At 36.4% G+C, this 275,001-nt stretch overlaps 11 protein-coding genes and 1 long non-coding RNA gene across 31 annotated transcripts; 6 read left to right on the forward strand and 6 right to left on the reverse strand.

Annotated features, from left to right (window-relative positions):
- Positions 1–5,041: 5,041 nt before the first annotated feature.
- Positions 5,042–7,968, reverse strand: snrpa (small nuclear ribonucleoprotein polypeptide A). Its single transcript, XM_019122110.2, has 7 exons — positions 7,850–7,968; positions 7,369–7,445; positions 7,107–7,279; positions 6,805–6,975; positions 6,520–6,696; positions 5,770–5,858; positions 5,042–5,642 (listed from the first exon to the last, which is right to left on the reverse strand). The coding sequence occupies exons 2-7, from the start codon at positions 7,439–7,441 to the stop codon at positions 5,483–5,485; spliced, it is 843 nt and encodes a 280-aa protein (XP_018977655.2). The 5' UTR covers positions 7,442–7,445; positions 7,850–7,968; the 3' UTR covers positions 5,042–5,482.
- Positions 7,969–8,132: 164 nt separating this feature from the next.
- Positions 8,133–15,388, forward strand: cb18h19orf54 (chromosome B18 C19orf54 homolog). The gene is given in 7 exon segments (XM_042743854.1): positions 8,133–8,389; positions 8,563–8,770; positions 8,843–8,910; positions 12,016–12,140; positions 12,324–12,453; positions 14,620–14,690; positions 14,784–15,388. Coding segments are annotated over 6 exon segments (912 nt in total). The 5' UTR covers positions 8,133–8,389; positions 8,563–8,584; the 3' UTR covers positions 15,116–15,388.
- A 2,764-nt stretch (positions 15,389–18,152) lies between these two features.
- On the reverse strand, positions 18,153–35,922 carry itpkcb (inositol-trisphosphate 3-kinase Cb). 2 transcript variants are annotated; one of them, XM_042743855.1, is made up of 8 exons: positions 35,831–35,922; positions 31,914–32,923; positions 21,993–22,092; positions 21,663–21,876; positions 21,300–21,504; positions 20,759–20,860; positions 20,453–20,524; positions 18,153–20,300 (listed from the first exon to the last, which is right to left on the reverse strand). In XM_042743855.1, exons 2-8 carry the CDS (start codon positions 32,826–32,828, stop codon positions 20,079–20,081), a joined length of 1,830 nt encoding a protein of 609 aa, XP_042599789.1. In that variant the 5' UTR covers positions 32,829–32,923; positions 35,831–35,922; the 3' UTR covers positions 18,153–20,078. The 2 variants fall into 2 exon arrangements, with proteins under 2 accessions (XP_042599789.1, XP_018977653.1); XM_019122108.2 differs by lacking the exon at positions 35,831–35,922 and adding an exon at positions 34,331–34,433.
- Positions 35,923–38,412: 2,490 nt separating this feature from the next.
- On the reverse strand, positions 38,413–133,693 carry LOC109055440 (ryanodine receptor 1-like). 15 transcript variants are annotated; one of them, XM_042743859.1, is made up of 110 exons: positions 133,531–133,693; positions 131,974–132,047; positions 113,773–113,892; positions 112,711–112,812; positions 106,949–107,023; positions 106,780–106,858; positions 105,661–105,773; positions 105,469–105,568; positions 104,830–104,926; positions 104,585–104,659; positions 104,343–104,499; positions 104,083–104,250; positions 103,835–103,956; positions 102,646–102,832; positions 102,436–102,571; positions 101,326–101,421; positions 101,087–101,205; positions 100,862–100,995; positions 100,480–100,721; positions 100,211–100,403; positions 98,743–98,959; positions 98,540–98,644; positions 98,327–98,430; positions 98,142–98,225; positions 97,896–98,055; positions 96,483–96,630; positions 94,561–94,766; positions 94,217–94,391; positions 92,961–93,169; positions 92,514–92,866; positions 92,291–92,420; positions 92,037–92,197; positions 90,765–90,927; positions 90,583–90,669; positions 90,245–90,471; positions 87,934–88,378; positions 87,284–87,844; positions 85,950–86,150; positions 85,750–85,861; positions 85,442–85,585; positions 85,019–85,292; positions 83,929–84,046; positions 83,698–83,830; positions 82,824–82,918; positions 82,599–82,734; positions 82,337–82,520; positions 82,127–82,238; positions 81,740–81,860; positions 81,423–81,592; positions 81,122–81,342; positions 80,942–81,032; positions 80,713–80,853; positions 80,467–80,630; positions 79,586–79,664; positions 79,406–79,495; positions 79,168–79,308; positions 79,007–79,084; positions 78,838–78,913; positions 78,594–78,717; positions 77,778–77,893; positions 77,600–77,667; positions 77,353–77,474; positions 76,940–76,989; positions 76,458–76,518; positions 76,216–76,342; positions 76,019–76,127; positions 74,762–74,843; positions 74,536–74,666; positions 74,122–74,442; positions 73,792–74,032; positions 72,243–72,330; positions 71,889–71,981; positions 71,527–71,541; positions 67,774–67,944; positions 67,152–67,211; positions 66,934–67,068; positions 66,733–66,845; positions 66,555–66,651; positions 66,372–66,478; positions 65,076–65,127; positions 64,929–64,991; positions 61,168–61,267; positions 58,990–59,069; positions 58,781–58,857; positions 58,530–58,603; positions 57,548–57,565; positions 53,591–53,671; positions 53,043–53,131; positions 52,788–52,916; positions 52,583–52,687; positions 52,438–52,491; positions 50,346–50,375; positions 49,313–49,342; positions 48,936–49,017; positions 46,652–47,961; positions 46,211–46,290; positions 45,933–46,104; positions 45,699–45,785; positions 45,070–45,381; positions 44,585–44,715; positions 44,454–44,496; positions 44,236–44,369; positions 43,030–43,090; positions 42,784–42,930; positions 42,557–42,691; positions 42,314–42,470; positions 42,135–42,199; positions 40,915–41,015; positions 40,780–40,831; positions 38,413–40,153 (listed from the first exon to the last, which is right to left on the reverse strand). In XM_042743859.1, the coding sequence occupies exons 2-110, from the start codon at positions 132,019–132,021 to the stop codon at positions 40,058–40,060; spliced, it is 15,357 nt and encodes a 5,118-aa protein (XP_042599793.1). In that variant the 5' UTR covers positions 132,022–132,047; positions 133,531–133,693; the 3' UTR covers positions 38,413–40,057. The 15 variants fall into 15 exon arrangements, with proteins under 15 accessions (XP_042599793.1, XP_042599791.1, XP_042599790.1 ...); XM_042743857.1 differs by having other exon boundaries at positions 52,438–52,488; positions 64,911–64,991; XM_042743856.1 differs by having other exon boundaries at positions 64,911–64,991.
- A 2,122-nt stretch (positions 133,694–135,815) lies between these two features.
- On the forward strand, positions 135,816–162,165 carry LOC109085837 (RAS guanyl-releasing protein 1-like). Of its 4 annotated transcripts, none has more exons than XM_042743873.1 (17): positions 135,816–136,315; positions 142,175–142,350; positions 144,438–144,543; positions 144,815–144,877; positions 144,974–145,105; positions 145,865–146,006; positions 146,307–146,480; positions 148,843–148,959; positions 152,418–152,693; positions 153,047–153,127; positions 157,042–157,146; positions 157,343–157,452; positions 158,228–158,378; positions 158,477–158,513; positions 158,599–158,733; positions 160,827–161,023; positions 161,144–162,165. In XM_042743873.1, the coding sequence occupies exons 1-17, from the start codon at positions 136,293–136,295 to the stop codon at positions 161,252–161,254; spliced, it is 2,136 nt and encodes a 711-aa protein (XP_042599807.1). In that variant the 5' UTR covers positions 135,816–136,292; the 3' UTR covers positions 161,255–162,165. The 4 variants fall into 4 exon arrangements, with proteins under 4 accessions (XP_042599807.1, XP_042599806.1, XP_042599808.1 ...); XM_042743872.1 differs by having other exon boundaries at positions 135,817–136,315; positions 142,172–142,350; XM_042743874.1 differs by lacking the exon at positions 135,816–136,315 and adding an exon at positions 136,644–136,786 and having other exon boundaries at positions 142,172–142,350.
- Positions 162,166–163,128: 963 nt separating this feature from the next.
- hnrnpul1 (heterogeneous nuclear ribonucleoprotein U-like 1) lies at positions 163,129–177,669 on the reverse strand. Its single transcript, XM_042743871.1, is given in 17 exon segments — positions 163,129–163,293; positions 164,315–164,470; positions 164,563–164,705; positions 164,794–165,024; positions 166,348–166,516; positions 167,278–167,406; positions 167,928–167,955; positions 167,957–168,051; positions 169,999–170,265; positions 171,110–171,222; positions 171,308–171,407; positions 172,203–172,342; positions 172,433–172,506; positions 172,621–172,831; positions 175,827–175,976; positions 176,088–176,283; positions 177,432–177,669. Coding segments are annotated over 16 exon segments (2,286 nt in total). The 5' UTR covers positions 176,260–176,283; positions 177,432–177,669; the 3' UTR covers positions 163,129–163,185.
- A 1,313-nt stretch (positions 177,670–178,982) lies between these two features.
- opa3 (outer mitochondrial membrane lipid metabolism regulator OPA3) lies at positions 178,983–181,032 on the reverse strand. Its single transcript, XM_042743876.1, has 2 exons — positions 180,859–181,032; positions 178,983–179,916 (listed from the first exon to the last, which is right to left on the reverse strand). Exons 1-2 carry the CDS (start codon positions 180,998–181,000, stop codon positions 179,585–179,587), a joined length of 474 nt encoding a protein of 157 aa, XP_042599810.1. The 5' UTR covers positions 181,001–181,032; the 3' UTR covers positions 178,983–179,584.
- A 254-nt stretch (positions 181,033–181,286) lies between these two features.
- ppp1r13l (protein phosphatase 1, regulatory subunit 13 like) lies at positions 181,287–202,059 on the forward strand. The gene is made up of 13 exons (XM_042743877.1): positions 181,287–181,546; positions 190,687–190,772; positions 190,985–191,100; positions 191,771–192,365; positions 192,678–192,767; positions 194,745–194,824; positions 195,346–195,694; positions 196,028–196,497; positions 196,583–196,720; positions 197,656–197,789; positions 197,878–198,044; positions 198,392–198,585; positions 201,165–202,059. Exons 2-13 carry the CDS (start codon positions 190,736–190,738, stop codon positions 201,198–201,200), a joined length of 2,406 nt encoding a protein of 801 aa, XP_042599811.1. The 5' UTR covers positions 181,287–181,546; positions 190,687–190,735; the 3' UTR covers positions 201,201–202,059.
- Positions 190,440–202,059, forward strand: LOC122140401. The gene is made up of 2 exons (XR_006157068.1): positions 190,440–190,483; positions 201,922–202,059. It is a non-coding gene; the product is annotated as an uncharacterized LOC122140401 (long non-coding RNA).
- Positions 202,060–227,001: 24,942 nt separating this feature from the next.
- On the forward strand, positions 227,002–249,272 carry tmem91 (transmembrane protein 91). Of its 2 annotated transcripts, none has more exons than XM_019123263.2 (4): positions 227,002–227,538; positions 240,069–241,493; positions 246,106–246,252; positions 247,745–249,272. In XM_019123263.2, the coding sequence occupies exons 2-4, from the start codon at positions 241,077–241,079 to the stop codon at positions 247,898–247,900; spliced, it is 720 nt and encodes a 239-aa protein (XP_018978808.2). In that variant the 5' UTR covers positions 227,002–227,538; positions 240,069–241,076; the 3' UTR covers positions 247,901–249,272. The 2 variants fall into 2 exon arrangements, with proteins under 2 accessions (XP_018978808.2, XP_042599812.1); XM_042743878.1 differs by having other exon boundaries at positions 240,074–241,493.
- Positions 249,273–250,947: 1,675 nt separating this feature from the next.
- On the reverse strand, positions 250,948–253,912 carry exosc5 (exosome component 5). Its single transcript, XM_042743880.1, has 6 exons — positions 253,753–253,912; positions 253,508–253,621; positions 252,261–252,382; positions 251,391–251,531; positions 251,209–251,298; positions 250,948–251,065 (listed from the first exon to the last, which is right to left on the reverse strand). Exons 1-6 carry the CDS (start codon positions 253,880–253,882, stop codon positions 250,970–250,972), a joined length of 693 nt encoding a protein of 230 aa, XP_042599814.1. The 5' UTR covers positions 253,883–253,912; the 3' UTR covers positions 250,948–250,969.
- A 209-nt stretch (positions 253,913–254,121) lies between these two features.
- Positions 254,122–263,190, forward strand: bckdha (branched chain keto acid dehydrogenase E1 subunit alpha). The gene is made up of 8 exons (XM_042743879.1): positions 254,122–254,325; positions 255,789–255,965; positions 256,085–256,170; positions 256,267–256,376; positions 258,184–258,345; positions 258,467–258,673; positions 258,762–258,903; positions 262,018–263,190. The coding sequence occupies exons 1-8, from the start codon at positions 254,212–254,214 to the stop codon at positions 262,358–262,360; spliced, it is 1,341 nt and encodes a 446-aa protein (XP_042599813.1). The 5' UTR covers positions 254,122–254,211; the 3' UTR covers positions 262,361–263,190.
- Positions 263,191–275,001: the final 11,811 nt, after the last annotated feature.

A 275,001-nucleotide genomic window follows, 5' to 3' on the forward strand; every position in this document is an offset into this window, starting at 1 on the left:
GGCCTACTAGAATCATCTATTTATTATCAATTTCATTCAAAAATAAGTTAATAATACTTTAGACAAAACTGGAATCAAATACAGAACAAATAGTGCTAACAAATCGAAAAACAACACAGAAAGTGTTCCAGACGAATGCAATTTTCAAGTAACGTTAATAGAATGTTCATTCAAAATTATTGTCTAATCATTAACATATAAATATTATTGATACATTACTAATGGAAGATTTTTTTTTCTGAACGGTTTTAGTTGCGTCCCATTTTTAAAATAGGCCTACTTTTGGAACGTTACCAAATGCTCTTAGAACATATTTTTGTTTGCTGGAATGTATGCTATGAAAAGCTTGTGTGGATACATCAAATTAAACAGTTCTGTCAGTTACCACGAATCAGGAGAATCATTATAAACATTAGGTTAGGCTCAACAGCCCAACATCCCTTCTATTTTGTAACAATCACTACAGTTTATAAATGACAGAAAAGGGCCCATTCTCTGCCATACACAAACAAGATCACTCAGATTCTACAATTCTATGCTGGTCCTGTTTGTGAAGTCACAGTATCATTTGTAACAAATAAATTGTGAAACTATGCTATCCCATAATGCACTGGTCTAGAAATTCTCAGAAGGGTTTCTTTTCATGTGTACTCCCATGGCGGTTCTGAAATAATAGGTCTCAAGCTTCACTTAATCTCTGAGCATGATCAAAGTGTTGCGGTACCAATTAAAAGACCCTGTCAGAGGGAAGAAAATAGACAGACAGAGGCTGTTACATTCAATACTCATGCACATTTACACTACCGCTGGCTTGTTATCACATCATAGGCTAAAAGTGGAAGTGGCATGCTTTCTCTGACTTAATCATTAGGTTGTTGGGTGAGGACAAAGCAATAAAGCCACAAGGTTTGGATGCCAAATAGTGTTTGTGGGGCCCTGTTGCACCCAGAATGACATTTCACAAAGACTGAATATTTTTGTGTTTAAGGTGAGATTCTTTATTGAGGGCCACACACATTGCCTATACAGCTACTGTCTGCAATTCTACATTGCTGAAGAAATAAATGAAAAATGTATTTATAGAAGTAGTGTCTATTCTGGGTTGTTTACTGGTTTTAGAGGGATTTTGACCACTTTTCAGCTGGTCAGGCAGAGATAGAGGTCTTTTTAAATCAGCTCGGCTAGACTGGAAGACCAGTTCAGCCTATAAACCAGACTTTTGACTTATTGTGGAAATTAAAGGCATAGCCTGCATATCGGCGTCATACTGCTGCTTTCCAGAGCTCCATATCGGGAATGAGTGAACTTTCCACTGTGCAGGCATGGAGGCAGTTACTACAACACAAAGCATCCGCTTTATGCTGAAAATATAATGGACCGATTTTATTGACTCGATCCTGTTTCCTCCCCCCATTCGCGAAGGGATGGACTTGTTGCTGATGCGCACATCCCTGGAAACCAGTTATTTCCCAAAAGTAGAGTGACCCGTGGTCAGAACAGAGGGCTCTTCAAGTCCGTCTGTGATTAGCATAGAGCGGCGCTGACCTCGACACAACTGAATTTTAATCACTCTTTATTCCTACTGACTCTAAAGCCTTGCGGGGAGCTGATGTTCAGAGATAATGACATCATTTGGATCCGTTAGAATTACCTGTACGGCTGTGTTCGGACGATTTTTTTCTTTCTTTCAGTAGGCTACTTCATTACATTACCATTTAATCATTAAATTATTGTACAGATAAACTAACAGCAGTGACAAATGATTTATGTAGGGTTCCTAAACCAGTAAAACTGAGCCTCTAATATTTTTCCAGTTTGTGATGAGTCCCTGCTGAAAAAAACTATAGAAACCATCACAGAAATTTTAATGGTTTCCACAACAAATACAATTATAAACATTACAAAACATCAATTTTTAACAATTAAAACCTTTTTTTCTGTAGGCCTAGTGTGTTTTGGGACATATTCCATTAGGATTTAGCGGGTTTAACAAGCCACCAATAGAAGGCGACCAATTACCATACCCACAGGGTCAACAGTTCCCATTAAAACCAGTACAATTACCACCATAACCAATAAAACCATTACAATTTTTGTGCTGGTGTCTATTGTTTTTTTTTTCTTTTTCCTTGTTTTTTCAGCATGAGTTGCATTCACGTAAAATTTCCAGGAAAAGATGACAGCCTATGTTACATATTTCCAAAAGCAAATAATCAATCCTCCACTGAGATGAATGGGAAGATATGGATCGTTCTCTTCAGTCTTCAGGTACAAACCATAGACCGTAAAAGAGATGGACGATGCACCTTCATTCACTTCCATTGAAGAAAAGTGAAGCCACCATTGTCCAAATAGGGCGCGGCCATATTGCGCTGATTTGTCTCGGGAGTATGGTCTGTGGAGTGAAGAGTGGAGCCGCGTCCCGCCCACTCCCGCAGAGTCGATCACAAACACACGCCCCTGACCCTTTTTAAATTAGCCTGACTTGTCCAATTTTTGTCTGCCGATTGCCGTATAAGAGGCTTGTGTTAAAATAGGGTAAATATAACTCCAATCTCTTCCTAAAGATCCCGAAAAAGTCCGCTGGCACCTCAGTTCTCTCAGAGAAGCCGTCAGTCTCAGCTGTCAATCATGACGTCACACTCCCGTTTTTATAGCATCACATAACTAAAACCAAACTTATTTAAAAAACGAAAACCCTAACTTACATCAGCGTGATAAACTCTACATCAAATGAAAAAACCTATGTTTGAAAGCAAAATATTTTAAGTGAAATTTAATTAAGTTTGTCTCACGTCCCATTAGATTACATGGAGAGGGCGGGGTTTATGACCTATACTGGGACCAGCCACCTGGGAGCGACCGAAACGCGATGGCTTCACTTTGAGGACTAGTGCGGCACACTTGGTACAAACCTTACTACCGTCACACCATGAACAGTACACCAGCAAATGTCTCCATCTGCTGTACTCATTGTGAACTGAAAGTTGGTGATTAACATGAAAATGTAAAAAGAGCCAGTCCCTCTGGACTCACAAAGACTCGAAAGACAACTCACATCCTCATATTCACTCATAATTTGGCATGGAAATAAAGCAATATACTAAACAAAGAATAAACTAAACCTACACCTATTTCTAAGCTGGAGCCCATTTTGGGGGTCAGTTTGTGGGTGTATTTGGACTCCAGACAAAGCACAGTGATAAAACAATGTACATAGTTTTCTCAAACTGACCAACCTGTTGTTTGGTCATATGATCAGCGTGGGGACCGCCGTCCCACACATTGCTGGCATAAGAAGTGTCTGTTCTGTGACTCAAAGGGGGCAGTGTTGGTGGACAACAAACTGCTAGGCATCATGCCAATTGCATAAGACACACACACACACACACACACACACACAGCATCAGCAGCAGTTAAGGTCAGGTTTTTCTCAAGGCAAAACAGCGGAGTGTGCAGAGGCTTGGGAAAACTGCAGAAGAATGCACGTTTGTGTACACAGAAAAAAAAGTTGACCTAATCATTTAGGGTCACAGCGCAATGTAACTCAAGGTGGCCCCTATTATACAGCTGACACTTCAGAGTCCCTTAAACTTAATTGAAGAGTAAATTACCTCTTATACAATACTCACAAAGACTCCCAGGCCATGAGAGAGTGATTCAACTTCAACAGAAATCTCTCACTGCTTGAGATTAAAGAGAATGTGTATGAGCTCAAACAACGGGACAATCAGTGTATGATGAGTTTGTGAATGCACGGATTCCATCTGGACACGATTAATTTCATAACAGGACAAAATGTTTTTATTCACTCATAATCTTGCAGTCATAAATTTGAGTAGCACACAAATGGGGAATAAAGTTAATTCCTTAGTAATTAGACTTAAGACTTGAAGTCTGAAGATCAATAAACCACTGAATCAAAGAGCGTCACATACACTTACACATGATCAAGGCTGCTTATGGTTTTAAGGATTTTTGAATGTTTGATGTCAAAGGAATGTGTCCCCACTTCTCCCAGCCCGAAAGCCAATTTGGATCTAGACTGTGACTGAGATGAGAAGATCCCCCGAGTTTGCTGGCTTCTACTTCAAAAGGATGAGTGACAGACAAGGACAACCACAAATAACAAGGACTGGCGCAAGATGCTGTGGATACACACTAAAGAAAGACACAGGCTCGTGATGGCTGACATCTTCATTAACTACATGAGGTTTCAGAGGAAATCATGACTGATGGATGGCAGGACGAACTGAACCACTTCTAAATGCTTGTGAACAAGGACACATGTCATGAAAAAGTGGACTTAAACAGTAAACCGTTGTCAGGGAATGAAAACTGGTGTTGTTCAGTTCGGTTTCATAAAGACACGCACAAACACTATGCTTCAAAATTTAAGGGTCAGTTTTTTATTATCATTATTGAATGTTGCTCACCAAGGCTGTATTTATTGGTAAAATAATAATAATGAAGTTTTACTTTAAAACTTATATTTTATTCCATTTTAAACTAACTATTAATGTGATGGCAAAGCTGAAGTTTTAGAAGCCATTTCTCCAGGCTTTAGTATCACTTGATCTTTCATAAATCATTCTTATATGGCGATTTGGCACTCAATAGTTAATGATGGTTCTTACTGCCAATGTTGAAAAGTTTTTCCTGCTTAATATTTTTGTAGAAACATGATGCATTGTTTCATGATTCATCATTGGAAATCTATTGTAAAATTATAAATGTCTTTCAGCACTTTCAATACATCTTTTCTGAGTAAAATGCTTGACTTGTTCACTTTATATCATTTAAAGAAGTCTCTTCTGCTCACCAAGGCTGCATTTATTTGATCCAAAATACCGCAAAAGCATTAATACTGTGAAATATTTTTACTATTTAAAATAACTTTTCTAAATATATTTTAAAATGTAATTTAATCCTGCGTTTTCAAATCAGATTATAGTCTTTATCATCACTTTTGATCAATTTAAAGCATCTATGCTAAAAAGTATTAACTTCTATAGTCCAAAAAAACAAGCAGAAGGCAACATGAAAAACATTGTGATTTAATAAAAACATCAAAGCTCCAGGTATAATGTCTGGGGACCAGACTCTGGGTGCAATGCTTTTACATATTTGGAATTAAAAAAACAAACAAAAAAAAAAAAAAAACCCTGCATACTTACAAACTCACCAAAGCCGACCATCTCAGAAGAGGAAATAAAAGTTAAAAGATGAAGTGGGGGGAGGGTACACCTTTCCATTCACTCCTTACCTTGCATCATGCAGTACAAATCTAAAGGGCACAGCTAGGCATGTCCCATCAAATAAGAATTCACATTTCAACTCTGGACTTTTTCTTTTGAAAGGTGTGCATGTAATCTATTCATCCTAAATTAAACAGCCTGAACTGTCCCAAGGGGTCAGTGGTTTCTAAATGCAGGCCTGTGTATAACTGCCATTTTTCATAGAAGCTGCATATACATGAACGTTATTTCTTTGCAAACGAGATTTTCATTGCATTGCTCTGTGTGATCTTAAAGCCTTGCAAAGCTTCTCTGGCTGCACCCGCCTGCACCTCATTATCAAACTCCACAAAGGCGATGTCATGACGACCCGGGACAAGACGGACTTCTTTGAATCCGGGAAACCTATGAGAAGAAAGTGGCATTGCAATTAGCAAAAGATGATCAAATACTTGAAAACGGAATTTCACCAGCACTCCACTGAACAAGATTCAAAAGCGACAGTTTCTGAACAAAGCAACCAAACACTCACTGGTTGAACAGCATAGACAGCATGAGCTCGTTCGTCTCCTCCGGGAGATTGGTGAGAAACAGGATATGGTTGGGAGGGTTTTCTGACACCTACAGACAAAGTGTTATTAATCAAAGAGTCGGCAAATGAAAATATACAGTAGAAACCGTTTTGGAGGGCTGAAATCATTGACTAAAACATTGATGTTTAATTAGTGCTCCTCCAACGACATTTAGACTGTGTCAGTGTCCATTTCAAACACAAAGTGGATAAACTACAACATGTAAACATGCCAGCTGTGTAGATGCTAGGGATAGATTGACAGTTTTGTCATTTTTAAAACAAATGACAAAATACTGTGAACAAAACTTCACTAAACATTCCTTATAGCACACTGACCAGCCAATAACTGCAATTAGCATTGACATTCTAATGTACAGTAATCTAAAAAAATATAATAATAATGTCACAAAATATATAGCTATAGCTGTATCTGCCTCAGTTCAAGTGGGAGCATGGAGCGCGAGTGAACCATTCAGTTTCTCCGATTTACTACTAGTTAAAGTGAGACAAACATGAAAACAAGTTATGACAGCAAAATACTGTAAGTTTAAATGTTTCAATCAAGTCACACATCATTAGGAAGTTGTATATGTATATATATATATACACAAATTTATCATTGTTAAATTTGATTAATTGATAACCAATTCAACCTAATTTTCTATACATCATTAATAGTAAAAGGTACATTCCAGTTGTATTACAAACCTGCTGTGGCATCTGGCCAGGCATTTGTCCTGGCATCATCTGACCTGGAGGCATAGCACCTGGAGGCATCTGCCCGGGTGCCATGCCAGGAGGAGGCATCATACCAGGCGGAGGCATGTAGGGAGGCTGACCGGGCATCGGCATCATGCGAGGGGCTTGGCTCATGGGTGGCATTCCCTGTAAATGACCAAACAAAAATAAAACAACAACAAATCAATAACAGCCTGAAGAGAGACAACAATGGAGTCAACAGCACACAAACTGCCAAATACTGTATATACGAACAGGTATGGCTGCAGGTACTCCGGCCATAGCAGCTGTGGCAGCAGAAGCCTTCTTCCCAGCACCTGCTTCAGGGGCTTTAGGCTTTCTCTTCTCTTTCTTACGGTCTCGCTCCACATATGTGCCCTTCATTTTTGCAATGATATCAGAGTCCTGCTTTGAATACTGAATACGCTGTGAATAGATTTTAAGAGCATTTTAATTCAGATCACAACATCTTAGCTTTAAAACAAAAACTTAAAAGTGTGTGTGTGTATAAATCTATCCATATTTCTTTCTCTCACACACACAAACACGTATCTTACCATAGGTTTATCATAAAATGGGAAGCCTTGCATAGAGCGGAGTGCACTTGAAGCACTGTTGATCTCCTTAAAGATCACAAAGGCCTGACCCCTCATTTTCAGTGTAGGAGAAACAAGGATGTCCAGAATTTGTCCAAACTGGGAGAATATAGCATACAACGACTTCTTCAGTTCTATCAAAAGAAAAGGAAAGGTTTGCAACATGAACAATTTAAAAAATCATTTTATATAAAAACAAACAAATACACAGACAAAACCATACCATCTTTTTTGATCTTTTCATTTAAGTTGTTGATGTAAATCGTGTGATTTAACCGCATCTCCTGGCTCGCCATGATTCTGGAATTAAAAACACATAACGTTATATTAAACTCTCTGCAGCCACCGAAAGGCCAACCCAACTCACCGGATCGTGCAGAACGAAATAAAGCTTAATCATTTTCTACACTTTCCCCAACTCTTTTTGATCATATGTTAGAAATAACCTGTTTTGTTAAAAAAAATCATCAAGAAGAATGAAAGACTTTTATTTTTACATTAAACAGCGCTATAATCCCGTGAATGACTGAAGGACCTCGTTGTTGAAAACGGAAGCTAACGTTAGCGACTTAGCTTGTCAATCAATTTAATCGAGAATTATTACAATATCACTAATCAAAGAAAACCCCACATTTTGATAAAATAAGCAAAAAATAAGTAGATGAACGGCATTAATGAAAAAGAAGAAAATTAGACACACTTACAATTATTAAACGAGCTTCTGCCAACCACACACTTGAATAAGAAGCAAGCCACAGAACACAAAAACGTGCGACTTCCGCCTAAAAACCCGCCTATATAAGAATTCTATTGGACTGGTCTCCCGGCGAACCTGCCGATTGGTTGTCTGTCCAGCACACCCTCCTGGCAAAACTCTTTCTCATTGGCTATTTTAGAGAAGAGCGGGCTGTTCTATGAACTGATTGGTGCGTAGGTCGTGTTACGCTGTTTTCTGTCCGGCTGTCACGTCGGTAAATAGGAAATATATATAATTTGCAGCTTCTAATTTTTAACAAACGATAGACAGTCCCCTAATTGGATTAATACAAATTTATCGCCATCGCCACATTTATAAAATATTATTATATTTGGTATTTTTGTATTTGTCCTCTCACGACCATGGGAGTATATGACCTTATTTGGTATTCCCTAAATAGAGAACACTACCCAGACTGCATATGCACGTCACAGACAATTACTAGTAGATAGTGAAGTAACTTAACTTCTTGGACGCGCTGATGTAGGTTCGTGTACTTCGCGAATGCTTGTATAATTAGTACACGTGCACTGCAGCATTGTTTTGGTGTGGTTTTATTAGACTCTACATTGTGAAGTCTGTGACACCATGTCATGTCAATCACAGTACTCTTAATCTTGTCTTGTTTTCGTTTACTTCTCTCATTTGCTTTCTACTTAGTGTGAAAGTGTGCTGGAGCAACATGTCTGTGGAGAATGTGGCAGCACCTCCTCCACCTCCACCTCCACCTCCATCACTGGCTCGCTCAGTGTCCAGCAAGAAGAAGCTTTACCAGGCTTTAGCAGAGGGAAGGGCCCCTGTAGAAGGGGACCATGAAGAGGCCAGGATTATTCTAGGACAGAGAGAAAGCAGGTGAGAACAAACCGCAGTTTTGTACACTGAAGACTTTTTTGTACAAGCTTGATCAGTCTTGATCATTTCTCAACATTTCTCCATGAAGTTTAGGAAGGATCTGCAGTGGTTGCTGTTCAATAAGTATGTGCCTTCACTTATTCAAGATGGTCCACAGTAAGTTTCCATTAAAATATGTAATTGTTAATGTTGATATTTTAGAGGTTTGATATGTGATTGTTGATATTTAGAAAGCAGGGTGGCTGATATATGCAGTTTACATACAGTACAGGTCAAAAGTTTGGAAACATTACTATTTTTAATGTTTTTGAAAGAAGTTTCTTCTGCTCATCAAGCCTGCATTTATTTGATCAAAAATACAGAAAAAATAGTAATATTGTGAAATATTATTACAACTTAAAATAATAGTTTTCTATTTGAATATACTTTAAAAAAATATTTTATTCCTGTGATGCAAAGCTGAATTTTCAGCATCATTACTCCAGCCTTCAGTGTCACATGCAGAGCTGGGTAGTAACGGATTACATGTAATCTGGATTACGTAATCAGATTCCAAAACTCAAGTACTTGTAATTAGAGTAAACTACTTTTTAAAATACTCGTAATCAGACTACAGTTACTTTTTTATGGATTACATGTTTACATTTAATTTACACAATGGTAATAAGTTGTTCACAATTCACTGATTCTCCTAAATTTCCTCTTTTTTTAATGTTTATATTTTTTCCTATTAAACATATATACGATCGTGATTCTTCAAGTTTTTCCGGCGGAGAGGGGGAGGGATGTCAGAATCGCGCTCAAAATAAATCAGTAACAAGATAATGGAAAATGGAGGGGAACACAGCCTTTAATATGTTCTTTAATATATTTTTTGTAATGTTGATTTTTCTTTATTATTACTACCTTATGCACGTCAAGTGTTTTGAGATGAAATATTTAACTTCGATATGGTCTTTAATATATATATATATATATATATATATATATATATATATATATATATATATATATATATATATATATAAATATATATCTATATAAGCAATGTTATTGTTGTGAGTTTCATGTTCTTTAATATTCATTTTTGTAATATTGTTTGTCTTTTCCTCATTGTTACTATGCACTTAAAATGTTTTGAGATGGATAGAATTTCATTGCTGTTTGAATTTAGTCAAAATTCATGTTTGCAATGTAGCCATTTTTTTTATGTTTTTCATTGATACATTCATATACACTTCTAGTGTTTTATTAGATTAAATATTTGACCTGGCAGTATTATTGCTGTGAATTTCATGTTTTTCAATATTGGTTTTTGTAATGTAGCTGTTTTCTAAATTTACTTAATTATAAGTAAATTCCTTTAAAATCATTAGATGTGATTTTGTTTTTATTCAGTGTTACTAGCAAACACTAACAGCAAGGTACATTAGTGTTAGTATTTTTTAAATATTAACTGTCCATACATTGCATTTGAAAAAGAAGCTATTGAGGCCCTTGTTGGTGAATTAAATATATTTTGTGGAATATATATATATTTTTTTTGTATATGTCAAAATAGTACAAGATTAGACTAATTCAATATATATGATATCAAATAAGGGTTAGCACTTAATGTAATCTAAATGTAATCCAAAGTAATCAGATTACGTTACCAAAAATGTGTAATCTAAGAGATTATATTACTGACTACAAATTTTGTCATGTAATCTGTAATCAGTAACTGATTACAATTCATAAGTAATCTACCCAGCTCTGGTCACATGTAACATCCAGTCTATCACATGATCATTTAGAAATCATTCTAATATTCTGATTTATTATGAGTGTTGAAAACAGTTCTGCTGTCTAATATATTTGATGAATAAAAGGTTAAAAAGAACTGCATTTATTCAAAATAAAAAAAATTCTAATAATATATATTCTAATAATATATTTTCTTTACTATCACTTTTTATCAATTTAACACATCCTTGCTGAATAAAAGTATTGATTTTATTTTAAAAAAAAGAAAGAAAAAAATTACTGACCCCAAATTACTGACCAGTAGTGTATATTGTTATTACAAAATATTTATATTTTAAAAACATAGCTTCTTTTTTTTTACTTTTTATTCATCAAAGTATCCTAAAAAAAAGTATCACATGTTCTGAAAAAAGTATCACATGTTCTGAAAAAATATTAAGCAGCAGAACTGTTTCCAACTTTGATAATGAATCATCATATTAGAATGATTTCTAAAGGATCATGTGATAATGATCCTAAAAATTCAGCTTTGCATCACAGAAATAAATGATAATTTAAAGTATAATAAATTTAAAAACAATTATTTTAAATTGTAATAATATATCACAATATTACATTTTTTTTCTGTATTTTTGATCAAATAAATGCAGGCTTGATGAGCAGAAGAAACTTCTTTCAAAAACATTAAAAATAGTAATGTTTCCAAACTTTTGACCTGTACTGTACACCGTAATCTGCAAATCTGAATAGTTTTTCTGAAATAAGAGAGACATACTATAACATTTATTTTAATTTATTAATTTGTATAGTTGTGTTATCAAAATAAGTGGGATGAAATTAATTTTGACCCCTCTTGTGGTAAGATATATATACTTAGCAACTTACTATTTAATCCTATTATAGTATTTTGCACAAATAAAGGAAATGTTAAAAAAAAAAAAAAAAAAAGAAGAAGTAAGCATTGTAACCAATAGTGTGCTCAAAAATATGGTAAGTCTGTACACACTAGGAATCATTTTCACAAATAAAGTCCTGGGTTATTATAGTTCACGAAGACAAAAATAAAAAATAATAAAAAAAAAACCTTTCAATCAAGGAACCAGTTTTCATTTTGATTTAGTTTATCTTGGTGTACTCAAATAAATTCTAAAACTGAAATAAAAATTAATAAAAAATATATAGACATTTTAAAAAAAGTAATACAAATGACAAAAACAACGAAATTTCAAAAACAACAAAAAAAGAAAATCTAAAAATAAAGAATAATTCAAAATATTAATTAAAAAATATTATTAATGTTTTTGTATTAAAAAATTATTTATTATGTGAAAAACTTAAAAAAGATCATTTAATGCTAATTTTACATTTCCCTGTACACATCAAATATGACAAATATTCTGACACTTATCGGCCAAATAGAAAAGCTTATCTGGACAGTACATGTTTTTCTGCCTGTGTAGCTGCATGTTTGCACTCTGTTAGGTGATATTTCTCTGCTCTTGTATGTAACTTCAGATGTGGTCTCGTGGCCTTATGGATGGCGACTCATCTTCTGCAGCCTCCGAAGACAGTGGTGCTGGAGACACTGGTCCAGATGGCAAAAGACAGCGGCTACACTGAACAAGGAGAAATGTTTTCTGGTACTTAGTAAATGTAACTGTCATATGTGGACTAAATGTAACTTAATGGAATTATGTTTTAACATGTTGATGAAACAGGAACTAGTGTTGGGTAATTGTCTGAAGAGTATCTGTGGCTTTTCACACTTTAAACAGAAGACTACTAAATGCTACAGTGTTTGTGTTTTTTCTGTTTTGAAATAGCATGTGACATGGCCGAGCTGGCGGAGGAAGTGTGTGGGTGCAGAGTTCAGAGGTTATCAGGAGGCATGATGGGAGAAAACACTGCTGTCATTCTGAAACACCTCGCTGGGGGGCAACCTGTTCTTATACCGTATCTTAATTACTTACATATTTGATTATTCATGTTGGTCCACAATATTGTTTTGCTCACTGTTTTCTAAAATCATTTTATTTTATGAATTTATTTATTTATGTTATCACTTGGCCCCTTTTTTTGTTTTGCATACTGTTTTTTGAATAAGTTTGTGTTTAATTTAATTTAATTTAATTTTTTATTATTTTATTAACGCTAGGCCACTTTTTTGATTTTTTAAAAAAACAATTATTTAATAGTATTATTTTACCTCTAGGCCTCTTTTTGTTTTTATCACTGTTCTCAAATTATTTTATTTTTTTTTAGTTTTTTGCATTTTATTTTTTATTTTTTTTTTTTTTTTTTATTTTGTTTTAAATTTTGATGGTACCAAATCTGGATGATTACATATTTATGTCTGTGTGTGTGTGTGTGTGTATATATATATATATATATATATATATATATGTATACATATATATGTATATATATTGTGTGTGTGTGTGTGTATATATATAATATATATATATATATATATATGTATATATATATATATATATATATATATATATATATATGTATATATATATATATATATATATGTATATTTTTATATATAAAGTGGTTGACCTCTCAATCTCAATCATTATATATAAAGTAAATATATTTCTAAAGGTGCTGTTGACATGAAATTTTCACCAGATGTTGGTAACAACCCAAGTACTCCATACATACAAAGAAAAAAAAACAATAAGTTCAGAAATTAAGCCTCTTCAGCAATAGAGCCTTGCATGATGAGCATGCATACAGGCCACGGCGGTTGAGTGCATTTCGTACTTATTATTTTCTTTGAAACAATTGTACATGCTAATTCCAGGTCTTTCTGAAGCTCTTCACAAGTGATTCTTGGCTCTTGAACAACTCTTCTGATAATTCTTTTCACTCCTCTGTCAGAAATCTTGCGAGGAGCACCTGGTCATGGTCGGTTTATGGTGAAATTATGTTCTTTCCACTTCCGGATTATGGCCCCAGCAGTGCTCACTGGAACATTCAGAAGTATAGAAATGCGTCTGTTACCAATGCCATCAGTATGTTTTGCAACAATAAGATTACGAAGGTCTTGAGAAATCTCTTTGCTTTTACCCATCATGAACTGTTTCTTGTGTGACACGTTGGTAATAAGGGGCAGGATTGCTTTCTAATTACTGATAGATTTCAGCTGGTGTCTTGGCTTTCCATGCCTTTTTGCTCTTCCCTTTCTTCATTTCTTCAATACTCTTTCCCTGTGTCCTTTTACTTTATTACACAGAACTTAATTGTTTTGCTTTGTACAGTATGTAAGGATTACTTGGATTGTTACCGACATTTGGTGAAAACTTCATGTCAACAGCACCTTTACATTTATGCATTTAGCAGACGCTTTTATCTAAAGCGACTTACAGTGCATTCAGGCTAACAGTTTTTTTTTTAACAGTATGTGTGTTGAACCCACAACCTTTTGCGCTGCTAACACAGTGCTCTACCACTGAGCCACAGGAACTTTTATTTTATTTAATAGAATCATTTTACCTCTAGGCCTCTTTTTGTTTTTAATCACTGTTCTGAAATTATTTTATTTATTTATTTATTTATTACCACTAGACCACTTTTTGTTTTGATCAAAGATTTATTTATATATATATATATATATATGCATACAAATTATGTCAGAAAACAGTGATCAAAAAATAAATTACGTTTATATATGTTTTATTTATTTTTATTATACCACCGAGTTATTTTTTATTTATTAATATATATATATATATATATATATATATATATATATATATATATATATATATATATATATATATATATATATATATTGTAAATTTTATTATTTTACCTCTATGCCTATATGAGGCCTATGCCGCTATGTTTTTTTTTTTTTATTACTGTTTTTTTTTTAGTGTATTTGTTTTGGTTTGGGGTGTTTGTATTTATTTAATTTTTTTTTTTTTTTTTTTGTGACAAGGCCACATCTCTGACCTCTAAATGGACAACTTTGTTTGCAATTGCAAACATAATCAAATACAACAAGATGCAAAGACACATATTCATAGTCATGTGCATATTTCACTGTTTAATGAATGGCATCTGTTCAAACAGATTGTAGTTGTGTTCCTGACAGCTCTGGCACAGATATGATGAGGATTTTAATCATGAGCCTTGTTTACGCAATGGCCACAAAGCCCACTGGGCAGTCATCTCAGGTGAGACTCAACATTTAAACTCAGCTGAAATTTATGTCACAAAGTTATATGACGAAACAGTACTTCAGTCTATTAATTTCTGTCTTTATCCAGGAGTATTATTAGGCTTAAAGCAGGGGTGTGTGGACAGCAGACACTTCCTCCCTGACCTCACACTTCCCTGGCTGCATCTCTCTCAGAACGAGTCTCCTGTCTCATGGCCGATCGATGACGTTAAAGAGGTGTTTGTTCTGGCTAAGCAGGGGAAGAGTCTACGCTACCAGCTGTGGAATTTTGAGTTGGTAACACAGAGCAACAGTCAACTCAAGGAGATGGACCCTCAGAGAGCCAGCGATGGAACGAGGTACGTGCTTCCTCCTGGTGGCGTACAGGACGGTCTAGCGGGACAAGTGCTGCTGCTCCACACTAACACACAGAAGAGCTGATCAAGAGCACCAAAGACCCTTCTGCAGGCCGGATGAGCTCTTTCAGAAGCTGGACGCACACTGTATTTTCAATCCTTGTCCACTAGGTGTCCTTATAGTTTGAGTGTTTCTAAAGGTGCTACGTGAAACATTCATGTATGCAGAAAAGGGTATTTATATTAGATATGATATTAGAATTTTACAACGAAGAATGGTTCCAGAGATGGATTCATATTTGTAGTTTGGGTACATTTCACAAGCAAGTGGTTTTAAAGAATAAACTGGTAGATTTTAGACATTTTGTGGTTTACATCATTCTCTTTTCTCAGTGTGGTGTCTGCTAGCTCTCAAGATTGTACAACATTAATGGTTAGATTTTGATGTTTTGCTGACCAGTATGAGGCAATCCTCTAGACTAATCAGAACATTCAGTTCGGTTCAGGACAAACAAACTGAATGGAGGATGTAAGTCAGATGTCATTTACTGATGACCCTCAGTAAGAGAACAAAGTGTTTGGCTGTTCTGATGTCATCCAGCGGTTTCAGAACCCTTCTGTTGTGCAACTTGAGGAAGAGCTGCTCTCTCCGCACAGGAAGTTATGACAGAGGAAAACATCACTTGGCAAGAATAGAACATTTACCGTAATAAAATGAGCAGTATCTTTGTAATCCAAATCATGTCCAGAATGTCCTCCTCACTCATGAGAATGTTCAGTTCCATATAGTGCGTTCATTTTAGGGTCAGTAAGATTTTTCGGTAACAACTTAGTATAGGGACTAACTCTCAGTATTAAAGGGATACTCCACCCCAGAATGAAAATTTTGTCATTAATCACTTACCCCCACGTGGTTCCAAACCCGTAAAAGATTCTTTCATCTTTGGAACACAGTTTAAGATATTTTGGATGAAAATATCTTGTGACTGTCCCATAGACTGCCAAGTAACTTACACTGTCAAGGTGCTGAACACAAACTGTGTACGCTATACTGTGTCAGCCGCGCTGCATGGATGCACTGTTTTTGTTCAAATCAAAGAGTAAATACATGTTGAAAACATATCCTTGTGTCCCAGCTGACACAGAAGAGTGTATGCAGTTTGCGTTCAGCAGATATTCTCCAAAATGTCGCTACGGTGATGCGGAGAGACACAGAGGAGCTATTTTTGTTTTCTTCGCATACAAAAAGTATTCTTGTCGCTTCATAACGTTATGGTTGAATCACTGATGGCAGATGGACTATTCTGACGATGTTTTTCATACTTTTCTGGACCTTGACAATGTATTTTACTTGGCAGTCAATGGGACAGTCACAAGCCTCCTGGTTTTCATCCAAAATATCTTAAAGCGGTCATATGATGTTGTTAAAAAGATCATTTTGTGTATTTGGTGTAATGAAATGTGTTTATGTGGTTTAAGGTTCAAAAAAACACATTATTTTCCACATACTGTACATTATTGTTTCTCCTCTAAGCCCCGCCTTTCTGAAACACTCATCGGTCTGAAAAGCGAGGTGTATGCTGATTGGACAGCTATCCAGTGGATTGTGATTGGCTGAATACCTCAAGTGCGTGACGGAAATGTTACGTCCCTTAACATACTGTGAAGGCCAAACAAAGCAGTTTCACTTTCACAGTGAAACACACCGCATCTCCATGACATGGGGGCGGCGGCAACAACAATACTACAACCAGAATCAAAGGTTACGCCTTCTTTCTTTGCGGGAACATTTGGGCGGCGTTATGCAAATCGTCCCACATAGTGACATAGAGATGTGGGGTGAGTTTAAACTAAGAGTTTTAGGAGGGCGTGGACGAGTCTCAACTTTTATAAAGAATATCTCTTTGGGTTTGAGACTTTAGTTGTTGCAACATTAGGGATCTTACCTATTCACGAACAGCTTGTAACACTCCAAAGAAAAAGGAAAACTTAAAATCACATCATATGACCCCTTTTAATTGTGTTCCGAAGACGAACAAAGCTTTTACGGGTTTGGAACGACATGGGGCTAAGTGATTAATGACAACATTTTCATTTTGGGGTGGAGTAACCCTTTAACTAGTTGCTTATTATCATGCCTATTATTAACATATGTGACCCTGGACCACAAAACCAGTCATAAGGGTCCATTTTTTGAAATTGAGATTTATACATCACCTGAAAGCTGAATAAATAAGCTTTCCATTGATGTATGGTTTGTTGTGATGGGATAGGATAGATAATCTGAGGGTACAAAAAAAAATCACCTTTAAAGTTGTCCAAATGAAGTTCTTAGCAATGCATATTACTAATCAAAAAGTATGGTTTGATATATTTACGGTAGGAAATTTACAAAATATCTTCATGGGACATGATCATAAAATCCTTATAATTTTTGGCACATAAGAAAAATCTATAATTTTGACCCATATAGTGTATTATTGGCTATTGCTACAAATATACCCGTGCTACTTAAAACTGGTTTTGGGGTCCTGGGTCACATGTTGGCTGTTTATTAGTGCTTATAAAGCACATATTCTGCATGACCATATTCTACATCCATAATCCTACCCAATACCTTAATAACTACCTTACTATTAATAAACAGCATATTAGGAGTTTATTGAGGCAAGTCATAGTTAATGTTTGTTAATGGTGAGAATTGGACCTTAAATTAAAGTGTGACTGATTTTATTTTTATTTATTTTTTTATGTTTTTGAAAGAGGTCTCTTATGTTCACCAAGGGTGCATTTATTTTATAAAAGAACAGTTAGTAATATTGTGAAATATTATTACAATTTAAAACAACTGCTTGTTTTATTAATATTTTAAAATGCAATTTATTTTGTGATGTCAAAGCTGAATTTCTAGCAACCATTACTGCAGTCTTCAGTGTCACATGATCCTTCAGAAATTGTAATAATATGGTGCTCAAAAAATGTCTTATATTTAATGCTTGTGCTGCTTAATAGTTTTGATTTTCACTTTAATGTCAATTAATTTCTTTTAAAAAAACGAACTGACCCCAATCAGTATGGTAGTGTTCCTTTTAGTGAATCAGAAAGTGAACAGGAGAAACACATTATATCAAACAATAACAGTTCTAGTTTATTGTATTATATTATTGGCTTTCAAGACAAAGATTCAAAGTGATGTGAGTACAGATGCTCAGCTTGTCCTTATTGCAATTAAACTGTTGTCTAAAACTGTATTAAATGGGCTGAGACAACAACAAAAGAATGTTCCAGTTCTCTTTCCACGTCATCTAAAACATGCAGTACAGTAGCGAAAAACCAATTTCAACAATTTGAATGACACACAATACTTTGTATAATCTGTAAACAATGCAGTGGATCTCTAAAGGAATGTGAGACATGAAGTTTCCACAAGGAAATACTGACAGATGGGCATGTTGTGTTGGAATGTTAACAGACAGTGTGCAGGTCCAACTCAAGACGGAAAATACAATCTCTGAAGCTGACAGAAACACACACACACACACACAGTGGTAGAACTTTACGTTCCGTAAACTAACGTCAATCAAAAGTGTCCAGGTGAGGTAATCACTTTAATGTCACAGTTGTGATACTGTGCAAGAAGGTGATCTCTTCTTATTACTATATCTGAAATTAAACAAACAAGAAGTTGGGAATAAGTGATGCTTTTTTTTTTTTTTTTTTTTAGCTGACCACAGCACCTAATTTGAGAACTGTGTCTCAACAACAACAACAACAACATGACATCAGTGGCCCTGACACTTACAAGCTGCTTATACATCAAAATAAATTTTCCACCACAGATTGAGAGATCAACCATCAGATTTGTTCTTCATGCAAATAAGCTGATATGATCACTATGAAGCTGAACTTCACAGTGCCTGCTATGGTGAGGAAAGAGCCGAGGTCAGAGGTCACTCTGCTGTGTACCAACACAAAAGCTCACAAAACTATTTATTTAAAAAAAAAAAAAAAAAATCAGGTTAATAGTCGTTGATCCAGATAAAGATGGTTAACCTCTCAAACCTATTCTAAACTTGCATGCAATTGTCTAACCTAGAAACCCGAACTATGTGACTAACAATGCAAACAGGTCATTTACTGATGGTTTACCTTAAAAACCAAGTGTGAACAAACTGTTCCATCAACATGTGTATATAACTTATCAATTGTACCTGTTAGCTTGCTGTGTCTTTGTAACAGTGGCTAGTTTTAAGAAACACTGCATCCATTTCTCATCAATAAAATACAATCTTTGTGGGGTTTAACTGTCCTCAATGTCTTGGGCAGTTAGTTAAGTGCACAAACTACTACCTTATTTCTGACAAAGCCAATATGTTAACTGTTTAATAATAAAACCTCTGCTGACTGAACTGTTTAAGAGGTGATAACATTCTGCAAAATTCAACAGGACATATGAGTCATGGAAATATACACAAATATCATCAAGATTAGAAGACCACAGGAAACTAAAAAAAGGCAGTCTGCCTGTAGTTCGGCAGTTAGACCACCTTTCAGAAATTAATGAGGTATGAGTTAAAATACAGAAAAAAAAAAAAAATTAAATAAGCACTATTTACATAACCATGGAAACCCAAAGAAAATTTACAAGAAAAAACAACAACAAGCACATTCCAGTTTGATAGTGTTTTCATATTTGTAGGTAAAAAAAAAAAAAAGAAGTGAAGTGAACTTAGCATATATTCTAAAAAGAATAATCATGGCTGTGCGCCTTTAAAATGATAGTTTCTTCTGATTTGTTGCTCCTCAAGTCTGTTTGGGTTCAGTATCAGTGTGTTTTGATGCTGGTGGAGCTTCTGTGGATCTGCAGGACCACATGTGCAAAAAAAAGAGCTTGTCGAAAAATACTCTGGAGCTTTTCCACTTCGCTCTTTATCTCTCTGACAGCACAAGAGCACACTCATCCAGAACTAATATTCTGTTGTGCGCCTCCCTCCATCAACGTGTCCCTACACGTGATCCTCCGGGCTCAGGCATGTTCTGTGCATCCATCAGGGTGAGGGAGGGGTGGCGCCCTTCAGCATGTCTCCAAAGATCTCAATGAGGTTGTCCAGACCCCACAGGTAACCGTCCTCCCGGTTTCCCTCGGCCCAGGGTGTGCGGTGGTCCAGGGTTTGGGGTGTTGGCAGTGGGACGGTTTTACCAAAGTCAATCATCCATACTCGGGCCAGGCCTGAAGCATCGTGAACAAACAGCAAAGAACTCCCAACCACCTGATGAGACACAGGAAGGGTTTCTTAAAAGTGTACATTTACACGGCAATGTTTTGAGCTTATGAAACATGACTTAATGTGTTCCAGAGATGAAAATATTTTGGCCCGGATAGGAAAAAGATTTCACAACATGGAAAGAACAGATTCCTCACCTCGTGTGTTCTGAAGAACTCTGACGTCTCTAGAGCACTGCGCAGCTCCTCTAGCCTCTGCAGATAACTCCTCTGAAGAAAAACAAAAAACAGTTCAAGACAACTATAGTTACTCATTGATAAATACAGTAACACCTGTTAGCTATAACTACAGTAATAATGTAACAGGGCCTCTTTATTTTATTTCTTCATTTTACAAAGTCACTGGAGGTCAGAACATTGTTGATTATCAAATAAAACAAGAAAGCCAGTGGCTGAAGTGAAAGCTCCAGTGCAGAGTTAAAACTTTCCTTTGAAGCCACATACCAGCAACTGTGTGTTTCCATCCACAAAGTCACTCAAGGCCTTCATCACCTGCTCCTTATGTTTGGTTTTCTTAAAGCTGGTGTTGCATGAGCCATCTGCTTTCTAAACAGAAACACAATGTGAACAGTTTATGCTGATGCTACTTATTTTTAATATGAACAAAAAAGTGCAAATGTCAGCTCTATAAATAACAAACATGCATCGGAAAAGTAGCTATGATGTGAATTTGCATGTTTTGCAATACACAAATAACAATTAGTGGTTTTACCAATCACATCTATAAAAAGATTTTGTTTTACTACTAATGTTATCTCTGTATTTAAAACTGATTTGTATTTGAATATATTTTTAAAATATCATGTATTCCCGTGATGTCATTACTGCAGTCTTCAGTAATCATTCTACTATGCTCATGCTTGTTATTATCAATATTAATATTTTTATTGAAACCATTACACATTTTTTTTAAATAGTAAAAATTTCAGTCACTTTTGATCAATCTAATGTACCCTTGCTAAATAAATCCCATGTGATCTCTCACCCTGATGCCCTCTATGCGGAAGCCAAGAGTGGCGGTTGAGCTCAGCGTTTCCCTCCACTGCATGTATCGAGGTTTGAGAACCGCCTGCTGGGCTCTTTCCTCCGGACTGGGCGCTCCTGGGTCCACAGCCACCATTTTCTCATACATATCCTTCCTTAGACGAGGACGCTCACGGGCCTTTACCAGCTCTTCTTCCAGGTATGTCCTGTGGTAAAACCCAGTTGATCACACCACAGCCCTCACACAGCAGTTTATGACATTAACCGCATCCTGCCACTTTGTTTTCTTTACTATACATTTAGTTTGTTTGGTAAGGGGGTTTTGGAGTTTGAAAAATAAATCCGAACATATCTATCTTCTCACCTGCTTCCCATCTTGCAATCCATGATTGAAGGGGAGTCGAAGTCGGTCAGCAGATCATCCATTAGGTTGTAATCCTGCTCGTTCTGCTGCACAATACCATAGTAACCAGGAACAAACGGCCGGAGGTTGTCATTCATCAGCTTCTCGAGACACTGATGCTCACATTCACAATACTTCTTCAGTAGTTTCCCATTCTCGCCTGCTTGGAAATTACCTGCGCACAAAGAGGCAAAGAAAGTGTTCATTTCATCAGTCCAAAATGATGGGCAGCAATCTGTTCAGATGCAGCTCTTTCATCAATACAGGAGTCAAACGAGAATATGTTTTTACCTGCATGGCCTGCCAGCTGAACCCAAGGATATCTTTTCTTAAACGAAACCACAAATGGAGAGCAATGCACCATAGTCTTTAACTTCCTCCACGATTTAGCCTGCAATAAAAATAAAAAAAAACACATATGCACAGATCAGACCAACATGCTGCATTTTCTTTCATTTATAAATCATCGAAACTAAATGTTAAATACGTAAAACATACGGAATTGTGAAACAAGCCACATCTGTTTTCTTTAAACAAACATTTAGTGTCTAGAGTTGGGGAAAGTTACTTTTAAAAGTAATGCATTACAATATTGCATTACTCCTTAAAAAAGTAACTAATTATGTTTATTTTTTAATTTTTTTGGTTAGTATTTTGGGTTGCTCATTAAATATGTAACTATATGTAATTTAAAACTTTTATTGACTTTCACATGGAGCAGCATTTACTACACAGAGCCGTTGTTCACTGACAAGCTGTGCAAAACATGCACAAAATGTGATTGTGGTTTTGCGCAGCTTGTCAGTGAACAACAGCTGTGTAGTAAATGCTGCTCCATGTGAAAGTCACTAAAAGTAATGCTTGTTTGTTTTTAATATAAAAAAGTTATTCTTTTACAAAATGTAAAACCAAAAGTGAAATGAATACACCTCAGGCTGAAGGAAATTATTTAAATAAATTCATGTCTGTACAGTAGGGGGCGCAGCTCAAACAAACTGCATGAAGAATATGACGCAGGAGAAGAAATTTCAACACTATTCAGCTTAGTGTGGCTGAATTGGATCGTCGAAGGTCAGTAGCAAAGGCATTGGTTAAAACTGGATTAAATACATAAATGATATTTGATTATTGCAGGTTTGTATAATATTCTGAGTTTGCATTTGACTGTTTTATTGATTTTTAGGAATACTGAATCTGTTTTTGTACAGGTGAGATGAGTAAATACATGTTCATATTTAGTCTAGAACTATAGTAGCATCATGTTCACACCGCACACACAAAGCTCTCCACTTACTTCCGATTTCTCTCAACATGGCAACACAAGAGCTGTCAGTAGGGCTGCACGATTAATCGTATTTTAATCTCGATAACGATATCCACCTTTCTCAATTAATTAACAATAATGCACGATATTGGTCGGCTAGTAATTTATCCTGAAACGTGTTTTTAATTTGGCATTTGCGTTATCTTGCATTGCTAATAAGTCTTCACTAGTGTTCATGCTTGTGGTTGCCAGATGTGAAGAGCTTTAATGCGTTATCTTGCATTGCTAACAAGTCTTCACTAGTGTTCATGCTTGTGGTTGCCAGATGTGAAGAGCTTTAATTAACCCTGTGCGCTCTCAATGATGGCGGAACAAGCGCTGATGATAATATGAAAACATACGAGTTTAGCGATCTCTCCACAGTGATATTCTGCTTACATGAAAGTGTTATATAGACAATGTGTGTTTTTTCACAAGCCTTTTGTACTCTTTGTGTTACCAAATGTGCCATGATCAAACTTTCACTGAGTTTCAATAATGGATCTATTGTGTTTGAGGAATAAATGTGCTTTTCCTACCTGTGACAATAGAATGGGGCAAAATGTACATAAATTGGAATTGTTGGAATTTATATTAAGAGTTTCTAAAGTTTTTACCAGTTTTCATGTTGAAAATGGCATGGCAATGTTAGTTTTCAGTGTGTATTAACGATCTTTGAGCAAATTTACTGTGCAATCTTGAGTGTTTTTTTCTTATTTGCGAACAAATTGTCACTTAGAAAATGTAATGTGATGATGAAACACTAACCAAAACCATGAGTTTTGTATTATCGTAGTTGGTTGACATCTGAAGTCAGTGTATAGTCGGTGGAGGTTGGTTAAAGGACACATGAAATGTTATCGCATTTCCCTGCTGAAAAAAAAAACACCTTAAAACCAGCCTAAGCTGGTTGACTGGTTTAAGTTGGTCATCCAGCCCGGTCTTTGCTGGTCAGAAGGCTGGTTTTAGAGGGGTTTTGACCACTTCCTTAGCTGGTCAGGATGGGAGACCAGCTGGAACAACCAGCTAAAACCATCTTGACCAAGCTTAAACCAGCTAAGTTAAGGCTTGTTTTAGCAGTTCTTTTTTTTTTTTCTAGAATAATCGTCATTAATAATCGTGATTATAATTTTAATCAAAATAATCGTGATTATCAGTTTAACCATTATCGTGCAGCCCTAGCTGTCAGTCAGTACAATGTAAACAAATGGCGCTTTTCCACTGCATGGTACGCATGGTACGGCTCAGTATGGTTCACATTTGGGGGGTTTTCCACTGGGTACAGTACATGGTATCTGGTTCCAAGTGAACCGTACCGTTACCAAAACGTGACATGTAAACTCTGCTGATCACGGATTGGCCGGAGAGAATCGTCACTACCTGCGTCACTGAACTTGCGACACAAACACATAAGAACTGCTAGATTTAAATTAGCACAGCCAGCCAACGATCGAACGCAACATTGGAAATGCAAACCGTACCGTACTGAACTGTGCCGAGCCGAGTCGAGTCGAGTCGTACCACGCAGTGGAAAAGCGCCAAAAGTAACTGGCGTTACTTATTTGAAAAAGTAACTTAGATATTTCTTTCCAAATGAAAAAGTAATGCATTAATTTACTAGTACTAGGTATGTGTAACCCTCAAGACTGGTCTAGACTGATATTCTGTAAAAACACTGACACCATTTTTTTTTCAGGCATGGGAGCTGAAGTCCCAGAGGGAGGACTTTATCAGCGACACAAGGTCAACACAGAAGGCGTGACGCACACGGAGTCACAGATTTCAGGTTATTGATTATAAAACTCTAATCAATGAGGAATGTGTGAGTGTGGGAAATGACATAACCCAGCTGTTTGCAGGGGAACCAGAAAAACCTCCTCGTGACGTCTAGGGACGCCACTCAAACTTTCACATTCACATCACTGACAACTTCCTTTCATAATTCCTTAAATCCTTTTTCTTTTTATCTTTTGTTCACTTGCTTTGACGGGAATACGGAAACAACATAACTCTTCCTGGAATGAGCAGTTACCAGAATATGCTTGGTTCCTGACCTTAAATAACTTGTGAAAAACTCATATATGAAAGTTTGAGAATACTGCTTTTTTCCAACCTGAAAATAAATGTTTTAGATTTTAGAGAAAAATAAAAAAGTTTAAAAATGTGAAATAAAAAATAATTGTTATTATTATACATTACCTGTCAAATATTTTGAACAGTAAGATTTTTCATGTTTTTTTAAAGAATTCTCTTCTGCTCATATTTATTTGATCCAAAATACAGCAAAAGCAGTAATATTGTGAAATATTTTTACTATAGCATTTCTATTTGAATATATTTTTATTTTTAATGTGTTTTTTGTTTTTGTGTTTGAAGCTGAATTTTTATCATCCTTCAGAAATCATTCTAATATTCTGATTTGCTGCTCAGAATTTTTTTTTTCATTACTATTATTTTGAAAACAGCCGAGTAGAATTCTTTCAGGTTTCTTTAATGAATAGAAAGTTTATCAGAAAGAACAGCATTTATCTGAAATTGAAATCTTTTTAACATTATTAATGTCTTTATCGTCTTGATCAATTTAAAGCATCCTTGCTAAATAAAAATATTATTAGAATCCGTATAATTTATAATTTTATTATAAATTATTATATTATTATTTTATAATTGGTATAATGTATGTTACAAAAGCCTATTTTTTTATAAAGAATCCTGAAAAAAAAATTTACTCAACGGTTTTAAATATTGATAATAATAATAATAATAAAAAAAAACATTTTCTTGAACAGCAAATCAACTTGATTAGAATGATTTCTGAAGGATCATGTGACACTGAAGACTGGAGTAATGATGATGAAAATGTAGCTTTGATCACAGGAATAAATTACTTTTTAAAATCTATTAAAACAGAAAGCTGTTATTTTAAATAGTAAAAATATTTCACAATATTACGGCTTTTGCTGTATTTTGTATCAAATTAATGCAGGCCTAGCAAGCAGAAGAGACTTCTTTTAAAAACTTTTGACCGGTAGTGTAATTACAACAAATATTTTATTATTAAATTTGAAAAATGCTAAATAGAAGCATCTCTCTCTTGATCTGTCCCCTTTCAGGTCTCTTTATTCCTCTCCAGGTCTCACAATTCATACATTCATAGCCTCCTTCCAAACAATCCCCCCTTCACCGTGTGCTCTGTAAAGTGGCCAGCTCGCTCTCCACACTCAGATGTAATTCAGTCTGTCCTCTCTGTTCCTGACTGACCCCCTCTGACGACACTATAGCCAACGGGACAGACGACACCTCATAAAAGTCCTCTGTTTTTTTTTTCTTTCTTTCTTTCTGGTTGTTTATACACTTTTTTTGAATTTTGGGGAGAAGTATTCATTACATTTCACTTGCAAAACAGGCACCACGTTCCTTGCAGTTTATGAAAGGAAATAGTCTTACACATATTTAGACATGAACATTTCTCGCCAAAAATGTCTTTATCTATGGTGAAATCATTGTTTAACACCTAAAACATTATGTTTAATGCTTACAATACCTCCTATCTCAATTGTGATTGTAAAACATGCTACCAATTTATGACGGCCACTCCCATTCTGATAATTCAAGAATATGAGCTGTTGTTATGGGGATAACAGTCAGGCTTTGTGGAGCGTCACAGTGAGATCCACCCCTGGGTCAAAGGTCAAACCCACCCTGGGCAAACAAAGCTGTTCTATCTTCATGTCTGACTTATCTCAAGGACTAGCACACACACACACACACACAGGCTTATTTGTCAGGTTACTGTTGCTATTAAACAGAACATTCAGAATTTCATTTCACTTAACCTTTCCTAACAGAATTTATCTTTTCATACAGCATACATTTGAGTATTCCGTTCCCATTAAAAAGTTTGTTTCTGAAATAAGTCTCTTATGCTCACTAACTTCTCCTTTTGCCAAATCAACCCAGCAGTGTGTGTGAATGTCTCTTACCTGCAGTCAGTCACAAATGTATGGGCAGACAAAAGCATGCACAACCACACACTTAAAGCACACACTTCGAACAAGCATGCAGAGACCCACGACTCCCGCACTGCCCTGTAACCACACAAGCATCCGGGAAGCAGACTGAGCTGTCACACACTCACTGATTACCTCACAAGTCTGATAACTCTCTCTCTCGCTCTCTCTCTCTGTGTTGATCCCAGGTCTCTTGTTCACATGCAATTCTGCAGCTCAGCTGTCTCTTTCACCGTCTCGTTCTCACTCGTCAGTCGATGCTTTCTCAGATGTCCCCCTCCCACTACACCTCCCTCTCTGATCCTAATCCACCTTTCCCTTGCTAACTCTTATGAAGCATATGCACTCTTCCTGACTTACTCACTCCCTCCTTGCTGCATACTGACAAGCTTATAAAGAAATGTGTAAAAGAACATATAAACAATATGATATGATCATGATATCATGGTGTCATGATATAAAGGTGTTGTTATGTGGTTGCTTTTACTTATTGGCCCAAAGGGACCTCACTGTATTTTTGTATTAGAGTTGGTTTTGTCATTTTTATTAGTCATGTTATGTTAGATTTTATTTGTTTTGTTATGTGCTTTTGTCAATTTTATTTCTATTTAGCTTTCATTCATTTATTTTGTTTTAATTAGACTAACTTTAGCCCTCATTTCAGATGGTTGTCAAGACAACATTAAGACTTTTTTGTTTGTTTTTAAAGATATTCATGTAGTATGTACATTTTATTTTTATTTCAGATTTATATCAAATGATTGTAATGGTTTGGTTTTAGTTCTAGTTTCAGTTTTAGTTAACAATAACAACACTACTCTAACACTACAGTAACTACACCATCAAGTTGTTCTGTGATCAGATCTCTCACACCAAATTCTCATGTACACTGAGAAAAAATAAAAAAAAAAAAAAAAAAGAACTCACTCAGAAACTACTAGGAAATTTCTTATGTAATTAAAAATAAATATATATATTAAAAATAAATACAGAGTGACAAATTAAATTAAATGTGAAATTTTGAAGTGGAAAGACAGAAGTTGTATTTTCTTGTAAAACGGATCTAAGAATCTTTGTTATTTACTGTGTAGACAGAAATGCATGTTACCATATTCCATATAAAGTGTCATGCAAATGCGTCCTGATCCCTGAATGAGGCTAATGCTGTTAAATTAAAGGGATAGTTCAGGGCATCCAAGATGTAACACTCTATCTACAATCTCAGTTGGGAGTGTCAATGGTCCACTTGAGAGAGAGGTGGTGGTAATGCACTTAAAAGTCTGCGATCTGCCATAAAGCTACAAGAAGAAGAACATGCAGGCTGCTGTGAAGCGCGGTCACAAGAGTTCTAACAGTTCGGACATTGCTTGAATCAGAGGTAAAAAAAAAAAGCTATATAAATACTGTTCAGTTTCTTGCACAGACTGATCGTTTAGTGTCTTTACACATCAATGTATCGTCACGAGCCGCAGGGTTTAATTTGGATTTTTCTGTGCATGTTTTTTTTCTCTGTCATAGATTCTGTGACCATTGACAAGCATTGTAGACTGAGAGACTGCAACGACTGAAGTTAAAAAAAAATCATAATTTGTGTTCTACTGAAGAAACAAAGTCACCTATATCTTGGATGCCCTGGGGGTAAGCAGATATCCATCAAATTTTCATTTTTGGGTGAACTATCGCTTTAATGTTTATTGCATTATTTCAGTTTCATGTGTGTTACCATGATGTTTTTTTTTTTTTTAAAAGCACAATACCATCTGACTTAACAGATATTCTTTAGTTTCTCCTATGAACATGCAACAACTCACGTTATGTAAAATACATTGAATAAACCATTTTAAAAAGAAGGTGGTACTTATTAAATTGCTTTTTTTAATAAGCAATAGAGACTAAAATCAAGTTATAGTGCCGTCTGCCTTGGCAAACACCACTAATGTAATAAATGTGCTTTTCTGGGCTGTTTGTGTTTGAACAGGCTGTAAAAACCCCACCCACCCCTTCACCCACCTCCACCCTCACTGCAGCTATCCATTTTCCACTTCTCCCCTCCTTCTAAGTCTTGCTCTTTTGAATTGTCTCTCTTTCTCATTTTCTCTCTCTCCCTCCTTTCTAAGAAGTTCCTAAAGCATTTTCATAATAATGATAAACCTGTCCAACAACTTCACACCCTTTATAGAGTGCCAAGAACACCGAGACCGAGACAGCTAGATGTCTTTCATTCTTCCTGTCAAGTGTTTTCAAGCTAGTATCTTGTATGGAGTGTTTCGCTTTGTCTTAGAAGTGGTGGAGCAAGCTTATGGCTTGAAATGAATTGTTTACATCATAGCAAAGCGCAGCGATGTGAGATTTCCTCAGCACGCTCAGCAGGACAAGAGTCAAACAATTGTGATTTGCACAATGACAGCTGTAAACAATCACAATAATCGGCGTCATGACCACTGAAGTAAGACACAACACACAGATTAAGAAAGACATGTAGAAACAGAAGTGAGAAGCAACACCATATATGGATTCATGGTTACTTAGCGACAAAGGAACCACCCACAACTCAGTTTTCCATGACAGTGTGAGTGATTATGGCTCAATGATGGCATAACAACGTGCGTCTGTGTGAGTAGGCCTGTGGATGTCTGCAAGCTGATAGAACAGAGTCAAATCATTCAAAAAAATGGACAAAAAAAAATATATATATATGAAGCTTGGATGAGTTTAATGTACTGACTGGGTGATCAAGATCTTTGATGGTTTATTAAACAGTGACTGGTAAACAAATAAAAAGACTTGGAATTATTTTATTATGTGAGAGAGACTGCAGAGTGATATGAGAGACTATCACTGCAATGTACACCCCCATTTGAAAGATTGAAAGACACCTATTTTTCAAATTAACTCGAGGCACATTCACATGTTTTATCAAAACGTTTGTTCCTGGAAATTAAACCCATGACCTTGGTGTTGCTAGCATCATGTTTTACTGATTGAGGTTCATTAACAAGTTTTTTTTTTTTGTCCAGCCTACTCAGTGCACAGGTCACTAGAACAGAGTTTCTATTCAAATCATGGTAAACAAATGTTACATCAGAGATATGACATCACTCAAAGTTTCAGTCTGTTATAGAATGCAGCCCAGTTTTAGATGGATTATCCATGCAGACATAAAAACTTGCTGAGCACGTGTCTAACTGAGATTCAGGCGGTGGACACAAAGACTCGGGATTTGGGGGATTTTTCCAGATGAAATCTCTGGTATAATGGAGTTGGACTTCTCTATTAGTCATCTATGAATGACTAGGACAATGAGTGTGTATTATTAAATCAATCAGTGACCTTTGGAAATAATGTCACAGTTCTATTTCTTTGAGTTTCCACAAACTAGAATAGTTTCTATTCTTCACCTTCAGTTTTGCTCATATTTTAAAAAACATTCCCCTTGAACATCAGGGTAATCTTACTCACTTTTTGTCTTTAGCATTTAAAAGCCAAATATCTTGCGTAATTACTAACTTTCCACAGAAAACAAAAATCATCTCTTTAATGAGTCTCACCCATCAACTGTTCCAAGAGCCAACAAATACCAACAATATAGATCTGAAACTGAAAAACAGCTAGACTGTCAGAAAGAATGAAACTACAATATTTGAGTAACCTTTTAAATTATTTCTGGTGAGTTATATATAAAAAGTACTGATTTTATATATGCATATCAGTGTATCTTAGAGTCACAATTTAAAAGATAAGCAGCTAAAAATAGCTGTAATTTCTAATAAATAGAGCTAGTGCACTGTGACTCAAACATTGATCTTCATTCTCACATTCCAAGTGAAGCTGAAGTATCACTACAGATCAAAAGCAAGTCAAGAACAACACAACTGCAAATATAATGTCAAGAAGTTCCTAACTGGTGGTCAGAAAGTCTTGATCAATGTGTTGTATTGGAGCAATATCAATAGATAACAGGCAGCACAAGAGCTCATGTCTGCAACCGGACGTGATAATTAAGTTGATAATAAAAGCCGAAAGGTTGGTGCACAAACACTTTAAAAGCCCTGCCCTTAACCTTTTCGAGACATACATGTAGTACACTTCAGTACTTTTTTTTTAAAAGTATGCAAATTATAGATATAGTGTACTTTAAAAGAATATACCCAAGTGCAAACTAAATGTTATGTTTTTGAACACTTCATGTTATTTGCTAGACAATGTTGGCCTAATTCTATTACAGTTTAAATGCATATTAATCGCAATTAACAGAACATTTCTATATAGAATTTCATATATCTATTGTCTTTAAAATATGGATGAAATGTACTGCTTTTTATTTTAAAATATTTATATTTATTGTTTTTAGAATTTGGATGAAATGTACTGCTACACATATATATATATATATATATATATATATATATATATATATATATATATATATATATATATATATATATATATATATATATATAATATATATAATACTGCATTTGCAATGATCATGTTGCGATTTAGTATATTTAAAACATATGAACTTGTATGTATTGTATCGATTTAGGTCAAATTAAAACTAAGTACTTAACGTGTGCTTTAGTGTTTTAGTCAACACATCAATAAAGCATACTTCTTTAAAGCAGGATAAAAGGTTTGTAAATAATAATAATAATAAATTACTTTTAGAGTAAAACTTTAATTAAACTGTATTAATTTGACCATTACAAAGTGCGCTTTTTAGAAGTGTATTTGTAAGTACACTCAGGTGGCCTTCTCTTTCATTTATATTGTCTACAACTTTAGGGTACACTACAAGTGGACATTCAATAGAATTAAACTCGCTTCTTTTTCAGAGGGGTAACGCTACCCAGTATTAAAAACACACATATGCATCATTTGGGAAAACTGGACACCTACCCCTGTGAGTTCATCGGGACTGCCGATCATACTGGGGGACAGACTGGTGGGCTCAATGTCGCTGCCCGTGAAATCATCCTCAGACTCCTCAAACGACGAGGCAGAGGACAGACCTGCAGAGGAAGAGCTGGACAGTTTCCTGTGGAACAGAGAGGGCAGGGGGGAGCCTCCACAGCCGCTGTCCGAGCAGGGCGAGTCCTCATCGGGATGCAGCTCCAGCGAAAAGCCGCCCATGCTTAAAGTCAAATCACTGATGTGCGGACTGTCCTGAACAGGACCTAAATCATCATGGGTTACTATTAGTTTGGGAATAATCCTAGGGAACGGGTTTGAGGCTTGTTGCTCCGCTTCTCCACCCAGCCGGTCGGACACGGAGGGTTGCGATGTACTTTTGGTGATTTTATGTTTGGCTAACGGAGACGAGCAACTGAAGTCCACTAAAAAGTCTGGTGCGTTCAAGCACTGGGTCCCATTTTCCTCCGAAACTCTGCCTGGAGTCACGGCACCTCCTTCTGACACTCTTTCCATGTCCCACGGTGAGACGCAACATTCATGGTTCTCCTCGCGGAATGCTACTCCTTTCTGTCCGCTTTGGGAATCAGAACGTTCAAAGTTAGTATCCCGACTCAGAAGTATCAAGTTTTCGGTCGCATGTTGATTACCGGAAGAAGTCGCGTTTAAAAGAAGTTTTTTCGGCTCTTGTACTCTCACATTCACGTAAGTCTTTCCCTCTTTGAAATCGTCCCGCCAGCACTTCTGAACAGTTTGCAGCTCCTTGGTTTTCATCGGATTCTCGTCTAACCGGTCTCCGGTATGTGAAGAAGATAAAACTCCTTGCAAGCGCGCTCGTGTGGAGCTCGCGAGTGCTGCGCCGTTACTGTCTTTGCTGCCGCTGCTGGATGATGATTGGCCCATCCTGCGCACCGTAAAGATCACTTGCGCAGCCCTTTAAATGCCACGCCCACTGCACGACGCCGCTGCTCTGGCCAAGGTCTTTAACCCTGCACAGCCTGACATAGGAAATAATAGTCAGAAAAATCTTATTTATTTATTTATTTATTTAGATGGAACAGTTTATTATACCGTTATACAAAATGTTGAATAACATGTTTAAAAAATGTGTATATATGTTTTATGTTTTGTATCATATCTGATATATCAGGCGACTGTCATTTGCATATTCCCTGTTTTTTTACACTCTATGCATATTCCTCAAAATATGTTTTGTATATTATTAAATAAATTCCAAGGAAAATAAAAATTTTTTACACTCTATGCATATTCCTCAAAACAACAACCTTGAATTTTATTCAGAGTACCAGACCATGCAAAAATATGTAATTTGGCCACAAAGTTAAATGAAATTATGACAGCTTGTAAATCAATTCGATGTTTAACAGTAAAGCTTACATAAAATACATATAAAATGCTGTGGAATGCTTGAATCTGATTACGTTATTTTGAAGGTCCTTGCAAAAGAACCCTTATGCAACCACTGAGAGATGTACACATGAATGTTCCTCAAAAATGAGTTGTATCATTTATGGTTACAGTTTAACTAGATTTGTTTGATGTAGGCTATGGGTTATCAAGTAAACTATTGCTTGAGTCCAGAATTATTTTTAAATATGATTTATAGGGTTAACTGAGCTTCTGTTTAGGCAATATGCAATGTAAAGACAAGAAGCTGTGGCACAGCATTTGTGACCGTGCATCACAAAACCAGTCATAAGGGTCCATTTTTTTATTTTATTTTGAGAATTGAGATTTATCAAAGCTGAATAAATACGCTTTCCATCGATGTATGGTTTGTTAGGATATGACAATATTTGGCTTACATTATACAGTATTTGGCAATACATTCTTAGTAATGCATATTACTAATCAAAAAGTAAGTTTTGACATATTAACGGTAGGAAATTTACAAAATACCTTCATGAAACATGATCTTTACTTAATATCCTAATGATTTTTGGCATAAAAGAAAACTCGATCTTTTTGACCCATACAATGTAGGCTATTTTTGGCTATTTCTACAAATATACCCGTGCTATTTATGACTGGGTTTGTGGTCCAGGGTCACATATTATAACAGGAACAAGAAGTAGAAAATATCTCATTTCTAAAATACAGATATGCTCATTTTTATGCCCTTAAAAATGCACGTGGACACTGGACATGCCATAGGTTTATACTGCTTTTGTTATTGTTTTTAGGATGACTATTAATCAAAAATAGTTTAACCTAACTAAAAGAATATTGTACAGAATCACAACCCCTACACACACACACACACACACACACACATATATCAATAAATGTCACTCACTCACTCGATCACCACAAACATATGTTGTTATTAAACAGACAAGGTAATAAAGTTTAATAAGTGACTTATAAGGGATTCCAACACTTACCAGAAGTGCTCTTCTTCAATAAAACGCCATATAAATCATAGAGGAAATGTTTAACGAGCCTAGTCACTTGATTCAATGAGACAATGACTATGTGTCCGGTATAAACAGTATGCCTACCATATTTATGTGGCTGAATTGAGATTAGCTGCTGTATTATTCTATCAACGCATTTAAATATTTGTCTCCCTCTAGCGTCTAAAGAGGGAAAGTACAACGTCTGAAGCTTCTTTAAATAATATAACATTATTCTGTTGTTGTTCCACAGAAGAGTAAATGTAATACAGGTTTGGAACGATCGACATGAAGGTGATTAAATAATGGCAGCATTTTTATTTTTGGCTTGAACTATTCAATTAACTAAACATTTACGTCGCCACCATACTTGTTTGCTCTGCTTTGTACAGGTTCTAACAGTATTACTGTAAGTAAGTTGACACAATGACCACAGGACACCTCTTAAGACAAGACCACATTCACCACAGTTACAGTCTACTCAGTACAAACCACAAAAGAGCAAGAATAATTGTTACATTAAAAATGCATGAAGTTCAGCTGATATTAACAAAATGAAATGGAATGGAATGAACGTTGTACCAACGTGAACAGTTCTGTAACAGTACTGATATAAATGCAGAGGTTGCTGTATTATTGTGGCACAACACTCTTCCTGAGGTACAGGAAGTGTGAACTTAAGTGAGAAGAGCTCTTGTTGTAAGGCTGCATGACAGACCACAACGATGACAAGCCATTCTGCATTCCTTGTTGCCTGACCTATATTAACACTGCTGCTTAGAAAACTAAATAAAGCTACATCAGTCAAGTATTTCTGGTCTGATGAGCATTGTTTAAGTGTTTTGCACTCATTGCTATGTCAGAGGACCAGCCAGTAAATAGTCCTACAGTATAATCTTTTTCTACACTCTTGTACAGTATAATCTACACAGTCAAATGAATAGTTATTCAGCAAGGATGCATTCAAATGATCACCATGTTTCAAAAGATTTCTAATTCAAATAAATGCTGTTTTTTTTTTTTTTTTACTTTCTATGCATCAAAGAATCCTGGGGTGGGGGGGGGATCACTGTTTCCACAAATAATATATACTAATATATATAATAATTAGTATATATTAGATATAATAATAACACACACACACACACACACACACACACACACACACACACACACACACACACATATATATATATATATATATATATATATATATATACATATATAATATGTAGAAATATTATTTGAGCACCAAATCAGCACATTAGAATGATTTCTGAAGAACACTGGAGTAATGACAGCTGAAAATTCAGCTTTGCAACCACTGGAATAAATCTGATTTTAATATATATTTAAATAGAAAACAGTTATTTTAATGCTATTGCTATATTTCTGTTTGCATAATAAAATAAATCACACTAAACTTGATCGCTACTTTAAAAAATAATTTAAAATGACTGTTTTAATAAATACTGAACTTGAGCTTACCGATTCCACCAACATCGGACACTCCTCAAGATGTTTTCCTACTTGTTAAACTGATTGACTGCACAGGATGATGGCTGAAGTGAACATTATTAACCCTCTCTGTCTTACTCATTATGAGTCATGCGTCAATAAGCTCAGCTGAAACACACCCTTCTCAACTGAGACAACCTTTGATTCCAGTAGGAAAGAAGTCAGAAGTCACTGGACAGCTGATAAGCATGAGGATTATGAACATTTATGAGCTTAGTAAAATAAAAGTTACTAGTCCTCACTTGTCCCTTCATTGTGTCAGGACTCAGGAGGAGCTTGTGGACAAAATAAGAAACTATGAATGAAATAACATTGAACTGAATTTTGTTTAACAAATGTGTGGAAATCCTCACATGTAATGAGAGAGCGGATGACACCTAGATGATTCAGCAGGATTTTAGGGATTGAACAGGTAAATATCCTTAATTAGAATGATCCCAAATTACTCAACAAATACAGTCATCACAATACAAATCACTGATGGAGGATTAATGTCATACGGGCTTTACCCAATGTCGCATGAACCTGCTAAATGGGTGTTGAAACTGATCAATCATATTTATAGAACATTATTAGTATTTTGTAATATTATTATGTGTATTAATATATTATTATTTTTTACACTTATTGGGTGTCTTCGTGGTATGTCATTATTATTAATATTATATTATAATGTATTGTCATTAATCAATATAATAAATAATAAAAGTGTCACCTTAATCTAAATGTTGAAATGCAGTATGTTATATTTAAATGAAGCTGAATAATATAATATATTGAATAAAATTGTGTGCTTTAATGCCTTCATTCACTCTTCTATTCATCTAAATTAGTTAATATATTAATAATAATTTATAAACTGAGAATATACTGGTATTACTTTATAAGATCATTTTAGGATATCTAAGGAACAGTATGTTGTGTCTATAGTTTAGAGCCTTCATGTTCAGAAGTGAATGTAGAACATCTAAACGTCTTCCTCAATCTCCAGGATGTCAAACTGAGAAAAGGGCTTAAACTAGTGGGAGAAATGACACCAGTGCTCACTCAAAAACCCTTTAAACCTTCCACTGTGAAAGAAGATCTGAAAACCAAACTGAAGATTGAGGTGGAGGTGGAGGGCAGTATCACTTGATCAGGCAGAATTACATGAAACCTGAAAAGCAGAACCAGGAGTAAAACCCCCCAAAAAAAAAAAAATATTGATATTCTAAACACACAAATGAATCACTAAAACACCTGCTGAATCACTGGACTATGAATGGTTCAGAACTCATCTAGTATCAGCAATGCCAAACCCTTTCCTGAGATACAGACAGCAAACAAGCACCAACATGTACGGCCATGGTGTTTGAGGCATTTGTTGTTTCAGGAGCCCTTTGAGAAGGTTTGAGAAAGGGTGGTCCAAATCATCATTTTTAATTCTTTTATTATTATGTCAGTAAGTTATATAACTGTTTTAATACTATAATGCAGTTTAATGCTCAACACACCCTAAAGTATGTGAATGTAGAATTGTTTATATGCTGAGGATGTGGCTAGGATCACCTAGCTTCACTGAATAATGATATTTATATGATATTAAAAGACTTCAATTTATATATAGTGTATTGTGGTATAAGAGTATGTTTACGAAATATCATATCACATGACAGAATGCTGTTGTATCAGATATCATCATGACTGTGATATAGTCGCTTGATTTGTTCCTGAATGAATCAGTATGTTTGAATGAATCACTTGAGTGAATGATTCAATGACTCTTTTATAAACACGGCCACTTTATTTATTTCTTGAATGAATCAGTGTGGCGGTTGAGTAAATTCAATGACTTACTCCTAAACACAGTGTCAGGATTCTGGACTGTTCTGTGTCATGTTTTGCCCGTTTCTGTTCCTTATCTGGTCCTTCCTGTTTCCATTAGGTTCCCTGATTAGTTCATCATTTGTTTCCAGCTGTGTTTAGTTACTTATCCTCATTTCCCTGTGCACTTAAAGGGATACTCCATCCTAAAAATGAAAAATGAAAATTTTGTCATTATTCACTTACCCCCATGTCGTTCCAAATCCGTAAAAGCTTTGTTCGTCTTCAGAACACAATTTAAGATATTTTGGATGAAAACCGGGAGGCTTGAGACTGTCCCATAGACTGCCAAATAAATAAGTGTCAAGGTCCAGGAAAATATGAAAAGCATATTCCAGTACACAAATCGGTTGAGTGAATTATTCAATGACTCATTTATAAAGAGTCGCTGGTTTTGTTTCTGAAAATATTAGTGTGTTTGAATGAATTGGTAAAATGATTCAGTGACTCATTCATGAAGACTACCAATTGGTGTAATGATACTACTATATGAAACCATATACTTCTGTAAAATGCCTGTTTTTATTTTCTGATTAACTGTAGCAAGCATTTTGATATGAAAGGATGACAAATACACACACACACACACACAAAAAACAAATACAAAAATTTCAGACTCGGTGTGCAAGGACATTAAGGCCCATAAGAACCTACAGACACAAATCGAGCACAAAAGACAGAGACAGCAGTGCTCTTAAAATATTGGAATCTGTTTAATGTGCATTTAATCACAGGATTCAGCCTGATGCACAGTCAGATCCAGAGAAGACAGTTGATTTCTTCCCTCTGTGAGCTCTCAGAGCAAAACACACATTAAAAGACCTCAACACACTCTTTATGTGCTGTCACAACATGTCAGCAGAACGCACAAGGTGGAACATGCACATGTGAGTTTGTTTCAGTCGCTTGGAGACGTCTGATGCACAAATATCAGAGACCTGCGACTACATACTTCACCTATATTCGACAAAAATAAAGTATGAGATTTCGCCAAAAAGAAGAATAAAAATCTAACAGGCAAAAACACATCGTCTTTGTTACCTCTACATTAACTTAATCTAGCTCACATTCCTTTTCCACTTTCCTACTAAATTCTGACCTATATTCCCCTCCAAAAAAGGTACATAATAAATACTCACTTGTGACACAATGAGTTCAGAGTGTCTTAATTATTTAGAGCTCCAACAAAAATATATCATCTATGTATTTAAGTGGATAAATTAAATTGCAGTCTTGCTATCCAAACGACACAGCATAGTTCACGTCAAGGTCTTAAATGACAGTATAGCAACGTAAATAATACTGTGCGTATAGCCATGATAGTAGTTCTTTCCATAATCAGAGTAAAAGGACATTGTCTTGTAAATCTAGAGAGGATGTTTTTAATAAAACAATTGACCCACAAACTCCCTCCACCTCTCTATATTTGTAATACAGCATTGTGTAGCAGGACTCCATGGACATGTGTGCTTGGCATGGATACAGCGTCCCATTATAAGACTCAAGAGTGCAAAACAGGTGGTTTCACATTTTTAAGTTAAAACTTCTCAAGAGACCATTCGTAATTCTCTGAAACTTGAAACAGAGGCGGGAGAGAAATATTGGGGTTGTAATACTTTCCTCTCGAGAATAAAATGGTATTAAGATATTCCGGTTGCACACATTCTCACATTCGCTCGATGCGCCAGGGAAAAAGCCTGGCTTGATATTTGTCAAAATGCTCTATATAGTCACAGAGCAGGATGCTATATGGCTATATTTCTGTGGTTTACGTGAATAAATAAACATACACAAAGCTTTATTTATATATGCTAAAATTAAAAGATCTAGACAGCTACTCTACACATAAAAAGATCGCTACATACAATCAATAAAATCATACTTAAATCCTCACTGTACTGTTAAGATTCAACATTAGGCACTGAGATTTTTTAGATTGATAGTGACAGACAAAACAGAGAGGAAAGGAAGGCTTTGTTTGGGGGGGGGGTTGTTCATTTTGGCTTGATGTGATTTAAAAAGTCTTTAGTGGATATGTAAAGGCCATGTAGTGTGTATATACAGTTTAAAAAACATTCTTTTGATGCTCAGTCTTAGCTCTTTTTCTCTCTCGTTTAGTCAAACAGGGAAATCAAAGGTTTTAAGTATTATGAGTGGGTTTGTGTGGTCTGTGTGATGTGTTGGCTGAAGATGAGGGTTGGGAGAGTCAAATCAAGGCTACAGTCGTTCATTTATCTCTTGTTCCCTTCTTTTGGCTATTTTAATAATTCCCTCTTTGACTCTCATTCCTGAAATGATACTTGTACACAAACACACACTTTCAAGGCTGTAGAATTAGCCAAGTTGATCTTCATATTGCTTCCTGAAACAGTCACCAGCTGGGAAGAAGTCCCAGCATCGCTCCTGGTACATTTTCCATACATAGGACTCCTAAAAAAAGAGAGAAATCAAATTAATACACTGCATTAAAATATAATTCAGCAGAATATTGAGAAAATTAATTTTTTTTTTTTTTTTTTTTTTTTTTTTAAAGAAATTAATAGCAAGGGCACATTAAACTGATTAAAAAGGAAAGTAAAGTAATTTATAATGTTAATAAATAATTGGCATAATGAGATAAAGATAAATATTTTTCTTTTAAACTTCCTGTTAATCAAACCACGAAAAAAAAGTCAATCATGGTTTCAACAAAAACACGAAGAAGCACAATTGTTTTCAACACTGATAATAATAAGAAACATTTCTTGAGCACCAAATTAGAATATTTCTGAAGGAATGTGTGACACTGAAGACTGAAGTGATGATTGCTGAAAATTTAGCTTTTACCATCACAGGAATAAATTGCATTTGAAAAAATATTAAAATGGAAATGCAATACTTCATAACATTACTGCATTTTAATCAAATAAATGCAGCCATGGTAAGCATAAAAATCAACCCAAACTTTTGAATGGTAGTGTATATATTTATGATGTCTGCCATCTTAGATGAAGTTTTTTATCTGCTTGTTTCAGAAAGACATTTTTGGACAGTGATAAGAATGAAACAACATTGACCTGTCCTGTGTGCTCCGTTTCATCTTTATTGATTAAATACATCAGGAAGAACCTGCATGGCAGAAAAAACATAGTTTCAAAAATAAGGAAGCAAACATTAGTTTTCATTGTTTCTGAAAAAAAAAAAACACTTACATGTAGTTGGCTAAATTGTGCTCCTCCATCGTATGCGTCTCGAAGCCGTGCGGAGTCGAGTCAAAGTAGTCGCTTCCAATTCCACAAATGAAACACTTAGTCTTTGAAAAAAAAAAAAAAAAAAAAAGGATCTTAAATTTAAAACCACAATCCATAATGCAAGACAAGTACATATTTCATTCTTAGCAGCTGCCACAAGGGGCGCTGTGGCACACATTAGCAAAAACATATTCTACAGTAATTTTTCTCCTTTAACGTCAACTACTGTCATTGCGAGGTAACAGTTTGAATCAAATCTTGCTGAGAAAGCTATTTAATGTAATCAGAACGTGCATACTTCCTTAATACACCGTAGCCGAAAAACAGTATGTGAAATAAATAGTATGTTCGAAATTGTAGTATTCATAAAACAATAGGCAAAGATGACCCACTACTTTTGCAGATATTCTGAAGTGTGCATCCAGTGGTCACATTACTACAGCATGAGGCCACAGGAGAGAATTTATGAATGATAATGACAATATGGTGGATTTAGTACATCCGTCTATACATTACACACATTCAAACTATATTAAATGCACTAGTTCTTTCCTTATCAAATGTAGTACCTATTAGACAGCATGCGATTTCAGATGCACCAGATATGTTTATAGCAAGTTACCTGAGCTTGCAGCTGGCTATAATTTGCATGGCTGGAAATATTTAATTAAATAGCATTTTTCTGATTTTTTCGGCCACAGATTACAGTGGCCCAGTAGGGCGGAAATTGAGAAAATCTAAAATTCTCTACACATTTGTCTAATTTCGTTGTGTAGTGCTAATTCCGTTGTGTTGTGACATGTTTCCATTGTGTTGTGCTAATTTCGTTGTGTTGTGGAATGTTTCCGTTGTGTAGTGGAGATTTTGGTGTATTGTGCACCACTGGGCCACCGTAACAAAGTAATCCATAATCCACACATAATCCACCAATCATAGTTTGTATTGTTTCTAATGTGGATTATTGTGATGTTTTTATAGCCTTTTTAAACTCTCATTATGACGGCACCCATTCACTGCAAAGGATCCATTATTTCCAAGTGCTAAATGCTAAATTTCTCCAAATCTGTTCTGATAAAGAAACAAACTCATCTACATCTTGAATGGCCTGAGAGTGAGTCAATTTCTAGCAAATTGTCAATCGTGGATAAACTATTCCTTTATGTTAAAAAAAAAAAAAGTACCTCCATGTCCTCTCGGACCTGCTCCTGCTGATCTCTCAGCTCACCAAAGGCATCAATGATCAGACCTGCACACAACACAAACATCATTTCATAATGTTATGACCAAACTTTTTAAACATTAAATTTACAAAGTGGTAAATTGTCCACAGTGTCTGAATTTCTCTAAAAACGTTCCTCACCTTGAATGATGGCCAGCAGGATGACAATGACAAAAAAGAAGAAGGTGATGTCAAAGACCACACGATAAAGTTCATACTCGTCTCCAGCTGGATCCTCGATCTCGTCTCCTATACCACCACCAGCTCGCACGCCCACGTACATGTGGAACAGATAACACTGAGAGAGAAGACATGATCACAGTCAGTCATGAAATGATAAAGTATAAGTGAACCACATGTAGATATGTGTGGAGAAACACTAACAGTCATCATGTCGTCACACTTCATATCCGGTTCGTCTTCATCCTCACTCATGTTGTAGAACTTTCGGAAGAAATTGAAGGCCACCACTGTGTAGAGGTAGACCACCACAGCCAGCAGACCCACCGTCATCAGCAGCTGAACCACAGTCATCATCAAGATTAACATTTACATCTGGAAGAGACTTTTTAAAAATCTCAGTCAAATATGATGTTATCTGAGAGCTGTACCTGTTTGCCATTGTGAGTTACAGAGGACAGGATGGTGCGCAGGGTTTTGACGCCCATAGCGATGTCCAGCAGATGACAGGCGAAGAAAAAGTTGTTATAGTGGCCAAGCAGTGACATGACCAGATACCAAACCAGATACAGGAAAGTCTAAGAGCAAAACAGAATCCAAATTAATGATCGTTTCTATAAATATCCTCATCTAACTGAAAAAACTTAAGAAAAAGTGCTGTCTTTACTGAAACTCACATTATCAGTGAACACCACTCCAAATTTCCAGATTTGGTATTTGATGTCAATAGATGTCAACCTGTGGATTCATTACATTTTATAATGAGAAACAGAATCTCCATCCTGTTATTACATCATGTTTAAGAGCAGTGATGTCTGAATCTCACACAAATGCCTCTTATGAATAGGTTCATTTTAGTGAATCCAAAAAATGTGCTTGACCAGTGTATAGTTCAACTGCCAGACAAATGACTCTTATGAGCCGCTTTTAAGTGATTTGTAAATAAAGAGTAGTAGCTCCCAATCTATTTTTAATGAGCTTTTGTGAACTGTAACTGTAGTGAATAAAACATTTAGTTTAAAATTCTTTCTTTCTTTCTTTCTTTCTTTCTTTCTTTCTTTCTTTCTTTCTTTGGCTACTAAATTTCACTTTCCAAATATTCCCACTTCAAAAGTCATCATTGGAGCAGTTTAAAGGGTTACTCCACCCCAAAATGAACATTTTGTCATTAAATCACTTACCCCCTTGTCGTTCCAAACCCGTAAATGCTTAATTCTGTTAAAATTAATTCTGTAATTTTACGAAGCTTTGAGAATAGTTCGACTTTAACAAAAATAACGACTTTATTCAACAATTCGTCTCTTCGGCATCACCGTAGAGCCATGCGTCACATGGATACGTTGTTTTCGTTCAAATCAAAGCGTAAATGACAAACAGTATATCCGCGTGACGCTGCTGACACAGAACAGCTTACACTGTTTGCGTTCAGACGAATTGTTGAATAAAGTCATTATTTTTGTTTTCTTTGCATACAAAAACTATTCTCGTAGCTTCGTAAAATTACAGTTGAACACCTGATGTCAAGTTGATTATTTTACCGATCTCCTTGCTAAGTTTCTGGACGTAGATCGTGGTAATTACATTGCTGTCTATGGGAGGGTCAGAGAGCTGTCAGAATGCATCAAAAATATCTTAATTTGTGTTCCGAAGACGAACAAAGCTTTTACGGGTTTGGAACGACATGGGGGTAAGTGATTAATGACAAAATTTTCATTTTGGGGTGGAGTAACCCTTTAAGCAATTGGATTTGTTAGAGCAGTTCCCATACCTACCTAACGGCATATTTGTTTTTGTGGTAATGAATAATTTTTGTTACTCGTATTGGCTGTTTGGTTGACATTTTGGTGATACTTATTATGAGTGTGTTTTGCATCTTTCTGTACCATGTGAACATTGAGGGATCAATGTGAGGCTTCTTCTCGTGTGTCATAGTACTGACATCAAGGGATGCTAGATCCATGCCGAGCAGCTCAGCGATTCTTTCTCTACCGTAGATATCGCCATACTTCTCTAGCACCTGCAATACAGACACACCGTAGACACGCTCAGTCACCAACATCTCTCAATACATCTACACACACAAGTATAGTACGCTCCTGACCTTTCTCTTCACAAATTTGTCCCAGTAGTTGTTCGGGAAAGACCTGAGTGGAGAATAAAAGGGAATTACAGATCGCAGTCTTCAAAGGGATACATATAAATGTATAAATTATAATATTGTAGTAGTATTACGGTGTATTGAGGACAAGTCTGTCCCACTGGCCCTTGATGTCATCATCTTCTGGTTGTTCAGTTACGTACAGACCATCAAACTCCAGTTTACGGGCCAATTCCTTCTCTCTCTTAAAGATGACCAAAGGAACCTACACATATGCGAAAACGTTAGCAGCTCACACTAGCTTAACCAAATGAATATAAATATTTAACTCCAAAATGACATTTCTGTCATCATTTACTCAATACACGACTGAAGGCTTCAGAAGAATATAGAGTATAGTTTACAAGTTGTATGGACCACATTTATGGACACTTCATGGGCACTTTTTGGTCCTTTCTGTGGTCATTTAATGCTTTCATTGTTTGGAAAAGAGCAGCACTGACACTCTACTAAATATCTTTTCTTGTTTCACAGAAGAAATTAAGTCATACAGGTTTGAAATGACATGAGGGTGAGTAAATGATGACAGAATCCAGTGACATAATCCAGGGCTCCTGACCTTCAGACAGTTGTAGCCGATGATACAGAGGAAGGAAATGATAGTGTGTAAGATAGAAAAGAAGGCCAAAGCGGGTTGCATATATCCAGTGCTCTCTTCCAGGAAGAAGTAGACAAACCCTTCTTCCTCATCTTCCTCTCCATTCTCCTCCATTCCAGAACCTTCAGCTTCTCCAGCAGAGCCCTCAAAGATCCCAGAGCCCTCAAACACACCAGAGCCTTCAAACACAGCAGAGCCTTCAAATACACCAGAACCCTCAAACAATGCCGAACCCTCAAACTCCTCCTCTTCTCCGCGTGGGCTGTCAGATACCTAGGGACGAATGGCTAGCTTCAGTCCAATGTGTTTTTGAAACAAATTACAGCAAATCACATGGCTGTAAAGTATTTTATTGCAGGGGTTCAATATATTTATTTATTTATATTTTTTTTTTTTTGCTGTTAAATTGCAATTAAACCCCTCGTAGACCAGTCTGTAGAATGCATAATACATCAGGTGAATGTGAAAAAACAGCATGTTAACTAAAAATGCAAAATAAATAATCAACTAAATCAAATAAAAATTCAGAGACCACCCTTGGGGCTCCCAAGACTTCATTTTGAAAAATCCTGTTTTATTACGATACTGACCCTGTAGAAGAGCAGAATGAAGTTGAGTGCAAAGGCAATGAAGAGAGCCAGGAAGCGCAGGTTGTAGAAATTGCGAGACAGATAGTTCTAGAAGAGAAAGTGGATCACCTTTCAGATGTGTTCAGAAACAAATGTAATGAATGAAAAATTTTAATAATGTAATGTAATATAATATAAATGAATTAAACATGAATCAACATTCATTCTACATGACTGTGAAATAATTGTAATTACCATGAACTTAATTCTTTGGACTTCAAGTTCATTCCAGAGTTCAAAGCCCTCTTCCTCTTGCTTCTTGCCTTTCTTTGCTTTAGCCTTTGCTTTTTTCACCTCTTGCTCTTTATCTGTTTTTTTTTCTGGCTCAGGTTCTGCCTCCTTCTCTGCCTTTTCTCCATTTTCAGCACTTTGATGGACAGAAGCAACAACAACACAATGGTTGTATTGTGATGAATATGACTTCACAACATTCACCATTAAAAGTCTTTGATAATTTGATTCCCATTACTCACTCTGCTTTTTCGGGTTCAGGGGCTGCTTCTTCCTCTACTTTCTCCTCTTCTACTGCTTTTCCCTCTCCTTCCTCACTCACCTGAAATGCCCACAGGAGAAGAATATGTAGACTAAAAGATTGAGATTATGAGTCTATAAAGCAAGAAACACCATTATATTTGACCAACAGAAGGAGAACAATGTGGAAACATGATGAGGGATGTTCACTCTTAAGGTGCGTTCACATTAGTACAATTTGGGCAAAATTTCACAGGTTAAAAAGGTCCATAGTCTATTGTCTATAGTGTTGTGACGTACGTATGAAGCACCACTCACACAGAAGTCATGTGATCAACTTGTAACCACTGGGAAACTGTAGGGAAATATTTTACCTTCCTGACTGAGTAATTCCTGACTAAATTTCGCCTATGAAAATGCAAATGCAAAACTCTTCTTCTCACCAGCTTCCTCTTTAGCAGTGGGCTGCCTTCTGGAGTCGGAGGCTCCTCTGGTTCAGTTTCTCCCATATCTCCTAAACCGCCGTGAGGACCAAAACCAGTTCTTCCACCATCATCCTCTTCTCCTTCTTCTGCTTCCTCCTCTCCTCCTCCTGTTCCCTCCTCTCCCTCACCAGCTCCACCTGATTCTTGTACTTTTCTTGCTCCTGGCTCAGGTGGAAGGTCACCGTGGACCTCATCTTGAGTTGGGTCGGGCATGTTAGTCAGGATCTCTGTCAATGTCATCTTCTTAGCTCCCTCCACCAGACCTCCTCCGAAGAGAGTGTTCCAGATGAGCATGAAGAAACCTCGGCAGACGCTGTAGATGAAGTGCAGGATGCCAAAGAGGACAGTATAGAGGAACATGACCAGACCAACAATCATGTCCTTTATGGTCATTTTCCTGACTTTGCGGTAACGGCGTCTGAGATTGCGGAAGGTGAAGAGGCTGATGAAGTTCATTACGCTCTTGATGAAGTCTGCAAAGGCTGAGCTGGATTCAGGTGGTGCTGCTTCTCCATTCCCTTCTTCTCCTTCACCCTCTCCATTTCCGCCACCACTGCTCTCCTCCTCATCTTCTTCATCCTCATCTTCAATCACCTCCTCTTCCTGCTCTGAGATCTGCGAGGCAATGTTCATCTCAAAAATGGTGTCCTCGCAGAAGTTCACAAAGAGCTCCATCTTCTCAGATTCACCACCCTCATTGACGACATCAAAGATGAACTGCCGCTTTGACTCTCTGACCTGAGGCATCTCCCACTGGTTGCGGTTGGCCTCGCTGATTTCAAAGTAGATACGTTCTATCCTCTTGCCGGCACCCATGATCTCGATACGGCCCAGGAAGGGACGGAAGTAGTTGAGCACACTCTCAGCTTGCTCCAAAAAGTTCTGCAAGCGAGTGTCATGAGGAACATGCTCAGAGAGGTTGGTGAGTAGCACAGCAATGTTGAAGCCGATGTCTTTGGCTGGCTCTTGGAAGCGATCGGCAAACTCCTCAAAATTGATCATCTCGTTCTCATCGGCTTCAGAGCAAGACAGCAGGAACTGGATCTCAGATGGAGTGTACTGCTTCTGACTGTCCATAGCCTTGGAGAAGTCTTTCTTGGAGATAAGGCCACGAGGGTCCGTCACATAGTCACGGAAGGCATCCGAAGCCACAATGTCCTTCAGTTTGAGGAACATGTCAAAGAACTTGAGAATCATCTCTACGTTGCTGGATGACTCAACCAGCATGTCAACCATCTGGCGAGCGATTGTGCCATTCACAATGTTACCTGTAATAATACAAGAAAAAATAGGCTTTAGATCATGACTTAAAGGATTAGTCCACTTCCAGATTAAAACATTTCCTGATCATTTACTCACCCTCATGTCATCAAAGATATTCATGTCTTTCTTTCTTCAGTCACAAAGAGTTTTTTAAGGAAAATATTCCAGGATTTTTCTCCATATAGTAAACTTTAATGGCGCCCAAAATAGGTTGAAGGTCCAAACTGCAGTTTTAATGCAGCTTTAATGGGCTCTACATTATCCCACCTGAGGAATAAGAGTCTTATCTAGCTAAATTATCTTTTATTTTCTAAAAAAAAATTAAAATGTATATACATTTTAACCACAAATGCTTGTCTTGCACTAGCTCTGCAATGCGCATCCATGACTTCACAAATTACATAATCATGTTGGAAAGGTCATGCACGTTAGTTCTTTGTCTGTGTACCTTGGTTCAAAAAGGTAGGGTAAGCCGAAAAACTCCATCTCATTTTCTCCTCTAACTTCCGAATCAGCTGACATCGTTTTACCTTTTTTTGTAAAGGACGTTTGACTTTCTTTGCATGTTCACTTTGTAAACACTGAGTCGGTACTTCTACATATGTCATGTGTGACCTCTCCAATGTGACAAGACGAGAATTATTATTATTTTTTTTTAGAAAATGACCGTTAGTTTCTCTAGATAAGACCCTCATTCCTTGACTGGGATCATGTAGAGCCCTTTGAAGCTGCATTGAAACTGCAATTTGGACCTTCAACCCGTTGGCCACCATTGAAGTCCACTATACCGAGAAAAATCCTGGAAAGTGTTCCTCAAAAACCTTAATTTCTTTGCGACTGAAAAAAGAGAGACCTGAACATCTTGGATGACATTGATGACAATGAGTAAATTATCAGGACATTTTTATTCTGGAAGTGAACTGATGCTTTAAATGGTTTTACAGATTAAAGTTAAATTTGATGGACAGATATTTCTTACCCTCTAATAGAGAGAGAAGCATCACCACCATGTCCTTCTGCAGATCCAGAAGCTCCTTCAACAGACCAATCTGACTGGAGTCCTGTTTCACACAACCAGATTCAGACACACAACAAAATAATAAAAAATGGTTATCTAAAAAAATGTCTCAAACTCTCACTGATAGAGAGCATAAAAGGACCTTTCAGCTCACATATATTGCTGGGACTCCATAGTTTTTAATATGATATGCAGCATGGAACCATGAAAAGAGATATAGCGAGAACACCAAATATCCTGATCAGGCTAAATTTGATTTTAGAGGCATATCTAAAATCTTTATTTTATTTGGGGGGGATTGACACTATTGGGATAAATTCCACCTACTCTAAGCTTACCTCAGAATGTGTTCTACTCCAGAAATGATCCTGGGTTTGCGTTTATAAACAGACACAAACATAGCATCACATACTGTAACCTAACATCTAACACAGGGACATTTAAAGACGGATATGAAGATAAAACAGCCTGAAGCAGATGCCAGCTCCTGGCATAGATGAGGATTATCATATTCTTTATGACTTTGTATCAGCAAAATATTGCCATAAAGTGGCATAATATGTAATTCCTATTATTAACAATAAATATCTAGGTTCTTTGCAAGCACATTTTATATCCATGGTCTAAGCATATGAAGGAATGCCAGCAGACACATAAACAGTCTTTCATACAGAACAATATCACACACACCTGCAAACACAGTATACGCACTAACATGTTTAACAACAAAATAGCACAAAGGCCTGCACATACACATAAAGAAAGATTAGATGAATCTCACAAAACTGCAAAATCAAAAGCTAGAAAAAAAGAAATGGTCTATTGCTTCAAAGAAACAAATTTATATTATATTCATAGGTTAATAATACAATAGTTCAATAAATGTATTAGGTTTAGGCTAATTTTAATTAAAAAATAAAAAATAAAAATACACATACACACACACTTTTTGACCCAGATGTGATCTTGACAGGTTTTGTGAGATTTGCGCAGTATTGTAGAGATTTTCTTGAGACTGTATGTATGTCTGTATATGAAAAATGTAACACAGTGCAGATCGAAGGAAATAAATTTCCTCTACAAGTGAGCAACAGCAGGAACACGGCAAAGTGACACCTCCCTCAGCTCCAGTATATCAAAATAAACCCAACCAGTTTAAGACTGCTTTCAGAAATTCAACACTGATACAGTGGGGACAGAGGGAATGTACATGACAAAAAATGCAAGTGAAAACACTTGCAGAAAACGTGCCGACGCATAAGCAATACAACGGAAACAGGAAGCAAAGAAGAAACTGTTCTGTGTACTGTGTACGTGTGTGGAAAGCAGTGCACAAGTGTGTAAGATGGAAGCAAAAACAAAGATCCTTACGCCATTTCGGAGTCCAGGGTCAGGGTGCATCTGGCAGGGTTACACATCAGAATAAAAATGTTACCCATCAACATTTTTAGTACATTTTTGTATTTTTTATTGATTTTGTATCCCCCACTCTCTTAGATACATTCACTCATTCCATTTTTTATTTTATTTGAATGTCTGTTTTTATAGTCTTTCACGTCTACTTTTTTTATTTTTTATTTATTTTTTATACAAATATATTTTTGAACAAATATATTTTTAAATTTATATTATTATTGTTTAGTTTTAGTTTTGTAGGCCTCACCTATAATAATAAGCACATTACAGTTAAGTTGGCCTTTTGTAGGCCTCACCTATAGGTGGGCACTGATCTTTCGACAGACTGGAGACAGGTATGTAGGCCTCACCTACATTTTTGAAGCCTGAGAGAGTGGGAGAGATTCTCAATTTTAAGAAATACAAAAATGCAGTACACAGGTACCAGATGTGTAACACACATAACAAAATCAAACAACACAACAGAGAGGTTATGAGAAACAACGCATTATTAAAGATTACTAGAGCATCAACATTCACGTCACACTCTGAACATGTTCCACATTCATGGATTAGTGGCGATACTGGACTAAACATTTATATAATAGAATAACAACAGTGTGAACTACAATCCGTTTGATAATCCAATATAATTAAGTTTAGAAATAGTGATCAACCAATAAACCGATAAACAACACAATCAGACAAATTCTATACTATTTAAACTGCAATTAAAATCTTAGTTACATTTAGATTTAAATTTAACAACCAAGGGCCAGTTTTACTATCAGCTTGCACCAGCGCAAACCGTCTTTTGGCATTAAAATAGTAGTCAGGATTTACAAAAGACACTTTTAGCACTGAAAAGACATGGTTATTTTTAAGACTGCGCCTGACCCTTTCGAAATTTTCGCTAATTTAAAAAAAAAAAATTATGCAAATGTTCGCAATTTATGCAAAGCAATTTACTAAGATTAAGCTCGTTAAATTACTGGTATTTGCGCCATTATTTAACGCCCCAAAAAAGCATGTCAAACTATTTTGCGCTTGAAATGGCTGCAATTGTTGTTGCTAGGAGGAGACACCGCAGAGAACAGAGAACGTGTTAATTTATTTGGAATGCCAAAAGAACACATTCTCCGAACATATCATTTGCCAAGCCATGTTATTTTTAATTTGCTTCAGGAAATAAAAGATGACTTGGAACCCTCAACTAGGAGGAGTCACACAAAACCAGGTCTATCAAAACTTCTTGCAACCCTTCATTTTTTGGCCTCCTGTTCTTTTAAACAAACTGTGGCTTCTTTCTTTATTTATTCTTTATTTACGACTACGCTAATTTGCGCTGCGCTTAGTATATTGCGTTGGTCGATATGTAAATGAGATGTTGCCTCTGTGTTCTTTAATTTGTGCATGTGTTAGTAAATAACCCTTCAAGAATTTTCCACACACATCAGCACTGTTTCGGAAGTGCATTTGGAATTTGCCCTGTTTAGTAAAACTGGACCCAAGTCTCCTTGTATGTTTTAATACTCCAATACTATGTTTTAATAACTCAATAATTTATGATATAAACAGGTAGTAACTGACTCAGGGAGTTAATAACCACAGTCAACACCAAATTAGTAAATGGATCAGAAACTTATTAAAACAAATATTAAATAAAAAATAGACTATGCATAATTAAACATTAGTACTGAGAAAAAAATGCAACCTCCAAAACAGAGAAAATATTCTTCATTAATTGACTCTGACCATACTTAAATAGAATATGTAAGTATGTACATGTATGACATGCAATTGACTTTTCTGTTCTGTTGCACAAATTATAAGCTCAATGCAAGTTAAATACTTTAAAAATGTACATTTGCAACATTTAACATCCAAATATTCCTGTTCTTAAAAACGCTTTCACAAACATTTTTTGCAGCAATACTTAAAAAATAAAAAAAATAAATGCATTTTTTTCTCTGATTTCCTCTGTGTAAAGCTGGTGAAATTATGTTTTGATTTCATATTAGGCAAAACTCAATGACAAGTATTTTAATGTCAAAATAAACCAACATACAGATGATACTGATTCAGTGTTGATGGAACCTTTCCAGGTAATATCCGGGGTCTTCTAGGTGCAATAAAATTGATCAATATAATAAGATTTATCAGTCACGTTAGGGGTGTGTGTGTGTGTGTGTGCTCAACATGTGTGTTCCTACCTGTGCTAGCTTCATCATCATGTGTGCGAACACGTGCAAGAAGCCCACCACGGCATCCCACAATCTGCTGTGAGCCAGAGACTGCTGATTACCAGTGCAAGGACCCTATGGTGAAGAAACAGACAAAAAAAAAGATAAACTATGTTAAAGATGGAAATTTGCAAGTTTGAAAGAGCTCGACTGCACATAGTGGTGACAACAGTACCTGGATATACTCTGTCAGGCTGTTGAAAACCTGTTTAGCCACCGTCATTGCCTTCGAAAAGTTTCTCTTGCCTGGTTCATCAATGATATCCTTCCCAGAGTAATACCAGTAGAAGTCACTGATAGACTCCTGAGACAGAAAAGAAGACAGAGTGAGGACAAATATTCACTTTATATGCCATTAACACATTTTTAAGTGTCCAAATACTTTTGGTGCTTGTATATGTAGAGAAAGACAGGTGAGATGAAGCTATACCTGCAGTCTAAGCAGATAGTCAACCGTGCAGATGATGATGTTGATCGTAGTTGTGCTGCCTGTCTGCGTGCGCAGATAGTTCTGGAAATCTGGAGAAAGATGGTAATGCAAAACCAGCTGTTCTTTTAAATAATTAGGCATTTCACACATTTTCATTTCATTGCAGATTTTTTTTTATGCCTTTGAAAGAAGTCACTGTGCTTACCAAGGCTGCATTTATTTTATTAAAAAAACAGCAATTTTTCTGTTAATTTTATTAATTTCAGTGGTAGAGCATCGCGTTAGCAGCGCAAAAGGTTGTGGGTTCGATTCCCAGGGAACATGTTAGGTCAAAAAATGTGTTAGCCTTGCGCTTGGATAAAAGCGTCTGCTAAATGCATAAATATAATGTAAATTGTAAATGTAAAGGCAAGGGCTTTGAGATGTGATGAGGAATTCTTGTTTTTGGGAACAAATCTTTTTATGATTTCATGATTTTCTCTTCAGACACTACAGCGAGTAAACAGAAGTGGGGGAGGAAGTATTAGTCTACATCTCAGGAAGCTCACCGTTGTTGTGGCCTTCACAGAGCAGCTGCAGGAAGCGAAAAAGGTCACAAGTGAATTCATCATCCGCCATCACTTTCTCTTCTAAACAGGGACACACACATACACACAGCATGAATGTGTGAGAAGAACTCCTGTACAGTGCTTTACTGGATGAGAGTTTGAACTACACTAGAGACCTCTAAATGCGAAAATAAAGTGGTGAATTAATAGACATAAATTGTTTTTATAATTAATTTCAAAGATTAAAATGGTTAATTTGTGAACTAAAATGTGACAAAATATCTCTAGATAGGAATATGACCAGACCATTCTTATGCAGATAGACAATTTTCTTTTCTTGTTTATATTACAGAGCTAGTTAACCTCAAAATAAAACTCCTGTCATTGTTTACTTCCCTTGTGTTATTTTAAACCCATATGCTATTTTCCATGCCATTTGAGTTCCGGCAGAAGGGAAGTGAAAAATAAATATATTAAAATAAATTTGAAATACATTTATTTCATGCTAAGTATACTACAAAAACATCATATTTATGTACTTATTAAAATACCCTGCAATTGTACTTTTAGTAAGTCTCAAACGATAACAGATTTGAATTATACTTAGTATATTGTTATGATAGATAGTATATAATATAGTATATTGATATACTAACGTATTGATGATATTAGTATATACAGTAGGTTTGAACTATGTATATGTGTATTTTACAGCATGTAGATTAATTCAAAACCATTCAAAAGTGAGGGGTTAGTACGATTTTTTAATGGTTTTTAAAAGAAGCCTCTTATGCTCACTAATGCTACATTTATTTGATTAAAATAGAGTGAAACAGTACCACTGTGAAATACTATTACAGTTAAACATAACTGTTTTGGTTTTTTTAATATATTTCTGTGACGTAAAAACCATTTTCAGCATAATTAATCCAGTCTTCAGTGTCACATGTTCCTTTAGAATCATTCTAATATGCTGATTTGCTGCTCAAGAAATTTGTCTTATTGTTATTAATGGTGAAAATGTTTGTGCTGTGCATTTTTTCAGGACCTTTCATGAATAGAAAGTTCAAAAGAACAGCATTAATTTAAAACAGAAATCTTTTTAATTTGATAAATGTCTTGACTGTCACTTTTGATCAATTTAATGCATCATTTCTGAATAATCTCTGCATATTTTTTATTGACCCCCAAACTTTTGAATGCTAGTTGACATTTATCAATTCTGTTTCATAGAACAAAATAACAGCATATGGGTTTGGGACGACACAAGGATGAGTGAATAATGACATCATTTTCATTTTTGGGTGAACTATCCCTTCACTTTTCAGGGTGATTAGGGTGTATGTGTTCTGTGAGTATAACCACTTCACAGCACTTCCAGCCCAGCTATTAGCATGTTAGTGAACCACAAAGACCTGCGGTGGCACATCCGTTTAGCTGTTGACTGCAGAGCAGAGCAGCAAACGTGGAAAGGGGAGGCGGAGACCTGATGTCCACATTGAATCCACAGACTAAAGCCCTCCCCTCTCTCAGAATGGCAACACTAGTAGACACACACACACACACACATTGAAAATATGGAACAGGGATATAACAAACATGGAACATGGATAAACACAACGACACTGAAATGACACACTACACAGTGAGATCTTCATGAAGGACACAAATGGAGAACAATTTTGGTCTTCTCAGACAAGACCTGAACAAAAAACAGCACACAGACCCACAATCATGCAAAACAGATCTACTGCACTCCTGGAGGTGTGGGAGAGAAGTGGAGGGGAGAGATGAGCCAAAGGTCATGTGCTACAAAGTACATGTGATGGAATAAGATGCTATTTGACAAGAGTAAGACTAATAAGAAAAACATGAAAAATACCATTGTGTGGAAAAAATTGATTATCTTATAAAAACTTAAGCTTTTTTTTCTGAATAAGATACATTCAAAGATGTCAAGAAATGGGAAGTAATACATTTAATACACATCACACAGATTTAGTGCCCAATATACATCAGTCCGAGAGTGAGTATCTGGAAACGAGGTTAGCTAAAAAAAAAAAAACATTGAAACAATTAAAACATTTCAAAACTTTAAATAATTTAAATTAGAATTAAAAAACACTGGTTACATCTTTTTAAGTGCACTGCTATGTCATTAAAACACATTTCAAATAATTAACTTATGCAAATGTATTGTCAATTACAGTATCATTTCATTCAATTATAATAATGAATACAAATACTGTTGTAATTCTAATTATTATTATTTATTTTTTTTGGTCATAGAAATCATGCATTACATTTTGGCCATCTATAGTTTCAGGATGCACTGGCTAGTAGGATATAAGTCAAGTCAACTATAAAGCATGAATGAATGTTAAATCAGCAAGCTGTTAATTTAAACTTTCAGTTGCTTCCATTAATATGGAAGGCCTGTTTAACCCTTCAAGAGAAATGCTCTCCATAAAGCTCTCAAAACTGGATCACTCAATTTAGGTTTAACATTGATAAGCATTTGCTTGAGTGTTCTGGGTCAAATTCATGAAAATCTTCTTAAGATATCTACTAAGAAAAATGTTCCTTAGTGCAATTCTTGAAAAATCATATATATATGTTCAAATACTCAAAAGTGGTCATTTTGTGCTGCCTGCAGATAAGAACACAAAAATCATAAGCGCATACTTTTTTCATTCTAACTGACTTGACGTGGTTTAGAACTCTGTCACATTTTTTTATTGTCATGGTTTTAAATAGTTATTTTTTAAAGAGCTTGCTTCAAGATGGGCTGTCTGATCGGTATGTCTTTAGAGTGAATGCATCCTCATATATGCATTCTCATATTTGCTGAACACTGGCAAAAAAATGTCGTAATTGTAAAAAACTAAAAACAAGGTCTCTATTTTCCTTGTTTTCGCAAGTACAATTATCATTTAATGTATCAATCATTTGAGTCACTTCTGAGTACTCATGCACTTCACTAGTATTATGTGTAATACTTACTATTTTAAACAACATCCCAAAATAACATCTTACCATGGGGGACTTAAGACAAAGTTAGAGGACTTTAAGGACTGCTGATTGTAAACCTACTTAATAAACTAATAGCACACTTCTACTCAAAATGACTTGGTACTCAAAATGACTCGATCATTCATGTCCAAAGCACAAGAGGTGTAAGACAAGATTTGGACAATTTTATGGAGAGCAATTTATGGAGAGCAAATCTGGGCAAACTTTATAAGAATGAAATGGATGAGTTTTGTTAATGCTACTGATGACCATTAATGAAGGTTAAAAAATGCTCTAGAGACTAAACACTAAATAATTTCTACAGAATACTGTGCCATGTCAGACGCTTTTGTCCTTCTGAAGTAAACACAACACCTCATTATTTGAAAGAATGGTTCAAATAATGCTAGATGGCTCATTTTAGGGGATAAAGGACTTGGGGAGTCTCCTGCATCTGCAAATCATTTCATGGTTTTGGTGACACTGGTCACCACAGTTCTCTGTGATCTCTTCAGAGAAAACTGATCAGAAAAGAAAAGACAAATGTCTTTCTTTCCTCTCAATCAGTCAGTGAATGCTGGAGTTACAGTAGATCTGTGACGGAGCACTCAAGGGCAAAGAAACTTTACAGCCATTGCATATAACAGGACAAGCTGTAAAAGAAAACTTCTCTGAAAACAGAAGAATTGCATTACAGTTACATAATGTGGAATCCATCTCTTGTTTTATAAGAATCGTAAAGGAGTTGGCTGCCCCAAAACCTTTGCAATGACTGAAGAGTTCTCTTTTAAGTTCCCTTGAGTGCGAAATGAAATGCAGGTAAACTACACACCAATGAAAGGATATCTTCACAATGTAAGAGCTGAAAAAAGGAGGAAGACAGGAGGAGATGGGACAGAAGGAAAGAGGGAGTGATAATAAATATATAGAGACAAGATTATTTACCACGTTCTAGCTTGATGTCTGAAAAACAAGGAGGAAAGAAGGAGAGGAGAGGCATATACGGGGAGATTGGGAATGGAGTGATGGTGGTAGGGAGAAAGAGAGAGAGGCAGTGAGTTGGACATTTTAGGATTGTAGGCTTCCGGCATGGGAAATATAACAGACTAATACAAACAGATACACTAGGATGGTTCTGTAAGAAACAAAGATAATGCACATTAAACACTCTAACACAAACAGTCTAAGTCTTACACATACAGAGTGGAAATGTCACCTGTGGACCAAAAAAATCACATCATAAAGTACAAAACTGCAATAAATAATGTCCTTAATCAATACTTTTGTTCAGTTTTTGCACTTACATATATATATATATATATATATATATATATATATATATACATACATACAATATATATATATATATATATACACACACACACACACACACACAAATATTTAAAGAGGCAAAGCTGAAATATTAATACTTGTTTTAAATAAATACATATTGAATTAAGTTTATTTTTCTCAAATTCTTTTTTTAAGTATGCACCTTTTGTTAGATTTATGCTTCAAACATGTAAAATGCCAATGGGCTAAGAAAATAAACATTAAAAATATATATTTTCTGAAAACAAGTCGAATTATCCAATACAATTTGTCTTCTCAAGATAGATATTTATACAAGAAATAAGACAAAAATACTGATTAAGAAATATAAGAATGAAAAAAAGAACATCACAGATCATCATACAGTAGTATCATAAATCAGCATATATATATATATATATATATGTGTGTGTGTGTGTGTGTGTGTGTGTGTAAGTATATACTCCTGTTCTCATTTAAATCATGTTGTGAATGTTTTGAATTTTTCATGCTGAAAATTCAGATATAGTGTGAATAGGTCCTAAACTCATAACTAAAAAGGCGAGAGATCGGAGGATGCAAATCTATGAGATGTTCTCAGTGATGTTAGACTCACTTGAGCCCTCCTCTGACACCATCCCAAGACCCTCGGCCTTATTCTGTCTCTCAAACGCATTCAGATCCAGAACACTGTCAACAAACAAAAAGCCATATTATATACATCTACAGTCTGCTGAATACCAATAGTCAGCACTGCAGAAGACACTTTTTTGTTGCACATATTGCTATAGTTCAATAATTATCAAAGAAATAATACTTATCATTTTAAAGTTAACAATAAAATAAAAGAAAGTGACACCTATGTACCTGCAGGTTTGCATGAGAGCCTGTAGGCTGAGGAAGAAGCCCACATCTTTCTTGTCTTTCAGGTAGTCCAACATCCTCTGTCACAAGACATCAAGACAGTTTTGTCAATGTTGCATTGAGTTAATCTGTTAAGCTTAGCATGGTAACTTCATTTAAGAAATTACACAGGTATATTACTTGGACTAATAGATAGAGTACTATCAGCTGACCTGCTGAACATCACTGTTGCCACCATTGAGGATGGAGATACCAAGTTTGAGAGTAGAGGACACCATGGCTCCCGTCTCACCTAAAACACATTACAAGAGAGCAAAGCTAGTGTGATTGTAAGTCAAACTGGTAAGGGAATTTAAAGTATAAAGATCTACACTACAGTTCTAAAGTTTGGGGCCAATGAGATTTTTTGTTTTTGTAAAAAGTCCCCTATGCTTACCAAGGCTGCATTTATTTGATCGAAACTACAGTAAAACCACTAATATTCATAGATATTATTAAAATTTTAAATGTGTTTCATTTGAATATATTTTAAAATGTAATTTATTCCTATAAAGGCAAAAGCTGAATCCATTACTCCAGTCTTTATTGTCACATGAACATTCAGAAACCATCCTAATGTGCTGATTTGGTAAGTCGGAAATGTTTCTTGTGATTGTGTTGTTTAAAACAGTTGTGCTGCTCCATATATTTGTGGAATCATATTTTTTATTTATTTTTTGTCAGGATTCTTTGATGAATAGAAAATTCTAAATAACTTTTTAAGGAGTCCTATTATGCTTTTACAACGTCTTGATTTTGTTTTGGGGGTGTACTAGAACAGGCTCTAATACTAGGTTGTTCGAAAAACTCATTTTTTTCACATATTTTACATTATTACAACACCTCTCTCCCAGTCTGGCATGAACGGCTTGAATAGTTTCTGTATCAAATGAAGCCCTGCCTTCTGAAATACGTAATGTGGTGTGATTGGTTAGCTGGGCCAGTGTGTGTTGTGATTGGCTCCACTCGGCACCTGGTCGGGAAATGTCATGCCCCTTGCCATAGCCACCTGCTGCGAGCTTCAGTGTAAATATTGTGTCAAAATCAAATCAATTTAAGCGCGATTTAAACCCAGATGATTGTAACCACTCTAAGTTCGTCTGCCTTGGGAAAGCTAGCGTGTCTCTGACATAGTGATAACACTCGTTGCCTTCTCTAGTGCACCTCAACCAGGTCTTGTCCCATTCATTGGTATTTGTGATATCACAAATCCCAGAAAACATGTGCTACGAGCTAGGAGCACACCCTGTGCCTGATAAGCCAGGGTGATGGCGTCCACTATCCAGTGGGCCAACCTCTGCTTAGAGATGACATTCCCCTTCTGCTGGCCTCCATAACAGATAAAAGAGCTGATCTGAGGTCCTGAAGCTTTGTGTCTGGTCTATGTACCATCTCAAGGCTCAGACGGGACACAGCAAAGCTAAAGCTGGGTCTGCCTCCTCCGGTGGGGCAGCGCTTGCAGGTGTTCCTGTAGCTCAGTAGTAGAGCATTGCGTTAGCAGCGCAAAAGGTTGTGGGTTCGATTCCCAGGGAACACATGCTAGGTAAAAAATGTTAGCCTGAATGCACTGTAAGTCGCTTTGGATAAAAGCGTCTGCTAAATACATAAATGTAAATGTAAATGTAGAACGTCCAATGTCAGGCCCTCATTCAATGAATTCGTGAGAATTGGTAGAGGGCTAGGTTCCATATGTAGAGACCTAAGTGGATCCCATATGTGTAAAGTTCACGGTATAGCCTCAGAGCCTGTGTTTCCCCAACAGGCTTTCTGCCTCTTGCAAGAAGGTAACAATCACCTCTAATCTTCCATATGCACCTAAACGGTTGTTCATATGTATAAATGCTTCCAAACCCTCTTTCGGGAAAGATAGTGCTTCTGCAACATTCCAGTTCCAAGTGGAATGGGTATGTTTTCTCAGTGTTATCTAATCTCACTAAGTGGGTAGTGTTATGACAACAGTGACTGGCCTTCTTGTTAAGAACCCCAGCTTACACCAAAAAGGGGCACATGAGACTCGCGCAGGACACTGGAAGGGGCAGCATCCATGGCGCTTTGGTAGGGATCCCAATTCGTCAGTCACCGACGTGACCGACTGAAAGGGAACGTCTCGGTTAAGTTTGTAACCCTCGTTCCCTGAAGGAGGGAATGGAGACGTCATGTACTGTTGCCACAGCTGCTGTACAACCACTGAGCGGCCGGGTTACCAGCTCGGCTCCTCAGCAAAACCTGAGTATGCTTTGCACCTGCAGCCTAGTTATACTTGTGCTGCGATCAGCGGCAGCTGGATGCAAACATTGCATGTTATTTTGTCATAGTCCAAATACATGTGTTGTAAGTGATTGTGTGTGTACCTTTGCAAGCACTGATCATCTGCAGAACCATTTCAGCCGCTCCGCGGTCATGTAGACGGGACTGCTGGTACAGAAGCCTCTGCTTTTCCATCTCCTTCTCCTATTAGATGAACACAAACAGTCCAGTCATAATGATGCCTGGCTTTAAATACCCCTGCCCCACGACCATCCAACACACACACACACACACACTCATACACTAAGCATTACACTATTTTAATACCAAATTAGATGTAATATATGACAAGATGATGATTAAAATTTCATCTAGGAAAGTTCAAAAAAGTTATATTTTGTAAAGTTTAAAAAAGCTATTTTTGAGTTTCTATTTTTGGTTTTTCCCTGAATACCTGAGAAAATGTCTTGTATTAAAATTATTAATGAGAACGTGGTGAACTGACTATTTTAATACCAGTTTACACTTCTTAATTAGCACTTATGCTTGTTTTCTTCATCCATCCACATACACACAGCTTACACACTCTTTCTCATCCAAACCACAAGTGCTATTAGTCATGTGTCCGTTATTTGAGCCGTTCACGTTTGCTGACTGACACAAACGTTAGACTACAGCAAGCAGACCTGCTCTCCCTGAACAGTGAGGCAAATTTGTATGATACTACTGGCTCTTCCCTCTGTTTAAACTACATTATACAGCTGGGTGCTGTACTTTCTTACAAACCCTCACACCACAACTGCTAAATCAGCTTATGCCAGCAAAGTATGAAATAAAAAAGGTATTTTTCAATTTATAAATAAAAGTAAAGTTGTGCTGCTCAATGTTTTGCGGAAACTTTTTTTTAATATTTTTTTTTTATGATGAATAAAATGTTCAAAAGAACAGCATTTGATTGAAATACTGTACAAATCTTCTTAACACTCTAAATGTTCAATCAGTTTAACATGAATAAAATAGGTGAATAAAAGTATTATGTTTATTTATTTTTTAATTTACCAATTTTTGTACGGTAGTGTATAAAAGATCTATTTTTATGTTAAAACTGCACTAGTGAAACCAAAACTAAAAGCATTTGAGTATACTACAGTATTGGCTACTTTTTAGAAGTTATTGTATCATGAATTCTTGTCTGAGACTGTTATTAATTTTCAATGTTTTAGAGACTACTTAGCATATTACACTGTATATGTAGCATATTGTTACGGCATATTCACAACAATAATATATCTCACAATAAACGGATGAAAATGTTCTCTGTAGAGTTGAACATTTATCGAAGTGACCCATTTGAAATTTGGTGGTGATGATACCCTGTTGACAAAAAGGATTATACAAGTACATACAATGCATCAAGCTGAACCCACCCCTAAAAGCACCCAAGCGTCCCAATCCCAGCATGAAGCCCCACCCACTCCCACCCCGCCCTGAGAGCCAGGCCATGTCCTACAATTTGTGTGATTTAATACTGTATTGATAGTCTTTGTAATTAATTGTGTGTTTTTTACCTGTTGTTTAAGATGGAAATATGTCAAGTGTGTTTTTTCTGTAATGTGATGCTCTGAATGTGTTTGTGTGTGTCTGTGCAGGCTTTTACTGTAGTCTTTGGTGAGTACAGAGAAAAAGATTTGTTCCAATTCAAAACAAAAGACATGGAGACACTTTTGGAGACACACAAGGTCATCACATACAGGCCTGATCTAAATCCAGAAAATTCTGTCAGCCTTCATAAAACCTTCACCACCAATACACACATATTCTATAATACTCCTATTACAATTATGCAGCGTTCATGCCATGTCGCAGTTATCATGATTACTAGATGACAGACAGATGTTAAAATACTATTAAAGCCAAAATTAATCTGTGTAATTTGAGTAAACAATAGATATTATGGGCCAGATTTAATAAACAGGGCAAATTAGTGTTAGACCGCAATTCCATAAAAGCGCTGATGGGAAGGTAAAATTCTGCAGGTGATTTACTGACAATGCGCACATTAAAGAACACAGACAGATCATTTCCATAATGACCAGCACAATCTACCAAGAGCAGCGCAAATTACCGCCAGCTTTAAGACATGTTTTTTTGGGCGTTAAATAATGGTAAAGCTCAAATATTAGTAAATCGCGTTGTGTGATTCATTTTAATTTTTATTTTGCATCTGAAAGGGAAACTCGTAGAAATGCATATCCAATAAGGTCAGGCGCAAAAATAACTGGTCACGCCTTTTCAGCTCTAATTCTTCACTGCGCACTTTTAGTAAATCCTGACCATAATATTTTAACACCAAAAGATGGTTTGCGCTGGCGCAAGCTGTTAGTAAATCTGGCCCTAAGTCTTATGTTTATTTTCAAATTATTCTTGCATTATTTGGATATTAACAATAGTCAATAATAATAATTATTAAACATACTGTAAATTTTCTAAAAACTAAATTTTATTGTTGAAGCCATTTATGGTTGAGCATGAAGGGAAAGTGTAACTATTTTTTGAGGCGGTGATTTTAGATAAATTCATACAATGAGGATCATACAAAAACCTTATGATTTTTAGAAAAAAAGCATGTATGTCTCATACGACAGTTAGCAGAATCTAGAGATTACGGTTTATAACGTTTAAAATATGGTTATTTTTCTTACAAAAATGCATCAGTTCACTTCTCTTCAATACACTTTATTTACCCCCATGTGGAGTACTTTTTATGATGGATGGTTACACTTTATTGGACTTCTATTTGACTACTGAATATCAACACCCATTCACTGTCATTATAAAGCTTGGAAGAGCCTGGACATTTTTTTATATAACTTCGATTGGATTCATCTGAATGAAGAAAGTCATATACACTTAAGATGGATTGAGGGGAAATAAATGAAGCTGTAAATTTCATTTTTGGGTGAGCTCACAAGGTTATGGAATGGAGCAAGTGAAGCTCCCACATCCTGAATCTTTTTGGCCAGGTAAGAAGGTGAAGATATATTTTCTGAATTTAAATCGTATCAGCAAGGACAAAAAAGTCAACAAGCCCTCAGGGTTAGTAGGTCAGTAAAACTGAGATGCAAAAGATGCAGACAGAATGGAAAACTACAGGCGACTGCCTACAAACACAGAGAAGAAAGGGTTCTGGAGAGGTGGGACTGGTAATGTATTAGGAGACCAGTTAAGGTGTTTGGTGAGTGTGTGTATGAGTGCGTACTTAAATCTCACACACAAACACACACTGCAGAAATCATCAACAGCGCTTATACTACACTACTCTAAACAGCCTGAGAGAACAACAACGCTGTTTTGAGGGCTGAGGCAGCTTATTTTGCTAATATTTTTGCATTATTGGCCTCCCAGCTGGGAGAAAGTGCTAGAAAAACTATTCACACCTCTATTAGCTTCCTGTTTATTGTTGCCGGTCTACAAATGAAGCCAAATTGGTCAAAACTGTGATGTGTTCAGCATGTCTTGTTCTGTTTTTTTGTTTTTTTTTCATCTGTTTTGTGTGCAGCCATCTCTCTGCACTCGCTCAAGTCATGCAATAACACAAAGATAAACTGTTAAAGAGGCAAAGACTCAGAATCCAGCAAAGGAGTGCACAGATCAGTCCACAACAAGTATAAAGAGAAAAGAGAAAAAGAGACAGAGGAGAGTTGAAAGGATGAGAGGCACAGTGAGAGGCATCGAGTGTGCGGGGTGCAGTGGTTCTGGACGTGTTCACTCAGTGCGTGGAAGGAGCTGTAGCTGTAGCTGCTGGCTCCGCTGACTCCCATGGCCCCAGCCCCAGGCCCCCCCATACCATCTCTGTCTGTCGCACCTCAAAGGATGGCTCCTCGCCCCCCTCCTCTCCCCCTTCGTCCTCCTCACCAATGTGGCAGCTCTGAACAGAGAGATACGTAAGGTTAGCTCGCATTACATCTTTAAACAAAGACATAAAAGTCTTAAAGTTAGATTCATGACTTACTTTTGCCATTATATCAGCGTATGACATATATAGATGATCCACTTCAAGTTTACTGCAGTGAGGATGAAACAAATGTCAGAAATATGATCAGTTTGACTCCTACCTGACTATTTAGTTCTGACACTATCAGATGAGATCAAAAAAGTCTTTTTTTTTAAATGAATTGAGCTGGATTATTATGTCAAAATTAATTAACTTTGCAACATTAGCCCCTTTCACACATGCAGTCTTTACAGTAAATTACCATTAAGAGATCAAGTGTGAACAGGACCTTTTAAAAAATACAGAACGAATGCCAGAACTAATTTAACAATATGAGAAGTTAAATTGTGTGTGAACACAGAACAAGATTGCCGGTATGAGCATGTAAGAATTCAGAACGCACTGACATAAGACATCTACTCTGGGCCAATCATAACATTCTGATGCAGATGACACATTTACTCTGCGCAGTGTAGTTCGGTTTGAAGTCATCCAATACGATGCCAAATGCAGCTGCATGAATGTGAACATTTGATGCAAAAATGAAAACATCAACAAAAACACTGACTGTGTATACCCCTCCATGTTTACGAACACAACACCAGGGGGCGCAGCTACTTAGAGGTCATTTCCAGTAATGATGTCACAGAATTTACAGGTATTTTGAAAATTGATGTGTGAATGGCGCTTTACTGGTAAAATGACAAAACGTCCTTGCCTGTGTGAACAGTGCATTTTTGTATTCACTGGTAAAGTCGTTTCGATAATTTTACGGCAATTTACTTGTATTGCGGTGTGAAAGGGGCTATTGACCGTCATTAAACTGAGCTGAATCAATATTAAAATTTCTTGAGCTGAATATGAATACTATTGCCTTCTGTAGAGCTGCTTTACAGCTGAATTGAATTTAATATTTGATTATCTTAGCAACACTGACACTGTTAAACTAATTTAAGCTCTTAGTTCAACATTGAAATAACTTATATTGAATAATGACAATGTGGAGCTGTTATTAGCTGAACTGAATTTCCTTCATAATTGACGACCGTTGCAACACTGTTATAAAAACTAAACTGAATCAACTTTGTACTAATTTGAACTGAATATTTGCAACTGTCTTCGGTAGAGCTGCCTTGCATCTGAAATTAAAGTAATTTCATAACTGATCGATTTTGAAACTGTTTTTTTTCCTGTTTATTTCTGTGAATTATAAAAAGCGCTATATAGATAATTCTGACTTTAATTAAGAAGAAATACTGTCAAGAAATCCCTTCAAGAAATTCCGTTCACTAAACTGCAGAGCGATTTGCTTACGTTTTCTCGGTGAGAGCTGTTCGGCTGAAGTGAAGGATGAGCTGATGAAGGGGGTCTGGTTTTGATTCGGTTTCTTCCTCTTCTTCTTCTTCCTGCTCCATTGCTTTCTGCAAAAACAACACTATTAACAAACTGCTCTCAAGAGGGTTTACTCAGGGAGTGTAAATGGATTTACAGACTTACAGATAAGTCATCGATCATCTTGTCTTCAAAAGAGTAGCCCTCATTTTCAATCCAATTGCGCTTGTAACCATTAAGGAACATGTTAGATGCCCGGTGCCTAGAAAAAAAAAGGAAAAATAAGTCTGTGCATCCCACTATACTCCTGGACAGCATTAAAGTAAGGTTATATGTGTCTTACCTGGGGATGTTGTACAGCGGTGTCATTCTGAAGCAGGCCACTACTGCCCTGCGACGCTGTTTGGACAGAAGCTTGTGCCAAACCATCTTCTTGGATTTGAATGGACGCTCAGTCTGAAGGAAGACAAAAAAGAGGAAGAAATGGCTTAAGATTGAGGAAAATAAGCGTGTAACTTCATGTATACGTGGAAACAGGCCTCACCAACTCAATGTGATAGAGAACAGCCGAAACTTCCTGAACTCTCTTCACAACCTTCTCCGGTGCATCAGCGTCTTCAGCTTTACCTGAGGTCTCCTTATACAGAGACATCTGCCAGCGCATAGATGGGTCCTCAACCTACAAACAGACAGAGATGTGTACTCACAGACACTTATACTATACTTAAGACGTTCTCTTCACTTGGCTGTGTCTGTACTTACTTTTCCCTGTAAATGCAGGTTATTCTGCAGAAACTCCCTCACTTCCTCGTCTGTGTCTTTCTGTAACATTCAAATCACCAAAGAGTCAGCAAAATTGATAGTACTCATTGCACACTATCTTTCAAAGGTTTGGGTTAAGAAAGAAATAGTTTTTTTTATATTCATTTTTTACTAATCAAAAAAAAGTGATTGAAAGTGACAATAAAGACATTTATAATGATACAAAAAATGTGGTAGCACTTTATTTTACAATCCTGTTCCTTATGTACATACTATGTACTTATTATAGTAATTACAATAACTATGTAATAACTAGGTACTAACCCTGAACCTACCCCTAAACCCTACCCCTAACCCTACCCCATGTAGTTACCTTGTATTACCAGAACTTTCTTAGATAAATACACTGTAAGTACACATACTGTAAAATAAAGTGCAACCAAAAATGTATTTCAAATAAATGCTGTACTTTTAAATCAAATGACTTTCAAATAAATTAAGATTTGCACAAAATATATTAAGCAGCAAAGTTCTGAACAGTAGTATAAGAGTTTTCTTGTGTTGTTTGGCAGTAAATCAACTGTCCTAATCAAACTATATGGCTAAACATATGGCTAAATACCAGAGAGTAGCGGATCTTGGCCATGTTTATGAGCTCTTGGTCTGCAGGGGAGCACATGTTGAGGCCGATGGGGAGCAGTTTCTTCAGGGCCGCTACAATCAGCGAGGTCTGAACGGAATAACGGTCCCCGCGGCGCTTCTTCTTGGTCCGCTCAACATCTGAGCCTCCACCCTATAAAAACTCTGCAGAGTTAAGACTGACACAAGGATGCTTTTACATAGAAAGACGTGTTTTTGCCGCAAACAGACTGTTTTGGGAAAAGAATATGGATTTGTTTTAGGAAAGACTGATTTGATTGACAAAAACAGTCATTAGAAGGATGCTTTCTAAGTGAATAAACTAAAAAACAGAAACAATTCTCTGTAAACATCTCCCTTCTGTAAGTGTCTTGCTTTCTGAATAGTTGATGATTAGCTACAGCTTTTACTTGGTTAAATAATGTGTTAATGGTGGCTACTTACTATGTTTTATAGATTAAGAAGGAAATGGGGAAATTGACCAAACTAGCACTGAGGGAAAATAACACCATGCTTCAAGGACATGTTTTATCAGTCAGTCTATTAGGAAATGTTAGAGCTAAACATACAGCAGTCTCATTGTTAGTGGTGTAAGGTTGCCAAACCTTTAGCACTGCACACTTAAAAACAACACTAGGCTTTGGGGCCGCTCCATCCCTCACACACACTCTCTGAGTCTGTGCCTGTAAGACGTCATTAATGACTGTTGCCTTCTACAACAAGAGCTCCCTCTGGCTTTTCAGCATGAGATGAGATCCAAGATAAGAGCAAAAAGAAGATGAGAAGAGACTAGACAAGACGAGACATGAGAGGAGAAGAGAGGAGACTAGACAAGATAAGAGGAGAAGAGAGATGAGACTAGGGCTGCACATTTCGGGGGGCGGGGGTATTTCATTTCATTAAATTAATTTTAAAGAGCTCCAGGTTTGCTGTGCCTGTTGGTAGGGCTGCAAAATAGAGTTCGGCAGCTATGACATCAAGACCTGGAAGACTAATTTGTCCCTGGTTCCCTCTGTTTTTTTTTTTTTTTTTTTTTGTCTATTGGTTTTTATAATGTTTTTTTTAATTTCATGAGTGAAATAAGGTCAGTGGCAAACATAAATAGCAATACTTTGATGTTTTGGTCTAAAACGTGAATTACACACACCCATACTGTAAACGTAAAAAAGGAAGTTGTCTGTTTTTGCAAATAAACTCTTCATATGTTTAATAACTAACTACAGAAGAACGTTTAGGGTGTGAGTGTGTGCAATTTACACTGTACAACAAAATGCCAAACTACCGTCAAGTTATGTTTACCTTATTAATAAGACCTTATTTTACTCAGCAATTTAAAAGAAGCCTAATTTTAAAGGGGTCATATGATGCCGCTAAAAAGAACATTATTTTGTGTATTTGGTGTAATGAAATATGTTTATGCAGTTTAAGGTTAAAAAAAAAAACACATTATTTTCCACATACTGTACATAATTGTTTCTCCTCTATGCCCCGCCTTCTGAAAGTCGATTTTTTACAAGGCTCATCGCTCTGAAAAGCAAGGTGTACTGTGATTGGCCAGCTATCCAGTGCATTGTGTTTGGTCGAATGCTTCAAGCATGTGACGGAAATGTTACATCCCTTAACAAATTGTGATGCCTTGTCCGGCCGAAGCGACGAGACATAAACATAAAACTCTTCATAAACGTGATATAAGCATGATTTCTAGGACGATAACCGCTTCGTCCACCACTTTGATTCGCCGAGTGCAAAGTTGATGTATTTCCTCAGCAACCAGCACGGATCAGCTCCAGGCATGACGAAGCGGATATCGTCCTCTTTTGGAAGCCCAAACAAAGTAGTTTCGCTTTTCACACAGCGTCTATATGACATGGTGGCGGCGGCAACAACAATACTACAACGAGAATAAAAGGTACGCCTTCTTTCTTTGTGTGAACATTTGGGCAGTGTTATGCAAACCTTCCCACATACTGACATAGAGATGTGGGGGCGTGTTAGAATGAGCCGTTTAAGGGGGGCGTGGACGAGTCTCAACTTTTATAAAGAATATTTCTTTAGATTTGAGACTTCAGTCTTTTCAACTTTACAGATCTTCTTTATTCACCAAGAGCTTGTAACACTCCAAAGAGAAAGGACAATTTTAAATTGCATCATATGACCCCTTTAAAAATCTCAAGGAACCTGTGGCAAATTAGTCTTACAGATTTTGACATCAGAGCTGCAGCACTTCCTTTGTTAAAAAATCTGTGAATATATCTCAATATAACTATAAAATAATACTTACTAACATCATCTTTATAATTATTATATAACAAAATATATAGAAGAAATATTATTGTAATACAATCACTTCACTGTAAAGATAAAAATATATATATTTTACACTACTGTAAAATTACAATACTAATATTTGTGTCTCATTTTCTTTATGTTCAGATGTTAAACCCCTTTAAATCTGGGTAACATTTTGGTATTTTGTGTTGCATTTTTAAATGCATGTTATAAAAGATGCAAACTCAGCACATGCAGAGATGGAGATACTAAAAACACTGGCTCATGAGCTGCTCACGTGTAAATGAAGACAGTGCTAAGCTTTACTTTGAAAAACGTAGTGTATATTGTTTGTTTTAGTAAATCACAGTCATTGTAATTTAATAAACACATTTGATAACAACCATGTTCAATTTTATTTCAATTAATCATTTAGCCCTAGATAAAAGCAGATGAGACAAGCCAAGAGAGGAAAACAAGGACAAGAGAAATGAGAAAAGAAAAAATGAGAAGAAACTAGACTAGATGAGAGCAGATATCAGTAGGGAGATGAGACCAAAAGAGATGAAATGAATGTATTCTGAATGTATTCAGCAGAGAGGGGCACCCATGGAGAGGAGATAACAGATGGTGCTACAGTAATGGCCGTCTCACAGCACAGAGGAGGAGGTGGTATCCTGCAAATTGAATAGTATCAATGTACTAGCTAACACCTAACAGAGACAAACTTTTTAGGGAAGTGAGCAAGTGAGTTGGGTTTGGGTAACATGTCAATTAATAACTTGTCAACAGAATGGACACAAAAGTCACATTAATCAAATGAAAGAAGCAGAGAGTACCATTTAATTGGATACAGTAAATTAAACAAAGGGAGGGAAATATTAGATGAGAGATGTAATGAGAACTGTTCCCTTTATAGGAAAAGTCATGTTCCCTCCCTACATTAACAATGAGCTCATACATTTCCCTGAAATCGGTGAAGATTAAGTGATGGGTAATGGTTTGACAATGTATTTTTGATAATGAGTTTTTTGCTCCTAGTGAGGGAGCATCACCACCAGAGCTTGTGGGGAAAAAACAGTAACATCAAACATTAACATCAAACTGGACAACAGCACTAAAAGAAAGAAAAGGAACCAGACAAGTCTGCAAGAACTTGCAGCAGTCAAAATCCATCAGATGCACATCAATCAAAATCACTGTCAGGATGATGGAACTCAGATCCAGCGAGAGTTAAAGATCCAGCTGAAAAGGGGTGCCATGATCCTGAGACTAAAGTCTATGGCTGAGGGCTTTCATCAAACAAGGAATCAACAAACCTAACACACACTGGCTGTGAATGAGGGTATGGATTTTTGGCTGTTGTGTAAATGTGTGTTTGCCAGTGTGTGGGAGTTTGATGAAAAGCCCTGCTTGTGCGCCATGCGATCAGCACAGCTCTTTTTATCGTGCAGAAACACGGTCTGACCTCTCCGTCTCCGCCCTACACACCCCGAATCCACAGCGAGACAGGACACAGAGAGAGACAGCTCTGTTAAAACTTAAACCCTCACAGACAGGAAAAACATCAATGGATCTATAAACCCACTGTGAGAGTAGAAACAGTGTCTGTCCTGAACAGGACATGAGGTCAGCAGTCGTCTGAAGAAATGGATTTTTAACAAATCTAAAAATTTTCATTTAATTAAAAGAAATTCTAGAAATCAATTATAAAATAACATTTTGACATGATGGAGAAGGTACACAACTTTTACATTTACGTTTATTTTATGTTTAAACTCAAATGTAAATTTTGCACAGTTGTGAGCAGCAGTAAGTGGACAAACTCACCTTGCTCATCTTGCTTTTGCTGTCAGCGGTGAGGAAGGACATGTTGTTGATCTCATTCATCACCACAAAATTCTGCTCCTCGCGTTTGAAATTCTGTAAAGAATAATAAAATAGTTATTAGAAAAGTGGAAATAAATGGGAGGAGAGATGAGAAGAAACAAAAGGACATAAGAGAAGTGTACAATAAACAAGAGAAGACAAGATGAAAAGAAATCAGAAGAGATGAGAAGGGTCAAGATGAGATAAGATGTTAAAGACGTGTTGGAGGAGACAAGGAGACAAAGAGGTGAGAAGAAACTAGACATGAGACAATACAATGGGATTTTAATTATAGAAAGGGAAAAACAGACTTACGTGAGATTTGGACCAGAAGATAAAGACTTCTCCAACCATCCTGAAGAGGTCCTCAGCATCAGGGTCAGGACAAGTCAACCACCTCGCCCTTTAAACGACAGAAAGAACCAAATCTCCAGAACCACAGTCATTCACACAAAGGATGATAACTATAACAGTAACCATAAAGCTTTAATAGTAGTTCTAATTCTATGAAAATAGAGAAGTCCACACCACAGCTACAGAGCAACAATATTGTTTTAATGACTGTAAGATTTTTTTTTTTCCAATTATGTTGTAAATATTGATCGTTTGGCTTCATTAGACCTCAGTATATTGTCAGGAGCCACAGATATTAATCTTGATTTGCCTCTTTCATTGACTTGCATTTTATGAATCACCAAGGTACGGTGGCCCAGTAGTGCGCAACACAACAAAATTAGCAAAACACAAAGTAAACAACTGCAACACAATGAAATTAGCAAAACCGAATGTAAAAAAGCTTCAACACAATGAAATTAGCAAAAAGAATGTAAAAAAGCTTCAACACAATGAAATTAGCAAAACACAACGTAAACACGCCGCAACACAATGAAATTAGCAAAACACAATGGAAACGTGCCACAACATAACGTAAACAAGGCGCAACACAGTGAAATTAGCAAAACACAACGTAAACAAGCCACAACACAATGAAATTAACACAACATAATGGAAACAAGCCACAACACAATGAAATTAACACAACACAACGTAAACAAGCCGCAACACAATGAAATTAGCAAAACAGAATGTAAACAAGCTGCAACACAACGAAATTAGCAAAACACAACATAAACATGCTGCAATACAAGGAAATTAGCACAACACAATGTAAACAAGCCACAACACAACGAAAACAATTTGCAACACAGTGCAAAGAAACCACAACACAACAAAACTCGCACAACACTATGGCAACAAGCCAGAACACAGCGACATTAACACAACACAATAAAATTAGTCTGCTTTATGTGGCAATTTTGTTGTGTTGTGGAGATTTCAGAGTGTTGTGCACTACTGGGCCATCATACCAAGGACCTTGGTTTCAGATAAATCTTCTTTTCTACTGAAAAAAAAAATCACCTACATCTTGGACTTTCTTTGGATTTCCTTCCTTGTGAGTAAATCAACAGAAAATTTTTATTTTGGGTGAACTATCCCTTTATGTATTTCAAGCAGCAGACTACAAAACTGTGACATGCGCTTATAATAAACAGAATGTTATCATCTATTGGTTTGGACGCTACTACAGTTATTGTTCTTGGTGTGAAAGGCCTTTACTCTGCAAAGACTTCAAAGTGTCTAAATGTACATTTGTTGGTGCTCTTGTAACAAAAATAAAGCCTAAAACGGTACCTGGACTCCATTGGTATGGACGCTAATATAGTTGTTGTTATTGGTATGAATGGGCCTTTATTACTACAAAGGCTTTAAAGTATCTGAAGTTACTTCGGTTGGTAATCTTGTAACAAAAATAATACTTAAAATAGTACTTGGACCATAAAATCTTCCTGCGGATGAAAGATACCTGTTGTTGTCCACGTATCGGATGAGTAGCGGGTAAAGAGCATACAGATCCCTGCAGAGCACAGCAAACTCATCACGAATGGTTCCCTGCTCACTATCCATCTCTGTCTTCCCCTCCATACGCAGCTGATCCTCCTCGGCCACCACCTTTCCACAACGTTTTTTCAGCTTCTCCATGGTTGGGATGAAGTGGGACTTGAGCATTTCAGGCTTCGCCCTGCTCACAATGGGCTGAGCAAACACTGTGGAGGAATATCATGAGGAGCTCCATAAGTAAATTCTTGGTATTGACTGCCATTTTTTGAAGACTCTATGTTTTGCTTCCTCTCACCTGCCAATCTCTTCATCCATGAAGCTTCATCAATGCCCAGATTATTGACGACAATCTTCATGATGCTACCCAGGAGCTGATTGAGCTGTTCCGAGGTGACATCTGTGCACAGACGTCCTTCCTGCTCTGGGAAGTTCTCTGGTCCTCTCTCCCACCAGCGGGGCAGATAGTTGCACAGCATGGGCAGGGTGATCTCAATCACGTGGGGCATCTCTGTGTAACGGGCCCCAGACTCTGCCAGATCCCCGATCTCTTTCATCAACACATCCAGCTCAGGGATGTCCAGACACAGTTCCTGCACTTGACTGGGCAGACCCAGGACTAAAACATGGATGATAAGGCAGTTAAGGAAGCGCTAGTTGATCATAAAACTTAGACTGTTAGGACGGAATACATTCAGAGTGAGCTACTGACTTGTTCTCTCTCGTGGGGTTTTGGTAGTGTACACCGAGTATGCGTTGAACTCGTTGAGGAGAGGCTCCAGAAAGGCAACAGGCATGGCAGCAGCCAGATGAGCCAGGCATTCTCCTAGAGCTGGTCTTTGGCTGTGATATCACAACAAAAACATTCATTAACATAACACATTCTGTAAAAATGGCTCATATAGATACAAACATGTTTATGCAAAGCTGCTTCTTACTTCTCAGCATGAGGGGTCTTTACAGTGCCCAGGGAATAGATACTGCACATGATACGGTAACAGGATATCTGCAAGTCATCCACTGAGTGATAAAGGAAGGGATACACAATATGAGGCACAGTGAGCGATCCACCGTATATAACAATTAAAATATCACAATTATTTGCAGATTTTTTTTCTAATTGTGTATGTTCTAACTTTCGATTAATAATGTTACCTCAGTATTTTGTTGCTGAGTTTCTGTAAATTAAATTAAATTAAATTAAATTAAATTAAATTAAATTAAATTAAATTTGGTAATACTACTGATTTATGCCATTTACACTACTGTTATTTTACTTTATTTTTATAAAAAAAATATTCATTTATAATATTAAATGTATTTATAATATTAAATATAACTATATATATTAATATATTACATTTAATTATGCTAAAGAAAATTAAATTTGGTAACTACTTATTTACATGATTTTTACTTATTTTAATTGAATTAAATTGTATTAAATGTGATTATACTATTAATTTATAACATTCATCATTTCAAATTATATTTATTAGTCATTAAGCATTAATTTATTATAATTCTATTCTTTAAAAAAACTTGCCCCTTTTAGACTTGCACTCTATTCATATATTTAATTTTTTACTAACTAATAATCTTTTTTTTTTTAAAAAAAAAAAACACTAGCCTTTACTTTTTATGTATTATACAATTAACAAAAAGCAAAAAAAGGCCTCTAACTTGCTCTATTCTTTTTCTATTCTATCTGTTTTCTTTTTATTTATTATATAATTAAAAAACAACCCTTGCTTTGTGTACTGCGTTAAGCTAACTGAGACTTGTTATGGTACTTGCATATCATTGATTTTGATTGCGTCCATTGTCTTCATTTGTAAGTCACTTTGTATAAAAGAGTCTGCTAAATAACTAAATGTAAAATTAAATTAAATTATATAATATTACTTATTTATACAATTTATTATTGTACTTCATTTAAATTTAATTGCATTTAAGTTACTTGTGCCATTTTCATTTTTTCTATTTTTTATTTGACTTCAATGAAGCAAACTAAACTGAAACAGAATTTGTAGAAAAAGAAAAATAAGCACAGCCTTTTCAATACAATTCCTCCTACATGTTAATTATTACTGTAATTAATTAATCTATTTATAAACTAAGTAAATGTACTCTGCTATGTAAGTTGAATTCAGTCAAGTTAAAAGACTCTGTTAAAACCTCTGAAAATAACTCACACATGACATCGTCTCCAAACTGGTGCTGGGCGATGTGGTCGAACAGAGAGGTAAGCACTGGCAGAAGAGCAGTGGTGGTGTAGCTAATGTTCTGAGATACACCTTTCACCTGTTAGAGACAGACAACGGCCCAATTTAACAACTTTGACAAAGAAGAAAGGGACATCTTGGAGGACAGGGCTATATTTACATCTGACCTGGTTTTTGGTAGACACTTTCCCCAGTTTAAGGTTCTCAACCATCTTCTCAATGTCATCGGCAGCACTCTCAAAGAAAGAGCGCAGACCAGCCTTCACAATCTCAGGCCCAGATTTCATCACAGTTCTGGAAGAGAAAACAAAATAAAAGACAAGACACAAATAAAAGAATAGTAAGCATGAAATTTAATTAAGGATGTAAACATCAGTAAAACACGGAATCATGTGGTCAACAAACATACCTGGCATCCAGTGAGCGGGAAAGAATATGGAGACAATTGACCACTGCTGAGGCATCAGTGCCTGCACACACAAACATTCAGAGCATGACACAGGCCTTTTATTTTCACCCACAACATGTGGACTGAGGATACTATGCTACAATATATGACACGGATATAGCATGAAGTGATAGAATTAAGCCAGAGCAGATATTCTTCAGAAGTACAGTACTCCTATGATAATGATTCTTACTATAGGAATACTGAGCCAACACTGCAAATGATGCACCAACGTAAGCAAAGCACAGCAAATCATTAGACAATCACCCAGAGAAATAGAAAGAAAGAAAGAATAAGAAAGAAAGAAAACCCAAAGAGAACTCAAAGCAAATAAGTGGAACTATTAGGAATGAATGTACTGATGATGTAAAACATTAAAGAAAAAGGGGATGATGCGGTGAAAAAATGAAATGTGCAATCAGGTCATCATGCAGGATTCTTACCAAAGAGGGAAACCCTGTGTCTCACCAGACCGGCCAACTTACAGAAGATACTGAGATAGAAAATACATAGATAGAAAAAGGAAGGGAAAAAAAGAGGGATGGAGGGTTGGGAAAGAGGAAATGGCATGAAAAGGAATACAAGGGTGAGGTTAAGATTATGAAAAAGTAAGAGCAAAATAATGTGATCCGTAAAAGATAAATGTAAAAAAAAAAAAAGGATGAGGGAACCCGTGGGAAAATACTCCGGGAAGGGGTAGAGAGAAAACCACAGTGTGAGGAGCAGAGAGGATGTGACAGGTCGCAACATCAAAACTAACATCATTTAAAAACAAACATTCACATAATCAAATGAAATCTTCAAGGTACATCAAATCTGGTTACCACAGAAAATGGAGCTCTGTAGCATTAGTTACCTAGCAATCATCTCCTTCTCTTTGTTAGAGGCATGGCCACCACTGCCCAGGACTTTAGCAGGTGTGGACAGGAAATACAGGCAGTGATTCTTAAAGTACTGGTTTACCAGCGGAAGTAGAATCTACATGAAGAGAATATAAAGAAGAAGAGCAAAGTTTGAGAGGCTGTGATCCGTAGGATGGAAAGTCTGTATCTCTGAGCTTTTTTATTCAGCATGCACTCATATTCCGGTCAAAGGTGTCTCACCTTGGCAAAGAATTTAATCTCCTGTTCGTGAGGGGATTTCTCGACTCTCCCACTGCTCACAACAGCCTCTGGAGTAACAAATACACAAGTAAAATAAAAAAATACAACTTCAAGTGCAAACCTACATCTACAGTTCTTTAGATCTACGAAATGGATGTATGGATCTATGAATGTATACCAAGATGAGCAATAAACTCCTGGGCAATCTCCATCCACTTCAACAGCTTCTGCAGGAACCCATAAGCAAAACGCTTCTCAATAGAGGAAATCTCCTGTTCCATATCCTTCAAACCTCTAGAGAAGAAAACAGCGAGGAAGAGAGAAAACCAAATAAGGACAAAGCACATTAATATCACCTTAAATAATGTCATTTATATATATATATATATATATATATATATATATATATATATATATATATATATATATATAAAACTTTTTTTTTGATCCCTGGTATGTACTGTTACTTAATTTAGCTATTCCTTCCAATTTGAAAAATGGTGTTTTGACCAGTTTGTACAGGGAATTATGAAGGTAGGAGAAAGAGAAGCAGTTTTTCTGATAATTTGTGTATTATGTGATTTTAAAACATGCAAGAACTTAGAACAGGGGTCTGCAATGTATGGCATGTGAGCCAACATTGGCATGGAGAGGGATAATTTTGCTGGGGTATATGTTGCTGTAACCCTTCTGTATACTCACACGACCTGGTTTATTAAGGTAGGATCTATAAATACTACTTTAGTGTTTATTAAAGTGTTTGCAGTTTTACATTTTATTATGTATTTGTTGCTCTTATCGTTCAGCACCCCCCCCCAATGCTGGGAAGTACAGTCTACAAAATTGGTGCGTAAAATAATCTTTTTTCACAGGCTCTCAGCATTCTTAATTAAACATAAGAAACTTCAACTACTACCAAATAACAGCAACAAGAAATGGTCATTTTAGACTCTAGGCACTATTACATTCTTGTTGTACGGCATCAGTTGTGTACCTGGTGACAGCGTATCCATTAAGCTGAAGGAATTTGAGCAGGTCTTGGGCTTTCTCTCTGTCTCTCGTCTTCTCTTTGGCTGTCAATGTATCATATGGTACCAACAAAGGATGGGTGCCACCACCTATTAACACAAAAAACACAAAAAATAGGAGACAGCCCATGGCTTAATTTCATGAACAATACATCGGAACATTATTTTGTGCAGTAAACATGATACGCTGAATAAAACAAACAATTATACCCTTGGCTTGCAGCTCCATCTTTTTCTTGCGGCCCCAAGTGTTATGGTAATTCTCAGCAAGCTGCTCTGCCATGGACTGAACAGAGGGAAACATGAGAAGTGAATCAATCACATGGGTTTCTGAATACCAAAGTTATAGTCTTATACTGAATTAATATAAATAATATACCTGTAGCTCTCTGGACAAGGCCATGCCTGTCAGGTCGACTGGCTGGGGAGAGTATCCCTGGCTGGGATCATAGGTGGCCTGCAGGACAGGAATATATAGGTATGGATAATGGGTTCATAAAACATGTAATTTCCATGTTCTTTGTTTCATCTCTCTGTTACCTGAGCAGTCTGGGAGATCTTCCTGCTGGTCTTCACTTCAGTTTTCTCAGTTTCTCCATCTCTGGCTTTCTCCAGAGTCCATTCCCATGCCAGCATGGCCTTGATGGACTCTTTAATGGGCCAGCGATAGATCTCTTTATCCTAGAGAGAGAATTCAAAAGAGAAGTTGACCTTGTTTCTGGAAAACCAACTGTAACGGCCAACTGACAAAGAAGATTCAAAGAACATCCATTCAGACCTTCTCTGAGAAAGTCTTGTATGGCCGCAGCATGGGGTGAGTTTTGCTGTTCTCATCTAGAACCTCACCATAGGTCCAGTTGTTTTGGATCTGGAAGATGGAAGCAAAATGTTGCAAAGCCTATTCCCAGTCCCACAATGCTTTTGGCTTTCACAAATGAGCATGAATGCTGATACTAACCTTCTCAAAGGCCCATTTATCATGCGTGTGCTCTGCATATTTGTTAATAAAGGCATCGAGTCTCTCAGGAATGATGGTGCTGCAAAAAGTAAACATAATTGTTCAGCTGCTGTTGTTCATTCAAAAACAATTATTTCTGTTAATGTCAATGAGTTTAAATGTGATCAGCTAAGGATGGATTTTTTTTTTACCCCAATTCAATGCTACTACCGTATACAACTACATAACATAATCCCCTAGTTTCACAGACAAGGCTTAAGCCTAGTTCCAGACTAAAATGTAAATCTGAGCGGTTTCAACTGAGAGAAACGTTCACTGACTGATTTAAAACATATCAGTACCTTTGCCTTTGTGCACACCAGTAAAGGCACATTTATAAAAAAAAAATTACTTAAATGTCCTAAATGAACTATGGCCTAATCGTGGCTTAGTCTAAGCCCTGTCTGTGAAACCAGGCCATAAATATTAAAATATTCTAATACACAAATAATATTTTTTAAAGTACTCAATAATAATTACTGTTTTCATTGTTAACTATTTAACTACAACTTCTGCTTCAATAAACTCCTTATTTGCAGCTCATTAATAGTTAGTAAGATAGTTGTTAAGTTTAGGTATGGGGTAGGATTATTACAATTGTTATGCAGAATGAGGTGTTAATATGTGCTTTATAAGTATGAATAAACAGCCAATATGCTAGTAATATGCATGCTAATAAGCAGCTAGTTAATAGTGAGAATTGGTCCCTAAACTAAAATGTTACCATAAATCTGTATAAATACATTAAATCAGATACCTGATATACACACTGCTCATATATAAATGTGTCAAATAAGATGCAAAATTAATACTGTAATTGAACCAGCTGATAATTTTCTCACTTTGTAGTCTCCACTGGTTTGGGGTCAAAGTTTCCCTCAGCATCGACAGATGCTTTCTTCTCAGTCACAGATGAATAGCTAGCATCCACATAGTCTGGAGGGATGGCACCCGCAATGGCACAGATGCAGAGCATGGCGATCTTAAACAGCTCTGCATCAAATTTCTACAGAGATGAGATGGCATGTAAGTGTTCACAGGCATTTCAGTTCGAACTTGTCTGTGGAGACTATCCATGTTTGTCAAACCTTGTGTGCGAGGGACTCAAAGATGCCCCAGAAGAGTTTGCGGGAGAGATGCAGCTCTTCCTCTGATGTGACTCCAAAGTTCGCCCATCCATTTGGCAGGCAATAATACTTCCAGCAGCGCTCATAGTGATTGGTCAACAACTAAATGAAAATAAAGCACAAAATATGAGCACAAGAAGCAAAAACAAAAAAATCAATGCTACTAATTAAACGAACTATACTTGCATACCTTGAGGGGCATCTTGGCATACTCGTTTAAGATTGGCACATCAAACACCAGCCTTCTCAACAGATGCTGCAACATAGATGGCCGCAAATACCTAAAACACACAAACATTACTTTTTTTAGCTATAACATTTTAAGTTGCCATTTCAACATTTGAGTGTGGACGTTGCAGATTGGACTAACTTGACAAGAGACATAAGACAGTCCTCGATGACGTCCCTCTGGGCCTTGGTAAGGGCACGGCCACGGGACAGTCTGTAGATGGTGTGCAGCATTGAGTCAATCATGATGGCACGGTGGTCTGTGCCAGCGAACAGTGGGGCACACTTTGTGAGCAGAGGAAGCACAGCTGAGCACAGGTAACGGTTTAGAGCCAGAGCCATCTCTGTGGTGCTGAATGCCGCCTGGAGGATCACAATTAATATCAGTGATCTGTGTATTGTATTGTATTGTATTGTACTGTATTATATTATATATAGCTCACCGTATCTAGAGAGGCTGAGGCTCTCATATCGGGCAGGAAGCCCACCTCTAGCACATGCAACAGGAAGTCCTGGTTATCAATGCCGTACACTCTGTCCAAGAAAAGCACCATGGAGGCTTTGTGGTCTGGCACGAAACTCGCTGACATTTTTGGCTCAACAATCTGATCATCTATGAACAATAGCACAGGAAAAAATGAGAAGAGATGAGTATACAGAAGTTGTATGGAAGCCTGTTTGTATCTCAAAGTAAAAAGTAAACAGACAGAAAAATAAAGATTAAAATAAGAAATGGTCACGTGGTGACCATTCTGTGTACCTTTGCCAAAGGTGGGGATCTGAACAGGAAGGCTAATGACTCCCACCAGGTCTTCAATGGGTACGAGAGATCTCAAGATAGCTCTGATTCTCAAAGCTTCACCTTTACCTGCTTGGATCAACTGTGGGTAAAAAAACAAGATTAAAATTCATATGAAATCTGTAAAAATATGACCTTAATCTTATACACTACCATTCATAAAAATAAACATCATAGAATAGAAAAAAACATTTTTATTTCACAAAATTACTCTTTTACTATATTTTGATAAAATTAATGCAGCCTTGGGGAGAATAAGAGACTTCTTTAAAAAAAAAAATTAAAATCAAAAACATTACGTTTGTCATAGACTCCATTATTAAAAATTATTCAAGTTGTTTTACTTACATGCATCTCAGGAGCACAGCGACCCAGCAAGTCAATAAGAGCAGAGTAAAATGACATGATAGCATTTCCAAGATGTACTCTGTTCTCTTCCTGTTGCTCCTCCCCTCCAAACCTGTGAACCAATCACAAGGGACAAAAATGGAGTATATAGATAAAATTATATTAATATTAAATTGTTTAAATGAAAAGGAAAATTCAAGCATTCATTACATGAAACGTCTGTCCTTTTTAGGAGTTGGCCCATCTCTGGCAGGGTCCTCAGAGATCTTAATGGCCTCTTCAATGGCAGCTAACAGACCTGCACCACCCTCTCCTCTCAGAGCGGGGCCGAAGCACTCAGGCCGACGAATCAACAGACGAACAACCACGTTGGCGTTCTCCTCTACACTCTCACCTGCAGGGGGAGACACAAAGTTTAATAATGAACGCCTTCAAACAGAGTTAGAAATTCAATTCGATTTAACATGCTCACCATTTACAAACACAGCAAACCGTAGGAAGTCCAGATATCTCTCTCCTCCACCTGGATTCCATCCGATGTCAGGGTAGCCTTTAGACAGAAGCATGGGGCACATTCGAAGGCCGCATCCAGCCAGATACGTCACCACCTGAGTAGCACATTAAACATGAGATTTTTTTTAATCGCACTGTACCATAAAATCATTAGCTACAAAATACAGTTTATTCAGAGCATTACCATCTCAAGGTCTTGCTCTTGCAGAGCCAGTGCCAGCTCATTGTTGTCAATGCATGATGCAGCGGCAACATCTAAAGGAGTAGATCCACGCATTCCTAAAAAGCAACACATAAATTAAAATATATATATTTAAAAGAAATGAAAAGAGTAATATTATGGTCCTAAATTGTATTATTTTTATTATTATTTTTTTTAAGGACCTACGTAGATGCATTAAGTAATTATTTACAAAATTCTGTAACACTTTGCAATAATTTTTATTATTTTTATTATTATTTAAGTTTATATATGAATTAGGTATTTATTTACAAAACTCTGTAACACTTTGTCAATGTTAGTTAATAAAAATGCATTTGTTGATTGTTTACTCATGTTACTTGAATTATCCAATGTCAACAGATACTTTGATTTAAAAAAAATTATTAGTAAATGTTGAAATTAACTAACAATGATAAATTATTCTACAACATCAGTCTTTTTTAATGTTAACTAACGTTAATAAATGGATTCTTATTGTAAAGTGTTACCAAGAACGATAACTACAATGATAACCATGTCAGCATCCACATCAACACACAATGAAGCTCTATTTATTATAAGTGCACACTGCAGTTATGTCATCTACCGATTTAAATGTGCAAGCTTTTTGAACTCTGGTGGATTTCAATGTTTTTATCATTCATTAGCTAGAAACAATTATTCTGAAAGTGATTTCAATGAAATCTTTCCTCAGTGTTGTTATATTGTTATAGCTGTGCTGTGGATTTCCCTGTTCTCATAGAATTAGAATTATTGTTATAGTTATTATTGGTGTGAACAGGCCTAGCAATAATACAAATATGCTGTGTCAGTTAAGTTTTACAAAGCCACAAACCGAGTCCAATGCCACTGTTCTGCAGCAGGTATGAGAGGTGGTCAAACATGGAACGCTGGTTTTGACGGCTGATCCTGCAGAAGTAGCACAGGAAGCGACAGCAACTGGTAACCATTTGCGGGAATCGTATTTCCTATAGACAGAAAAAAGTTTGTGTCCCTTTACATCAGTTTCAATGACCGAGTCGGATACTTGTCCAAGAAAAACAGTTATATATAAACAGGAAAGTACCTTAGAGTCTCCTCCACCTCCCAGTACATTGACCATAACCTCCATGACCGTCTCATGCATGCCCAGAGCTCGCATCAGGTTAGGGTGCTGGTAGAACAACTTGTTGTTCATGATGTTCCTATGAGACAAGAGACAATGTGCATTTGAACAAACAAGGTAGTATCGTTTGGGGTCAGAAACTTTTTTTTAAAGAAATCAATACTTTTATTCAGCAAATACAATGTTATATTTAATGTTAGATATTCTTTCAGACCTTCTATTTATTAACGAATTCTGAAAAAAACATCAGTTTCCACAAAAATATTAAGCAGTTTGATTGAAATGGATAATTATAAGGTAGTTACTTGTGCACTAAATCATCATATGTGACCCTGGACCACAAAACCACTCATAAGGGTTAATTTTTTGAAATTGAGATTTATACATCTGAATTAAAAAAAGAAAAAAAAGAAGCTATTTAAAAATAATAATAAAAGATATATAAAAGATATGAATAAATAAGCTTTCCATTGATGTATGGTTTGTTGAGATAGGACAAAATTTTGACTGAGATACAACTATTTGAAAATCTGGAATCTGAGGGTGCAAAAAAAATCTAAAATTTAAAATTGCCTTTAAAAGATGTCCAGATGATGTTCCTAGCAATGCATATTACTAATCAAAAATTAAATTTTGATATATTTACGGTAGGAAATTTACAAAATATCTTCATGGAACATGATCTTTACTTGATATCCTAATGATTTTTGGCATAAAAGAATAATTGATCATTTTGACTTATACAATGTATTGTTGGCTATTGCTACAAATATACCTGTGCTACTTATGATTGGTTTTGTGGTCCTGGGTCACATATTAGGATTTCTGAAAGATCATGTGACACTGAAGAGTGGAGTAATGGCTGCAGAAAATTCAGCTTTGTCGTCACAAGAATAAACTACATTTTAAAATATATTAAAATAGATAACAGTATATAATATTTCACAGTATTGCTGTTTTTACCATATTTGTATCAATTAAACACAGCTTTGGTGTGTGCATGAGAGGATTTTAAAAAAAGGATATATATCCAGGTTTTCGAATTACCCACCCAATGCTCTGAATCATAAGTCTCTCCTCTTCCGGGCCCATCTGGACGATGAGAAGGGAACGGATCTGTCCCAGGCACTCCAGCAGGTCCATTGTGTCCTGAATGGACACAGCGTTGATGGCATAGGCCTTTGGCAGGGCACGGATCAGCTCTCCCAGAGCGTCATACTGCCGATGAAGAAGACTAAACATGAGCCGCACCAGCTCAGGGTTCTGAATAAAGGACTCCTGTGCCCAGTGGATCATTGTGTGGGATATCAGTTCCTGTAAAGTACCTGAGACATAAAATGTTCTGGAAATGTTAGACTAACACTAAAAATAGTAAAATTTTGATCTAAAAGCAAAAATATTGATCTATAATTGCATTCATTTGATGAGGTCGATCTGAACAACCTTCTCAAGATGTTTTACTTCATTTACTCACTAGGTTTGGGCTCTTCCTCTGGTTCTGGCTCCTCTTCCTCCTTTTTCTTCCTTAAGGTCTTGACCTTCTCCACTAAACTGAGCAGTCTCCCTCTCAGAGACGCCTCTACCTCTTCCTCTTCTGCTTCTTCTTCTACATGGACACCTGAGGTACAAAAATCAACAATTTTTTTGTTTGAATCCTTTAAAGAAAAAATAGAAACCGAATTAGTTGTAGAGAATTTGATCACAAGATGATTCTGCAACAGCGGCTGCTTGGTGTTTAGTTGTTGTAATGTGGCCATACAGTGAGATATTTTGAACACTGACCACAGTGATTCAGCAGCTCATCGTGGAAATTCTGGAGGGTTTCCCGCACTTCCTCTGGCACAGGGCAATCCTCTTCTTCTGGGCTGTGCTTGAAGTTAGTCAACAGGAAAACCTACATATATGCACACAGTCAGTGATTAGTCACCCTGAAAGCAGTTAAAATCATAAGTGGGTTTAAAGTGAAGAGTTGTGTATTATACCTGTTCCAGAGGAGGGGAGCGAAACTCTCTGGTCCTGCGAGCGGTCTCTGCAGCAGACATTGTAAATGCTCTCATTAGGTCATTGTATCGTTCACGCTGGTTTGACTGGATCTGCTGTACAAATTTATCAGAGAATGCCAAAATTGCCTCAACTCTGTGTCTGAGCTCACAGTCACAGAAATACTGTAGAAGGGTACACATCTGAAAGAGAGGGAGAAACACACAGAGGCAGTGTTAATAAAACATACAAACGAGAGAAAATATACATAATATACAGTATATACAATAATATGAAATTTATATTCTAGGCATATAAAAATGTGTAGACAGACAGTCAAAAAGATAAACAAAGAGAAAGATGGAAGGAAAGACAAATAAGTACTTGATAGATAGATAGATAGATAGATAGATAGATAGATAGATAGATAGATAGATAGATAGATAGATAGATAGATAGATAGATAGATAGATAGATAGACGGATGGACGGACAGACACAAAGACAGACAGACAGACAGACAGACAGACAGATAGATAGATAGATAGATAGATAGATAGATAGATAGATAGATAGATAGATAGAACAATAAGTAGTTTAGACAGACAGACAGACAGACAGATAGACAGATAGATAGATAGATAGATAGATAGATAGATAGATAGATAGATAGATAGATAGATAGATAGATAGAACAATAAGTAGTTTAGACAGACAGACAGACAGACAGACAGATAGATAGGTAGATAGATAGATAGATAGATAGATAGATAGATAGATAGATAGATAGATAGATAGATAGATAGATAGATAGATAGATAGATAGATAGATAGATAGATAGATAGACGTGGATAGATAGATAGATAGATAGATAGATAGATAGACAGGACAGACAGACAGATAGATAGATAGATAGATAGATAGATAGATAGATAGATAGATAGATAGATAGATAGAACAATAAGTAGTTTAGACAGACAGACAGACAGACAGATAGACAGATAGATAGATAGATAGATAGATAGATAGATAGATAGATAGATAGATAGATAGATAGATAGATAGATAGAACAATAAGTAGTTTAGACAGACAGACAGACAGACAGACAGATAGACAGACAGACAGATAGATAGATAGATAGATAGATGGATAGATAGATAGATAGATAGATAGATAGACAGACAGACAGACGGACGGACGGACGGACGGACGGACACAAAGACAGACAGAGAGACAGACAGACAGACAGACAGACAGAGATAGATAGATAGATAGATAGATAGATAGATAGATAGATAGATAGATAGATAGATAGATAGATAGATAGATACTTGCCTGCAGTTTGACAGATTCTGGCAGCTTCATTTGAAGTAGTCCCTCCTCTGGAGACTCCTCTTCCTCCTCTTTGGCCTCCTCGCCAACTTCTTCTGTCTCCTTTTCCTCCTCTGCTTTTTCTCCATCCACCTTCTCTCCTTCCTCCTCCTCTACTGCCTTCTCAACCTCTTCTCCTTCCTGTCCCTCCTCCTTCTTTAGAGCTTTTAGCTCCTCATCCTCCTCTTCCTCCTCCCCAACTCCCTCATCCACGGCTTCCTCTTCTCCTTCATCCGCTTCTTCTTTCTCTTTCATCTCCTCTCCTTCCTTCTTGGGAGCAGCATCCTCTTCTGGTTCCTCTGTCTCTCCTACCTCCTCTTTCTTTCCAAACACATTGGGATCGATCATCTTGAGAATGTGTCTGACATCTTCATTGTTGAAGATGCCCATTATGAGGAGGGTGCTGATCAGTTTGAGAATGGGAACGAAGTGAAACTCAACGCTGCCCCCAACAGGATCACGCATGGCCTGGCTGCCGTCGAACACGGCTTCAGTAAGCATGCTTAGAGCCTTGGTCTTCAGCTCCTGTAAGGAACGAAAGAGTGCAGATGTTAACAAAGAGATCATTTGTCTACCAACAATCAGTTTTGAACGCCATGGTATCCTCATTGTACCTGCAGAGGGATGATGGGGCTTATGGTGTACAGATCTGGGTCAGTACCCACAAAGTTGATGGGGGAGAAGTGTAGCTTGGGTCTGAGGCAGGTTGTGAGACCCACTCCTGGCAGGTCCTGGGCCGCCTCTGCATCCGGGAAAAGCGTGATGCTGAGCGTCTCTTTTGTCATGGGAACAATAAACTCACGATTGGTTCCCAAGCGGTTGCGTTTGGCTGACTCCAGGTGGATACTGATGAGAAGGTCGTAGTAGCCACTGCGGAGAGGGCCGGGCAGGTAGGTGTTCTCGATAGCGTAGAAGAGCTGTGATTCGTCCACATGGCTGCAGAGGGCATGGGCCACACGGTTGTTGCCCAATGCACACACAGCACAATAAAGCATGAGAGTGTGATAGTGGAATTTCAGCAAGTCATGCTGTTCAGACAGTTCCAGGATGTCGATACACCTGCACATGAGAGAGAAACACATCCACTATTGAACAACATGCAACTAGATTTAAAAAATTGGCAAGACAAACTTTGATGTTGGCTTGAGAAAGCCTGGCCAGAAAGACATTTTGAAGATTTTAATGGTGCAGTATGTTAAAGGGTTTCTCAGAAAAATGTAAATTGTGTCATTAATTACTCATGTCATTCCAAACCCCTAAGACCTTTGTTCATCTGTGGAACACAAATATATAGAATACTGCAGTCCAACTGAAAGTATTGGAGAGAGTTGTTTCTCCCGCCCCCTTCTCCACAGATTATGGAAGTTACTATGGTGCTCTGGGTGGCTACTACGCAGTTACTAAGGTGTTGCTATGTGGTTGTCAGGATGTTCTGAGTGTTACTGTGTGGTTTGCTAGGGTGTTGCTATGGTGTTCTGGGTGGTTGCTAAGGTTTTTTGGATCATTGCTAAGATGTTGCTGTGCGTTTGGTAACATGTTTTGGTTGTTTTTTTTATGAGGTTGCTAGTGTGTTGTTATGTGGTTAATATGGTGTTCTGGGTGGTTGTTAGGGTGTTCATAGTCACTACTAGGGTGTTGCTATGCAGTTGCTAGAGTGTTCCAGGTGGTTGATAAGGTTTTTGCTGGGTCACTGCTATGGTGTTGCTATTTGCTAGGGTGTTCTGAGGGTGTTCTCAATCAGCTCCCTTGTTCAGTAGTGAGGGCACTGATCAGGGATTCTGCCATTTTAAGGGCTGTCTCAATCACGAAATCATTCCAGTACACTGGAACATTAGCTCCCTGAAAAATGCCACAATGCACCGCAAAAACTAGGGAGCATCGGTGCACACTGCTCCCTTACTGGAAATAACATCACATTTCTGAAGCGTGAAACATAAACCACATGAGCCAACTCAATAAATATTATGACAAACCATAGAAGATTTGAAAAGACGGAACGTTTTTTAGTATATTTCAACATAAACACACATTACTAAACAGGTAATGAACACATCTAATTATGATTTATAATTAATATTCGGCTGAAATGTTGTAAGAACATGTAACAGAACGATGTTTAAAGAGAATAAAAATTATATAAAAATTAGAGTGGCCCTGCCTGTTGTTTATTAATTCCAGTGATGATGTTCTACTATGCTGTCCATTGATGCTGTACGTAATCATGTCACTGGAATTCGAGTGATCACTGTCCCAGTGTGCAGTGAGTCAGGGAACTTACCAGTGACTGAATTCTTGTACACGATCTACTGATTCATGAGCTCGGGAGCTAGGGAGGTGATTGAGACAAACGCTGAGTGATTGCTATGTGGTTTCTAGGGTATAGCCATGTGGTTTATAGGGTGTTCTGGGTGGTTGCTAGGCAGTTGCTAGGGTGTTCATGATCATTGCTAGGATGTTGTTATGCAGTTTCTAGGGTGGCTTTCTGGGCGGCTGCTAGGTGGTTATTAGGGTGTTCTAGGTGGTTGCTACATGGTTGCTAGGGTATCCTGGGTGATTGTTATGGTGTTTAAAGTCGCAACTTGGTGGTTAATAGGGTGCTGCTATGCAGTTGCTAATGTGTTCTGGATGGTTGCTAATATTTTTGCTGGGTGGTTGCTAGGGTTTTGCTTTTTGTTTGCTAAAATGTTCTGGGTGGTTGGTAGGTAGTTGCTAGGGTGTTCATAGTCATTGTTAGGTGGTTGCTAGGGTGTTGCTATGTGGTTGCTAGGGTTTTGATAGTGTGTTGTTTCTAGTTTCTAGGGTGTTCTGGGTGGTTGCTACATGGTTGCAAGGTTCCATAGATAGACCAGCCAACCAGCTAAGGCTGGCTTTTCCTGTGGAGTAATGTTTTCAATTTAGTTTTTTTCCTGTCTTGTTCTCCTGTACCTGTTCTCTTCAGGTATATGCAGAGCCATCATGGTGAGAGGCTCTGTACATTCCACCATCCAGCCGTGCCTCTCGCTCACTCGCCCCACTTTTGGATTCAGGAAGTGGTTAGGCATTCGGCTCCAGATCACAGGGGTCAGCATCTCAACATCCAGCCGAGGAGGACACTGGGGCACCGGGTTCTTGCGCTCACTACGGAACATGGCTGCCGAAAGAGGCATGATATTCTATGGGATGGAGAAAGGAAGTGAGAAATTTAAGGCTACAAATGTTTAGTAAAGGTTTTTCTAAAAGAAAGCTGATGACTTTTAGTGCCAGAAACAGAGGATAGGGCAGACCTTGAGTTTTCCGAGTTCCAGCTGCAGCATGTTCTGGCTGGTTGGTAAAACAAACACAGCTGGAAACAACTTAGTGTTGGGCTCCACCTAACAAAGCATATGTATAAATATGAGCTTGAATTAAGAAAATGCACTCCTAACAGGGACTTTTTAAGTGCCACTACAGTTCCTCGTTCACTTACCTGGTAGAAAGTGTTGATCTCTTTCCCATTGGCTGTGAAATTCAGGAGACCAGTTGCCAGGTCAACCAAGCAACCAATCACCAGATCCTCCTGGCTGAACCTCTGCTGGGTGCTGCTGCCAAACTCTCCTCCCCACACCATATAGCAGTTACTCCTCCTCATACTGATAAGCAAACAGAACATTGTAAGTGTTCTTGAGTGATGAATAAATATTTGTAGCTTGATCAAAATTATAAAATAATACAATACAAACAAAAAGTTTGTGGTCTTTCTTTTTCTTTCTTTCTTTCTTTCTTTCTTTCTTTGTAATGGGTAATTTTATTTAGAAAGGATATATACATTTCTATTTTTTAATTCTATTTTAAATAAATGCTGTTCTTTTCAAATAAATTGTGTTTCTTGAGCATCAAATCAGCATATTAGAATGATTTTTGAAAGATCATGTGTCACTGAAGACTGAAGTAAAGTCTGCAGACATATTTGAGCTTTGACATCACAGCAATAAATCATATTTTATAATTTATTAAAATAGAAAATAATTATTTTATATTGTAATGATATTTTACTGTACTTTAAATAAAATAATTGCAGCCTTGGTAAACATAAGAGACACTAAAAATATTTTTTTTTTAAGCTGGTATACATTTGCTTAAAAAAATCATAATTTAATAATTTAAATTAAATCTTCTTTGCAGATAATGTTTTTCATTAAGTATTTTTCTTACCCAATTTCTAGCAAAGAAATTGTTCATTATTTTAAGCATAAATTTGTCAAAAAATAGTAAGGTTTGTGCTTAAAATAAGAACTATTTGCTAATGGCACAAGATATTCAAAATATATTCTCTGAAAAATATATGTACATTTTAATTCGGTCCTCAAATACATTTATCTTGTTTCAAGGTTGTTTAGATTTTTATTGAAAATCTATTTTATTTTTTAATTATTTTTCTAGATCCAATAGTTTTAATTGTGTGTTGTACATCCAAAATACTACACTGAAAATATGATAAATGTAGGCATTACACTTTAAAATCTCTTCTTTTTTTTTTTGCTCCCAACTGATTCTGAAGGTCGGTGACTGAACTAGGCCACTGGTGCATTGTTCTTACATCATCAGAATCGATATTCACCTACATCACCTCACTATACCGAACATTTATTTTTAAATAAATGCTTCTCCACACTGCAGCTTCTTGTATTTGTCCTTGTTGGCCCACATTTCAGTAATTTGACATGGCAGATCAGTGAGCTGAATTTTTATATCATCTCACCTGTCATGTATATTGCCCTTGTCGTCTCCAACAGTGACAGTGACAGTGCGGACCTTAGACAGGTCAAAGTTGAGGTCATACATGTGGAAGTCTGGGGTGACCCAACCCACCCATACCCCGCTAGGTTCTTGACCGGCGAAGATACGGACTGAGTAATAGTACTGCACAGTTGAGACAGGGAGAGAGAAGCGTAAGTAAATAAAACAAGAGCGAAGAGTGTGTTATATATAACAGATCTTGTAATGAAGACTGACTGTGGTCGTATTGAGGATGATCTCTGGGTCATCACGATCGTCAGGCACCACATCCTCAAACAAACGGGGCATGATAGGTGGAGGTGGAGGAGGAGTGATCATGGCTGCCTTTTTAGCTTTAAACAGGAAGCTGAGGGAATAATTTTGAGGGTGTTTTTTTAACATTTTACATTTTTAAATATACAAATATTAGCATAAACTTAAAAAAGTCCTCATATCTCACCCTTTCTTCTTTCCTTTCTCGGATGCAGTGTCTTTGTCATTTTCCTTAATGCTTGGGATATCTTTGGGCACAGATGGCTCCTTTTCCTTCTCCTCCTGCTCTTTGCGACTGGCTGACTTCTTCAGCACCTCAAAGTCAGAGTCGGGGTCCACCTCCAGCACCTCATCTTCAGGGATGGTGAGGGTTCGTGTGAGGGGAGTAGTGCCTGCTGGCACCTTGAAGGTCAGGTGGAACTCTACAGGCATGCTCAGTCTGAAGAACAGCATGTCTGTGTTGGCATTTTGGGATCCAAAAGTCTTGTGGGTTATTTTAATACAAGGGGCGCTGTCTACGGTTCCATCCACACGAGAGACCTACAGGTCACATGAGGACAGTAAAAAGGTTGATAAACTTTATCTATACCTTTAAACTCAACTAAATGACACACAAATTGCTTAAATACAGTACCTCAATGTGGTTGTGGTCGGTGGGCACTGGAACATACTGAGGGAGGCTCTTACTGAACCACATTGTGATGTCTCTCTTCATGTTGATGGCGAATGGCTCAAAGCCTTCTTGGAGCCCACAGATGGCGAAGTAGCGTAGGCTGCTAACATTCTGACCCAGGTTAATACGGCCAACCTGAGAAAGACCCAAAGTGCAGACTGGAATAAAACCTGGAGGGACAAGAACAAAGAGAAGAAGCGGATTTAGTAGAGGTGTGTGTGTGTGTGTGTGTGTGTGTGTTGGGGTGGGGGGGGGGGGTGGCACAAGAACAAAGAGAAGAAGCTGATTTAGTAGAGGTATGTGTGTTAAGAACAAAGAGAAGAAGTTTATTTTTTTAGGGGTATTTGTAGAAATGTGATTAAATCCAAAGTTTGAATTTACTTTGGATTTTTTAACGGAAGAGATGAAGGAGATGGATGTGACACAAAAGATTTGCGAGGAGTGTGGTATAAAAAATAAAACACTCCAGAAATACTACGAACATGAGGACTCACCTCACACTCCAACATCCAGAGTTAGCATTAGCCTTAGCAAAGGGTGGCAAAGTTGACAATAAATCAGCTACTTTTGGGACTTTTTCCATTGAAAAGGGGAATTACATCATAATGTACCGTACTGAGTTGTGATGCTCAGCATGTCGCAAAATGTGTAAAATTGCAATAATATCATATTGTGACTTAAGAATCATGCTAATTTTTTTATCATGGGGGTTCTGGTAGTAGCGTTAGTGTTAGCTTTAGGATGGTAAATTAACTTTTTTCCACCCTTATGGGTACAAAGCTATTGAATGGCTTAAAATGTAGCATATTAATCATATACACTATTTTTTTATGCTTTTTTTTTTTATTTTGGTTTGTAATTTTGGAGAAAAAAAAAAAAATAATCTTCAAAATTGTCTTCATTTTGTTTTTTTGTTTGATGGGAAAAAGAAAATATAATCTATTTATTATCTGCAATCCCTTTCTTTAAATGTAAAAAAAAAAAAAAAAAATCAATCAGTGGTAATCAGAAGTAATTTTTAGTTGTAAATTTTTTTTAATCAGATTTTTAGGTTTGATATGTATGTTTGATCTGAACCTTGTGAGACTCATTCAAAAACTAACTACAGACTTTTCCTGACCAGCTAAATGACAAAGCTTATTAAACAAAACACATTATCCTTCAAAACAGCTCATTGAAACCCCACTGATAAACAATGTTATAGCCTAAATCCTCACCGTCTCCAATCTCAATGTCTTTGAAGGCCATTTCAGAGCCAGAATCGCTGATCAGCATCTCTCCATTAAGAGTGAACATGATGTTCATTTCAGTGAGGTCTATCATGCACCCGACCACATCACCAGACTGCCATTGGCGGCCAAATGGCTCATTACCAATGTGCCATCGCTGAGCCTGCAGGAAGAGCAGAGGAGAGTAATTCAGCGTTTATTGCAGCTATTCAAAATAGTTTGTCAGCAACTTGTGCGGCACACAATATGTATTGGTCCAATTAGCCGGAAAGATGGCCTACAGCCTGGTGCCATATAACACAGCAGAACGAGATTAATATGACACCACTGACCCTGTTTCCATTAAAGACATAGGCCAGCTCATCAGAACCAAGCTCAACGTCAGAGCGGACATTCGGTCTGGCCCAGCCAACTCTCATCTCTCCTGTGGTTACGGCCTCAAACTCAAAGTACCATTTTCCTGAGGTAACAGCATACTGCTTCTCTGCCCTGAAGATACGCACTTTATCTCCACGTGTGTTCTCATCACCATGACCACCTGTAGGGGAAAAGAGAGATTAGGACTGCAAAGAGTATTTGATTCCCAACAAATACAGTGCCATGCAAAAGTAATTTTTTTCACGTTTTGTTATGTTGCTGCCTTATGTTAAACTGATTTAAATTACTTTTTTTCCACATCAATCTAGACCCCATACACCATAATGGTAAAGCAAAAAACAGGGTTTTAACATCTTTACAATTTAAAAAAAAAATAAAACACTTAAATGATTCCATTGCATAATTATTCACACCCTTATATGGGACAACTGAAATTTAGCTCAGGAGCATTCATATTGCTTACAGATGTTACTACATTTCGAGTGAAGTTAACATGTGGCAAATTCAATTGAATGGGTATGATTTGGAAAGGCACACATGTCTTAATAATAGGTCTAACAGCTAATAATGCATATCAGAGCAAAAACCAAGCCCTGAGGTCAAAATATCTGCCTGTAGAGCTCAGAAATAGGTTTGCGTCAAGCCACACATCTGGAGAAGAGTTCAGAAAAGCATTCTGCTTCAATGAAGATTCACGGAAGCATGTAGTCTCTGTTACCCTTAATAGAAGAAGTTTGAAACAACCAGGACTCTTCATGGAGCTGGCCTCCTGGCCAAACTGAGCAATTTGATGGAGAAGGGCTTTGGTTTGAGTGATGACCAAGAACCTGATGGTCACTCTAGTTGAGCTCTATGGTCATATGTGGAGATAGGAGAAATCTACAGAAGGACAAACATCACTGAAACACTCCACCAATCTGGGCTTTATGGGGCTGTGGCCAAACTCAATCCTCTCTTCAGTGAAGACACATGAATACACACTTAGAATTTGCAGAAAAGCACCTAAAGGACCCCCAGACTGTGAGAAACAAGATTATCTGGTCTGATGAACCTCAATTCCAAACATTACTTTTAAAGGAAACCAGCACTGCTCATCACCTGCAGAGTGCCATCTTAAAAGTAAAGTGTGCTGATAGCAGCCTCATGCTGTGGGGCTGTTTTTCAGCCGCAGGGACTGAGGTACTCATCAGAGTAGAAGAAACACTCAGTGCACCAAAATATAGAGATAGCCTTAATGAAAACCTAGTCTAGAGCATTCAGAACCTCAGACTGGGCAGAAGGTTCACCTTCCAGCAGAACAATGACCCTAAGCACAAAGCAAGAGTGGCTTATAGACAACTCTGTGAATGTCCTTGAGTGGCTCAGCCACAGCCTGGGATTGAACCCAGTCAAATATTTCTGGAGAAACCTGAAAATGTGTGTTCGGCCCACCCCATCCAACCTGACAGAGCTTGAGAGGTGAAGAGTTGAGGAGAAGGATGGCAGATAATTGCCAAATGCTGATGAGCAAAGCTTGTCGCATCAAACAAAAAAAGACTTGAGGCTGTAAAGGTGCTTCAGCAAAATATTTACCTAAGGGTATGAATACTTATGCAATGTCAGTTTTTTTTAGTTTTAGTAAATTAACGAAGTTGTGACAATTCTGTTTATGCTTTGTTAACATGATGTATGGAGAGTAGATTGATGTGGGAAAAAAAGTAATTAAAAGCAGGTTAACAGAAGGCAGCAACACTACAAAACGTGAAAAAAATTAAGGGGTATGAATACTTTCACAAAGCACTATATGTATCTGAAGTTGGGCAATGACTTCATTAAGGTCTGTTCCATATTTGTGATCCTAATAGTGATAGGAGATGACAGGAGACCAAAGACTCACTGCTCTCCTGATCTGGGGGCTCGATGTTGTATCCATAGCCAATCAGAGTACGCACGGCGTTGTTCACACTGTCTCTGTTGGTCTTCTTGGTTCTCTCATCCAGCAGGTTGTAAGGTACCAGACGAGGGTTACGCTTATTCAAAATGTCCTGAGGGTCACAAGGTTAGTAACAAGAGTAAGTTTTTGAAGTATTATTAACTGAATTCCAGGTCACAGAAATTCAACAAAGTCAAAGTCACACAACAAAGGTCCACAGTTTCTGTTAGTTTGGACTTTATTTGCACCGCTCTCACTGAGTTGTTTTTAATTTGAGTTAATAATAATAATAAGCATGCTTATTATTAACATATTGGTTGTTTATTAGTGTTTATATAGCAAATATTTGGCATGACCATATTCTACATCCCTTATCCTACCCAATACCTAAACTTAACAACTTAAGTTAAACAAATCTTAAAAATGAAACACAAATGTGTCATTTCTGCTTATTACTATGGTTGAATTAGATCATCGAAGGTCAGTAGCAAGGACATTGGTTAATAAAATGGGATTAAATACATAAATGATATTTGTCTTATTTAAAATATTTAATTATTACAGGTTTATATAATATTCTGAGTTTGCATTTGACTGTTTTTATTCATTTTGAGGAATACTGCATCTGTTTTTGTGCAGTGAAAAGGGTAAATAATGTTCATATTTAGTCTTGAACTACAGTAAGATCATGTTCACATACAACGCTCTGCACTTACTCCCGATTTCTCTCAACATGGCAACACGAGAGCTGTCAGTCAAGATATGGGAAACAAACAGAGGTGGATAGAGTACCCAAAAACTGTACTCAAGTAAAAGTAAAAGTAATAGTCTGAATAGTTACTGAATAGTTACTTGAGTAAGAGTCAAAAAGTATTGTATAAAAAACTACTCAAGTAGTTTGTTACTAGTTACTTTGGATCATATACTGTATATCTATAGTCTATTTTTATTTAGATATACAGTATAGATACAATTTATGTAATGTATGTGTGTGTGTGTGTGTGTGTGTATTATTTTATTTTTTCTTCAGTGTCACATAATCCTTCAGAAATCATTCCAATATGTTGATTTACTATCATTGATGTTCTTTCTAGCTTTCTATTCATCAAAGAATCCTAAACAAAATGTCACAGGTTCCAAAAAATATTAAGCAGCAAAACTGTTTTCAGCACTGGTAATAAATCAATATATTAGAATGATCTCTGAAGGATCATATCATGACTCTGAAAACTGGAGTAACAGCTGATGAAAATTCTGATTTACATCACTGAATTAAATTATATTTGAAAGTATATTAATTATGTATAATATATAAATAACCTCTGACACAGAGAATTTTCTCACTTAGAAACATGTTTTATTGTGACATGATTCTACCTGCACAATGCTGTAGGTCCATCCTTGTCTCACTCTGTCCCGTGCCCAAACATTATGCCCATTTTCTGCCAACTTCTCCACCAACTGGTTCTGATTGGGTGTCAGTTTGACGTGACTGAGGTCTAGAGGAGCAGGTTTGTACCCACTGCTCATCACATAACTGACCAAGAAAAAGAAAAACATGAAAACCAAAACACTATACATTATACAAGACCATAACCTGGGTGCATTTTTTGGTTTTCTTACGTTTTGGGCAATTTGATCTTCCTCAGATTCTCCTCTGCTTTCTCATCTCCCATGCCTACATGGCAGCCCAAAGCTAAGAGGGTTCTGGAGAGGTCAAGGAGAAAAAAGTTGGTGAATAAATGGGATGGACAGATGGATGCATAAGCAATGAACTTTAGACATTTGATAATTCAACAGACACTCACTTCAAGGTCTCTCCAGACATCTGGAGGTTATAATTCCTCTCGGGTTCTGGAAGACTCTGAAAGTCCACCAGACACGGGTGCAACTTCTTATTATCATCCCTGAACTGAGAGAGAGAGCATTTAACTTTAATAAGGATGTTGATTTTGTATGTACAGTATGCTTGTGCTTGCGTTGGTGTTTATTTGAGAAAGACAGAGAAAGAAGGCGCTCACCACTCCATAGGTCCAACCCTGCTCAATACGAGTCACAGCCCAGAGCTCATGAATGTTTTCTGCAAGCTTCTCTCTGATCCGCTCCAAATGAGGAGGTAGAACAATCTACAAATGACATTACATACACAATACTTACACTGACTGTTGAGCCAAAGAGTTTTTGGCAAGCAACAATGGAGTTGTATGTGGTTAGTTTAGTTTACCTGAGCAGTGTCAACAGGACAAGGCGTGAATGAAGTGTGTGTGAGGGACTGCGTGGGGCCCAGCAGGTTTCTGACTCCATTAAAGTCATGTTTATACTCCTTAATGGGCTCAATGCGCATTCTGTCTTTGGGGAGAAGCGCTTCATAACATGGTGAGTAACCAGGAGGAGGCAAAAACTTAAAATCCCCATGGCGACCACCCAAAAGGAAGCGAGCTCTGAAAAACGAAATGGAAAAAAGGTGATTTTAGTTTTTTGTTGTTTCATTTATAAATTATTCTGTCTAGATTTTGGGGTTTGGTCAGACTTTTTTATGTTGAAAAGTGCTCACCAATGCTGCATTTATTTGGTCAGTAAAACTAAAAAACAGTCAATGTGTTAAATATTAGTAAAAAATAATATATATATATATATATATATTTTTTTTTTTACAGTCATTGCTACAGTCTTCTATGGTGGCCCAGTAGTGCACAACACAAGGAAATCTCCACAACACAACGGAAACAAGCCGCAAGCCAACAGAATTAGAGCAACAGAACAGAAATAAGCCACAACACAATGAAAATTAGCACAACACAACGGAAATAAGCCACAGCACAACAGAAGCAAGTCGCAACACAACTGAAACAAGGCGCAACACAATGAAATTAGCACAAAACAACAGAAATAAGTCGAAACACAACGAAATTAGCTCAACACAATGGAAACAAGCCGCAACACAACTAAATTAGCACAACACAATGAGATTAGTCCTATGCATTGTGTTGTGGAGATTTCATTGTGTTGTGCACTGCTGGACCACCATAATTTTCACTGTCACATGATTCTTAAGAAATCATTCTAATATGCCGATTAAGTGCTCAAGAAACATTTCTTACAATATTTGTTTGTGGAAATGTTTTTTCAGGATAATTTGGTAAAGTTCAAAAGAATAGCATACAGAGTAAACAAGTATTTTGAAGCATTATAAATGCTTTTAATGTTTACTTTTGATCAATTTAATATACCCCATGCTAAATAAAAGTATTAATTTCTTTAAAACAATTAATAAACATAAATAATTAATGTGCAAAATCGAAAGCTAGAGATTACTGTTCATAACATTTTAAGTATGGATATTTTCTTACAAAAATGCATCAGTTTGCTTTAGGAAGCCTTTATTAACCCCCCGGAGGGACACTGTGGGACACTTTTTGTGGGAAACTTTTTTTTCATGTGGGACACTTTTTATGATGGATGGATGCACTTTATTGGACTTCTTTTGTACTATTGAAAAATAACACCCATTCACTGCTATTATAAAGCAAGGACATTTTTTAATATAACTCCGAATGGATTTGTCTGAAAGAAGAAAGTCATATACACATAGGATGCCTTGAGGGCGTGTAAATCATGGGGCAATTTTCATTTTTGGATGAACTATCCTTTTAAGATAAGGTTAAGTAATACAAAACAATAATGTTAATTACTTCACTCCAGCAGAGAAGCTAATGGCGGGAAAGAAGAGGCCGTCTACATTGAAGTTCTCAAACATTCCCTGGACTGGATGGCCATTGATACGGAAGGAGATACTGGGCACACTCAGATCCAGACAGCAGCTCACAACATCATCTGCTGCCAGGATGTGCTGGCTAGGTGAAGCGACTTGACGTGACACATGACCTACACAGAGCAAAAATAATGGTTTAAAGACCACAAACACTCACACATATAGAATATAGAAGATCATCACACTAACCTGACCACAAATGAAGGCCATCAAAACCATAAGAATATAGGTCATCACCCACACCGTTGCCACCCCAACCCTCTCCTCCTCCTGGGTATGGACTGAAGCCCTCAGTCAGACCCCAGCCAACACGCAGATGGCAAGCCTGAGCTGTCACATATGGTTCCACATAGTCTACCATCACCTCATAGTACCACTTCTTATACTGTGTAGAACCTTCACAAGTCCCCAAGAAGATATTGGGCCTCACGCTACAAGAAGCAAGTCACAGTTATGTAGTTAATTTTTTCAATTTCTTTGATTAAGTGCACCTTCAGGAACAAAAGCTGCAGTAAAAGAAAACAAGGTGCAATGCAGCATTTTTAATTGGATGAAAACCAACAGATATTACCTTGATACATAATTAACGATGTTAGTCTGCAGCAGGAGGTCACGGCCCGGAAGCAGATTTTCTGTGATGAGGTTTTGATTGGACCTCACAGCGACACCGTTACACACACAGAGAGAACGCAATACATCTAAAACCTGTCCGGTAAAAAGGCAGAGGTCAGTGAGATCTTCAATGCGTAGCAAAATGATAAATGTTAGTTGACCTAAATCACGTTTGCAGTCAGACCTTATGGTTTCGACCGTGCTTGTCCAAGAGAGAAATGATCGACTTGATGTGATTCTCCTGAATGATGTTCAAGACTTCAGGACTTTCAATCAAAACACAATACAGCACTTCTAGGATGCCTGCAGACCAACAGATAAGAAAGTATGAGAGCAAGAAGTATGTGGCAAGGTTTAAAGACGGGTTGTTAGTCATTTTGAGGCATTTGTTGACTGTGTGCTCGAGGAAGGTTTTATATATACCTGAAGAAGCTTCCAGACGATCCAGTTTACTAACTAACCAGTCAAGGTTATCACAAAAGAGAGCACAGTTAGAACGGTTTCCTCTTATCAATGACGCTGTGAAAACAGAGACACATTCAAAATATAATCCATCAATCTGATAACAAAAAAGAAATCAAATGAAGAATGGATGAAACAGAAAAAATACATGTATTTTTTAATAAAGTATGCTTTTAAGATGCTATTCAATAAGTCTTTTATGCTCATCATGGCTGCATTTAGTCAATCAGAAATACAGTAAAAAGTGTAAAAAAAAAATCTGAAATATTATTACAATTTAAAATGACTATTTTCTATTTTAACATATCTTCCCTAGTTAAAAAGTTATATATTTAAAATACATTTATTACCATATTTACTGCTGACTTGCTGATATAAAAATGATAATTCAACTTTATTTGGAGTACTACTTATGCACAATGCACATTTCTTCATATTAAGCCTAAAATGTGGTTTAATGACACTACTGATGAGGATTTTATGATTTTTAAATAGTATCGTCTTTAAATGCAAGATATTTAAAGTTTACCTTAAGTATACTTGCAATAGTTCCACTTTAGCACAATCAAATATGCTTCAGTATATCTTTAGCTGGACTTCAGCACTGCTTCCTCACAATTAAAGTGCATTGAGTACAAAATTGTTCCAGTTTTGCAGACTTTAAGTATACCAGTTTAGTACTGTAAAAGTACAATATTAAGTAAATAAATATGTAAAGGTATTTGTAGTATATTTAGCATGAAATAAATGTATTTTAAATAAATGTTAGTATATTTATTTTTCACTAGGCTTAAAACGCAATCATAACCAATATTAATAACTGAATACTAATAATAATTGATAGTAATTAAGTACAAAATCAGCATTTTTTTCTTCTGAAGGATCATGTGACTCTGAAGCACAGGAGTAAATTGCATTTTAAAATAGAAAACAGTACTTTTAAATTGTAATATTGTACAAGATAAGTCTTTTACTGTATTTTTGATCAAATAATTTCAGCCTTGGTAAGCATAAGATGCTTCTTTCAAAAACATGAAAAAATTAAATTTATATCTATTTATATTCAGTCACCAAGCAGTTCATAGAGCAGGTTGACAATCTCTTTCCAGGATTCAGCAGCTTCCTCTCCGGCAAACTCAGAGAAGTGTGCAGCAGTGTTGTAGACATTCAGACGGTCGATACACTCCAGCACAATGGTGATCATCCCCTGCAACAGAAAAGAGGCATTAATTAAAGTGGATCAGGACTGACTGTCAGACAGACAGACACACACACACACACCTCTTCTTGGAAGAGGTTCTGTCGGTTGCGTAGAGAGCGCAGCTTGGTCTGTTTCTCCTCGTGTTCCAGCTCCTCCTCTGGAGGCCGGAAGTAATGGATCAGATCCTGCAAGGACAGGATCACTCCGTCCAATGGCAGGGACACCGGACCGGGGGATTTGTTCTTCCCACTCAGAGAGTCCAGACCTCTGATGTACAAGAGAGAGAAGAGGATGCATGTACATTCACACACACAAGAAAATATAAGGCAACTGTCAACAAATATTTTCTTAAATAATCAGTCTGAATAGGCTAAGAGAGAGAAGAGGATGCTAAGTTTTTTTTTTTTTTTAAGAATTTTCATAAAATTATGTAAAAAAAAAATAATAAAAATTGTTTATTTATACAGACATACATAAATACATTCATACTTGCAAACCAAAAGTTTGGTGTCAGTAAGATTGTTTAATGTTTTTGAAAGAAGTCTCTTATGTTTATCAATGCTGCATTTTATATATATATATATATATATATATATATATATATAATATATATATATATATATATATATAGTATATATATATATATATATATATATATATATATACATACATACATAAAACATTATTGTAAAACAATACAAAACATTTTATTTAATAAAAATGTTATTGTGAAATATTATTACAATTTAAAATAACTTTTTTTATTTTAATATACTGTAAAATGTAATTTATACATTTAACCCATTCATACATGTACTTTCACATCAAATTATCCTTCAAAAATCAATTAATATTCTACTTCAAGAAACATTATCAATGTTGAAAATGTAATTTATACATTTAACCCATTCATACATGTACTTTTATATATATATATATATATATATATATATAATATTTCAGTTCAAAAAATAACCTAATTTAAATTGTTTTTTTTTTTATTTTTTTTTATTATTTGTTTTTTTTTGTATTTTTTTTTTTGATTATTGATAGTATTATTTTTTAATAAAAGTATTATTTTATTAAAAAAAATTAAGATACAATACTGCACCAAAGTAATGCATAATAAAATGTCATATTGCTTATATTTACTTTTTTTATCAAACAATACAATATCACTGAATTCTTATTCTGCCTATAAAGTATTACACAACATTCAATGGCAGTATAATATACAGTATAAATGAACATTAGATTGTACAGTCATACTTGATAAACTGTGTAAAAAGGCCTGTGGTGCTGTAGATCATACGAGCAGCCTGAGACTCTTCCATCTGAGAGCGAGAGCAAGTCAGTGCATCATCCATGTGGCCCTCTTGATGTAATATGGCCTGAGAGAAAGATAAAGAAAGAGTTTGGATTAAATGTAAGATCATAAGAAATACAACAGTTTGAAAGGCTTGACATCAGGTGTGTGAGTTGGTATCATGTGGTTTGTAGTTCAGCGAGCTTCATACCCTTCTCTTCATGGTTCCCAGGCGAGCCGCTTTAGCATCTAAAGCAGCATATGTGAGCCACAACCCCGTGGAAAGATGTTGCATAAAGCACATGGACTCGCCATACTTGATCTCAGGAACACCCATTCCTTCCACATCTCGCTTCTTCTGAGCCCCCTCCACTTTCTCCTGTTCTCCAGGAATGAGAAATGCCATTAGAATTTGATAACTAGTAAAATAAAAAGCAGATCTTTTCTTTATTTATAAAAGGTCAAACCTACCTTTGATGCACGGAAACAGAAGGCAGACAATTTAGTGTTGGCTTTCTCTGGATCCAGAACCATCAGACCTTTCTCCTCATCCAGACACAGGTACCGACCCGTTGTGATGTGGCGTACGCGGAAAGCCTGGCCCCACTTCATGTGGCTACCGCTCCAACTGCAGAGAAATAACAGATGTGTATTACAAAACATATATGCAAAAAATTTATAATTATGTCACAGTTAAGAGGCGATTTTCTCACCCAATTCTCAGAGGCTCAAGTCTCCACAATGAACGGGCCTGACTACATACTGCCCCTCCTTCATATTGTGCAATCCTAGAGAAAGAATGACATTACTATCATTTATTTTAAGCATTCAGTGTGAAATACACAGTATGAGGAGGTTAGCCAATCAGAACACTTCATTTACTCTACATACAGACAGTACAGTAATAAAAACAGCTTGCTTAAATAATTAAATATATATATATATATTCTTCTCTTACTTGCGCTGCTCCTCTCCCTGATCAGGTGTTGAGATGGCCAGACACTCATCCATGTGACCATGAAACAATCTTAAGACATGACCTCCAGTTAAGTACCCTGAAAAGAGCAAATATAAAGACCAGGGGCTTTATTTATAAAACGTTGCACAGAAAACATCCTAAATATGATCTTACGATAATTTTTCAAATATGCGTACGTGTGATTCATAGAATGAACGTACGTGCAGAAAATGCATGTAAGCCTCTTTTCAAATGCGAAATCTATGAATTACAAATGATCTTGATCTTGTGAACAGCTGAATGCTTTTAGCTCTCTATATCTTGTAAACGACTCCTAATTAATGTCATTAACATGTAAAAGATCACAGTCATCACCCAAATTCTTTCATTTAGAACAGCGAGCTGCAAGAACAGCTTACATTTCCAAAAACCTGCAGTACTCGAACAAGAAAAAGTGCATACATCTGCTCACGTTTTTACAAATACGAGCATTGGTGTGGATTTAACGTACGCATGCTTTATTAATGAGGCCCCTGAACACAGTCAGATAGGTTACATTGTCTCTACAAATTACAGAGATATTTCAGAACATTTTGTGATTATTTGATTGGGAATTCTCTGTATTTGCTGAACACTTACCCTCTGCCAGCTCACAGCCTGAACAGACTGGATTCATGTTCCATAAGGTCTGCATAAAGGAGGCATCTACCATCAGGTCCCCGCTGGCGTACGACAGATGCTGCAAAATTTATCAGAGATACCAGCTGTCAGCTGCACAGAGAATCATGTTTGATATTATTATTAGGTCACTAAGGATCTAAAAAGTCTTACTAGGTATCTCTCTGAAGACACGCTAACCAGGATCAGGTCGTCTCCTACCCTGACCTTCTCACCCTCTGACCTCTGCTTGGATGCAGGATGGATGGTCCACCAACACGCTTCCCCTGAACATACAGAGATGCAAAGAATTTGTCCAGTAAAAAGCAATCAATTCAATTCAGTTTAATTCAAAATACATATTATTACAAATACTGCTATAAGCTAAACAAATGCATACAAATATAGGTTTAGTAAGACAATGTGACTGTTGTGATGACTTTTTGTTTGTGTCATGTGTGGGTATTGTTTGTGTGAATGGTTGTGTGTTGGGTGTTCTTGTCTGTCTTATTTTTATTTTTTTTGATTGAATCTTTGATTATTCTCAAGTGTGCATAGCCAGAGAGCTGACTGTCATTGAGGTGCGCCGGCACACAGTGTGTTTCATGGTTATATTAATGTGCCATTTGCAGACTGTGGAGGATACGTGGGAGACAGACAATCGTTAGCTTTACCATCTGGTTCACACTGTTCAGACAATACTCTTTTTCCTGGCTTTCTATAGTGGGATTGGACTTTGCATTGTTGTTGCTTTTCGAATCCCTAAAGTCTGGGGTTTGATAGTGAACTGTTAATAAATGTGACGCTACTGGCTGCTACCGTCGACCCAACTATATTTGCATTTTGGATTTTACAGTTGTAAAGTGTAAGACTGTTCTTATAATATTATTAATGTAAATTATGCCTATTTAAAATGCAATTGTCATTTATGATTTTACAAATAATAACAAGATAAAAAATATATTTAGAATATTATTAATAATATATTTATAATAATGATATAATTGTTTAACTTTATTAGTACTACTATATAAATAAATTCATAACAATAATAATAATAATAATAAAAGTAATAATAATAATAATACTTATTATTATTATTATTATGTTATTGTTAAGCTCAAGAAAAAGAAATACAATTATTAGTACTACTAAATAAATTAATTAATTAATAATAATAATAATAATTATTATTATTATGTTGTTGTTGTTGTTAAGCTCAAGAAAAAGAAATACAATTATTAATACAATTATTATTATTATTATTATCAATCAACAGTGGATTACATGTACCTGTAGAATCCTCTTGAAGGCCCACATCAAAGGCCAGCTTGTCTGTGAGTGAACGTGATGTCGTCAAGCAGCTGAGATACTGTAATTCAGGGTAAAAAACATATCTCCTGAAAATTAGTGCTGTCATATTAAACATCAGTAAATAATGAACCTGTCAATCATCTCTCACCATGCCAGAGTGGTAGTGTCTCAGGAGGATGGCGTGGCCATAGAGCAGCGTTCGGTGTCCTCCTCCCTGAAATGACTGGAGATTGAGGAACAAAAGAGGAAATAAATTTAAAACAACTTCTTTGTACTCAAATAGTGCTGTAAGGACTCAGCAAAGTGGACTACATTGGATGGTAAACAGCAGCATTTTACATAGGAAAGGGCTCCACCGTTTTCACATGGCGACAACAGAGAGACATAAGAAGAGGTAAACTGAAAACAAAAACTGTTATGAATGGACAGAGGAATAAAGTACCAGAGGTTTTCTTTACATACTGTAAGTTTATTTTCACAGAAAGTGGGTTACAGTACTATGGAGAGAGCATACATAAGTACAGAAACAACTAATGAACCGTAGAGTCAAAGGGTCAAAGGTCACATTCAGCCGTCATGAGGAAAACAAACACATCCTGTGGACAGCTTACCTTTTCTCAACATCCAGAAAGGATTAAAAGCAAGAGAACACGATTATTGTTGCTATTAGTGAGTTTTGTCTATAGTCTCATAGTATTTATGGGTATGATTACATAAACGAGAGAGAGAGAGAGAGAGAGAGAGAGAGAGAGAGAGAGAGAGAGAGAGAGAGAGAGAGAGAGAGAGAGAGAGCACCATAGCAGACCTTAAAGAGACGGTTCTCCCAAAAAAGAAAATTCTAACATTTTTTATCAACCTTAAGTTGCTCCAAATGAGATGAGGGTGAGTAAATCATGCCAGAACTGTGATTTTTGGGTGAATTCACCACAACAGCTGTGTCCATCTAGAATGGGTCAGCATGTTACTTCTTCATTTGCCTTTGTACATTAGCACTGGCTCAGGCGTCAATAAAAGTAAAAACAAAAATGTTTAAAATAAACCTAATTTAACTAAAACTAAAACTGCCATGGTAATAACCCACAGGAAGTTTCTTGAATGCCTTGAAAATATGAATTCCTATGTTTCAGGACTATAAATTGCATAGGTATATGTAATATACCCAGTGGTCTAACTGTAAAAATATTTCAGGAGGGGGTGGTGTGGTCAGTTTCTTTTTCAGCGGTTTTTATATAATGAAAAATTTGCCTTATTAAATGAACTATTATTTATAAGTTTTTTTTCTTATGGTGCCTGAAATGGAGGAATTTTGGTCAATATTTTGCTAAATGTGTTTTTGTGCTGGGAGTGCTGGCACCTTGTCTGGTTTAGGCCCGTCATGGATAAATAATGATGACAAAACCGCCAGTAGGTGGCAGTAAGTTCATGTTTTAATAAATTATTAATTGAATCATTCAAATCAAATGATTTGTTCAAAACGGCTGATTCAATTAGAAACGAAACAAGTGAGTCCATCTGAATGGACTGTTGTATCACTGGCTCACTCGATTTGTTCAAAATCTGATTAATTCAAGGAACAAAACACTGTGTTGCTATGCACTGTTGTATAAAATAAATAGCACATTTGTGCTCACGCACGTGCTGATATTCAGAAAAGTTCTGTGCTTGTGCAATGAATATAAAAACGTAAAAACTCATACATAGGTATTTTTTTCTTTCATTGCGTGAATTATAAGGGCATTCTAACTGTATTCTAACAGGCTTCATCACGCAGTGAATGCTTTTGGACTCTCAAGACGAGTTTTTTGTTTGGTTTTTGAAGGTCGATGACTCAATAAGCTCTACTATCATCTCTCAATCCCTCAGAGTTACACAAACAGCACAATAACATAATGTCGGGGAATGTCTTTAAATTACAATCAAGAAAAAATCATACCTTTTTTGTTGTCTTCTTTAAAAAGAACTTCAAAAGTTACGCTTGAACCATTTGGCGTGCAAATGATGAAAACTTGAGCAGCTTGTTACAGTACCAAGTTCTGATTGGCCAACTGTCACTATTTAGTTTGTGAATTATCATATAAATATAACTCTTCGGGGTCATCGGATGCGACATGCACCTTTACAATTTGTCTGAACTAAAGTGTGTGTTGGCAGTGTGTGTACACAGCAAGTCATCCCCGGGCCCATATGCCAAAAAATTGCACTCAAATTTTGAAGTCTCACCCTTCTGTCAATTTTAAGATAAAATACAAACAATAAATGTGTTTTATGCTTTTTTTTATTTGTAGTGAGATAACTATATTCGCCTATAGTGGCATGTGAATCAATAATATTATCCTCTTTAATATTTGCAGCACGAAATAAACATAATTACATATTTGAATGCATTTAGAAAAAAAATCTGAACAATTTAACACAAACGAATGTCTCATGAAATCCATCAGTTAGAGTTTAAAAAACATCAATAAGCCTATTGTTGTTTTTCCTGTTAAATGTGAAGAATGAAGGGTTGGATGCACAGACTTTTTTTTTTTTTTTGGCAGAGTGTAATTTTCACATTAACATCACGCAATATAACATGATTTTATTATCGTAATTTTGACTCTATTCTTAAAATATTATGATGTTAATCTTATATATGTAGTTATTTAGTTATTTTCAGCATGACACTAAAATGCCACTGAAGTCTATTTGTACTGCATGCAAACACAATCTCTATAAATACAATCTATATGTTTCATAAATGTAACCAATTTATTTTTCCATATGCTGAAATGGTTACAAGGTTTGTTTGAGGTCTTTATTGTATGCTGATGACTTTTAGCTATTATGATCTGTCACAGTAATACCACAGAACCTGTGGGGTAATTATTTTTAAATCATTACCCCACAGGTTCTGTGGTATTACTGTGACAGATCATAAGAACTTAACATACTTCATTTGCCTGAATTTTACCAATATTCTTCAGGCAAATGAAGAATGTTAAGTTCTTTGATCCACAAATCAAAGGATTTTAGACATTTTTTAAGCTGGTTTGTATCATTTATTCTCAATTCCAGTACTCGCGCCCCCCTGCTCTACACATTTTCTATGTTTCTCTTATGCTTCAGACGTTTGTTCTATTCGACCGTAAGTGCCCTGCGAAGTGGACATCACAGGATATTCCGCCATGATTCCAATTCAAAGTGAACGTATATGTTCAATTCAAAGTGCATTGAAGTGTTCGAGACATGAATTTAAATTGTATTTACTTACAGAGGTATATGATTTCACACTTGTCCGTGTGGTGAAGTTGCGCAGTGCAAATCTGTGAATGAATGTTCCGAAGTGAAGTAACTTTTTGAGGTAGGATTTCCCCTTCTCAGGGAGTAGGGAGCAATGAACACTGTGTAGGGACCATGTCAATGGGAACACAGTTCATGCACGGAGCTCACTTCTAACGGGCTGATAATCTGAATCAGCGTGTGTTAACAAAGAGAGATATGCAAAAAAAAAAAATACAGCTTTAAAAAAAGCAGTCTGACAGCATATTAAATATGTAATTTCACTGAAAACGTTATTAAAGGGTTCACCCAAAAATTTAAATTCTGTCTTTAATTAGTCAGTCGACTCCAAATCCAAAAGACACACAAATAAAGATATTTTTGACGAAATATCTTTAAAAAACGAAATGAAAAAACCCTACATAGATGGAAATGGAACTACAACATTCCCAGACACGTAGTAAGGATTTGGAATGACATGAGGGTGAGTAATTAATGACAGAATTTTAATTTTTGGGTGAACTATCCCTTTGAAACATGGACATATCTGTGTGGCCCATAGGTTTCATGCTTATCAGCTTTTATGTTAGCAAGGAATGAATGTTAGTGCTGTGGGGCATACGCTGAGGATCGTATCCTTATCCAGGATTCAGTGGCACTGAGCTCATCTTACACACTGGAATGCTCTCTCTCTCTCTTTCTCTCTTTCTCTCTTTCTCACAAATGTACACACTTATACACATGGACGTGGTGTCATTTGAAATGCCATTTGGAGAGCAAATGGGATTCCAAATCCAACCAAACCAGAAAAAGTGAAGAACAGGTGACAGTAGTCAAAGGTCAGACAGAAGTAAAGATTTAGAGGTTAAGAAGAGCTACAGCATTATTTCATCCACTGAATAGGAGACTTCTGTACAGAGGAGAGAAGGGTGCTGAGGTTATGATGAGACATGTATTTAGGGGTTAAGAAGAGCTACAGCATTATTTCATCCACTGAATAGGAGACGAAGGGTCAGAAGAGAGACAAAAAGTACAGGAAATTAAGTTACACTAACAAATCTACCCTCCAACACCAGATTATTCCTCTAATAAATTGGCTTTTAGATGACCCCATGCACCAAAATTTAACAAGAGAGAAGGATTAAAATTAAGAGCAACAAAATACTGTTGGTGTAGATAAAACAAATATGTGATCAAAACGCTATAAATCCATTTGGATTAATTTGAGTAAAAATGTGTTTTCTTACCAAGAAAGTGGCAAGATTAAAACCACTATTTAACTAACTTTCACATAGCATCCAGATTTTGATTTTCAAAGATTTTTTTATAAAAACTGATAATTTTTTCCCAAAATGCAATAAATCCATTGAATCAACGTAAAAGTTATTTTTCATATTGAAACTTGAAAATAAACAACAAAGTAAGATGATCCACATATGACAGCCTCAGAACTTGGTCAATACTAATCTTATCAATAGGTTGTGTTTCTGTGGCTCAGTGGTAGAGCATTGCGTTAGCAGCATGCTCTAAATTTTGGACAACTTTAAAGGCAATTTTCTCAATATTTTGATTATTATTTTAGTTATTTTTTTTTTGCACCCTCAGATTTTCAATAGTTGTAATAGCTTTATCTCACCACATATTGTCCTATCCTAACAAATACATAAATGGAAAACTTATTTATTCAGCTTTCAGATGATGTATAAATCTCAAGTTTCAAAAAATGTACCCTTATGACTAGTTTTGTGGTTCTGACAAAAAGATATATATATATATAAATATATATATATATTTTTAATCTATCATTGGTGTGTGGTGGTGTTCTGAAGGCAAAGTCCTCAAAGTTACTATTGCTATTACAAAGTATATATATATATATATCAAATTAACTTTTAACAATTTTTTTATTTTTCGGATCATCAGTCATCAAAGCTTGGTGAATGTTGATCACAGACAAAGAGATTTACTTTAATTTCACCTAGCTGATTGGTCACTAAAAACTTCCACAGATCATGTTTTCATGCCATTTTTTGATGTAACAAAGTGGTTATATGAGTGTGTGAGTTGTTTGCTTACTTTTTTAAATTAGTCTTAGCATTAACGGCATTATATTGTTCGTTCAGACTGATTCGCGAACATGGAACGCGGACGAACACAAGAGGCTGGATATAAACCAATCACATCATAACCAGTCATATCCAATCATATCGCGATGGAGGCATTGCCTTCTCTCATGTGACTTTCCACCATGCATTCTCAGTTCCCCCCCACCAAACTCACTGCATGCTTTAGGGGGTCTGTTAAAACTCAATGGGCTCAGGGGAACCGAGTGAGATGCGAACTCCTGCTGTAACTTTATCTGCTTGTGTAGCTGATGGACAATGTTTCTTTTAAAAAATTAGTGATTTTTACTACTACTACTATAATCACTACTTTCTCACGTTTTATTTTTAAAACCACATTTTTACTGTAAGTTTTCTTTATTAGCTCTACAGGCTACATCTTACTGTATGTACTTGTAAATTGTAAAAGGATGTAATATTCTTGTTTATCATTCCTTTTCTTTTTGACCCTCTGCTTTTCGAATCGCTCCCTGCTCTCCACCTCTCCATCCTTCTCTCTCTTTCTCTCCTTCATGGAGACTCTCACCTCGTTCATCTCCACGGTGTTGGCCAGCATCTCCTGCAGGGCTCGTACTGACAGCGACTGCTCCAGTACAAAGGCACAGATTGCCAGATCAGGCGGCACATTCTGCAGATGAAGACGAAGAAACACACCAATGTTTTGACTCATGCATAATTAATAGATCAGAAAAACAAAACAAATAAGGTTGTTACACTGGCATCATAATCTTACAGACTCATCATAGGAATAATGTTTAGTGATGAAAAATGTTAACTGCTGCATTTTAAACACTAAAATGAATACATTTTTGTTTGTGCTTTCACCAGTGCTTGTAAACATAAGCAGCACAGCACATTTTATTTGTCTTCAAGCATGTGCAATTTATTTCTGTACAAAAAACAAATAAAACATTACAATAATAATTTAATACATTTAAAACTTTTATTAAAAATATATAGAATTTATTTATCTATGTATATACAAAAGTATGTAGAAATTAAACAAAAGTTAGCATAAAATAATCTGGTTTACTGAATATTGTAATAAGGAATATTAAAATAATAATAAAATAACATACCGTATATAAAATGCCATATTTAAGTTAAGATACATTTTTGATAAAAATTTAATCATTTTAGTAAAGATATATATAAATTTAAATATATTATGCAAAAGTTACCATTATTTCACATTTTTAGTAGAGTATTATTTGTCTGACAACTGGTGTGATACAGACAAAACACGTTTGGTAAAATGGATAACTGTAATAAGTAATACAAAAATACTAATAAACTATCCTGCATATATAATGTAATATTTAAGTATTATTTGCCTTACAAAAATAACTGTTATTTAGCTATTATATATATATATATATATATATATATATATATATATATATATATATATATATATATATATATATATATCTATATATATAATACAATTATTATTAATAAAATAACCGCGATATAGTTAAAAAAAAAGGGGGGTACATTAAAATAGTTCTTAATCCAGATATTTGTAATGAGGAGTGGCTTTCCTGCCCAGAATATCAACACCCTGACACTTTATTGATGACTATACCTGGGCATTTGACGTTGTCTCTAGAAAGCACAGACGGTTCCCAAAGCCTTCACAGGAAAGGCATAGTTTGATCTGCTCCTTCAGAACAGTCGCGGTGCACTGGAGCACAACTTGGTCTTCCTGTGAGCCAGAGCAGGTTGTGAAAAAGGAAGAAAAAACAGAAGGAATACAAAGTGAGAGTATGAACAGAGCCAGATGGCAAAGGTGACAATGACTCGTGACAAAAGGCTCTAATGAATACCTATTCATAGTGAGACGTGCAAACATGTTGAATGATAACACACTGATTAGTGAGACACAAACACACACAAGGGCTGGTACGGTCATAGCACAGCGTGTAAATACAGTAATAAACACACCCGCTTCCAAACACTTTCCAGCTGCCATATATAACATTCTCAGCTGTTCCCTCCACTGACTGACATGATGTAGCCATATCCTGCGCTCCCTTCTCCTCTCTCTCTCCAGCCTCCTTTTCTCTATCATTTGTTCTCCATCTCTCTCTCACTCCTTCAAATTTCACTGTGTCCTAGGGTTTTTTCCTTCTTCTGTAACAGCACTTTTGTCTAAACTCAAACCTCACGATTGATCTTCTACCCTCCTATACAGTGGGTTTCGGAGAATTTGTGTTATTTGCTGGTACGTTCTGTCCCACAATCCTCTGCACAGAGGAAATGGGGCCAGTCTGTCCTTTGTAAGGGCACAGAGGCCTTTAAAACTCCAGGTGTTTATAGTCTCAAAAACACAGAAAGAAGATGCCTGTATATGGCTGGTATTAAAGCCTTTGTGACTTAGACTATATGGTCAATAATACAGTACTTATGGCCCATATGATGTTTCAAATACAGAGATTAAGTTATTAAATTTACAGAGATCATGTTGACAATGATTTTAATAATTGGTCACATTTTAGTGTTTCAAAGTAGACCAAATCGGACCATGAGGTAATAATGGGGCAGGATAAGCAGATATAGCAAGGTATAATCGAGTTATACTTTAAGTATAATCTCAAGTTTGTTGCTGAAAGAAGGAATACTGTGTGTGTGTGTGTGTGTGTATGTGTGTGTGTGTGTGTGTGTGTGTGTGTGTGTGTGTGTGTGTGTGTGTGTGTGTGTGTGTGTGTGTGTGTGTGTGTGTGTTTGTGTGTGTGAGAGAGAGAGAGAGAGAGAGAGAGAGAGAGAGACAACAAGAGAGAGAGAGAGTGTACCTAATACCCAATACTTATAGGTATATGAATTTTTTAAATAGCAAAACACTGAGTGACTCACACTCCTTGGACAAAATTCAAAACCCAGAGACAAAAGCAAATATCCAAAATGTATCATAAATGCTAATATTAAAAGTACAGGGTGGCAGGTATCCAATATATATATACAAAATTCAAAACCCAGAGACAAAAGCAAGGAACATATTCCACACAATATTTCTTTATATATATATAAATATTTTATAAATCTATAGTTTATATATATATATATATATATATATATATATATATATATATATATATATATATATATATATATATATATATATATATATAAATATATATAAATATATATATATATTAGATGTTGTGAAATGCTAATAAATAAGTTTTTATATTATTTATTATGCACAAAAAGTAAATAGCTGGTCAGTACCTATAAAACAATTATTCTTTTCATTTTATGGCTGATGAATGATAAATAGTAAATAGTACCTATAAAACAATTATTCTTTTTTTTTTATGGATGATGTATGATAAATAGTGTGTTTTTATTTAAAATCTTACATTGATCATTTAGATATTAAATTTTTTTATTTAACTTTATAACATTCATAAGATCATATTAAAATACATTACCTTTAACTGTTAATGAGTGTACAGTGTTAAAGTGTTCAGATTAACTTTATTTGAGTGTTAGATGACAGAAAAAATTTACTAAAGTGTGTTCCTGCCTGTTTTGTGTGCTCCTGTATCTGGATAAATAATGAGTGTTGAATGTTAATCCCCTTCGTATCCGCGCTCCTTCGTCTCCTCCACAGTAGACGCATCGTGACAATTGTTCATTAAGGATAAATATAAAACAACTCTAATATGGTCCCTATAAAAATGTTACACAAATAGATCATTATGTGAAAGACTAAAAACATACACAAATCTTTTATGAATGAAGCAGACCCATTAATAACATCTGTAGTGATCACTTAAGCATTCTGAGCCTTTGCTGTCTGATATGGTGGTCTCATGGTAAGCTGCTGTGCTGAGCCTCATGATCTGCAGGCTTAGCTCATCTTTGTATAAATAGGCCCAGAGCAGCACTGGGATTTGGCAGATGCAGAACACTTTACACCATGAGACACAAACAATCAGCGCTAATGTGTTGCTTAAATGCTTCAGAGCTCATGCACATTACAGTGAACAAAGAGTGTAGGAAGACAAACTAGGAAGGTTTGGATGAACACCGACCTGAAATCTTGGGCCTTAATATGTCAAACTTATTTCTGCCTCTTAAGACAGGTATAAGATTACAGCCGAACCATATTTAGGTCTAGATTCACAGCAAGACCACCGTAAATACACTTAGAGGTCATTTTGAACATGTTATAAAATAAGTGGGCAGAGATACAGTATACTGTAGTTTCAACAATTTCAAGTTCAGTAATAATTTTGTTAACTTTGCGCATTAATGTGGCCAGTTCTCAACAATTCTTTCTATGGATTCACAACAGATGTGTACACACATAAATGTATTGTTAAGGCCTGTTCACACTGATAACTATAAAGATGACTATATTAGCGTCCACACCAAAAAGTGTCCAATTCTTACACCCGTCAAAATGCATCAGTTTTTATATGGGGCTAGGCGACACATGTGCATATTTCAGATCTCTCATCTGCCAGCTTTGCATATGCAAAAATAGGCTAATTTTCAACTCTTTTTTATTGTTAGTAAAAATAAATAAATAAAATAGGAAATAAAGAAATACATTAACCGTATACATTCACTCAGTTTTTGAATTTCTAATAACACATGCACTAATGGTCAACACTTTGGAATAATTAATTCTAATTATGAATGCACTAATGGTCAACTTTTTTTATTTATTTTTATTCAAATATTAATTTATTTCTGGCACAGCTGATTTTTTTTTTTACCAGCCATTACTTAAGTCTTCAGTGACACATGATTTTTCAGAAATTATTTTAATATGCTAATCTGGTACTCAAGAGACTTTTATTATCAATGCTGAAGTTTCTGCTGCTTAATATTTTTGTGGTAACCTTAATAAATTAAACTACCATTCAAAAGTTTGGTATGATAGTAAAATGTAAGATTTTTATTTATTTATTTTTAAATGAATACTTTCATTCTGCAAAGATGCATTCAATTTATCAAAAGTGACAGCAACAGTTAAAATATAATATTTCAAGAGATTTCTATTTCAAATAAATGCTGAGCACAAATAATAACTGATAATAATTAAGAACGGTTTCTGAATCATCATGTGACACTGAAGATTGGCGTAATGGCTGCTGAAAATAGAAAACAGTTCTTTTAAATTGTAATTAAATTTTACAATATTAGTTTTTATTGCATTTTTGATAAAATAACAAAAACATTCCAAAAATATTATTTTAAACTTTTGACCAGTACTGTATATTACAATAAATAAATTATTAAAATAACTTGCATCATATATTAATTTAATGAATTGAATTTAATGAGTGTAAACATGGAACATGGAACAACATATTGTATCTACAGGCCAGACCAAAATCACTTATAAACACTTTGGAATTATTCGTCTTCGACCTATTGTTAAATATGCTTATACTGTAGATTATTACAATATGTTATATTTTTAAAAATCGAAATAATGTAATTGTTAGTTTCTGATAAATTATTAACTGCATGTAATGTTGTAATTGTGAGAAAAATTAAATTTAAATAAAAGAGTATTAGACACAAATATTTGATATGGTAATACAGACATTCATGACCTCAAGGTTAGATTATTGTAATGCTTAATTGGGTGGTTGTTCTGCATGCTTAATAAACAAACTCCAGCTGGTCCGAAATCCAGCAGCTAGAGTTCTTACTAGAGCTAGGAAGTAGGACCATATTAGCCAGGTTCTGTCAACACTTGTCATGGTGTGCCTACGGTGAGGGGCGAGGAACAATGAGCGTGGAACGAGGATAACGCAGGAGAATCAGGATTAACTGTCTTTATTGACTTTATTGACTTTATCTAAGGAAAGCACATGTAGGACATGGGGATTGACGATCAAGACAGCATGCAGGACTCAGGAAACACAGGGCTTAAATACACATGGAAACTAATGAGGGAACACCTGGAAACAAATGAACACAATCTGGGCATGAACAGGAAGACCAAATAAGGGCATAAACATAAGATGGACCACGTGGGGGAGGAAAACACTAGACACAGGACTGACAACACTGCACTGGCTCCCTATTAAACACTGTATAGATTTTTAAATCTTGCTAATTACTTATAAAGCCCTGAATGGTTAAGCATCTCATTTGAGCGAGATCTTATTGCATTATAGTCCTCCACGTCCGCTGGGTTCTCAAAACTATGGCAATTTGATAATACCTAGAATATCAAAATCAACTGCGGGCGGCAGATCCTTTTCCTATTTAGCTCCCAAACTCTGGAATAATATACCCAACATTGTCCGGGAGGCAGACACACTCTGTCAGTTTAAATCTAGATTTAAGACCCATCTCTTTAACCTGGCATACACATAGCACACAAGACATTTCTAATATTCAAATCCGTTAAAGAATTTTTATGCTGCATTGATTAGGTCAGTCGGAACCGGGAACACTTCCCATAACACCCGATGTACGCTAATACTAGTCTGTTTATTTCTTATTCTTAGGTCACTGTAGCCACCAGATTCAGTATGTATCCATATCAGATGGTCACAGCAGTAACCTGTATCCAGTGTTTTTCTGTGTCAGGATTGTGTATCAAGGGATGGTGGTTAAATAGATAGCCCTGAATGTCAGCGCAGACCAGTAAAACTACAGTAGATGACCCCCAGAGACAGATCCCCAGTGAAGACCTTGTCTCCTAGACAGCCACCAGGACAAGACCACAGGAACAAGATGAGTCCTCTGCACAATCTGACTTTGCTGCAGCATGGAACAACCTGTTGGTTCGTCTGGCCAGAGGAGAACTATCCCCCTGACTGAGCCTAGTTTCTTTCAAGTTTTTTCTTCTATTCTGTCACAGATGGAGTTTTGGTTCCTTAATGTTTTTTTTTCTGTTCTTAGTTTCTTTCAAGTTTTCTTATTTTCCAGTGATATCGTGGACTTGATTGCACAAAACTGAACTGAGCTGGATGATGACATCACTGAATTCAATGATGAACTCCCTTTAACTGAAAATTGAGTGTTTACTATTGTCTTTCTGCATTATTGACACACTATTTTCATATTTAATACCGTAAAGCTGCTTTGACACAATCTGTATTGTTAAAAGTGCTATATAAATAAAGGTGACTAGACTTGACTTGACTTAACTGAATGAATTAAATTATATAATTTGTGAACTTTCTTGTTGTTTTGCAATTAAAACTCGCAAATAATTATGCAATTATGTAATTATTCTAAATAGGAGTACAATGACCCACAAATATTTTAATGCATAATACGTCAACACACAATAAACATGCAAAAATAATGCACAATATCTAAACTACTGGTCAAAAGTTTGGGATAGATAGATATAATACGTCAACACACAATAAACATGAAAAAAATAATGTAATATATGTAAAATACTGGTAGGAATGAAGACAGACAGACTAGATGACAGACAGATAGATAGATAGATAGATAGGCTGTTATTATTTGATCATAAGTACAGTAAAAGAGGTAATATTGTGAAATATTATTACAATTTAAAATAACTGTTTTCTGTTGTAGTGTTTTTTAAATTTATTTTATTTGTGTCATGAATTTTCAGCAGCCATTACTCCAGTTGTCAGTGTCAGTGTCAAAAATTCAGGTTTGTCATCACAGAAATATATAACATTTTAAAATTATTAAAAAGAAAACTGTTATTTTAAATTGTAAAAATATTTTATAATAATTCATTTTTTACTATATTTTTGATCAGTGCAGCCTTGGTGAGAAAAAGAGACTTAAAAAAAAAAAACATTTAAAAATCGTATCAATTCCACACAGGTGGTGGTTTGTATCATATTTTTTTTTTATTATACTCTACAAAAGGTTCACTCCAGTCCTCTACTTTTATTGGTTAAACAATATTTAATATCAATACTGGGCCATTTCATGATCACTATCACAACTGGAACGCTGTATTAATGGATCAACATCCTGGACTAGATTCTCTTTTCTAAACAAAAACACTCACATTCATTATAATTGTAACATTAGATGTTGTTCATGTTAGGAGTCTACAGTCTGCAAGACTACATTTAAAGTCACACACTGACAGAATTAACTGCATTTCTATTTAATTCAGTCATTTATCCATCACTAACGTGACATAAGAAATGAAAATGCTGTAACAAACCTAAAAACGACCTCATAACCTCATTGACAAGATTGTATAAACAAGCTGCAACTACACAAACAAGCTCTACGAGGGAAAGAGGAAATGCAAAGTGCGCCATCAAAACACACAACACAGTTTATAATTAGAATCATTGTGGGGATTCCCCTTCTCCTGCAGTGTGCTGATCAAGCCAAATCCCTTCATTCTGACTCCAGCCATCACTGACCGCTGACACTGACAGATGGAGGGACGGTGTGGGTGGATTAACGAGAGTCGATATGGAGGAGAAGGAGGGGTTGCTGCATTAAAGACTCTCCCTTTTTCAAATGCTTTTGTCTGCCCCGACTAACCTGGACCACAAAGGCACATCACTCTTTACACGCAGGACCTCCTGCGACTGTTTCCCAATACAAAATGTCACTTCCTCTCTAGGTGGGCTGCCTGTGGTCATACAAACACTGTGGTATTTATAGGATGACGTTATTGTTTTCCTGTCGGCACAACGGAATTACAAAGTTGCTTGTTATATAAATATATATATATATATATATATGGATATATATATATATATATATATATATGTGTGTGTGTGTGTGTGTGTGTGTGTGTGTGTGTGTGTGTGTGTGTGTGTGTGTGTGTGTATGTATATATATATATATATATATATATATATATATATATATATATATATATATATATATATATATATATATATATGTATATATATATATATAAAGTGCTGCAGGGATGATGTATCTTTCCAGGCCAAAATGCGGAAACAAGTTTCCGTTTCTGTCACCCCAAAGCCATTTGGTTTTTTGAAAGGGTTTCTGATTAAACACCTGAAATAGGGTCTATAGGGTTTACACAAACTCAAGATATTTTCATGTTTTATTCTACGACATAAAATACATCAGTAATGCGCCCTTGCAGTTTTTTTTAAAGCTTTCATTTGTCTTAAAAGCGGTAGCTGCATTTGTGGCTGAATCAGACATTTTTAACGTCATCAATAACCAAACAAGAAAAATAATCTACTCACTAGTCCAATTTTACAGCCTTGTTGTGTTTATAATCATTCTCTTAGAAATTATTCTAATAATTTTTTTTCTAAATAAATTGAAAGAGACGTCCGAAGATTAACGATGGCACTGAAGTCATGTGACCATGGTGTAGTTTGTTTATATTTAACTATTTATTTCTAGCGATTGTATTTAAGCTTCAAAATTCATAAAAGTTCTGGTCATTTATTATCATGATTATCGATGAATAAAATGTGTTAACATGATAAAACTTGTTGGGCACAGAGCTTACCGTCTTCTATAATCTAAACGGCAATGGAAAAATTGGGTTTTTGTCGAGGGAACCTGTGCGATGCTAACTTCCAGACTGTTCTATAAAAATACTTCATCATAGCAACGCTTAATAAACCACCTATATTCCACATTTGAAAATTTTAGTATTTCTTCAGAGTCATTGTTTAATAATTATGTTTAATTATGTAATTAGTGTCAGTGACAGTATAAGTCCTATTACCTGTAAATATTTGAATACATATGTAAGTAAGCACACAGTAAACATGCAATCATTATGCTCAATACAAAAAAGTATGTGACCCAGCTGGCCATGTAAATATTTTGTTTAATAAATAAGTATGTGACCCGGCTGGCGCACAGGCTAATTTTGAGCTACAGTACACACAAAAAAGTGAAAAATTACATTATAAGTTGATTTTAGTTGAACTTGAGGTTTTCTAGTGATTTAGTTAATTATAGTAATTAAACACCTAAAATTATCTTTATTTGTACGTTTTCTGAGAGGAGTAGCCTAGCTTTTCTCCGCTCGCTTCTCACACTGACTGTCATTCAAAGCGCTCGCATAAAGACACATCCGACACGGCGTAATCCCCATAAATATAGACAAATACACAGAATTACAGTATTTAAGTGATCTGTTACGTCTTAAGTGAACGTTTGGGGAATTGTTGGGGGAAAACATCTGACATTATATAAGAGCCGTGCATTAGAGTAAGTCTTAATATAGCTATCTCATTAATATTAATCTAACGATAAAAGAAAGAGGGAATCACTCACTGCTCTTGATTGAATTGCTTTTGTAGTTTTAATAATCAATTTATTTGTAATGAACACACTAAATTTATTATTTTTCTTATTTGAATGCTTTTGTTTACATGTAAAATGAAAAAGGTAATGCATTATTTGTTTCTTTCTTATATTTGTATACTGATTTTTGCATCTGTTCTTATTTATAATAACAAATTAAAATAGCTATATTATGACTATTAATACAGTAATTTATTAAGTAAAGAACTTGATGATTAAGATAAGAATGGAGGAAATTTTTTTTTATTTTTTTTTTTTTTGTTTTTTTTTTTCTCAAAATTGACTTTGCCGACTCTATCGACTTCAAACGGGTGTAGCTCAGTCAAATTTCGTCTGATTATGACAAATCTTACAGTATTTTGAAAATACAAATACCTAATTTTTGAAAATTTGCTCATTGTGACTAATTTTGCCAGAACCGAACAAATAAAGGCCTATTTATGTATTATCTTTGTATTAATAAACATATTTTGAATTTTAATCGAATCAGTAGAATAATTTTGCATAATAGCTTTTATTATACAACATGCCAGTAAATACATGATGACAGCGTTTTCATTTTGGGTGAACTGTGAGGATGATAAAATACTTTCTCTGCACCAGCTAGACTCTAGTTTGAACACATTAGTTTGTTTGAGAATCCTGGTAAAAATGATTTTTTGACAATTCTCCTTTTTGTTTTGCATGTCCAATGATATCTTGAAAGCTAAAAGAGGAAAAGCCCCACAAATGTCTTTGGTGGCTCCATGCAGAACCTTATCATTCCTACCGCTCCAGAAATAAAAATTTAAAGAGCAGCATATATTTTCTAGCTTCAGAGGAACGTGTGTGCATGTCATAACATCAGTGCAGATCTTACTGCAGGCAGTCACTCCAGGAAGGAGATATCACTTACCATGAAGACAGAACCACAGCAGGTGAAGAGGACGACAAAACGGCTGTCAGTGTCCTACTTCACAGCTTTTTAAAGATTGGCAGCATTTTGACAGCCACATAAATGCACACAGAAACAGGCATCATGTCTGTGTTCATAGGTGGACTGTCTTGAATAAAAACAAAAAAAAAGGGGGGGGGGGGGTCTATATACAAAGAACGAGTCAGATTTTTTTAAAAAGTACTTAGACACTTTTAAAAATGTAATGGTATTAGATGCAAAATACCAAATCAAATGCCATTTACAAATAAATGACATTCTCTGAGCCACTGTTGCTGTTACATACAACTGACTAATGTCAAGGTGATTTCAGTTAATGTATATTAGTAGTTTATTGCATTAACTATAAACACATTTCACTATCTGACAAGTAGAAAGTGTCTTAATGCTTTGTCTATGAACAGTTTTACCTCATTTACAACCTAACAAGCATATTTTGGTATAATGCTTAGCTCAAAAAACTAGGCTTGTGCTACTGTTTCTTACTTTTAAAAAACTCCAGTTGTTTTGATATATTATCTAATTCAATGGTATTCAAACATTTTAAAAGATGATTTTAGTGTCCAAATATTTTATGGGGCCACTGTAGTTATAACTCTACCTGACAGGAAAATTATGAGTCTCTTCCAAACACACATAAACCCTACACTTAACAAATGCACCTCTCTCCCATTAATAAAGCATTAACATCACTTGAAACATTATTGCCGTTCGTTTGCTCCAAAACATGTTTTGCTGATTCCTTCCAATTTCATCCATCTTTATGCTTCTCCAGCGTCTCTCTCTTTCTCACTCTGCCGTGGGCCTCCCCCACTCCTTAACATTGCTATTTTGGGTGAGTGCACCTGTCATTCTCACATTCCCCTCCACTGCTGACTGGCAGATAGTTCAGAGGCTCTTTCAGGGCAGAAGAGTCTCCGATCCCACAGCCACACAGAAAACCAGGCATTAACTGCAATATCCCACGTACACCTATTTCAACCACTGAAACCTGTCACGCAAAGAAAGTATTAGGAAAAATATTCAACGAATATATCAAATCAGACATTAAAGCCTTTTACAGTACAAAAGATTTCTGTTTCAAATAAATGCTGTTCGTATTCATCGAATAATTTGTTATGTATTGCGGTTTCCACAAAATATTAATCAGCACAACTTATTTCAACACTGATAATAAAGAAAATGTTACTTAAGCACTAAATCAGCATATTGGAATGACTTCTCAAGGATTGTGAAATAATTACAGGAATAAATTACATTTTTTAAATATTATTTCTTTTAAATTATAATGAAATTTTACAATATTACTGTTTTACTGTATTTTCGATCAAATAAATGTAGCCTTTGTGAGCATAGAGACTTGAAAAACATGAAAAAATTTACGGACCCCAACTATATATAGAGTTTTTGAGCATAGATGGTTGAATAGAATGTGTATTTGTATCGATGCAATATATATATGTATTTTTTTTCTCAGCAAGTGGAACAACTTGAGATTTTTTAACATTAAGATAGAAAACAGTCTACATTTACAGTGGAAAATCTGAAAAAACTATAAAAAAAATCATCTTCTGATATTATCAAAAACGGACTAATGTCACAGTGATGAAAAACGTACATCTCATTCTGTAAGCATAATAACTGTGCTATGGGTTGGTCCCAGGGGTCTTCATGAGAGCCACTTATAAAGGTTCTCATCACTGACGCAGTTTCATCAACAGTTGAAAACATCTAGAGCTCTTAAACATGAAAAATCTGCAGTTTTATGAGTCATAACCATGACTTCACCAACTGAATTTCAAAATGTTTGACTCATAGAAGCTCTAACCTGTGCTTATGGGTCATCATTTAGATAAATATAACATAAGCCTATTTATCTTGCACATTTGTTTATCCAACAAGCAAAGATTGGTTCCCAACAGTCTTCAAAATATATTGTGCTCCAAAAAGAAAGAAAGTGATACATGAGAGTGAGTAAATGATGACGAGTGAACTATTACTTTAATGTAGTCAGTAATCTACAGATGTTCTGCGAGTAAGTGCATTTTTAGTTCTGTTATTTTACTACGGACCAAAATAGTGAGCAAAACAAAGACACGACAATAATATGCTAATTGAATAGTGGGCGGACAAGACTAATGTTTATTTATGTGCTGACATAATGTAGATATTTGAGTCACTCCACTGCTAATGTCATATTGTGTTTATTGATTTCTGAACCCTTCCACTCCTGTTTTTTTTTATGAGCAATGATTAACATCCCTTACATGACTCAAAATTTTAAACTAAACTAAATTCTTTGAGTGTCTTAAAACACTGATTTAAATTACTATAAATTACTAGACAAACTATATTTTAAATGAACTACTAAATGTAGAATAAGATAATATATTTAATAGATGATTTATATTTTTATTGATTTATTGACAAACTATATTTTAAATGAACTACTATATATATATATATATTATATTTTAAATGAACTACTAAATGTAGAATAAGATTTTTTTACTTAAACTAGATACTTGAAATAAACAGCAATAACTTACAATGTATTGTGAGGGTCCAACTACTGTAACAGTCTACTGAACATGCTCAGATTGATCACTGGTTATGCATTTGAATAATTTACTTGGATATACATATTTATTATTAAAAAATGAATTGATATTTTAGCTTTAATTAGTTCTTTTGATTACATTTTGTTGTAAAAGTTGTAACTAGTCAGCCTTTTTCAGTCAACTATTATGCAAATTTAGACAAACTGGTTCTACATGATTATTATGTAATGTTAATGCTCAGTTTAATTTAAAAAGCAGACTTTCTGAACTTATTTTTGAGTATTATATTACATCTGATGACAGCACAGACCAGTCTTAACTGTTAACTGAACATAACATAGTAATGAAAGTAATGAGACCTTCCTGTTTCAAATCAAAATCATGAAATTATGACTTAATAATGGCAATAATTATGTAATATTAATGAGCAGATATAATACTCTACAATGATACATTTTAAATATGATTTTGATTCCAAGATCTACATTTACATTCAGGCATTTAACAGACCCTACTATCCAAAGAAACTTACAAATAAGGAACATGAGAAAAGTTACAGTATGAAGCTGTGCATCAGCATTATAATCTGAGCCATGAGTAATCTTCCTTCACACAGTACAGTACAGTACAGGACTCAGGGGCCAGTTAAAGTTTCTAGCTGACGTAAATAATTCTTCTCTTTAAAGGCATTGGAGTGCTAGCAGAAGGAACACCTGTTTATTGTGTAAGATGTTGTCATGACAGCACACATGAACCGCAGCTGTCAATGAACAGATGGTCTGTTAGGGCTGAGGTGTAGATTTGATCATCTGTGGGCTAATCAAAACATAAGCCAAAGGAAGACTCCTGCTTTACACATTCAAGACCTGAGGAATCTTCTGAAGAGATCCTGGTCTAATCCTCCATCAAACACACAGACCTCACACCTCTCTTCACCACCCATGAAGGACAGACAGGCCCTTATTGTGGGCTAAAATCAGTGATTCTAGATGCTTCTCTCCTCATTTCTGAGGCCAATCATCACAAATTTGTGTGTTTAGGGAGAAAATTTGCAACATTTTTGAGTGACACAGCAGAAAACCCCTAAATACCCATATTAAGAAGAATGTGAGATGCTTAAATGCTCAATACACCACACCAGGCTCTAAACCATTTTTTAGTGAGAAGAACATTTTAAAAATCTAAGAAAATAACCTTTTTTTCAATATATTTAAAAAAAAAAAAAAAAAAAAACAAAGGCTCCATGAGAGAGTTTTCCATAGAAGAACCATTTTGGGTTCCCCAAAAAACCTTTCCGTGATCAGCTCCTAAAAATAACTTTTTTTTTCTTAATGTGAGGAACATTTGAATGATTTCCTTTTTCTATTATAAAGAACCTTTCATGCAACTGAAAGGTTCTTTATACAGTAGAACCACAGATGCCAATAAAAAACCTTTCTTTTCAAGAGTGTAATGGATCTTTTGCAGAATGGAATGGTTTCATGGATGTTAAAGGTTCTTCATGGAACCACAGATTCCAATAATAAAATAAAAAAAAACTTATTTTGAAAAGTGTAGAATTGATTACAGAAGTGATTAATTGCTTTTATGCTTCATGTGCAACACACACACTTGCTTTCCTCCCTGTGGATTCAGGCAAAGACGAAGTAGGACACAGACTCTCTTGCTCTCCCTCCTGAGTGTCAGGCGCATATAGTGGTGAAACTATAAAAGGAAACTGCTGTTATAGCCTGGAACCCGAATACCCCCTCAAATGCACTCCAACACCACTGATGCTATTCTCTCTCTATCTTCCATCTCTTTATTTTCAACACCCTTAAGGAGCTCAGTAAGATTTGGGATCATGTATCATTAATACAGATTTGGGATCATGTATCATTAATACAGTATCTGGAGAAAGCTATTTTTTAATATGCCATCTTTGGCCCTGGGAACTTGTTTGAGTCAATCACCTGAGCTGTCAATGCCATGTGATTCTGGAGCTGCCATGGAATCGTTGATTAAATGATACATCTATTAGAACACTAGGGATGTCACACTACCTTTATATCACAGCTCTTAGTATGAAAGAGTGGCATGGCATGACAAAAGGAAAAAGAAACAGTCTCAGAAACATTTGTGGAAGGCAAAAGGCTTTCCTGAAAGGATTCCCTCAAGGACACACACTGCTGAGCCCTTCAGAAATCTGCGGGTTCTTGACTGACCCACACATGCTGAGTCACTGTATGGATTACAGCAGTCACACACTCTCCACACAGCACATAATACTGCACCTTGAGTAGCTCTGAAACACATACAAAGAAAATCCCACATTACCTGCACCTGTTATGATGTCATTGTCATACATGCAGATAAAAAAAAAAAATAAATAAATATCAAACATATTTCAGAAAGAAAGCCCCTAAAAGATTGGATGCCGCTTTGACACATTCTTCTTTTTCACTGTCACTTTAAACGTGAGTCCCTGTTCGTAACCCATTTTACTTCTGTAATCTGAATTTTTCAAGGGAAACAAGAAAAAAATGGAGGATATTGTTACTGTCTTTATTGATTGTGTTGTGAAAAGTCCAGAGCCAGACTTTAATAGAAGTTTGCTAAAAACAAATCCTAAATAGCAATGCCTATTTATGGCTATGCCTAGCCTATAATTACATTATCCAAATGGAAAAAGAAGATTCGGTAATAATTTATTTTAGGTTAAATTTCTCGGTTTTTGATTGTTGATTGTTTTGTTTTTTGTTACTAGCATATTTTTGGCTGTTTATTAGTATTTATAAAGCACATATGCCTGACCATATTTTAGATTCCTTAATCCTGCCCAATACCTAAACTTAACAACTAGACCTACCTAACTACAAAAAAAGCAGTAATTAGGAGTTTACTGAGGCAAAAATCTAGATTAATAGTTAGTTAATAGAGAAAACTGGACCTTAAAATAAAGAGTGACCGAAAGTGACGGAAAATGTTCTCTCATATCTGATTTGGGTAAAAAACTATTTTGAAGTGTACTACATATACACTCCTCTTTCCCTTCCACTCATCCCTCTCCTCTCCAGTGCTCACAGTGATATAAAAAAAACAACACAAAGTGAAAGTGGGAGTGATGAGAGGAAGAGGTGGGTCACCTCTACCATCCACACACACACACACACACACACAAAAAAATACAAACACACACACACACACACAAAGAAACTTCCACCATAAAACAACTGTTAGAACTTCATTTAAAATCTTGTGATACCTGTAAAGAATCATCTCCACAAGTGTCCTTTTTTTCCAATGACAATACAAAACTCTCTGTTTACGCATGTGCGGGCACAGAACAGCTGTAAGACTTTGATTTGGTGTCTCGTGAAGATTATAAAAAGTTGACCTTTGATCATAAAGGGATTCTCTGCAGCATTGTCATCCACATAACACTCTTATTAGCATTCCTAAAAGAGGCATGAGGGTGTATTATGAGATATCAGCTGATCCCACTGGACAAATGGATCGACAGTCTTCCAGACAGACGTCTCAAAAGTCAACGAAATAATCTTCAACATCCAGTACATCAAAAGCATCCATTTATAAAACTGATAGCCATAGATAAGTATAGGTAGATGCCAACATTTGACCACTCAAGACAGGTCGAAATGTCCACCATATTGGAACAGTCAATCTGTCGTCACTCAATAAAAATCAATGAGTTTCAAGATGCCACAACATTGCAGAGCCACTGGGTGTAAAAAAAAGTCAAAATGTACATTCCTGAAGAAATCTGATAAACTTTCACAGGTTGGTTTGTTTTTTTAATATGTATTAACTCAATATTACAAGTGAAGTTTTTCAACTATAGTACCTTTTAAATGCAGTGTTAGCTAATGGCTTCATCATGTATTGAGTTAGTTTAGCAAAATCATCTGCTTAAGTCTACTGAAAATATAGATATTAATACATGCGTATAACTAGGGTTGCAGACATACAGGCAACTTGTTCTTTAGCATTCTCGGACCTACTTTGACCATTCCAATATGGCTTATGTACGGCGGCCCATAGAAACAGCCTCTAATAGGGCAACTATATATAAATATCTATGCTGATAGCTACAACTCTAAATTCTAATTGGATGCGGCATAGCTGGGCAACTATAAAAAGCCTAGAGTTAAGCCACTAAATGTATGTAAAAAAAAAAAAAGTTAATATTAACTTCTTGTCAATAGAATTATATTATTATAAAAGAAAAAGAAATTGCTCATTATATTTTTTTTACTATTAATAAATAATAACTATTTATTGAACACTGGTACCTTTCACTTTCATTATATTACTGTTGCTGCCATTTTAAGAGCAATAAAATAAAATGGGTCTGTGTGTACAGTGATTTTACTTCGGTCAAGGGGATTAAGGATGTTATAGGATTTCTATAGTGCATTCTATAAAGTATAATTCTGAACATGCTCATATATTGTGCTTTTTGGAATTAGTGGCAAAAATGGGACCCATTTCTTTTCACTTGAATTTTGAAACAAAATTTCAAGGCATAGGGTCTTGAAATATTAAATGAATTAACCACAATTCAGTTTGTGATTCCAGAAGTTTGAAGAGTTACACTTTTTAAATTAATATTTCCAATTTAATTTAATTAATATTTTCTTTTAAGTTATCCTGAATCCTACTTGGAAATTGGCTGAGGCCCCCTAGTGGGCCCAAGCCCCCTGTGTATTTTTATTTTATTTTAATTTTCCAGGCTTTCTGTGTAAGAACCGCTGACTTAGCGGTTAAAAACTCATCCACGTGATCTTTCTTCCTCACAATCTTTCAATCTCCTATAGGCCACAAATGCTGTATGATTCCAATCCTGCTTGTTTTTTTTTTTCTTCTCATTTGTACTTTTCCCTCAAACCTTTGGTTTTGTCTGTATGTCTGACCCTATTGAGTGTCTAAGCAGTTCGCTGCTCGCTTACGCTCTACTTCAGTTTGAGAGATGAGGGGGCAGAGGCCAGCTGTCCCCCCTCAAGGAGCTGGCCTGCTTGTTGCGTCTTTCACTCCTGTTCTGAAAGTCTCTCCTTTCCTGAGGTAAAAATAGCTAACGATGCAAACAGATGCACCAGCCGCTGTCTATCCACACACACTCACGTACATGCACTGAATGACAGAATCTTCTTGAAGAAGTAGTGAAAAAATGCAGAATTTACAACATGAGTTCACAGTAAGCAACAATAGAAGCAGGACATGTCCCTGATTAGAGACCTTGTCCCTCACTGAGTTTTCAGGAAGACTATCAACTCCTTAAGCAGGTCAAAAGACATGTGGGCCACCATAAAAATAGTCCAGGCTTGCAAAAACGTCCAGCAAAAATTTTACAAAAAACATCACGGTAACAATTTCTTTAAACCAGCCCAACAGATGAGACCAAAAATGTGGATGGGGAAGTTCACAAAATATCTATTACAGTGCAATCACATTTACCATTATTTAATTTTCCCTGGCGAAATCCAGTCATTTGTATAGGAATCTACAAAATCGGAAATTTCTTTGAATACTTTCTTGCGCAGATCTCCCAAAGGGTTCAATTTTCAAATTCAAATTTCAGAAAACCGCTTTGTTTGAAAGTATGTTCATACATTGCCACAAAATTGACAATGGACATTTTTGCCCACAAAATTTTTCTATTGTTTTAGTGTTTTTTGAGCATGTGGAGTATATGTGAGTGTGTTTTCTTAAAAAAAACAAACAAACAGATCACCAATCACATGCAGGGACATGTCTAACACTTTAACAACATTAATGATGTAACCAAATGTTCAGGATTGAGGGGGACCAGATAAAAAAAGTTAAAGAATCTTGCATTTTACTACTTGACCACTAGTCTAAATATTAAAAGGGAAACATGAGCCCCCTCAATGTCTATGTTGGCCCCGTATACTCAAAAATACCCATAATGCACAGGCAAAAACTAGCTAAAACTCTTACGCTGAGATATAACTTTGAGACTCCCCCAAAAAAGCATTATTAAAAGTATTACTATGAAATCAAAATAGGTCAAGAAGGCATTACTTACCGTCCGTAGGAACTGTATCTCTTCATCTCCCCCCTCTCCCTCTGCCATCCTTCTCCGAGGGTTATTTGCAGCTCCTCAGGAGAAATCAGAAAATCCTTCCGTTTTCTCTTCAGTGTGTTTCAGTGTCTTCTCTCTATCTCTCTCTCTCTCTCTCTCTCTCTCTCTCTCTCTCTCTCTCTCTCTCTCTCTCAGTGTGTGTGGGTGGGTGTGCTGGAGGACAGCATGAGTCCTGTAGCTCTCACGGTGGAGTGAGAGAGAGTGACAGAAGATTCAGCGCTGCTGCTCCTCTCTCTCTCTCTCTCTCTCTCTCTCTCTCTCTCTCTCTCTCTCTCTCTCTCAGCTTCCTTGCTCTCAGATCCTGTGGCTGGTGCTCTACCTTCTTACACATTCACACCGCAACCATATTTGCACAACTGGGCCACCCCCTTTGCCTAAAACTGATCCTCCCACAGGTCTAATGATCTATAAATGGAAAATGTGCTTGTGTGTGATGATGTCTGGAAGAAGACACTAAGACACACACGCGCATACTCAGCCATACGAGAAGCCTGAATTACATCAGAATGAATCAAATAAAGACATTTGTTTAGTTTGCAGAACATGTGATTTTTTTTATTTTTATTATTATTATTTTTATTTTTATAATATTTGTGCAAACACACAGTCAACAGCTTGAACGCAGTGGAGTCCTAATGTGAGCTGAACACAGCCGGATATATTGGGTACATATGTGTGCTCAGCACGCGCTGTGACTGAAACAGAATACAGACAGCGAATTAACAGCGGAATGAAATTTATTTCAGGCACTGCATTTGAATAAGAATGTTCTGTTAATGTTTATATTTATATTACAGCAATTATATTTAAATCTATTAATGATATATACATATAGTTTAATAAATATGATATGCATTTTATACATTATATATAAAATGTACAAATAGTACATAATTGTATAAAAATAATATTATAATAATTGGGAATAATTAGGATACAGATGATAAGAACACAAAAGCTTTAACCTTCATTTGGAAATACAAGAGTGGTATAAATTATGAATTACATTAAATTATACAATATACTGTATAAAAATCATATTTAAATGATGTGACTCTGGAACAGGAGTGTAAGTGATAATTAACACAACAGTCTAACAGGGAACTGAGCCAGCAGGCCAATTAAACAAACAATTAGATAGATAGATAGATAGATAGATAGATAGATAGATAGATAGATAGACATACAATAGATAGATACTGTAGATAGATAGATAGATAGATAGATAGATAGATAGATAGATAGATAGATAGATAGATAGATAGATAGATAGATAGATAGATAGATAGATAGATTTTCAATCATATATTTTCCTGGTCTGCATCCATAGACACACACAGAAGCCACTAATCGGCTAGACACTAGACAGTCTGACAGCTGCATTAGCAACACACCCCTAAAATTACTCTAGGAAAATACAGCCAACATGCTGCACCCAACCACACACACTCTCAAACAGGCCACAAACACACAAAGATGACAGCTGGCTTCACTCCTCACCTCCAAAATCTCCATCTAAGTGTCATCTCTGATCGTGTCCCTCCCCTCTCCGAAGTCCACCTGCAACTACATCTGAGTATGGAGTAAGAAGGATGCTGATGGATTTTGGGGGCTCTTCTTGGCTTCAGAGAGCATGCTCAGACAGCACGTAATGAAGACTGGGAATCCGAGTGCATTCGCGCAGGTTTGCTGTGTGCTACCCTGTAGTCGTGTGAAGTGACCGATAGATGGCGCCGTAGCATCTTACAAACTCACTCCGGAAATAACATTGAAGCTAGAACTACATGTAGGTTATTTGCAGTATCATAGGCCTATTTAAATGTGAGATAATGTATTAGGTTACTATAGTGAATAACATAACACTAACTTAAACTACCATTTAATAAACCACTGCCCGATGGAATTCATATTCTGTAGTCGACTTGCCAGCTTCATGATGTGTTTTTAAATCAAAAGCCTGGCCGCCATTTATTTTAAGTGTTTCAACATTTTATCCACCTTGTAGCTGCTTTTCCTCATCACTTGAACAGTTCTGTTCTAAATTAATTCTCAATTAATAGGGCTACAAGTGTGTGGAAAAATCAGTTGTATTAGTGTTTTATATTTAAAATGGGACATAATATAATACATTACGAGAGCTCTTTAACACTGGGAATAAATCATAAACATTTACAAGAATGTTTCCCAAGTTACCACAGCAATAACCACAGTCATGGGTGTCACTAGTGGGGGGGAAAGGGTGGCAGAGTGCATAGGGCCCAGAGGTTTGTGGGGCCCAGCGATCACAAAATGAACGTGATTTCGTGATCGCGAACTCCCCATGTCACGTGATTTTGAAGAAGCCCCATAGCAAATTCAGTGCACAGGGCCCAGAATTCCTAGCGATGGCCCTGACCATAGTAACTGTGGTATTTTGGTGGAAACGATGGTTACCATATGGGAATTTGGTGTTCTGAATGACCTAACAGATGAAGCAACTAACAGCCTGTTTAGGCTTGATAGAACCAGTTTCTAGTTAAAGTCATTGAGTAAGCTGAAGGGACAATTCAGTTTAATTTCTGTTAATACCATGGTAATTTTTAAACACTAAAAAACTGAAGGCAGATGATGGGCGCCTATGTGGTTTCTTCAGTTATGCAATCACAATTGCAGAATTTGCAGCAAGAAACTTACTGAGAGCAAGAAAAAAAAAATATTTACAGGACAATACAAGTCTTGCTTCACCTGTTACTGACAAAAACACATCTCCTCTCAGATAACTCTGTACAGTAAGTTCTTCTTACTATGTGAAAGTTTTAGATTAGCTTAACCATTTTGAGGAAGTAAACAAAGGTGGAGTGATGAGCAAGGGCCCTTTTGCAAGTTCATTTGTGGTGGAAAAAAAAAAAAACGTCAGAAAAAAACAACAGCAACTGCAACAACCCAGACATATCTGTGTCTGCTTTAATATAGAACAGGCTGCCCGCATTTCACAGAATTGATATTCTAGGTGTCATTCTGAAAGATGGCAGTTGATTCATTCACACCCATCCTTCAACCGACAGAAGCCCCCCTCGTCTGGCTTGTATGAGAATCCCACCTCTGTGTGAAAACACACTCTCTCACACACACACACACACACACACACACACACACACACACACACACACACACACACACACACACACACACACACACACACACACACACACACACACACACACACACACACAGAGGTTCCCACAGAGTTTGCATGCAGACACACGCACAAACACACACACATGCAGCAGTCTTTCCTATCATCTCCCCTCTTCTCCATCTTCAACAAGGCACCCTTTCAGTGTCCCGCTCCAGCTGCACGTGGAGGGATTCAACTCTGGAGACACTACCTTACTGTTAAAGAGAGAAAAAGAAGGGATGAACACTATTAAAAACGGACCCAAGGCTAACAAAGGAACAGATACAGCAGGTACAGACACGCAGCTATTACTTATGACACCTTGTTCGTGGAAAACACAGCTCATTTACCAATAGCCTAAAGAGAAGGAACTGGTACAGACTAAACCAAAGCTGAAACATGTGTGAAAACACACATGTGGGAAGCTAATGAGAACAAATTTTGGTCTTTTGGGACTGATTGCGATGTCTGTTTGGACACTGTTAGTTTTCAATCGGCCTTTCGATGATTTTTAATTCACATTACTTACTCTCACACTCTTTCAAAAGAGCTCAATCCCTCCCTCTCTTCTCTCTCGCTCACTTTTTCCCCTCCCTCTGTCACACAAGCACACAGACGACAGTTCCCCTATCTGTCAGAGCCAGTGCCTGTATTTCAAATAGGGACTTGTTTGTATTGAATGCAGTTAGTTGTTTGTTGTGATCATGCTGATTTTGACAACATTTTGAGCTTAGAGTTCTTATTTTTCCTTTATTTTTAATGCCCTGTCGTCGAATAGGGGTTCTTTTATTTATTGTTTTGGTTAACTCTGTGCCCTGTGGTTCACGTTCTCTGGTAATATTCAGAGAAAAAGAAAAGAGGGGGTGTGTGAGAGTGAGTGAGTGAGTGAGTGAGTGAAAGAGAGAGAGAGAGAGACAGAAAGCTCTGAGCCGCAGCAGCTGGTTTTCAGGTTTGAAGTTTTCACAGCCGTGACTGAAGAGCTACTGTACGTGCCAGTCTGGTCACTTAGTACCTCTGGCTGGAGGAGAGAGACTTCAAGATACCCAATGGGACAAGTAAAGGTTTAAGCAGCCTGGGGGACACCAAAAGGACACCGGTAGACACCATGAATCGCAAGGAGTCAAAGAGGTACATACTTTTGACTGTCTTTTCAATTCTGACTATGATTTGACAGGTCTCCGTGCTCTTTAGAAATGATTTGATGTCAACTCAAAGCAAAAATCTGCTTTAGTTCTCCATGTCACTGGGTTTAATGCACATTTGAGGTTTGATAAGTCTGTCTGTGCCTCATTTTGCAGCGCACTGCAAAGTGATCACTGTGGTTATCTGACAAAGCTGTGGTTTCTCCTCATGTTCTTCAGAACTTTGTGTTTAGGTTTCAGTTCTCTGCGAGAGAGACAGGCTAGTCACTCTCAAAACAGTTCAAACTGCACATTCATCATTCAGACTCTCCCGTTGGGGCTCAGACTAGGTTTGCATTTGCAGGATTGTGTAGATTCAGATGTGGTGCTTGTCTCTGATCTTTAAGAGGGGATTTCGCACTAGGGAGATGAATTGCTTTTGACCTAGTTATTCTCCTTTGACCTGTTGTGGATAGAGGTATGTTCGCTCATTGTGTTTACAGTACATAAGAGACATTAGCAGGAACATAATGGATGGTGTTGTGAAGAAACAATGCTAGTGTCAACTCATTTCAAATTTCATCAGTGAGTTAGCCAACGCTACATATGGAGTCAGATTTTAATATATGTGATAATACATATGATAGGCTACATACAAACTTTGCCTGTCCATAATTACTGGTATAACGAGATAAATGACATAAAGCAACGTGAGAACGGTAGAATCGATAGCTCTGACCAAGAGCTTTTTGGGGGCGTCTGCTTTGTGCATGTTATCTCAGAGGTCTTATCTGATTGCTTGGAAATGACAAAGTTAGCAGCGACTACAGTGATGCTATCAGCATATTACAGTCTTGTTACAAGTTTTTGCAAGCATGTAATATTTGATATTTAATGTTTATTTAAATCCTGAATTTAAATATAATGAAATGTTGAATATTAAATGTATGATTAATATATATATATATATATATATATATATATATATATATATATATTTTAATATACACCCGTATATGTGTGTGTAGCCTATACATAAACGTATGACAGTATTGTTACTATATATTAAACATATTTACTGTAAAGTATACATTTATAATACATTTATTTAATATATACTTTATTTTTATATTAAATTCATATATAAATGTGTTTATATAATTGTAAATACATTTATTTAATATACACTTAACATATATGTAGTGTTATATAGAAGATTAATGAAATATACAGTATATAGTTTAAAAATACAGTTTAGAACAAATGTATTTAAATTCATTTAAATTGTATTTAAAATTAAGAATAGCAGTATTCGTCAAATATACATATTCTGATATCTATAGGTGCATGGAGCAGAGATGGAGCGGGTGCAGACAGACTTAAGGAGGAAGAGATAGAGCAATGTTGGATGAAAAACAAGGCCTTCAAAGGGCTCTGGCATCAATTAATCAATTAACGAGAGAAAGGGAGGAATTTGCATGTTCCCTGACTGTGTGTGTGTTTGTTAGTGCAGAGAGAAAAAAGAAAAAGAGGGAGATGAGGAGAAAGCGGGAGGCATGAGGGAGAGGGTTGGGGTAATGGAGCTGGAGATGCATCCAGGAACTGGGAGTAAAACACTGGCTACTGTGGCAGGGAAGGGGTAGGGGGATGTTGGGGGGATTTCCAAAGAGAAAGGAGAAGTTGTTTTCTGAATGACATGAATAGAGCAAAGGCTGCAGGAGGAGAGGAAGAGAAAGTGAGCGAGTAGGTGCTATGCATGACCGAAATGCTCATACATTGTATGATTGCAAATGTTTCATTGGATTATGATACTGAATGGCAGGTTGTGATGTGTGGATGCAAACAAACCACACTGCTGCTCAAAAAAATCTTTAGTTCATTGTGCTAAAAACAGCTCATGTAGCTTTTTTCACATGAATATTTGTTGTAAAAAGAATCAAGGTTATATATACTATTGTATATTAGATCATTAGATCAACAGACGTTTAATTATATATTTTCAAAGCCTGTTTTTGCCTGTGTTCACATTTGTTTTGCGAAATTTGATGGGCAAAATCCAGTTTCAACGACTATCAGTGCTTTTTTGGAGTTTTGTGCGAGGGCGATAAAGTTTGCCATACAGATTTCGCTCATGTTCAAGTTGGTCATGCAAGTTCGCCATGTTGACCAACAGAAAGCTGCTCGGTTTGAAAGAGACATTTTTGTCCACTAAATTTCTCTGAAATATCACTAATGTGACCGCACATTCAAAGTAAAAATTAAAACATGTAATTATGCGATTGTTTAAAAAAAAAAGAAATCTAAGTTACCAGATATAAGTTACACATCTGTGTGATATGAAACCACAACACTAAAGACTGGAATACACTACATGACTTCAAAAACACTGAAGAGATTTAAAAATATTAGGCATCACACACTTCTTGACTGTAAATAGTTACAGAGGAAAAACTGTACGATGGAGGATCACACACTAGCAGACCAAGTTGTTCCGAAAACAATAAATTCACACAGAAACACGTGCCTTGTTGTTAAGAGAAACGTGACAAATGAAAACATGTTTTCAAAAATCGTCTCAAAATATCAAACATGTTGATATCCTCTGACAGGATGAAGCTAAAAAAAATGGAGTCTGAGCCCATTATGCATTTTTCTATGAAATCTGCAGACTGGCTCTTTACAAAGTCTTATATTCTACCCAGTCATATCTTATATTCAAGTCACAATATAATATATAAAGTCGCAACTTTGAAATATAACAAATTTTTAAAACAGGTTGGTTTTTGACATTTTTAAACAGAATTGCAGTATCTTTTTAATACTATTATTGTATCGTGAGCCAAATTTATCGAAATCACCAGATCCTAGCTGATTCAACGCTGCATATAAATTTGCATAGACTTGTTTACAAATTCATTTACATTAACCAAGAGCATTTTCCCTCATTTGTTTACTGTATGCGTGAGTCTGTATCCATGTGCATGCGTGCTTTTCTCAGGCCTGAGAGGGTGTGTATTGTCATCAGCTGTAGAGCAAGTTGATGCAAATAAGCGCGCGAGAGAGGTGAAAATACGATGAGGAATTTGCATATTGAAGTCATGTTTAATATTCGGCCTGTCAGAAATAGAAAGAACCAAAGACAAGGAAATATGAGGTGTATATTATGAAGGCCATGTAAAAAATGTCTTCCTGGTCTACAAACTTCAACTGTAGTGAATTTACGCTCTTGTCTGGAGTGTGTAATTTTGTGGGCCTGATCTCAGTGGTTAGGTGTTTGGTTTGCTTAATGAGGTGAGAAGGTAAACGTTAGTGTGTCTGTGCGTGGAGAGAATTGAAAATGAGTGTGCTGAACTGGACACTGGTGTAGGAGGAAGGGAGAGAGAGCGGTTAGGAGGGGTTTGGACGTTCTAAGAACTCGTTGCTACTTCTCTGCAGTCACGGCCAGCTTCCTGTTCATGTCACTGCCGTCACAGACCACAGTGACACTTGCTGATGCTGTCACAGACACAACTAGATGTCCAAGTCAGAAAAAACACCTTTAAATTTGACATTATGCTTCATACATCTAAATTACGCAGCAGCTATGAGTTGTACAGACTGTTACCCTGATGTACAATGTTGTTGTTCTCTTTGTGTGACTGACAAAACACACAGCAAAGCAGTGAGACAGAGTTGCTTATCTACACTTTCAAACGGTCTCTCTTCCTGTGACATTGATGGCCTGAATAGTGACACCTACTGTATAGGGTAGCAGATATCAACACAATACCTTACATATAAAACATATAAACATACCTGATCTACCGGTAGGACTTGCAGTCGCACAGGTACACAGGCCTTCAAGGGGAAGCCGTCGCTCTCAGGTATAATGTCAAAGGCTTCAGGGGATGTAAAAAAGGATGTTAGAGCAGATCTAAATTATATTTCCTTTCAAATCTGAAGTAAATGTACCTGCAGGTTTTAAACTGAACAACTGACCCTTCGCAAAGACATGCCCTCTTTAGATACTGTTGCTATGTCCGACTTGTTATAGCATGAAATAAACATCAATGAACATCAGAAGGTATTGTATTTCTGTAACTGTTGAAAGACATCAGTACATTTTTTCAAGTTCAAGTCCACCAACGGTAATCTACTCTCCTGTCTGATTTGTTTGTTAGCTAAAAATTGCAGATTCTGCGTTAGGATTGGCCAGATCGCCTGTCAGTCAAACTCCCTGTGCTCGCTTGTGTGAAACTCACAGCAGAAGTGCTAAGTTGGTTGCTGGGGTTTTTCTATACAGTCACTTATAAGGTCTTCATAGGGGGATTTAGCACAGTGCCATTGCTAGGTTTTCTGGCAGGTTGCTAGGGCAGTTCTAAGTGGTTGCTAAGGTGTTTTTAAGCAGTTGCTGGAGTGTTGTGGTTGTTTATTAGAGCGTTTCTAAGTGGTTACTAGGGTGTTTATAAATAGTTGCTAAAATGGTTAAAGTGCGTGGTTATTAGGGCATTTGTGGATGGTTTCTAGGGTGTTTCTAAGTGGTTGTTAAGGCATTTCTAAATAGTTTTTGGGGTGTTATGACAGTTTACTAGGGTGTTTCTAAGAGCATATTACAGAGCATGTAAGTAAACACGTAGAAACACTCTAGAAACCACTCAGAATACCTTAGTAGCCACTTAAAAAGACCCTAATAAACTTTCAGACCACACTAACAACAAGGGTGTTTCTAAGTAGTTGCTAGGGTGGCTGATTGTTATAGGGTATTTATAATTGATTCCTAAGGTGTTCTGAATGGTTGCTAGGACATTTCAAATGGGTTGCTAAAGCATTCTGTGTGGTTATTATGGCATATCTAAGTAGTCATTGGTGTGTTTTGGCAGTTCACTGAGGTGTTGGGATGTTTTGGCTGGATGCTCGGACAGTACAATAGTGTCTGTTTTAGCTGGTTGTTAGGGCATTTCAGATGTTTACTAATTGGTCCAAGTCAAGAGTCATGTCTCAAGTCTCTACAATATTCAGGCCCTTAAATATGACTTGCCTCTCTCCTACAGCAGTAGACTATGACCATTTTTATGATGCCTGGCATGTGAAACCTTATGTCAAATCTTTGAGAACAGTAACTGGACAGATGTGTGATAACACTTAGGGGATGGTTTTAGCAAAACAGAACATTTCTCATGACCAGATCTTATCAGTTTTATAAATATACATACATATATATATACTTTATATACATATAACCTATGACATGCAAACATTATCAAAGCCCAACCATCACTGCTGTGGTTTTCTGTGCAATATTAAAGCGGTAGTTCACCCAAAAATGACAATTCTGTTATAATTTAAACATAACATGTTGTTCTAAATCTGTACGAGTTTCTTTCTTCTGTTGAACACAAAAGAAGATATTTTGAAGAATGTGTGAACAACTTTTCGGTTTCCCACATTATTCAAAATATCGTCTTTTGTGTTCAACAGAAATAGTATACTCATACAGGTTTGGAAAAACTTGAGGGTGAGTAAATGGAGACAGAATGTTCATTTTTGGGTGAACTGTCACCTTAAAGAACCACAGATGAAGTCTTCAACACCAACATCGCAAATATTAAACAGATCAAAATGCTGCTTAGCCTGGTAAAGACAAGTGGTTACTGCAAACCGTCTGTGCTTTGACAAGTGGCTGAAACTACGTAAACTGTCTGTTGCTATGGATACATTGTTTTGTTTATTTGTGAGAGCAAATTTGAATAAATGCTGGCATCCTTGCCACGCTTGAATGGCTGATCACATTGGTTGTTTGAATACACCTGTACTTAGTTGGAACTGGGTTGAGTATTTCAGCAGCATCAAGCCCCAAAACTCCATTTTTTTCATGTGTCTCCAGCAGCAGGAAGTCCCGTCAGGATGGAGGAAGTGTGATAAAGAGCAGGAGACCAGTGCAGAGGAGGATGACATGCCCCATTCCTCAGGAGATCAGCCGGGCTCTTCAAAGTCCATCAGCTCATTCTTCTTTCCGCTCTGCCAGCCTGGATGAACTCATCCTCCGCTGCCTCCACTGCTTCGGTCAGTGTCCAACTCGTCTCTATCTGTCTATCAATAAGCCCCACCCTACATGACAACCATTTACATCTGTCAGGTCAAATATTGACTTCCAGGTAGTTAAAAGAAGTCACAAGTCACAACATAAAGTCATAGATCTCCCACATTCCACTTTCCTGGGGTTCTCAGCCCTGTCTCTGGCCTCATGTGCCCATCATTCCCAGTCTCCATGTGCCAGCTGGATTATGTAAGTCTGCCGAGTAGTGTGAGGGACAGAGGGACAGCAGCTCTTGTCAAAGAGAGAGAAAGAGAAACAGAGAAATCTTTTGGTTTACTAGCATTCAGGGCCTGGGAATGTGTTTGTCTCTCTATGCTAATGAGACAAAGCCTGATTGTGCGATTCAGTTTCGCAGGCTTAACCTCTCTCATTTGTTTTTTAATCATCCCCTTTTGCTGTTTTTATTTGAAATGTGCTCAAGTATTTGGACTAGTGATACACAATGTAGCTCTTTGGCATATTGTTTTTTGTTTGTTTTTTGATGGTTTTTAATTGTTTTTAATTTATGTATGTACTTCCATATTTACCCTGTTTTAACACTTAAATGACCTTTTCCCATAGACTCACTTAAAGACAATCAAATATAAATTTTTAGCAAATCTTACAATGAATAACCATTTTCACACTGTACATTATAATGTTGTGTGATGCCATGTGGAAACATGATTTTAGCTCTCAGTGTTTATTTTTTCATTTATTTATATAAAGTAGTATTGATTTTTACTGATTTATGACAAGAAAGGGAACAAGTCGAAACAGAGAGAGAGAGAAATAATTGATTTTTAATATTTATCGGGCACAACATTAAAATAATATTAAACGAACAGAGAGAGAGAGAAATAATTGATTTTTAATATTTATCGGCCACAACATTAAAAAACGTAATATGTTAAAAAAGTGAAAGTGAAAGTGACGTGACATACAGCCAAGTATGGTGACCCATACTCTGAATTTGTGCTCTGCATTTAACCCATCAAAAGTGCACACACACACACCGTGAACACACACATACCGTGAACACACACCCGGAGCAGTGGGCAGCCATTTATGCTGCACAGCCCAGGGAGCAGTTGGGGGTTCGGTGCCTTGCTCAAGGGCACCTCAGTCGTGGTATTGCCGGCCCAAGACTCGAACCCACAACCTTAGGGTTAGGAGTTAAACTCTCTAACCATTAGGCCACGACTTCCCCCAATTAAAATATATTTATCTAAAATACTAAGTATATAGTTCAAATATATTAACATATTTACTGACATATAGCTTGAAAACTTACTGTTATTAAAATGATTATTCAACGTTATTTGGATTACTAATGGTGCACAATGTACATTTCTTAATATAAAGCCTAAAATGTGTTTTAATGTCCTTGTTGATGAGGACTGATTATATGATCTTTGAATAATATCAGTCTTTAAATGCAAGATATTTAAAGTGTACCTAAAGTATACTAGTTTCACATTAGTGCAATCAAATATACTTCAGTATATCTTTAGTTGGAATTCACCACTACTTCTGCACAATTAAAGTGTATTAAGTACAAAATTAGTTGTTCCAATTTAGCAGACTTTAAGTATACCAGTTCAGTACACCAAAAGTACAATTGCAGGATATTTTTATTAAGTACATAAATATGTAGTAGTATGCTTAACATGTACTGGTAGCCATCCTATAGATGCTAACAAGGGAGTAACACAATCAGCTTATAGCATTCATTATCATCCTTGCAGCAGCATTTTGTACCAGCTGCATATTGTAAGCAACATATATTTCAAATACATTTTAGTATATTCATTGCTCACTCAGGGCATAGTGAGGAGACGTGTGTTTATACTTCTTCAAGTGATCAGATGTGAGATTTTTAACTGGCGGGTAATATAACAAGAAATAAAATTATATTGAAGGAGCATTCCAAGCCATACATATGAAGGACAATACAGACATAGACTTGAAGCTGGGCTCATCTGATTAGAAATCCCCAAGAAACACCTTTGTAACCACATATAATTGTTGTAGAGACCATCTTGTATCTAATTCTAAATATTTTGTTTTTTAGACTCAGATGGGAAGCTGACCAGAGGGACGCAGCTTGTCCATATGACCCTGATGATGCATAACTGGGTCGTACCATCACACATCTTCGTCCAAAAGCTGCTTTCTCTATATCCTCTTCAAGCCCCACTGCTAATGTTTTACTTTGAACTGAACCTTAATTGAAAAAGACTGATTTATGCAACTGATCCCAGAACAGCTGACAGTCCAACATTCATAGGGTTCAGTAACATGCAGCCTCACATGGCCCTTAATCTCACTGACAAAGAAACAAGAGCGGCCCTGTGTTACTCTAGCCTCTTTATTGAGGGTGGATTCTTTCTCAGAGTGTAAGGGTTTGTAATCTCACTGTTGTGTGGTTCTTCCTTGACTTGTGATAACATTTAAGGATTGTCCTGTAGAGAAAAGGGGACAGAGGCGCCTACAAATCTGCCATTTCATCAGGTCGGTGGATCCACAACATTCACAGCTGCACCTAAAGATCCCAAAATGAATGAAAGGATTCATGTCTGTCCTCTGCTTCTTCTGCGTCTGTCTCAGGCAGTGGATTAATCAGTTCCGAATAATGTTTGAGGTGGATCCTTTGTTAGAAGAAGTCATAAGAGATCTCTGGGATCTGGTCAGGGGCGAGGGAACCAGCTCACCCAATCATCTCTTCATTACACCATACATGTGAGTGTTTTTACGTTTGAGATTCAAATAGCTTTATTGACATGGCAAAAAAACTTTCCGCCATTGCCATGTATTAAACATACACTATATACGTCTATATGTGTGTGTGTATAGTAGATCGATAGATAAAATACATTTAATACAATGTAATATGATCATAATAGTCTGTAACAAACTATAATTCTATAATAAACAATTATTAAATCATAATATATTCATTATAGTATATGATACATTCTTTTTCTGTCACACAAATTATTTACCAAATGTAATATAGGTAATATCTATAATACAGAATTATAATAAAATATTAATTATATTATAATAATCATACATTCTTTTTCTATAAAGTCTATATTTTTCTATAATGTTTTTTCTTTGATATATGCAGTGTTTGTATTATATATATATATATATATATATATATATATATATAAATTTGTGTGACATTACAGAAAAGTTATAAATTATTACTATAATACAATAAATGGAAGTATTATAATTACATTATATATTCTATTAATACATAATCATACTTATATATATATATATATATATATATATATATATATATATATATATATATATAGATCATATTAATAAAGTAAAAATGGTTTTGTGTGCTATGTGACAAGTCTCAGAACCGTATATGTAATTTTGACTGTCTGTATTTGTTCCTGACTTTATTCTAGTCTTCACCTGTCAGATTTGTGATGATCTGTTTGGTTTCTGTTTGTTCATCACTATGTCTGAAACCAGTAATCCTCCAGTGAATGTTTCCCAGACTCCCTCTCCCTCTGTGAAGAAAAGGAAAGTTTCACTGCTGTTTGACCACATGGAACCAGACGAGATGGCTGAACACCTCAGCTACCTGGAGTTCAAAAACTTCTGCAACGTCTCAGTAAGTCACTCACCCTGAAGGCTCATGACAGTTTCACCCAGATTCTCTGACCAGATGTTGCTAGTGCAAACTATGTTTTTATCTGATGGTCTAACCTCAGTATAGCGCTGTAGTGATGGCACAGCCTCATACCGCTGAAGCTGACTAATAAAACAACCATGAGCACACCCGTTGTACTCAAACCTGGACATGTCTGTTCATATCAGAGGATCATTATGTCTTGCTCATCACATTTGTGAGTGCTTAGCACATCTGAATTTCAGATTCAGCTGTTCCTGTTATTGTTATGTGTCACTGTAGTTTCTGGACTACCGCAGTTACGTGGTTCATGGCTCTGTGAGGCATAATCCGGCGCTCGAGCGCTCTGTCATGCTCTGCAACGGAGTCTCCCAGTGGGTCCAGCTCATGATCCTCAACAAACACACCTCACAGCAGCGAGCAGAGGTCTTCACCAAGTTCATTCATGTAGCACAGGTAATTACAAATGAACACACGCTCAACCGAGCGCATTGGTAGCGTTCAGGAAATACAAATAATAGTTTCTCCTGAGAAATTCATTTATAGTAATGCAATATAATCATTTCAAGACACCTACAATGAGCCCAATGTTTCTGTTGGTATAATGTTGGTATAAAATTATCTGTACACTTTTAATGCTGCCAAATGATTAATCGCGATTAATCACATCAAAAATAAGTTTTTGTTTACATAATATATGTATGTGTACTGTGTAAATGTATTTTATTATGTATACATGAATACACACACATACAGTATATATTTTGAAAATATTTACATGTATATACATTTATATACTCATATTTTTATATTATATATATATATATTTAATTTATAAACAGCATATTTTTCTTAAATATGTACATGCATGTGTTTGTATATATATTTTCTTAATAAATATATGCGATTAATCATTTGACAGCACTACATATGTGTGTGTGTGTGTATATACATATATATATATGTGTATATATATATATATATATATATATATATATATATATATATATATATATATATATATATATATATATATATATATATATACATATATATATATGTGTATATATGTGCGTATATATACCAACTTAAAGGGATACTCCACCCCAAAATGAAAATTTTGTTATTAATCACTTACCCCCATGTTGTTCCAAACCCATATAAGCTCTGTTCGTCTTAAAATAATTTAAGATATTTTGGATGAAAACCGAGAGGCCTGTGACTGTCCCATAGACTGCCAAGTAAATAACAGTGTCAAGGTCCATAAAAGGTATGAAAGTCATCGTCAGAATACTCCATCTGCCATCAGACGTGCAATTTTGTAAGCGAAGAAAACAAAAATAATGACTTTATTCAACAATTCCTTTGTCAACAGTCTCCTCTGTGTCTCTCCATATCACCGTATGCTGCGTATGCTCTTCAGTATCAGCCGCGCCACAAGGATGCACTGTTTTCTTTCATATCAAAGCTAAATACACATAGAAACAGTGCATCCTTGTGCGCGATTAATGACAAAATTTGCACAGTGCATCCTTGTGTAAGTGATTAATGACAAAATTTTCATTTTGGGGTGGAGCATACCTTTAAGCTGGTATCAGCATTTTTTGTTTTAGTTTTTTTGCAGGGATGTAGATAGTTGGTGTATATTTTACAAGAAATTAATATTTTAGTCTTTCTACTTTAAAATTTCACTTTGTGTTGCCATTTCATTGTAGTTATTTGTGAAATGTACTAGCAATTTCTGAATGAAAATTGTTTCTACACCATTTTTATTTCTGTTTTTAGTGACATTTTTGGGATTAACTACATATTTTCTATACTTACAATAAATTACCTATAATCAATGGTTAATATAATTAATATGTAATTTAATAATTGTTTAACCATCATTTATCACTTTTGCAATACAGCATTGGCAGTGCTTCATGGAATTCCTATTTTGTCTTCTTTTCAGATTTTCAAACTTTTGCTTCTAATCAACATTTGCAATGTGTAATTCATTTCACAGCTGGTTGGTTTGGTTCATTGCTTTTAACTATTTTTTTTAATGCCTATAGATAAAAATGAATTGTATAAATACTTCCACAACCAAAGTCACTACAAAAGTGAGCAGTCAATGTTGCGTTATGTTGTGGATCTGAAAATGAAAGAATTGTACACCACATGTTAGAAAGCATATGTTTCAGCAATGCTCTGAAACAAGTCTGCCATAACTTTCCATCAAGACACTGACGTAAAATACTGTAGAGAGAGGCCCTGGCATGACAAAATATGTGGTTTTACTCCAACCCTGCAGCAATTAATTGTGATATCTGTCCGTCAGGTGTCTGACTCATTTTAAAACAATTTAGGGCATGACTTTTTTTGGATTACAACATTCACAATAATTGAAATTCATCATATGGGTTGATGATCAAAGTCTATCAGGACACGCCAATAAAACAGCTCACTCTAAGGATGTCTGAACACAATGTATTAGCTCAGAGGAAAAGATTACATCAGATGTACTTTGTGTGCTGCCCTACTTGTAACCACACGAACATCAATGCGCATTCGCAACCCAAAGACAACCAAAAGAAAATACCTAGGAAATAAGCAAATGCGTCAAATGATGTGATAGTGAGGAAATCTGATATAAGTGTGCCATTGAGAGTAATGTTCCTGTATTGGGAAATGGTTTGGGAGAACTGTTGCGTAACTGTTGTGCTTACAAGTGCTTTTTACAGGAAAGAGGATGTAAGCAACTAAATGTTGCCATGCATTCATAGAGAGAATGTAAGGTTTTTTTTTTTTTTTCCATCTGTACCCGTTCGAGCAGAAGCTGAGAGCCCTACAGAATTTCAATACTCTGATGGCGGTGATAGGAGGTCTGTGTCATAGTTCCATCTCTCGGCTCAAAGACACAGCCAGCCTGCTGTCCTCTGATGTCACAAAGGTCAGTCTGACCCCCACAATCGCTACCTACATCCTTTTTGCTCTCACGCAACTGTTTTTATAAGGGCTTAACCAATGGCATGATCTTTAGCCATTGATTTTTTTAGCTATTGATGTATATTGATCTTTAGATTGATTCTTTGATTAGTTAGAAACATCTGCATCCCAATATTTGCTTGGAGGTCACATGCTCTAATATCAGTTCTAAAGGTCACATTCATATTAATATCAAAAATATCTCAAATTTATATGAAAGCTACTGGTTCACAACATAAAAGCAACCAGAAGTGAATCATTTTCACTGCTTTCAATATTAGTTTAGTTTTTGCAGTTGTGGTGTCTATTAAAGACAAATCTGGAGAAATCTAGATTTTAAATGCAAATATAATAATAATAATAATAATAAAAAGTTCTTTGTGGGCCTGTTCATGCTTAAGGATTCAGGCTCCTTACACACATTTTAGTTGATGTCCTATTTTGGATGGAAGATTGAAATATTCTTGCTGTTTGCCCTTGAGCAAGGTACACCACAAGTTGCTTCAGGTTATTGAGAGTAGGGTATTATAAATCACTTAAAAAAAAAAAAGATCCTAAAAAAGTTAATGGCATTTGGCAAAGAAAAATGGCAAAGCGGTGTTTGATGAAGGTGCAAAATGCAAAAGGTAAATAGTAAATGCTAAATATCAAAAAATTAAGATTTTGTAATAATTTACTATAAATATGGTAATAATTTAGCATAAAAACATAATTTATAAAAATTGTTAGCATTAATTACTAACAATTAACAACGAGAATTTGTAAAACAATCATTGTTAGGGGTGCTCCGATTGAACGGCTACCGATCACTATCGGCCGATAATCTTCTTTTTAATTCTTGCCAGTGTTCATTCAGCGCTCGCGCACTCTCCTAGAGACCGTGCACTCATGCACACTCGCAGTGCACACACATAACGCCAGGTACACATTACTCCGTTTGCAGTGCATATGTGGTGCGTCTTTTTTCCACGCTCATGTTAACGGATTAAAGCGTTCACTGCACACTGGGCCCTGCAGTGCCGAGATCGTTTCCGCACCAAGTCTAATGCTGCGCTGCAAGCTCTGAATAAAAGTAACAGTGCATTGTTTGCAGTAAATATGAACATGGATTGACACAAAAATTTAGTAATTACACCATAAATGCATATTATTAAAGTCTACTGTGTTTCACAGTCAACACATATGGCTTTTTGGCTAAGTCTAAAGGGGTCATATGATGTTGCTAAAATGAACATTATTATATGTATTTGGTGTAATGCAATGTGTTTATGCAGTTTAAGGTTTATAAAAAAAAAAAAACTTATTTTCCACATACTGTACATTATTGTTTCTCCTCTACGCCCTGCCTTCTAAAACTTGTCGTTTTTTACAAAGCTCATCGGTCTGAAAAGTGTGCTCTGATTGGCCAGCTATCCAGTGCGTTGTGGTTGGCCGATGCCTTAAATGTTATGGAAATGTTACGCCCCTTAACATACTGTGATGCTTGTGACGTGTTCCGGTCAGAACTTCAGCACTATAAGAAAATAACAATAAAACCCATTACAAACGAGGCATTGGTTGCATCCAGTGGGGACATAATTAATGATTATTATGACTTATACTGTCTTTTTATGTGCTGCGTTGCATCGCGCTGCATAAACATAAAACCATGTCTGCATTTGTGATCGGAGAAATGACAAACAGCTACTCTACACTGCCCAAAACTTGCATTTGAATCATCAGTAGCAAGTACTTTACATATGTAAACGTACTTAACAGACTGTGAATCAGAAGCGCCGCCATTGTAATCTTCTCTCTCAGGATCAGGAAACAGTCCTCCATAAAATGTGCTGCACACTAAATATTTGGGTTGAACTGTTCTGGAACAGTGTTGTAAATACAACTTAACCACTGATTTCTAGTTGTGTCCTCTTTTGGAAGGCCAAAGTATTTTCGCTTTCACAACAAAACAGCGTCTACACGACATGGCGCCGGCGGCAACAGCGAGAATCAAAGTTATGCCTTCTTTCTTTGCATGAACATTTGGGTGGCGTTATGCAAATCTTCCCAGATTGTTACATAGACATGTGGGGGTGTGTTTAAATGAGCCGTTTTAGGAGGGTGTGGCTGAGTCTTAACTTTTATAAAGAATATCTCTTTGGGTTTAAGACTTTAGTCTTTGCAACTTTAGGGATCTTATCTACTGTATTCACTCCAAAGAGAAAGGAAAACTTGAAATCGCATCATATGACCCCTTTAAATGGAAAGAACAATTTTAGATAAAGAAGGCAATAATAGATGACACTCGTGGAGGTAGGAAAACAAAGTTCTTTATGAACTGCAGGATTGCTTGTAATAAAGATTTCAATGCAAGAGAAAAGAGTTTCTGTCAATGGTAAGTTTGTGATAACTTAAGAAAAGTAGTTTAAATGTTTTGCCAATTGCATGAGAAACTTAACATATAAATCTAGAAGTAAATGCAAAAGTAAAAAGCATTGAATAATGTGTTGCTTATATTTTATATTTATTGTGTTTAAACATGTCTGTGAAAGATTGTATTACTGTACTGTGTAAAAAAAAAAAAAGAATTGCAATGCTGTAAAAGCATTTTCAGTGCAATTTTTGGATTTGAAATCAAAATAATGAATACATGTTGTGTTCTTCGTAAACCGCTATGGATCAGTAGCAGACTTTTCTGTGAAAGCACAGTCTGTGCTGCTTCCTCTCACAAGAATCACCTAAGAGGGGAATTCCCCCCATTTCCAAAAATTTAATTTAGGCCCTGAATAAATCTCTAAAAATCCTGAATGGAGTATCACTACAAATAGTTATAAATGATAAAAAGAAGGCTTTAAAATGATCGGTATCGGTGATCGGTATCGGCAGATACTGCTTTCTGTGATCTGCGATCGGCCTTAAAAATCCTGATTGGAGCACCCCTAATGATTGTTCACTCATGTTTCGAAAGTAAGTTTAAAAAATACTTTTATTCAGCAAGGATACATAAAATTAATCAAAAGTAAAGACCTTTATAAAATTACAAATTTATATTTCAAATGATTGCTTTTCTTTACAATATTCAGCAGCTAATAAGAAGCAGCTAATTTCTAATAAGAAATGTTTCTTATTCAGCTTTGCCATCACAGGGATACATTATATAAGTTACTTAAAATTATAATAATATTTCACAATATTACTATTTTATAGTATTTTTACAGCATGAAATCTTTTAAAATGCAAATGTTTGAACAGCAGTGTACATTATGCTAATTTGTTCAAATGAATAGCTATTAAAGTACAGTATATGTTGAAATAAACATAACTAAGACATAGACATGTTTTATATATTGATATTTTATGTTAGATAGTACACTAACTAATGCTAAAAAAGTGCTACTGATAAAAACACAAAATGAGATCTAACTTCATGCTGTTTTCCCACAGACTCTCAGTGAGCTCACAGAGCTGCTGTCGTCCTACAGCAACTATTCAAACTACAGGCGTGTGTACTACGACTGCACTGGATTCAAGGTGCCCATCTTGGGCGTTCATCTCAAAGACCTGATCTCCCTCAACGAAGCGCTTCCAGACTACCTTGAGGACGATAAGATCAACCTGGGGAAAATGCAGCATTTATACAGCAACATTAGCGACTTGTTGGCCATCCATGACTGCACCCCACCGTTTGAGGCCAACAAAGACCTGCTGCACCTGCTAACGGTGAGACAGAGGGAAAACAGTGGTTTGAGAGGGATTTGTTGTCAGAGGAATGTGTTACTGGAAAGCCTCTATTCTCGGAAGTGTTTGTTGTGCCTCATGCTGTGGGTTATGAATACCTGACAAGGCCCCATCAGTACATGGAATAATTGTGCCTATTTTGAAGCCTGTAAACAGGCATTTGGTTCATTTCCACAGAAAGCCTGCATCTATTTATGAGTCTAAATGAGTATTTTTAAAATCAGCCCTCATCTTTGTGGTTAAGCTCGGCTGTTTGTGTGTGATACTGAGAGATGTGGATTGCAAACAGTGGGCGTCCTCTCATGTGTAACCGTTCTGCCCCGCCTTGCCAACAGCTCTCGCTAGACTTGTGTTACACGGAGGACGAGATATATGAGCTCTCCTACACCAAGGAGCCCAAGAACCCCAAAATTCAGGTGAGGCTTTCAAAATAAACATTGTATTGTATATTGTATACATATATTGTCTCGCTATTGCTCAGGGTTCAGGATTCACTTAAACCTATAACACTACATTGTTAAAAAAAAAAAAAAAAAAAATTAAGATTTTTGGAGCATGTTTTATAACAAAACATTTCATTTTTTCTACGTTTATGTTTACATTTTATGTTTAATGTTATATTAAAAAAAGTTTAATGTAATGTTATTGTGAAAAAGGAAAACTTTCTAAAATTCTTTTTTCAGTGTAGATATTAGCATTAATGACATTTCTCATTCTTATATTAATTTATATATTTTTATATATTCATTTATTTAAAAAAGAAGAAAAAAGAAAAATGGCATTAACACATACACTGAAAAAAAGGTGTAGGATTTACTTTGATTACAATTTCCACTTTGAAATTGCAAGTAAATTTCACAAATAATTAAAAAAGAAATGACAATAACACATTGAATTATACATGAAATTTTGGAGTAGAAAGACTGATATAGTATTTTATTGTACTCCAAATAATCAGTTTTATTTTCTGCTTCAAATATATATATATATATATATATATATATATATATATATATATATATATATATATATATATATATATATATATATATTTTTTAACAGTGTGCAATGACTTAAATACACATCTTATATATAGGCCTGTATTGAATTGCCATTCGCTAGTAAATTTTTTTGTTTACTCGCCAGACTGATATACAAATATATATATATATATATATATATATATATATATATATATATATATGTATATATATATATATATATATATATATATATATATATATACACACACACACACACACTGCATAATACTGTATATGTTTTAAAATGGCAGAGCTTTTTACATATCTGAAAGTACACTCTTAACATCAGTCAGTCAAGTATTATAATATGATATTACGATAATCAAGTATTATTTAATGATAGATCTTTAGAACAAAGAATATTGTTTACATGTAGCACGTCAAATCATCATGTATGTAATACACCAAAGCGACACGCGAGTCGTGCGCCATTACACTAGAGTTCACGGTAGGGCTGGGCGATTTATCAAAAAAATTAAATCTCCATTTTTTCAGAATGTTTGACCGATTCTCGATTATTATTTTTTATTTTTTTTTTACGATTTTTAAATAGTCAACTTGAAAATGTAACTACAACATGATTCAAGTTACTTTTTCTTTATTGACCCTCTAGTTAAAGAAAATTCTATTCCAAGTGCAGCACACATGAAGTTGTCAACATGATGTAAATGTTAAACAAATCACTTCTTTAAATATATTTGCAGAAAAGATGCAAAAACTACATTTTGTACAAACTTGTCTTATACATGTTATATGTTCAGAAATAATATGAGGAAAATTCTTTTAGAAAATCTCAAAAGTCAAGGTAATTCAAATTCAAAATGACTGAAGGTATAACACCGGTAGACTTTGATTAACTTTAAATGTTCTTTAAAAACAACAGCAGCTTTCAGCCTGTCACCATGATGCAAACATAAAAATATCAGACATACAGTAGTAGTACTTTACAGGTTTTTTATTCGATTGCGCTGCTTTTGCATTGTTTTTTCTGTGTAAACATGGATGTGTTTGACTGTTGCGCTCGCGTATCTTGCATCATCTCATGCATGAAACGGCTTTCTAAAAACACTGCGCTCAAGTTAAAACAAGTTCACACCTATCTTCTTGCATGTTTTACCTATTCCACTGCCCTCGTCGCATCTTTGTAAACACAAAAGGGAATTCTGTGTGAATGGTGCTTAGCACTAAATTTATGGTCCTTCAACGAGGGCGTCAAATGCAAGCGGTTAATCACGTGTGCCGACATGCGGTTGGATCGTTCTTTTATCTTTACTTTTATCACCAGCATATTGTCAAAGTGTCTAATTTTAACATTTGGTAATATTTCTATTGAAAATCGCGATTCCTCGATTTCTAAAAAATTAAATCGTGGCGAAACAATAAATTCGAATTAATCGATAAAATCTGTTAAATCGCCCAGCCCTAGTTCACGGTACGTTAAATACAGGTGCGCTGCGTATCCATTGAGATGAACTGAAAAAAAGCACAGGTCGCTTGACGGAGAGTGAAACTCTGAAGCGCTCAGTCATTGTGTTCAGCAAGTGAAAATATATCGGTGTTAAACTTATACTTAGCCTCCAACTCACACACTGGTGAGTAAAATCTGAGAATTTATTAGCCATTGGCTAATATTAGACATTTAGTCGCCCAGAATGAAGATTTAGTCACATATGCAAGAGATTTACTCGCAATGTAGAGGGTTTATATATATACTATATATATTAGGGCTGTCAGTTTTAATCACATCCTTTTTCTGTGATTAATCGTGATTAATCGCAAACTTCATGAAATTAAGCATTGACCATTTATCTTGTTCCAAATGGTTATTTTGCCATCATTTGCTATATCAGCAAAGTAAACCAAAAGATTGAAGGGTGATTCTCAAAAATCTATATTTTCTGCCAGCTTTTTTTTAAAGATAAATTTACATGTCTTTCCAAAAAAAGGACACGTAGAAACTCCAAAAGGACACTAAAGAACCAAATGATATAAGGAGCCCATATAAGCACATACAGTATGAAAGAAAAATGTTGATGTATTCAGGATATTCAGGTTAAGGATTGTAAAATTAATCGCATGCGTTAATGATGACAGCCCTAATGTATATAGAGAGTTTGACTCCTAACCCTAAGGTTGTGGGTTTTTGTCTCAAGCTGGCAATACAATGACTGAGATGCCCTTGAGCAAGGCACTGAACCCCCAACTGCTCCCCGGGCGCCGCAGCATAAAAGGCTGCCCACTGCTCTGGATGTGTGTTCATGGTGTGTGTGTGTTCACTGCTGTGTGTGTGCACTTTGGATGGGTTAAAGGCAGAGCACGAATTCTGAGTATGTCACGTCACTTCTTTCACTTTCACTTTCACAAAGAAAATGCTTTAAAAAAATGCGAAACAGGAAATTGTATCACAGATGTAATTGTGTGCTAAAGCAAGTTTCTTAAAATATCATATAATTTGACCTTTTTATGTCAAGTTGAGGTTAGTTCACATTGTAAAATGTGAAGTAGTGCAACTCCCTCCCCATTACAATTTTTGAGAAAGAGTCATAATAATCAATAATCACTCAAACAGTAACACAGCTTAAGAAATCCCGAAACATCCCACAGACAAATCCCATATATATGGACCATCAGAGCACTAAATGTGTGCTCTTTTTACATGGAGCAGAAAGAAACCATTAGAAACACTATATCAACTATACAGAAACGCCCTTAAAACCACTCAGAACATGTTAGCACCCACATACTGTAGCAACACCCTGGTAACCTCAATCACCCTGGCATTATCAGAAACAAGCAGCACTCCGATTTTCTTCAGAAGGTATGAAAATATAGTAGTCTAACATCTAAAGGCTGCATATTCAAACGTTGACTTGTTTTACATATGCAACGGGCTGCTATTAACGGCTTTAGCCAGTATTTTCAAATAGTCTGACCTTGTATGTGACCTGTTTATAGACAGGGAGTATCCCGTGCTAATGTGTGGGTACAGGGCTCAGCGCACTCCTCTTTGTGCAAACACACTTCAAAGAAAACCACAAAAAAGACACATTGCTGGAAGACGCAGGATCGTTATCTTCGACGCTTTCAGTGTGGGTGTTGTTACGTACAGGCTTTTTTGATTATTTCCTATAAAGCCTCTGCCTGTGACATCGTTCGCATTTTACAAATAAGCCAGCATCATTTGTATAGTGTTTTCACAGCAGCGTTTTTCAGTTGCTGATCTTGTGCGAGTTGGTGTTGAGTGTCAAAACAAAACTGTCAGGTCTCTAACCACCCTTTTTCTGTAGCCCGTAGCTCCGGTGAAGCCCCCAGTGGTAGCCGAGTGGGGATCAGGTGTGACTCCGCGTCTGGATCCCGACACCATCTCGAAACACGTTAAACAGATGGTGGATGTAAGTGAGAAACATGGGTTTATTCCCACTTTTAGGGCCAGTTCCTTAGTGTGACACTGCGACGGCCAGTTCCTGGCTGTCCATTCTCACTTCCTTAATAGCGTGTAGGCCCTTCAAGACCAAATGTCACAGGCTGATAATTTTAGAAGTCAGTGTCTTACATTAAAGATCATAATGATTTTGTTGCCCCCTACAGTCTGTCATGAAGAATTATGACTTGAAAATGGACGGATACATATCTCTGGAGGACTTTGAGAAGATTGCTGCAAATTTCCCCTTCTCTTTCTGCACACACGAGAGCGATAGGTGAGACAAAGTCTTTTACACTCTGATAGATGTGACTACCGAGAATAAACAGTGTTGTGTTTATGAGAGAAATGAAACTGGTATATTTACACTTTCGTTTAAAAGTTTGGGGTCAGTTTGATTTTTGATGTTTTGAAAAGAAGTCTTGTATGCTCACCAAGGCTGCATTTATTTGATCAAAAGTCATTTATTTGGTCAATATTATTACAATTTAAAATCAAAATAAAACCCCATAAATTTCTTCTATGATGAACATATTTTCCATTTCTGAAGTCATTTACATATATATAAACAATCTCATTAAAAGGCTGAAGTGTAAGCTGGTATTTAAATAAATAGATTTTTTTTTTTTAAAAGCAGCTGAAGTGAAGTTTAATTTGCCAAATCAAAGTTGGTTGTGAAACCAACATGCAGGAAGCCATTCTGTTGTCATGTGACAAAGAAAAACATAAAACAGGAAATATCACAGACGACCCCTCTAGAACTTTGAAATTTCAGATTAACCATTTTATGGCAAGGTGAAGCTAACTCTGGATATTCTTTATTCAAAATTCTAGGATATTGAACAATACCTTCTACCCTAAAATTTATATACCCACAGTTTATAGATTTATCATTTAAAAATTTGAGTGTCATAATCTCATGATATATATATATATATATTATACAAAATTCTAGGATATTGATATATATATATATATATATATAGATTACTCCCCTGTGATTTTTAAATGAATCATATCAGTTCTCATCATGCTTTGTTCTTTATTTTCAGGGAAGGAGAGATCAGTAGGGAGGAAATCACTTCATATTTCATGCGTGGGATGTCGGTGTGTGCTAAACTTGGCTTCAACCTCCACAACCTTCACAACTTCCATGAGACCACATACAAAAGGCCCACATTCTGCGACACCTGCGGAGGATTTGTGAGTGTTTAAACTGTAAAAGGACCATTTCATTTGAGTTTCTGACTTGTCTTTGTACATTATCTAACCATACCCCCCCGCCCCTCTTTTTCCATTAGTTATGGGGAGTCATAAAACAAGGCTACCACTGCAAAGGTTAGAACATACAGTACTAATCAATCAGATTTCTATATACTGTCACCTCAGGACCATTGTAACCCTGCAGCACTTCTCTCTGCAGACTGTGGAGTGAACTGTCATAAGCACTGTAAGGATGTGGTGGGACTGGAGTGTATGAAGAGGTTCCAGGCCAGTAGCTCTTGTCCCTGCACCCCGGGCCCCGTACCAGGCCTCCACACTAAGGGCAACAGCTGGAGTGAGTTTTTTTTCAGTCTTGATATACATCAAGGAAGTTGGCCATTACAGCATAATAACACCCAAAAGAGTGATCATAGCAGGAAGAGGTTTATTTTGCAAACTTTTGACTGTGAACTATACCATTTATTTATCAAATGAAATGCTAATTTGAGAACCATTTTATTGTGGACCAAAAAAAGAGACCATGGGGTGATGATGAAATATGAAACTAGCACAGCTAAAGGAAACCCAACACACTCTGATGTCAGTTTGTTACTATTTAAAATTTTGACGAACATTTTTAAATTCACAGATTTTCATTTTTACTTTTTCATACAATCTGCTTACTGTCTGGTTTGGAGTGGACCTTCATCTTCATGCTTGCTAACAACTGTACATTTTTACATGAATCAAATCATACGAAATTACCATCTTGTAAAACTGTTACTGTTAATGTCATGAGATTGAAATTGGTTGATGATGCACTTAAACAACCGAAAAACAAAGCAAGGAATGTTGGACACTTCATGCACTCAACTGTCGCAGCTTTAATTATTATATTGAAGGGGGAGGGGCTATCAGACTCCAATTATGTATGACAAAATAACGTTATATAATTCATACTCTACCTACATGGTTGAGAACATAGCGTATAAGTGCATTGTGTGCCATTTGGGATGCAGCTACAAACTATTACTTGCTACTTTCAATTGTAAATGGTATTGTTATTCAAGAAAATATTTGGTTGGAGAGAAGATTTTGTAGTGTAGAATGTCATCAATACTCTTGGTCTGAATTCACCGTTTATGAATATATTAGCATCAAAAGAAATTAGAAATTGGTTGCCAGGAACAACTGAGAATTATGTTTTAAAAGTCATTTAAAAATCGATTCCACAGCACCTTCTATTAAAGGCTACTTATGTTTAACCCTATGAAACAGCTTGAAGTCAGGTTGAATGTGAAATGGCATACTAGCATACTTGTCTTACTATTTCTGCCATGTAAAGGATGCTACGATGCTATTGTTCGATAAACAATTTAGTGCCCAAATGATTAATCGAGATTAATCGCATCCAAAATAAAAGTTTTTGTTCACATAATATATGTGTGTGTACTATGCATATTTATTATGTATATATATATATATATATATAAAATGTTTAATCGAGATTAATCGCATCCAAAATAAAAGTTTATATATATATATATATATATATACACACACACCCATGCATGTATATATTTAAGAAAAATATGTTATGTTTATATATTAAATTTTTTTTTTGATATTATTTATTTTATTATTATTATTATATGTAAATATTTTCAAAATATATACTGTATGTGTTTGTATGTGTATTAATACATAATAACATATATATACACATAATAAATATACAAAGTACACACACATATTATGTAAACAAAAACTTATTTTGGATGCAAATAATCACGATTAATCATTTGACAACACTAAAACTATTTAATGGTGATATTAAGCAAATAAAGATGTGGAAGAAAAATTAAGTCACAATACGAAAGAAAACATCCTTTGTTACTTCCGTTACATATAAAATAGCTAATAGGCTTTAACTATGTGATAGACATGAGGTGCGTCCCAAACCACGTACTTATGCACTGTGACATTTTCTAGTATAAATAGTGCGATAAGTGCAAAAAGTGCACAGATGATGCACTTAAACAACCAAAAACGAAGCATGGAATGTTGGACATTTCGAGCACTCAGCTGTTGCAGATTTAATTATTATAATGATTAAAGACTCCAATTATGAATGACAAAAATAACCTTATATAATTCATACTCTACCTACATGGTTGAGAACATAGCGGATAAGTACACTGTGTGCCATTTGGGATGCAGCTACAAACTATTGCTTGCTACTTGTTTTCGATTGTAAATGGTATTGTTATTCAAGAAAATATTTGGTTGGAGAGAAGATTATGTAGTGTAGAATGTCATCAATACTCTTGGTCTGAATCCACCATTTATTAATATACTAGCATTAAAAGCCACATGTTTTTTTAAAAAAAATGTTAAGCTGAAAGATGACTTATTGGCTCTTAACCTGTTTCCCGGCCTTTCAATCAGGTTCTGAAGAGGAAACATTTGTCTTTCCTAATGGAAACGGATCTGAACACTCCAAGGGCCAAACTTCATCAGACAGTGATGCAGAGGCAGCCACACTATCCGACAGGTCCACTCAAACGGACCCAGGAGTTTGGACACCGGTGGCCAAACGGAAAGATCGCCTTTCTTCCAAGAAACAACGTCCACCCCTTGAAAAGGTATTGCCATAATATATAACTTCATATATAATATATAACTTGCAAATTTTCATAGCGAGTATGGTAGATATATTCATAATATATTGCATAGAAAGCTAATTTTGTGAGCAAGACAGTCAGAGCGCTACGCTACCAGCAAGGGTTCGAGGTTCATCTGCCCCTAGTTCTCTCCTACAGGAGAAAATGGATGACCTGAAGCTGAACAAAGATAAACGAAAGGAACCAGACTGAACTAGTCTGTGCATGTGGCTGTTTATTCGTGTGTGGTGGAACTGTTAAATACACTGGACAGAAAAGACTGAAGAATATGTCCTCATCTTTCTCACCAACTGTCTTGTTCTATTATCTTCAACAGATTGTTCATGACGTTCATTAAATGTGATGAAATTCTAGCCAGAAAGGATTTTATTTAAGGAATTAGAGCTCTTTAAAACCCTGTCGGTGGATCCGTACGGTAAGAACTCTCTATGCACCAGCGTCAACTGCCAGTAAAGACCAGATCAATGGACTTCACATCTCCACAAGTACTCAAAAGTGGACTGCTACATCTTCGATCTCACTACCACTCGTCTTTATATGAGACAGACGGACTTTCTTACCTTTATCACGGAGAGCGAGTACAAAACTGTTGCCTTAATATCCACACTGATGGAAAATATACACTGTGACCAACTGTATAGAACTTGAAACAAAGCAAGAATGTACCTCCTCTGTTAAGGGACGTGATTTCGGTGCTGATATAATACCCACAATGCATCACTGTGCCTTATGTAATGAACAATTCATTGAGTAGGAAACAAAGGGTGTTATATCACTGTTTAGATCAAACAATAGTCCTGTCTCAGTTCAAAATGATCACAATCTGCTTTGTTAGTGCTCGTGTCCATTCGGTGTATTAGAGCATTAATGAAAAAGAGCGGGAGAGTGACATTAAGGGTCGATTCAAACAAACACTGTGGACCTATTTTAAATTGTTTTTCTAATATGTTTTCTGTTAGATCTTTTGTCTACTCCAACTTGAATGTCTGTTTTACTAAATCTTGAGTTTAGGCTATAGATTTTTATTTATTGAGGAATGATAAAGCTTAAGTATTTTCCATAAAGCACTGCCTGATGTGATTAAAATATAAATGGAAAAGCGATTGAGGTGTTTCATTGGATTCATGAGTCTGGCTAGAACAACACTATTGTAAATCGTGTTTGAATTTTTTTAATCATCATCAGAGTCATGGTGATGTTTTATTATTTCATTCTCAAGGCAAAAAATGGATTGGACAGGACAGAACAAATAACGTCATTAATAACGCCTCAACCAGGATGATCATCATTCAACACTCTTATAAATGGCTAGCATTTTGTATTATCAAGACGAATACAACTTTTTAACATTCTTTATCTTCTGATTTTGTTTGGTTGTGAAGGCAATGACATTTATGCATTTTACATTTATGCATTTAGCAGACGCTTTTATCCAAAGCGACTTACAGTGCACGAAGGCTAACATTTTTTACCTAACATGTGTTCCCTGGGAATCGAACCCATAACCTTTTGCGCTGCTAACGTAATGCTCTACCACTGAGCCACAGGAACTACCTACTAATGATTATATTAAACACTGAACAACTACAATTTAAACAAAAAACATGCTTTTTACTGTCACGTCTTAATGTGTTAAATTAAAACTCAAAATAGTTGATACAAATACAACAAGCATCTACAATCCAAATTAAATGGAATTTAGGCAAAACAAAACTTGTTTTTGGCAAAACAATCAGTGCGAGGAAGCTTCTCACCATTTCTACACCTGCAGGCTGTTTGTGGTACTACAACTAGAAGCACCTCGCAATAATAATATCTTTCACGTATACTAGAAATCAGTCATCTCTCTGCCCTTATTTCAAACGCAGGGGTTTGGTTGCACTAACTACAGTAGTATAATTACATCAGGGAAGTTTACACTGAGTCATTTAGTTCAATCGAAAATCACTGACAACAGTCAGCATACTATGTCTTCGTTTGATATGATATTGGTTTGGTTAGATGTGATGTAAGAGAGAGTAAATGAAATGATGTTATTTTAGTTGGAGTGGGGGGATTTTTTTTAAGTAAGGTTGATCATGGTGTCTGTGATGATGGAGGTGATGTCAGAGCGTACTTCCTGTTTACTGTGAGCCGTGTGAGCTCTGGCTTCCCTGCTGTCCAGAGTAATTCCCGTATTGACCGTAGTACTGGTTCCACCGGTTCTGATTCTGATAATACTGCTTCCACTGCTGTGCATAATGAAGAAAAACATAACTCATCAATAAAAGAACAACTTTTACTGCTTCAATATATTGATCTTTATGAATATAGTCTTACATTTCAATCATCTGATCTAATAAAACAAAATGGGTTTAAATGTTACAGGACCAAAAAGGAGATTATACAACACATTCAAGGAATATTTAGAAATAAAGTAAATACTATCAACAGCTGTGGCATGCAGACAATTATGAACAGTAATTCAGTTTATAAAAAAAGACAGAAAATGCATATATAGTAATGCACTTAGAATCTAAGTCAGACGGTTTAAAAGTAGAAAGCTTGTATTGTTGTTGCTAAAGGTTATTCAATAAAAGGTTTGACCTGTAAAGTTGTCTAAATTGTCCTTTTAGGATGGAACTACTTTTCTAGGTCGATGAAATTAACTTTGTAATTAATGTATGGAGAAATGTAAACAGTAGTTTTGATGGGGTTCGGATCCGGCCGAACCTTAGATTTTTTTTCCAACGAACTGAACCCTAGGCTTGCACTACGCTGGTCGACGTCACGCGGCCGTTGATTACGTGAAGGTGTTTACATGTGGACCGTTCGAATGCATTAGTCTGTGAGAATCTGAAAATGGAACTCGTAAGCAAAAAAAGTTTTGTTTGGCAGTACTTTCAAACAAAAAGAAGGCGATTCAAGTTGAGCTACATGTTCAATTTGTAATGCCGATTTGTCTCGTGGTGGCAAGGACCCTAAGCAGTACACAACATCGCCGCTGTTAAAACATTTGCGTCTAAATCATCCAAAAGAATACGAGTTGTGCATGAAGGAATCTACAGACAGCAGCCAAAATGCAGCAACTTCAGGTACAGCAGAGGAAGGTCAGTCACAGCTAAAAACGTGTGCTAACCAGACGACCATTACTAGCTGGAATAAGGATGCGAGTAGGATTCGGTATTCGGATCAGATTAGAAGCTTTCAAAACTGTTATCAGTTATCAGAGCAAAAGTTGTTTTTAATCACAGAACATTCCTTGTAACTCACCTGTTGATCCTGCTGATTGTAGTTCTGCTGGTTATATGATTGTCCAGCTCCTCGATTGTCGTGGTCACCTTGCCCATAATCTTGGTATCGGTTGTAGTTATAGCCTTGGTTGTAGCTGCCCTGGTTGAAGCCTTGACTGTAACCCGGATTATAGCTCTAAAAGAAATGTGGGAACAAAACAAAAAGACATAAACACATCTGATGAAGATAAATGTCTGTCACAGATACACAGCTGTGTACAGACTCACTTGGTTATATCCCTCTTTGTTATAGGAGCTATAGCGGTTGCTATTGTAGCTTCCTCCAGACTGATGGCTGCTGCTGTATCCATCTCGCCCGTCTCTGTGATTCCCTCCCCAGCGGTTCTGATTGTAGCCATCACGGTTATAATCTGACAAAAGCAGAGAGCAAGAGCTTGCCTCGAAAAACACTAATGACAGACTTTTGAATTAGTTGACACCCTAATAAGTTCAATTCACCTCCCCTGTAGCTTCCTCCAGGGCCTCCTCTCGACCCTCTGTGGTTGTCATACCGCTGGAAGCTGCTTTCGCGTCTGTGTAGCCCGTAATCAAAGCGTTTCTCAGGTGGCGGACCAGCCTTCCGGCCCTCCTCATTGTACCGCTTGATTAGCTCATTAGCCTCTTCTCTTTGCAGCTCAACGAAGGTCACTTCATCCAGAAAGTCTCCAACCTTTGGCAGCACAAAGTTGGCCAATGCCATGGAAAGGGGAAAGAAGTTAGGATAGATCACACCACCAGAAGACACTTAAAAGAAATTTGATAAAATTCTGATATCACAAAATATTGCTAAAAGAAGATGGGAAAATGATGCAAGACAGACACTACACAATGAACACTACTGCAAACCAAGTGCAACCTCAAAAACATGGTTGGAAAAAAGGGATGTGTCTATTTACAGTGGTGCTCAAAATGATCTTTTGCTGTAGTGTGTCAGTAGGAATTATCAGTTTACATTTCCAAACATTCATTTTGTTAGTAATTGTGATAATCCGGTGAGATTTTCACATGCGTGACAAGGAGCCTGACAACAGTCAGGGGTCCACACAGAGATCTGATCTCATCATCATCATCGTTCAGTCTGTCTGGAGTGACATGAAGAAACAGAACAAACTGAGACAGACTCAATCCAGAAGAACTGTGGCAACATCTCCAAGATTCTTCAAGAGACCTACCTGTAAAGCTCTTGTGTAAAAATGCTGTAAAATGAGGATGCTGTCAAAACAATGTCAGAAATAGATTTTCTTTATCAATTAACTTCTATTAACTAAATTAAATCAACATTTGGTGTGACCATCCTATGCATTTAAAGCAGCTTTTGCCCTCGGTGCACTTGCACGTAGTTTTCCAGGTAGCTTTGCAGGAAGGTTTCTTGAAGCATCTTGGAGATGTTGCCACAGTTCTTCTGGATTTAGTCTGCCTCAGTTTGTTCTGTTTCTTCACATTCCAGACAGACTGAATGATAATGAGATCAGGTGCCAGTTGCATAAACTTAAAACTAAACTATTCTTTTATGTAACTGAATTTTAAAAATTATCACCAGTTTTAAAGAAAAAAATGTGGGTGACTAACCTTTTAGGCAACTGGGCCCAGACGTCTGTGTGGAGCACTGGCTGTTGTGAAAAATCTCACTGGATTATTACAATTAATGGCAAAATGAATGTTTGTAAATGTAAACAGATATTTCCTACTGACACACTATAGCAAAAGATAGAAATAACTGACTTAAACCCATTTTTAGCTGGTGAAAATACTAGTGTCCTAATTATTTTAGCCACCACTGTATTGAATTCTTATTTTAAATGACATTTTTAATGATAATGCACTTGCTTGGTTTGCAGAATCTCATGTATCATTAAGACACAGAGGATCCAATCAAACTGAGGACAGAGGTCCTAGACATGAAGCTCTTTTCTTTGATTAAGTACTATGTATTTTTACGGTTTTAATTACAAACCAAAAAGCAAAAGTGAAAAAATCTGTTATTTCTATTTTTTTCCAAAGCAGTGCTCCTACCTTTCATTTCTAAAACAGCATGATCCGGCACATCCTTCCCTTCCTCATGAGTTTGCTTAAACGTTCGCTCTTTGAAATCCTCGTCCGTGGGACAAACTACAATAGCCTTGCGTTGAAACCCTTCAAAAGGACGCATTTTTCGTCTCTGGGCTGACCCATATACATTTGTCTAGCAATAGTGAAAAGAAAGAAGTAAAAGCTGTTCATTATTGTTACTTTTGTGTGGCTTTGCTCTTCCCCGGAGGAAATCTGGAACCCTGCAATGAAGTGAGAGTGGTTTTTCCTTTCTTTACCTGTACCTACTGATGAACCTTTACAAGACCTCACACTTAATAACTACACTTCTTAAAATTGAATGCAAATAAATGTCACCTATATACACAAAATATTTCAAATAAGAGTTTTCCCCATTCTAAAAGGGTCTCCTTCACTTACCTTGACTCATGCGTCTCTTTGTGGTGCTTCAGGTCTATAGACAGACATACATCACTTACCTGAGAATATTCACAGCCATGAAAAGCCAAGAAGCCACTTACCTTGTTACTGAAACAACCCACAGGATAATGGAGGTCTATTTAAAACCAAGTCTATTTCTTTTATAATTAGTACCTCAATAAAATGTGCTTTCTTACTCACCAGGCTGAGATTACTTGTCTCTCAACATCTTATTACAGTCTTGGACTATCAGTACATTATCAGAGAGTTCAATGTAATTGAAAATGCAAGATAATGTAAATGCTAAACATGAACATGTTTGACATTAATAACTTTTCTGACACTGCAATATACAACATTCAGTCAAAAGCTGCTTCTTCTACTCAATCACACTGTGACCTCCTGAAAGATAAATAAATAACAAATTAGAAGAAAAACAGAAGAGGTCATTCACAGCTGTCTTCAGTGGGAATCATAGGAATGTGTTTGCAGTACCTGATCTAAGATGTAGTTCCGTCTTTTGCGGGAAGCAATCTGGATCATTTGGTTCAGGCACTGAGTGGCCCGCTGAATCAGGATGTCCCAGCGCCCAGAATAGTTTCGCTGGCGACGCAATCCCATCACCTAAGACCATAACAGAACCATAAAAATATCATAAAAGGTTGTTTTTTAAGCAACATGCACTCATGTAAAAAAAAAAAAAAAAAAAAAAAAAAAAAAAAAAAAAAAAAAAAAAAGGGGGTCTGTAAGATTTTTTTTTAAATATATATATATTTTTAAATAAGGCTCTTATGTTCACCATGTATTTGATCAAAAATAAATGAAAAACAATAATACTGTGTAATATTTTTACAGTTTAAAATAACTTTTCTATTTTAACATGTAATTTATTATAATGTAATAAGTTTAAAAAAGCATTTATTTAAAACTACTTATTATAAATGTTTTCAAAAAATCTTACTGAGCCTAAACTTTTGAAGAGTAAAATGTACATTTTTATACAATTATTTACATCACAAATTTATAAATAAAGTAAAAAAAATAATAATAATCTGTTCCATTCCATTGCACTTGTTTTTGGACCCAAGAACATGATTTCTTTTCAATTGTGAACCTTAAAACACATTTAAACATGCTGATCCTACCTTCATTTTCTCCATGATGGCGTTTGTGCAGGGTGTTTTATTTTTTTTTTGTGTTTTTATCTGTGTGTTTTTTTGTGGATGTTGTTTTTTTACCGCAAGCAGGAAGACCAACCATCATCAGTATCTACACACAAAAGTGATATTCTCTGGACTGCACGCATTTATTTGAGACCATACAGGTCCTTCTCAAAAAATTAGCATATTGTGATAAAAGTTCATTATTTTCCATAATGTAATGATAAAAATTAAACTTTCATATATTTTAGATTCATTGCACACCAACTGAAATATTTCAGGTCTTTTATGGTTTTTAATACTGATGATTTTGGCATACAGCTCATGAAAACACAAAATTCCTATCTCAAAAAATTAGCATATCATGAAAAGGTTCTCTAAACGAGCTATTAACCTAATCATCTGAATCAACTAATTAACTCTAAACACCTGCAAAAGATTCCTGAGGCTTTTAAAAACTCCCAGCCTGGTTCATTACTCAAAACCGCAATCATGGGTAAGACTGCCGACCTGACTGCTGTCCAGAAGGCCATCATTGACACCCTCAAGCGAGAGGGTAAGACACAGAAAGAAATTTCTGAACGAATAGGCTGTTCCCAGAGTGCTGTATCAAGGCACCTCAGTGGGAAGTCTGTGGGAAGGAAAAAGTGTGGCAAAAAAACGCTGCACAACGAGAAGAGGTGACCGGACCCTGAGGAAGATTGTTGAGAAGGACCGATTCCAGACCTTGGGGGACCTGCGGAAGCAGTGGACTGAGTCTGGAGTAGAAACATCCAGAGCCGTGTGCAGGAAATGGGCTACAGGTGCTGCATTCCCAACAGAGAAGCAGCACTGGACTGTTGCTCAGTGGTCCAAAGTACTTTTTTCGGATGAAAGCAAATTTTGCATGTCATTCGGAAATCAAGGTGCCAGAGTCTGGAGGAAGACTGGGGAGAAGGAAATGCCAAAATGCCTGAAGTCCAGTGTCAAGTACCCACAGTCAGTGATGGTCTGGGGTGCCATGTCAGCTGCTGGTGTTAGTCCACTGTGTTTTATCAAGGGCAGGGTCAATGCAGCTAGCTATCAGGAGATTTTGGAGCACTTCATGCTTCCATCTGCTGAAAAGCTTTATGGAGATGAAGATTTCGTTTTTCAGCACGACCTGGCAACTCTCCTGACCTTAACCCCATAGAGAATCTGTGGGATATTGTGAAGAGAAAGTTGAGAGACGCAAGACCCAACACTCTGGATGAGCTTAAGGCCGCTATCGAAGCATCCTGGGCCTCCATAACACCTCAGTAGTGCCACAGGCTGATTGCCTCCATGCCACGCCGCATTGAAACAGTCATTTCTGCAAAAGGATTTCCGACCAAGTATTGAGTGCATAACTGAACATAATTATTTGAAGGTTGACTTTTTTTGTATTAAAAACACTTTTCTTTTATTGGTCGGATGAAATATGCTAATTTTTTGAAAATCATCAGTATTAAAACAATAAAAGACCTGAAATATTTCAGTTGGTGTGCAATGAATCTAAAATATGTGAAAGTTTAATTTTTATCATTACATTATGGAAAATAATGAACTTTTTCACAATATGCTAATTTTTTTAGAAGGACCTGTATATACTACCATTTAAAAGTTTAGGGGACCTATGTTTTGTTAATGTTTTTTGAAAAGTCTCTTATGCACACCTAGGGTGAATTTATTTGATCAAAAATATAGTCTAAATAATATTGTGAAATATTATTTCAAATTAAACAACAACAAAAAATGTATTCTAAAATGTCATTTATTTCTATAATGGCAAAGCTACATTTTCAATAGTCTTCAGTGTCACAATATCCATCAGAAATCATTCTAATATGCTGCTTTGCTGCTAACAAAACAAAACATCTTACTGACCCAAACATTTTGAATGACTGTGTATCTATCTACTGTAAGATTTTGTCAAAGATGTCAAATAAGACAACGTTTGTCTTAAAGATGTTACATAAAACTTCACTGCAAAAGCAAAGGGAAACTAAATCTAATGCTCACACTAACTGTATGAAGCTAATAAATCAGGAGAATTTACCTCACAATCAGATTTGTTGGAGGGACCAACAGTTCCTCTGACCCTGTTCTCTATGTTGGCGGCCCCAATCAAAGTGTAGCCATCTTGCAAAGGAAAAAAAGGTTCTGCTCGCTGGCCAAAGTTAAACTCAACAGAGCAGTTCTTCACAAGGACGTGAGGATACAGTGCACGACCAGCCAGTTCTTCTTTAGATACGCGAAATGCCACATCAAGCCACTTCCCGTTCTTTGAGAAAGCCATTTCCACCTGTTCATGACTGTCAAAGTCCTGCAAAAGACACTTATGTGACTATATATTTATGTCAACTACTTTATTTAGGTAGTTACATGTTTGTTATTTTGGTTTTCTTTCATTATTCTCTCGAATCCAAAACCTAGTAAGCTGGGTGAATAGGGTGTCATGTTGTTAGCTTGTTAGCTTAGCAACATGCTAATGCTAAACTCAATTAGAATCTATTTGTGCAACACCTGAAATTGCAGCCTATGTAGTTTGTTCCAAATCAGTCACTTATAAGATGATAAATAAGATGAAGACACAAGGTATGGTTACATTTACTGTTTGCTTGACAAATTTCATAGGAGAAAGAAAGTGCTTGCCGATGAATGATACCAAAAAACAACAACGATGAAATAAACATTCAAAGCTAGCTGCCAGCTAGCAAACAAACCAATCCTAAATAAGTGCTTTCCAAATAGCCTTTGTTTTATTTGTCACTTTTTATATTCAAGTGAAGTTTTATACAAAACTGGCTGAGTAGATACTACTAGAATGAGCGCTTTTATCCATTGCGGATCTTCAGTTTTAGAGCTGCGAATCTCTGCCCACCGGAGATTACTGCCGAACCAAGAGGCTTACAACTTTTCAGTGCTGTAAAGTCATGTGAACGTTAATCAAATTTGAAACCAACGCAAAATTCACGTAGTATAATTTCTTAACCACTGGAAGCCTATCAAGCAAAATTCATCATGACTTGATTTTGTATGATAAATTTCAAGTAGTGGTAAATGTGACTGCACCTTAATCTTGCAGTATACAGCAAAAGTTTGACCAGGTTTTGCAACAGAGACACTGATTTAACAGATTCCAGAAGAAAGGTAAGAATAGCCCTCACAACATAGCATCCAATGACATCGCTTTCACCAAATTTCTCTCTGTAATCTTCAAATTTGCAACAGGTAGACTTCTTCCCTGTTCCGCCATACCCATAAGAGAACGCCTCCTCTCCTGAAACAAAGAAATTCCTAAAATAAGAACCTAGAAAGATCATTTCTATAAACTAACCCATGTGAGTGTACTTGTGATTCCTCACCAAGCTGTGTGCTGCAGGAATCCAGAGACCACCCAACTCGCACGACATGAGGGTCAGGTTCACTGCCGGGAAGATGCTTGACTGGTATATACTCCATAACCTGGAGACAAAAACCAAGATTATGTAAACTATTAAGTTAATTTGAAAGTTAAAAAGATAGTTCACCCAAAAAATTTAAATTCTGTCATTGGGAATCACTCACCCCCATGTCGTTCCAAACCCGTAAGACCTTCGTTTACCTTCAGAACACAAATTTAAGATATTTTTGATGAAATCTGAGAACTTCCTGACCCTCCATAGACAGCAAAGTATTCTCATAGCTTCATAAAATTACAGTTGGACCACTGATGTCACATGAGCTATTTTAACGATGTCCTTACTATGTTTCTGGGCCTTGAACATGTCAGTTGCGTTGCTGTCTATGGAGGGTCAGAAAGCTCTCGGACTTCATCAGAAATATCTTAATTTTTGTTCCGAAGATAAACGAAGGTCTAATGGGTTTGGAACAACATGATAGTGAGTAAATAATGACAACATTTTTGGGTGAAATATCCTTTTAAATAAAGAGAAACAACTAATCTGAACTACCATTCAAAAGTGTGGGTTAAGTAAGATTGGAAAGAAATGAATACTTTTATTCAGCAAGGATAGATTAAATTGATCAAATTTGACAGTTAAGATTTATAATGTTACAAAATATTTTTATTTTGAATAAATGTTGTTCTTTCTGTTTATTAAAGAATCCTAAAATAGTATCACAGTTTACACAAAATTATTTTAATTTTAAATAATATTTCACAATATTACTATTTTGAAAAAACAGTGCAGACTTGGTAAGCCTAAGCATATAAACATTAAAAAATAACTCAATTTTTTGAAAGGTAATGTACATTACCTTCAGCTCATAGCACACGCGTCCCTTGTTTACACCATACGTTGCTCGTGCTCCAGACCATAGGTAAGCAAACCCCTCAGTGGTTAAAGGACAGCCGCTGCAACGGTCCCGAGAGACTTTGAAGTGCAAGTCACAGTTATCTGTCGAGGTTTACAGAGAGAATTCCATTATTATTTCTATTATAGAGATATCATAAATCATAATTACACAAAACAAGCCCTCACACATACAAGTGTCAATGACCACTAGAGTGCCATCAAAGTCTTCCTCATCCTCATCAGCAGATGGCAGAGGTGAGCGGGACCTGTGATAAAACATAGAAAATCACAATGTAAATGTTACAGCACTTGTTAGTGTGCATTAAGTCAAAATGCTTATGGTTATATAGGATTAAACAAAAGCACTGTGATAAAGTCACCTCCTGTCTTCACGGTGTTCATAATAGCTGAAACCGTGGCTCTCATCATAGCGCCTCTTGTGGCCATAATGTCCATGTCTGTCCTGTTCAGTCTTGATCTCTGTATTCTGCTGGCTCTCCAGATCTTCCCATTCACTGCTGGGGGCCAGTCGCTGCTGTCCTTGTTGCTCCATCTTTATCTCACCCTCATTTTTCACCTTTACTGGTGCCACTTCATGTTTTGTTAAACAATAAAAATTCAATATAAAGCAGAGGTTCTCAACCAAGGGGGCAAGCTATGCCACAGCAAACTTCCAAATGGTCCTCAAAATGACTTAAAATGATTTAAAACAAGGATTAAATTATACGAAAACAACTGAAATTAGTAAAGCATATATTAACTACAAAGTAAATTAATAAAAAACTTTTGGAAGTTGGACATTTTATAATGAATACACATATTTCTAATTCAGCCAAGCTCTAAAATAATTGAGGCATCAGGCAGACATTGTGAGTAAAAACGTACTCGGTAAAAATCATTAACCTTGATTATTTTAGAAAATCACAAACAACTAAAAGAGACCTGGGCCCGGGGTCAAATACGTTTGTCAGCAACAGGGAGCCTGTCAAAATCTAGAGAATGCAATAAAGTTAATAATCCAATACAGTGATTTCCCAATCAAAATTTGGGCAAAAGGCAAACTTTGATTAATTTTATGATTATAAAGATAATAAAAAACATGTAGGAAATGCAAATGCTAAACTTTATATAAATCTGCAATAATGAAATAACAACAATTTGACCTATTTTTCAGTACATACCATAAGGTGGAGAAAATTGTCCTCATTTGTAAGTCACTTTGGATAAAAACGTCTGCTAAATGACTAAATGTAAATGTAAATAAGTGGACGTCCATGACATGTGGAGTCCCACAAGGCTCAATTCTTGCACCGCTCTTGTTTAGCCTGTATATGCTCCCACTAAGACAAATAATGAGAAAGAACCAAATTGCCTATCACAGCTATGCTGATGATTACCCAGATTTACCTAGCCTTATCGCCAAATGACTACAGTGCCATTGGCTTCCTCTGCCAATGCAATGATGAAATTAACAGTAGGATGTGACAGAATTTTCTTCAGTTAAACAAGGAAAAAACTGAAGTCATTGCATTTGGAAACAAAGATGAAGTTTTCAAGGTGAATGCATACCTTGACTCTAGGGGACAAACAACTAAAAATCAAGTCAGGAATCTTGGTGTGATTCTGGAGACAGACCTCAATTTCAGTAGTCATGTCAAAGCAGTGACTAAATTAGCATACTATCATCTAAAAAATATTGCAAGAATTAGATGTTTTGTTTCCAGTCAAGACTTGGAGAAACTTGTTCATGCCTTTATCACCAGCATGGTGGACTATTGTAATGGTCTTCTCACCGGCCTTCCCAAAAAGACCATTAGACAGCTGCAGCTCATCCAGAACGCTGCTGCCAGGATTCTGACTAGAACCAGAAAATCTGAGCATATCACACCAGTCCTCAGGTCCTTACACTGGCTTCCAGTTATATTTAGGATTGATTTTAAAGTACTTTTACTTGTTTATAAATCACTCAATGGCTTGGGCCCTAAATACATAGCAGATATGCTCACTGAATATAAACCTAACAGACCACTCAGATCATTAGGATCGAGTCAGTTAGAAATACCAAGGTTCACACAAAACAAGGGGAGTCTGCTTTTAGTTGTTATGCTGCCCGCAGTTGGAATAAGCATCCAGAAGAGATCAGATGTGCTAAAATAAGTCACATTTAAATGCAGACTCAAAACTCATCTGATTAGCTGTGCATTTATTGAATGAGCACTGTGCGATGTCCAAACTGATTGCACTATAATGTATGCATAATAATTTTCTATTCTTAACTGTTTTAAACAAATTTCACACCTCTTAAATCAATTTTTAAGTAATTTTCAAAGTTTTAAAATTCCTTGTTTTATTGTTGTAATTATTTTTTTATTATAATTATTTTATTTTATTTTATGTTTTATGTACCATTGTGTATGAAATGTGCTATATACATAAACTTGTTTATTTGTGTTTTCAAATGTGTCTTTATTTGTGAAAACTATAAGAAAATAGAATGTGAAAATAACAAGCTATTTTTCATATTGCTAAACTGGTATACTTGTGCTGAAGTCCAACTGAAGATATACTGAACTATATTTGACTGTGTTAAAAATGGAACTTTTGCAAATATTCTTTAGGTACACTTTAAATATCTTGCATTTAAATATAATACAATCCTCATCAATAGTGACACTGCAACACATTTTAGGCTTAATACTGAGAAATGTGCATTGTGCACAAGTAGTACTCCAATTAAAGTTGAATTATAATTTTTATATTTATATAAGTATAGAGTGATATGTCAGTAAATAGACAATAAATAAAGCAAATAAAATGTTAATAGATTTGAACTAGTATGAAATAAATGTATTTTCAATACACATTACTATTTTACTAGGGTTTGTAATAAAAAAATATGATAGCAAATACCATTAATTGAATGATACTGAAGTAAGGAATTGCATAACTAATTATTATTAACAACAATAATAATAATAATAATCCCTTCTCTGCATTCTGTCTCTTGTGGCTAAGCAGTAACTGAGTGCCTATATGATATACTAGTAGAATGCAAGTTATTGGTTACTACCTGCTAGCTAGCTAGACCTCACTGACACTTCATTTTCTCCATCATCATCCAGCTCTTTGTCACAAAATAAGCTTAATAATAAATCTTCAGTAGATGTAGAGAAAACTTTAGAGAAAACTGCTGTCTTCTCATGGTTGACCTACCAGGCTTACTTGTTGTGTCAGCCATTTTGACTCATGTGCTATCCACAGGCTTTACCCTCAATGCCAAAGTGGCGTAAGTGCAGTAACGCCCTTTTGGCACCAACTGGCTTAGTATTTCTAATGTTTCTAATGAATAACTCCAAAATGATTGAAGATGTGTGAGGAATTCACTTGAGTCCTTTTGGCAGTAGAAACAGCTCATCAAGAGCTTTCATTTGATATATATATCTCCATTTTACCCAAAATGTTACTTACGCCCTTCTGGTTCTCACCCCTTGTAACTTGTAATTACGTTTACATGAACAAGCATTGAGTCACAAAATTCAAAACTGCTGATGAAATGCATTCCGACAAATGCCACTTGCAGTCTTACCCTCTTTGGCAGCCTGTTGCACATCCACAGTCTCTGGTTTATTTTCATCTTTAGAGACTTCAGAAACGCTGGGGTCTATATAAGAGCCCTCTTTCTCAGCAGCCATCTGCCCTTGATCAGAACTCTCAGCATTCCCAGCCTCTGCAACACCTGTCACAGGCAAACAAGCAATGAGATCACAAATGTTTCGGCTGAGTGTGTTTTCATTTTCATTAGTCAAAGCATGCATCAAATGATCTTCATGCATGCAAACTCGACTACCTGTTTCTGTCTCATCATTGCAGGTGGGTTCCTTTTCAGCCTCAAGAGCCGCCTGCAGCCGCTCCACCAGATCCACTTTGAGGCCTCGGGTGTCCAGCCCACGCTTCTGCAACTCCTCTTTCAGCTCATTCACTTTCAGTTTCTTCACATCCACATTCATCATGCATGACATAGCGAGAAGCTCTCGCTCCTAAACCTGCCCAAATGAATGTGTCAAATCATCAATATATGCTGATGCATATCCACATCTGTGTTAGCTGATTTTTAGCATCTGTCTAAACTGGTCACTAGCTGACAGCTTCAAAAACCAGCTTAACAACCTTATTGCTGATCCAAGCAGGTCTCACAAAAACGACCAGCTCAGACTTGCTAGAAACCAGTTATCATGTTTCATAAACCAGCTAGACCACTTTAGGATCATGTAATAGCTGGTCTGTTGCTGGTGGAAGATATGGTCTATCAGCTTTAATCAGTTAAAGGGGTCATATGATGCGATTTCAAATTTTCCTTTCTCTTTGGAGTGTTACAAGCTCTTAGAAGATCTGTGAAGTTGCAAAGACTAAAGTCTCAAATCCAAAGAGATATTCTTTATAAAAGTTGAGACTCGTCCACGCCCCCTGAAATGGCTCATTCTAACATGCCCCCACATCTCTACGTCACTGTGTGGGAAGATTTGCATAACCAGATGTTCATGCAAAGAAATCTCTACATCACTATGTGGGAAGATTTGTGTTAAGAGGCGCAGATTTTCAGTCACACGCTTGAGGCATTCGGCCAATCACAACGCGCTGGATAGCTGGCCAATCACAGCACACCTCGCTTTTCAGACCGCGTTTCAGAAGGCGGGGCGTAGAGGAGAAACAATAATGTACAGTATGTGGAAAATAAGGTTTTTTATTTTTTTTAACCTTAAACCACATAAACACATTTCATTACACCAAATACCCAAAATAATGTTCTTTTTAGCAGCATCATATGACCCCTTTAATAACCATCTTAACTTGGACCTACTAATGACATGGTTAGACCAGATAGAAACCAGCTAACATATAATTTTCCAAAACACAGCTAAACCGACAGAGTGGGACATTTACCCAGCTAATTTGCTAAATCATGTGCACACATAAGTTGAGTAGTAAATGCATTTGGCAAACAGGCACATCTACTGTAATTCAATAAATGCATTCACATTATGATGTAATAATGAGAAATGACCCATGCACATGTCTGGTTTGTCAAGCTATGAATGTATGTTATGCCAGCTAATGTTAGCTCATGAAAATGGACGTGCATTTCTCTAATGCAAATTCTAAAATGTCGGTTAAAAAGGTGTCATGAGCTTACCAAAGCACAAGCTCTTGGTTAGTTGAAGGAGAGTGTTTGAGTAAAGAAGGACAGTTAGCGCAGGCTTCAGTACAGAGCAGCAGAAGACATACTGAATGTTGTCCAAAGTGTTTCTGAGTGCTGCCACCTACTGGACACATCTGGAATATACTGATAGTTCAGTCATTATCAAGCCCAGTCAATGTCTACTAATGTTACTCTTTTTAAATCTAATTTTACCCAATTAAATATAACATGTGCCTCGGTAAAGAAATCGAAATATTTTTGTAGGCAAAACTAAAGTGTCTTGACTAAAGCACATTATGAAGTGCATGAAACATTTGTCAGGGTTTCCCAAGCAGGGGTTTGTGAAGGAAGTGCAGCGGATTTGTAAACTGATGAAAAGCTAATAATTATTATTTTTTTAATTACACTAGTTTATGCTTTGTTGCTTCTCAATGTTCTGTAATTATAGTCTATACTGAAGGATCTTTATTGATCCTCACACGCAAACTCTGTGTTGCGTCAAGAGCACAACCATACATTTGTTTTTTTTTTTTCTTTCTTTCATTCTTCATTTATTGATTCATTCATCAATGATCATTTAACTATTCCATGTAATCATATAGTAATTTATAGTAATCATTATAGCCATTTCTATACTCACTTAATAGATTCATTAATCGATTATTCGTTATATTATATGATTACTTTTTATATTATTTTTCCATTGTTGTTTAGTCTTAACAAATCTTAGTCTTAGGTTTCAAGGGATGTTTGTCTTCACGAGTGATAAGAGGGAATGTTTATGGAAGTTCAAGGTTTATGGGATTTTGGTGTGAAGCGGTAATTTCCATTGCTTTTGCCTGTGACATAATAATATTTTGCTCCTTTTTTTATCATAAACACTTTGTCTCCTGCTTCTGCTCTTCACTAGCTTTGCTCAGGCAACTTCTTGGCTGATAGAAGACTTAAACACTGGTTTTGGGTACCAGACAAGACTGTAACTAGGTTTTGGGTATTAAGCAATTTTGCTGAATAGTTGTTCTGTTACCAGACAAAACGGATATTTTCTGACAGGATCTGGTGTTCGGGCTGGATTTGATATTTCTGGTGTAGAGGCATGATCCCTCTTAAACACACACACACACACACACACACACACACACACTTAGAGAGAGAGAGAGAGAGAGAGAGAGAGAGAGAGAGAGAGAGAGAGAGCGGAGAGACATGAGAGAGAGAGAGAGAGAGAGAGAGAGAGAGAGAGAGAGAGCAAACAAGCATTGTACAAACATGACTTTATATACCCAAACATGTCAGGGTTATATAGAAAGATAGAAAAAGGACATAGACATAGTTCATATAGTATTTCCAAATTGCTCAGGCTTTTCAAATCAATGGTTTTTCCATTTTTAAATGTAAGTCTGTAAATACAGGATGTTGTGCCTTGAATACAGTGAAAACTGAAGTGCTAAAACTTTCGCATGTGATTAAGATTGACATTTCACAATTAAAAAATATTTTCACAATTGTAATACATTCAAGACACAAGGAGAAGAAAAAAAACAAACATCAGAATATTTCACTTTATTTTACAATCATAAATATACACCCATATACACATGCCATATTAAACACAGCAGTCTTTTAATGTAATGGGGATTTTCTTGCAGGACACACAGAGACGGCTCTCTGTTTCCTATTTCAAGGGACACATCCTTATATACTGTATGGAATTTGTCATTCAAGTATCGAAAATTCAAAAGCATTTTCAAATCATTAATAAATGATAATTGCCCAACTCCATCAGCATATTATACGAAGAAAATGTTATGAAATACCATCCAAACTGATGAGCAGAATACTAAGCGGTCAAGTGTTGGCGATGGTTTAACAGAATCATCAAATCACTAGAACCTTTGATTGAAAACAGCATCATCCAACCAAACAAATAACGAATAGGAAGTGTTAGACTGGTGGCCAGTCACCCAATCACACACAAACTCTCTGATCCTTCCTCGTTTATATAACCTGGGCTTTCTTTGTGTGTGTGGGATGGCTGAACCAAGACTTTGTGTGTATATATATGGCAGTGCTGCACCACTACTGATATGTTCTCATAAATCAGTCTCTTTGCCCTTCTTAGAAAGGGTGTATTTTAGTGATGTATATTGTTACTTGCTAGCTGGAGCCGCTGGGAGGGACAACAGAAGTCTATTAACCTCTCTGATCTGGGCATCCAGTGTCTCTGTGGCTAGTGCAAGCTCTCCAAGTTGTGTCTGAAGACTGTTAATGGTTTGTGCAAGCTCCTCTTCCTTGCGCCTGGAGTTGGTGGCCTGACGGCTGTATTCAAGCACCATGCAACCTCCGCCGATGATGAAAACGATAGCTTCACCGAGCAGCTCTGCTCCAAGCTCCGCAGCTGCCTCTTCATTCAGAGGTTTGATGGTGGAGCCACGGAAACCCATAATTCTCATCTTTGTTCTCATCTCGATCCAGTGATATGCTATGGAGAAAACAAGAGGCTCCACAATTTGAATTACTTGACAGATTTATTTCAACAATCCACTGTAAAAAAAATAAATAATAATAATAAAAAATTAAAAAGTTAAGACACACTTTGGTTTTACCTTCATGCTTGTGATAACCAACATAACAGAGATTACAGTATAAAAAAAACATAAGATTAAAAACAATAACAATATTAAAAAGAGACTACTATATGAAAGCTATAATATTAAAAAAGACCAAAAAAGCGTGTATTAGACATAGTTGATATTCCTCTCATATTATATTTAATAAATAAATGAAAATGTGTTTATTTCCATGAAGAGAACGTTTATACCGTAAATATATTAAAACTAAATTTTTGATGAGTAATATGCATGGCTAAGAACTTAATTTGGACAACTTTAAAGTTTTTTTTTTTTTTTTTTTTTTTTTTTTTTTTGGCACCATCAGATTCCAAATTTTCAAATAGGTAACGTTAGCTGTATCTCTGCCAAATATTGTCCCCTATCCTAACAAAAAAACCATACATACATCAATGGCCAGCTTATTTATTCAGCAGATTTATGTATACATCTCAGTTTAAATTGACTGGTTTTGTGTTCCAGGGTCACAAATTATCAACTAAATTCAACAAGCAGCAAAAGGCACTTTCAGTTCCTCGCTGTAACCTCAATGACAGTCGAGCCCCGCCCCTTTAAGCAAACCCGAATCTCATTGGTCTAAATGGAACCTTGTTTCTAGCATCTCATTGGTTTCTGGGTAAATCGGTTGTTGAAAACACCCAATGACAAAATCGCAGCAGTCGTGATTGGCTAAATAGCACATCCAAGCAAACGGCTATTGGCTGCGTGTTGCCTCGACATTTACGCCTACACATACTCGTTTCATATGGATTGACATCATATCGTTAAACACGAACAACCAAAAGCCTGCATACCTTGAGCTGGAGGAAGGCAGATATAGTTCTTAAAGAATTCACTTCTCCGCGCGCCTGCTTTTATCCTGTTAGCTACTGGTTTGCTCAACTGTCGTACGCCCAGATAGAGCAGCTTTGCAATTGGAAAGGCACCCACAACCATCTTGGCGGAAAATGCGTCATCTGAGGAGGCGGGAGTACAAGGACGTCATGTGGACGATGCTCCTGTGTAATATTAATGACGCAATAGTAATATTCATGAGATCTAGAACGCTCGTTTCTTGCAATATTATAATTATTATTGTTTTTTTTTATTATTTAATTTTATTTCAAGTTTATTCCCCCGTTTGTTACGTATTTTATATAATACACGTAGTTTAAAGTATATTAACATTTTTTTTTTACAAAACAACGTATTCTAAATAGCTCTAAAACAAATGCATGAATATAATCACGATACCAATAAGAAACAAAACCAAACTAAATCTCTCAGCGCGTTGTTACCTGCGCCAGCTGTGCGTCTGGACTGGAGCACCTGGGTCGGGTTTCAGAAGCAGTGGGCTGGACTGAATATCTCAGGACTTCACAGACAAGAGTTAAACACCATTGAAATGTTTTCCAAGTAGTCATGTAACACATCCATGCTCGGCGGGACTGAGTTCTAAGACTTTACGGCACGACAACCTCACAACTATCACAGCTATTCAAGGTACAAGAAAATATTTATGTTATTGTGCTTTTGACTCTTTACTGAGAGTCCAGCTCGCAGTTTTACTTGACTTTAAGGCGGCGATGTGGATTGTACAGTGGACTCGGTCGTTTCTGTTATGGCAGGCCGTTTTAGCAACTTTTTTTTTTTTTTAGTATTATTTTAAAAATGTGTACTATGTCGAAAGTTTTTTTTTTAAAGGCGCCTTTGTGTAAGGAAGTGTACGAGGAGGAGTCAGAGCGCTTTAATGGAAATCAGATGTCTTGAAAAAGCACCACGCATTTTGAATCTTTTGAAGTCGGTGCTCATTGAACTGTCCACTGAACAATATATTATTCATTATTCAACCTGAATGATGTCTTTGTATCACCCAAAAGCTTATTCGAGCTTTTATTCATTTAGTAATAGTGTAGTATGTTGTGTTGTTCAGAATATTAATACATAAAGCGTCATGAAAATATAAGGCCTGTCAAGATGAACACATTTTTAGCTGTGTAACTTTTATTTATGTTACTTACTTTTTTATATAGGTATTTTTGAATAAAGGTAAACTGATTATTCTTACTGGCATATAAGGTTTCACAGGGTTAAACATGTTAACTGATTCTAATATGAGACATTGCTCTGAAGCAGGTCAGACTCAGTAATGAGCACATTCATGTCATTTTTGAGCAGTGTTGGGAATGAGTCCAGCATACAGACCTGATTTACCATTTGACTAACTGCTGTCGGAGCCAGCTGAACTGCATATCTGTCTTATCCTGCTACAACTTGTTCTGAGTTTTCTGGCTCCCTTATAGCTTTTCTGGCGCTTTGTAAACACTGACAATTTGCATGGTTCAATTGCATGCCAGCCACATTGTGTGCACTGTGGTTTATGTTTTAAATGTTAGATGCAGTCATGGTGGATTTCTTGTGTCTTGGATATCTTGTGTGATTCACAAGGAATGTTAAGCTTGTAATTTTGAAGACCTGAGAGATTCCAGAAGCAAATGTTCTCTCTCTCTCTCTCTCTCTCTCTCTCTCTCTCTCTCTCTCTCTCTCTCTATGTATTTTTATGTATATATATACACACACACACACACACACACACACACACACACAAACCCAGCCATGGTATCAGGATGACTAACAGGGTTTTGTCAGAATGTTCTGTAAGGGCCGTCATTGTCTGAAATATAACCTGACACCCAGTCACTCCCCAGTCTTGTTAACCCAAATCTGGTCAAATGTCTCGATTTCTGAGTTGATAATTTGAAATTTCAACAGTGTCAGGAGATGCAATAGGCTGATCTGTGTGATTTTGCATTTGCATCTGATTTTGTGTAGATTTTTCAGAACTGGGAGTTTTATTTCACATTACTATTTTTATCATTTACTCATTCTCATTTTGTTTCAAAACTAACTTACTTTCTTCTGTGGAATCTTTTGAAGAACATGTGACTGTCAATAGCCAAGGGTGAGAAAATGATGACAGAATTGTAATTTTTAGGTGAACTTTCACAAGTTTTCACTGCAACATTCCGCCCACAGTTTTTGGAGTGCATCAGTGTGACGGTGGGGTGAGGCTCATAAGATCCAAGTGTTTTGTATCCACTCAGTGGTCCATGTCATGATAAAAGTTGTTGAGAACAGAATGAACTGCTCTTTAGTGTCCGCTCCCCTTAAGAAAAGATCCTATAAGCTCCATCTAAAAAGTTCTTTGTAATCAATGCTCATCCTTTTAATTCTTTAAAGGGGTCACATGATGCGATTTCAAATTTTCCTTTCTCTTTGGAGGGTTACAAGCTCTTGGTGAATAAAGAAGATCTGTAAAGTTGCAAAGACTAAAGTCTCAAATCTAAAGAGATATTCTTTCTCAAAGTTAAGACTCATCCACGCCCCCCTGAAACGGCTCGTTCTAACACGCCCCCACATCTCTACATCACTACGTGGGAAGATTTGCATAACGCTGCCCAAATGTTCACGAAAAAGAAAGAAGGCGTACCTTTTATACTCGTTGTAGTATTGTCCAGCCTGAGGTCGTCACATGTGGTTGCCGCAAGCACAAGGTACGCTCCTTCGTAGAATCCGCTTCAAGCCGTCCGCCTCTGATCACTCAAGCCGGTGTGTGACGCTGTTTCGTTGAGAAATCGAAACTACTTTGTTTGGCCTTCCAAAAGAAGACACGACTAGAAATCATGTTTATATCACATTTATAATGGGTTTTATGTTTTTGTCTCTTCGCTCCGGCCGGACAAGGCATCACAATATGTTAAGAGGCGTAACATTTCTGTCACACCCTTGAGGCATTCGGCCAATCACAATGCACTGGATAGCTGGCCAATCGCAACACACCTCGCTTTTCAGAGCGGTGAGCCTTGTGAAAATCAACGTGTTTCAGAAGACGGGGCATAGAGGAGAAACAATAATGTACATCATGTGGAAAATAATGTGTTTTTTAACCTTAAACCGCATAAACACATTTCATTACAACAAAAACACAAAATAATTATCTTTTAGCAGCATCATATGACCCCTTTAAAGTTCTGGCCAGTATTCAATATTTATGTATTTGTTTAATAGATTTTATTCTTCATCTGATAAAACTCTTATCTGCTCTGTCTTAGTTGGTTGTAAATCATTACACCTTTCTGGCAAGGCCCTTTTGAATTGTAAAGCTGTTACATGCTGTTTGAATTCATGATTCATTCTTATCAGCTAGACTCTGAAACACTCTTGTGGTCTACAATGACAGTATCGGTTGGTTTCAATCCTATAGCGTCAAGTCTGAGATGCTAGTATTATGACTTAAAGGAATAGTTCACTCAACTTTTATGTACCTCCAAATCTGTATGGCTTACTTTCTTCTGTTGGTCAAAAAAGAAGATATTTATTGTACATGTAATGAAAGTCAAATGAGTCCAAAACAACAGTGGACCACACTGATTTCCATGGACTAATACAACTGATCTGATCTTTCCAGGTATATTTTGTTTTCCACAGAAGAAAGGCAGAATGACTTGAGTGTGAGTAAAAGATGACTGAACTGTCATCTGTTTAATTGAGCATCTGGAGAACTGTGGTGATCTAAATGCAGCTTGGGTTGAGCAGTATTTATATCACATGACGTCAGTCTCACAGCTGTTGTTTCATTATGACATACTGATGAATGAAATTCTCATTAAAATGTAACATTTGTTGTCATGTCTGAAGATAGGGATTGGTCTAATTATTCCATTTGTAATGATTTCCCTACAAGGAGAAGCTTGTCTGCCTAAACACTCTACAAATGAAGTTTGATTATAATCTAGGGCTGACTAATGATTATTTTGATAATTAATCTGTAGATTTCTTTGGTTAATTGAATGACAATATATATGTATGTGTATATATATATATATATATATATATATATATATATATATATATATATATATATATATATATATATATATATATATATATATATATATATATATATATATATATATATATAATGCATAAAATATATATATATATATATATATATATATAAAATAAAACTAAATAATAATTTGCAAAAATGTTATTCTACATCCTGCCCAGTGCAATTTGAAGGCTTTGTAAACAAATATATTACATGTATTGATGTACGCTATGATAAACATTATATGTGCAAAAAAAGTGTTAAAATTTAATCTTTTAAATAACAGCAGAGTGAGCGAGTTTTTGGATATTGTAAGATTAATCTTATTTTAGTGAATAAAGTACCACATTTCAGCTTTGTTAGGGAGGGTAAGTTACACAAAATGTAATTTTTTTCCTTGCTTCTAGAAAATCCTCAAACTATATGCTCCGTAAGCTCCAGCTTCATGTGGTCATAAGCATTTAAATTGAATGTGGTTTTAAGCACTATGCATCATTAAAGTTTCACTTTCACCATGACTAAGCCATTAAATGTGGTGTTTACATGGGATAATCATAATATGAGTTTACCTTATGAACCCAGTCTCCGCATCAGTAGGAAAGTGATAAAACGAGCATCTTCCATCTGAAGACATATAACATAAACATAAACATAACAGTTTTAAAAAATCATGAGTGGGGTGTAACTGGTACTGTATGTTTTATGTCGTAGAATAAAACATGAAAGTATCTTGAGCCTGTGTGAACCATGGACCTTAATTTAGGGATTTAACAAAAATCCCATTCAAAAAACCCATTGACTCTGGGACGATGGAACCGGAAGTGCTAAAATGCTAACTCGCTTCCACCACTCTATTGCTTGGATCATTGGAAGTTGGGGCGTTGCTAACAAAATGGAGCAGATCTGAATGCCAGTTTGCAGTTAGTTGTGAGGGGATTTCTCTCCACTGGATTCACTGGAGACACCCTAGCATTTTTATTTATTGAGAAAGACAGGGACGAACTATGGCACAAACATACGTAAAAGTGATTGCTAATGGTGCTGGGGGGGGGGGGGGGGGAGACTGCCTGAATGAATGAGTGCATCCTCCATCAGGTTAAGTCATATTCATAAAACAAATAGTTTGCAATATCCTAAGAGTAATGTTGCGGTAATATCCTAATATCCTTAAATTTTTAAGGGTAGTATACTCCCCCATGGCTTGCGTCAGCACTGATCAATGCACTGATTTCTATAAAGTAAAGCATCAGCTTCAGTTTTTCCCATTGTTGTTTATCCCAGCACTTACCCCTCACATCACTAGCTCCGCCCTCGCGCCATAGCTCGTGACCAGAAGAGTCGTTTTGAGGGGGAGAGGAGATTAACATTTTTGATTAAAGATTACTAGGGCACATGAATTGAAAAAAAAAATAATGAAGTGCACACATAAATTATTTATAATAAACACTACAGTATTCCCTTAAAAATTTTGATTTCATGGTGACTTTAATATCATGCAGATCGGGGCAAAGGGCAAGCTTAACAACTGATTGTGAAATTGGGTTGAGAAAGAGAGAACGTGAGCAGATGGTTTCTGTAGCCACACCCTATTCCACCAGTAGAAAGCACTGCTGTCTTAATCTTTTAGTCTTTGTGGTTTCCACCCAGGCTCTGAATGGGCTAGGTCTTCTTATCAGCACAGAACGAGAGTTATTATTAACCTGTGTCACACTTGACTCCACATTCCAGATTCACTGTACCAAAGGCACTCCAACTAACGTGTTAAATTATCAGTCACGCAAAGCCTTAACCTCTCAATCAGCAAATGACTGCGGAGCAGTGAATGAGAGGTGGAGATCAGGGATTAAGATCGGACAGGGAACAAAAAGAGAGAATGTGAGAGGATTGATAGAACAAATATCAAGATACATAAGGGGGTTGAAGACTATTGTGCCTTTAGGAAAAGGGCGACTAGACATCTGTCGCTGGCTGGTGCTGTCCCTGATGTTTTACTGCGTGTTCAGAAAAACACGTGACGTTAAACAGCACTTACCACCATTTTCACAGACAAGGCTTAAGCCTAGTCCTAGACTAAAATGTAAGTCTGAGCTGTTACAACTGAAAGATACTTCCACAAGGATGTATTAAGTTTATGAAAAGGGACAGTAAATACTTTTATATTGTTACAAATGAATAGTCAAAGAAATACTGTTCTTACTATTCATGAACAGATCCTTTGACAAAAACAAATATTAAGCAGAACAGCTGTTTTTACGTTGATAAAAATAGCAAATGTTTGAATGATTTCTGAAGACTGAAATAATGGCTGCCAGAAAATCAGCTTTTCCATCATAGGAATAGATTACAGTGTAAAATATACTAAAATAGACACATTTAAAAGTGTAATAATGTTTGACAATTTTACTGGTTTACTGTGTCTTTGAAAAATCTTGCTGACCCCAGTCTTTTGAACACTAGCACATGTAACAAAAAAAAATAATTCTTGTAGTCATTTACTAATTTCTGTCTCTTTAGATTATTACATTAGTTACATCATCTAAATAATTATTTTATGTCGGATTCATGTTATCTTTCTAGTTGCATTCTTAACGTTTTCATGTACTAGGCTGTCACTAGCTGCTTACGCATGGTTGTGGGTGTGCACTGTTAATATATATATATATATATTTTAATAGAGATAATTATAAAAGATTATGCCAAACAACTTAATATGCCAAATAAAGCTTTCATTCTTTTAACAAGGCTTTGTTCTTCGTTATGATATCAGGACAGTTGTATTACCCTGATACAAACAAACTAGAGTATGACTTAAGACAGCATGTAACAGGTTTGGAATTTATGAAAATTAATTTAAAAAACATGTAGGTGTAATAAAATCATTATATGTGTGAACTGCTTTCTTATATATATATATATATATATATATATATATATATATATATATATATATATATATATATATATATATATATATATATATATATACATTTATAGACAGACATAAATAGACATAAAGAGTTGGTCACTGACCCTAAATAAACTATATGTTTTTCAGTGATATCCTGACTGTTCAAGAAAGAAATCTGGTCACCTTTAGAAACAGAGGAGGGGGTTTTGAATTGAGTTTGTGGAGGTGACCCAGGCCATGCTGTCTAAAGTGAATCAATAAGCCAGTAAGAGTTAGTAGACTCTACTGATCTTGACAAAACAAACAAGACAGAGTGGCTTGAGTCAGTGCCCTTCTGTGCATGAGTGTATTACAAAAGACACATGTACACACATACACAGTTAATTACTCTGTGAAAGCTGCAAATTAAAGAAAGAATCAAAGAATCTTCTGGAAGTTAATAACTGCCAGGTTATCAATTTAAACCATTGTAACAAATAAAACCCCACTCAACATTCGCCAAATATCAGCTTAATGTTTCTGATAAATCATTATTATCACAAAGGGCAGAAGTGGCATGATGTAGCATGTTTTAACTTAAGGGGCTGTTTACACGACAACGTTTTCAGCCAAAAACTGGAAACTTTTTATGCGTTTTGCTTTTTTGTTTACACGACAACAGTGTTTGGGGACTGAAAACGCATATTTTTGAAAACGGGTTTCAGAGTGCAAGTTTTTGAAAACTGTATTGTTATCGTTTCCGTGTAAACACCCAATGGACCCTTTTCACATTTCCGGGTTTCTCAGCAGCGGAAGTCGTCATAGTTAGGTTAACTTGAAGAGCAGTGAATGGGAGAGTACCACAAATATATTTTTTTGCATTCCCATTTGCTCAAATAGCAAAAGAAAATCTCCACGATAGTGTTTTACTGACTTCCAATAAAAGGAAAAAGACGTTTTTTTTGTTTTTTTTTTAAATTGTTGCATAGTTGAAAGAATAGTGTTATAAATGTACATACATTTGTATTGAAAAAAATACAAATATGAAAAATGTTCGAGGATTTACGATGCTGATAAACGTTAAACATGTCATCACAGTCTTGTGAAAAGAGTCCATATGGGAATCTTTGAAAACGGTGACGTCATGCGCATGCGTAGTACGTGTTAGGTAAGTAGACATGTGCAGTACATGTCAATTTAAAAGGCAAGCGCGAACAAACATACACAACAATGGCGGAGTATATGGTGTTGTTGCTGCTCAAGAGTTTGCTGACTCTTCTTTAGCAAAGTGTAGATTTATTTCACCAATATTACAACCAACAGCAGAGATGCATCATATACATTATAAAATCGTCACTTACAGGTACTGTTTACTAACAGATGTGTAGCAGATATGTGTAAACAGCGTTTTTAAAAACGCTGTTTTTGACTACATGGTTGTCTTGTAAACGTAGCCTAAAAGATGAGTGATGTTTCCACACCTCATTTTTTATAACCTGCAGCAGCTTTTGATCTTGTGTGTGGGATTCTGCCAGCTGGATGACTCAGTATTGAGTAATCCAGAAGAACTGACTGGCTCATCCAAAAGTGCACAAAGAACAGACACATTACTAATAAACATCTGTTTTTTGGAGGGTGAAAGTCTAACAAAATGTGTCTTATGTGATTCAGATATATGCATGACTATGTATCCGTGTGTCTTATTGTACCACAAGTGCTCACGTCTTTATTTTCACACATGTTGGGTAAGCATGTGAAAGTCGTAAGTCATGCTTCTAGTGTCATTTGCCTGGGGGTCAAAGCTTTCCATTCAAAGGCCTTCAGTGCACAGTGAATTATACTAATATAAAGAAGGGGTTGCAGCAACAGATGTCAGATGTGAACAGCAGCCCACTTCATAAATCACAAAGGGTGTTTCTCTGTGTACAATGTAATGTAGGCAGGTGCTGGAATGCTTAAAAACAGTCCACTTGTATCTCAAGTCCTGCTGTATGCCAGTGTTTTAGTAGGCTGGGCATGCTTTTCTTTTTACAGATGCAGAATAACATCATCATGACCACTGCCATCAGTGTTGGGGAAAGTTACTTTTAAAAGTAATGCATTACAATATTGTGTTACTCCATAAAAAAGTAACTAATTGAGTTACTCAGTTACTTTTTGTGAAGTAATGCATTTTTATTTTGTGTCGCTTTCTGTCACTTGAGCTGGGTCAGTTTATTTATTTATTTTTAATAAGAAAAAACCCTAAAAAGTTAGCCTGTATTTTTGGCAACAGTAAAGGCCAAAAGTGAAATGTCTCAACTTGAAGTAAGTGCCTCTGCACCTGCACCTCGCTCACAATTTCTCTCAACACAGGACAGGAGAGGTGTTAGTGAATAAATGGGAAAACAAAGTAACTTTGAAAAAATGTGAAAAGTAACTTAAAAATATATATTTTCTTGTAAATTTAAAAGTGTTACGTTAGTGCGCTACGTTACTAGTTACTTGAAAAAAGGTAATCTGAAAGTAAGTAACTTGATATTTTGTTGCCATATATAATACACGCACACACACACAATACTATTTAAAAGTTTGGAGTCGGTAAGATTTTTTTAATTTGATGTTTATTCCAGTCTTCAGTGTGTGTGTGTGTGTGTGTGTGTGTGTGTGTGTGTGTGTGTGTGTGTGTGTGTGTGTGTGTGTGTGTGTGTGTGTGTGTATCTATCATCTGTCTGTCTATCTATCTAGGTAAACAAAAAATGTATTTATGTATTATAGGTTTTAATATTTCTGTATGAGTCAGACACCATGCATTGATGCGATTAATTTAAATCAGATATGCTGTTAGAGGTTGTAATTGATCTGATTTTCCTTTTTTTCACTCAGGCAGTGTGTTGAATGAATTGGAGGTCCCACAAACAGAAACACAAACACCATGAACTCCCAGGGCAGCTTTGGCAGCAGCTTTTTGTGTGAGTATTTCAGTACACCAGTATTAGTTTCATTCCTATGTGTAGGCGATATAGGATAGGACATGATGCAGCAGTAACAATAATATGGTTACATGTCTACATGCATGCTGATATTTTTTGAGTGTTTTCAGAATGGCATATGGAGTGGCTTGTTATATCCTGTTGGGTGTTCATTAAATGTTTGTTTGTTTGTGTGTGTATGTATGTTGTAGTTCAGTCCATCAACGATGAACTGAGCGCATCTTTGGCCACAGCAGATGAGCTTTCACGGGAATTCAGCTCTCTCCTGTCAGAAGCCACTCCTGTCGTGCAAACCACTACTTCAGAGGTACAGAATTAATTATTGCCTTTAAAGGAGACCTATTATGTCCCTTTATACAATATGCAATATAAGTCTCAGGTGTCCCCAGAATGTGTCTGTGAAGTTTCAGCTCAAGATACCCCACATATCACTTATTATATCATTTTAAAAAAGCCTGTTTTGAATGGAAGCATTCCATTCAAAATAAATGCAAATGTGCTGTTCCTTTACAGCTCGTACTCTACTAAAAAACATCTGTTTGGTTTTGATTATCATGTCTGTCGCACTGAGATCATGCTTTTTAAACCAGATTAGTTTAAACGTCTAATATGTGGTTTTCTGAGCGCACACATTTGAAACACGCACACAGAAAGCGGCTGTCACATGGCATGTGAGAACTAAACTAAGCTCTCTTTCATGTCTTATTGCGCTTAAACTGTCAAATATACACAAGTTTATGTTAAAAATACACAAGGTACAAATATTTTCTCGGTTGTACTTTTTCATGTTTTTTGGTTTGGTAGATGCAGAAGTCAGATTTTCATGATATGTCACCTTTGAATGATGTCAAACAGTCCTCCAGAGTTTCTACTGTATCTGCATTGCAGTTTTAGATGATGCAGATGTGGCTATATTGGTTTAGTGTATCTGGAGACCGACATCATGCATTAATATTTTCCTTGATATTTTGTTGTAGAGTTCTGGCCCCAAACCCCAGAGCAACAGCAATGGCAATGGCAGTTTGTACAGCGCAAACAAGAATGGAAATGAGAGCATCAGTACAAACTTCTCCTTTTCCCAGAGCTCCATGAGCAGCCAGAGCTCAGACTCCAGCATCAGCAGGAAGGAATCTAACCTGGACCTTCCTCCTGCTGTCACAATTCGATCTACATCTCCTGCACCTCACCTAGACAGTATGAAATTCAAGCCTTCATCTCCTAGTCCTTTAACCCAGCAGCATTCCTCTTTTACAAACCGTAAAGACAGCTCGGATTCACGATATTCCTTCAACCAAATGACTCCCCCTAATATGTCTCCAAATACAATAAGACAAATGACACAGATGCCGTTGAGACCTCAAGATCGAAGCACAAGAGGATCCTTGAGTTATGGGGAACTATCCAGCCCTTCTTATGAAAACAAAACATCTCGCACCTCACTGCAGCCCTCAGCGAACCCCATGTCTTCAATTCCTAGGTCTCCGAGGTTGGATCGAGCACCTTCTCATCAGCCTTTTAGTCAACCAGCAGCCAGTACGCTGCCACGCAACTTCCAGCCATTCAGACCCTTAGGTAATTGGGATAAAACATTTCTATTGCATACTGTACTTTAAATGTTCTTCACATTTTGAAAAAAATTTATATTTTAAGAACTGTTTACTGAAAAGTTATTTGGGGAACTCCAAATAGTTCTTCAATGGCTTTAAAAAAAAAAAAACTCTTAGAAGCTTTAAATTTTAGGAGTGTACAGTTGGATCCAAAGGTCTTTGATTGGTAGTAAAGTTGTGTGTTTGCTATAATGAAATTCTGTTTGTTTCTTTATTAAACAATGTAGAGCCCCTCAGTCATTTGTTTCCTCATTGTTTGTTCTATCTTCTTTCAGAGAAGGAATGCAGAGGCAAAAGAACCCACCTAAGTGGAATGAGACTGACCTGGATGCATCATACGAAAGAAAGCCTCACCACACCTATGACAGTGAGTTGCACAATTTTCATGCTTATGTGATAGCAAAATAAAAAAAAGCATTATAAATTACTTAACCTGGAGGCAACAATTAAAAGAAATGATTAAAAAGGCCCGTTTCTGTTCTTCAAATATTTTTATGAAATCAAGTGCCTATTTTATATTGATATCAGAATAAAAAAATGATAAAGAAACATTTATTAAACTAAACTTCAATGTATTAGACTTCACTTTGACTGCTACATGACAGAATTCTTAATTTGCTTAATGTTGCATAAATGCTAAGTAAATACTAAAAAAGTAAAAGGTTTAAAAAATATTGAAAATATTTGAAATGGATAATGCAAAGAAAATCTATATAAATATAAAGCATGATAAATTCTCTACAGTCTATTGCTCAGTCACTTAGTTTTGCTTCTTTGTAGCAAACTAATTTAAGCTTTCATAATATACAAAATATTGTTATGAACAATCATATATACTAAAAGTTAACAAACATGAATTCTTATTCTCCAGTGCTCTACACAATCTTTAAATTTTTATTAAAATCCAAGATAGTATTCAAACCTCCATTATTAACCATTTTAACCATACATCACTATTACCATGTCATGTGCTTGCAATGTGAAGACATTATGTTTGTTACCACAAGGTAACATCATGCAATAGAAGATTAAGCACAAACCAGCATCTGTAGTCTAGTCACTCTATCAATGTTAAAGCAAAACTATGTAAATTTTGCCATTCTAGCGGTCAATAAACAGAACTGCACACATCCCGTGGAAGAACATTCTTACCAGAGCTACTTCTCCAAGTTTATGTCTATGGCGATTCACGAAGGTATTTGTTACTCCCTAGCGGCGACGACCCAAACAGGTTACAATAGTCCAAAAATAATCACTTATTATAAATGTACCGTAGTGATTTGGGATAAGACAAAAAGGCAGTTTGGTAGATGAATTTATGATGTACTCGCTCATTATATACATTTAGCAAAATTTGTACACAGAAAAAGTTACACAGTGTTGCTTTAAAGTGGTGGTTGATTGCGATTTCACTTTTTTAACGTTAGTTAGTGTGTAATGTTGCTGTTTGAGCATAAACAATATCTGCAAAGTTGCAGCGCTGAAAGTTCAATGCAAACGGAGATATCATCTTTTTAAATTCTGGCAGTTTAATGTCTACAAAAACGGCTGGTAAGGGACTACAACAAGCTTCTTCCCGGGTCCGTTACTTCACGAACCCAGATAAACCCCACCCCGGGAACATGCAACAAAGTGGGTGAGGCCATGTTGTGCTGCTTTAGAGAAGAGGAAGAGAAAACTAGGGGTGCACATAAAAATGTATTTATATATGAATCTCGATTCTGTCTTCTAACGATTGTAATGGATTCACAAGTTTCAAAATCAATGTTCTAAAGCAGCGGTTCTCAATCGCCCTGCTCTGCATCTCTCTCTCTCTCTCATTCAGATCGTCAGATCAGCTCCAACAAACTGTTCCATTTATACACTTATTTTCACATAGCAATGAGAAGCGTTATACATGGATGCGCGTATGGATGCTGTGCTGTATTAAAGCTTTAATCAGAATAAAACCGTATATTAAAAGCTTACAGAAGCAGTAGCATTTACAAACAACAGTGTATCTAAAAGTATGAGACAACAACAAACAAACATACCATTAAGAGCCATGTTTACACAGCTAGAGGCGGTTTAGCGAATCACAACACACTGAGCCAGCTGACCAATCTCAGCCCATCGTGTATTTCTGAGGAAGGGGCTTCATAAAAACAGGAAATAATTGAGGCGTTTGTTAGAGAAAGGACAGTTCGGTGTGGAATAAAGGTAAATTATGTGAAAAATGATGTGTTTTTAAAAAAAAACAAAGCATGAACTCATGTTAGACTGCACCCCATAAACACAATGAAGCCTAGAAAAAAAACAGTAAACCATTCTTTCTTAATTACATGATTTCCTATTTTTGTTGTAGAGAATGAATGGATCAGACAATCTGTACCCAACAGCAACTGGAAAGAATCAAACCTGGACGCGCCTCCTGCTGCTAAGAAGGTATGCAGACTTTGTGTTGTGTGTGAACATGTTTGTAGGTGCATGTGCATTAATGTGTCTTAATTTTGCTCCGGGCACTTCTACAGTAAAATGTCATTGTTGAAATAACTGAACAAATCAAATCAGGGATCTGAGCCAAAGATGTTCAAGGACAGATCTGTTGACATTTTCTTCCTTTCTCTCCCACGTGTATTTTCATTTGTCTGTTTCCTCTTAGTTCCTTTATAGTGGTAAACCACTCTGACTTGTTGAACCAACAGGGAAAAAAACACATCATGTTTGTATATAATTAGACTTTTCAGGTAATAAAAACAAGTGTAGACAATTCCCATGTGAAACAGGCAACAGCTGCTGTCACATTTTCTAACAAGCCTGTTACTTACTGTCTTGCACTCTTCTGTTAAAGCTGGAATGGAATAAAAATATAGAAAACCGAAAACAGAAATATGCTTCCATTTTATGTTATCACTTAAAAAAAATTAATGTACTTTAATTCTCATAGCTTCTTTCTCTTTCATCAGGATGCTGTGTCCCGTTCGCTCCCATCATTCCACAGCTCGCTCCCGAGGAACACTCGTATCTCAGTGCCCCCTGAACTCGCCACAAGCACAAGCTCACCTTACGGCCCTCAGCAAATCATTTCCCGTATCTCCATTCCACCTGCAAGCTCTGGAGTCCGTAAGCAGAGGCCGATCCCGCTTTCTTTCATCATGAGTCTACAGAACCCTTACTATGCTGAGGTTGTCAGCAGATACGCCCCTGGGCCAATGGGAGAGCCCAAGCATCTTCCCCTGCCCCGAGAGAACCTGCGGCAAAATCAGGCACCTCAACCTCCGCAACCTCAAAGACAACCTCCCTACTATAGAGAAGGTACCTTCAACTGGAAGCCATGAGTGGGCCGACAGGCACTCGTATACGAGTCAATGACTTGACACACATTTTTTTTTGGTCTGCATCTATTAATGTATTCAAAAATGCATTAAAAATGCAGTTCATACATACAGTGACTATGAGAATGCTTTTATTTTCTGAAATAAAATTCATTTTGATTTTTTAAAATGATTATTATTATTATTTTATTATGGACACTCTTATTTGTCTTTGTCCCATGTATGTATGTATTGTGTGTATATATATATATATATGTATGTGTGTGTGTGTGTATGTATTTAACTGCAGTTTGCTTTTTTTTCTTATAAGAAGTACTTCACCCTGGAGATGTTGATGCTGAGCTTGAGAGACAGGACAAAACAGAAGGCCCTGTGTACTTAACCAACCAAGGCATGAAACCAGAAGAAGAGGGTAAAGTGGAGGATACAGAGATGCCTCCTCGCCCTCTCAGCCCCACACGTCTACAGCCCGTGGTGGCCCCACAGGCGGAGTTGGACACTGATGTGGACGAAGTGATGCGTATCCGGGCCGAGTTCCCCAGGGCCCTGAAGAAACGCAGCTCAGGAGAAATTCCTCAGACCCTGCACAACCTGCCCCTTACCCAACCGCCCAACCATTACAAGCAAATGATCAATAAACTGTTTCGCAGGAAGACCACCCGTGTCAAAGGAGAACCAGCTGTTGAAAGTAGCAGCTCTTCAGATGGGGAAGACACTTCCAAATCTGCTGTAGCTACAGTTCCAGTACCAATCAAAGAGATACAGGTCTCTGCTGAACAGAAGGTGAGGGGCAGACAGATTACACAGATACAGTAGAGACCAGTGACAGTAAAGAGGATATTTGATTTCAATCTCTCTTCTCTTTCAGGGTATTCACTCTATCTTACGGAAGGGCAGCAAATCCAATAAATCCTCCAGGCGTAGGGCTCACCTGAGCCCACTGGTGCTGATGTTGGATGGGTCTTTAGTAGGAGAGTTAGAAACTGTGCAGAGGGCTGCGCAGGAGGTATGTCCCACTGCTTTGGTACCTTGCACTATGGTTGCTTAGAGGTGGTGGCAACTAGCATCAGCGCTGAATAGGGTTAATTTCAGTCTGGGGCAACAGCACACAACACAATCCACTAAAAAACAGGCACCACACAACTCAATTGAGTGTAAGACAGGGTAGGGGTGTGTCAGTATATACCATTATTGATGCTAACCATTATATAAAAAAATTTGAAATACTGTGATATTATTGCACATAAAATAATATTGTAAATAATAAAGCGCCAGTAACTGGTTGACACTACAATATGATACACAGGAGTATTCCCATCTGTCATAAAACAAGAAAAATTATGGTAGATATCACAATAATATTGTTATTGTGAATTCTCTTGACCAAGAAAGTTGTGTAATAAAAATCTGATATTATTACGGACCAAGTCTTAATGTATTTAGTTTTTACATTTGAATCTAAATTATTTAAACAAATGAGCAGTGAATTAGCTAGCTAAAAAATAATTTTAAAATTCAATAAAATAAAAATTTTAAGGTTGCTAAGAAATTACTACTTGTGTGCACTAAAATAAGAACAAAAACTGACTTTTTGATGGTTATAAAAATGTTCTGAGGCCTTTTTAACTAGAAACTAAAAAACTTAATAATAATAATACTCCAGCACAGATGAAATCTAAATGTAAAATATTTTAAATTAAAATAAATATGAAAATAGTAACAAAAAAAAAATTGCATATATAAAATGTTTACAAAATACATACAAATGTATATTGAACACCAAAATACAAATAAATTAGAAAAAATAGGGACATCTTCCAAACTTTAATAAGACTGTCACGTAGTTAAAATGCAAAATGCATCCTACTTGTAAATGTTTCATAATGTTACAGAACTCTTCAGTTTGTCATTTTAAGAGTGCACTTGTGTGTCCCTGTATAGACGAGTGACCCAAGCCAGGCTAATGATGAAGGCATCACAGCCCTTCACAATGCCATCTGTGGTGGACACTTCCCAGTGGTGGAGTTTCTCGTGCGGATAGGGGCTAACATTAGCGCTCCAGACAGCCACGGCTGGTGAGATGATCAATTTAATAAGTGTATATATACATTCTTATGTATTTGCATGTGTACAGCACGTATTCACTTTCGTCTCACTTACCAGGACACCCTTGCACTGTGCTGCATCCTGTAATGACCGGAAAATGTGTGAGTTTCTGGTGCGGAACGGAGCAGCGGTGATGGCCGTGACAGACAGCGATGGGGCCACAGCGGCACAGAAGTGTGACCCCTACGCCCCGGGCTTCGAGGAGTGTGAGAGCTTCCTGAGAGGTGAGGGCGATGAGAAAAACGAAAACAGATTTTACTTGTACAGGTAAAGCGCATGGCGCAACACAAGTTTTTTCAGGCAAACACCTACTGTACATGTGCGTTAACTCCCAGCGTTATATTTAGCATGTCACAATGAGCTGTGCATTCCTGAGTTAATAGTATCATCGTCTCATATGGGCTGGAAACAACCGTCAGTACTAGTCAGCTAATTAATAAACTATTGGGTGGAGATGACATGTGATACACCCTTATTAATTCATAAACTATGAGTAATCTGATCACAGTGCTGTACTGTATGAAGTAGTTTAATTTCCTATAGCCACCATTGAGCGTGTGTATTTGTTTAGGTGTGGAGGAAGCGATGGGTGTAGAGAACAGTGGGGTGGTGTACGCTCTTTGGGGATATCCTGCCCAGGCTCCAGACGAACTGAGCTTCAAAGAAGGAGACATGGTGACCATCCTGCAGAAGCCTGAAGGGGTGGACTGGTGGTGGGCTTCACTGTGTGGCAGGGAGGGCTTCGTACCAAACAACTACTTTGGGGTAAGAAGCGCTCTTTTACAAGACAAATAGTGGTCCGCTAGAGGTCAAGAAGTCAACATTCCAACAGAGTGCCTTGGCAAACTTCAAAAGGGGGGACGGGATGACATGAAATCATTAAATTAAATATGTATAATAACAATAAAAATTCTAAAAACACAAAATCAAGATTGACTGAAATCATATTTGTTTTTTCTTCTTTTCTTTCCTCACAGATGGGTTGTTTCAATAAAGTTTTAATTTAAGAAAACGCAGAGTCAGAGACTTGGAGCTTCTGGATCAAAAAATGAATAGTGGTTGAATAATTCTATGTAATATATTCAGGGTTCACAAAATCGCTAGCCCGACGTCTCGGGGCTATTGTGTTTTCCAGTCGGGCTATCCTGCCCCATGGGCTATCTTGAATAGGGATATAAAATTTCTAACTTGATTTGCGTTGTTCACTTGTAGGGGTGAAACTTGTAGTTGATCATTTGCACGTGTTTCTAAGTATTGCCCATTTAAACATTCAAGCGTTTTAAAACATTAGCGCACATTCGAAGCTAGTGTGCTGGTTTCTCCGTGTACTCTAGTGATGTTACGTTCGTGAACGAAACGTTCTTTTTGAACAAATCTTTCTCAGGAATGATTAAACCTCAAGCTAATAGCCTTCGAGTATGAGGTGTGACAGAGCATGTGATTTGTTGAATGTAGTAAACAAATATGCCATTCACTGAACGAGTTTCAGTTGAGTCTAAACGAGATCGAGAGATCTTCTTGTTTGTGAATGAAATGGACGAACTGGTACATGTCGTTTGTGAACGAGTTGAATGAACTGGTACATTTAGTTCGTGAACGAAATTAATGAGAGTGTACCGGGTCAGTCGGCCATTTATCATGTCAGTCTCGATCAGCAGAAAGCGGATGTAAAGCGCAGTTATGTACTGTGCACATTCGCTTGTTTATATATTCAGATTTAGCATACGGAACAGAACATACATTTAGCATTTGGTGAACGAACTGAAAATGAATGAATCTCTTGAAAGAATCTAAATTTTCACCACTAGCGCACTCATTCAAAGCACGCACAGAGAGCCGCATATAAGACAATGCGCGTACACAGAATTGATTCCTCTTTTGCGTATCCTTGCTTCTGAATGAATACATACACACAGAATTATCTCAAAATAATTGTCTCTGCAAGTATTCTCGTAAACAAGGTCGGTTAAGTCGGTGAACGTAAACAGTGGAGAATGAAATCTCCTGTAAGTCATTATATTGGATCCATGCATTCGGTCTTAAAGGGGCAGCAGCCTATACTGTAAATACCTGCTGTTCCGTTAGTGCCACCTGCTGTCAGAGAGTGACATTTGCGTCTTATTTACAAAGCTAAAATCAGACTACTCTGTTTTTGCTTTAAATTTTGAAATTATACAATCCAAATAACATTTATTTAGTATCTTTTTTGGATAGTAATTCAAATGCAGTGGTTGCACAGTAGAGCACAGGCAAAGCCTTTGTTTTTACGAAGAGATTTCTTTTAGTTGTATAAGTTTTTTATTTGATTTGGGATTTGTTTTAAAATTTTATTATTTAACATTTCAATTTCAAAAAAGGAATATGCAGCATTTTGTCTGAGAAATAATAAAGGACACATTTTCATTTATAATTTGTCTTAAATTTCATTTTGTAAAAGACTATATAAATAAATTGTAAGAAAATTGTATTGTGTAATCTGTACTGTGATTTTTGTTTTTAATTTTTTTTTTTATTAGGTCTAGTTAAATTCATTTTGGGCTACCAAAACCTGAAGAATGCCTGCCTGAAGGGCTATTAGAGATTTTGAACATTTGCGAGCCCTGGTATTAAAGGGTTAGTTCACCCTAAAATGAAAATAGGCTGTGTTTTACCCCTGAGACATCCTAGGTGTATATGACTTTCTTCTTTCAGACGAATCCAGTCGGAGTTATATTAAAAATTGTCTTTGATCTTTCAAGCTCTATCATTGCAGTCAGTGGGTGTTGCATTGCTTCAGTCCAAAAGAAGTGAAATAAAAAGCACCCATCCATAAAAAAAGTGTCTCACACGGCTCCAGGGGGTGAATAAAAGCCTTCTGTAGCGAATCAATGCATTTTTGTAAGAAAAATATCCATATTTAAAACGTAATAATCACTTGAATCTAGCTTGTGCTCACTGTTGTAAATGGAAGCAGAAAAAAAAAGGTTGAGAAGCACTGGTCTAGGGGTACATACACACTTATCATTTTTCTGCAGAACTTTGCAGGTAACAGTCGTTTATTTGGGAATCCAGACGACTGAGAGTTTAACATTAAAACATTTCCTTTGCAGATTTCACTCATGTTCCAATTTGTCATTAAATTCAAAATACAGAACATGTGTTGGTGTCTTCCACCTCAATATTTAAAATGCTGTTTGACTGGTGAAGTGTCACAACCCTTTGTCTTTCATACATTCCCTTAATTTTTACTTAGTTAATACAAGGTCATTTCTGTCCTAATATTCATACTATTACAAGCATGCAGTGGACAGTGAGGTTTGGCAGGTCTTCAATTAACCTCATTCTTCTTGTTCTCTCTCATGCAGCTTTTTCCGAAAGTGCGGCCTAAATCACTCTGCTGAACACATCCACGAACATAAAAGACAATAGCGATCAATGCTTCTGAATCATGCAGGACAAGTCTGAAAGCAGGTTTCACATGTGTTTGAATATGAGTTTTTTTCTCTTTTTTCTTCCCTTTAAATTGTGTTTAGTGAACAGCTATGATGGGATTTTAAACATGCACACTGTACAGCTTTTCTCTATAGACCACCATGACAAAGTCGCTAAACTGGGAGTAGTTTTAGCTTGTAAAGCTAAGCAGTCTACCTATTTTCTTTGAGAATAGGGATTCAGATTAATTGTATGAGCAAACGGAACTGGATTTGATACATAAATGCATTAAGTCTCTAATAATTTGTTTGTTCGGAAAGGTTCTATTGTTTTTCAGCACTGAGCAGGAAGGAAATTCGTCAGTCTATCAGTATTGCTTTTGTTTATGCATACTTTGCATGTTAGTGTATCAGTTGTTAATCAGTAATGTTGCATAGATACAAAAAAGTTTTTTAGATATGTATTTGAATAACTGATGTCCTAACTCAGCTTTGGATTATTTACAGTATTCCACACTAAAAACGTTAGCCTTTTTTATGTAACTTTTAAACTTGTATTTCCTGTCTGTTTTCACAGTGATCTCTATATAGTATGAAATATGAGCTAAAGTTTTCTTCTTTAAACAATGTACTCTCCATGTGGGTTGTGTATTAAATATTTGCTTTGATGTGAGGGAAGTTTGTTTTAGAGGTGTGTGTGTGTGTGTGTGTGTGTGTGTTTTATTTGCCTTGTTGAATCCACTGACTGTGACTGTTATGAAGACAGTGACAAATTGTTACTCTCTGTAATACTCTTGCACAAAAGAAAAATAAATAAATACTAATTGTATTTGCGGTTTGTTTAAATCTTTACAGAACATGCGTAATAACTTAATAAAGCTCATAGGATTATGTGTTTATTATATCTGTGTGCAATGATTTTTGTGCATTAAAGCCACCAGCAGAGGGCAAAGCTAAGTCAGTCTTGAGATCAGTATAAATGCATTTTCCCATGACCCTTAGAGGTCACTCTAACACAGCATTTTTATTTATTCGTGTAAACTTTGGTATCGAGGACTGGATATGATATATGAGCTTATTTGTTTTTCCCCCTCTTGGTCAGGTAGAAATCCATTATGTTTTCTGTATTTTGATTAATGAGTTTAAACATTCTTTAGAGACGGTGAATATATGATTTGAAGCATATTTGATTAATCAATTATCTAGCATTATTATGTTTATTCTAATTTAATTAAGGCGAAACAGCTAGTAATTAATCTTGTTAATTAAGTTCCAAAGGTTTCTTTTGATAAGCCTGCTATTAGTTAGGCTATTTCATTCTGCCACACTCAAAATATGTATGCTTACATTAATTAATGAACGAATTTTTATATATTCATCATAATTCTGGGCATAGCCTAACATAATTAAAGCCAGAGTCGGCGTCAGAGCAGATCTACTGGAGGGGCATTGGATCATCGGCGTGGGGGCACTGTCGTTTGATAAATATTTTTTTGACGCATTGGCAACATCATAGTAGCATGGAAATCCAGACCTAAATCTGAAAGATCTATAGAATCTATATAGGTTTTTATCTAAAAGAGGAACAGAAGACAGCGCTGAAATTTGCTGTTTGCGGACCGGATACGGCTCCAATGATCTAAATAGAATGACATTCTACCCTAGAATGTTAGCTCCAATGATCTATCTATATAGAATGTTATTATATATATAATTTTTTTTTTTTTTTTTTTTTTTTTTTTTACCTGTCTTGATTCCTAATACACAAAAGATGACGATTGTTAGGTTAAACGTTCAGAATACGATTCCATATAAGGTAAGTATAGCCTAGTTCAGCACGTTAGCAAATGGACAGCGACTCAAGTAGCACGTAGTAACCTATTCTCGCGTTCTACGAGTTCAGTAGCCTACATTTTTTGTGAAAATGTACATTTTTGGGAAACGCGCGAGGAATTGCGGCTAACGTTCATAACCTTGCATGTAGAGAGCGCTTTTAAGAGCGAAAGACAGGCTAGGCTACATCGATATCGGGAAACCCGGCCCAGAACAGATAGCCTAAACAACAGAACAGGACAGAAAATAATAATATTAAATATAATATAGGCTAAATAAAAAAACATAAAATAGGCCTACAATGAATAGCTATATATTTTTATACTTAAATAATTTAACAAATTACGACGACAAAAAAAAAAAAAAAAAAAAAAAAACACTGAATCAGTTTGAAGCTTTGAAAAACCGGCAAAAAAAGTCCCCATCAGACACAAAGTTTTTCGTATAGATGTTTCTGAAAACTTAAGGCTTTTTTCTTCATAAAACGAGTTGGACATCATCATACAAATGTCTGCGTATGGACCAATTAAATCAGAAGACTAAAATTCGCCTGCAGAGAATAAGGATGTCAGAACAATAATGAGCCACTCACACAAGGTATAAGGTTTAATTGATTTTTTAGTTTTTGATTTGCGAAGAATGCAAATTTTGTAGAACTTGAGAAATAGATAAAAGATAAAATAAAATACAGGAAATGGAAAAAATAAAATACAGAAAATACAAAGTGTGCTTCAACAAATAAAATAATTTCTTTAAACACCGTTTTTTCTTAGGGTTTCAAGGACTTTAAATACTCTAAAGGACTCATTTTCTAAACAAAATAAATAAAGGACAAAAATAAATGTATATTCTGCTATTACTTTATGCTAATACTTGTTTTTAACCTGGGTTACACTCCTCGCAGCAGTTTATGCACGCACCAAGCAGAAATGACATAAGCCCATATCTTTACAGACAGCCAAGTATAAAACACAAATGCAGTTAGAACCCACAAACATTCATCAACAATTCACCTGCTTTTTTTAAATTAGCTGCTAACAACTGTCTATAATATAGACGGACAAACTGTTCTTCAACTTGAAATGGATTTTGCGCGCGCGCGCTGCAAATCAAATGTAACAAGTTTACTCTGCGACCAATAAGCATTCACCATGGCGAAGCCTAGTAACGTGCCATGAACAACCAAAATTATGCATTTTCCCCATTCGTTTTTATTTTATTTAATTTAAGTTACAGTTTGAACATTTAATATTAAAATAATAACTAAAAGGGATTTTTTTTTTTGGGCCACGCCATGGCCTGTAGGAGGGGCATCAATGACCGCTAGGGGGGGGCACGGCCCTCGAATGCCCCACCACAGCGCCGGCACTGATTAAAGCCACCGCCTACACTGCAAGAGCTGGAGCGTCAAACAAAGCTTTTCATTTTCTGTTTGCTTGTAATGTCTTTATGCTTGTGGTTAAGATTACATAAGACTCTTCGGGCTTTATTCTCTTGAATACAGTGTTTTGAGAGCCATGGACTAAGTAAACATCAGTGTGCTCTATTATAGCCACAGCTGGGTACTCGTGTATAAATTTAGCGAAAGCATCACTTCTATAACAAAGGCAGATGTCCTCAGCGCATGGTGAAATAACAACTATCATTACTGTTAAGTGCAGTAAGTGTTATTGTTTAAAGAATTTTATACTAAATAACGCTTACGTACCAGCACTACTTTGACGCGTCTTTTATGGAATCGCTTTCGTCACATAAGCGCAGGTTTGGTTTGAATAGGTAATTGTCGCCCGTTTCTGTGTGAGACGGTCATGGCTCTAAAATGGACTTAGAGGACTTCACTTAAGTATTTATTTTATGGTGAACATGAAACTTTGAGATGGCTAGAAGCTCAAGAGTCTCGCGAAAACAATAGCCCTTAAGTAATCAAACTGGTAGGACACACACACAAAAAAATGTATGTCAACATATTAGAAAAATCAAAGTTGTATTGTTGATTAATAAAGTGTAAACTAGTGCTAAGTCTTGCTACTAGGCTTAGTAACAACATTTTTTTTTTCTACGGTGCAGACTGTTTTTTTTTCTGGAATGTAAAATTGCTTTTAATTTACTCAACCTCAGGCCATGGTTGACTTTTCTTCAGTAGAACAGTAAAGAATATTTGTAGCTAAAATCATGGTCCTTGTTGATTCATAAAATGCAAGCCAATAGCTGCCATCATTTTGAGAGTCAAAAGAGGAAGAAAAAAACAGGCCTATCAGGCATTGAAAAATTAAAACCAATGGCTCCTGAATATGGTGGTCGACCGATTTTGTTTTTTTGATGGCCGATGCCGATATCTTGGAAAGCAGAGGGGCCGATAGGCGATATAAAGCTGATATATATATATTTTTTTTACAATTATTATTAATATTTAAGAAATTTTAAATCATTTGACAATGGATTAAAAAATAAATATACTTATACTTTAGATGACAAAGTATTTTTTACAAATAAATAAATGTTTAATAAAAAATAATTAAAAAGGAAGTAAACACTGTAACCAACAGGGCACTCAGTATTCTGGGAGGTTTGTGTGCATTGGGAATCATATTTTTTCAAATAAAGCAAGGGTAACACTCATTTTACATACAGCACACAGTGAAAACAAAAGTCCCACCTCGAGCACATCGGCCAAGCAGAAAAACTTGAAATCAAATAGATAAGCAAATATATAAATATCACTCACCACTAAAAGGGCTTCTTCCTGCTTTTCTTATAATGCAATAGAAGTTATAGACATTTTAAAAATGTATAATTTTGTTTCTCTATTAAACAACATTAACTTACAACAGTGAAAGACATCTTCCCTCAGGTTTTTATATTTGTATTTAAGCACCGATAAACACAACAGCAGTTGACCATAGTGCTGTACAAATAAAATAAAGCCAGTATAAAAAGAATAAAATCAATAAACTCAAAAGATAATTGAACATACAATGTTTAAAAAGCAGATAAGAAAATAAGATTTCAATTTAGTTTTAAAGTCATTTGAAGTTTTCACAGATAAAGGAAGGTTATTCCATATCCTCAGTCCAACTATTGCAAATAGTAAAAAGTAGATAGAATGTTTTCTAGCTGGATGTTGTGCTTACCATCAATAATCACATCTTTGCATTCAACCAAACTGATCTGCAGAAATCAAAACATGAGTCCCGCTCGCTGTGAAGTGGGAGTGACTAGGCGGCAGAGGATTCTGATTGGTCTTAAAGCGTTCCTTGAGCGGTTACATTTGCAATTCAAACAATGCTTTCTAAAAAGAATAATTTATTTGTTATATGTATGGTCTAGATGGTCATACGGAGTATGTTGTTATCATTATAGTTGTGCTGTCAACATCCCTATATATTTTACTAAAATCCAAATGATTTTTATAACTTTATATTCATTGTTATATTTATCCTTGGACATTTGTCCTTAGTGTGAACATGCCTTAACTTTCACCCGGTGGATCTGCTCCTGTTTCATGCTAATGTATGGAACCCCTAAGGGCACACGGTGATGAAAAAAATATGAGATGGGAGGAAAAACATTCTTCCCACCTCACATTTCTTAGTTTCTTAATGTAACATTTTGTGCACACAAAAGCTCTGAAATATAAATTTTCCTCCCATCTCACCATGTCCCTTTAGTGGCATCTTTCTTGTGTTTTAATTTCAGCTCAAATCAACATTTCATGAGCGCACAATTGTATGTATTTAGCATCCCTAGTGTAATAAGTAGGATGAAGTACAGTCGGTCAGTCACTGTGGCAAAATAAACCTCTTAAAAATGTATTTAATTAAAATACAAATAATTTGCGATTTAAAAATACATACAAGAATATGGAAAGACTGAGGAATTGTGCATGTGTCCTCTAATTAGACCCTTCACAGAATTATGCATGATCTAAAACAACATGTAGAAAAATGTTACGTGCTGTTGCTTCCCCATTTTGTTCTCAGTAAGTAATAGCCTCAAATGCAAGACATTTACCACAGTTTCCAGAGCAAACACTTGTGTTGCACACATTTCTCATGCAAAAGAAGTACCTACTGTATAAATGCAAGATGGAAACATCACAAGAAAAGCTTGCTACATGTTATTTTTTGGTGAACTATCATTTGAAGTCAATTTGTGTACACAAAAGTAGCTTATGGTTAGTTTATGGGTTACAGGTCGAGGAAAACATTGCTCTCAATAAGCTTGCTGGACCCAACAGAATGTGTTGTGTGATTAATTTGCATCTCGCCAAAAACTGTCCATTTTAGTCCATTTAAGCTTGCTGATTGAAGTTCTTGTCTTGTTTGAGAATAAAATTACATATTTTATTAATTATTCATGTATTTTAAACACAAACGGAAAGCATTCTGTTACAAATTACATCTGATTTTTACATCTGATCTCATTTCCTGTCAAGCGACATACAACTCAAAAAGTATCCAAATGCAAATGCTAAATGTATTCTGCTTCTAACACTGCAGTTGTATAGATAACATAAACTATGCATAGAGCGAACCAGTGTTTATTCCTCTCTGTGAGAGGTGTGTTTGATGTAGGACTGGTGCTGTTGTATTGAATGGTGAAGGTGGAACTCATTTGATGCCTCATTGGAACCCCATTATGATGGAGGGTAGAGAGAATAGAGTGCTTTGGAAATCTCGAACAGAGAGAGCGTGCCCCTTTAGAAACAAATCTCAGCTCTACAGGCACACCTCAATGCTTTTCAGCTTTTTATTTTAGTCTCTCCCACTTTTCCGACCTCATCCCTTTATTTCCCATACCGTTTTTTTTTTTTTTTTTTTTTTTGCCTTGTTGAGTTCCACTCCACTGCCAGGCTTCATCTTCTTCATTCTCTCTTGATTCTCTCACACTGTCTTGTTCCTTCTGTTTTTTTCCTTCTGTCTGTCTCTCCCCCCATTTTCCCCTCCTCTTTCTCAGACACACACTGTTAGTCTAGAGATGAGTTGGCCATTATTAAAGATGGCATTTTGGCCCATCAGCCCCTGACAGGCCTGCTTGACGTGACAAGACGGTGTATGTGCGCCTCAAAACAAATAAATGTGTAATCAGCCTCCCACAGAAAAAAGAGCGAGAAAAAGAAAAACGATTAGAACGAGTGGAAAAATGTGGCAGAAATGAAAGGCTGCTGCTTTCTTATTCTCCTCCTCCCTCTTCATGTGTAAATGGAGAAAGGGAAACCTGTCAGCTGAATTTGAAAATAATCCATAATTTGGTGTTTAAAATTAATAGCAGAGGAATAGATCATTGTTGTACGTGACCAAATGGATCATAAAGTCTAATTATCTGACATGACCACAGATAAAACTCAAAATATTGATTAACAACATGTACTGATGACTGATTTCAGAGGTGTCATCCATCTAAGCAGAAAAAAAAAACTGAACGTGCACTAAAAAAATATATATACAGTGCCTTGCAAAATTATTCATACCCATTAATTTATTTCACGTTTTATTTTGCAGCCTTATGTTAAACTGCTTTACATTACTTTGTTTTTCCCCCATATCAATCTACACTCTATACAGCATAATGACATTAAAAATAACAATAAAAATTAGGGTTTTTAATTTATTAATAAAGTTTATTTGGATAAAAGTTAGTTGGTTAACTTACATAATATATGTATGTGTACAGGGTATATTTTTTATGTATATATAAATACACACACATAAATGATATATTTAGAAAATATTTACATGTATATACGTTTATATATATTATATTCTTATATTTTATATTATATATAAATATATTTATATATATAAACATAACATATTCTTCTTAAAATATATACATGCATGTGTGTGTATTTATATATACATAATAAATATACACAGTATACACACATATATTATGTAAACAAAACTTTTATTTTGGATGTGATTAATCGTGATTAATCATTTGACAGCCCTAATAAAAATGTAATTAAAAAAAATAAATAAATAAAAAACTGAAATAAGTACATTGCATATGTATTCAAACCCGTAACTCATTACTTAGCTGAAGCACCTTAACAGCTTCAAGTCTTTTTGGGTATGATGTGACAATCTTTGCACATCAGCATTTGGCAATTATCCTTCATTCTCTGAAATATTTGACAGGGTTCAATCCCAGGCTGTGGCTGGGCCACTCAAGGACATTCACAGAGTTGTCTATAAGCCAATCTTGTTGTGTGCTTAGGGTCATTGTCCTGATGGAAGGTGAACCTTCTGCCCAGTCTAGACTAGGTTTTCATCTCAATATTTTGGTGCATTGAGTGTTTCTTCTACTCTGATGAGTCCCTCATTCCCTGTCACTGAAAAACAGCCCCACAGCATTTACTTTTGGGATGGTACTCTGCAGGTGTTGAGCAGAGCTGGTTTCCTTCAAATATTATGTTTGGAATTGAGGTTCATCACACAACAGAGAATCTTGTTTCTCACAGTCTAAAGATCCTTTAGATGCTTTTTTGCAAATTCCAAGTGGGTTTTCGTGTGTCTTCACTGAGGAAAAGATTGAGTCTGGCCACACTGACATAAAGCCCAAATCGGAGTGTTGCAGTGATGTTTGTCCTTCTGTAGGTTTCTCCTATCTCCACGTATGATCATGCAGCTCAACTAGAGTGACCATCAGCTTCTTGGTCACCAGTCTTGACATGGCCCTTCTCCATCAGTTGCTCAGTTTGGCCAGGAGGCCAGCTCTAGGAAGAGTTCTAGCAGTTTCAAAAGTCTTCCATTATGGATAATGAATGCTACATGATTCTGTGAACTCTCAATGAAGCAGATTTTTTTCTGAACTCTTCCACAGATGTGTGGCTTGACACAAACCTGTTTCTGAGCACTACAGGCAGTTCTTTTAACCTCAGGGCTTGCTTTTTACTCACATTTCCAGCTATTAGACCTTTTATGAAGATGTGTGTGCCATTCCAAATCATACCCATTCAATTGAATTTGCCACAGGTTAACTTTACTTGAAGTGTAGTAACATCTACAAGCAATATGAATACTCCTGAGCTAAATTTCAACTGTCCTAGATTATATGCAATAGAATAAATAACGTTTTTTATTATTAATAAATTTGCAAAGATATTAAAAACCTTTTATTTTTTTTTATTTTTTTTGCCATTATGGTGTATGGAGTGTAGAATGATAAGGGGGAAAAAAGTAAAGCAATTTAACATAAGGCAGCAACATAACAAAACATGAAAAAAAATGAAGGGGTATGAATATTTTCGCAAGGCACTGTATATATATATATATATATATATATATATATGAAGAGTTCAGATGCAAAAGCCTCTGAGTGCCATCTGAAATGATATTCTTATCTAAAATGAGCATTTTTATTTTATTTAATTTTACTCTAATGGCAATGAATAGAGGCTTTTGCATCTGAACTCTACATATATATATATGTGTGTGTGTGTGTGTGTGTGTGTGTGTGTGTGTGTGTGTGTGTGTGTGTCAGCTTTATTTTATATACAGATAATGATTTTTAATAGTTTTAGCTTTAACGATAACAACACTTGCCCTAACACAAGCTATCATACACACATCACCCAGATGACCCCTCCTTGCCTTAGATCGTTGTCCCTGGAGTCATAAATGTTGAATGTTCATCTTTAAAGTATTAAAGGCCATGTGCTCAGTAATTACCACAGAATATATTAGCTTTATAAGATGGACACTTGGGAGATCTTTCTGTAAACAAGCACATTTCTCAATGTATTATATGCAGGACAGAAAATGCAGCAAGTGGCGCACATACACATGCATGGATGGGGGCTGGCATGAGTCACGCAAACACACTCTGACTGACTGCAAATTATGCCATTACTATATTTTATAATGCTTCTTTTTCTTCTAAGAGTGTTTAATCAATGCTTGTGCCTCAGTGAGCAAATTCAGTGAATCTAATTAAAAAATTAAATTAGATCTTGTTTGTTTAACATGATTTACATGATTGCAGTCAGTAATTGTGGCAACACAAACCCTATGATAAAATGATGGTTAACCAAAGTACACAGTACAGTAACATTTCAGATGAGAGGATGTGTGTGTGTGAATGTAGGTCTAAATAATGCAACACTATTTTTTTTTTTTTACACAAAACTCATTTTTAAATACTAATATTAAAATGATAAATAATGACAGTATTTTTATTTTGGCAATTTCCCATTTAATAATAAAAAGCACTTGAGTGTTGAGTAAAAATATATAATCTGGGTGATTTATAGTCTAATGGTTAGTTACTTAAGTATTTTTATTTATTTTCTATGCTATTAATTTCAAGAAAAAATATAATGCTTTCAGAAACAGTCATTTTAAACAGATTATGTTTAATCCAATTTTCTACTATTCTGTTGTTTGGCAAGATGCACTTACATTTAAATAATGAGATTAAAATTTCTAAAAAAAAAAAAAATCCCCTCTATTTACTGTTCTAGCACCTTATTGTTAATGAAAACAATTTTTCATTCAATTTTATGCGTGTATATTACTCATTTGTAGGCCGCTACTTAGTGAACAACATCACTGTAGATAATGATAACTATAGACATATGAACCCTGCCGTGTTTTTTTCACCCTCCCAATAAGCGCGCTATAATTAACACTGTATGGAGAGATATGAAACATCTCATCCCTTATGACACACATACACTCAGTACGCATGAGTCAGTGAGGCAAAATGGGGCAAAAGAGACAGTGAGTGCCATATAAAAATATCTTTCCATCTTTTTGTTTTCTCCACTCTCCCTGTTTTTCCCTTTATCTCCAGCTCTGCCCATCATACCCTCCTGTCCCTCTCTCCGTTCCTCTGGAGTAATGAATAAAAGAGGGATGCTTGTCTTCTCTCTCCTCCAGTTAATCAGGCCTCGCCTGGCTGCCCTCTCCATCCTTCCTTTCCTTTCTTGCAACCGTTCTTTAATAAATCATTCAGAATTTCAGTACGACAGCAGCTGCAAGTGGAGGAGAACACCACTAAAGACCTCCACATCCACAAATATCCTCTTCCTGCCTCTCCATCTTCTTCTATGTCTCTCATGAGACACATTTCCATCTATTACTCTCACTCACCTGCTCCTACGCTAACCACGCTTCCCTTCTTTCTCTCTCCATGACTTAACTTTATAGTCCGTCCCATTGTGCTCACATGAAAACATCTGGGTAAAACAAATATTCCTAGGTGCATTTACACAGGAAATGAGATATTGCACAGGGATGTTATAGATTTACACAGAAATTTTGCAAAAATAGAGAATGGTGGTTGCAAAGTTCTCCTATACATACAAAATAATCCACTCAATTATTATAAAATGATACCAGATGTAATGAAATGAATGTTTTAAATTAAACTTTGAATACAGGAACATGAAATTAAGCAATAAACAACAGATAGCACCAGTCTTTGAGTGGTTAGTCTCGTGTAGCCAGACCTTTAGAATGATGGCAGAAAGTCTGGGAACCTTGGCAACTTTGACTGACAGGTAAAGCAACCAATCACGTTTGCTTTTGTGCCGCGTCATGATTTCTAAAACCCAAAGTATACTCCAGTTTTGACATGATGTTTTTCCAATGTCTGTACTGTTTTTCTCCAGAAATTATGACCAATACAATGTCATAGTGTTTATCTAGAGTTGTGGCAATCTCTTAAGCCCTTATCAACACGGGCATCTATAGTTGTCGCTCTAGTAGTTTGTTGACATTTCTATCTCATCTGTTTCTTTTTTTACTGTGAAACATCGGTTTGGGGCAGTGTTGCCACCTTGTGGACAAACTGAATGCAACGATAGATAATAGTTAAATATGCCATATTTTAGTTCTGATTTCATAAGTGTCATTGCATCCTTCCACAGAATTTGGAGCGGACACAGAGCCACCTCAGAGAAGCCTTACTAAGCTGTGTAAAGAAGCCTAAGGAGACTATATGTAGTGGTAAGAAAACAGACTTATTCTCTCTGATCCAACATGAAGGGCAAAAATCAGAGTCCCCCTCAGGGAGAGCGCAAGTCAAGAAAGAGATTCTTCTATAGGAGAGACATCATTCCATTTGAACTTTTCTCATTCACCCTTTCCGCTGTTCATTAAGTCCAACTTTGTCTCTATCCAATTCCCTCTATCTATATAGTGCCTTGATTTATGCCATCATTCGTTTTCTTCCTGTCTTTCTGTATGTCTCCCTTTCTTTATTATCTCACTCTGTCTGTCTGCCTGTCTCTCTTCTCCTCTCCAGGGTCAGGTTCTGTGACAATTACTTTTAATCTGCCTCCATTACCAAATCTTCCTTCCATCCTCCTCGGTTCACAGTATTAAATCACTTTAATTGCCACAGAGTCTGAGACACACACCGCTTTCACCCTCTTCTGAAAGGTGTTCCCATTGTGAGTCTAATCCCCTTAAATGGCCACTTCAGCATTTATTTCATTATTATTCATCTTCTTTGCAGTAATCAGAATCCCACTAAACCTCAAAAAATTCCTTGAATGTGTGACTGTGTGTGGATTTGGAAAGGCAGGATAATAGCACATACTGAGAACTCTGTGTGTGTGTGTGTGTGTGTGTGTGTGTGTGTGTGTGTGTGGTTGACAGTGATAAAGTCACACATTGTACTCTGTGTGGGTGTGTGTATGGGAGGGGAAGATCAAAAAAAGCCTCAAGAGTGAGTATATAAAGCATATTGTTTATGAAAGAGCAGGTTTAAAGTGAGCTACAGGATCACCTCATGTAATTTATGTTTTTGTCTGATGCGGTTTGTTGTTGTTAAAGGGATAGTTTACCCCAAAATAACATTCTTTTACTCACCGTTGCGAAAAATAATTGCGCTTAATTGTATTGGGGAATTCTAATGTACATAAAATCTTAAAAGCATATTTTGAAAATAATAATGGCATAAAAATCCACTTAAGTCTACTTGTAAAAACTGCGCTTTGTAATAATGTTAGATTAAAAGTTTTACGTTTAAATACATTTTACATCATATTTTAATCTTTGATTACAAATATATTCAAAAATATATTTACTATTTACTTAATTAGTAAATGTCTCTATAATACTTCACAAAAGTATTCTGGGTGGTTGATTCAATAATATGACTAATATGGTTCTTAAACACACTGACTCTTAGCTCTTAGTTAAGTCATATGGATCATATTTATGATATTTTAATGTTTTTTTTAAATGACCAGTCTCATTTTCAAAATGTGTCCTTTAGTTTTCCAATGAAGAAAGAAAGTCATACGGATTTGGAACAACATGAGGTTGTGTAAAAGATGACATTATTATTATTATTTTGGGGTGAATTAATCCATTAAGCTGTCATTTTCTCCTTGGTCTTAATGAGGTGTCTCGGTAAGGATAATAAAAAAATGGAAAGTGGAAAAACTGCTGTGCTAAGTGAAAATTGTCGCTCTTGAAGAGAGCAGAGAAGGAGGAGAGCGCAGCAGAGTTATATCATCACTGGCACTGCTGACCCACACTAATAGCGGTATTGTCTCCTAAAGCATGTTACCTCGCCAGCATGTCTCAGCTATGTTTCATTCTGTCTCATCTGTTGTAATGCGATTATGTCAGCGTGAGAAACTCAATGTGTGTCTGACTCACAGCCAAATGTGTATTTGTGTTTGTGTGAGAGACACTCATTGAATTCGCTGAACAAATGAAGTTACTGATGATCCTTGAGTGTCTATAACCACTCATTTAAAAATATGCTAAATAATCCCCATACTCTTATAATTTGTGCTATTTCATAGTTACTGTTATTCTAAATAGGGCTTGGGCGCCGCGTTGCATTCTGGGATGTGGCGGCCATGTTGATGGCCTCGTGAATGTAAACATACAGCAAGTCGAACGAGAAGAAACAGAGTTGGGAGAAAGAAAAAATATGTTAAAATCGCGAAAAGGTTGTGGATTTACAGGGATACGCTAAGTAGGGATGCCAGGGATCGGTATGTGGACAAAATCGGCACTATTAACAGTTTGGATCAATATGAAAATCCCAACAAAGAGTGGAGCACCGACGACGAGTTGCTGCCGCACTTTTGCATTACAGATATCTTCGGCCACCTTGTTTGTTTTGTGAGCGCCTACACTTCAGAACAGTTCCGAAGCTACAAGTCATTGGAGTCTCATGTGCATTTCACACAAATGAATGGGTTAAGGAGCTGCAGATCATAAAGCCGGCAAACATATACAGTAATCCGGACAAAGGTAAACTGCACCTCCGTCTAGTTGCTAGTTTAGTACCCGTTAGTGCTAACAACCATTCACATGTGCTTTTAACTAACTTAATGTTTCAAAAGTTTAGTTAGTAGCTGTCAACCCTCCCATTTTTTTCTTTTTTTCCGGGGTTCTCATGTATTTGAGCTCTTTTTTCCCCGCTGTTTTCCCGTTGTAGTATTTTCCTGTAAAATATCCCGTTAGCCCTTCCATCGGACCTGTCAGTCTCTGTGCTGTTTGTCCTGTTGCTACACAGTTGCCCTTCCAGCAAAACAGATATTTTCAAACCATCGTTTTGCTTAACGTTACTTGAAAGCAACCTTAGTGTCATATTGGCTTTTTTAAGATAACAGCGTGGTTGTTGTGAGAGCACGATTTCACACCAATGTAAGCAAAGTCACGTTAGACATAACTTCACAATCTCGCTTAGTTAATGCAGCAGTTTTGTAGTACGAATTTTTGCTGTCAGCAGAGGGATAGCAACAGAAAGATGAATGTAGAAATTTTCCCATATTTTGGATGAGTAGCCCAGGAAATTTCCCTTATTTTCAGTGTTTACTTAAGCTATATAAATTAATATTCAGATATTATACCTCACTTGGTCTCCGTGGTCGCGCCTCCAAGCAGGAAAGCAGTGGAAAGTTAATCCATTTTTTTTCAAAGGGCGATTATGTGTTGCGCTATTACACCCCACAATACAGAAACGGTTTACCATGGTTGAAATAGATTTTTAATTAATCAAATTAAGACACACGGCTGAGAGGGAGTATGTCTAAACACTGCGCAGTAGTCCGAGTAGCAGTAAAGGAGGCCATCAGCATGGCAGCCATGCCAAGTAATGACGTCACGACGCCCAAGCCCTATAGCATAAAACAGTGATATAATAAGAATGAGTAGATGTCTCCAAAGCTTTGCGGCAACGTTGGTGTTGTTTGTGTGGGATGAACTGAGCGAGAGTGAAGCTAAATAAATAATCATTAGCAGCCTCACTTTAATTGGGGTTATAGCTCTTGAGATGGCTAAAAGCACTCATGACTCTCTGTTTCACTCAAACCTTTTCTCTTTTCACTGGCTCTCCTGACTACATAGCTTTTTTGCGCACTGTTTGACCCTTTGTTTATTAGCGTCATTCATTCTCATCTGCCTTCTTTTACTCATTTATTTTCAAAGTAAACACATCGATTGACATTTTGTCTATCTAATGCTTCGACCTCTTCAGTTTTAGGCTTATCTTTCTCGTTTCAGTCCTCCCCACAGTCTTTCGAATGAGGGTGGGAGTGTTTGAAAAAAATAGTTTTTTTGCAATTCCGTTTGATGCTAATGGTGCAAAAATTATACACTTCAGCTTTATGAATGAATTATAGCTCACAGGAGAGATGCTGTTATGTTTCTAAGCGACCAGACTTATGGTTTTTGCAGGGTGATAAAAGGATTGCATAAATCCCAGAGAGGTTTTACTTAATGCAGAAACAGTATTTAATATGATTTAATTAACCTAATAAATTATGTTGCAGCAATTAAAAGTATTTAGAAAGGTTTAGATTAAGAAAAAAGTTATTATAAAGATAACAAAAGTTGCCAGTTTTACTGGTAACAGCAGTATATTATATTATACAAATAAACAAACAAATGAATAAAAATATATCAGCAAATACCATATCAACAACCCGACAACTGTAAATAAATTGAAATAGGCAATGCTAATATACACTATATACACGTAGTCACGTAATGGTGATGTTAATATTAAATTTGAAAACAAAGAATAAAAACGAAAATAGTAATTTGCATGGTTTGATGTGATTTGAGCTAAATGATTGTTATTTAATTACCATGGGTAGCGCAATTTATTGTAATGAGTTTTTTTTCCTCAGTTGGTCAGAACAAAAGTGGCAGACTTGTTACTTACTTGTACAGATGACAATATCCGGTGAAAAGGTGCCAAGACATGGAATCTGTGATTCTGAAGTACAGAGAATATCCACACTGGTGCGGTGACTGACGGCCACACATAACTCAGAACATTAGATTCATCCGAGCTGAGGAGCCATGCCGATGCACAATCCACGTAAAGATGATAATTCCACAAATAACTGCAATTGTAGGCTTCAAACAGAGATGGCGACAAAGAGGCAGAACTTACGGACTGCATCTTTAAGAATAATCAAACTGTACAAGTAATTGCAGATTTGTAAAAGTTCACATAAAGGAATAGTTCACCCACAAATGAAAAATTTGTCATCATTTTCTCACCCTCATTTCGTTCCAAACCTGTATAAGTTTCTTCATGCTGAACACAAAAGAAGATAATTGAAAGTGACGTGACATACAGCCAAGTATGGTGACCCATACTCAGAATTCGTGCTCTGCATTTAACCCATCCAAAGTGCACACACACCGCAGTGAACACACACATACTGTGAACACACACTCAGAGCAGTGGGCAGCCATTTATGCTGCGGCGCCCGGGGAGCAGTTGGGGGTTCAGTGCCTTGCTCAAGGGCACCTCAGTCGTGGTATTGCCGGCCCGAGACTTGAACCCACAACCTTAGGGTTAGGAGACAAACTCTCTAACCATTAGGCCACGACTTCCCCACTTTAGGGTGTGTTCACACTTGTGATGTTTGGTTCGATTAAAACGAACTTGATTGCTCTGTTAGTGCGGTTCGTTTGAGTAAGTGTATACGCTACCATCCGAACCCTGGTGTGCACCAAACAAGCAGAGACCACTTAAATGATGGGTCCGCTTCCAAATGAATTCTGGTGCGGTATGAATTAAATATGAACGCAACACAGACCAAATACTTCTAAACTAACCAAAAGCAAGAAGCAATGACAAGATGCAACGCTATGTGTCATGATCTGACGACGTGGTGTAACCAAAACAAAATGAGCAGGAGGTAAAAATAAAATTAGATGTACACACAAGATTGAGCACGCTTAGTCCAGCAGACGGCATTAGGTGTGTTCGACTTTTTAAAGCTTTGATATCATACACCCGCAGCGCCGCTTTAAGTCTAACACACCTTTTGTTTTGGGTGTTCGGTGAGTTCCGTCACGATATATACGTCATTCAAGCCGACCAATCAGGTTGTGAACGTATCACTATGCCTTTAGGTTCGCTGTCAAAAATGTAATGTGAATGCTAAGCGGACCAGGACCAAATGTATCCTTTTCCCTTTTGGTTCGGACCGAATGAACCAAACAAACCGAACTACAAGTGTGAACACACCCTCAGAAGATTTTTGAAGAACCAAACAGTTGTTGGTCCCCACTGACTTCCATAAATAAATAAATATTTTGGAAGTCAATAGTGTTTTTTTTTTGTTTTTGTTGCAAAAGGTTTCATGAGAGAAATGGAATGTAAACACACAATTCACGTGATAAAAAGAGCACGAAAATCTGACTAAATCTCCTATGACAACTTGCAGTGTTACATATCATCGAGGCTGAGACAAGAACACAACACTGGAGAGAACAGGTAGCTAAATGCCGTTATTATCGCTGTTTTCCATGTTCTTGGAGTTAGCGTACATTTACGTAACTGGTAGTTCCTGTAGAACTGCTTTAGACCCTACTCTGAAGTAGAAGCTAATTTAGTTACCCCAAATGGAGTTCCTAGAGCTAAATACATTCTGAGTTCCTGTGGTGAAAACATGCCAAAAAGCGGGAACTTCTGCCAATAGTTGCAGGAACGATGAAAAGGTTCCTCCAGTGTAAAAGCCCCTATAGGGGACATCAACTGTTTTTACTAGCATTACCAGCATTCTTCAAAATATCTTCTTTTATGTTCAACATAAGGTTTGGAACAACATGAAGGTGAGTAAAAGATGACAATGAAAAAAATTTAAAGTTGAAAAAAAAATGAAGTTGAAATTGGTTAAATTATTTTGATGTGTTAAAGTAATGAAAAAACATGTTGCCATGACTTATTGATCATTCTTACAGCATTGATAAGTAGATGAAACATAACTGAGATCTCTTATTACTGTATGTCTTCCGATACATGACGGAGCAACATCTGAGTCATAAATCTCTCCTGTGGGAGCTCCATAAATGAATTGTGTTAGCTGAAGCCTGTCTAAATATTGACCGTCACGATGCCTTAATTGCAAATTTCATGGATGAGACACCTAACAAATGCGAGTTAGACTGAGCATGACTGGGGTGATATTGAATATTGAGGACAGAGATGCGCTTTCAATTCTAGGCGGTCTGGGCCCATTTTGCAGGTTTGTGTATTTTTCGTGTGAGACATTTGTTGATGGGAGTCATCTTGATCCCTCACAAAACAAGTCACGCTCTTTGACGCACATCATCAGAGCTTCACAGAGGGGGGTAAAGCATGGGAGAGAATGTTGGGATTGTTGAAGAAGAGGAGGGATTGTTGAAATTTTTGTATGGGGTGTGGTTTTTTTGTGGTTTTTCTTTTTTTTATCCCATCCTTCCATTCTGATTATCCTTTCAACCAATTTTTCACTCTCTCCCCTCTTTTAGAGATAAATAATTCATGGCTCCTGAGGCACAGAACAGCGCTGGAACATTCTAGGAAAGATAAGTGATTCTGATGACTGCTGATACTTGGCATGTAACGCCACGCGTAACAGAAAATTGCACAAAGACAGCATCTCTTCCACAGTGATGTACAGCCTGCAGCCACAGTACAGCTCAGCACCCTCACTGTAACACCCACGCGCTTACACTCAAAAACACTTTTTGTTAGCATTTTGTTTTTGATTATTTTATGAGAGAATGACTGAACTGCTCTTGTCTCAGCTCAAAGTCATCGGCTGTCCACGGGCCTACATCAGTTGATTCCCTTTGAAAGTGAAGATTAAAGCACCAGCCACCACAGAAACATCAAAATATAGCCGCTGGGTTACAGAGATACAAAAGCTACTCTGAAAATGTGCAGCTAATATAGTTTTCAGAACAGCACATGCTCATCAACTGTTAGTGAAGTCACTGGAAGTGCCTGGATTTAGAATTTATAGTATCATCTTTCAATAAATCCTTGAATAGAAAGATGAATGAAGGTCTAATGGGTTTGGAATGACATGAGGGCGAGTAATTAATGACAGAATTTTAATTTTTAACATATAAACTTCTTATATACCCTTCTTAAGGTATGGAAGTCATCAGGTCTGAGCGGCTCTATTAGATCAGGTTCTGTGGAGGAGCATCTCTGCAGCAGTGTTGTGCCATTTTGTTGCTCTAGCAGTGAGAGAATTACACATGTTGTGGTGTGGGGATGGAGTATGTGTTGAGTAAGTTGGTTCAGCTGCTGATTCGGTAATGAGCTTGGTGAGGTTGGGTGGTCTTTGTGCTGCTGAGGTCGCTGTTTGTGCATGTGTGTGGGTGTAACGCTAGACAACAGGGTCAGGAAATCAGTGGGAAACGAGCCGGATTCGGCTCAGCTTCTTTAAGAGGATTGTATTGTGACAAGTCATTAACTGGAGCTACTCTGAACTGCAGCATGTGCTGACTGAGAGAAGGCACTGTACGCTTACAAGTAATGATGAGCTGCTACAGAGCACTGTGTATGCTGTCAGGAATTCATTTGAAATACTAAATGCTTATTTCTTTCATTTAAAGAGGTTAAATGAGGGGACTGGCCATATACAGTAGCTGATTTAGGCCACAGTTCCACAGAAAGCAGATAAAAAATGTATGCTGTTTAATATTGTAAACCCTGTGTTATTTTTCTTAAATATTTTGACTTATTTTATTATGCTTTTAGTTATCAATATAGCCCTGTTCACACTCGCAATGGGTGTTTTTAACCACTAAAAGTCACTGCCGCTGCACTGTTCTTTACTATAGGCACATAATCATAAATATGACATAAAAATTCATAATTATGGGCAAAAAGTCAAAAGCATTACACAATAAACCATATTATGAGATTATGATATAAAAAGTGTTTTGTCATAATTCAACCTTTTTTTTTTTATCTCAAAATGTCCTTTTTGACAACTTCGACTGTCATAATTTTAACTTTTTTATCCCAGAATTATTATTAATTATGACTTGGTATCTCACAAATTTGACTTTTTATCCCATGGAACTTTCATAATTTTGATAATTATGACTTCTTATCTCAGACTTATGATGGTTTATCTCATAATTGACATTAAAAATCGAAATATTAACAAAACTGCTTTACTTATAAGTAATATTCAGAAAAGTTTTTCTGCCAAACAAAATTAATGTGGTCCAACCAGCAGAAAATATAAAACAGGAAATCAAGTTAATTTGACAAGGCAAGGTTAGTTAGGTTAGTTTTTATTTTAATTTTATTTTTTTTTATTTTTCTTTTTCTTTTTCTTTTTCTTTTTCTTTTTCTTTTTCTTTCTTTCTTTCTTTCTTTCTTTCTTTCTTTCTTTCTTTGTTTTAGAGAGAATTAATATACAATGTTTAACAATTTAACAAGGATGCATTAAATAGTCGAATATATTATAGTATAAAATCAAAGTAAAAAGATTATTTATTTTCTTAAATAGAGGAAATGTGCTACCAAATGTTTCTTCTGCTTGATTACATAACTATTATTGGTGGGCTGCATAACTTGCCATAGCTTCTGAAAATCTGATCACAAATTAGATGAATGTGTTGCTGCAAGATTTTATTTTATTTTTTTCTGAAAATGTCTTCAGATAACTTGCAGCAGTGCATAATACATTATATCATGAACATGATAAACAATTATCAGTGTATGAATTGAAGTGTATTTTCCATGCATCATCGCAGTTTGCATGAGGTTAAACTTTTCTCAACTTGCCAAGATGCTGGACACACATCATGTCACAGATTACCACTTTCCATCATGTTGCTGGTAATCATAAACTGTCATTGAAAAGGAATGATGTCTAGTCATGCATTTCTGTGCGTCCAAATGTTATGAGCAGGAGCGGAGCTGAGGTCTGGGTGTTGTCAAGTCTGTGAGCTCTCTCTGCTGTCACTGGAGATTATTTCAGTCTGTCTGCTCTCTGTGTGTCTGAATAAACACCATGCACTCACATATGCCACTGCCATACATTTCAAGTTATGCAGACTGTGCGTTTATGTGTGTGCGGGAGCTTTTGCAAGTGAGAGTGAGGTCAATTAATTTGAACCCCTCTATTCCCTATTACCCCCTGCATATAAAAGCATCACATATTTCCCATATGGATTACTGCTTTAATCACCTGAATAAATGACCTTGACCTCTTCAGAGCCGTGGGTGAGATGGGTCAGCATGCCATAAGCATACGTCATGTCATTGGCCTTCTGCTGCAGGATGGATTAAAGTTCAGTGTTCTCTTTGCGCTTTGCATGATGGGAATCCTGGAATAGGAGTACAATTCTGATTTACTAAACTGGTTAAACCTGTTAACACTTGCCAAGCTACATGCTACTTATAATTTAAAGTAACTACAGTCAGGCTCTTTTGAAAATGAAGTTTCAGTATGTATTATATAGTACACTTCAAACTTCTACCAAAGTAGATAACTAATAGGGCAATATCTGTTTAAATGTAATACATTGGGCTTTGGATTGTATATTTAAAAAGCTATAGCAGGTTCTTTATTAAATCTTCATATTAAACCATTTTATTTAGTGCACTTATGTTGGTTCAAGTGTAGTGATTTAATAATAATAATAATAATAATAATTGTTTTACATATATATATATATATATATATATATATATATGAAATTAAGATATATATATATATATATATATATATATATATATATATATAGATATATATATATATATATATTAAATGTATAAAAGTTAGTGTTTCCAAAAGCATTTAACACAGCAACATAATGAAGTTAAAGCCACAAGTCTACTCATGCTTCATTTCAAATCTGAGGACATTATCTCTAAAACTGTGCATTTTATGAGACATTTTGTAAGACAATGTCGTGTGTTTTTAGAGATGGCTAATAAAAGGCTAATAAAAAAAATGTATGACCCTCTGTTAGCTCTCCTGCATGTTGTTGCCTCATGCCTGGCCCTGCAAACTGCCCAGTTCATGATGCTGTTTTCTCAGTCGACAAACCTGTCACACCTCCACCTGATATGACACATAAGCCTCTTGTCGTTGTGTTTTCTTACTTGTTATTTTGTTTTCAAATTTCTCATTGTGTTTTCTGAATTGTTGTGTTTTCTGAATTATTTAGTTTTTTTAGATTTGCATTTGCGTTTGTAATTTGTTATTTTGTTTTCAGAATTTTAATCTGTTTCGCACTTCTTGGCCACTGTACATTTCTCTGTGTCTGTTGTTAATGGAACTGAACGTGGAAGCGCAGGGGGAAATGCAGCACAGGATGAGATGGGGCTTGTTTTAAGAGGCAGAGCGTGAGCACGGAATAGTAAACATACCGAGACAGCACAGGAGATTGAGGTCTCTGCAGAGTAACACTGAGTGTTTCTGAATTTGTGGGTGTTTTCAAACTGCAGGGTGTTTCTAAATCATTCAATCAAAATAATCCCCTTTACCTAACCCCACCTCTAAACCTACCGTCACTATGATGTTAGGCAATCAGGAAACATGGTCTGAAAATGCCCCGATTTGGTAACTGGTAAACGTGTAAATATATCTAGGCTATATATATCCATTTATATGCATCTTTGGACTATAAGCCCTTATTGACGCTGTTCAGTGAAGCTATGTGAACACAAATAAACCACAGCAGACATGACTGAATATGAATGCATGGTGAATTTCTATTTCAAATATGACATACACAGATTTATTATTTTGCACTTCTGACATAAATTAATAAATTACGGTCACTGCAGCAATGTTTTATCAAAACAGTGGTCAAACATCGAAGCTAGAGTCTTTAATCTTTCTAATGATGCACAGTTTGTCCAGATCAAGTAAGAGTTTTAACGTGCTGTGAAAGTGAAACAACAATAATCTGAAAATTTTTAAAAAAAATAGCTTTCTTTCAGAAATACTGTGTATACATTTTTTCTGGTAAATAAATTCTGGTGAAGAATTTTTCTGGTAAATATATTTGTAATAATTTTCTTAGTAGTAGTAGTACTATCATTACATTGTGTAAAATATTTCTGTCAGTGTTTCTTTAAGTTAAACCAACTTTTTATTTTAATGGGTTGCTGTGAAGACCTTTAAGTTTCTGTTTGTATATGATATGATGATAGATATTCTCAAAAGAGAAGCAGCAGCTCTGGAGATTATGTTCATGTATTCATACTCATATATTGAGGCAACACATCAAATCTTTCAATAGGAGTCACCTCAGTCTGTCTTTCTCATTGCAATTGCGTATTTCTGTATGTAGCTGCACCCTAGTTCTCCCCAATTATCTGCACCTCTGACCCACCTCACCCTCTTCATCTGTCTGCCCTTGTCGTCCTGATTTGTTTGTGATTTGTCAGCAAGGGTGCAAGGGTGCAATGAGGAAGAGGAAATGCTATTGATCCATGCTGACCATACACTCCACCAAACAGCTGTCGTCCTGACAGCACAAGACAAATGAAGCATCAGATTCACCGTGTTGACTGACCTATTCCCATCAACATCACCACCGCCACATGAAAGACTCCAGCAGAGCAGGCAGGGGAGGGGGAGAAAGCACACCTCATGAAACCAGGCCGCATAAGCCTAGAGGATTTTTATTGATTACTAATGTCCACCCCCTGCACTTAGCTTTATCCCAGTTGGGGTCTCCTGAGGTCCATCGTATTAATGTTAAAATCCAGGACAGAACACAATGTTTTTTTTTCCTGCTTCTTTCTCTATATAGTGAACAGAAATCTTAATTTCACAAAAACAGCATCTAGAAGTGGGTCACAGGCGTAAAAACAACACGAAGAGCTTACTGCCATGGATTTAAAAATTCTGGCTGGATTTTCTATAGAATGAACATGAATAATGGCACAATACAGCACTGTTCGCTTAAAGTCTGCATCAAATCCAAAATGACCCTGTTTACGCACCTAATTTTTGATTTTGTACATTATTGGGAATTGACTGGATTGTGAAAAGTGAGTGTTCCATATGAGAATGGTGCTAAATTTAAATTTGATGCCTAAATATCTATTGCCTATTGATTTGTATTATTATATTCAACACCCTGTGAAGCCAAAGTGACGTCATTGAAAATGGAAAGTCAATGAAGAGTGAGTTTTTGGTTTTGTTTTAATTTGATTTAATTTAATTCAGATTCATTATGGTATCTTTCTGTTGTAGTCAATTTTGCTCTGCAGTGTTCCAGACAGATTTAGACTGATCTTTTTGAACTAGTCATTAAAAGAAATGAATCATAAGATTCATTAAAGGAATTGGGCTGCATCGGTCAGGCTGTATGTTGTTAATTAAAGAGATACCGCACCCGAAAATTAAAATTTTGTCATTAATCACTTACCCCCATGTCGTTCCAAACCCGTAAAAGCTTTGTTCATCTTCGGAACACAATTTATGATATTTTGAATGGAAAACCGGAGATGGAAACCGGACTGTCCTACAGACTGCCAAGTAAAATACACTGGCTCCAGACAGCCTAACCACCCTGAAAAAAAAAAAAAAAACATCCAGGAGGGGACTAGAACAGAGGTGGAACAGGGGGAGGGATGGAGGGCAAGGCCCATGCAGGGAACAGGGTCAGAATCGCAGAACAGAAAAGTGAAAGGTCACACAGCATTTGACCACTGAATTTACAAAAATCATATAAATTTCATTAAAACTGTTTTCTCAAAATTTCAACATTGCATCAACTATGAACACTTCATATTGTTAATAACAACAAATTGAGTATTTTTTTCTCTTTGTATTTTTATATTAGTATGGTACAAGATTGTTATATTTAAATAAACCAATGTGACAAACAAGCTCAAAATTATTTAAAAGTAATCAGAAAATAGTCTGATTATATTAACTAAAATGTGTAATGTAATGGATTATATTTCTAACAACAATTTTTTTCATGTAATTTGGAATCAGTAATGGACAACAATTTGTAAGTAATCTACTCGGCATTGACTATAAATGTCGTTACTATGATTTTAATGAACATTGCTGAATAAAAGTATCAAAAAAAAAAAAAAAAAAATGTTAATGACCCCAAACTTGTAATGGTGAATAATTCACAATAGGAACAGAACTGGTCATTAAGAAACTAAATATGGTCAGATTTGCTTTGATGTTGAAATTTTAACTTCTCCCCTCCAACCAACTTGTAATACTCTTACAAGTAAGAGTACTTTTCCACTTTTCACAAACCTTATAATTCCTGATAATTGAAATAAAGGATATAGCCTGTGTTTCATCTCATTGAATACCATGTATTACTTATAACTACGCCACAATGTGGAAGTATATGGTTTCATGTTGACTTTAAACTGTGTTTTTCTTTTTGTATTAGTTATGTTTTCTCTCTATAGGACTGTCACACTCGACAATATCTCTCAGTGACAGTCCACTCTGTGGCCATGTTTTGACCAGGAACAATGCTTGACAAGACAACCTCATGCAAATATGGCAACTGTTCTAAAGCAGCCTCTGGAAAAAAGAGCAAGAAAGGTAGTGCAAGAGAGAAAGAGAGAGAGGACACTTGTGTCATACTGATGTTTTTCCAGTTGCAGAGATACACTGTACACACAAACACACCACCAAACACCACCAGGCTCTAGGACCCTGCGGTACACTGATGCTCTACTGAGAAGAGAGGGGGAAAGTGGGGGGTGGAGTGGAGCGCAAAATGACAGTGGAGGAGGGAAAGAGAGATGTGGAGACAGAAGAGGAGAGGAAGATGCAAGGATCCGCTTCGCTGCTGTATTTTGAAAGTCTTGCCAAGGGGACTTAGAAGAGCATTGGTGGTATAAATACCCAGCATAAACAGGATTAAAAGAGCAACTACTGACTCCATCAGAGAAGTGTGAAGTGAGAGAGACAAGCATAGAGAGAGAATAAAGTGTAAGCATCAGGAGCACTGTGTACTGCAGTGTGTCTCTACACGCTCGCTTTACTACAACGCTCAACTTGGGAGACAAGAAGCGTCACTTCTCTGAACTCTTTTACTGGAACGCCATCCCATCTCTCTCTCTCTCCATCAGACACGCTCGTACACACAAATGGAGAATATGTCTTGGTGCTGAAGTATTGCTGAAGTTCAAACTGGGCCACTGGATACATCTATTTTGGTCCACTCAGTGGCACCAGTCCCACTGGACACGCACCCACACACGGACAACATCGCAGACTTCAGGATCCATGGAAGAGGTAAGTTTTCTATTTATCTTTTGAGAGAAAAACAGATTTTAATGTCTTTATCTTTAAATAATAGTAATATGTTTTAAAAATAGATGAATGTTGAAATGTTAAAAATAAATTAGAATAGAATAAAATAGAATATGTATTAATTACATAACATAAATAATATTTAAAACATTATATATATAATTATAATATATATTTTAAAAATGTACATATTACATATTTTCAAATTATGAATATGCCCAATTTTTAATGAACATACATAGATATTTACTACATATTTTCAAATTATAAATATGCCCATTTTTTAATGAACACATAGATATTTACTTGGTGAGACTGTACCAGTATTATCCAGTGTATTCATAACATACAGTTTCTTTATGGGTGGTCTGGGTGTAAATACTATCTTTATCTGCATTCCCCTTCGGATGTATAATATTTCATGTCACATCCTGGATAAGCAGATGTGTGGGACATTTTTCAATTTTGCTGTGCTGTTATTCGGACCTCTGACCTGTTTAAGATTTCAAACAATCCTTTTGATTTCCATACACAGCTGGACGCCAAAATCTTTTGTGCCTCTTGCATGGTATGTAATGATATTTCTGGCAATCATAACACACACAAGCTTTGCTATTATTATTTTGTCACCGACTTGATTGACACAAGGCCGTTGTGGCTCAGCAGGACATAGGCTGGTTTGGTCAAGGACACACTTTCTGCTATTGTTTAGAAGAACATGCTGCAGTTCCCATTAGAGAGAGACATTTCTATTGTTATTCACTGTATCTGCAATCCACTGTTGCCTCTGTAGTGACTCATGTAGTAGATGCTCCCAAGAGATTGCAGGAATAAATTAATTCCCATGTTTAGAATGCATTGAGACAGTTACTCAAAACATATTTCACTTTTATTAAAAAGCAGGAAAAAGCGACACCCTCTATTCAATTTGCTCCTCACCCCATACACAAACTATTAAATTCGGTCTACAAATCATACTTCCAGATTACAATAAAAAGGAGATTATTTCATGACATACAGTCTTGTGCGTTATTATCCTAAAAGTCTCTGTGCACGTCCTCTGATTGACGAATCTCACTACTAATCTGAACTGTCCTGTACAGACACACACACACTACAGCTCCTGCTGTTTATCAGCACTGTGCTGTCATATGCAGTGTGTTGCCATATTCCCCTGCCTGCCGCATGCTGGTGAGATAACCTTTTACTTAGCTTGAGTGATAAACAATTAGCCGGTGATTATGTGCGACATGTGAGAGGAATTCTCATTTGATTAAATGTGTTCTCAGCAACGCAGAACATCTCACAGACAAGTTGTGTTATTGTGTCTGTTGTACTGGCATTATGAAGTGCAAAGAAGCTGTTTTTAGATTATTTGAAGTGTTAAATATTGCATGTATTGTGAGTCAGTGGGATGGGTGCTCTCTTCATGCATGCGTGTGTTTGTGTGTGTGTGTGTGTTGTGATCTCTGACTCAGATGATGGAGGAGAAGGCCAGTAAGAGGTCAGGCCACTGAGAGCTCTTTCATTCTTTGCTCTAGGTCTGTTTCACACCGCTCGCATAAGCAGCATGCAAGAGAAGCTGTCGTAGGATCGTGTTGTGCTTTCACATTGTGTAACCAACTGCGCCTTGATAACGTAAATCAAGTGATTTCTAGGTTATAACTTTGGTGAAAAATAAATTGTATTTGAAATACATTTATTTCATGGTAAGTATACTACAGATACTTGATTTACATATTTATGTACATAATAAAAACACACTGCAATTGAACTTTTGTGTTTTAAAATAGTATACTCGAAGTCTGAAAATTGGAATTGATTTTGTACTTAATGTGGCTTAATTGTGAGGAAGCAGTGCTGTGTTAAATTGTGTTAGATTGTGTTAAAGTGGAACAATTACAAGTGTACAATCCTCATCAGTAGTGACATTAAACAAATGCATCGTACACAAGTAGTACTCCAAAGAAAGTTGAATTCTTTTTTTTTTTATATCAGTATGTCTTGAGCGATATTTGAACCATACTTAGTATGAAATAAATTTATTTTAAATATATTACTTTTTTACTAGGAATGACATTGACCCTAAACATTTCCTGCTTGTTGTCAAACAATTTCAAAACAGTTACAGGAGGCGCTTGAATTGTTAAACACGGCTGTCATAACATGTTTTCATCAAAATGTGGACCTTTTTGGATTTTCAGAAGTTATGGAACATAAAAGTGTATAACTGGAAATGCGTTAGGACCAGTTATCACATGGGAAGTCATGGCCTAATGGTTAGAGCAATTGACTCCTAACTCTAAGGTTGTGGGTTTGAGTCTTGGGCCGGCAATACCACGACTGAGGTGCCCTCGAGCAAGGCATCGAATCCCCAACTGCTCCCCGGGCGCCGCAGCATAAATGGCTGCCCACTGCTCTGTGTGTGTTCACGAACTCAGAGTTAAACTGTGTCAGAACAAATTCATCTTGATAATGTCAGATAACTGCGTTAGAAAGGTTTTAATAGCTGTCAGCTGTTAAATTTATGCACACAATTACATAATACAAATTAAAATAAAAAATGTAGAATTTAATTTTGTTCAGTATGTGGTGTAAAAAGGTTGCATTAGCAATTAAAGAAAAACACTTAAGCAACACATGGTCAGGTCAAAGTGCATACTTTTTGGTCTCAATTTTTTTTGCTGGTAATCCACTGTATGAAGAATTTTTGGATATGTTATAGTTTACCTTTGCTATCCTCACTTTGAACTATAGTGTCCTGCACTCACTACAAAAATAAAAAAATAAAATAATAAATATATCAAAAATTATATCTGGTGTCTGAATAATTTTTGGTTTGACTGTATAATAGAAAATACCATATATACAGATCAGTGGTAAGGACCGTCGTGTTAGAAAATACAATATTTATCTAGCATACTGCATACTGCATGTGACAAAATAAGCTTAGAATGTAACTCTACATAGCTGCGCTTCTATTACCAGTGTTATGAGGGCAGTGTGAAAGCTGTAACCGGTTAATATCTGACTGAAATAAATGTGTCACTTACGTGAGCAGTGTGAAACCTAAGCTAGATCTGAAATATGTTCCCCTACCACATCTAACTCCAGCATCAGCAAAATAAGCCTGGAGGCTTGTTTGGTTCCTTGATGCACCATCATATGGCTTTTAATTTATTAAATGCCCTCTAGCAGTAGAAAGCTGCTTGTGTAGTACAGTACATACACCTCACCGTGTACTCAACGTGCACATACAGCTGGAAGTGTCATAAAAGCACAATACACCAGCAGCTCTGATTGATCAGATTTCGCTCCCTATGCACAGCACAGCTCTCGTGTCTTGTAGCCGTCTCAGTTAACAAGCACTGGCATGAGATGAAAAGACCCGTCTCACAAAAAATGAAAATGAAATGGAGGTCTGAAACAGTGGCTGTGTCCGGAACGCAACTGTCCAGTGAGATGGTGACTAAACAGACAGTGTTATATTATTATAATCAGTATTATATTAAATATTAGTATTGTAATTTTATTGTTGTACTTAAAAAATACAATTATTATTATTAATCGTTGTTATATTTTTTCTTAATTACTTAATTTTTTATTTTTAATATATTTTACTGTAAAATATAAATGTAGTATTTAATAATAATAATACAAAGAAATATTAAACATCATAAGAAAAATTACTATTTTTTAGTATTCTTTATTTAGTTAATGTAATTTTTTTAATTGCCAACTTGTGCAGTTTTATAAACAAGCACAGCAACGTAGAGCTTTTTTATCGCTTTTTTATATTTTTTAAAGGGGTAGTTCACCCAAAATGACAATTCTGTCATTAATTACTCGTCTCCTCGGCGTCACCCTGGTGCCATTTTGGAGAGTATCCACTGAATGTAAATAACATATGCTGTTATATATGTTCTGTGTCAGCTGTGCCACGCGGATAAGTTTTCTACGTTAGAAAATAGACATTATGTAAAATATAATGTACATAATGTACTTATTTTTTCAACTGCTTCACCGAATGACATTTTTATTAATGTTTATTCAGTCAACCTTTGAATTGCATGCCAGGTTTGCGAGATATCATAGGCAGCAAAGGATCTATGTTGCCTTCAACCAACTTTATGAAGGCATCAGTCAACAGGATGTTATGCAAACACTGCATTCGGACATGCCTTGATGCTTTCAACCTCTGGATACTGCCTGTGTTTGGACACCACTGAAACTAGAGCAACGTGCACAAAGATTTCAGACATGCAACCGGAAATCCAACCCAAACAGAAGACATTCATTCCAATTGGCTCTGATTTCCCTCATGCTTTATTGTCACCAGTATAGATCTGTCAAGCCCTGGTGGCCTTTTCTGCACCCAAGTGGATCAGCAAGAATAATGAGATGTCCCATTATAAACAGATTACGGATAATGAGAAAGAGTCACACACATAGACGCGGAGAGTTCATGGCTCATAGACAAACATATAAAGTCTGAAACACACATCAGTCTGTGGAAGGGAAATGCCCCTACAGCGTCTGTATGTTCACTGTCTGTCTCTCTCTCTCAGGCACAGCTGGTGTGGGCCAAAGTGGGGCCTGAGGGATGAGAGAAATCACCCAGCTAAGATATGTGCAAATGGCTCCTCTGAAACACTGACTGCTCTCGCCAACTCAAGGGAGAAAATGAGCGATAGAGAGTGTCGGGGGAGAGAAGAGGAAATGACAGGGAAAAGAATGGAGGACAGGGCAGAGTGAATGGACTGCAAAAAGCCACTGACAAAAAGTACCGTGGTATTACCAGGGTTTTGGATATGGTACCATGGTAATACAGTGGTTTTTGTACATTAACACGTAAATACATACAGCTGGAAGTGTCATAAAAGCACAATACACCAGCAGCTCTGATTGATCAGATTTTGCTCCCTATGCACAGCACAGCTCTCGTGTCTTGTAGCCGTCTATATATATAATACTGGTTTCATTTTAGACTGACAAATATGCATCTCATTAAGTTTATTAAACTAGTAGAGATTGACATGTATAAAAAGGACACTTTTATTCCCCTCACTATAGCTGTCCACTGAAATGGTGGAAAGAGAACGCTCAAGCATACCCACTTCTTTCCTCTCTTCCAGGCTTACCTAACAGTTCCAGCAACTTCTGTTCCCAGTGAAAATGTTTTTTTCTATGACAGGGGATATTGTGAATGCTCAAAGATCTCAGCTTCTGCTTGAAAAATGTAGGCATGTGTTATAATTTTTTTTTTTTTTTAATTTTTTTTTGCAACTGTAGGTAATCTAAACAAACCCTAGTGTTTATGTTGAAATTACTTGAACAAAACACCATTTTTATTTTTTATTTTTTTTTACTGCTTTTAGAAGTTCTGCCTTAGGCTTCTTAATTCTAAGTTCATGTTAAATTTAACATAATTTTTTCAGTGACAGACAGACCTGTTCAGTTGTTAATATGAATACAGAAGGTTTTTATTAAACCTAGAAATGTGATCTTGTATGTACAACAAAGAAAGACATTGAAATTTGTAAATGTTTTTGAAATAAATCTGTTTACATTTTAGTTTCATTTTTTAAATGTTCAAAATATCATGATACGTAAGGTATTGTAAACCCAGTATCGAGATACATACCGTATCGTGACCTGAGCATATCGTTACAACCCTATGTATAATACAGTTAAACATAAAAAAGTTTTTCTTACATTTACATGTATTCATCCACTTTTATCCAAAGAGATTTAGTGCCGTTTACACAAAACACACTTTTGCATTTAAAAACACGAGATAAAGGACAGTTGAATGGAAAAATACAGCACGACCTCAAATGACCTCGACGTCTGTCTAGCATGTTTACATAGAAAAACGACAGAAAAGCAGGTGTAATGCAAAACACGTTCTGTTAACAGCCTCTTGTATCTTACATCTGCAGTATATACCATGGTATAGACATAGTACTGTTTTGTAACCCTGGTTACAGCGAGAACAGTGAGATTGAGAGAGAGAAAGAAGGTAGGAACAATTGGACTTGAAAGATGACTGATAAATGAGCTCATTTCCCAAACACACGCACAGAATGCTGGGATGTAAAAGCACCCCTCCATCAGCAATGCTGAATTCCTTTTTCCATTATAATGTAATTTAGGGAGGAATTATGTATCTTTCCATCCTGAGTATAATATGGCACTGTTGGGCTCAAGGAATTATTGTGCTGGAATTATCAAGGCTCTCTTATATAAGCAGAGACGTACAGCAATCTTCAGAACTACATGACATATGTTTTCATATAGATGCAATCCTGTAGACTTAGAGTTAATTTCTGCATTAATTAGCAAAAAGCAGCTGTACTCTATCATGCTTTATTTCAGTCATGCAGGGTATAGTGAAGGGTGAGTGGGTCTGTGTTCTTGCTATCTCTCTTGTGCTATCAGTGCAATATCTGTTCATTGGCACTTACAGTAGCTGCTTCCTCCTGCTGCCGTTGGCCTGTGTCCTCTTCTGTTTCCCAGTCTGAAAGATTAAGACACAGAAATGAATAAAATATTAACAAATATGTTTTCCCCTTAACAGTTTTTTTTTTTAAATCACAGATTTCAGATATTGATTCATGCATACAAAAGCTATCAAATGGTATATGATTAATAAACTTCAGTTAATCGTCCATTTTAAAAAATGAAAACACTGTTTATACATTGTTTTGTTTGACCTACAAACAGCAATATTGGCTCAACCAATGGCATGAGTTAGGGGTTAAACTTTCTTTGACCAATGGCAGAGTGGGGCGTGTTCAAAAAACTGTTTAGAAACATTAATTCATTCATTAGCTTGTTTGTTTGTTTACTTAACGTATGCTATTTATTGGTGATGCTAGAAATGAAGAAATTACTTAAAAATGGTACAATAAAACCTATTTTCCTGTAAAGAACCCAGTGTTAATAATACCAAATGTATATCCACGGTGGACAAACGTTATTATCTTGTTTTTTTTTTTGTTTTTTTTTGGCTTTGAAAGCACATTTATAAAGGGACCCTGAGTTTGTCGGTTAAGCTGAAATAATGCTGAACAGGTTAAAGGAATCAAATAAAAGACGGAGGTCAATAATAAATAGTGCAAAAAGAAGATAAAGTAGCCAAAGTTGTAGAAAGAAACAGAGCAAAAGAGAGAGAAGCGGTTCTCTGTAAAAGTGCTGGTGCTGATTTGCTGTGCTGTCCTTGTAGAGCTCCGTCCAACTGACCGGGTGTTTTATGTGTGAGGCAGAAATCAGAAAGGGAGGCAGGCTTATAATGCAGCTGACAGCAGTCCTTTTATGGTGACTGGATGGGGTTGGGGGTTAGCAATAAAGCTGAGTGCATCTCCTCTGGAAGCAAGCCATTGTGGCTTAAAGGGATAGTTCACCCTGAAATGTAAATAATGCCATCATTTAGTCATCCTCACCTGACTTTTTCCTTATTCTGTGGAACACAAAAGGAGATATTTTGAATAATGTGCTGGTTGCTATTTTTCATAGAATGACAACAAATAGGGACTGGAACTTTCAAGCTTACAAAAGCACCATAAATGCTTAATTAAAGTGGTCCATTTGACTCTTGTGCTATTTTTCTGAAATATACACGTTCACATTATTCACATTGTGAACTGGATCAACTGATTCACTGAACAGATCTGATTTAAAAGAAGGATTTTGATAATGAATTAGACATCTACACTACCAGACAAATATTTTAAATAATTCAGTAAAGCTCCTTTCACACTGCGATTCCGGAAAATACACGGGTAATGTGTCCCGGCATTTGTTCCTGGGTGGTTAGATTTTGCCCCTTTCACACTGCCAGTGATTACCAGGAATATGTGTGTGCGTTCACACACAACCCGTAAAGGTCCCGTGAAGACACGTGATATCAGGGTGTTACGTGTAATGTATGAATCGAAAACGTTAGACACGTTAACTTTCACTTAAGCTGGCGAACGATCTCAGCTTCAGCACGAAAAGTGAGGAACTAACTGACCTCTGCTTCATTACAGTTTGCACATATTTGTTTCGTCGCGAGCGTTGATCTGCCTTCAAAACACCCGCTAAAAAAAGTTGTGCGATAACGTGCGTCATCACTACGACACGGCATTAGTTCTGGCTTTTGTTCACACAGCGCTCGTTCCGGGACTGAACCCGGCAATGTTACTATAGGTCCCCAACCCGGGATCAATCCCGGAATCAATCCCGGGACATGTTTGCGTTCACACAATTTTCCGTATCCAATGTGCAGTGTGAAAGGGGCTTAATTTAACTGAAATAATTTTGAAATCCATTTATGTTTTTGAAAGAAGTTTCTTATGTTTAACAGGGCTGCATTTGAGCAAAAACACAATATAAACAGTTATATTGTGAAATGTTATTACAATTTAAAAGAACCTGTTTTCTATTTCAATATATTATAAAATGAAATTTATTCCTGAGATGACAAAGCTGAATTTTCAGCATCATTTCAGTGTCACATGATCATTCAGAAATCATTCTAATATGCTGATTTGGTGCTTAAGAAACATAATTTTTTATTGTTATTAATGCTGAAAATAAATTTTGAGGGAAGTTCTTATTTAAGGGTTATGGTTTCATTTTTTTGTCATCACAGCAATTTAAATTACATTTAAAATATATTCAAATAGAATATTGCTGTATTGTATATTTCACAATATTACTGTTTTTACTGTATTTTTTTTCTTTTACAATAATCGGTAACATTCAGATACACGTAACATTAGAAGAAAACAAACAGAAGACCAATTTTAAATTCTCCTTTGCACATGAAAAAGAAAGCCATACAAGTGTGGAATGACATGAGTGTGAGTAAATGATGACATAATGCTCATTTTTTTGTGTGAACTACCCCTTTAAGAGCCATAAACAACGTGAATGTGTGTGGGTGTAGGTCTGTCCATCTTTTTTTTTCCTGATGTTTGTAGCCCTCTCCATGCTGCCTGTTCTCCTGGTGGTCCAATGTGTTCAGAGGTGCACTGCAGTAATGTTGATGTCAGGGAGAGCAGGGATCTGCTCCTGAATTATCACCCTGGCGTTCTGTCTGCACGCCCAGAGTGGAGGAGGAGAAAGACAGGAGAGCACAGCAAAGCAATATGAAGCAGAGTAATGCAGGCTTCAGCACTCGCTGCCACTATCCAGACCACCATTATGTTGGCAGATCTGCACTCAACCGGAACAGTCCCATACGGTGCTCCATATATCTTCATGATGCTCTGTGCGGTAATGGATAGTGTATAAAATCAGATGCAATTAGATTTTGCTTCTACTTTATTGATCTAAGTGCACCACTATAGAGTCAATTTCTTTCTTTATCATGCCACTCTATGTGCTGCTGAAATCAGATTTCCTTTTTTACTTTTATATTTGAGGTAAAGCAGCTGGGTATGGCTATAAAACAGTAGGCATAGATTATTTTTGATTGAAAACAATTTGAAATATTCCTTTGCCAGTTAAAATACAAATACAAAACAGAAAACAGTCAAAACCTTTAACCAGAACTGACTCATCTGTTTTGCCTTCCACAAAATCTCATAATGATCTAATGAGTGGGCAACTGTATGAATCACTTCATCATCTCTTTTTGTCAGCTTTATTTTCAAAACTGCATTCATGCTGTAAGCATAAGATCTGACAAAAGCACTAACAAAGACCGCCATTCATTGCAGTATGAAGGAATATATGTCAAATGTTTACCCTAGTGAAAAATAAATATATATTTGAAATACATTTATTTCATGCTAAGTATACTACAAATACATTTAAATATTTATGTAATGAATAAAAATACGCTGCAATTGTACTTTTGGTTTGCAAAATCTGGTATACTTAAAGCTGCAGTCCGTAACTTTTTTTTTTTTTTTTTTTTTTTTTTGGCTAAAAATGATCCGAAATCAATATTTGAGAAAAGTACATAACCAGCCAGTGTTCAAGTGTAAAAGTTTGTAAAGTGTAAAGTTTGCTAAAATGGATCTCCAATGCCTAGGGGCGCCAAAATGAGTAAAGTTTTTTTTTTTTTTTAACCAATACTACTTCAGTACTATGAATTTAAAATATTACAATAAAAGTGTACTGTATGCTATAGAGAAGTGTTCAAATGAATACAGTTTTGTGCAGGAATACCAGATTTAATGTATTGATTTAAAATTTTGCCAGAGCTGGCCCTGACTAAAACTCTTGCTTTATAGATGTGACCACCATTCACCACTTTACTGCATATTTATATTATACTCACTCACACACTCTGCAGAGGGCAAATGATTGCCTTGAGGAAATTGTTAAAATCTAAATTTAAATTAAAACGTTTTTTTTTTCTCCTCTAATGTTTCCCATATCGTTAATATTAACTATGCTGAATCATTTTATCAAAGTTTTCATTAACACTTAGTAGAATCAGTTTAATAAAGGATGCGACATGCATCCTAAACTAAATCCATTTACATAATAAATTAGAAAATAATCAGCTGTGCCTCAGGTAATCTCTAGCAGCTACATAATGCGATTGACAGAGATGATTTCAGGTGTGCCAGACTGGTGCGGACAGGCATGTAGAGGACTGATTGAAAACAGCACAAGGTTAGCAATGAGAGACAGACGCTGACCTGCACCAGATGCCTATTGTTCTGAGACTGTCATCCTGGTTTTTCAGGGGCTGACTGACTGACAGAGGGGCCCCTGGGAAATGTGACAGCAGATTCTGATCAGACCAAATTGTTCTCTTTAGCACCCACTGACTGAGACTCTTCAGCCAATAATGATTGATCAAATAAAGGCTTACATCAAGTGTAATGTCATAGAATTGGAGACTCTAGACTGTCAAATTGCACTTTTTTTCAACCCTTAAAGGTCACTGCAGTAAGAGGACTCTACTCATAAGGTCATTCTAAGCTCAAGTGAGTAACTAAAGTGCTTCAAAAAGGCCCCTTTCACAAGGCTGTTAGTGAAATGTAAAGGCGATAGTCATTTTAAGGAAGTAATTGTGCCTTTTATGATCATCTGATTCATTTTGAACCCTGGACTCATTTATATGGCTTTTCTAAACCCTCAATTGTTTCCATACACCAAATGATTATTAGTAAAATTCCTTCTTACATATTTACAATCTTAACCCTATAAAAACCTACTGATCATATTTGATACTCAAATTTCTAAGGCTTCTATCTATTACCTGATTTTGATAAAAGAACAATCATGTTACTAAGACATATTATTGGGAGGTTTAGAATGTCTACTGATATTTATATGCATTTTAACTATAGGTGTTTTTTTCCTCCATTAGTATAAGCTCCATATTTTGTTATGTCATTATATAGATATCAATTTATTTTTAAAGCTATAAAATTTAATTACACTGTTTCGTTGTCAAGTTAACATTCTGATTGAAAAAAAAGGTGTTAATAAGTGGCAGGTTTACATTTTAATATAATGATTGTATTTATGTGATTTGTAGGTTTGGTATCTGGATATGACAAGACCAGAAACATTTTATGGTTTTAACATATTAGGCATACAAAAAAGTAAATGTATGCATATTTTAAAATATTATTTGCAAATAGTTTAGAACGATTACTCCCCTATTTGAATTAAAGCTTATATTTCCTTCACCACCCATTCCTTTAATAATGCTCCACAAAAAGCCCAGAATTGTCACACTGTAAATCTGTTCGACATGCCGTGATAGTTACAGTAAATACAAGATGTATGTACATGACAAGATAGACATAACAATATACAGTGCATTCAAGAGTAATTGGTGTATTAAACCGGAGGCCATTGTGGAGAAGAAAAGCGGTCACCAGTTGATGAATAATCAAGATGGCTCACATCCTGATGACAAATGAGTCTGACTGACAGAATAAACAAGCTGAAGGGCATATCATAGAGGGAGGACGTCACCACATCATAAGCTCCATTTCACAATGACTATCTTATATAACTAGGCATTCGTCCAGGTGTTTACATTGGAAATATTTTATGAATACACCGCCTGGAGCTGCAGAACTCTGCTGGACCTCAATTTCTCTCCGGCGATAGATTCAGATGCCGCTACCAAGGCTGTTTGGGTGTTTTTAGGTGAGGGCCACAGGGATTTGTATGCAGAGCGAGTAAGTGGACTAGTTGATGTGAAATGCATCCAGAGGGTCTGCTCTTGAACCGTCATGCCCTTCTAACATTTTTAAAGAGAACTTGGGCTGCTTGACCATATTTCCAAACCAATGAGCCTTCTGCCCTTTCACTGATGCTCTTTGCCTTTGAGACAGACGTGCTCCTAGAATAGACTGCTTAGAAGTGTTCAGAGGCAGATGTTGAGTTCATTAGTGTCCGTTCCTTGGCACATACCATCCTGCCACTCAAGCATTATAGCAGATCGGCCTTTTAAAATAGAGACACTTGGGGATCACTTATCAAGAGCCGCTCTGTGTGCACTGAAGCTAAACGCTCTTTCTGACTTTGTTCTCTTCTTTTGGCAGCACAGTCCAAGTACCACCATGAGAGGTGAGGGGTGCCGGACACGACTCTGAGAGATGGCTGGGAGAGCGTGGTGCATTAAAAATACAGGTCCCCACAAGAGATTTCTGGTCTCAGCTAGTGCTATAAATCAATAGCCGTGCACTCTTCATCAAGACATTTCTACCCGGCTACAAACGGAATGGCTTTCTTGAGCACTTGCTGACCAGAAGCCACACTCCAGAGGATACTATTTTTGTGGACGTCTGAAGTCTATTTCGCACTGCGGCTCTGAAAAAACACTGGATGATTAAACAATGTATTTATATATATATGCATAGCTGATAAAGCTGATAAGTCTTTAAACCACCTGTCAATGTTCTTTTTTTTATGCTTACGCTGACACTTCCTTCAAAGCTTTTGCCACTTCAGAGAATATTCCTATCAGCTTTGGACTGTCTAAATCGCAGCTATTTTTACTCCACTACATATTTAGATAAAAGTCTCCCATCACAGAATTTTGTTCAAAACATTTTGTCTGAATGAGTGACAGCAGAAGGGAGGTTCACTCTTAAAATCTTAACAATTTTACAACCTGTCTACAGTCTGTTGCTAATCATGGTTTTCCGTCATCAGAAGTGACTTCCATCTTTTTTCATGCAAAATGAAACACATTAGCATATTTATGGGCTGAGATATATCCAAACGTGTACAACGTGCTACATGGATCTTGCATTCAGTCATCAAGCGAAGGAACAAATAGCTTCTGAGATGTGAAGAAAATGGAACATTCAAGAGCTCTGTGCATTTAAACACATGGACTAAAATCACAGGGTTAACTTGGGAGGAGATGGAGGAGCACATGAGTTAGTTTCCTTGCTAAGGTTAATGCTTGTATCTGTGTGAAATCAACCTTAAAACTATTTAAATTGTTGTTACTGCCATCATATAAATGACATATTCATGAAAGTAAAATTGTTGGCCATATCAGCCGGAAAGCATTAGTTGGTGTCAGATCCAGATCCTGGAAAATGGAGAATCTAGATGAGCTAGAACATCCATTGTTGGGTGACAGCAGCCCCAAAAACTCAAGTGGAACAGGCAATAGTGGTAGTGGACTGTTCAAAAGCATGTTGATGAGAAATGAGGAGGACAAAAGACTGCTCCCTCTGGACTGGAGGAATTATTGCAGGTCTACAGACAGTCAACAGCAGCAGCTACTGGATCCATGTTCATTGTCTAGCACTCTAGAGACACTTTATCCTCCCACTACCATTTGGGCTGCTGCTGACTCCTTGGGCATCCACAGTAAGGAGTATTTGGAAACCACTTTTGTGGACATTGGCCCCGGTTCACCATTGGAAAGGAAGTTACTGGCAGAGACAAGAGATGTCCATAGTGTATCCTACAGCATAGAAGATGGGGATGACCTTTTGCCAGACTTTGAGGTAAGAGTTTTCCTCCAGAATTCAATACATGAGTGTTTCTTCAAGTACAGGCAATTTTGACCCAGTGTTAAAACACATATAAATAAATACTGAAATGGTTTATGCTCATTTTACTCTGTTTATCGGTTTTATCATGGCTTCAAAAAATTGATCTATCTATCTATCTATCTATCTATCTATCTATCTATCTATCTATCTATCTATCAGCAGACGTATATATATATATATATATGTTTCAGATGACCACACACACACACACACACACACACACACACACACATTTTATATTCAAAAGCTTGATTTTAGCAAGGACACATTAAATTTATCAAAAATGAAAGTAAAGATGTTTATATTGATACAAAAAGATTTTATATTTCAAATTAATGATGTTTTTTTTCATCAAAGAATGACGTTTCCACAAAAATATACAAGTATAACATAAATTAAAAAACAAGTGTTCAGTTAATATTACATGTTATTAATATTATTAATAGTTCTAAAGGATCACGTGTCAATAAATAGTGGAGAAATTGCTGTTGAAAATTCAGCTTTGACATCAGATGAATAAATTACATTTAAAAAATTAAATTATTTATATTTAAATTGTAAAATTTCACAATAGTACTGTTTTTACTCTATTTTAATGAAATAAATGCTGCATTGGTGTGCATGAGACTTTTTGGATTTATTTAATTATTTTTTAATCCTACTGACCACAAACTTTTGAACACTAGTGTATCTACAGTACAAATACACTTTCAGCCTGTTGTTTTCATCTTGATTTGGCCTTGCCAAAATTCCAGCAGTGGTGGCAATGGTTGCTTGTTTGATTGTCTTGTTTCCCTTCATTCCTTTGTTGTTGTTGCATTTGAACTCTGAATAGAAGAGGGAACCGAGTTTGTGCCAAGTCACTCTCTGTTTACTGGCATCGCAGTTGTTCATTCACAGTCCAAATCATCATAGCTTCCTGCATTGGCAAAATAGAAACTCACCCAGCCGTTAAGCCCTGCATTTCCTATAATGCTCTGGATATTGCAGCACAAATTCAAATGCAGTACAGTCAGTGATAGGTGAATGAGCTTTTAAATTGAAAAATCAAAAGGCATGAATAGCAGGGGGGATGTTGAGCGCGGACACTGGCCTTCAAACCCAGCATGATTATTGAAAGCTCTGTGTCCATTGGCGTGTGAGTAATAATGCCACTATGCTGATGAGCTCCATGCCAACTTCTATTTCATACATCAGCAAACAAGATCTAGGCCAAAAAAGCAATGATTCAGATAACAGATTCGACTTACCCTCTAATAATTTTGAGCGATGGCTTAAAAAAGTAATTTCTTTACCTGCATGTGAGTGTGACAGCCAAGAACACATCAAAGTATCAGACCATTTATGTCCGTCAAAAAATCTGACACGATTTACTTTGCGCCACCACATGCAGCTCAAACAAAACATAGCCTACTCAAATACTTAGCATTCTGCATCAGGGCACAAAAGCATTCCTCTGAAAAGCGGCTTGTCACATAGCACAAACACTCAGTCCCTTTAAAAGAGCACTTGAGGTTCTCTCTGTCAGCACTGATTACACATGCTGTCATGCCATCAGTGCTTTTCATCAGGAGGTCAAGTGTAAAACTGCTGCCATTGAAATATTTAAAAACCTGTTCTGAGCAGAGGCAGTGCTAACAAAGAGAAGAGACGACTGTGAGTTCGGCAAGACCGGAGCGAGTGACTCCAGTGTTTTATCAGGACCTGCTCTACTATGACAGAGCATTAATAAAGTATTATTTAATATTTAAATACCAGAACGTGCATAAAAGTGATGTGGTGCATGGTAACATGATTGCAAGGCTACTCTTTTAAATATTTATAGCCTTTATATCATTTTCAGATGGTTTACGTATAATTTAAAATCCCCCCGTGAGATCTCAAACTTTCATTTGTGACCGTAAAGTAGATTTGACAGGAGCCTGAGCACTGTTAAAGATAGCTACTGTGGCTTGTCAAGTTCCAAAAAGTGCTGGGTAGTACTGATTACATAATCGGATTCTAGAAAATTAAGTACTTGTAATGACATTAAATTTGATAATACTCATAATCAGATTAGTTTCTTTTTAATGAAAATGGTGGTAAATTGTTCATAATTTATTGATTCTCCATATACTATTTTTCTATATTTAAAATTTGTTAAGAACACTTCAGAAATTGTACATGACATAGGCACCGATTTATGTTTCTGCTGGTGGGTGCTTATTCGCACGTACACAGGACAAAGTTTGAGGGCGGGAGATTCGTGCTGGCATCCTCTTGTATTACAGTAATTACATTGTTCCTGTAATTACATTGTTCCTGTGACTGTTTGGTAGAGTATTGCGTTAACAGCGCAAAAGGTTGTGGGTTCGATTCCCAGGGAACAGATGTTAGGTAAAAAATGTTAGCTTGAATGCACTGTAAGTTGCTTTGGATAAAAGTGTCTGCTAAATGTAAAAAGTAATGCACTTGACATTTGCCATTAAAATAACGCCAAAAACTGCCTCAAATGAATTATGAGAACAAAGTCGTTCTTATTGGTTAAAATGAACAGAAACTCTTGTGTTTTTAAATTGGATGCTCGATCATTTCGGCACTATGGACAGGACAATTTAATTAGCATAATACCAAAGTCCCTTCAAGGCAAATCATTTCACTCGGTGGCCATCTTTGAAATGCCTCTCATGCAAGTGCAGCTCCTATCTCTTTGAATGGGGAAACATCAAATTCTCCAAAACTTTGATAAAGTGGCCATATTGAGCATTGCATTTTTTCCCATTCAAAACTATGCTGTCAGGATTATGGACCTGTCTTGCCCCTGTTTCTGTTTCAGTGTTCCCTTATTTGGTCAAGTTCCTGTTCTCGTTCTCTCATTATTAGTTGATTCCCCGCACCTGTCTGTCCCTCGTTAAGTTTAGTATAAATGTGCAGTCTGCCTCGTGTTTCCTTGTTGGATCTTGAATGTCTTCATTGTGCTCTGTCTCCCTGTTGGATTATTTAAGACTCTCATTTTGTTAAATCTCCACATCTCCTCGTTCCTCCCATAAGCAAAGCGTGACATATATAGAATGACACTTCTTGGGTATTCTATAGTCTTTGATAATACACATAACACTAGTTTTAGTTTTGTGAATTAGTTTCGTACTCTGCTTCAAAATGTACACAAAATACACTTACTTTTTTGATAACATTTGAGACTGTTTATGTATTTCGTAACTATAACTGACATATCCTGTGACCTTCATTAAATATTCATTCTGGAAGACCTGACAAAAAATATTTCAAACCTAGTTCTTGGTGTTTATGAATGCTTGTTCATGTAATGTAGTGTTTAATTTATCCTCTTTGTATTTTATATCAAAACAGTGCAATATTTTCTATTCATGTCTATGTAATAAACACATTACAGATTATTAGTCAAAATAGATTAAAAATTACTGACTACAATTTTCGTCATTTAATTAGGAATCAGTGACAATTACAAATAGTAAGTAATCTAGTTAAATTGATTACTAGTTAACTGTTAAATAAGTTATTTTTTTAAAAAACTACAGGTCACTAAGAGCTAACAAAATTCAAACTAAGGATGCAATATTCAGGCACAAAACCTTGAAACTGGGGTTAAAATGAATCAGTGAATCATTTGACCAGTGATTCGATTATTTACTGAAAGGCATCAGACTTAATGCTACATTATAAAACTTTGAATCTTTTGTTCAGATATTCGATTGAATTAATGCTACAGACTGGCTGCAATGCAATAAAATGTGCAGACTTAATGCTACAGACTTGATGGAAAAATACAGCAATATAGCATTTTGTTATGCCACACTGCTCCGTGTTGAAAAAAAGTAGCTCATAGTTAAGGTACTGTAGTTGTCATGCTTTTTACTACTGAACCTGACTGGGTTATTTAGGAAAAGGTTAATGAAAGAATATCATATCAGAGTCCAATGAAAAGCTTAGACACTTGTCAGTGACCTAAACAACAATACAATAGCTAACCGTTCCTTTTTCCTTATACTTCTTACTCCATGAATCCGTTTTGTGTATAGAAGTCAACGAAATACAAAGTACATGACACACATATGGAGGATGTGAACACTAGTTGTAGAGAGAGTAAAATGAGCAGAGTTGTCACACACAGTCCTAGAGAAAGAGACAGATTGAAAACACAGCTCTTTTTTTAAACATGAGTCAGAATTTGCCTGTAGGCAGCACAACTATAGTGCACATTTGGCATAACCTCATTCAGTCACATTATCTTACAGGAACCAGAAAACCCTGCAACAGATACATTTATACAGCACAGCAAAAGTAAATGCAAGTCATCACCTTTGTTGAATAAAACCTATATACATTTGAAGTTCACTTGTTACAAAAGCTATTTATATACAGTAACCTACAATTTTAGACAAGTCATACCTCTGAAATGCTATTTCACAGGATCCTGTACAACATACAATAAATAATAAATTAATAAAGGTTTTATCCCATTACAAATGTAATTTCTGACCAGTAAATCATTTCCATTGACATTATGTAACCTCTCTGTTGCTGATGACTGTGAAATTTCCCGCAGGACTCCTCCAGTGATGACTTCAGTGATACAGACAGTGAAAGCAACTTTCCCATCATGATCCCCCAAGATTACCTGGGCCTGGCTTTCTTCTCCATGCTCTGTTGTTTCTGGCCTCTGGGCATTGCTGCGTTCTATCTTTCCCAAAAGGTAAGGGAAAATTTTCATTTTTCATTCTCTTGGGCTCTCTCTCTTTTTGTCTTTTTATTAAGTTTCTTATAACCAATCACTGGTATGCCTAGCATTGATGTAGCTATTAGCCTACACACTTTCATAAGGCTTCTATGAGACTCTTCAGAACAAATGAACAGTGAGAATAACATGTTTCAAGTGTTTTCAAAACTTGAAAATGATACAGGAGACTGTTTTGCAAACATATTCTGCCAATTCACTGAAAAGAAAGAACTGACTGAAAAGAATGATTAATTCACAAATTGTTGGCATCGCTGGTTCAGTTGTCAGAAATACAGGACACATGCATAATAGCTGCTGAAATATTTGTATGGAAAATGCACAGTGCGTACAGCTGTACAGCTATAGGCACCCCTGCCAATCACGGTCATATTATTTTAGTTGTTTAAACAATGTTTGAATTTTTAGTTAGAGTCATATGCGACACTCAAATACTTGTGCTGATCTCTCAAAAGTCTCCTCCAATCTGACAGTGCCATTATCATTATCCTTTACTCATAACCTTGCATCGATTGTGAGCATAAAGAATTCTGATGTCATTCATGTCCTTCAGTGAAATATTATGAAACTATCAGATGATACATTGGAGACATAGATTGGAATGCCAACTAATGGAGAAGACAAGAAAAAGGACACAACCCATAAATCATACATTATATAGAAGACTGTAGCAGTGCTCCATACTGCCCAATTATAACATCACATCTAGTCTGTTTAAATACATTTTGACAATAAAGAATATCAACCAAATTTAGATTGTTTGTAACACATTACTGATGTATGTAAACAGATTACTTTTTTTCTATCTAGTAAATTAACACATTACTTTTAAATTTACAACGAAATACCTGAGTTATAAATCTGCAAAAGTAACGTAATGCATTACTTTTCAGTCACAAGGCATTGTATTGTTGTATTATTAAGCTTTGTCTCCTCCTCAGACGAACCCTTTCTTGATCACCTGATGTATATCAAATACAAAACTGAAAACAAAAGCTTCTTTTCAATCTGGAAAGCTGTAATCTGATTGGCCACCTTTACATAAGATGTTTTTTTTTATGTGTTTGGGATTATTTAACAACCTAAAGTGACTTTTATTATTCTATTCAAGACTGTTTTTAGTGGAGGAGGCATTGCAGATGTTCAGCCCACATAGCTGACAAGACTGATCAATGGATTTCATTCAGACTTTAATTAGTGTCATAATGAGAGGCCTGTGGTGATTGATTTCCAATAGAGCATGAGGTGTTGTCTAAAATGAGGCGATCAAAGTTTAAAGGAGGAGAGAAACTAATAAAAGAGAGGATAGTGTAACGACTGAAAATACGCAGGCCTTTGCGCGAAAGCTTATCGCTCCGGTCATACGGTAAACAACCTTGAGAGAGCGGAGGGATGTCCATCATTCACTACGATTAATGCTGCTGTTTACCTTCTCTTCTCTCCACTCCAGACGAACAAAGCATCAGCACAAGGAGATTTCCAGGGTGCCAGTGCAGCTTCTCGGCAGGCTCTGTGGCTCTCTGTCCTTTCAATCGTGTTCGGCATCATCACTTACATCTGCGCCATCGCTGCCCTGATCTCCTATCTGTCTGGGAAACCACCTTAAAATCTACTGTATCAGTATCTTCTCTCAATTCTTCCAAAAACGCACCTCCCTGGTTCCCAATTACACAAACCACTGCTCCTTACATACGTACATTCATCAACACCTGTAATAAGTACATTCATTTGGCAGAGACACCACCTTTGTAACATTTTCACAAGTTCACAGCTGTCATATTAGATTAAAAAAAAATAGCAAAACACTACATTTGGAAAGTGGGTAGATTTCAAATGAAATCTTGAAAAAAAATATGACACCTCCTTCAGAAAGAGAGACCTGTGCTCTGTCTTGGCGCTTGTGTCTAAGTTGCCTGGGGAGGGAGTGATTTGAGGCCTAAGGGTTTGTTAGAAGGGAACTAGACAAGGATTGCAAGATCAGGAGATCACAATGGACTTGGCTGTGAAACAGCGGGACGTGCCCTCCGAGACACATCTCGAGCGAACTGGGTCATTTTCTATCTGAGCTCTAAAAAAACATTGATTCACTCTCCAAATTGAAAACACCACAGAAAATTACTTTAGAACTCAGTTAGAAATCGTCAGATAGAAAACATGTATAATTTCAGGCAGATTCTGCAAATATGAGGATGCATAAGTATGCACAGGCAAAAGTTCAATGCGACGAGGGAAGTACACACATATACGCTACAGCTTTCACTGAGTCATCATGCCTTTATGACAAGCTTCTCCTGCAGGACTCTATTCATAGCTTGATAAATGTAGACCCTACATTTTCCACCTACTGTACCAACATAACTGTATGGAGACACTTCATATGATTTAACTGAACCATGCCTGCAAACTCTGGACTGGTAAAAAAAAAAAAGGTGGTGAATCAGGAATCAGACCACCAAACATTATTACAAAAAAGAAAAAAAAAATAAAGAAAAAAATAAGTTTTCTTAACTGCTAAAGTTCAAATATAAGTTTTGATAAAGTCTTATTCAATGCTAAACCTTATTTCAGCCTTTAAACCATTTTTTAAGAAAAAGGATTAATCAAAATTGTTATGTAATTTAAATATAACTGTTCTAAACAAAAACGGCAAACAGGCTGAATGAAAATTCAACTCTCTGACAGTATAGGTGATGCTTATGAAAAGCAGAAATTCAGCGGTTACCCCTGTACACACAAAGCAAATGTGCATTTTAAACACCATTTTATTGACCTTCTACAGAGGAGGAAAAGAAAATGCCATTAAAACTCCGGAAAAAGTCAGATCCCTTTAAACATACATTCAGTGTTGCCCAAAAGCATTGAGTTTGCAGGTATGTAAACATCTTTAAATGACAAGACTGTAATTTATATTCATTCTGAAGTACTGAACATATAATATGTATGATTTGTAAATGTGAAATAAAGGGTATTTGCCTGCCTGAGCAGTTATTAACTTACAGAATCCACTAGAATAAAAGCTAAAACTGAAGTGCTCTAGTCACTACTATAGGAAGTGTCTCTGATATGAAACACAATACATTGCATACTTGCGCCTTCAAAGCCACCTGCATTCATCTACAATTAATGGCGCTACCTTTTTTAAGCAGTATATTTGTTTACAAACTTACTTTGCAAATGTTCTGTTCATTAATTTGACTGGTGAACTTTAACAATCCATACAACAGATATGGAATCAGTATACAAATGCACCCAGGATTCACTGTTTCGGGTCAGTTTTTTGAAAGAAATTAATATTTTTATTCAACAAGGAGATGTTAAATTGATCAAAAGCACCAGTAAAGACATTTCAAGTAAATGTTGTTCTTTCTATATATATATATAGGATGAGAGTCTTTCAAAAACATTAAAACATCTTACCGACCCCAAACATTTGAATGCTACTGTCCATTACAGATAAAGTCTATATTCAGACGTCAAGTGCACAGTACTACAATCAGAAAACCACATGTGATGTAAAGGTTGAAATGTGCCCTGTTCCAAAAGATTAAACCACAAAACAGCAGTCAGCATAAACTTCCTTGGCAGGTGCCCTTCTCGCTCCCCGCAGTTAGAAATTGGGTCACATCATGGTAGGCAATTATGTATTACTTCTACAACAAGCTGCCCCACGGAGCAGAGGAGAGGAGCGATAGCACAGCCCCTCCGGTGAGCTATCATTGCCTGTGTGGGATCACAGAAGAGCAGCACAGTCCTCCAGTGCGCAGGTTAAAGTGATGAGGTCGGGTCTCAGTACAGGAATACAGACCCTTGAAATCCTCGCCTGTCATTTTATTCCTCCTCTACATTAATCTTGTGCAAATGTGTACATTTAGCAGGTAACTGTTATGAACAAATAAATGCACTTGATTGAACATTTAATTTGGTTTTGCCTTTATAATACTTGCACTTGCATTGATATTGTGGAAAGTGTCTATGGGTTTTAATGATACTCATTACAATACACATCTCTAGAGGAACTAAATGGAAGATTAAACACAACTGCGGTGAACAGCAATTAATAAGAATGCATATTAATATACTATGGAATTTTCTCACTGACCCAGCTCACACAGTCTAATGGAAATCTCGATCACTTTTTCATTTTGAAAGCTACGGTTCCCAAGGCAGTGGTCTAAAATTGCTATTTTAACTTCAAAAGTGCTTTGGGTTACACAAAAAGCAGCATTATGGTCCATTTGATTTAATATGACTCTATTGAGGTGTTTTTTTTTTTTTTTAACATCCAGCTATTTATTAGCCATTTAAGAACGGAAACCATAACACATGGGTAGCAAATTGGCATACATCTCATTTTATTAATTAGCACAGCATAAAAACACTTGTTTTGTGATTTTTGAGTATTATGCGAGTATGCAAAATGCAAATTAATATGGCATAAGCTACTAAATTAAATCTTGAAGTGATAAAAATTCCATCTTGGGAGTAATAGAATTGCTCTGTAAAACTTATGTGTATATACAACAATATGTGTGTGTATATATATATATATATATATATATATATATATATATATATATATATATATATATATATATTACACACACACACACACACACACACACACAGTGAGGAAATGATGATGCAAACTCAAAGTAAAAATCCCAACAAGCATGTTTTATTTTATCTTAGAATATCGCCGTTTGACAGATTCCCTATAAAACTGGAAAATTTGTTCAGAAGCCTTTTGACTGATTGCGATGCACTGCTGCAGCTGTGTAGGAAGAAAACACATTTATGTCATTGCCTTGTAGAAAATTCAAGCAGCTTATGAAACACACACATGTTCCCTTTGTATCATAGCCACAAACAGAGCAATGAATCACAGTCAAGAATGAAATGTGCATCCGATCTCACCTCCTGGACTGAAAAAGAGCCTGTGGTTGATGACATCAAAACAGTGCGCTCAACGCTATCAACAGCAAATGTTAACAATGCTCGACTTTCCTGGAAGGAAAACATAAAAGACACAGATTAAGAGCTTAACCTGTACGCTATGGTTCATGCCAGCCATGGGCAACAGGAAGTGCGGTGTGTACCTTTTCCTGCAGAGCTGTAGGATCAGTGATTATCTGGCCCTCTTTGCTAATTGCACAGGTCACACTACAAAAAAGGTGGCTCATGGGCAGCCCGGCATCCATTAGAGCCATACAGGCGGCATTCAGGCAGCATGACAGCAGCTGACAGTTAGATAAGGACCCAAACCATAGGGGAACACAGTGAGAATGCAAGAAAATGGGACAGAAAAAAAACAATCAACAGTAATGTGGAAATTTGTGGCCAATGTTTTTTTTTTTAAATGAAAAAGGTTACTTAAGCTCACCAAGGTTGCATTTATTTAACCAAGAATACAGTAAATGCAGTAATTTTGTAAACATATTACCATATCAATTAATTATTTTCTATTTTAATACATTTTAAAATGTAATTTATTCCTGTGATGGTAAAGCTGAATTTTCAGTAGCCATTAATTCAGTGTCATTTGATCCTTCAGAAATCATTGTAATATGCTGATTTGCTGCTCAATAAACATTTCTTATTATTGCCAATGTTGAAAACAGTTGTGTAGTTTAATATTTGCGTGAAAAGTGGGATACATTTTAAAGATTCTTGAATAGACTTTTAAAAAGAATAGCATTTATTTATAATAAAGTCTTTACTGTCAATTTAATACATCCTCGATGACAAAAAGCATTAATCTCTTTTTTTTTAATACCTTGCAGAACCCAAAACTAACTTTGAACAATTTAAATGTTGTAATTGTTCAGATTAATATGCTCATCACAAAGATTGAGCCTTCTCTTCAACATTGAGTAACTAAAAGTGGTCAAATAATATTACCAGATGTACATATTCCCTTTTCTTAATTTAAGACACATTAGAAACGGTTTTGCTGGTGTGGAGGATACGGAGCCATCATCGTGGATGACCTGCAGGACGACTGTGACAGAGGAGCGAGGATGAAGCGTCAACAGAAGCGCGGCCTCGCACGTCTCACGCACGCACTGCTCTCTCGCGCGCTCACGGACTCCTAACGAAACAACAACATGAAGAGAGTTTGAGTCTGTACCAGACTGACATCTACTGGTGAGAACGGGCAGTGCAGGCCGAGACGAAGAACACTGATAGATGGTGTCTGTTGACAAGAGGAGTGTATGAATAATGTAATTACCGAAATGAAAAGTTATTATTAAACACCTGACAAGAGTTTTAGTCATGCAATTATTATCTTCACGATTTAATTTTTAAAAGCTGTTTCAAAAATGTTTCTAGGTAAAAGCCTCACACATAATGTGTGTTCTATAAGAAAATAAAATAAAAACATACACACGATACATACAACTGAGAGAAATACTAACTAAACGACAATTGAGTAGCATGCTTTCCTTTAATGTAGTTTTAAGATTTTTTCCAAGGCCCTTTGAAGGGTCAGTTCCTAAAATATTATTATTATTATTATTATACTTATATACATTATACTTATTATAGTATAATATACATAATATAAACAGGTAATAATTTTTTTTTTGTTAATTATATAAAATATTTATATAGAAACAAAGAATTCGGTGTGTGTGTGTGTGTGTGTGTGTGTGTGTGTGTAGAATGTGTGTATTAAAATTGTTTACTTTTAATGTCAATATATGGGTGAAGTAATGTTCCATCAACATTCAGCATAACAGATGTATATGTAAAAAACTTATTTTGACTTATACATATTAAAAATATATAAAGGGAAAAGTGATCATACAAAATCATTATATTTTAAATGATTACAAACTTCTTGCTGACAAATGAGTAAAACCTAGTAGTTTGAAGCATAGGGGCAAAGATTTGTAAAGACATAATTTTATAGCTAATTAGTTTTTGGAGGCTATTAATGTCATCTAACGATTCAAAGGTGTTTAGTATGAACCATTGTTACACTGAATGACTGTAGGTGTCTCCTGTAAATCATGGTAAAAATGTATGATCATCATTAAATATAAATAATACATTTTAATACAATTAAACATGACATATTTATTTTTATTTTTTTAACTGTATTAAACTTTTATAGTTTTAATGATTAAAAAACATTTTCGCCTTTGACCCATATCATTAATTATGAATATACGCAGAATAGGCTGCATATGAATTCATTTAAAAAACATACCTGGAAGCCCCATTTTTGGCTGGATAAGTACCTCTACAGTAGCTCGATCATAGATTTCCTTGCTGACTTTCACTTCAGCTGGTCCATAAACTCCTGCCAGGATACTAGTATCACCTGAAGATACACGAACAAATTCAGAACAATACAGGTTTGAATAAATAAAACCGATCCCTGGACTAACGCTTGACAGGCAACTAGTCGCTCTGAACAAAAGAAACAAATCAGTTACAAGCTAATACACATACCTTGAACAAATGTGGAAGAGCCGTCAGGTTTGGATAACAAACACTGCTCACTTCCATATTCTCTTAAATTTGAACAACTTTGATGTAACTCCATCATGGTCCTCATGCACACTCCTCTCGTCGCGCTCATATCTGCGTCATTGTTTTGAGCGCACCATTATGATGACATGGGATACTTTCGCCTTCTAGTGGTAAACTATCGCAATGACCACGTTGCCAGAAACCCTTGACCGGTTTAATTAAAATGTATCTGCTACTAAATTATAGTTATATAGGTGAATTCATGTTTAATAAATTTAATATGCAGTTACAATTATACATTTACCAGATACAAACGTAAAAAATGGGATGAATGTTTGTGTTGGTTGTGTTGTATGCTATTGTCCAGTGGGGGCGCACTGCGTGGCTGTCATTAGAAGCAAGAACAAACAGACGCAAAGACACTCACTTGACGTAAAGATGGCGGCTGCTAGAGGTTTAACGAAATTATACCGGATTGGGCTTCACTCGATTCGTCAAAATACTACGCTAAAAGCAACAACGTTTCTCCAGCAAAGAGCATTCCGCCTAAATGTAAGTTTTAGCTGTATGACATTCGCAGGTTCTCCGCGAACGGACTTTTGTCATTAGCAAAAGTTGCTAATCAGATGTATGAGCTGTGCAGCTGCGCGAACCTCAAAACATTGGTGTAAGGTTCATTTGGATTGTATTAAATTTATACCAATAGTAAATCACCTTAATAAAAATCACGATGTTAGTCCTAAAATAATGTTAAGTCCTTGAGTAGGCATTCCTCATCTGACCTAGAAAGCGTACACAATTGCGTTCGATCTGTCTGATTATGTGATCTAACCGTCTAGTAATTGTTTTAATCTAATAACTCATGGTCAGATCTCTGTGTATTGTTGTGGGTAATGGACTGTTCAACCTTCACAAGGCTGTTGGTTTACACTGAGAGCCGATTGGCTGGTTCTGGGGGGAGTGTGGAGGAAAACACATTGCTAATCCCTGCAGTCTTGTGTCATTGAAATAACATATTCACTTTTATCCTCCCAGCATTAGATGATTTTGATTTGAATATGTGCATTAAGTATGAGCGAGTGTATTCTCTGTGATCCTAAATCTACCTGCTGATATAAAGATGTGCATCCATACGCAAACATGCACTTAAAATATGTTGACATTTATAGTTTTATATATTAATTTACAGTTGTTTGAACACTACTGAGCTAGTCTTTGTTTTCAAGAAAAAAGGCACATGCATTTTCTTATATGCACGCTTTACAGTTTTTCTTAATATTTAATCTTACATTGTATTAAGCCTATTTATTTAAGTGCCACTTTTTAAAGGATCTATATTTTCTCTCCTTACCTTTTGTTTATATTTCTGCATCAAAATCACAAGATGACCCGTATTACCTTTAAACCAAAACAAAGGCAAAATAAAAGATCTTACCATTAGATAGTAAAACTTGCTGGTCAGGAATTGGCTATTAAAAGTCTAGTGTAAAGTCTCTCTCTCTCTCTCTCTCTCTCTCTCTCTCTCTCTCTCTCTCTCTCTCTCTCTCTCTGTGTGTGTGTAACAGTGTTTTTTTACTAATACAGTTATTTATAAAATTATTTATTTTATATTCTTAGTTAAAGTTTTAATAATTTTATTGCTTTGTCATTTTTAATATTATTATTTAAAAAATTCTATATAGTTTTTAATTAACATTCTTTTCATTTTTAGTTATTTTAGTACATCGTTAAAATTTTAAAAAGTTGCCTCGTCAGCTAGCTGAAATAAAATAAGTTGAAGTTTATTTTCTAATGTTTTATTTCATTATATTATATTATTTTCAAGAAACGATTTTTTTTTTTTTTTTTATGGTTTTAGTTTTAGTTGACTATAACCCTGGTTTATGAGGGAATCATTGAGCAGTTTTTTGTCTGATTGTTAAAGTACATGATCAGATCTCATTATTCATGATCTCATGAACTGCTTCTCTGATGTTTGTGTATTTCACTCCCTGATCCTCTGTCTCTGTCTTCAGGGAGCTCTTCGCCAGCAGCCGTTTGATTCTTCAGCGGAGAAGCCGCAGTTTCCCGGGGCCTCGGCGGAGTTTATTGATCATCTGGAATTTATCCAGCCCAATGTGATCTCAGGAATCCCTGTGTATCGGGTGATGGACAGACAGGGCCAGATCATCAATCCGTCTGAGGATCCTAAGGTGTGGAGTCTTGTATTTGCACCATACGGCAAAGATAATGTGTGGAAATAAGCTGGTAGCAGATTACTAAATAGCATCCACAATTTTTGCACTTACACAGCATTACTTGTTTGTTTCAGCTTCCAAAAGAGATGGTTTTGAATTTCTATCAGAAGATGACATTACTCAACACAATGGATCGGATTCTTTATGAGTCTCAGAGGCAGGTGAGAGGTGCAGTGGATATCAGTGTGATGTTTATTCCAATATAAAATGAAATTTAAATGTTTATAATGCTTATGTTTGGGATGCTTTTGTGTTCGGGCCGTATCTCTTTTTACATGACCAATTATGGTGAGGAGGGCACACACATTGGAAGCGCTGCGGCTCTTGAACCTACTGATTTGGTCTTCGGCCAATACCGAGAAGCTGGTGAGCATGTTTATAAGCTGGAGTCACAATAGTGGCTCTCCCAGTTTTGTATTTATAAGGGTGCACACACACTAGAAACGTTAGCCTTGTAACTTGCTCAGGCAGTTGACCTCCCTCTCACTCGCATTGCACTTAAACATTCCAGGCCTGAGCACACTCATGATGCAACTGTTTTCAAGAAAATGGGAAAGAAAAGCACTGTTGATCAGCACAATGTGGTCCATCATATAGCTTATTATTTTAAGTCATTTGAGTTGCAAAGACACATGGTTCTCTCATGTGTGTAATATGCTGCTTAGGGGTGGGCGATATACCGGTAGACACAATTAACTGGTAGAAATTTGTTAACCGATAGAGATTTTCGACTATCATCTCTATCGGGGTTACATGCACACGTGACGTTGCTGTGCTACATGATCACGAAAACTTATCGTTTGCACACGGTTTTAAGCATTGCATTGTAAAAATGTAATTGTAAGCTTGTTTTCTTAAAAAAAAAAAAAAAAAAAAAAAAAAACTAACACTTTTCTAATCTTTTTGTATTCTGTCTAGTTGATTTCTTTTTATTTATTATACAATTAACAAAAGCAACAACAAAAAAGGCCACTAACACTAGCTTGCTCTATTCTTTTTCTATTCTCTCTGTTTTCTGTTTATTTTTTGATATAATTAAATCATTGCTCTTTTGTTGATTTTGATTGCTTCCATTGTCCTCATTTGTAAGTCGCTTTGGATAAAAGCGTCTGCTAAATGACTAAATGTAAATTTAATGTAAGCCGTTGAAATGCAATCAGAAGCAAAACAGAACTTGCGACAGAGAACTCGAAGACAGATATTTTTTTAGCTTTATAGGCCTCGAACGGTTAAAATACACACATTTGGAGGTGTCAAAATGCACATCTTTGCAAGTATCCTCGTAAACACAGTACTTTAGGTCTTTAGTGAAAGCAAACAGCTGAGAAAGGAGATACATGTGTAACAGTACATTGGATCCAGGCAGCTCTTAAAGTGACAGCAGTCTAATTAATATTCCTGCTGTCTGTCATTCGTGTTAATCAAGATCAACTAGTTTTCTGTCTAATCAACAAAAGAGAAAATCTCTTGCTGCTCTTGACTAAATCACTTTTGTAACTTTAATAAGAAGAAATAATTTATTTAATTGACATGTGTGAAGAATATGCAGTTTTTATACATTTGATTACTTTATACAACATATGTAACATTTCTTATTTATTTCTTCTACTGTAGTTATTTTGTCCTGTTACTTGTACTTAGTTTCTTATTCTTATGTAATTGCTGACTGTTTACCTATCTTTAGTAAGCTTGTTTTTTTTTTTAATTTAGGCAATGTTTTTGTGATATATGAAACTCTTGACAAGAATTGTGAAATATCCATGGTATAATAATTTTTTTTTTATATCATAGAGACTTTATTTAAAGCAAAACTAAATATATCATGATATGTTGTTACCATGAAAACAAAATTACTCATATCGTGATATAAGAATTTATTATTTTTAGGTTGTAATGAAAAATTTCAGTCTACGTTTTTTTTTCTTCAAACTGTTAAATAAATATTGTTAAATATTATATGATAGAAAAAGTAGAAAATATTGCAGTTTAAATTACAAAGCATTAATATTTGATTAAATAATTTGTATGTATTGATATTTGACATAACAGTAATTTATAGTATATATTATTTATATTTATACATTTATAAATATATTTATATATTGTATAGATTTATTAATGTATTTATTAATATTTGATAAAATATAAAGGTATATTTTCTGAATTTTTCTAGGTGTGTTGATGTACAGAGGCTTCCCTTTGGATCTGTTTATGGCGCAGTGCTATGCTAACGCTGATGACCTTGGCAAGGGTAGACAAATGCCAGTTCACTACGGCTCCAAAGACCTCAATTTTGTAACCATCTCCTCACCACTTGCCACTCAGATCCCCCAAGGTGAGAAGTGATCTAAAACACAATAAAGCATTCAAAAGAACAGCATTTATTTTATATAGATGTCACTTTTTGTGTCAAAAAAAAAGAAAATAATAACTTAGTTCTGTCACACCTGCTGTAGCGGCCGGGGCAGCGTACGCAGTGAAGAGGGAGAACTTAAACCGTGTGGTGATCTGTTACTTTGGAGAGGGGGCTGCCAGTGAGGGAGACGCACATGCTGGATTTAATTTTTCTGCCACCCTTGAGTGTCCTCTCATATTCTTCTGCCGCAACAACGGTTACGCTATCTCCACACCGACCAATGAGCAGTACAGAGGAGATGGTATTGGTAAGTATGTGTGTCGATCACAGACTCCAATGTGAGTCTCTGCGTTTCCTTTATCTTATGCTTTTTTTCCTCCCTTTTTTGTCCATAGCTGCTCGAGGTCCAGGATATGGACTGATGTCGATACGTGTAGATGGAAATGATGTTTTCGCAGTGTACAATGCCACGAAGGAGGCACGACGCAGAGCGGTGGCTGAAAACCAGCCCTTCCTCATTGAAGCCATGACCTACAGGTAAACCACATGAATTAAACTAGGAAGTACAACATCCACAGCATTCTGTTACCTATAAACAGCCTATGTGGCACAGTGCAGACCTGGAGGAGACCACAGGGGTGCCATTTGGGGTAGGGTCTATTTTTACTGTGTGTAGGGTGGCGAACTCAGCAGAAAATGCTATGAGATCCACTGTAAACCTATTTATCAACACAGTATTTTGCAGTGTAGGCTTTTATGAAACGTGGGGGAGAACTTGCCTATTGCTTGAAAAAAATGTGTGTTAGGTTTGATGCAAGTTTCTCACACTGAAACAGCATTTTCTTTGCAGTGGATTGTTTTGAATCCAGGCAGTTTAAGCAGATTATAGTTTTCTCTTTAAGGTTTGGATTCTGTTTGTCCATATTGATTTTAAATTTGAGCCTCCTCTTTATGTAGATTCGATTTCTTGACAGTCAAGTTTCTGAAAGGCCCACTTCTGACAACTGCTGTATAATATATGGCTTTGTTTAAGGAAAAACTATATAAGGGAGTAACCCAGACATAATTTCAACAATCATTCATAAATCATTCTAATATGCTGATTTGGTGCTCAAGAAGCATTCTAATTATTATCAATTTTGAAAATAGTTGTGCTGTTTAATGGTTTTGTGGAAACTATGTTAAATTTTTCCAGTATTTTTTTTTTTGAAAAATAGAAAGTTAGAAACAAAAATAAAAACAGTTATTTGAAGTAGAACTGTTTTGGAACAATATAAATTTTTGGTCACTTTTGATCAATTTAAAGCAGCTTTGCTGAATAAAAGTATTCATTAATTTTCCTTAATTAAAACAGTTACTAGCAAACAGCATTGAGCCAAAATGAACAAGACAAACATTTAAGGTATAATGTAGAGTTGTACTGCTTAATACACACCTTTTCACCACATGAATAATTATGAGAACATTACATTTTGAAATTTGCTCATTGTGACTGATTGGTGGAATGGAATTTTTCTGTTAAATGTTTTAAATAAGTTGAAATAATTTAAACAGATGGTTTCAACAAAAGTGTATACCACCAGTATACAGCCTACAGTAGGTGTTTCTTTAAAGATTTATTATAAATCCCTACTATGTAGAAAATGAATGGACCTTTTATTTTCAGAACCCATTGTTGCACTCAACAACAGACCTTGAAATATTGTTACTGACTAATAAGTATATGTGTGTATTTGTGACTGACCATTTTATATATATACACAGTTGTGCTCATAAGTTTACATACTTCTTGCAGAATATGCAAATACGTTAATAATTTTAAGAAAATAAGAGAGCTCATGAAAATTGCATGTTATTTTTTTATTTAGTACTGTCCTAAATAAGCTATTTCACATAACAGATGTTTATATATACTCCACAAGAAAAAAATAACTGAATTTATAAAAATGACCCATTCAAAAGTTTGATTTTGAGATCCATTTTCTCACACTGAGGACAACCGAGGGACTCATATGCAATTATTACAGAAGGTTCAAACGCTCACTGATGCTCCAGAAGGAAAAACCATGAATTAAGAGCCGCGGGTGAAAACTTTTTGAATTTGAAGATCAGGGTAAATTTTACTTATTTTGTCTTCTGAGAAACTGAGAAACTATCTTGTGTAGCCTCTGAAGGGCAGTACTAAATGAAAAAATATGATATTTAGGCAAAATAAGAGAAATTTTTGTTCTGTTCAAAAGTTTTCACCCCCAGCTCTTAATGCATGGTTTTTCCTTCTGGAGCATCAGTGAGCGTTTGAACCTTCTGTAATAGTTGCGTATGAGTCCCTCAGTTGTCCTCAGTGTGAAAAGATGGATCTCAACATCATACAGTCACTTTTGGAAAAGGTTAAAATATGCAGAAGATGCTGGAAAACCAAAAAATGTGCAAGAGCTGGAGGATTTTTTCTGAAGAACAGCAGGCAGTTGAACTGCTCAGGACCAACAAGGGACTAATGAACAACTATGACAAAACGTAAAAACAGACATGGATCTTCTAAGAAACAACACACAGTATTAAGATTCAAGGGTATGTAAACTTTTGAATGGGGTAATTTTTATAAATTCAGTTATTTTTTCTTGTGGAGTATATGTACATATCCGTTATGTGAAATCGCTTGTTCAGGACAGTACGAAATAAAAAATAGCATGCAACTTTTATGAGCTGTTTTATTTAGTTAAAATTAGCATATTGGCATATTTTGTGAATGTGGAATAGGTTGTTCAGGATTGTACAATAGAAGTTTGGAAAAACATTGCCTGGTCTGATGAGTCTAGATTTCTGCTGCGTTGGTGTAATGGTGTGGGGGATATTTTCTTGGCATGCTTTGGGCCCCTTAGTACCAACTGAGCATTGTTTAAATGCCACAGCCTACCTGAGTGTTGTTGCTGACCATGTCCATCCCTTTATGACTACATTGTACCCATCTTCTGATGGCTTCTTCCAGCAGGATAATGCACCATGTCACAAAGCTCAAATCATCTCTGGCTTCTTGAACATGACAATGAGTTCACTTTACTCAAATGGCCTCCACAGTCACCAGATCTCAATCCAATAGAGCAGATATATATATATATATATATATATATATGTGTGTGTGTTTATTTCAGACTCAAAGGTTCAACACATAGTAGTTGATTTATATCTGCCTTCATGTTTTTCCAAGGCAGGAAACATCAAGGCTGTTAAAAGTCACAGTCAGTAATTCATCCAGATAATGAGATAAAAAGTGGGGAATGTTTTCACTGACCTTGTTTAGTAATTTTTCAGGCAACATTTAACATTGATAGCGTCGTTTGTGGTCACTTATGTGCTACAAAGCTTTGGGAGGAACTAGTGCAGAGATCAAAGACAGCTTTTTTTTAGTTTAAACTTAGTTCAAGTTTAATTAATTAAATGATTTGTTGAACACAGAACTCTCAAACTGATTTTTGCACAGTTTAAGCATATATTTTCCCTAAACTGTAATACATAAGATGTTCTGTTAGCCAGAGTGCCGGTTTCTGCTAGTTTCACCTTTCGGCCAAACATTTACCGAACTTCCACCAACATTTCCATGCACCCCTCGTGTTGTGAAACAAACAAAGCCTTTATTTCCTCTTCCCATTCCAGGATTGGTCATCACAGCACTAGTGACGACAGCTCTGCATATCGCTCAGTCGACGAGGTGAACTACTGGGACAAGCAGGACCACCCCATCTCTCGCCTGCGACACTACATGACTGCCCGAGGCTGGTGGGGCGAGGACGAGGAGCGGGCCTGGAGGAAGCAGTCACGAAAACTCGTCATGGAGGCCTTCGAAAAAGCAGAGAAACGTCTGAAACCCAACCCCGAGCTGCTGTTCACTGATGTCTACGATGAGATGATTCCTCCTATAGCCAAGCAGAGAGACGCCATGTGGCGGCACGTCCAGCAATATAAAGAGCATTACCCACTTGATCTCTATGAGAAATAATCCATGAGCCGTGGACACAACTGGGAAGTTCCTTGCTCATGTCATTTTGTTTGAATAGATTTTTTTTTCTTTTTTCCATTTCTACATGTTTATTGTGTTAGAAATAGTGAAAGATGTGTTGTTATCCTCCATATTTGCCTTTAGAGGCCTCCGTACTGTCATTTTGTGCCTTGGAAAATGATGTAAAAGGAGTTCTGAAGGAAATCTAAAGGTCTTCTATGCTGGCCTAATGTAGCAAATGTTCTCATTGTTCCAACAGCCCATAAATACAGTATCATTACATTGGCATAGTGCTATCAATCCATTCACTAGAATTTCTTTATTTAAAGCATGAACATCTTGAGTGATTCCACTGATTTTTTTCTTGATATTCTATGAAGAACTTTGTGATCTTTATTCAGTATCTTTGGAATATGGGTTTTCAAATCACTGTAAATGTTTAGCATTGGTTTCTCATTTCTCCACAAACAACACTAATACTCATTACAGGTGATGTGATTGTGATATACGCTTTGTGAAAATGTCATTTGTGTGTATTATTGCCCTCAGACTTTCCACTCTAAACTGAGCTATTAATAAGTATATATACAACATACTGTTACTGTAATAATAAATGGTTTGCGTCCTGTTAATTTCCCCCCACAGATTATATTGTTAATAATGACAATCTGTTTAGCTGTGATTTTCTGATTGGTAATAATGAACTGAACAAACTTTCTGTGTGTGACTGACTCAACTGTTACATGACATGATGATTGTTGTGTTTGAGATTAACTTTAGGGGTTTGTAAATTGTACTTTAAACAATAAAAAAATGCTTACAAAATGTAATCACTGATATAGTGACGTGCTTAGTGAATGTACACTATAATAAAATTCTGTGTAGTCTTGAGGCCTATTTTATGGAGAGCATAGTGGGTTTCATTACGTAATAACCGCTGGCGATTGAAGCGTTATGCAGACTAATAATGTTCAGTGTGTTGTGAAGAGTTAATTATAAATGAGGGTTGAACGAACTGGTAACTTTAATGCAGAGGAATACAAAGTAAATTGGAGGTCATTGAAAAGGGTTTTTTTTTACTCCTAAAACTTTCTTTTTATGGAAAGTAATGCGTTACGTTACTTTTGAGTTACGTTTTAAATCTGGGCAGGGCTTGCATGTTTGTTTTTAATATATCAAAAAAGTTGTTTTATAAATGTTAAGTCCTTTCACACCAAAAGTTAAATGAATAAGCCAAAGGAAATGTAAATTCATGTCTGTACAGTAGAGGGCAGCAGGTGCAACTCAAACAAATTGCATGAAGAATATGATGCAGGAGAAACACTATCCAGCAATGACAAAAATTAAACAAATGTGTCATTTTTGCTTAGTATGGTTGAATAGGATCATGGAAGGTCAGTAGCAAAGACATGGGTTAATAAAATGGGATTAAACTCTTGGAAAATTAACCATGGTGTTACTATAGTTAAACCATGGTAACCACAAATTAACCATGGTTTTGCTGCACTAACCATAGTTTAACCATGGTATTTGTAGTAAAACCATGATTAATTTTCGTAAGGGAATATATACATGATATTTGTCTTTCTTAACATATTTAATAATTGCAGGTTTGTATAATATTCTGTGTTTGCATTTGACTGTTTTATTGAGTTTTAGGGATACTGAATCTGTTTTTGTACAGGTGAGATGAGTAAATACATGTTCATATTTAGTCTAGAACTACAGTAGCATCATGTTCACACCGCACAAACAATGCCTCTGCACTTTCTTCCGATTTCTCTCAACATGGCAACACAAGAGCTGTCAGTCAAGACATGGAATACAAAGTAATTGGCATTACTTATTTGAAAAAGTAGTGTCCCCAGTTACTGTCGTAACCTCGGTTCCCTGAGAGATGGGAACGAGACATGGCATTAATGCCTTTGGGGCTCCCTTACTTCCTAACCTACCTGAAATCTTATTGCACAATGCCAATGAAGTTGCAACTCTCACTGGCCAATGCCAGCCAAGAGCGAATAGGGAAGGAGCCCCCACCACTATATAATGCACCGTATTGGTGGCATAAGCTCAGAATCTTCCAACTGAACCAACAGCACAGCAGACCTGAGCAGTGAACATGGCGGCCTACACCATGTCTCGTTCTTGTCTCTCAGGGAACTGAGGTTACGACTGTAACCGGAGACGTTCCCTCTCGAGAACGGTCTCTCGACATGGCATTAACGCCTTGGGGACAGGGCTGGATTGGTAATCAGGCATACCGGCATTTTCCCAGTGGGCCGAAACACCTAAGGGGCCGACAGAATAGTTTTTTTTTTTTGCCGAGGACCACCACGCAGGGACAGTGAGCAGCCAGTGGCCCACTGGTTTGTCTCCTGTATTGACAGTATAAACATCCAATCACAATGCACTATAGACAGAGCGATGAAGTATTTTGCTCCGCCTATATAAAGATCACTTCACCCCAACTTCTTCCTTGTTGGCTTTTCCCACATTTTCACAGCAGCTTTATCAAGAACAGTGATGCGGGCCAAATAGCCAGGCAGGAGGAGAAGAAGAGAGTAGTTGAATCCGTAAAGTGCTTGACAGGGACTCGCAACGGAGGCAGGCATCTAACCTATCCTAATGTGTGCGCAAGCCATGAGTGTAGAATACGTAAACACTTTTTAATAAAAAGGAAATTCTTCCCCCGCAATTTTTTGGTCAAGTCAAGAGTGTTCATAGAGGTTTCCATGGGCCAATGCAATAAAACTAGATTTAAATAAAAAAAGACATGATATTGTAGGACCTGACGTTTTATTCTTATCCAAAACAAGATGTGATATGCATGGCCTTACCCAGGCTTTGGAGGGATGACTTTGCCAAAACTATATATGATTTTTAAAACATACCCTATTTATTGCATCAAAATTTATTAATAATTTACTATATTTAAGGGTGGATCATTTTATCAGTTGTTTATTGCAACAATACATAACTACAATAACTTTGTCTAGGTCTTTTATGAAAGTTTATAGCATGATTTGTAAAAATGTAACTATATTGAATAACATAGCATAGACTTCTTCATGGCTAGTTTTTGCATATTTCATTTAATTCTGTAACCTACTTGTTCTACAAATCTGTGTGTACTAGTATTAAATGCTACTGTTTTTGACAGCGTTGATAACGTTTATGACAGATGATATCATGATAATTTTTGTGTTTCCCTTACCGAATGTCATATCCTGTCAGCAAAAACCTGTCCATGGGCATTTTTGATTGCTTTCAGTTTCAGTGCCGGCGATGCAGTGTTGCCAGATATTGATACTGAAACAAAAAAGAAATAAAAATAAATGAAAATAAACCGAAATTATTTCCAATCTTTTGCAAGTAAGATAAGATAAAGATATCGCTGACTCTAAACTGCAACTTCCTACTTTATTAACTTTCTAAAGTGTTACATTAAAGGGATACTCCACCACAAAATTGAAAATTTTGTCATTAATCACTTACCCCCATGTCGTTCCAAACCTGTAAAAGCTCTGTTTATCTTTGGAACACAATTTAAGATATTTTGGATGAAAACCGGGAGGCCTGTGACTGTCCCATATACTGCCAAGTAAATAACAGTGTCAAGGTCCATAAAAGGTATGAAAGTCATCGTCAGAATACTCCATCTGCCATCAGACATGCAATCTGGGTTATATGAAGTGATGTAAGCGAAGAAAACAAAAATAATGACTTTATTCAACAATTCCTTTGTCAACAGTCTTCTCTGTGTCTCTTCATATCACTGTATGCTGCGTATGCTCTTCTGTATCATCTGCGCTACAAGGATGTGCTGTTTCTGCATGTATTTAACTTTGATTTGAAAGAAAACAGTGCATCCTTGTGGCGCGGATGATACAGAAGCGCATACGCAACATACGGTACAGAGAGACACAGGGGAGACTGTTGACAAAGGAACTGTTGAATAAAGTCGTTATTTTATTTATTTTTTGTTTGTTCACACAGAAACCTAAACTCTCCAAGTAAAGTAACAGAGCGCGTTTGCGCACATCCTTTGAATGGGCCAAGACCAGCCAATCGTCCAAATAATTCAGTATGCGTATTCCGCTTGCTCTCAGAGGGGAAAATTCCACATCCACACATTTTGTAAACGTACACGGCACCAGTGCTAGCCTAAATGGCATCACCGTGAACTTATACGATATGCTTTCGAACACAAATCTCAGAAAGCACCTGTGATGAAGGGCGATCTGGATATGAAAATATGCATCCTACAAGTCCACCGAAACAAACAAACCCCCGAGTTGAATATGCGTGAGTACCAGCTTGAGGGATTTCATTTTGAAAGCGCATTTGTATAATGCACGGTTGATGGGTCTCAGGTCTAAGATTGGACCGAGACGACCATCTTTCTTTGGAACGACAATGTACTGACTGTAAAACCCTCTCTCTCTCTCTTGCTTGGCGGGGCCATTTCTATTGCGCATTTCACGAGGAGATTGAGAATTTCTTGCCTCAGTACAGGCTCACTGTGTGATGGAACTGTTGATATGACCACGCCATTAAATCAGGTGGTCTGCGCCAAAACTGAAGCTTGTAGCCATTCTCTATTACATTCCACAACCAATCCAAACTGCCTGGAATGGACCACCATGAGCTCTCAAAAAGACACAGAGGGCGGAGCACCTCGTCCTCTGAATTCTGAACAAACTTGCTGTATGGGGTCGTATTCAAAAAGCTTAAGGGACGAGTTGGAGCACTGTATGTTAGAGAGGGTCGCACCTCGTTGATCAATGGGAAGCACAAGCCTTCTGCTGAATGTTTGAGCGACATGGACGTGCGAGATGTCGAGACGCGAGCCGCAGTTGCAGGGGTCCAACACCTGACACAGGGATGTGAGCATCGCCAGATACACGGGGAAGCTGCAAGCCCCACTCTATTGACGGTTTCACGGCAAGTGTGAGGCCGTTATCATTGAAGGAGGAGAATAAAGCTCTTTTTGTGAGGGTGTCACAGAATTTATTGCATTTTGAGCATACACAGACATTCTTATAGTCGCCTGCAAAAGCCAAGGGGACTTCGCGAGAACATCTCAGACTCTCCTCCTCTGCATCCTACTGTCAGGAGCAAGGCTTTTGCTCCAGCGGAGGAGCTCCCCCGGGATGGCCGCATTTCTTGAAGCCGTGATGCCCCTTCGATGTCCTCTGACACAGAGTTTTGGCGCAAACAGGCAACTCTGGGTCTGGCACTGATGAAGCGGAAGCAGAGGGGGGCCACTTCGATGGCCGGTTGGAAGCAGATAAGGATCTACTATGTGCAGGGGGCTGTGTTGCAGCCTGGAGCAGTAGGAAGTGACACATCACCTTAGAGTGTTTCTGTGCCTCTGAGAAGTGCTCCACGATAGCCTCTACTGCGTCTCCAAAGAGATGGAGATGGAGATACAGGAGCATTGAGCAGCAGCCTCTTGTCTGCGTCCTTAAGCTCAGTGAATGTCAGCCACAAATGCCAGTGGAGTACCACCATGTAGCCCATGTTCCGTCCGATCTCCTGGGCCATCTTCTTTGTATCTTTAAGTGCAAAATCTGTTGCCACTCATAGATCCTAAAAACGCCTCGGGATCCACCCCACCCTCGTCCAGGGATTTCAGGAGCTGTGCCTGAAAAACTTGGAGCACTGCCATCGTGTGCAGCGCCGAGATCGTTTCTCCTGAGGTGGTGTACGCTTTTTCCGTGACATGTGGGATCTCACAGCAGGGCCTTGATGGCAGTGTAGCACCCGTCTTCAGCGAGGCAGAGGAGGGGTAGAGGTGTGGAGCGATGGTTTCCTCCCGTCGACTTTAGTGAAGATCTCCGACCCGCCAGCATGAGTGCGAGGCCCGAGTGAAGGAACCACCTTGCTCTTAGGTGGTTCGTCGGGGGATTCCCACTCTAGGCCAAGATCGCTCACAGCCCTGGTGATAATCTGGATGAGTTCATCCTGGAACTCTGTGTGTCCCTCCACTTCAGAGTGCTATAATCCACTATATCCACACCGAACGATATAATCTACGAAGCTCCAGAGCCGGGTCAAAGACTCTCTTCTGCTAAGCACACTGGAAAGCGGGGGGGTGGGGGTGAATTGTGCCTTTCTGTGTGGGTGCCGTCCCACCAGCAGCTTACTGTGGTGGGACGGTGGGACGTTGCTGCGAGAAGTCACCGAGGGCGATGTTCCTCTGGGCCCTAAGCACCTGTACTGAGAATTCCTTGCAGAGCAGGCAGCCCGACCAGGTGAGTGCTGCCTTCGCACGGGCGAGGCCCAGGCACCGGATGCAGAACTTGTGAGTGTCCGGGGCCTCAGTGGGTCCCAAACTCAGCGTGCAAATGTTGGACATATTGGAACGCCTAGAAGAAAATCCATCTTCCTGCGTTTTCTCTATAGCTGTCTTCGTAGGATGCGTGAAAGAGGAAGATTCTGAGCTTATGCCGCCAATATGGTGCATTATATAGTGGCGGGGGCCCCGTCCTTATTCGCCGTCTTGGCTGGTATTGGCCAGTAAGAGTTGCAACTTCACTGGCATTGTGCAAAAAGATTTCAGGTAGGTTAGGAAGGAAGGCAGTCCCCAAGGCGTTAACTCCATGTAGAAAGACCATTCTCGAGAGGGAACTCCAATATTTTTCTTCTAAATTAAAAAAGTATTGTGTTACTTTAGTTACTTAAAAAGTAATCTGATTATGTAACTCCCGTGGCGTTTCTTGTAATGCGTTACGCCCATCAATGACACTGAAGACAAGTATTTTCCTGTTCCAGGAACCCCATGATATAATCTTAATTATACAATAATTTAAAATGCAAATCATAATATCTACAGTTTTATCAATTATGCTATTCTGTCCTGTAAGGGATGCATTTGTCACAATAAATTTTTGACCATGTTTGTATGTTACATTCAGCATGATATCATTAAATTCTCAAACTAATGGACCCTTTTCACAAGACTGTGATCAGGGTTGCCAGGTTTTCACAACAAAACCCGCCCAATTGCTACTCAAAACCAGTGACGGCGCTACACCGGGGCTAGGGGGCTATAGCCTTGTCAGAATTTTTAATAGCCCCGGTTTAGCCCCATTTCTTTATGAAGTAACTCTGAAGTCATCAATATTATTTATTTTCTTAGCCCCCTCCACATATTGGTCTAGTCCCCCTTATCACTGGTAGAGAAAAAATTCTGGCACTGTGCCTGCTCAAAACTAGCCCAAAACTAGCCCAATCGAGTTTCAAGAGGGGTTCCCCAGTAAAATTGACATTCCAGGGGCTAAATATCACGTTATTGGGGTCGCTTGGGGCGGACATGAAAAGCAACTTTAACAGTGTTAAAGTAGCCAAATTCCATGGGAAAACCACAGACTTGGCAACACTGAATCGTAATTGTTTTTTTTACATTGTTTTTCATATTTTTTTTTTTTTTTTTAAATGTATGTACATTTATAACACCATTATTTGTATTATATCACCTTTGCACCAAATTACACACACACAAAAAGTTAACAGTTAAATGCAGCGTCTTTGGGAGGGATGGTAAATTTGACAACGTTATCTTTTGTGGGTGGGACTTATCATTTTCTCTCTGTTTTTTTCATTTTATTGTTTTTTTTTTTTTATTTATCGTGGAGTTTTTCTTTTGCTATTTGAGCAAATGGGAATGCAAAAAAATATATTTGTGGTACTCTCCCATTCACTGGTCTTCAAGGTAACCCAACTATAGTATGATGTTAATGATCTTTATTTTAGATCAGTAGTTTTCTTGGGTGTCCCTAAAATCACTTTTTGCAAACATTTCCAGAGTTTGGAGCTATTAGACTCAGTTTATTTTATTTTATTTTTTTATTTATATTTTTGCAGTTTACGGTAACAGGCCTAGTATAACCAACAGATGCAACATATTAGATACTGTATTACTATATTAGATATTGTACATATTAGATACTCTGAGTAAATCCCTCTCATCTTGAACAACAAAATGTTTGTGCAATGTTGCATTGAATGAAATGTGATAGCCAGAATTTGAAATACCGACTGGTTTCAAAGAACATAATATTCAAATCAGTATGTCCCATAGCAATAGGTCTGATCAGCATAAATGATGAGGACAAACAGGAACATTATGTCCGATTTGATGAAATCTGTCACAACAACAGCTTGAGTCTGACTGTTAAAAAGACTGTCAGCTGCCTGGTGTTGTGTGATGCAACAGATCTTGTGAATATTTTCATGGGCCATAACATTTTCTGTGGTTTTCAGAATCATGTGGATTCAGTGGCTCTTTCAAATATATTGGTTTTCTTCTAGCAATAACATATTAAAATTCCACTCATGTCACATGTTCCCCCACTTATGGTGATTGTATTGATACTGGTTTTGTTTAAAACAGAGCCCCTAAAGGGACATGATGATGGTAAAAATAGGATGGGAAATTATATTTAAATGTTTTTTTTTTTTCTGGGAGAACACAATAGTTTTGTTAGAGAATGCATATTTTGTGAATAAACCTAAAATTTCTCAAGGGAAAACACTAAAGTTTTTCTTATTCTGTGGTTTTAGTTACTATATTTTGAATAGTTTTCAAACACTGATTACTGCCATCAACATTTCATAATACAATTGGGTCATTCCTTATACTTTTCTGTCTCTATGATTTACTCATATTTTTCTCTAAAATGAGTCATATTTACAAGAAAAGGCTTAAATTATATATGAAGGTCTTCTTTATCACTTAAACTGAGATAATAGACATTAAAAATACTATTTTGTATTTTTTTGTATATACACCTTTTTATTGACATATGCATTCAATTTTATCGTCCTCAGTGCAAAGTAATAAAGTTCCACAATAAATATAAACCATGAATGATAAAAACCTCAAAATATATATATTTTTAATTATTATATAGACTAGGCTAAACTGCATCTTATCATATATATATATATATATATATATATATATATATATATATATATATATATATATATATATATATATAAATCATGTAAAACTATAGTTATTATTTTTATTTTTTTTTCTACAATTTTCTATGTAATCTTCCACACTGTTAGTATATACTTTCTCGCCTTCCAAATATTGTTTATTTTTCCCTCAGGAATTCAACTGTACAAACTGAAGCAAGCATCAACTCTCACTACTACCGTTTTTGTTTGTTTGTTTTTAAAATGTTATCCTGAGTGTCACACTCTTAAAGGTCCACACTGTTAGGCTATGCTGTGGAGAATGTTTGTCTGGTAAAAAAAAAAAAAAAAAAAAAAAAAAACCTTTTCTGACATAGTTATAAAAGTTATTTTCATCTGTAGAAGGTTAGCGAACAAAATGTTGATCTCTAAAATAGCTATGGCTAATTTAGCTCTAAAATTTCCACCCTGTTGGGTTATAGACCTAACAGGGTGGAATCTGCATATATTCCTATTTGAATGTGAAGCTAACAGGGTGGAATACTTTCACAGCCAGTGTCTGAACAATCTACCAATATTATTATTTTTATGTTACTGGATACCAGGAATGACCCATTTACTTTATACATTAATGTATTATGAAACATTTCCAGTCTTCAAATTTGATTGGCATGAGCTGCTTTCCAACAGGGAGATATTTCACTGTTTGTATTGCTTTGTTTGTGTGTTCACACCATTCCAAACTGTAATATGCAGTGTTGAGTGGAAACGGAGCAGGGGTGTTATTTTTTCTTGCAAACCGAATCAATTTTGAGTGATTTGCAGAGCGGCTGTTTCAAACTAGATGATAGCTTGAAACGGGTTTCTCTTTCAAATGATAAAATGAAATACCTGGAGTGGAACAAATGGAATCAACATAGCCTGTTGCAGCATGCATTGATTGGGAATTGGAACTTCGGTCCTCTCTCAACATATATGATGTTCCAGTCCAGCTTTTAGATGCTCCGCTTGACTCTGTGATAAAGCATGTAATTACAAATAATCTGCTCTCTTCATTGAGAAATGTTGGCTTGTTATACAAGGAAATTATAGAGGACAAAATGTGCCTCCAAAGAAAACATTACAGTTGAATGAAAACGTTTTTGAATTTTAATTTGACAGAATGACTGAAGGCTAAACTAACCTGAAATGCACTTTGAAATATTTAAAAATCATTCCAGGTTAAACATTTTCTTACTTAAGGCAAGATGCCACTGGTGAATAAGATAAAAATAACTTAATAGATATCACCCCAGTTGATTATTCACATTGAGCCATTAAAAAAAATAAAAAAATAAAAAAAATAAAAATAATTAAACAAATGTTTGGTGAATGTGATATTGAAGTAGAGAATTCTGTCTCAGTGCAGGAGATATAACTCATATTGAGAAAGCCATTAAGAAATTTACAGGTGCAAATAGATAAAGTTTAATAAAATCTCAATATTATCGAGTGCATAAAAAAAAACCAATGGTTTGCTTGTATAGTGTCTTGCCTTAAGACATGCCCATGTAGGCTACAACAAAAAACACATACACATCCAATAACTCAAAAACATTCTTTTTTCCTAACACATTTATTATTTTCTGACATTTTTATTCTCGTTCATTCTGAGATGATCCGTGGAACAAAAAGAAGAACATTTACAAGAGCAACATGCAGAAGTGTTTCATCTTGCAAGTAAGAGAGAAGATGAAGGTGGGTGTTTTCGGGCAAACATACTAATTTCAGCAAAAGCACTCAGTGGGCAAAATGGAAAATCTGATCACTTTTACAAAAATAGATGAGCAAACAGCCTGGCATGATTTTGGATGGATATACAACGGTGCTTATGTGGCTTAGAATCAGATTCGAAATCAGGAGAGATGTGCTTGATTACTAAGACTTGTGTGTGCAGGTCATACCCTACGTCGGTTTCGTCAACAGCTTTTTAATGAGCTGCCTGTTTTGTTAGTCCATCAATCAAGTCCCAGTTCAGTAGCAATATGAGAAAAACAACAATGGGCCTGTGCTGTTTCTGAGCTCAGCCAGTGTTTCATGAAATAAGAAAGAAACAGACGTAGGCATTTTATATTCGAGCGGAAGTTCAGCTTCATAAGAAAAGACTCTGTAATGTAAATAAATACATAAATATATCAATATAGAATAAATACATAAACCTCGTACAACAGTTGTTTTTCTTCAACAATACATTAAGTGGGGAGTTTGTGGCAGCATCTGACACAAAACAGATGCAGCTATGAAAAAGAACGGCTAGAAGGCAATTTTTTTCACATGTTCATATGTCATCTTTATGGTTCTCTTTGCTTAGCCTCAGCTATCGTCTTCCGTTTCTAAAGCAAACAGTTTCATCTCAGCATCACCGTTTAAGCAACTAACAGGTGCCGTGGTAATTGTCTCGCAGTGTTAGTATACATGCACTCGTGTGCTCTGGAGGTGAATGTGGAAAGAAAGGATGGATGCGGTTTACAGAGTATGAAAGGAAAACAAACCTTGCAGAGAAGTTGACCCCTAATGAAATGCTGCAAACACAGATGTGAATCAAACAAAAGCCATTGCAAGAGTCTCCAGAAAGATGGTTTCATTTCAAACAGTTGAACTATATTTTTTATTATATATATTATATACCCCCTTTTTTCAACGGTTTTCATCTTTTAATGGACCAAGCTTGCTAATTGCACAATAAAAGAAGATGTGAGTTAAAAAAAAAGGAGTATTTCAGTTTAATGACGGTCCAGTCCCTCATTAGTCTGCGTGTGTATTGTCTGGCTGCTCTGAAGGCCTCTGTGAGCTCAAGAGGCTTTTGAAACTCAGTAGGGATGTGGTACTTTGCTAGCTGTAGATAAGAGTGTAGAGCTGTGTGTTATTATGTGTGTGCTAACTGAAGACTTTGATTCGCCCAAACTTCAGAAATGACAAAGAAATGAAGAGTTGCTTTTACTGAAACGTCCTACAGCCATAATCCATCACATCCCAGAAGGAGGAGGTTCTGTCCTCAAAGTTTGAAAAGTTTTATCCCATTAAACATGTGCTATGCACCCTAAGCCTCACAACTGATTGATGAGCTAATTATGGATTGTTAAAGTGACAGTACCAGAATTACTAACCCTTTCAAATCTTTCAATTAGACCAAATGAAGCGTGTATGAACTGGCAGAGTTTCTCAAATAATGTTCTAAGGTGAGACATATGAACTATTTGTGCTTGACCATGATTATGTATAGCTACAAGTAATGCAGCAAAACCGGACATCTACCCGTAAATGTATTTTCCAGATGAAACTGCTGGAGGGCTTGATTTCTTTCCTTTTTTTACTTTTTGTGCTTAGTGTTAAGAAGTGTATGTATTTTTCATGATACAATTGTTTACAGTATGGTGATTATAGGTACTGCAGAGGGCTGCAATGCACTGGTGCTTCTTTTAAAACTAAAAATAAGCAACGGCTTCTTTTAAGCCAGTCTAAAGCCCAACATATACGTAATTTTTGATACAAACACTTTAAAAATGTACTCCAGACATGCACACTAGAATGTTTCATCTTTGTCTAGTGTCTGTGCCATTTATTTTCAGAAGTTATGACCAATAAACGTCTTTGTACTCATTTAAATGAGAGATTAGTCACACTTAATTTATTCATTTATTAATTTGCTCACACAAGCGCTTGACTATTGT

Source organism: Cyprinus carpio, chromosome B18, assembly GCF_018340385.1.
Source record: "Cyprinus carpio isolate SPL01 chromosome B18, ASM1834038v1, whole genome shotgun sequence".
Classification (NCBI taxonomy): Eukaryota; Metazoa; Chordata; class Actinopteri; order Cypriniformes; family Cyprinidae; genus Cyprinus; species Cyprinus carpio.

What these genes read in the sequence shown, in the direction of transcription:
- snrpa (XM_019122110.2), bottom strand. Translation starts at nt 7,441, where the DNA reads ATGGCGAGCCAGGAGATGCGGTTAAATCACACGATTTACATCAACAAC. An exon ending in CTGGCCAGATGCCACAGCAG is followed by an intron (nt 5,859 to 6,519) that starts GTTTGTAATACA and finishes CTTTGTCTGTAG; the next exon opens with GTGTCAGAAAACCCTCCCAA. An exon ending in CTGTCTATGCTGTTCAACCA is followed by an intron (nt 5,643 to 5,769) that starts GTGAGTGTTTGG and finishes TTCTTCTCATAG; the next exon opens with GTTTCCCGGATTCAAAGAAG.
- itpkcb (XM_042743855.1), bottom strand. Translation starts at nt 32,828, where the DNA reads ATGGGCCAATCATCATCCAGCAGCGGCAGCAAAGACAGTAACGGCGCA. An exon ending in GTCCCGATGAACTCACAGGG is followed by an intron (nt 22,093 to 31,913) that starts GTAGGTGTCCAG and finishes TTTTTATTGCAG; the next exon opens with GCTAAATCGTGGAGGAAGTT. An exon ending in TCAGCTGGCAGGCCATGCAG is followed by an intron (nt 21,877 to 21,992) that starts GTAAAAACATAT and finishes CTTTGTGCGCAG; the next exon opens with GTAATTTCCAAGCAGGCGAG.
- LOC109055440 (XM_042743856.1), bottom strand. Translation starts at nt 132,021, where the DNA reads ATGGCAGAGGGAGAGGGGGGAGATGAAGAGATACAGTTCCTACGGACG. An exon ending in TGTCTTCAGAGAGATACCTA is followed by an intron (nt 105,569 to 105,660) that starts GTAAGACTTTTT and finishes TAAATTTTGCAG; the next exon opens with CATCTGTCGTACGCCAGCGG. An exon ending in CCTGAACCCGAAAAAGCAGA is followed by an intron (nt 46,105 to 46,210) that starts GTGAGTAATGGG and finishes TGTCCATCAAAG; the next exon opens with TGCTGAAAATGGAGAAAAGG.
- LOC109085837 (XM_042743872.1), top strand. Translation starts at nt 136,293, where the DNA reads ATGAATCGCAAGGAGTCAAAGAG. An exon ending in AATCGCAAGGAGTCAAAGAG is followed by an intron (nt 136,316 to 142,171) that starts GTACATACTTTT and finishes ATGTGTCTCCAG; the next exon opens with CAGCAGGAAGTCCCGTCAGG. An exon ending in CACTAAGGGCAACAGCTGGA is followed by an intron (nt 158,734 to 160,826) that starts GTGAGTTTTTTT and finishes CCTTTCAATCAG; the next exon opens with GTTCTGAAGAGGAAACATTT.
- opa3 (XM_042743876.1), bottom strand. Translation starts at nt 181,000, where the DNA reads ATGGTTGTGGGTGCCTTTCCAATTGCAAAGCTGCTCTATCTGGGCGTA. An exon ending in CTGCCTTCCTCCAGCTCAAG is followed by an intron (nt 179,917 to 180,858) that starts GTATGCAGGCTT and finishes TTTTCTCCATAG; the next exon opens with CATATCACTGGATCGAGATG.
- ppp1r13l (XM_042743877.1), top strand. Translation starts at nt 190,736, where the DNA reads ATGAACTCCCAGGGCAGCTTTGGCAGCAGCTTTTTGT. An exon ending in GCTCCAGACAGCCACGGCTG is followed by an intron (nt 197,790 to 197,877) that starts GTGAGATGATCA and finishes CTCACTTACCAG; the next exon opens with GACACCCTTGCACTGTGCTG. An exon ending in GTGTGAGAGCTTCCTGAGAG is followed by an intron (nt 198,045 to 198,391) that starts GTGAGGGCGATG and finishes GTATTTGTTTAG; the next exon opens with GTGTGGAGGAAGCGATGGGT.
- tmem91 (XM_019123263.2), top strand. Translation starts at nt 241,077, where the DNA reads ATGGAGAATCTAGATGAGCTAGAACATCCATTGTTGGGTGACAGCAGC. An exon ending in ACCTTTTGCCAGACTTTGAG is followed by an intron (nt 241,494 to 246,105) that starts GTAAGAGTTTTC and finishes AATTTCCCGCAG; the next exon opens with GACTCCTCCAGTGATGACTT. An exon ending in CGTTCTATCTTTCCCAAAAG is followed by an intron (nt 246,253 to 247,744) that starts GTAAGGGAAAAT and finishes TCTCCACTCCAG; the next exon opens with ACGAACAAAGCATCAGCACA.
- exosc5 (XM_042743880.1), bottom strand. Translation starts at nt 253,882, where the DNA reads ATGAGCGCGACGAGAGGAGTGTGCATGAGGACCATGATGGAGTTACAT. An exon ending in GCCAAAAATGGGGCTTCCAG is followed by an intron (nt 252,383 to 253,507) that starts GTATGTTTTTTA and finishes TTGTTTCGTTAG; the next exon opens with GAGTCCGTGAGCGCGCGAGA. An exon ending in TCATCCACGATGATGGCTCC is followed by an intron (nt 251,532 to 252,260) that starts GTATCCTCCACA and finishes TCTAACTGTCAG; the next exon opens with CTGCTGTCATGCTGCCTGAA.
- bckdha (XM_042743879.1), top strand. Translation starts at nt 254,212, where the DNA reads ATGGCGGCTGCTAGAGGTTTAACGAAATTATACCGGATTGGGCTTCAC. An exon ending in ATCCGTCTGAGGATCCTAAG is followed by an intron (nt 255,966 to 256,084) that starts GTGTGGAGTCTT and finishes TGTTTGTTTCAG; the next exon opens with CTTCCAAAAGAGATGGTTTT. An exon ending in ATTGAAGCCATGACCTACAG is followed by an intron (nt 258,904 to 262,017) that starts GTAAACCACATG and finishes TTCCCATTCCAG; the next exon opens with GATTGGTCATCACAGCACTA.